Below are 256,727 nucleotides of genomic sequence, written 5' to 3'. Positions count from 1 at the left end.
GGCACATACAGAGCAGAACCGTGGTTCCAAACGCCACGGCAGGTTAGGAGTTTGGTGGTGGCAGCGAGAACCCGCCCACAGCGCAGTGGGTGGAGTCAGTAACAGGCGGTTACTGACGGTAAGCGGGAATCCCCTATGTGGTCAGGCCTCGTGCGGCTTGACCTTCCATTCTGTGCGCAGCCAACGGGATGCGAAAGCGGCGAGTGCTTTCGTACGGTACCGTCCTGTCACAGAAATTGGTGGCATAGTGGTGGGATATTCCCAGGCGACTTTTCATCACCCGATTAGAGAAGCCGAGTTACTCAGGAGAGGAGTAACTGCAGCGCAGGAGAACGCACAAAATGGCGGAATTCAGCGGAATGTCCAAGGAGGATCTGGAGATGGTATGCCAGGGGAAGGGTGTGGAAATCCCTTTCAACGCGTCCAGGAGCGTCATGCAGGCGGCGCTCAGGAGCTGGGAGGAGTCTCATCGGGTGGAGGTGGAAAACACTGACGGCGTCAGCATCGCAGACGACGACCCAACAGTGGACCTTCGCACAGAACCGGTGAGAACCACAAGCCCCGGCCTCTCTCCCAGCAGCCATGTTTCCCAGCAATCCCTAGCAGGGCCAGGATCCCAACGTCCCGGGGGGGGGGGCGGCCCGGATACCCTAGCAGATCGGCTAGCGGAATTGGGCGAAAGGGCAACGGAGCAAGAACGCATGCTTGTCATTCGGATGTGGCATGCGGAGCGGGCATCACAGGCCGTGGTACCCCGGGAGCCGTTGTCAGCTGTTGTACACAGATCAGGACGAGTTCAGTTTGCAGACAGTGATGGGGACATTGATGGACATTTACAAGTTTTTGAAAGGACTTGCAAACTACACGATCTACCCAAGTCGGAGTGGGTGAGACACCTTGTGCCCACTCTGCATGGAGAGGCCTTGGAGGCCTATCGAGGAGTGGCCACGGAGGACTCTGGGAACTACGACGAAGTCGCGAAGGCCCTCCTCCAGCGATTCTTCATCACTCCAGAGTCTTACAGGAAGAAGTTCAGAGACTTGCCCAAGAATCCTAGCAGCACCCATGAGCAGTTTGCCACCCAGCTGCGGCAGTACGTGGTGAAGTGGGTGAAGGATTCGGAAGCCACTACGTGGGACGCACTGATCGACCTGATCTGCAGGGAGCAGTTCTACCGCAGGTGCGCCCAAGAAGTGAAGGAGTGGGTGCTAGATCGGGAGCCACCCAGCTTAAAAATGGCTGCCCAATTAGCCGACAAATATGTGGCAATTCGGCCACGGAGGCAGAAGCGCCCCGCCAGCAGCCAGCTCCAACAGACTGTACCACCAACTGTCCTGCATCCCAAGCACCCCAGACTCGTGCCCCAAATCCGAGTGCTGGAGCCCGGATCGCTTGTTTGTCGAGAGGAGATGAGCCTACAGAGACTGTTCCCCCTCCAGTCAGTCCGATGGAGTGTGGCGAGAGACAGGTGCACTCTGCGGAGAGAGTCACCTGCATGGCCAAACAGCCCCTACACAACATGTGGAGGCACCTGCAGCCAGTCCACGTGGGACCCCTGCAGGGAGAAGGCCTAAGAGACTCTGGGGCCTCAATCACTGTGGTGAGCCCCCACCTTATAGATCCTGCTGCAGTATTGCAGGGTCGCACTGCCACGGTCACCCTGGCAGAAGGAACAGAGAAAGCGGTTCCCATGGCAAGAGTCTACCTGGACTGGGGAGCTGGACCAGAGTTGCGAGAAGTTGCCGTCATGGATGGTCTCCCAACTGATGTGGTCCTAGGAAATGATCTGGGTGGTGGGATCGTCACTACGTTTGTTGGCGCCATTCCCCGGAGTCAAGTTCCAAACCCACCGTTGACATCAGCTACTCCAGCACAGCCCAGCCCAGAGGAAAAGACTACAGCTGCTAGACAACTGCCAGCACAGCCAACCACAGCATCAACCAGCCCAGAGGAAAAGATTACAACGGCTAGAACAGTACATCGACCCCGCATGCCTTTTGCCTCTGGTATGCCTACGTCTCCTAGCAACGCAGAGGATGTCGGTTCCAGCTCGTTTGATCCTGTGGGGGTGCCCAATGATGCTCCTGACCCAAGTGGTTTGCCAACTCCGGCGGTGAGTATGAGAAACCACACTGATTTTTCCATGACTGACCCCTACCAGACTGACCCTAGTAGTCCCCACCTAGATCCCCCTGTAGAGTGTCCCAATTTAGGAGAGATTGAGGGCCACAGGCAGGAGTTTAGGGAGGCTCAACTCTCTGACCCATCCCCGAAAGGCATGAGGCGCCACTCTGGCAGCGGCCTTGACAGGGTTGGGGCAGGAAGTTTGACCTGGCGGGAAGGGTTAAGGTACAGGGTAGACAGGAAAGTGGGAGGGGATAGACCAGATAGGGAATGTGTCCAACTGGTCCCCTCAGGGAACGTTCCTGCGCAACCAGTGTTGGTTGCCAGCGAAACCCCTTTGGACAGTAGCCCGGAGACAGACCATACCCTGAAGTGCCTGACACAGTGCTTACCCTGGTCTGGAATGTCGGATGACGCCCAGACCAACTGTAAGGCTGGTGCCATGCGTTGGCAGCCGGGGCACTCCAGCGGTTGTGTTGTCTCTGGGCCTCTGCCCATAGGAGAACCCTTGCAGCAAGTTGCTGTGGACATAGCAGGTCCCCTGCCTGTGCGCAGTAGATCGGGGAAGACACGCAGCCTCCCTGTAGTGGATGCCACACAGGATCCAGAGGCTGGTGGTCTGGCCGCCATCACTGTGGCACAGGTAGCGGACGAGGAGGAAGGAGTAGGCCTAGGTGACAGGGTAGGTTTCCCGAGTCATAGGTCGACAGAGGAGGATGGGAGGGCAGGTCTGACGGTTAGGGCAGACAGTTGCCAGTTAGGTATGACGGAGGTGCAGTGCCTGGGGCACCATGTGGGAGGAGACAGGGGTAGGCCCAAACCAGAGGGGGTGGAGGCAACCAGAGGCTGTCCCCGACCCACATCCCCCAGACAGGTACTGACCTTAGAACCTGTAAGGCCCTACGGACATGTTGTCATTGACTTTAGTCCTGTAGTGAACTCCTTGACAGAGATGGCTAGGAAAGGCATTCCCAAGTCAGTGGACTTTGCACCCGCTTGCGAGTTGGCATTCCAGTCATCGAAGGAGACTCGGGTACCCGCTCCAGTGCTGATGGCGCACATTCTTGACCAGGACTGTGTGTTACGAACTATTGCACCACTGCACGGACTGGGAGCAGTACCGAGCCAGAAAGAGCCATATGGGCAGGAGCACCCTGTGGCCTGTTTGAGCAGGAAACTGCTATTGTGGGAGGTGGGGTATGCCACAGTTGGGACACCGTGGGTGGCACTTGTTTGTAACCGGCCCCCCACCGTGGTGACTTACCACCTACCGGTTAGGTGGCTGCAACCTACCTTGGGGGAATTGGACAGACTTTTGTGGTGGAGCCTTGAACTTGGACTTCAGGTGGACTATTTGAACATTGTGCACCCACGAAGAGAGGCCCACTACACTATGGATGAACTGTCTAGGCCAGAGCCTACACCCCCCAGGTAGCGTCCCCTTCACCCCAACGGACTGCGGGACCAGGACCCAAATCGTTGGGACATGGGTCCCTGGTTGACCCGCTTGAATGGGGGGGGGAGGAGTGTGGCCGGAGAGCCCCAGCCACGAGGGAAATGGCCGCCGCAGCACTGAAGGGGTTAACCCCTAGTGCCCGGCGCCATTTCAAAAGACAATGGGCGCTTGGCGCCAGATTTAAAAACATATTGTGGGCGCTAGGCGCCGTGTTTTATTAATGTTAAAAAATGTATTTTTAACTGTGCCGTGGTCCCGGACCCCTCCGGAGACCACGGCAGTGAGGACAGCCCCCGGCGCGCTCAGCAGAGTGTGCGCGCAGGGGGAGAGGGCAGCCGCTGACCGCCGGAGTCCGGGAGCTCCGCTCCTGGCAGCGGTCGGTGCAGCCCCGGGCGCACTGGAGTGTGCGCGCCGGGGAGAAGGGAGAGCTCTGCTCCCGGCGCCTCAGCCCGTCGGAGGTGGCCAGCGGTGGCTCTCCCTTCTCCCCGGCGCGCACACTCCAGTGCGCCCGGGGCTGCACCGACCGCTGCCGGGAGCGGTCAGCGGCTGCCCTCTCCCCCTGCGCGCACACTCTGCTGAGCGCGCCGGGGGCTGCCGCGGCTGGCCACCGCCCGGGACGGGCTGCCGCGCGGCAAGGGGGGTGCACCGCACACGGGGACCGGGCTAGCCGGCTCCCTAGCGGCGTGGGTGCAATTAGGCTGGCGAGCAGGCTGATGAGCGCTGGGGTCCGGGAGCTACGCTCTCGGCGTCTCAGCGCTGCAACAGAGCCAGAGTCACGGCGGCCGGGACAAGTGTCACGGCGGCCGGGACAAGTGTCACAGCGGCCGGGACAAGTGTCCCGGGCCGCCGGGCTTCAGTACAGGGGGGTGCGCCGCTGCGTGCGGCGGGGCCACAAAGCGAGTGCCCCACTGGGGGAACAGGGAGAGCCAGCTCCCTGGACCCCAGTGGCAGGCATTACAGGCAGGCTGGAGGATGGGGGGAAGCCAGCCCCATACCTCCAGCACTGAGAGAGCCCTAGCAGCCAGGCTGCAGGGCTAGGGGAGCCAGCACAGACAGTATTCCACAAACCAGACATTGTTTAAATGTAGAAAGTACAGTGTGTTGTAAGGCACTGCAGTGCCTAGGTATGTGGAGCCTGTGCAGGCTCAGAGTGTATTGAAATGTATAACATGTACAGTGTGATTTAAATGTAATGTGTTTAAAGGTAAATTGCACTTACTTGGTTGTGTGTCCCAGGAGGGGGGAATCCATAGCTGTGCAGGCTGATGGATTCTCCCAGACCTTTTCCCCAAAAACGGAATGCTTTCCCATCCAGCCTCACACTTCCAAGGGGCACAGGGAGAGAGAGAAGCAGCTCAGCTATGAAACAAGCTGAGTGGTTTCTTGGAGCTCCATGGAGATCACCCGTAGTGGCCAAGAGACCTGGACCGGGGAGCCAGGCTGCCCAGCTCTGGAGCCCAAATCCAGGCTGCAGGCAGTGAGATGGGTCCCAGGCAGGTTTCTGGAGGTCAGATTTAGGAGGGAAAACTTCCCCCAGCCAGACTGAACGGCACCGGGGAGTATCCTGATTCTCCAAGATGGGAGAGTCAAAGGAGACCGACCACTCCCCACTGTCCATAGGGGACAATGTTAGCTGTGCATGAGACCAAGGCATGCACAGCTCATGGGTAAACATTGATTGGTTGTGCACCACAGGGCGGGCTTACCCCCTGTGGTAAGGGGTCTTGGAGAGGGATAAAAGGAGGGCAGTTGGCCCATAGGAGTGTGTATTATTCCATCTTATTCTGCTGAAAACATCTGATTGTATGCTGTTACCCCTAGCAATAGGGAGGAGCCTTTTTAAAGGTTATTGAGCAATAAACATCTTTGCCTCAAGAAGACTGCTTCATCTTGTGACCAACAGGGTTAGGCCAAACCTAGCCCCGTCCTCCGGCTGTCCAGGGAAGTACCTAGCGTCTCCAAGCTCCGCCTTCCGCCAGCTACCGGTAGAGGCCTAGCAAGTGGCTAGTGGGGATTCGTCAGCACCACACAGGGGTGGTAAGGCAGTGCGTCGGCACATACAGAGCAGAACCGTGGTTCCAAACGCCACGGCAGGTTAGGAGTTTGGTGGTGGCAGCGAGAACCCACCCACAGCGCAGTGGGTGGAGTCAGTAACAGGCGGTTACTGACGGTAAGCGGGAATCCCCTATGTGGTCAGGCCTCGTGCGGCTTGACCTTCCATTCTGTGCGCAGCCAACGGGATGCGAAAGCGGCGAGTGCTTTCGTACGGTACCGTCCTGTCACAGAAATTGGTGGCATAGTGGTGGGATATTCCCAGGCGGCTTTTCATCACCCGATTGGAGAAGCCGAGTTACTCAGGAGAGGAGTAACTGCAGCGCAGGAGAACGCACAAAATGGCGGAATTCAGCGGAATGTCCAAGGAGGATCTGGAGATGGTATGCCAGGGGAAGGGTGTGGAAATCCCTTTCAACGCGTCCAGGAGCGTCATGCAGGCGGCGCTCAGGAGCTGGGAGGAGTTTCATCGGGTGGAGGTGGAAAACACTGACGGCGTCAGCATCGCAGACGACGACCCAACAGTGGACCTTCGCACAGAACCGGTGAGAACCACAAGCCCCGCCCTCTCTCCCAGCAGCCATGTTTCCCAGCAATCCCTAGCAGGGCCAGGATCCCAATGTCCCGGGGGGGTGGGGGGCGGCCCGGATACCCTAGCAGATCGGCTAGCGGAATTGGGGGAAAGGGCAACGGAGCAAGAACGCATGCTTGTCATTCGGATGTGGCATGCGGAGCGGGCATCACAGGCCGTGGTACCCCGGGAGCCGTTGTCAACTGTTGTACACAGATGAGGACGAGTTCAGTTTGCCAAGTTTGCAGACAGTGATGGGGACATTGATGGACATTTACAAGTTTTTGAAAGGACTTGCAAACTACACGATCTACCCAAGTCGGAGTGGGTGAGACACCTTGTGCCCACTCTGCATGGAGAGGCCTTGGAGGCCTATCGAGGAGTGGCCACGGAGGACTGTGGGAACTACGACGAAGTCGCGAAGGCCCTCCTCCAGCGATTCTTCATCACTCCAGAGTCTTACAGGAAGAAGTTCAGAGACTTGCCCAAGAATCCTAGCAGCACCCATGAGCAGTTCGCCACCCAGCTGCGGCAGTACGTGGTGAAGTGGGTGAAGGATTCGGAAGCCACTACGTGGGACGCACTGATCGACCTGATCTGCAGGGAGCAGTTCTACCGCAGGTGCGCCCAAGAAGTGAAGGAGTGGGTGCTAGATCGGGAGCCACCCAGCTTAAAAATGGCTGCCCAATTAGCCGACAAATATGTGGCAATTCGGCCACGGGGGCAGAAGCGCCCCGCCAGCAGCCAGCTCCAACAGACTGTACCACCAAGGGGACCACCCTCTTCAGCTCATCAACCCCAAAGACAAGCATCTTCCAACCCGGGTGCTCTTGGCCAGCAACCGCACCGCAGCGTCCCTGCAACTGATCAGAGATCATCGGTGCCACGACTGGAGAAGAAGTGCTACGGCTGTGGGAAAATCGGACATCTGAGGATGAACTGTCCTGCATCCCAAGAACCCCAGACTCGTGCCCCAAATCCGAGTGCTGGAGCCCGGATCGCTTGTTTGACAAGAGGAGATGAGCCTACAGAGACTGTTCCCCCTCCAGTCAGTCCGATGGAGTGTGGCGAGAGACAGGTGCACTCTGCGGAGAGAGTCACCTGCATGGCCAAACAGCCCCTACACAACATGTGGAGGCACCTGCAGCCAGTCCACGTGGGACCCCTGCAGGGAGAAGGCCTAAGAGACTCTGGGGCCTCAATCACTGTGGTGAGCCCCCACCTTATAGATCCTGCTGCAGTATTGCAGGGTCGCACTGCCACGGTCACCCTGGCAGAAGGAACAGAGAAAGCGGTTCCCATGGCAAGAGTCTACCTGGACTGGGGAGCTGGACCAGAGTTGCGAGAAGTTGCCGTCATGGATGGTCTCCCAACTGATGTGGTCCTAGGAAATGATCTGGGTGGTGGGATCGTCACTACGTTTGTTGGCGCCATTCCCCGGAGTCAAGTTCCAAACCCACCGTTGACATCAGCTACTCCAGCACAGCCCAGCCCAGAGGAAAAGACTACAGCTGCTAGACAACTGCCAGCACAGCCAACCACAGCATCAACTAGCCCAGAGGAAAAGATTACAGCGGCTAGAACAGTACATCGACCCTGCATGCCTTTTGCCTCTGGTATGCCTACGTCCCCTAGCAACGCAGAGGATGTCGGTTCCAGCTCGTTTGATCCTGTGGGGGTGCCCAATGATGCTCCTGACCCAAGTGGTTTGCCAACTCCGGCGGTGAGTATGAGAAACCACACTGATTTTTCCATGACTGACCCCTACCAGACTGACCCTAGTAGTCCCCACCTAGATCCCCCTGTAGAGTGTCCCAATTTAGGAGAGATTGAGGGCCACAGGCAGGAGTTTAGGGAGGCTCAACTCTCTGACCCATCCCCGAAAGGCATGAGGCGCCACTCTGGCAGCGGCCTTGACAGGGTTGGGGCAGGAAGTTTGACCTAGCGGGAAGGGTTAAGGTACAGGGTAGACAGGAAAGTGGGAGGGGATAGACCAGATAGGGAATGTGTCCAACTGGTCCCCTCAGGGAACGTTCCTGCGCAACCAGTGTCGGTTGCCAGCGAAACCCCTTTGGACAGTAGCCCGGAGACAGACCGTACCCTGAAGTGCCTGACACAGTGCTTACCCTGGTCTGGAATGTCGGATGACGCCCAGACCAACTGTAAGGCTGGTGCCATGCGTTGGCAGCCAGGGCACTCCAGCGGTTGTGTTGTCTCTGGGCCTCTGCCCATAGGAGAACCCTGGCAACAAGTTGCTGTGGACATAGCAGGTCCCCTGCCTGTGCGCAGTAGATCGGGGAAGACACGCAGCCTCCCTGTAGTGGATGCCACACAGGATCCAGAGGCTGGTGGTCTGGCCACCATCACTGTGGCACAGGTAGCGGACGAGGAGGAAGGAGTAGGCCTAGGTGACAGGGTAGGTTTCCCGAGTCATAGGTCGACAGAGGAGGATGGGAGGGCAGGTCTGACGGTTAGGGCAGACAGTTGCCAGTTAGGTATGACGGAGGTGCAGTGCCTGGGGCACCATGTGGGAGGAGACAGGGGTAGGCCCAAACCAGAGGGGGTGGAGGCAACCAGAGGCTGTCCCCGACCCACATCCCCCAGACAGGTACTGACCTTAGAACCTGTAAGGCCCTACGGACATATTGTCATTGACTTTAGTCCTGTAGTGAACTCCTTGACAGAGATGGCTAGGGAGGGCATTCCCAAGTCAGTGGACTTTGCACCCGCTTGCGAGTTGGCATTCCAGTCATCGAAGGAGACTCGGGTACCCGCTCCAGTGCTGATGGCGCACATTCTTGACCAGGACTGTGTGTTACGAACTATTGCGCCACTGCACGGACTGGGAGCAGTACCGAGCCAGAAAGAGCCATATGGGCAGGAGCACCCTGTGGCCTGTTTGAGCAGGAAACTGCTATTGTGGGAGGTGGGGTATGCCACAGTTGGGACACCGTGGGTGGCACTTTTTGTAACCGGCCCCCCACCGTGGTGACTTACCACCTACCGGTTAGGTGGCTGCAACCTACCTTGGGGGAATTGGACAGACTTTTGTGGTGGAGCCTTGAACTTGGACTTCAGGTGGACTATTTGAACATTGTGCACCCACGAAGAGAGGCCCACTACACTATGGATGAACTGTCTAGGCCAGAGCCTACACCCCCCAGGTAGCGTCCCCTTCACCCCAACGGACTGCGGGACCAGGACCCAAATCGTTGGGACATGGGTCCCTGGTTGACCCGCTTGAATGGGGGGGAGGAGTGTGGCCGGAGAGCCCCAGCCACGAGGGAAATGGCCGCCGCAGCACTGAAGGGGTTAACCCCTAGTGCCCGGCGCCATTTCAAAAGACAATGGGCGCTTGGCGCCAGATTTAAAAACATATTGTGGGCGCTAGGCGCCGTGTTTTATTAATGTTAAAAAATATTATTTTTAACTGTGCCGTAGTCCCGGACCCCTCCGGAGACCACGGCAGTGAGGACAGCCGCTGGCGCGCTCAGCAGAGTGTGCGCGCAGGGGGAGAGGGGAGAGGGCAGCCGCTGACCGCCGGAGTCCGGGAGCTCCGCTCCCGGCAGCGGTCGGTGCAGCCCCGGGCGCACTGGAGTGTGCGCGCCGGGGAGAAGGGAGAGCCACCGCTGGGGGCCGGGAGCTCTGCTCCCGGCGCCTCAGCCCGTCGGAGGTGGCCAGCCGCGGCAGCCGGGACGAACGTCCCGGGCTGCCGGGCGGCAAGGGGGGTGCACCGCACACGGGGACCGGGCTAGCCGGCTCCCTAGCGGCGTGGGTGCAATTAGGCTGGCGAGCAGGCTGATGAGCGCTGGGGTCCGGGAGCTACACTCCCGGCGCCTCAGCGCTGCAACAGAGCCAGAGTCACGGCGGCCGGGACAAGTGTCCCGGGCCGCCGGGCTTCAGTACAGGGGGGTGCGCCGCTGCGTGCGGCGAGGCCACAAAGCGAGTGCCCCACTGGGGGGACAGGGAGAGCCAGCTCCCTGGACCCCAGTGTCAGGCATTACAGGCAGGCTGGAGGATGGGGGGAAGCCAGCCCCATACCTCCAGCACTGAGAGAGCCCTAGCAGCCAGGCTGCAGGGCTAGGGGAGCCAGCACAGACAGTATTCCACAAACCAGACATTGTTTAAATGTAGAAAGTACAGTGTGTTGTAAGGCACTGCAGTGCCTAGGTATGTGGAGCCTGTGCAGGCTCAGAGTGTATTGAAATGTATAACATGTACAGTGTGATTTAAATGTAATGTATTTAAAGGTAAATTGCACTTACTTGGTTGTGTGTCCCAGGAGGGGGGAATCCATAGCTGTGCAGGCTGATGGATTCTCCCAGACCTTTTCCCCAAAAACGGAATGCTTTCCCATCCAGCCTCACACTTCCAAGGGGCACAGGGAGAGAGAGAAGCAGCTCAGCTATGAAACAAGCTGAGTGGTTTCTTGGAGCTCCATGGAGATCACCCGTAGTGGCCAAGAGACCTGGACCGGGGAGCCAGGCTGCCCAGCTCTGGAGCCCAAATCCAGGCTGCAGGCAGTGAGATGGGTCCCGGGCAGGTTTCTGGAGGTCAGATTTAGGAGGGAAAACTTCCCCCAGCCAGACTGAACGGCATCGGGGAGTATCCTGATTCTCCAAGATGGGAGAGTCAAAGGAGACCGACCACTCCCCACTGTCCATAGGGGACAATGTTAGCTGTGCATGAGACCAAGGCATGCACAGCTCATGGGTAAACATTGATTGGTTGTGCACCACAGGGCGGGCTTACCCCCTGTGGTAAGGGGTCTTGGAGAGGGATAAAAGGAGGGCAGTTGGCCCATAGGAGTGTGTATTATTCCATCTTATTCTGCTGAAAACATCTGATTGTATGCTGTTACCCCTAGCAATAGGGAGGAGCCTTTTTAAAGGTTATTGAGCAATAAACATCTTTGCCTCAAGAAGACTGCTTCATCTTGTGACCAACAGGGTTAGGCCAAACCTAGCCCCGTCCTCCGGCTGTCCAGGGAAGTACCTAGCGTCTCCAAGCTCCGCCTTCCGCCAGCTACCGGTAGAGGCCTAGCAAGTGGCTAGTGGGGATTCGTCAGCACCACACAGGGGTGGTAAGGCAGTGCGTCGGCACATACAGAGCAGAACCGTGGTTCCAAACGCCACGGCAGGTTAGGAGTTTGGTGGTGGCAGCGAGAACCCGCCCACAGCGCAGTGGGTGGAGTCAGTAACAGGCGGTTACTGACGGTAAGCGGGAATCCCCTATGTGGTCAGGCCTCGTGCGGCTTGACCTTCCATTCTGTGCGCAGCCAACGGGACGCGAAAGCGGCGAGTGCTTTCGTGCGGTACCGTCCTGTCACAGGTGGCTTGACACTTAAACATCAGATATCAGCCACAATCAAATCCTCATTCTTTCACCTGTGGAACATAGCCAGAATCAAGCACTAAATTCCCTCAGATGATATGCCAAAAGTCATACATGCATTTGTATCATCTCGTTTAGACTACTGCAATGCCCTCTACCTTGGTCTACCAGCAAAAGAATTGCAGCGCTTACAGCTGGTGCAAAACACAGCTGCCAGGCTATTAACCAACCAGCCCCGTTCTAGCCACATAACACCCATCCTCTACTCCCTTCACTGGCTGCCTGTACGATGGCGAATCATCTTCAAGATTGGCTTACTGAGTTTCAAAGCATTACATGACCAAGGCCCAAGGTACCTGAAACAGCTTCTGACCCCATACTGCCCCACTCAATTACTGCGATCTGTAGATGAAGGACTTTTAGCAGTACCTAGAATCTACCGTAATTCATCTGGGGGTCGAGCTTTTAGTCATGCGGCTCCGACTCTATGGAACTCACTTCCCCGCACAGTGCAAGAGGCCCCAACTATAGAATCCTTAAAAAGTAGACTCAAGACTTTTCTGTTTACTCAAGCATTTCCATAATGTCCCTTTTAGTATCTTCATGCTTCTGTATTTTATGAAAATGTACTTCATTATTTTCTGTACTATATTATGCTATGTATCTGTTAAGCGCCTTGAGTCCTATTGGAGAAAGAGTGCTATATAAATAAAATTATTATTATTATTATTACCAATTCCAAGCACTACCTTTCGCACTGTCCTCCGCTCCACGGGTATTCACAAAGGTAATGGCGGTAATGATGGCTCAATTAAGCACCTAAGGAGTGAACATTATTCCTTATCTCGACAACCTCCTATCAACGGGTACAGATGGCTCCCAGGACTTGCAGTTCGCTACTTTGGTGGACAAAGTCTTCAAACCTGGCACAGGGGAGGCAATTCACAATTTCAGACTGGATTCTTCTCACCATGGATGCCAGTCTGAGAGGTTGGGGAGCAGTGACTTTGGATCACCAATATCAGGGCCGATGGAACTCTTAGGAAACTGCGTTACCTATCAGCATTCTCGACTTACGAGCAATATACAACACTCTCCAGTTGGCTCGACCTCTGTTACAGAATCGAGCAATCTGTGTACGGTCGGACAATACCATGGCAGTGGCATACATAAATCAGCAGGGACGTACTCGCAGCAGAGTGGCAATGAGAGAAGTGACTCGTATTCTCCAGTGGGCCGAACAATTTGCAGAGGCGATATCAGCAGTGTTCATTCCGGGAGTCGACAATTGGGAGGCAGATTACCTCAGTCCACGGGATCTGCACCCGGGAGAATGGGAACTCCATCACCAAGTCTTTCAACAGTTGGTGAATCGAAGGGGCCTGCCGCAGATAGATATCATGGCGTCCAGACATAATCACAAGCTCCCACGCTACTGCTCCCGTACGAGGGACCCGCAGGCGAAGGCAGTGGATGCTCTGACCACCCCTTGGCATTACTGCTTCGTATGCCTATTCCCGCCGTTTCTACTGCTACCTCGTCTTCTCAAACAGATCAACAGAGAGGGGGTTATGTTGCTACTGGTGGGCACCAGACTGGCCTTGCAGATCCTGGTATGCCAATCTTCACAGACTGTTAATCGACAATCCGTGGCCACTACCACTTTGAGAGGATCTTTTACAGCAAGGCCCTTTTGACTATCCAGACTTAAAACGGCTACGTTTGACGGCTTGACTGTTGAGAAGGCGATTCTGAAGGATAAGGGTATTCCATCAGCAGTTATTCCTGTCATGCTTCGAGCCAGAAAAGAAGCTACATCTCAGCATTACTACAGGATATGGAAGGCTTATGTTACTTGGTGCGAGAATCGTAACGTTTCCTCTACACCGTTCAAGATGTCTCGACTATTGCTTTTCATTCATTCAGGCGTGTTTGGGATCCTTGAGGGTACAGGTATCAGTGCTTTCCAACTTTTTCCAACGAAAGCTGGCTCTGATACTGGATGTACAGACCTTTTTCCAGGGTGTCATTCGGTAGAGGCCGCCTACCGTGGCACTGTGGGACCTGGATTTAGTTTTATCTTTTCTACACTCTTCAGTTTTCGAACCTTTTTACTATTAGCACTAGCCTCCGCCAGATGAGTCTCTCTCTTGTAGATCACCATATCTTGTTTTTAACTCTAACAGAGCGGAATTACGCACTAGAATGTCCCTTTTACCAAAGGTGGTTTCAGCTTTCCACATTAACCAACCTATTGTGGTCCCGGTCGTTACTGATGAATGTCCTTCAACAAGATCTCTGGATGTTGTCAAAGCTCTACGTAGATAGGACTTCCTCTCTTCGGCAGACAGATTCCTTGTTTATCCTTTATGACGATGCTCTTCCTGATTGGCCCGCTTCCAGTCGTTGTCTCGTTGGATTTGCTTTACCATTCGTCAAGCATATGTGGCTTCATCTAGACAGCCACCACGGTTTATGCTGCCTCCATCAGGTCTGTGGGTACCTCCTGGGCTGCCACCAGGGGGGTCTCTTTGACCTAATTATGTAGGGCAGCTACTTGGTCAAGCTGGCATACTTTCCTCAGGTTTTACCAGTTTGATACCTTTGCTGTTTCGGCCTCTCAGTTTGGCCATGAGGTTTTGCAGGGTTCTCAGCGCTCTCCCGCCCAACAAGGGAGCTCTGGGACGTCCTCATGGTCTTAAGCCTCCAGTGTCCCCTAGTGGATGAAGGAGAAAACTGGATTTTGGTACTTACCGGTAAATCCATTTCTCAGATTCTACAGGGAACACTGGACGCCCACCCAGCGCTTCTTTCACTGCCGTACTGTGCGGATTTCGTTGTGACTGTATTTATATTTAGTTTTTGTTTGTGTATTGTTGCACATGGTTTCATGGCTTTGTTACCTTTTCTTTCACCTTCTCTGTAGTCTGGTCTTCCGTCTCTCCTCGGGCTCAGTTTCTCTAACTTGTCTGGAGGGGGGGGCATAGAGGGGGAGGAGCCAGTCACATCTTTAAATTCTTAAAGTGCCAGCTCCATCTACCACCATCTATGCCCCACGGTCTTAAGCCTCCAGTATGCCCTGTGGAATTGGAGAAAAGGATTTACCGGTAAGTACCAAAATCCAGTTATTGGTGACAGGGAATATTGGGGGGACAGAACATTGGGGCTGAAAGTCACTTTGTAGCCAGAAACAGTGTATATCAGGGACGTGCGGTGAGGTAAGTGGCTGAGGCGCTGGCTAGTACCAGACCCAGAATTACACACAATGAGGTCTATTCATAAATCAGAGAAAAGCCCTGTTTTGCGTTAAACAGCACTTTTCTCTGCTTACTGCAATTCACAGAGCAGGTTGGGTGTGGATAATAGGGTCGACAGTCATTAGGTTGACACGATCATTATGTTGACACAGGGGCGGAACTGTGGGAGGCAGTGGAGTCGGCTGCCGCCGGGCTCCTGACCGGCAGGGGGCACATTTCCTCCACTGTCTCCCGCTGCCTGATCGCCGCTGCTCAGCGGCGGAACTTGCGGGGCCCACAGCCGGCAGCAGTGTAATGAGTCACACTGACTCATTACACGCTGCGCTGCAGGCCTTAACACAGGAGGAAGCCGCCGGACGTGAGCGCACAGTGCCATCAAGTGAGAAGGGTGAGCTCATCACCCTTCATCTCGGCACCGCGCTGCTGCAGCTTCCTCCAGACTCCTGGTCTCTGCCACCACTGCATGCTGGGAGAAGGAGGATGGAGGAGGGACAGTCACGGCAGCAGTGTGTGTGGAGAGTGAGGACTGGGAGACATCGGCTCAGCCACAGTGAGGAGCCTTACAGGAGCCAGGAGGTGCAAAGTATGTTGTACACACATGCAAATGCTGGCTGTGTGTGTATGTATTTAGCTGTGTGTGTTTTGCTATGGGTGTATGTGTTTTGCTAGGGATGTATGTGTGTGGTTTTGCTATGGGGGTGTGTATGTATTTTGCTATTGGTGTATGTATACTGTATTTTTTTGCTATGGGTGTGTATGTATATGTGTGTTTAGTAGTGTGTGTGTGTGTTTGTATGTATGTTTTTGCTATGGATGTGTGTGTGTATATGTATTTTGCTGTGTGTGTGTTTACTATGTGTGTGTATATACAGTATACTGTATATCCATATCTACAGATGTAGCCACACTCATGACTAGTGTTCCCATGTCTATGAAATGTGTATACACTATAGAGAGAACGTTGGCTGCAACTTAGCGCAGCACAGCGTTCACTGCAGCTTGTCGCAATACGTACGCCCATACCAACGCATCACGGCAAAAATTAGGCTGGCTACATCTGTTTCCATCTAGCTCACATTCCTCGTAGTTAATCTTGGTGTGCACATCAGTTAGACACTGGCGTAACGTGTATAAGGCTCCCAACTGTGTGACGTAACATGTATAAGGATCTCTACTGTGTGACGTAACGTGTATAAGGCTCTCTCATGTGTGGCGTAACGTGTATAATGCTCTCTACAGTGTGACGTAACGTGTATAAGAATCTCTACTGTGTGACGTAACGTGTATAAGAATCTCTACTGTGTGACGTAACGTGTATAAGGATCTCTACTGTGTGACGTAACGTGTATAAGGATCTCTACTGTGTGACGTAACGTGTATAAGGATCTCTACTGTGTGACGTAACGTGTATAAGGATCTCTACTGTGTGACGTAACGTGTATAAGGCTCTCTCATGTGTGGCGTAACGTGTATAATGCTCTCTACTGTGTGACGTAACGTGTATAATGCTCTCTACTGTGTGACGTAACGTGTATAAGGATCTCTACTGTGTGACGTAACGTGTATAAGGATCTCTACTGTGTGACGTAACGTGTATAAGAATCTCTACTGTGTGACGTAACGTGTATAAGGATCTCTGCTGTGTTATGTACCATGTATAAGGATCTCTACTGTGTGGCACAATGTGACTTTAGAGTACTATTGTATGGTGACACCCTTCTCAGTGAGACAAAACTACATTTTCTGGGTGATGTGCGTCACCTATTTATAATATGGGAGGGGGGCCCAATGCATATTGTTGCACCTGGGCCCACCATTCTCTAGTTCCGCCACTGCCGTTGCTAATTTTTTTTTTTTAATGATTCTTACAGACGGAGGAGCTATGTCAGTGGGAAGCTGCCTCCTGTATATACAGAGAGCTGGCTGCAGCTAGGGGAGCTCCAGAGCGCGGCTCCTCCCGGGCCCTTCCAGTTAAGCAAGCCAGCCGAGGGAAGTTCTCTGCTCCTCCGTCAGGCTGATGATAGCCAAAGGTAGGCACTGACAGCACTTGCCTCAAGCTTTAATAAATGTTGGAAGCACTGTGTTTTGTGTTTGCATGTTTTTAAGTGAGGTGTGTGTGTGTGTGTGTGTGTGTTTAAAGAAAGTTGTGTGTTCAAGTAAAAGAGGCATGTGTGTGTGTGTGTGTGTAAGTGAGAGGTGTGTGTGTGTATGTGTGTGTGTGTGTAAGTGAGAGGCATGTGTGTTTTTAATACCCCTTTTACACCTACGAGCACGGGTCGCAGCCGGGAGCCTGACACGGGAGCTGCCCCCTGCTGCGACCCGTGCTCGGTCCCTTTCCCATTAGCAGTCACAACCCGGCATATGCCGGGTTGGTGACGCTTCTAGCTACACGGCAGGGGCGGCGCAGGGAGATCACATGATCTCCCAGCGCCGCCCATCCATACAGTGTAAACGGGAGCCGTGTCGCATCGACACGGCTCCCGTTTACACTACACCCTACCCGGATCATTCCCGTGTCCTACCCAGGTAAATAGCCGGGTAGGATTCACGGGTCACTTGATCCGGGTTTACCCTTTTCCACTTGCCAAAAACACGGGTAAATGCGCGCCCCCGTGCATTTACCCGTGTTTTTTGAGCTAGTGGAAAAGGGGTATAAGTGAAAGTGGTGTGTGTGTTTTTAAGTGAAGGAGGTATGTATCTGTTAGTGAAAGAGCCATGTGTAAGTGAGAGGCATGTGTGTGTTTTTAAGTGAAAGGCATGTGTGTGTTTAAGTGAAAGCGGCGTGTGTGTGTTTAAGTGAATGAGGTGTTTGTGTGTTTTTTTATATATATATCGGCACACCGCTGCGCCAAAGCATCTCCATGGAGACCTGCTGGCGGGTGAGGGAGCACTGTAGGTGTACTATAAAGGTATGCTGGTGTCTGTTTTATTGTAATGACTGACTTAGAGTGCGTCCACTTTGTATGTGTATCTATATTACTATTGGGAAAGGTACCTGAGCACGCTGCTACTGTTCACCCTGAGTGCCGGATAGTTACATATGGTATGTGTGTGTATATGTAGGGGGGCACCAACATTTATCATGCCTCCGGGCGACTGGGACGAACTTACGCCACTGTGTTGACATGAGTTTTTAATGATTTTTTTGGTGTAGTTTTCTTTGTAAAGTGACTGAAAACTCCAATTAGTGCACCGTAAGGTTACTATTCCCAACCGTAGTCCACGTGGATCGTAAAGTATGAAAAAGTACAAAAAAAAAATGAAAAAATAAGATTTTAATTACCTACCGGTAACTCCTTTTCTCGTAGTCGTAGAGGATGCTGGGGTCCACATTCGTACCACGTGGTATAGATGGGTCCACTTGGAGCCACTGGCACTTTAAGAGTTTGAGAGTGTGGGCTGGCTCCTCCCTTTATGCCCCTCCTACCAGACTCAGTCTAGAAACTGCCCGAGGAGACGGACATCTTTGAGAGAAGGAATTACACAGATAATGGTGAAATTCACACCGGCTCACACATACAAGGCACATCAAGCTAACCAGCTTGAAACATCAGCAACGGCTGAACAAGATTACTTACCAAGTAATAAAACCGTACGTAACCAAGAACTAAGCAGTACAGAACTAAGTAACCACTGCAGGATCACGAAGCGCTGGGCGGGCGGGCGCCCAGCATCCTCTACGGACTACGAAAAAAGGATTTACCAGTAGGTAATTAAAATCCTATATTCTCTTACGTCCTAGAGTATGCTGGGGTCCACATTGTACCATGGAGATGTACCAAAGCTCCCAGTATGGGAGGGAGAGCGCGGAGGCTCCTGCAGAACTGATTGACCAAACTTCAGGTCCTCAGTGGCCAAGGTATCGAACTTGTAGAACTTTGCAAACGTGTTCGACCCCGACCAAGTAGCCGCTCGGCAAAGCTGTAAAGCCGAAACACCCCGGGCAGCCGCCCAGGAAGAACCCACCTGAGTAGAGTGGGCCTTAACAGACGTAGGACACGGCAATCCTGCCTTAGAATATGCATGCTGAATAGTGAACCTGATCCAGCGAGAGATCGTCTGCTTAGAAGCAGGACACCCAAGTTTCTTGGGATCATACAGGACAAACGGAGAGTCCGACTTTCTGTGACGACTAGTCCTCTTCACATAGATTTTCAGAACCCTTACAACATCCAAGGACTTTGATGAAATTGAGGAGTCAGTAGCAACTGGCACCACAATAGGTTGGTTGATATGAAATGCCGACAACCTTTGGAAGGAACTGCTGATGTGTCCAGAGCTCAGCTCTATCTTCATGGAAGATCAAGTAGGGGCTCTTACGAGACAAAGCCCCCAGCTCAGACACATCTAGCAGTAGCTAAGGCCAACAAAGTGACAACCTTCCATGTGAGAAACTTGACCTCAACCTCCTGTAGAGGCTCGAACCAATCCGACTGCAGAAACTGCAACACCACGTTAAGATCCCAGGGTGCCGTAGGTGGCACAAAGGGAGGCTTGATATGCAGAACCCCTTTCAAAAAAGTCTGAACCTCAGGGAGGGAATCCAGCGGTTTCTGGAAGAAAATGGATAGGGCCGAAATCTGGACCTTTACGGATCCCAACCTCAGGCCCATATCCACACCTGCTTCCAGGAAGAGGAGAAACCGTCCCAGTTGAAACTCCACCGTAGGAAACTTCTTGGACTCACACCAAGATACATATTTTTTTCTAAATACGATGGTAATGTTTAGATGTTACTCCATTCCTAGCCTGTATCAGGGTAGGAATAACCTTGTTCGGAATGCCCTTCCGAGCTAATATCTGGTGTTCAACCTCCATGCAGTCAAACGTAGCCACGGTAAGTCTTGATAAGTGAACGGCCCCTGCTGCAGCAGGTCCTCCCGAAGAGGAAGAGGCCTCGGCACTTCTAGCAGAAGATCCGCGTACCAAGCCCTTCTTGGTCAGTCCGGAGCAATGAGGATCGCCTGAACTCTTGTTCTCCTTATGAGTTTTAGAACTCTTGGAATGAGTGGAAGTGGAGGCACGTACACCGACTGCAACACCCACGGAGTCACTAGGGTGTCCACTGCCATGGCTTGCGGATCACTTGACCTGGAACAATACCGCTGAAGCTTTTTGTTGAGACGAGAGGCCATCATGTCTATTTGAGGTACATCCCAAGATCTGTTACCTCCGTGAAAACCTCCAGATGGAGTCCCCACTATCCTGGATGGAGATCGTATCTGCTGAAGAAATCCGCTTCCCAATTGTCTACTCCTGGAATGAAGATCGCTGACAGCGCCAACGCGTGTTTTTCTGCCCAGAGGATGATTCTTGTAACCTCTGACATTGCAGCTCTGCTCTTCGTTGCGCCCTGCCAGTTTATGTAAGCCACTGTTGTTACATTGTCCGACTGCACTTGAATGGCTCGATCTCGCAGAAGATGGACCGCTTATTGGGAGACTGGATTTCAGGCTTGACCACCTTCCTTGGAAGGTTTCCCCCTGAGTGACTGCGCCCCAGCCCCGGAGACTTGCATCTGTAATTTGAAGGATCCAGTCCTGAATCCCGAACCTGCGACCCTCCAGAAGGTGAGGTAGTTGTAGCCACCAGAGGAGTGAAATCCTGGCTTTTGGCGACAGACGTATTCTCTAGTGCATGTGTAGATGAGATCCCGACCACTTGTCCAGGAGATCCAGTTGGAAGGGCCGAGCATGAAACCTTTCGTACTGTAGAGCCTCGTAAGAGGCCACCATCTTCCCCAGAAGGCAAATGCACTGATGAACCGAAACACGGGCTGGCTTCAGGACATCCCGGACTATTGTTTGTATCACCAACGCTTTCTCCTCCAGAAGAAACACCCTCTGCACTTGTGTGTCGAGGATCATTCCCAGAAAAGACAACCTCCTGGTCTGCTCCAAATGTGATTTTGGAACATTCAGGATCCAACCGTGTTCCCTGAGCAGATGAGTCGTGAGAACAATGGACTGCAACAACCTCTCCCTGGACGATGCCTTGATCAGCAGATCGTCCAGATATGGGATTATGTTCACCCCGTTTGCGAAGAAGAACCACCATCTCTGCCATCACCTTGGTGAACACCCTTGGTGCTGTGGAGAGGCCGAATGGTAGTGCCTGGAATTGATAGTGACCGTCTAACAGTGCAAATCTGAGATAAGCCTGACCAAACTGCTGTCGAAGTCAAAAAAATATTACCTAAAGAGAACATACAAACTACACACATATAAGTCGCTAAACTTGCAAATATGCGCAGCGAGCACAGCAATATATGCTAACACCCGCATTTACACGGACATGCCACAGAGATGGATTCGACACTTATTTCATGCAGTACATAACTATAATATCAAGTGCCAGACATCATGATGATTTAAAATGATCTAATGTAGTAATGTCATGAATGTGTATTATTTGAACGAAACAAGATAGAACTGTCATATTTACTATTAAAACAACCAGATTAATGTGTAGATTAATTTGATACTTGTTATTAAGTTGTAGGACATTGCAACACGGAATTATGATTAAATGTCTAAAAGCTAAAATCACATTTATTAGAACAATAGATATTCCAAACAGGTAATGAACAGGAAACTCAGGCCAGCCCTTTGGATGTCTTCAAGGCTGAACCTGATTAGCATATACAAAGGAACTGGTGACTCATCGTGAATCCCTCCCCCATAAACTAGATAACACTTATTGATCACACAGGAGCTCAGTGGCTGTAAGGTCTGAGACGATGATGGACTTGCTGGCAGATCAGTTCCTGTTTTTATTTACAGAGAGAGAAAGACATAAGATGCATTGGAGGGAATGGTAATTGTATCGCTGGCCTGTAACTGTATGTAATGGCATGTAACTATGTATTAACTGCTTACTGTGTGAGTTGTAATCATGTAACTATAGGTATACTGTACTTTGTAATATATATGGAATCCATATCCTTTTAATAACAAATATATACATCAATGAGCTTAGTGTATTGTTTTCTCTTATGGGATGCAGTGTTTGCGATGTACAGCGCACTTTTATCGTATATGGTAATAAGATGCGCCTGGCGTCTGCAATATATATTAGAGCGGGCATTTTAAATATTTGTGAGAAATCAATTTGGCATTCTTAGATGGGGGCTCTTACGGGATATCAGGGTCTTAATGATGCACTGTACATTACAAACGCGGCTGTAATTGACCGGCTCCGATGGACGCATCGCGAAGCTGATGAAAATAACATCCACGTTAATGTATTGTTGTGTCATCAGTAAGCCAATGATATGAAATTTCAAGGGACAATGAACCCAAGTACAGTTCTAACTCCACATGCCTAGGTCCTTCAGAGTTCTGCCCAAACCCAGTATATCTCAACAGCACGATGACACCAGTATTACTGCAGAGTGCTTTGTCAAGCACAAAGGGTGGAGAATGGGAAATACTGGTGAAGGGAAATTTTGTATTGACACTGATATGCCTGTTGGTGAATGGCAAACCTGACATTTTCTTTTTCATTTTCTTCTTCTTTCTCTCCTCTAGAGATGTTTCTTTTTTCTTTGAGTTATGCTCATGGTACTCTACATTGCAAACACACGATACTTAAATTAAGATACAAAAAATTTGTGTTCCCTGCAGGAAGAGGCAGTCTGGAGGACAAAGGGGTATGGCCAGGAGTCCTCAGGACTGTGAGCAGGTGGACACGGTAAGCCAGAAGCCCCCAGAGCATACCTTCCAAGTCTAGCTGAGGTGGCACACGGTCTGACTCATCTAGGCAAAGAGGGTAGATGCAGGCTGATGAGAGCCTACTGGTGTGCGCAAGGCTTCTATTCTCATGCAGGTAAGAGAGCAATGACCTGTCTTGCTTGCTTGAGGAAGAATATTGGTAAAGCAATACCAACAGAACCATCCCATATCCCTCCTGCAGACGGATCTTTTCAGGAAATACAAATCAACTTCGTACAGTTAACACCCTTTAGGAATTATTGTTATGTATTGGTGTGCACTGATGTTTTCTCAAACTGGGTAGAGGCATTTCCTGCCGCCACAGATACTGCTGTGTTTACCGCAAAGAAAAATTGTGCAGAAATTTGTGTGTAGATAATGGTACCACTAGAAGTAGGAGCAAAGCTTGAAATTGTACTATTGTGATCATAGATACTGCCACTAGTATTATGTAGCTTCGGAACCACTCCCAGATCTTCACTCGACGAATCACCCTCTTCGAAAATTTGTTTTTGTTTTGGTATGTGTGTCTTTTTGGGTTGTTTTTGGAAGACAACCTCATGTCATGATTGATCCGCACAATGATCAGAAATACACCAATGAGGTGACAGTACAGTACCTTGTTGAGATGAGCCAGCATTTGAGAACTTGACAAAGAACTTGAAACTGTTGATTGCTGGTATGCCAAATGCTAACTGTATTGATTACGAACCAAGAGACTGTGTGATTGTCCTTACGCTCAGGTTGCCTAATAGACAGGTGGAAAAGACCATACCAAGTTTTGTTGACAGCACTAAAGGTCGCCAAAAGAGAGATTTGGGTCCACTCATCCCACTGCAAGAAGGTCGCTGACCCGCAGAGAACTCGTGACAAAGTAGTTTATTGCTCACATTCATCGAGTTTGTGAACTGTGTGTTCAAAGAGCAAAGTGGAGAGCAAGGTGAACTGTGTGTTCAAAGAGCAAGGCAAAGAGAACCTCGTATCACCAGAGACTCTGTTCCGTGAAGACTGAGAGGCGGCACTGTTGAACACTACCTGAGCGTACTAAAGGACTGCAGAAAGACCAGTCATTGTAATTGATTTGTTATGAACAAGAGTTGTTTTGTTCTATTTCTCTTTTCGCTCTTTCCCGCTGACAAACATTTTCTTTCAGGATATTCTATTTTTGCGAGGTTTTTTTTATGAGGAGTCGAGTGTGGGACTGGAACTGGTTTCTGGAGGAAGGAGTGATTTCCTTATAGGATCCCAGGATTAGCCGATTAGTTTGTTAAAATCAGAGAAAAATCAAAGGTCTAGTAGTTATGGAGTTCAGAGGTAATCAGGAACAATCAGACAATGGCTATTCACACATTGCAGATAAAGAGCTCATTAATATATGTGGAAGAAAGGTTTATGAGTGGCTCTCCCCGAACTCCGAAGGTTTATGTTATTTAGGAAGGACACTACTTACAACCCTTGTTCAATGATTAAACAGACCTAGCATACGTTCCAGAAATGGAAACAATGTTCAGAAAATGATAGGAATATGTAGATCATGAAAATTTTATGTCACTGTCACGATTTGTTTGTGTCTTCTTCATCTACCCAGCAGAATCTCAATTGAATTCAAACATCAGTGTACAAAGACGTAGGTACATGTATGTGTGAAATGTTCGTCGCAAATCAGACATTATAGGCCAAAGCACTGTCCCAGCATACTCTATAGGTTGAATGTTGTCCCACACCCAACCAGTGGTCCCGTGACCGCCGAGTGCATATAGAGGATGTCTCCTCCTCCTCCCTGTCTTCCCCAAATATAGTTAAGTGTCTGATTTGCGAAATGCATACATACTTGTGTCTAGGTCACAGATTATGGTATGAAATATTTTTTTCTTATGTTAATAATTGATGGCAGTTACTGTTTACTGCCAAAGGGTGGACTGTCGAAGTAAAAAAAATATTACATAAAGAGAACATACAAACTACACACATATAAGTCGCTATACTTGCAAATATGCGCAGCGAGCACAGCAATATATGGTAACACCCGCATTTACACGGACATGCCACAGAGATGGATTCGACACTTATTTCATGCAGTACATAACTATATCATCAAGCGCCAGACATCATGATGATTTTAAATTATCTAATGAAGTAATGTCATGATTGTGTATTATTTAAACGAAACAAGATAGACCTGTCATATTTACTATTAAAACAACCAGATTAATGTGTAGATTCATTTGATACTTGTTATTAAGTTGTAGGACATTGCAACACGGAATTATGATTAAATGTATAAAAGCTAAAATCACTTTTATTAGAACAATAGATATTCCAAACAGGTAATGAACAGGAAACTCAGGCCAGCCCTTTGGATGTCTTCAAGGCTGAACCTGATTAACATATACAAAAGGAACTGGTGACTCATTGTGAATCCCTCCCCCAAATACTAGATAACACTTATTGATCACACAGGAGCTCAGTGGCTGTAAGGTCTGAGACGATGATAGACTTGCTGGCAGATCAGTTCCTGTTTTAATTTACAGAGAGAGACATAAGATGCATTGGAGGGAATGGTAATTGTATCGCTGGCCTGTAACTGTATGTAATGGAATGAAACTGTATGTATTAACTGCTTACTGTGTGAGTTGTAATCATGTAACTATAGGTATACTGTACTTTGTAATATATATTGAATCCATATCCTTTTAATAAAAAATATATACATCAATGAGCTTTGGTACTCAGATAATGTGTGGGTGTATTGTTTTCTCTTATGGGATGCAGTGTTTTGCGATGTACAGCGCACTTTTATCGTATATGGTAATAAGATGCGCCTAGCGTCTGCAATATATATTAGAGCGGGCATTTTAAATATTTGTGAGAAATCAATTTGGCATTCTTACTGCCATAGACTTTTTCAACACCTGAGTTTCAGTCTCAATACCCTAGTAGAGATCTGAGAGATCATTCCTTTGATAGAAGTTAACCACTCAGGTTCAACAATAGGGATCTGAGACAAAGCATTACATTCCTGTGTACATGGAATGGATCCCTCCTGAGAGGAAACATCTTCTGCAGCATATGACACAGAGTCCCTCGACATGGCTACGTGAGATAGTAAACACGCACACGGAAATGTCAGACAGTTTCCCCCCAAGCATGCCACAGAGAAACACAGATTGGAGTCAACCCACACACAGCGCTTTTTAAGGTAGAACCAATGAAACTACCAGCGCTATCTGTGTACCTTAATAGGCTACACAGACATTACACAGCGCCCCCCCCCCCCCTTCTACAACCCCCTGGTACCGCACAGGATAGCTGGAGTTGCTTGGAGGGTAAGCTCTCCTTGTCAGTGTCTGTGTACAGCAGGGCTGGCAAAACCAGTCCTCGAGATCTACCAACAGTTCACATTTTCCAGACCACCTAGCTGGTTCACAGGTGTAGTCATTACTAATTAAGATGTGCTGCATTCTAACTGACAATTCTATAGATCTCCAGGAGGCCTGGAAAACATGAACTGTTGGTAGATCTCGAGGACCGGTTTGGCCAGCCCTGGTGTACAGGAACTGCAGGCAGGAAAATGGCGCTGAACGCTGCTGGGTCCGCTATGAGAAGCTCCGCCCCCTGAACATGGTGCTGCTTCCCGCTCTTCCTTGTATTATACTGGCCTGAGGATTTCTGCTGGCAACGATCCGGGACCCTGACAGGCTTGCTGACCACTTTAGGGTATAGGCGCTGGTTCAGGGCACCCCTCACAGCGCTGCACTATGTACCGCTGAGCCCCGGAGCACTGTTAGTATTGTGCTCCATACCCTGTTGCCGCCATCTTCACACCGGCTCCCCGCTTGCTAGGGGGCCGGTGACTCACTCGCCACAAACATCTTCTGGCTGTTAGGGGGTGGCGGCATGCTGCTGGGGTGATTGGTCGCCTGGGGCGGCTAACGATCAGCACCCTCAGGAGCTCAGTGTCCTGTCAGCGGAGATAGTGGCTGAGACCCCGCAGGGCGGACACTGCTCCCCCCCTCAGTCCCATGATGCAGGGAGGCTGTTGCCAGCAGCCTCCCTGTAAAAAAATAAACTCTAAAAAAAAAAAAACACCTTTTACTAAGAAAACTCTGTAGAGCTCCCCTAGCTGTGACCGGCTCCTCCGGGCACATTTTCTAAACTGAGTCTGGTAGGAGGAGCATAGAGGGAGGAGCCAGCCCACACTCTCAAACTCTTAAAGTGCCAGTGGCTCCTAGTGTACCCGTCTATACCCCATGGTACTAATGTGGACCCCAGCATCCTCTAGGACATGAGAAAAAAAGTTTGAAAAACCCATGTCGACTTTTTCATGTGTCAACCTAGTGACCATGTCGACCTAAAGGCCAGATAACGAGCGGGTTACCATGGAGAAGTCCCTGACGTCACCCCCGCTCCGTGCCTGAATCGCATTTATGAAGCGCCTTGAGTCCTGTTGGAGAAAGAGCGTTATATAAATAAAATTCTCAGTGGAATTCAGGTCCGCCATCTCAGGATGCAGCAGTAACTGCAGGGAAGCTCAATACTTCCCCTCTTTCTGTCGGCAGCGGTGCTGGCTCCGCCCCCTGACCTCCCATCAGCCACTGCAGCCTTCCAGGAGGTCACTCGGCGGTGCATGCGTAGAAGGACCTGCCGGCTCACTTTAAGACTGCAGAGGGGGACCGCCAGAGAAGAGAGCGTCGCTGCACCGGAGAGGCGAGTATATAACAGCTAAATATTGTATTGGACCAATGCGACATATAGTGTTAAGTATCAATTCATTTTTCCTTTTCTTTACGAATAGACCCCAATACATGAGCCATCGGGTTCATGTGGGCGTTATACACAGGCGCAGCGGTATATACATGTGGGCGTTGTACACAGGCGCAGCGGTATATACATGTGGGCGTTGTACACAGGCGCAGCGGTATATACATGTGGGCGTTGTACACAGGCGCAGCGGTATATACATGTGGGCGTTGTACACAGGCGCAGCGGTATATACATGTGGGCGTTGTACACAGGCGCAGCGGTATATACATGTGGGCGTTGTACACAGGCGCAGCGGTATATACATGTGGGCGTTGTACACAGGCGCAGCGGTATATACATGTGGGCGTTGTACACAGGCGCAGCGGTATATACATGTGGGCGTTGTACACAGGCGCAGCGGTATATACATGTGGGCGTTGTACACAGGCGCAGCGGTATATACATGTGGGCGTTGTACACAGGCGCAGCGGTATACACATGTGGGCGTTGTACACAGGCGCAGCGGTATATACATGTGGGCGTTGTACACAGGCGCAGCGGTATATACATGTGGGCGTTGTACACAGGCGCAGCGGTAAATACATGTGGGCGTTGTACACAGGCGCAGCGGTATATACATGTGGGCGTTGTACACAGGCGCAGCGGTATATACATGTGGGCGTTGTACACAGGCGCAGCGGTATATACATGTGGGCGTTGTACACAGGCGCAGCGGTATATACATGTGGGCGTTGTACACAGGCGCAGCGCTATATACATGTGGGCTGTATACACAGGTGCAGCGGTATGTACATGTGGGCATTATACACAGGTGCAGCGGTATATACATGTGGGCATTATACACAGGTGCAGCGGTATATACATGTGGGCATTATACACAGGTGCAGCGCTATATACATGTGGGCATTATACACAGGTGCAGCGGTATATACATGTGGGCATTATACACAGGTGCAGCGGTATATACATGTGGGCATTATACACAGGTGCAGCGGTATATACATGTGGGCATTATACACGGGTGCAGCGGTATATACATGTGGGCATTATACACGGGTGCAGCGGTATATACATGTGGGCATTATACACAGGTGCAGCGGTATATACATGTGGGCGTTGTACACAGGTGCAGCGGTATATACATGTGGGCAGTATACACAGGTGCAGCGGTATATACATGTGGGCATTATACACAGGCGCAGCGGTATATACATGTGGGCATTATACACAGGCGCAGCGGTATATACATGTGGGCATTATACACAGGCGCAGCGGTATATACATGTGGGCGTTGTACACAGGCGCAGCGGTATATACATGTGGGCGTTGTACACAGGCGCAGCGGTATATACATGTGGGCGTTGTACACAGGCGCAGCGGTATATACATGTGGGCGTTGTACACAGGCGCAGCGGTATATACATGTGGGCGTTGTACACAGGCGCAGCGGTATATACATGTGGGCGTTGTACACAGGCGCAGCGGTATATACATGTGGGCGTTGTACACAGGCGCAGCGGTATATACATGTGGGCGTTGTACACAGGCGCAGCGGTATATACATGTGGGCGTTGTACACAGGCGCAGCGGTATATACATGTGGGCGTTGTACACAGGCGCAGCGGTATATACATGTGGGCGTTGTACACAGGCGCAGCGGTATATACATGTGGGCGTTGTACACAGGCGCAGCGGTATATACATGTGGGCGTTGTACACAGGCGCAGCGGTATATACATGTGGGCGTTGTACACAGGCGCAGCGGTATATACATGTGGGCGTTGTACACAGGCGCAGCGGTATATACATGTGGGCGTTGTACACAGGCGCAGCGGTATATACATGTGGGCAGTATACACAGGTGCAGCGGTATGTACATGTGGGCATTATACACAGGTGCAGCGGTATGTACATGTGGGCATTATACACAGGTGCAGCGGTATGTACATGTGGGCATTATACACAGGTGCAGCGGTATATACATGTGGGCATTGTCAAAGTCAGAAAAATATCTCTATACACACTGCCATATTTGCACCTCATTCTGGTCCGCGCTGCGCATGCGTGCGCTCTCCCGTGCGTGCGCATACTCACAGTCGCGGGCACCCGCAGGCGCACGGTATGCGTATTTACGGTAGAGTTTATGTGATCGTAGCGTGCGACTCAATCGTTACATATTTTCAGTAATAATGTATTTTGTAGATCATGGTCCCTTTGATAGATTCTGAAAGTTTAGTTAACATAGCATGTTCCTGAACAGAGAGATCCCTCTTTGTATTGTACGAAGGGTCTAACAGGGGTCATACAGTGGTGTTTGGTACCCATCGGAAGAGTATTTAAATAGCAATATTCCGGTGTTGGTTTGGAGCGGATTAATCGCTCAGGCGAATAGTTATGGACATAAGAAGTTTATGTCCATTTACTATTATTTGTTCTTATTTAGTCATGCGGCGGGAAACTCAGTATCCCACCCACCAGAACAGTTGGAAGCAGTCACAGCCCACCTGTATGAATCAACCTATGACCTTTTGTTATAATGCGAAGCCGAATTCCTGTGTCCAATGAACAATGAGATTGTAGGGACCATTGAATTGTATTGTGTGTGGGGCATAAATAGGCAGGCCGACCATATCCAGTTCACTCTCTTCAACGGTTCTCATTGCTGATAATCGGGAGCTGGATATCGAGGCGCATGCGATCGTTTCCCCTTGTGCGTAAGTGTTTCTCCGCAATCATATTGATCTTCTTGTTATTCCGAGCCAATCTCTCTCAATTTCTCTCTCTCTCTCTCTCTCCTTCTCTTTCTCTCTCATTTTCCCTTAAATTGTATTGTATTGTATTTCCTGTGTAGTTATCTGGTTAGGTAGTCTATGTTATATTGTAGTGTATGACTTGTATTGTGTTTAACTCTTTTGCAAGTATAGCATTCATAATATATATTTTAGGCGTTGGACCCTGAGCACGGTATCTGTGTGTTTCTTATAGTATTAAGTATTCTCAGAGCGTCGGTGACGCTCAAACAGCTTTTAAGGTAATAAGGTTATACTGTGTTGCATTTACACTCTAACATTACACTAAGGTTTTACTGTACAATACACTGTTTATGGTTTAGATACAAAGGTTTAATATAGTGAGCGTCAGCGCCGCTGGTGATCTCCTCGTGGTCCCGAGCGTCCGCTACGCTATAGCGAATCATTACGTTAGTCAACAGCCAATAACGTGCCTGCCTGTGATCTCTTGGCCGTGAGTGAACTTGACGCTTGAGCGTCTCGATCACGGCAAAGCGATTGTTACGCAACTAGCGTACCCTTACGGTACTTCATACGTAGATAGCGTACAGTGTTCTTAGACCTCATAAAGGGTATTATATACGATAAATATTTAGCTTTATCAATTGCGGGCTCGTCCTGTCCTTCACATATCTACACTAGGTAATTTCAGCAGACATTATCCAGCAGCAAAGGGCGGGAGATCATATTCCTCGTAGTGCTGTTTGGATAAGCGTCTGCTTCTCTTAGTAAAGGGTGCTGAAGGAATCCGGGAACCGGAGGTAAGAACAAAACAATAGTGTCTTTTTAAAACTGTTTATTTTTCTGTCTTGCGTACACACGCACGCACACATATATATCTGCATTTCCTTTTCATTTGTGTATTTTCGTATGTCACTCTCCTGTTTGCCAGTTCTATAGTTGATAAACGTGCTTAGAGAGAGTTGTCACTATTTCATAGTTTAAGAGTAAAGGTAACATAGTTAAAGTATAGACAAACACACAGCTGTGCCTGAGAGACAAGGCGAAGTCAGTGTGGTGCGTGGTAGATGATAAAGGATCATCTACATTGATAAACGTATAAATTGTGTTACGGTGGATCTTTGCTTTGCGTACACGTGTCTCTAACAAAAGACTGAGACTTGCGTACGCAATCCAAGGGCCGACGCACGCAGCGTATATTACGCAACGGAGCGTACGGGTACGCCCACGTAACTCAAATCACAAGTTTTTTTTCTCTCCTCTCAACGCGATAAGTAGCGCCACGCGGTAAATAACGCCAGGCGATAAATCGCGCAAATTTTTTTTTTAATTCCAAATTTAAATTAATAGATCCTTCTCCTAATTTGTAACACATCTGGTCTAAAGAGAAATTTCTGCGCAGAAATAGAAATAGAAACAAAAGTGTACAGGTGGTGAGTGAGTGTGTTGTATACAATTTTACAGGTTGAACCACAAGAAAAGTCGAGTTCTCGTGAGGTACATGCGTGTAAGTGACGTACATGGTGGCTAGGGAGGCATCCCTGGTTAAAACATACAATTTGAGCATTAGAGTGTAGCAGACCAGGAGGTCATACTGTAACAGACCAGGAGGTCATAACAGACCAGCAGGTTCAGGTACAGCAGACAAGGAAGTCCGCTATACAGTCCACAGGCACAACACCAAGAAAGGGTTGGTGCAACACCCATATAGGCCATATAAGCTCTGGCTGAAGGAATTCGCAGCCGCAATTTTCGATTCCGTTGGTCGCTCAGTACATAAGATTAGTTGCTTGTGTACTAAACGATTGTACCGCACGTAATTGTGTGCATTAGTAAACCTGACCGGTACTATTTGTGTACGAAGGTCATAAACGCTATTTGTACATTCTAACGTGATTTGTGTAACTTTTTTTATTTTAAGGGAAGTTCGCTGCTCACTCAGGAACTATCCAGCAACCAATAGTTACTGGAAAGAATAAGTGTTCTTCGGATCACCCTCACAGGTTCCAGTAAATAGAGGTTCAGGTCGCAGGGGCCCTAGGTCGAGTACGCCAGCACCATATCGGTGTGATCAGGTCGTATTGGTCGGCGTGGGCGAGTGAGTGGGGTACTCGGTAAACCGCCACCGTCAGCCTATTTTGGACATTTGGTTTGCGTGAGGGTTGGTTGAATAAAGCAACACCTTCGAACTATGGGGGCCACTTGTTCAGGTAGGGGGCGATCAACCTCGGTTCGGGTTGATTCAGTGAACCGACCAATTGGGTCGGCAAGGTATGTAATGTGTGAGAAATACGGAAGTCACACAGAAGCTTTATGTGATGAATGGGAGAGAATGACAGTACATGACGGGGAGAAATTCCCAAGAGTAGGTAGCTTCAGCACAGAAGTGTTAACGAATTTAAGGAGAAGGATATGTCTCATTAAATCAACAAAGACGAATCAAACATTACGATTATTTGCAGTTGTGGCAACAGGAAGGTGACATACAGAGAGGATTGGCTCAGGCGGCGGGATCTGGCTCGATCAGAAAACTGATAGCCACGGCCCCACCGCCACCATATATATCAGGAGAAAAATTGGTTGCGGAGAATGACGCATTAAGGTGTAACACACAAACACTTAGCAACTGTGTAAATGTTAAAGATAAGGTTAACCAATTAACCAATACAAGTATTAACCCGTGCAAGTTGTACCCTGTTTTCAACTTTCCTCAGGAGTGTGATCAAGAAGACGAATCGGCAACAATTTCAGCGCTCTCTCTAGCAGCCACCATAGCAGAGACCACAGTAGGCACAGCTCCACCCACGAGATTAGTAACAAAGGCCCCTAGCGGAGGGATAGGTGAGGTCGTATCTACAGGTAAGTACGGCACCATACACTATGCTGAAGCCATTTCACCACAGGCTGTAGAACCCACACAGAGTGATGTTGTTAGAGTTACTCCTGTTAGGGTAATAGCTGTTCCAAATGGGAAAACTGACACATCAGGGGTCACCCCTGTGAGGAACATTGCCATGTATAGCCCATTTTCCCGAATGGAATTAAGGACCATAGTGTCTGAATTCCCTGACCCTAGAAAAGACTTAGTTGCCAGTCAAAAATACATCAGAGACTTAGGTAACACTGTAGAGCCCAACAATAAAGACTGGCAGATATTGCTGAGAGCATGTTTACCCTCCAATGTTGACGCAACTCAATTTTTAGCTGATTGCGGATTAGATCAGGATGTACCTCTTACAGATGTGTACAACAAAGATAATGTAAAAAGAATAAACTTACAGTTAAAAGAATATTTCCCAGCGGTAGTCAGATGGAACAAGATATTCTCCATTAAACAGAAGGAGTCAGAGACAGCTGCAGAGTATTTTCACAGAGCATTATCGGAAATGGCAAAATACACAGGCATAGAGGACATTAAAACAAACATAAACCATCGAGAAGTAGCAGTATCGGTACTGATGGATGGTTTAAAAGAATCATTAAAGACTAGGGTACAGACCACACAACCATGTTGGCGAGGTCTGTCTGTGGCTACTTTGAGAGAGGCTGCTATTGATCACGATAGGAACATCACCAGACACAGGGAACAACAAAGTGATAAGTTAATGGCCGTAAGTATACAGGCTCTGACCACAAGGCAGCCTTTGTTTGTATCACCAAACCCTGTGGGTAAGTCAAGTGTGGTTACTTGTTATTCTTGTCATAAACAGGGACACATGGCCCGAGATTGTAGAGTAAAGAATGTACGAAACTCATACCAACCCCCTAGACAACGACACGACACACGACATTGGGGGCAAGGTCCGCAGAAACGGAGTTATGAGCCACATGCAGGGGAAACAAAAAGATACCCCCCAAACAGAGATTGGCAAACCTCTGGTAGTTCCCAGCTAACTCCCTCACAAGTAGTTGCTGCCAGCGGGATTCAGGGAGGTCACCATACCCAATAGGGGTGTGGCCATACCTGTAATCTGCAGCCAGTAAAATTGATTGCAAGTCTTGGAAGTGAACCAGAAATTGCAATCAATGTAGCTGGTAAATCATTAAACTTTCTTGTAGACACAGGGGCGGCCAAATCAGTGATAAATTCGACAGTGGGCATGAGAACCACTGGTAGGACAATTCCAGCCATAGGGGTAACGGGAGTAGTCCAGCATTACCCTGTTAGCAAACCAGCAGAGATTACAATAGGGCCTTTACATACCAAGCATTCCTTTTTGCTGGCTGCATCGGCACCGACCAATCTCCTGGGAAGAGACTTACTGTGTAAAATGGGGTGCGTCATTTATTGTACTCCTGAAGGTGTATTCTTGGACATACCTGAGAATCACGCTCAGGAAGTACGAGACATGTTAGACTCCCCGTCAAAATTAATGTCACATACCACTATGACAAATAGGACTCCCTCCCAAGTAGAAGAAATGACATCTCAGATACCAGAGTCACTTTGGACTAAAGATGGACAGGACACTGGATTAATGGCAAACGTAGCTCCGGTAGTTGTACAAGTAAAAGATGGTAGGATAGCGCCAAAAATCCCACAGTACCCTCTGAAGCCAGAGGTGGAGTTAGGAGTTTACCCAGTAATAGAGCGCAGGGCATTCTGGTAAGAACGTCCAGCACTGCTAATAGTCCCAACTTCCCTGTGAAAAAGAGTGGGGGGAGGGGTTACAGGCTAGTGCAGGATCTAAGGGGGATTAACAAAATAGTTGAGAGTCAGTTCCCCGTAGTGCCAAATCCAGCTGTCATCCTAATGCAAATCCCTCCCACTGCGAAATTTTTCACTGTTATTGACCTCTGCTCCGCTTTCTTTTCGGTACCTCTGCACCCTGACAGTCAATATTTGTTTGCATTTACATACAGAGGAGTCCAATACACATGGACTCGATTACCACAAGGATTCATAGATAGCCCAAGTATATTTTCTCAGGCTTTGCATGATTGTTTACAGTCTTTCCAACCAGTGAGTGGATCAGTATTAATACAGTACGTGGATGATCTACTACTGTGTTCTGATTCATTGGAGGCATCCCTGAAGGATACGAAACAGCTCCTGTTTCATCTTTCAGACACAGGACACAAGGTTTACAAAGACAAGTTGCAATTATGCCAAACTAAGGTAAAATATTTGGGACACTGTTTAACACAAGGACTGAGACACCTGACCGCTGATAGAATTCAAGCAATTAGAGACATGACTCTGCCACAAACCCAGCAACAGATCAGAACATTTTTAGGAATGTGTGGGTATTGCCGTAACTGGATCCCAGGGTTTTCCATTTTAGCGTTACCTTTGCAGGAGATGGTCTCCTCAAACAAACCTGATCGGATTTCGCATACAGACGAGTCTGAGACAGCATTCGAGAGACTTAAACAGTGCCTAACGCAGGCACCAGCATTAGGTATGCCGGACTATGGGAAACCCTTTGAACTATACGGAACAGAAAGTGCTGGTTGCGCGGCAGGCATACTAACCCAAAAGCACGGTGATGCCAGCAGGCCAGTAGCATATTACAGCGCTCAGCTAGACACGGTAGCGCGATCCCTCCCCACATGCTTGCGAAGCGTTGCTGCGATAGCATTGCTAGTAACGAAAAGCGAAGACGTCGTGCTAGGTCACAACCTCACAATTCATACACCACATGCAGTGTCAGCCTTGTTAAATTCTGCCCAAACCAGGCACGTCTCATCAGCGCGGTTTACAAGATGGGAATTGGCACTAATGGCCCCCGTAAACATCACCATAAGGAGATGCAGTGCATTAAATCCTGCAACATATCTCCCAGGTGTGCCTGGACAGGCACAAAGGGTGGAGGATGAGAGTACTGGGGAAGGAGGATTTAATACAAAGGAAGACACTCATGATTGTATGGAATATTTGACCCAAAATTTTACCGCAAGGCCTGACATCAGTGACAACCCACTGAAAGATGCAGAACTTACGTTCTACACGGACGGTAGTTGTCATAGACAGTCAGACTCGGGAGACTTGTGTACTGGATACGCAGTCGTAGATGACCAAGGCACCATAGAAGCGGAACCGCTAGGCCCACCTCACTCAGCCCAGGTTGCTGAACTGGTCGCCCTAACCAGAGCATGTGAATTGGCTAAGGGCAAATCAGCCAATATCTACACCGATTCTAGATACGCATTCGGGTAGTCCATGATTTCGGAGCCCTATGGCGCCTCAGAAATTTCATGACGGCAGCTGGTACACCGGTAGCGCATGCAGCTCACATAAAAAGGCTTCTAACAGCGATACAGGAACCCGACAGAGTGGCTGTTATCAAATGTAAAGCACATACATATAGCCAAGACCCAGTATCGCTTGGTAACAGCCGAGCAGACGAAGCGGCTAAATTAGCAGCTGGTACCCCCAGACAGACAGACACCACACAATTGATGGTATTTAATACCAACAACACACAGAAGTTGTGTGAAATGCAAAATTTGTGTTCCACACAGGAAAAGGCAGTCTGGAAGGCAAAGGGATATGGCCAGGAGTCCTCAGGACTCTGGACGGATGGACATGGTAAACCAGTGGCCCCCAGAGCATATCTTCCGTGTTTGGCTGAAGCAGCTCACGGGCTGACTCATCTAGGCAAGGAAGGGATGTGCAAGTTGGTAAGAGCATATTGGTGTGCCCCAGGATTCTCATCTCATGCGAGTAAAAGGGCAATGTCATGCCTTACCTGTTTGAGAAAGAATATTGGAAAGGCAATACCTACAGAACCATCCCATATCCCACCTGCCGGCGGCCCTTTCCAGGTAATACAGATTGACTTCATTCAATTACCCCCTTGTCGAAATTTGAAATATGTACTTGTTTGTATAGATGTTTTTTCAAATTGGGTCGAAGCATTTCCGGCGGCCACAAATACCGCTATGTTTACTGCTAAGAAAATTGTGCAGGAATTTGTATGTAGATATGGTATCCCTAGAATTATCGAAAGTGATAGGGGTACCCATTTTACAGGTGATGTCTTTCAAGGAATGTGTAAATTGATGGGAATTGATAGCAAGCTGCACACTCCATACCGTCCACAGGCGAGTGCGAAAGTGGAAAGAGTGAACAGCACTATTAAAAATAAACTGAGTAAAGTGATGGCAGAGACAGGATTGACATGGCCAGAAGCTTTACCCATTGTACTGTACAGCATCAGAACCACTCCCAGGTCCCCTCTTAATCTGTCTCCCTTTGAAATCTTGTTTGGTCGACAACCGCATGTTATGATTAACCCTCAGGATTATTTGAAGTGTAACAATGAAGTGACTGTAAAATACTTGATTAACATGAGTAAACAGTTAAGGAATCAAAATGATAATCTGAAGTTAGTGATTCCTGATTTACCAGATAGTAATTGTCATGACATTGAACCTGGGGATTATGTAATGATACGGAATTTTCTACGCTCAGGTTGCCTTATTGACAGATGGGAAGGACCATACCAGGTCTTATTGACTAGCACTACAGCATTGAAGGTTGCTGAGAGAGAGACTTGGGTTCATTCGTCCCACTGTAAGAAGGTCGTTGATCCAGAGAAGTCCTGTGATAAGGAACAGACGGTAGAGGTTGTATCACTAGAGTGTCTGTTCCAGGAGGACTAAAGCGGCACCTGAGCATCGAGAACCACAAGATCAAAAGCAGTTGTCGATCCCCTGTTCCCTTTTATTGTTTTTCTCCAACTTCCCATCCCATCTCCCTCAATTATTTTTTTTCCCCTTCTCATTCTTCTTCGTCTCCTCCTATAAGATGGACTTGCCTCAAGAGACTGTGATCCGGATTTTCCTGTTGACCATGATGTTGACCAGAGCAGTCTGTTCCGGCGAGAGTACCATGGAGTTCGAGAGAGGTTCTGGAATGGGTTCTGATGACAGAAATGGAGGCGTAGTTTTCTAAGAACAACTTAACCAACAAGTAAAGGCGAGTATCAGAAAACGATCCGATAGCATTGACCATAGAAGGAATTGTGAAGGATTGTTAGCTGAAGAAAACTGTATCTGTAGGCTCTGTAACAATGTCATTGAGGATGGGTGCATTAAGAAATGCCAATCCAGTTTTAATATCCATATGGACCGGCATCCATTGAGTGACTATCACTCCTTAGTGGGTAATGTGTTAAACAAAACAGATTGTTGGGTATGCTCTCAAGTACCTCAGGGTCATAGCAAATCAGGGCTAGTACCATTTCCTTTAACGATAGAGGAGGTACTTGAGTTAAATGGTGGGAGACCGGTGGACCGGAGGTTTAATATCTCCAGCCCTCCTAGTTTGAAGCTCCACCAATACCATGTGGATAGGTCCCTATTATGTTTCAACATCTCCAATCCCCGAAAGCCGGGAAATTGGGAAGTGTCATGGAGTAACCACACCATGACCTTTTCGCATAGAGCAGATAGAATGCCTACAGATACAGAGCTTGTACGCCACATAGCCAGTAGAGGAAAATCTTTCCGGTATAGGTATATCTTAGGAAATAGGATTACTAGAGTTGGAGAGGTATCACCAGGATACTGTGCACATATCGTACAACCTGATACGTGTACTAAGCAGATGGAAGAATTAGGGTTAGGAGATTTCACATGGAAGGTGTGTAATATGGTTATGTCCTACTCCGTCCCATATGTTCTCCCCGATGATGCATATTTCATATGCGGGAGAAAGGCGTACAAGTGGCTTGCCCCAAACTCTGAAGGATTGTGTTATATTGGAAAAGTACTGCCTGAAGTAATGACTGTATCACATGACAAAATGAAAGACATACACCGTGGTGCCCAAGCTCCTTATACTCACACCCATTACGAGCACGTTGTTAAAAGGCACCTGATAGAGAAGACAGAGCATCCGGCCTCTGATCTGATAAGTGAATCCACCGGGATTCAATTCTTAATCGCGTTAGATTTCACCCGCACCGCTAGAGGAGTGCTGAATTATAAATACATTTCTGCGCTCGCCAATTTGTTAGATAATATCACTGAAATGTATGATGACACGTTTAGGTATACTGGAAGAGAACTTCAGGCTTACAAAACAGAACTGGTACAGCATAGAATGGTTCTCAATTACCTCACAGCAGTGACAGGCGGATATTGTGTCACACTGGCAACACAATACGGCGTGAAATGTTGCACATATATTACGAATAGCACCGAGGATCCGGTCGAGGTCATAGACCAAAAGATGGACGATATTCTCCAACTGAAGTGGGAATTTCGCAGGAGACACAATCTCACTCTTGCTGCTGTAGGTAATGAGCTGACTGGTTGGGTGTCATGGTTGAACCCGCGAAATTGGTTTTCTGGTTTAGGAGACTGGGCTCAAGGAGTCATAATGGATGTTGGGAAGTTTCTCCTATGTATCTTAAGTGTTGTCATATCGATTGGATTGATATTTAGATGCGGTCAGGCTTTAATGAAGTGCAATCGTCATACTAAGGTAATGAGTTTAAGGAGTGAGGAAACTGTAATTCCAATGGACTTGATTTATGACCCAAATGTAGAAACAATGATTTGATGAAAATGCGATTTCTACGGTCCGTTTCTTTCACCTGTTTTTCCGTTTTCTCCAAGGTAACAAGACCCACTTGGACGAGGAATTTGATGAGCCGATATACAGACAACAGAGGGATTAAAGAAGAAGTTTGACAACCTGATACACAGATTTTTGATGAACTATGCCATGGATCCCCAGTTTCCCTAGAAATTTTAAAATTACGCTAGCCCAACACTTTTGTAAATCTATGGACATTGACAGCTTTGCTCGCACCTTATGAGCAAAAGCACAAAGAAGACTGCATTCAACAGACACCAAACAAGACCTCAATCGACGAATGTACATTTACCTGACATAGAATACCACCGCATTTACCGTAATTATGTCTTTTCTTCATTTCTACAACCCTCAGGTAATGACACACATAGTCGATAGGGAATACAGGCACAGATATCAGCAATCACATATCTCCCCCATTCATGTATCATCAACTAAAATGTGCTCCCCCATTTTGTTACAACCAAAGCCGAAAAGAGCTCGGTAAAGTTTGACAGCCCATCCACAGACCCGTACCACGGGATAAGAAGGAATTCAAATGTAGACTTCGCAATACCTCGAAGCTTGATTTAAAACACGTACGGCACGATGATACATGACCCCCAAGCACAGGATTCATACACACATGCTTCTGCTATCTCACTAGGTCATACCCTTTTCCTACCTTCTCCTCTCCTCCCCTACCCAACCATGTAAATGTATTAACCCCTGACATATATTTTTCTCTTTTGAAATGTTTTAGAAGGTGGCAGTTATTGTTGACTGCCAAAGGGTGGACTGTCAAAGTCAGAAAAATATCTCTATACACACTGCCATATTTGCACCTCATTCTGGTCCGCGCTGCGCATGCGCGCGCTCTCCCGTGCGTGCGCATACTCACAGTCGCGGGCACCCGCAGGCGCACGGTATGCGTATTTACGGTAGAGTTTATGTGATCGTAGCGTGCGACTCAATCGTTACATATTTTCAGTAATAATGTATTTTGTAGATCATGGTCCCTTTGATAGATTCTGAAAGTTTAGTTAACATAGCATGTTCCTGAACAGAGAGATCCCTCTTTGTATTGTACGAAGGGTCTAACAGGGGTCATACAGTGGTGTTTGGTACCCATCGGAAGAGTATTTAAATAGCAATATTCCGGTGTTGGTTTGGAGCGGATTAATCGCTCATGCGAATAGTTATGGACATAAGAAGTTTATGTCCATTTACTATTATTTGTTCTTATTTAGTCATGCGGCGGGAAACTCAGTATCCCACCCACCTGAACAGTTGGAAGCAGTCACAGCCCACCTGTATGAATCAACCTATGACCTTTTGTTATAATGCGAAGCCGAATTCCTGTGTCCAATGAACAATGAGATTGTAGGGACCATTGAATTGTATTGTGTGTGGGGCATAAATAGGCAGGCCGACCATATCCAGTTCACTCTCTTCAACGGTTCTCATTGCTGATAATCGGGAGCTGGATATCGAGGCGCATGCGATCGTTTCCCCTTGTGCGTAAGTGTTTCTCCGCAATCATATTGATCTTCTTGTTATTCCGAGCCAATCTCTCTCAATTTCTCTCTCTCTCTCTCTCTCTCTCTCCTTCTCTTTCTCCTTCTCTCTCATTTTCCCTTAAATTGTATTGTATTGTATTTCCTGTGTAGTTATCTGGTTAGGTAGTCTATGTTATATTGTAGTGTATGACTTGTATTGTGTTTAACTCTTTTGCAAGTATAGCATTCATGATATATATTTTAGGCGTTGGACCCTGAGCACGGTATCTGTGTGTTTCTTATAGTATTAAGTATTCTCAGAGCGTCGGTGACGCTCAAACAGCTTTTAAGGTAATAAGGTTATACTGTGTTGCATTTACACTCTAACATTACACTAAGGTTTTACTGTACAATACACTGTTTATGGTTTAGATACAAAGGTTTAATATAGTGAGCGTCAGCGCCGCTGGTGATCTCCTCGTGGTCCCGAGCGTCCGCTACGCTATAGCGAATCATTACGTTAGTCAACAGCCAATAACGTGCCTGCCTGTGATCTCTTGGCCGTGAGTGAACTTGACGCTTGAGCGTCTCGATCACGGCAAAGCGATTGTTACGCAACTAGCGTACCCTTACGGTACTTCATACGTAGATAGCGTACAGTGTTCTTAGACCTCATAAAGGGTATTATATACGATAAATATTTAGCTTTATCAGCATTATACACAGGCGCAGCGGTATATACACATGTGGGCGTTGTACACAGGCGCAGCGGTATATACACATGTGGGCGTTGTACACAGGCGCAGCGGTATATACACATGTGGGCGTTGTACACAGGCGCAGCGGTATATACACATGTGGGCGTTGTACACAGGCGCAGCGGTATATACACATGTGGGCGTTGTACACAGGCGCAGCGGTATATACACATGTGGGCGTTGTACACAGGCGCAGCGGTATATACACATGTGGGCGTTGTACACAGGCGCAGCGGTATATACACATGTGGGCGTTGTACACAGGCGCAGCGGTATATACACATGTGGGCGTTGTACACAGGCGCAGCGGTATATACACATGTGGGCGTTGTACACAGGCGCAGCGGTATATACACATGTGGGCGTTGTACACAGGCGCAGCGGTATATACACATGTGGGCGTTGTACACAGGCGCAGCGGTATATACACATGTGGGCGTTGTACACAGGCGCAGCGGTATATACACATGTGGGCGTTGTACACAGGCGCAGCGGTATATACACATGTGGGCGTTGTACACAGGCGCAGCGGTATATACACATGTGGGCGTTGTACACAGGCGCAGCGGTATATACACATGTGGGCGTTGTACACAGGCGCAGCGGTATATACACATGTGGGCGTTGTACACAGGCGCAGCGGTATATACACATGTGGGCGTTGTACACAGGCGCAGCGGTATATACACATGTGGGCGTTGTACACAGGCGCAGCGGTATATACACATGTGGGCGTTGTACACAGGCGCAGCGGTATATACACATGTGGGCGTTGTACACAGGCGCAGCGGTATATACACATGTGGGCGTTGTACACAGGCGCAGCGGTATATACACATGTGGGCGTTGTACACAGGCGCAGCGGTATATACACATGTGGGCGTTGTACACAGGCGCAGCGGTATATACACATGTGGGCGTTGTACACAGGCGCAGCGGTATATACATGTGGGCGTTGTACACAGGCGCAGCGGTATATACATGTGGGCGTTGTACACAGGCGCAGCGGTATATACATGTGGGCGTTGTACACAGGCGCAGCGGTATATACATGTGGGCGTTGTACACAGGCGCAGCGGTATATACATGTGGGCGTTGTACACAGGCGCAGCGGTATATACATGTGGGCGTTGTACACAGGCGCAGCGGTATATACATGTGGGCGTTGTACACAGGCGCAGCGGTATATACATGTGGGCGTTGTACACAGGCGCAGCGGTATATACATGTGGGCGTTGTGCACAGGCGCAGCGGTATATACATGTGGGCGTTGTGCACAGGCGCAGCGGTATATACATGTGGGCGTTGTGCACAGGCGCAGCGGTATATACATGTGGGCGTTGTGCACAGGCGCAGCGGTATATACATGTGGGCGTTGTGCACAGGCGCAGCGGTATATACATGTGGGCGTTGTGCACAGGCGCAGCGGTATATACATGTGGGCGTTGTGCACAGGCGCAGCGGTATATACATGTGGGCGTTGTGCACAGGCGCAGCGGTATATACATGTGGGCGTTGTGCACAGGCGCAGCGGTATATACATGTGGGCGTTGTACACAGGCGCAGCGGTATATACACATGTGGGCGTTGTACACAGGCGCAGCGGTATATACACATGTGGGCGTTGTACACAGGCGCAGCGGTATATACACATGTGGGCGTTGTACACAGGCGCAGCGGTATATACACATGTGGGCGTTGTACACAGGCGCAGCGGTATATACACATGTGGGCGTTGTACACAGGCGCAGCGGTATATACACATGTGGGCGTTCTACACAGGCGCAGCGGTATATACACATGTGGGCGTTGTACACAGGCGCAGCGGTATATACACATGTGGGCGTTGTACACAGGCGCAGCGGTATATACACATGTGGGCGTTGTACACAGGCGCAGCGGTATATACACATGTGGGCGTTGTACACAGGCGCAGCGGTATATACACATGTGGGCGTTGTACACAGGCGCAGCGGTATATACATGTGGGCGTTGTACACAGGAGCAGCGGTATATACATGTGGGCGTTGTACACAGGCGCAGCGGTATATACATGTGGGCGTTGTACACAGGCGCAGCGGTATATACATGTGGGCGTTGTACACAGGCGCAGCGGTATATACATGTGGGCGTTGTACACAGGCGCAGCGGTATGTACATGTGGGCGTTGTACACAGGCGCAGCGGTATGTACATGTGGGCGTTGTACACAGGCGCAGCGGTATGTACATGTGGGCGTTATACACAGGTGCAGCGGTATATACATGTGGGCGTTGTACACAGGTGCAGCGGTATATACATGTGGGCATTGTACACAGGTGCAGCGGTATATACATGTGGGCATTATACACAGGTGCAGCGGTATATACATGGGGTATTATACACAGGTGCAGCTGTATATACATTTGTGCATTATACACAGGAGCAGCGATATATACATGTGGGCGTTGTACACAGGCGCAGCGGTATATACATGTGGGCGTTGTACACAGGCGCAGCGGTATATACATGTGGGCGTTGTACACAGGCGCAGCGGTATATACATGTGGGCAGTATACACAGGCGCAGCGGTATGTACATGTGGGCATTATACACAGGTGCAGCGGTATGTACATGTGGGCATTATACACAGGTGCAGCGGTATGTACATGTGGGCATTATACACAGGTGCAGCGGTATATACATGTGGGCATTATACACAGGTGCAGCGGTATATACATGTGGGCGTTGTACACAGGTGCAGCGGTATATACATGTGGGCGTTGTACACAGGTGCAGCAGTATATACATGTGGGCAGTATACACAGGTGCAGCGGTATGTACATGTGGGCGTTATACACAGGTGCAGCGGTATATACATGTGGGCATTGTACACAGGTGCAGCGGTATATACATGTGGGCATTATACACAGGTGCAGCGGTATATACATGGGGTATTATACACAGGTGCAGCTGTATATACATTTGTGCATTATACACAGGAGCAGCGATATATACATGTGGGTATTATACACGGGCGCAGTGGTATATACATGTGGGCTTTGTACACAGGTGCAGCAGTATATACATGTGGGCGTTATACATAGGTGCAGCGGTATATACATGTGGGCGTTATACACAGTTGCAGCGGTATATACATGTGGGCGTTATACACAGGTGCAGCGGTATATATACATGTGGGCGTTATACACAGGTGCAGCGGTATATACATGTGGGCATTGTACACAGGTGCAGCGGTATATACATGGGGGTATTATACACAGGTGCAGCGGTATATACATTTGTGCATTATACACAGGAGCAGCAGTATATACATGTGGGTATTATATACGGGCGCAGTGTTATATACATGTGGGTATTATACACGGGCGCAGCGGTATATACATGTGGGCATTATACACAGGTGCAGCGGTATATACATGTAGGCAGTGTACACAGGTGCAGCGGTATATACATGTGGGCGTTATACACAGGTACAGCAGTATATACATGTGGGCGTTATACACAGGTGCAGCAGTATATACATGTGGGCGTTATACACAGGTGCAGCGGTATATACATGTAGGCAGTGTACACAGGTGCAGCGGTATATACATGTGGGCGTTATACACAGGTACAGCAGTATATACATGTGGGCGTTATACACAGGTGCAGCAGTATATACATGTGGGCATTATACACAGGTGCAGCAGTATATACATGTGGGCATTATACACAGGTGCAGCAGTATATACATGTGGGCATTATACACAGGTGCAGCAGTATATACATGTGGGCATTATACACAGGTGCAGCGGTATATACATGTGGGCGTTATACACAGGTACAGCAGTATATACATGTGGGCGTTATACACAGGTGCAGCGGTATATACATGTAGGCAGTGTACACAGGTGCAGCGGTATTATACATGTGGGCGTTATACACAGGTACAGCAGTATATACATGTGGGCGTTATACACAGGTGCAGCGGTATATACATGTGGGCGTTATACACAGGTGCAGCAGTATATACATGTGGGCATTATACACAGGTGCAGCGGTATATACATGTGGGCATTATACACAGGTGCAGCGGTATATACATGTGGGCATTATACACAGGTGCAGCAGTATATACATGTGGGCATTATACACAGGTGCAGCGGTATATACATGTGGGCATTATACACAGGTGCAGCAGTATATACATGTGGGCATTATACACAAGTGCAGCAGTATACACTGCACCTGCTTGAGATTTTGGGAGTTTTGATCAGAGATGTGCGGAAAAGATAGGCGGTGGAGAGGGGGGGGTAGGATAGGGGTGCACTGCCTCACTTGTCGGACTTTCAACTCGAGTTTTCACTATAAAAAGAATAACACTAATAAATTTATATATATATATTTCTTTTTTTCTTTGCATTTTTCATATACTTTAGATAGCCAAAACTCTGGCTTTTTGGTTAGTATGACAGGCTCTGCCTCAGCTCACGTCACTATTGACACCTTCAGAACACCCATCCCGTACTTACACTATGGGAGGGATTCAACAATGTAAAGTGCAGCTATTGTCGCATGCAAATGAATTCTCCCCTATGTATTATATAAAGCTATGTACTATTTGAGTATATATAGTACATAGGACAGGTTAACGTTCTCTTTAGGAACAGGACGTCCCATATGTACAATGTAGCCAGCGCCATGGAGAGAGACCCATACAAGTCTGCAGCTCATTCAGGAACCTCTGGAGCCTCCTCTCAGATGACGCCCTATCGGAGTAGTTGGATGGTAGATACAGGGGTATGATTAAATAGTAAGAATTTACTCACCGGTAATTCTATTTCTCGTAGTCCGTAGTGGATGCTGGGAACTCCGTAAGGACCATGGGGAATAGCGGGCTCCGAAGGAGGCTGGGCACTCTAGAAAGATCTTAGACTAGCTGGTGTGCACTGGCTCCTCCCACTATGACCCTCCTCCAAGCCTCAGTTAGGACACCGTGCCCGGACGAGCAGACATAATAAGGAAGGATTTAGAATCCCGGGTAAGACTCTTACCAGCCACACCAATCACACCGTACAACTCGTGATACTATATCCAGTTTGACAGTATGAAAAACAACTGAGCCTCTCAACAGATGGCTCAACAATAACCCTTTAGTTAACAATAACTATGTACAAGTATTGCAGACAATCCGCACTTGGGATGGGCGCCCAGCATCCACTACGGACTACGAGAAATAGAATTATCGGTAAGTAAATTCTTATTTTCTCTAACGTCCTAGTGGATGCTGGGAACTCCGTAAGGACCATGGGGATTATACCAAAGCTCCCAAACGGGCGGGAGAGTGCGGATGACTCTGCAGCACCGAATGAGAGAACTCCAGGTCCTCCTTAGCCAGGGTATCAAATTTGTAGAATTTTGCAAACGTGTTCTCCCCCGACCACGTAGCTGCTCAGCAAAGTTGTAAAGCCGAGACCCCTCGGGCAGCCGCCCAAGATGAGCCCACCTTCCTTGTGGAATGGGCATTGACAGATTTTGGCTGTGGCAGGTCTGCCACAGAATGTGCAAGCTGAATTGTACTACAAATCCAATGAGCAATAGTCTGCTTAGAAGCAGGAGCACCCAGCTTGTTGGGTGCACACAGGATAAACAGCGAGTCAGATTTTCTGACTGTAGCCGTTCTGGAAACATAAATTTTCAGTGCCCTGACAACGTCTAGCAACTTGGAGTCCTCCAAGTCCCTAGTAGCCGCAGGCACTACAATAGGCTGGTTCAGGTGAAACGCTGAAACCACCTTAGGGAGAAACTGGGGACGAGTCCTCAATTCTGCCCTATCCATATGGAAAATCAGATAGGGGCTTTTACATGATAAAGCCGCCAATTCTGATACTCGCCTGGCAGAAGCCAAGGCCAATAACATAACCACCTTCCACGTGAGATATTTCAGATCCACGGTTTTTAGTGGTTCAAACCAATGTGATTTTAAGAAACTCAACACCACGTTGAGATCCCAAGGTGCCACAGGGGGCACAAACGGGGGCTGAATATGCAGCACTCCTTTCACAAACGTCTGAACTTCAGGTACTGAAGCTAGTTCTTTTTGAAAGAAAATCGACAGAGCCGAGATCTGTACTTTAATGGAGCCTAGTTTTAGGCCCATATTTACTCCTGCTTGCAGGAAATGCAGAAAACGACCTAGTTGAAATTCCTCCGTTGGGGCCTTTTCGGCCTCACACCATGCAACATACTTCCGCCATATGCGGTGATAATGAGTTGCTGTGACCTCTTTCCTGGCTTTAATAAGCGTAGGAATGACTTCCTCCGGAATGCCCTTTTCCTTCAGGATCCGGCGTTCAACCGCCATGCCGTCAAACGCAGCCGCGGTAAGTCTTGGAACAGACAGGGCCCCTGCTATAGCAGGTCTTGTCTGAGCGGCAGAGACCACGGGTCCTCTGAGATCATCTCTTGAAGTTCCGGGTACCACGCTCTTCTTGGCCAATCCGGAACCACTAGAATTGTGTTTTCTCCTCGCTTTCTTATTATTCTCAATACCTTTGGTATGAGAGGTAGAGGAGGGAACACAAACTGACCGGTACACCCACGGTGTCACTAGAGCGTCCACAGCTATCGCCTGAGGGTCTCTTGACCTGGCGCAATACCTCTCTAGTTTTTTGTTTAGGCGGGACGCCATCATGTCCACCTGTGGACGACCCCATTGATTTACAATCATTTGGAAGACTTCTGGATGAAGTCCCCACTCTCCCGGGTGGAGGTCGTGCCTGCTGAGAAAGTCTGCTTCCCAGTTGTCCACTCCCGGGATGAACACTGCTGACAGTGCTAGTACATGATTCTCCGCCCATCGGAGAATTCTTGTGGCTTCTGCCATTGCCATCCTGCTTCTTATGGCGCCCTGTCGATTCATATGGGCGACTGCCGTGATGTTGTCTGACTGGATCAGCACCGGCTGGTGTAGGAGCAGGGATTTTGCTTGACTTAGGGCATTGTAGATGGCCCTTAGTTCCAGAATATTTATGTGAAGGGCAGTCTCCTGACTTGACCATAGTCCTTGGAAGTTTCTTCCCTTTGTGACTGCCCCCCAGCCTCGTAGGCTGGCATCCGTGGTCACCAGGACCCAGTCCTGTATGCCGAATCTGCGGCCCTCCAGAAGATGAGCACTCTGCAGCCACCACAGAAGAGACACCCTGGTTCTTGGGGACAGGGTTATCAAGCGATGCATCTGAAGATGCGATCCGGACCACTTGTCCAACAGGTCCCACTGAAAAATTCTGGCATGGAACCTGCCGAATGGAATTGCTTCGTAAGAAGCTACCATCTTTCCCAGGACCCGCGTGCAGTGATGCACCGATACCTGTTTTGGTTTTAGGAGGTCTCTGACTAGAGAAGACAACTCCCTGGCTTTCTCCTCCGGGAGAAACACTCTTTTCTGGACTGTGTCCAGAATCATTCCCAGGAACATTAGACGTGTCGTGGGGACCAGCTGTGACTTTGGGATATTCAGAATCCAGCCGTGCTGGCTCAGCACTTCCTGAGATAGTGCTACTCCCACTAACAACTGTTCCTTGGATCGTGCCTTTATTAGGAGATCGTCCAAGTATGGGATAATTAAAACTCCCTTTTTTCGAAGGAGTATCATCATTTCCGCCATAACCTTGGTAAATACCCTCGGTGCCGTGGAGAGTCCAAACGGCAGCGTCTGGAATTGGTAATGGCAATCCTGTACCACAAATCTGAGGTACTCCTGGTGAGGATGGTAAATGGGGACATGCAGGTAAGCATCCTTGATGTCCAGGGATACCATGTAATCCCCCTCGTCCAGGCTTGCAATAACCGCCCTGAGCGATTCCATCTTGAACTTGAATTTTTTTATGTATGTGTTCAAGGATTTCAAATTTAAAATGGGTCTCACCGAACCGTCCGGTTTCGGCACCACAAATAGTGTGGAATAGTAACCCCGGCCTTGTTGAAGTAGGGGTACCCTGATTATCACCTGCTGGGAATACAGCTTGTGAATCGCTGCTAGCACCGCCTTCCTGTCTGAGGGAGCAATCGGCAAGGCAGATTTTAGGAACCGGTGGGGTGGAGCCGCCTCGAATTCCAGCTTGTATCCCTGAGATACTATTTGAAGGATCCAGGGATCCACCTGTGAGCGAGCCCACTGATCGCTGAAATTCATGAGGCGGGCCCCCACCGTACCTGGCTCCGCCTGTGGAGCCCCACCGTCATGCGGCGGACTTGGAAGAGGAAGCGGGGGAGGACTTTTGTTCCTGGGAACCTGCTGTTTGCTGCAGCCTTTTTCCCCTACCTCTGCCTCTAGACAGAAAAGACCCTCCTTTTCCCCGCTTGTTTTTCTGGGTCCGAAAGGACTGAACCTGATAAAATGGCGCCTTCTTAGGCTGTGAGGGGACATGGGGTAAAAATGCTGACTTCCCAGACGTTGCTGTGGAAACTAGGTCGGAGAGACCATCCCCAAATAATTCCTCCCCTTTATAAGGCAAAACTTCCATGTGCCTTTTGGAATCTGCATCTCCTGTCCACTGGCGAGTCCATAAGCATCTCCTAGCAGAGATGGATAATGCACTTACTTTAGATGCCAGCCGGCAGATTTCCCTCTGTGCATCTCTCATGTATAAGACTGAGTCTTTGATATGGTCAATTGTTAGCAGAATCGTGTCTCTGTCTAATGTGTCAATATTTTCTGACAGTTTATCTGACCACGCAGCGGCAGCACTACACATCCATGCTGACGCAATAGCTGGTCTAAGTATAATGCCTGAGTGTGTATATACAGACTTCAGGATCGCCTCCTGCTTTCTATCAGCAGGTTCCTTAAGGGCGGCCGTATCCTGGGACGGTAGTGCCACCTTTTTAGACAAACGTGTGAGCGCTTTATCCACCCTAGGGGGTGTTTCCCAACGTAACCTATCCTCTGGCGGGAAAGGGAACGCCATTAGTATCTTCTTAGGAATTACCAATTTCTTATCAGGGGAAGCCCACGCTTCTTCACACACTTCATTTAATTCATCTGACGGGGGAAAAACTACGGGTAGTTTTTTCTCCCCAAACATAATACCCTTTTTTGTGGTACCTGGATGTAAATCAGAAATATTTAACACCTCTTTCATTGCCTCAATCATGCAGTGAATGGCCTTAACGGGCATTAAATTTGACTCATCGTCGTCGACACTGGTGTCAGTATCCGTGTCGACATCTACTTGTGCCATCTGAGATAGCGGGCGTTTCAGAGCCCCTGATGACTTTTGAGACACCTGGACAGGCACGAGCTGAAGACTCGGCTGTCCCACAGTCGGCATGTCGTCAAATTTTTTTATGTAAGGAGTCTATACGTGCACTCATTTCCTGCCATAAACTCATCCACTCAGGTGTCTGCCCCCCAGGGGGTGACATCCCTGCTAAAGGCATCTGCTCCCCCTCCACATCATTATCCTCCTCAAACATGTCGACACAGCCGTACCGACACACTCCACACACACAGGGAATGCTCAAACAGAGGACAGGACCCACAAAAAGCCCTTTGGGGGGACAGAGTAAGAGTATGCCAGCACACACCAGAGCGCTATATATATATATAGGGACTAACTGAGTTATGTCCCTAATAGCTGCTTTCAATAAAATATATATATACTGCCAAATTTAATGCCCCCCTCTCTTTTCCCTCTTACTGGTACTGTAGATTGCAGGGAAGAGCCAGGGAGCTTCCTTCCAGCCGAGCTGTGAGGGAAAAATGGCGCCAGTGTGCTGAGGAGATAGGCTCCGCCCCTTTTTCGCTGCCTATTCTCCCGTTTTTTATGGAATTCTGGCAGGGGTATTTTCCTCATATATAGCCCCTGGGGCTATATATTGAGGTATTTTAGCCAGCCAAGGTGTTTTTATTGCTGCCTCAGGGCGCCCCCCCCAGCGCCCTGCACCCTCAGTGACCGGAGTGTGAAGTGTGTGAGAGGAGCAATGGCGCACAGCTGCAGTGCTGTGCGCTACCTTGGTGAAGACAGAGTCTTCATGCCGCCGATTTTCCGGACCATCTTCTTGCTTCTGGCTCTGTAAGGGGGACGGCGGCGCGGCTCCGGGACCGAACATCAAGGCTGGGCCTGCGGTCGATCCCTCTGGAGCTAATGGTGTCCAGTAGCCTAAGAAGCCCAATCCGGCTGCAAGCAGGCGAGTTCGCTTCTTCTCCCCTTAGTCCCTCGCTGCAGTGAGCCTGTTGCCAGCAGGTCTCACTGAAAATAAAAAAATCTAAGACTATTACTTTCTAAGAGCTCAGGAGAGCCCCTAGTGTGCATCCAACCTCGGCCGGGCACGAAATCTAACTGGAGGGTCATAGTGGGAGGAGCCAGTGCACACCAGGTAGTCTAAGATCTTTCTAGAGTGCCCAGCCTCCTTCGGAGCCCGCTATCCCCCCATGGTCCTTACGAAGTTCCCAGCATCCACTAGGACGTCAGAGAAAGTAGGGTACAGTTACCGGTAGAAAGACACCAAGTAGGCGGTGAGACACTACCAGGAGGGAATCACCAGTTTTATGGCAGCCTGATCTCGCACAGGTGTTTGTTGCCCCGTAGGGTAGCGAGCAGTTTTGTGCGAATTCCGGATTCAGCTCGGTGGGTGAAGGGCGCTAGGTATGGTGCTGTTGCCGTTGTATAAACACTGTGGTAATGGAAATTTGCACCCTTCATCCGGAATTTAATTCCCTCTAGTGGAACATACACTGCCGAGTTTGGCTTCTCTCCATGTGAGGATTAGGAGCTGCCAGTCTTGAGAAGGTGTGACCTAATGCACCAGAGAACGTGCTGATTCTCTAGCAGGCTCGGACCCTTCTGTCCTGCATGACGGAGGAGAGAAAGTGGCTAGTGCTGTACATCTTTACCATAGTACAAGTGGGACCAGAGGAGCTGCAATGGTCACAGTGAGGGGCTGCACCTCCCGCGGTTACCCAGTGACAGTGTAACTACTACACGTGTGATTGGCCGTTCCTGCCTTCACTAACAACAACTTGCTGGTTAAATTCTCATTTCAGTTGGGTTGCATATTAGCTGGACACTAATTACTCAATAGAACAAAGAAAGCACTGGGACGTTTATGTCAGTAATAGCAGAGAGACAGCTGGAGAAAGGGCCTGAATGTGAGTTGGACGCAGATGCAGCAGCATTTATTGCCATGAGTGCCTCTTTACGCGAATGCTGCAGCCAAATTCTTCAAAGCAGACGCTAACTTGCGATGGACACCATTGGAACTTGCACAAGGAGGCGCAGTTCCTCCATCTGACCACGGCCTCTTCTGTGAGCGGTTCTGGGTCTTTAGACACATCCACTTTCAGCAACAGGTTCAAGTTTGCCGAGCTACCTCCGTTACTGCTGCGTCTCCATGCGGTAACCATCATGCATACCAGCATTGCGTGACGTTAGCGCATGACTCAAGATCGGGCCAACGAGGACAGAGGTAGATCTGAGCATCACCATCACAGAGATGATATTGAAGGCCAAAATTAGCTCATAAGCTCATCTGGGGGGTGATAAGGGGACCAAGAACAAAAAGTTGGGGGGATACCAACTGGTAGTGCAGCAGAGGAGAAATGGAGTTATGAGAAGAGAAAGAGAGGTAGGAGGAGAACCAGGACAGGGTAGTGTCACATCGAGCAAGAGTGAGGGATTTGCAATGCAGCTGACCAACAGAGGTCAAGGAGAATGAGAAGAAGGTCCTTACTGACTGGAGAACAGTTTCTGCAAAGTGACAGGGTGAAAGCCAGTCCAACGTAGGCCATGTAGGGAGCTGGAGGAAAAAGTTGGTAACGTGATTGTAGACAATCTACTGAGGATTTTGGGGGCAAATGGGAGGAGAGATATGGGGTGGTAATTAGATAGACTTACAGGGTCAAGGATTTTTTTGGTTTTTTTTTTTTTAATGGGAGAGACGGGAGGGGATAATATTAAAGGAGGAAAGGTCTGGATTAGGGCCGTGACTTTCTCTCTTGAAACGGAGAAGAAAGTCGGTTGGGGGGGGGGGGGGGGGGGGGGGGTTGAATTAGAGGGTGGGGCGAGGAGGGCCTGGCGCGAGGTTATGTCCCGATGTACAGAATAGGGTGGCAAAAGTAAGGGCGCACAATGGCGGGGGGTGCAGAGGAGGATGGTAAAGGTACAGTAGCAAAGAGACTGAGAGGAGATAAGTCAGGGGGGAAGGTTTGCAGTGTCCTCTCACTGTACTCCGCCAGTGACCGCCGCGCCTCCAGCGTTCTGCAACTTCATAGGCAGTAATTGTGTTGTGCAATGTTTCTGATGTTTGGTCCTTACCCCCTGCAGCGCTTCCTACCACCATAGAGCACTGCGGTATATATATGCCGGATAGATGGCAGGGTTATTTCTCTACAAGCATCAGATACACGCCAGCCTATCCCCAACCTACCTAAACCACGAGGACCCCCTTCCTGCAGGACCCCCATATTCTGTGACGCTCTGTTCTGAAGAGTAGCCATGATGTTACCAGGTGTGCTTCAAAAGATCGACAGTGCCTAGGTCGCCCGCAAATGCTCGACATTCACAAGGGTGACAGGTGAAAAGGTTGACACACACAAAACGTCAATACAGAGTCAATACGTGAAAAAATCTATATGTAAATTGTAGGTTTCAGCACGTTTAGAGTCAGTAAGTGTACCGCTCCGCTCGAAACGCTCTGGGCAAGGCGCTGCACATGACCGGTTACAGTTCTCAGTCGTAGGCCACGTGGATGGTAAAGTATGAAAAAGATGAAACCCCCCCCCCCCCCCCACACAAATTCCCTACAACTCATGTTGCCCATATGTTGTCGATCAACTGAACCTGCTGACCTATTGACTGTCGACCTATCATCGGGATAGCTGGGTTACGGTGGGCCGCTCTCTCTACAGCCGGTGGTCCCAGGGGATGGGCCCCCAGTCACAGCACAGTGATCAGGGATGTCACACTGTACATTATTAGTCACATTATAATCAATGCCACACAACGCGTCACTGCTTATTGTTTTATTACAAAATGTTTTTATACAAAATATAAGAAGCCGCTGCAAAACTAAATGTACACGGCTGTTCCCCACTCGTACCCTATCCAGCACACGCAGACACAACACATACATACACATCACACGTTTTCTACATGCTCCATCACAGAGGACTGCGCTGGGGGCGGACCCTCGGGTACATCTGCAATAAGAGGAGGAAACGTAAGTTAGTGGTGACGCAAGACGGGACACGGCTCATGGATACATTTACTACAAAAAATATATAAAATCCAAGCAAATTTTTTAACATTTTCATATGATTTCTGGTAATAAATTGTCGATGACACTCGTATCACCTACTCACAGACATTACACCTTCAATCCGTCATTCCACAGCAAAGCCCACCTCTATCTACCCCATGTACATTCCATATGCCCACTTTCCCTAACCCATGTATATTCCCTATGCCCCATCTCCCTCCCCCATGTACATTCCCTATGCTCCCTCTCCCTCCCCCCACGTATATTCCCTATGCTCCCTCTCCCTCTCCCCACGTGCATTCCCTATGCTCCCTCTCTCCACGTACATTCCCTATGCTCCCTCTCCCCATGTACATTCCCTATGCTCCCTCTCCCTCCCCCCACGTACATTCCCTATGCTCCCTCTCCCCACGTACATTCCCTATGCTCCCTCTCCCTCCCCATGTATATTCCCTATGCTCCCTCTCCCTAACCCATGTATATTCCCTATGCCCCATCTCCCTCCCCCATGTACATTCCCTATACCCCCTCTCCCTAATCCATGTACATTCCATATGTCCCCTTTCCCTAACCCATGTATATTCCCTATGCTCCCTCTCCCTAACCCATGTATATTCCCTATGCCCCATCTCCCTCCCCCCACGTACATTCCCTATCCCCCTCTCCCCACGTACATTCCCTATGCTCCATCTCCCTCCCCTACGTACATTCCCTATGCCCCCTCTCCCTAACCCACGTACATTCCCTATTTCCCCTTTCCCTAACCCATGTACATTCCCTATGCTCCCTCTCCCTCCCCCCACGTACATTCCCTATGCTCCCTCTCCCTCCCCCCACGTACATTCCCTATGCTCCCTCTACCTCCCCCCACGTACATTCCCTATGCTCCCTCTCCCTCCCCCCACGTACATTCCCTATGCTCCCTCTCCCCATGTACATTCCCTATGCTCCCTCTCCCCACGTACATTCCCTATGCCCCCTCTCCCTCCCCCATGTACATTCCCTATGCTCCCTCCCCCATGTACATTCCCTATGCTCCCTCTCCCTCCCCCATGTACATTCCCTATGCTCCCTCTCCCTCCCCCCACGTACATTCCCTATGCTCCCTCTCCCTCCCCCCACGTACATTCCCTATGCTCCCTCTCCCCACGTACATTCCCTATGCTCCCTCTCCCTCCCCATGTATATTCCCTATGCTCCCTCTCCCTAACCCATGTATATTCCCTATGCCCCATCTCCCTCCCCCATGTACATTCCCCTATGCTCCCTCCCCCCACGTACATTCCCTATGCCCCCTCTCCCCACGTACATTCCCTATGCTCCATCTCCCTCCCCATGTACATTCCCCTATGCTCCCTCCCCCCACGTACATTCCCTATGCCCCCTCTCCCCACGTACATTCCCTATGCTCCATCTCCCTCCCCCACGTACATTCCCTATGCCCTCTCTCCCTCCCCCACGTACATTCCCTATGCCCCCTCTCCCTCCCCCACGTACATTCCCTATGCCCCCTCTCCCTCCCCCACGTACATTCCCTATGCCCCCTCTCCCTCCCCCATGTACATTCCCTATGCTCCCTCTCCCTAACCCATGCACATTCCATATGTCCCCTTTCCCTAACCCATGTATATTCCCTATGCCCCATCTCCCTCCCCCATGTACATTCCCTATGCTCCCTCTCCCTCCACGTACATTCCCTATGCTCCCTCTCCCTCCCCCCACGTACATTCCCTATGCTCCCTCTCCCTCCCCATGTACATTCCCTATGCTCCCTCTCCCTCCCCCCACATACATTCCCTATGCTCCCTCTCCCTCCCCCACGTACATTCCCTATGCCCCCTCTCCCTCCCCCATGTACATTCCCTATGCTCCCTCTCCCTAACCCATGCACATTCCCTATGCTCCCTCTCCCTCCCCCCACGTACATTCCCTATGCCCCCTCTCCCTCCCCCACGTACATTCCCTATGCCCCCTCTCCCTAACCCATGTACATTCCATATGTCCCCTTTCCCTAACCCATGTATATTCCCTATGCCCCATCTCCCTCCCCCACGTACATTCCCTATCCCCCTCTCCCCACGTACATTCCCTATGCTCCATCTCCCTCCCCTACGTACATTCCCTATGCCCCCTCTCCCTCCCCCACGTACATTCCCTATGCCCCCTCTCCCTAACCCACGTACATTCCCTATTTCCCCTTTCCCTAACCCATGTACATTCCCTATGCTCCCTCTCCCTCCCCCCACGTACATTCCCTATGCTCCCTCTCCCTCCCCCCACGTACATTCCCTATGCTCCCTCTACCTCCCCCCACGTACATTCCCTATGCTCCCTCTCCCTCCCCCCACGTACATTCCCTATGCTCCCTCTCCCCATGTACATTCCCTATGCTCCCTCTCCCCACGTACATTCCCTATGCCCCCTCTCCCTCCCCCATGTACATTCCCTATGCTCCCTCCCCCATGTACATTCCCTATGCTCCCTCTCCCTCCCCCATGTACATTCCCTATGCTCCCTCTCCCTCCCCCATGTACATTCCCTATGCTCCCTCTCCCTCCCCCACGTACATTCCCTATGCCCCCTCTCCCTCCCCCATGTACATTCCCTATGCTCCCTCTCCCTAACCCATGCACATTCCCTATGCCCCCTCTCCCTCCCCCACGTACATTCCCTATACTCCATTTCCCTCCCCTATGCCCCATCTCCCTCCCCCATGTACATTCCATATGCCCCATCTCCCTAACCCATGTATATTCCCTATGCCCCATCTCCCTCCCCCATGTACATTCCCTATGCCCCCTCTCCCTCCCCCATGTACATTCCATATGCTCCCTCTCCCTACCCCATGTATATTCCCTATGCCCCATCTCCCTAACCCATGTACATTCCCTATGCCCCATCTCCCTCCCCCATGTACATTCCCTATGCCCCCTCTTCCTCCCACATGTACATTCCCTATGCTCCCTCTCCCTACCCCATGTATATTCCCTTTTCCCCTATCTCCCTAACCCATGTACATTCCCTATGCTCCCTCTCCCTCCCCCATGTACATTCCCTATGCCCCCTCCCCCATGTACATTCCCTATGCCCCCTCTCCCTCCCCCCATGTACATTCCCTATGCCCCCTCTCCCTCCCCCACGTACATTCCCTATGCTCCATCTCTCTCCCCCATGTACACTCCCTATGCTCCCGTTCCCTCCATGTACATTTCCTATGCTCCCTCCCCCACGTACATTCCCTATGCCCCCTCTCCCTCCCCATCCCCATTCTCCCTCTCCCATGTACAATCCCTATGTTCCCTCTCCCTCCCCCCCATGTACAATTCCTATGCCCCCTCCCCCCCCATGTACACTCCCTATGCTCCCTCCCCCCACGTACAATCCCTATGCCCCCTCTCCCTACCCCCACGTGCTTCCCTATGCCGCCTCTCCCTCCCCCACGTACATTCCCTATACTCCCTCTCCCTCCCCCATGTACATTCCCTATGCTCCCTCTCCCTCCCCCCACGTACAATCCCTATGCTCCCTCTCCCTCCCCCCAAGTACAATCCCTATGCCCTCTCCCTCCCCCCCACGTGCATTCCCTATGCCGCCTCTCCCTCCCCCACGTACATTCCCTATACTCCCTCTCCCTCCCCCATGTACATTCCCTATGCTCCCTCTCCCTCCCCCCACGTACACTCCCTATGCCCCCTCTCCCTCCCCCCACGTACAATCCCTATGCCCCCTCTCCCTCACGTGCATTCCCCATGCCCCCTCTCCCCCCCCACGTACATTCCCTATGCTCCCTCTCCCCACGTACATTCCCTATGCTCCCTCTCCCTCCCCCCACGTGCATTCCCTATGCTCCCTCTCCCCTCCCCCACATACATTCCCTATGCTCCCTCTCCCTCCCCCACGTACATTCCCTATGCTCCCTCTCCCTCCCCCACGTACATTCCCTATGCTCCCTCTCCCTCCCCCCACGTACACTCCCTATGCCCCCTCTCCCTCCCCCCACGTACAATCCCTATGCCCCCTCTCCCCCACGTACATTCCCTATGCTCCCTCTCCCTCCCCCCACGTACATTCCCTATGCTCCCTCTCCCCACGTACATTCCCTATGCTCCCTCTCCCTCCCCCCACGTGCATTCCCTATGCTCCCTCTCCCTCCCCCACGTACATTCCCTATGCTCCCTCTCCCTCCCCCACGTACATTCCCTATACTCCCTCTCCCTCCCCCATGTACATTCCCTATGCTCCCGCTCCCTCCCCCACGTACATTCCCTATGCTCCCTCTCCCTCCCCCACGTACATTCCCTATGCTCCCTCTCCCCACGTACATTCCCTATGCTCCCTCTCCCTCCCCCCACGTACAATCCCTATGCTCCCTCTCCCTCCCCCACGTACATTCCCCATGCTCCCTCTCCCTCCCCCACGTACATTCCCTATGCTCCCTCTCCCTCCCCCACGTACATTCCCTATACTCCCTCTCCCTCCCCATGTACATTCCCTATGCTCCCTCTCCCTCCCCCCACGTACAATCCCTATGCCCTCTCCCTTGCCCACACGTGCATTCCCTATGCCGCCTCTCCCTCCCCCACGTACATTCCCTATACTCCCTCTCCCTCATGTACATTCCCTATGCTCCCTCTCCCTCCCCCCACGTACACTCCCTATGCCCCCTCTCCCTCCCCTCACGTACAATCCCTATGCCCCCTCTCCCTCGCGTGCATTCCCTATGCCCCCTCTCCCCCCCACGTACATTTCCTATGCTCCCTCTCCCTCCCCCCACGTACAATCCCTATGCTCCCTCTCCCTCCCCCACGTACATTCCCTATGCTCCCTCTCCCTCCCCCCACGTACATTCCCTATGCTCCCTCTCCCTCCCCCCACATACAATCCCTATGCCCCCTCTCCCTCAAGTGCATTCCCTATGCCCCCTTTCCCCCCCACGTACATTCCCTATGCTCCCTCTCCCTCCCCCCACGTACAATCCCTATGCCCCCTCTCCCTCAAGTGCATTCCCTATGCCCCCTTTCCCCCCCACGTACATTCCCTATGCTCCCTCTCCCTCCCCCCACGTACATTCCCTATGCTCCCTCTCCCTCCCCCCATGTACAATCCCTATGCTCCCTCTCCCTCCCCCACGTACATTCCCTATGCTCCCTCTCCCTCCCCCACGTACATTTCCTATGCCCCCTCTCCCTCCCCCACGTACATTCCCTATGCTCCCTCTCCCTCCCCCCACGTACATTCCCTATGCTCCCTCCCCCACGTACAATCCCTATGCTCCCTCTCCCTCCCCCCACTTACATTCCCTATGCCCCCTCTCCCTCCCCCATGTACAATCCCTATGCTCCCTCTCCATCCCCCACGTACATTCCCTATGCTCCCTCTCCCTCCCCCCACGTACATTCCCTATGCTCCCTCTCCCTCCCCCACGTACAATCCCTATGCCCCCTCTCCCTCCCCCACGTACAATCCCTATGCCCCCTCTCCCTCCCCCACGTACATTCCCTATGCTCCCTCTCCCTACCCCCACGTACATTCCCTATGCCCCCTCTCCCTCCCCCACGTACATTCCCTATGCTCCCTCTCCCTACCCCCACGTACATTCCCTATGCCCCCTCTCCCTCCCCCACGTACATTCCCTATGCTCCCTCTCCCATGTACATTCCCTATGCTCCCTCTCCCTCACGTGCATTCCCTATGCTCCCTCTCCCTCCCCCACGTACATTCCCTATGCTCCCTCTCCCTCCCCCATGTACATTCCCTATGCTCCCTCTCCCTCCATGTACATTCCCTATGCTCCCTCCCCCACGTACAATCCCTATGCTCCCTCTCCCCCCATGTACATTCCCTATGCTCCCTCTCCCTCCCCCACGTACAATCCCTATGCTCCCTCTCCCTCCCCCACGTACAATCCCCATGCTCCCTCTCCCTCCCCCACGTACATTCCCTATGCTCCCTCTCCCTCCCCCACGTACATTCCCTATGCTCCCTCTCCCTCCCCCACGTACAATCCCTATGCTCCCTCTCCCTACCCCCACGTACAATCCCTATGCCCTCTCCCTCCCCCACGTACATTCCCTATGCTCCCTCTCCCTACCCCCACGTACATTCCCTATGCCCCCTCTCCCTCCCCCACGTACATTCCCTATGCCCCCTCTCCCTCCCCCACGTACATTCCCTATGCCCCCTCTCCCTCCCCCACGTACATTCCCTATGCCCCCTCTCCCTCCCCACGTACATTCCCTATGCTCCCTCTCCCACGTACATTCCCTATGCCCCCTCTCCCTCCCCCACGTACATTCCCTATGCCCCCTCTCCCTCCCCCACGTACATTCCCTATGCCCCCTCTCCCTCCCCCACGTACATTCCCTATGCCCCCTCTCCCTCCCCCACGTACATTCTCTATGCCCCCTCTCCCTCCCCCACGTACATTCCCTATGCCCCCTCTCCCTCCCCCACGTACATTCCCTATGCTCCCTCTCCCTCCCCCCACGTACATTCCCTATGCTCCCTCTCCCTCCCCCCACGTACATTCCCTATGCCCCCTCTCCCTCCCCCACGTACATTCCCTATGCCCCCTCTCCCTCCCCCACGTACATTCCCTATGCCCCCTCTCCCTCCCCCACGTAAATTCCCTATGCTCCCTCTCCCTCCCCCACGTACATTCCCTATGCTCCCTCTCCCTACCCCCACGTACATTCCCTATGCCCCCTCTCCCTCCCCCACGTACATTCCCTATGCCCCCTCTCCCTCCCCCACGTACATTCCCTATGCCCCCTCTCCCTCCCCCACGTACATTCCCTATGCCCCCTCTCCCTCCCCCACGTACATTCCCTATGCCCCCTCTCCCTCCCCCACGTACATTCCCTATGCCCCCTATGCATTACAGTACAACATAAAATAGCTCTATCATATGATCTTATAGGGTCCTTACCCCAAAGTAGTTTCGGGGTACGTACCCCTCCCGTCCACACAGAGCAGCCCACCACCAATTGCCTCCTTCGCCGTCTTTCCTTAGAACAGTGACCGAGTCCCCCTCACGTAAAGAGAGTTCATCAGAAAACTCTGCGGTGTAGTCCCATAGGGCGTAGACCACTCCGCTCTGCGTCTCCCCCATACACTGCTCCACCTCTGTGAGAAGAAGGGGGTCTATGAGTGACAGGTAGAAGGGGTAGAGGGGGGGGGGGAAACAGGCAGATCATAGTTACCAGTCAGATAGGTGAGACATTCTTTGTAGCCTTCTTTGTAGGGATCACACCTCTCCACGGCTAGGGTGCCATCACTGTATGTTGTAGCAAAGATGGCCGCCCCATGGCGCACCAGAACGGAGCATATCTGCAGGTCGTTACAGGAAGCCGCACAGTGCAGAGGAGTCCTAGGGAAAGACAGACGCATTCCTTTCATGCATTCCCTTCACATCAGCCACACAGGATCCCCACGCTGTCCCCCTCTCACCAGCCATGGCTGTCCGCTGCATTCACGTTGGCTCCACTGCTGATCAGCAGGTTGACGATATGGAAATTGGCCCCACAGATGGCATTGTGCAGGGCGGTGATACCCTCTTCATTGGGCTGACTGGGGTCATTAACCTAATGAAGGAGGAGGTTTAGGGATTACCAGACTGCCCACATGCAAGACCACCCCCAGCTCGGATCTGGTGCTAGTACGGGGCTCCAGGCCTGGAAGTCTGGAACACTCTGGATGCTGCCCACGCAGGGCACTGCTTACTAGGGCTAAATTTACTAAAGGCGTCTTTACAAAGCCAGGCGGACTGCGCTTTTACCCACAGATGGAATCATATTAAGGGGGAGATGTACTAAGGAGTGATAAGAGTGGAGAAGTGAGCCAGTGGAGAAGTAGCCCATGGCAACCAATCAGCTGCTCTGTATACTTTTATAGTATGCAAACTATAAATGTTACGTCAATGCAGATTGGTTGCCATGGGCTTAGTACATCTCCCCCTAAGTTGATAACTGGCCATGTTTTCTGCTTAGCCTGTGATGGCAGTAGCTGGACACAGCGGTCTGACATGCCTGGATAGAACGGAACCTTACTATAACGCCATTACTCCCGGTGTAGAACCAGCAAAACACTGCGTCATCTCCCATTGCATCAGATATAATTTGGATATTGGTTCCTAGAATGCCTATGTACTTACCTCCCTTAGAGCCTGAGAAACCACTTCTAGCTCTCCGGTAAGTGCTCCATCTAGCAGCAAAATCAGGGGGTCTAGGCGGGCTCGTCGGGGGCGAGACTTGTTGGGGGAATTCCGACCTTTTAAAGCTGAACGAAGTTCCTGAAAGGGAGAAAGAATAAGTGGACATTATAAAGCCACCGCTCCCCAAATTCTGCAGCACCCCAAAGCCTACAGACAGCAGAACAGAGCGCAGTGATTATTCCTCTGCCAACAGAAGCCAAATATATCACTCCTGCTATAGTAACAGTGCTGGCGGTTCCGAGAACTTTCCGGTATATCAACCTAAACACAGCACACTGACATTATTCTATAACAGCGGTACACACGCAATCCAACGCAGCTGGAGGCGGAGCATAGCGCTGGTCACTGCGGTGGGTAGGTACTATCACTGTGGAAAGTAATATATCACCCGGTGGATATGGACAGTCAGATAATTATACACAATCTAATGGTATGGTCACACGGACTATGGTGGCTATATGTATGGTATATATTTGTTTTAAGTGTATTTTAATATTTTTTGAAATATTAGAATTGATATCATATTATGATTTCTGTGCTACATATGTTTGTCTCATTATGTATAAAGTGGAAACTGAACAAGTTGAGGCGTCTTCTGATTGCACTACAGGTCTCAGCGACACCAGGAGGGATCAGGCCAAGTGTACGACTGTGTATTACAGGCACAATACCTAATGATACAATGTTCCCCCCTCCTATAGCACCAATACCAAATCTCACATCACTACAATACACTACACCCTCCCGTATCTCCACCAATACGCTACACCCTCCCGAATCTCCACCAATACACTACACCCTCCTGTATCTCCACCAATACACTACACCCTCCCGTATCTCCACCAATACGCTACACCCTCCCGAATCTCCACCAATACACTACACCCTCCTGTATCTCCACCAATACACTACACCCTCCCGTATCTCCACCAATACACTACACCCTCCCGTATCTCCACCAATACACTACAGCCTCCCGTATCTCCACCAATACACTACACCCTCCCGTATCTCCACCAATACACTACACCCTCCCGTATCTCCACCAATACTCTACACCCTCCCGTATCTCCACCAATACGCTACACCCTCCCGTATCTCCACCAATACACTACACCCTCCCGTATCTCCACCAATACACTACACCCTCCCGTATCTCCACCAATACACTACACCCTCCCGTATCTCCACCAATACACTACACCCTCCCGTATCTCCACCAATACACTACACCCTCCCGTATCTCCACCAATACACTACACCCTCCCGTATCTCCACCAATACACTACAGCCTCCCGAATCTCCACCAATACACTACAGCCTCCTGTATCTCCACCAATACACTACAGCCTCCCGTATCTCCACCAATACGCTACACCCTCCCGAATCTCCACCAATACGCTACACCCTCCTGTATCTCCACCAATACACTACAGCCTCCCGTATCTCCACCAATACACTACACCCTCCTGTATCTCCACCAATACACTACACCCGCCCTATCCCCACCAATACACTACACCCTCCTGTATCTCCACCAATACACTACACTCTCCTGTATCTCCACCAATACACTACACCCTCCTGTATCTCCACCAATACACTACACCCTCCCGTATCTCCACCAATACACTACACCCTCCCGTATCTCCACCAATACACTACACCCTCCTGTATCTCCACCAATACACTACACTCTCCTGTATCTCCACCAATACACTACACCCTCCTGTATCTCCACCAATACACTACACTCTCCTGTATCTCCACCAATACACTACACCCTCCTGTATCTCCACCAATACACTACACCCTCCCGTATCTCCACCAATACACTACACCCTCCCGTATCTCCACCAATACGCTACACTCTCCTGTATCTCCACCAATACGCTACACCCTCCCGTATCTCCACCAATACGCTACACCCTCCCGTATCTCCACCAATACACTACACCCTCCCGTATCTCCACCAATACACTACACCCTCCTGTATCTCCACCAATACGCTACACTCTCCTGTATCTCCACCAATACACTACACCCTCCCGTATCTCCACCAATACACTACACTCTCCTGTATCTCCACCAATACACTACACCCTCCCGTATCTCCACCAATACACTACACCCTCCCGTATCTCCACCAATACACTACACCCTCCCGTATCTCCACCAATACACTACACCCTCCTGTATCTCCACCAATACACTACACTCTCCTGTATCTCCACCAATACACTACACCCTCCTGTATCTCCACCAATACACTACACCCTCCCGTATCTCCACCAATACACTACACCCTCCCGTATCTCCACCAATACACTACACCCTCCCGTATCTCCACCAATACACTACACCCTCCCGTATCTCCACCAATACACTACACCCTCCCGTATCTCCACCAATACACTACACCCTCCTGTATCTCCACCAATACACTACACCCTCCTGTATCTCCACCAATACACTACACTCTCCTGTATCTCCACCAATACACTACACCCTCCTGTATCTCCACCAATACACTACACCCTCCCGTATCTCCACCAATACACTACACCCTCCCGTATCTCCACCAATACACTACACCCTCCTGTATCTCCACCAATACACTACACCCTCCCGTATCTCCACCAATACACTACACCCTCCTGTATCTCCACCAATACACTACACCCTCCCGTATCTCCACCAGTACACTACACCCTCCCGTATCTCCACCAATACACTACACCCTCCCGTATCTCCACCAATACACTACACCCTCCTGTATCTCCACCAATACACTACACTCTCCTGTATCTCCACCAATACACTACACCCTCCTGTATCTCCACCAATACACTACACCCTCCTGTATCTCCACCAATACACTACACCCTCCCGTATCTCCACCAATACACTACACCCTCCTGTATCTCCACCAATACACTACACCCCGCCCTATCTGCAATCTGCCCCCTCTGCCACTCACCAGAGCCTGGCTTCCATATATCACCTCCGGGACACCAAGTTCCATCTCTGCTTGTGCTGGGGCTGCTTCTCCAACTGCAGACTGCGATGCCTCCAGGATGATGCAGATGGGATCTTCAGGACCAACAATGGATTTAGGCGTGGCGCTTTCCAGCTTCTCTTCTGTCTTCAGCTCCTCGGGTATGGGAGGCATCTGGAAGAAGTTCTCCTCTTCTGAGACCTGTTCCGCCACAGGAGGACCGCTTCTACCTGCAGATCCTTGAAGCTTCTCCTCAGCTTTTGGCTGCTCTGGAGCAGGTGAGGGTTTGGAGGCTGCCCTCCCAAAGAGTCTGCTCATGATTTGCCGATACTGACGGCGGTCAGTGGGAAGTAGAGGGGCCTGCATAGTGTGTTCCTGTGAGCCTCGCCTCCTTAGTGGCCGAGGTATATCTTCCAGCACTCTCTGCACCTCTGCTAACGAGGGAGGGAGATTTGGCTGCAGACGCGTAGGGCTGAGAGGCCGAGGAACCTCTTCATTTGCTGGTGGTGCCACCACAGCAGGACTGGGTAAATCTATGACCACTGGCATGGGCACTAGTGATGATGATGCCATAGTCATTGGTGTAGGTGAGAATTGTGCCTGGGGTGGAATCTGATGCTCCCAGAATGCATTCTGCAGACGAAAAATCATGGAGAGTGGGAGGGGTCTGTGCGGCTGGCCTCTACCTCCAGGAGGCGGGACAGGAATGCGAGAGATGGGTTGCTGAGGGGGAAAGGATCTAGGCAAAGTTCCGGTACCAGTCCTCCATACAGAGTCTGGCCCCTGAGGGCCACGCTCAGGCCCCTGAGGGCCACGGTCCATTGAAGAGAACTTGTACCCCCGGGGGAGAGTAGAAGAGACATCACCCTGGAGCAAAAGAAAAAAAACATACTGCTGAAATAACCAATATTCAATATAAAAACACGTCATAAAATCCTGGTATCATTTCAATGTGACCTCCTGAATGAAGACTGGAAATGTCAGTAGCAGTTTTACCTCTCTGAGCGATTCCTAGGCTGGGTGAGGACAAAGCAGGACAGCTCTGTGACCGACTGCTCTAACCAGCTGGGCTTACTCTGCGTCATTATGTGCCCGGGGTCCCAGACACCCTGACTCACAGATCTAGATACTGTCAGACTCAGCAGCTACCTTACCCTCAGGGCTAGCAATCAGGACCTCTGCCGTCTAGATTTCCATTCTCTACTAACCTCCGTTATTACCCCTCCAGGTACCTGCCCCACATCATTTACACCTCCAGGTACCTGCCCCACATCATTTACCCCTCCAGGTACCTGCCCCACATCATTTACACCTCCAGGTACCTGCCCCACATCATTTACACCTCCACTTACCTGCCCCACATCATTTACACCTCCAGGTACCTGCCCCACATCATTTACACCTCCAGGTACCTGCCCCACATCATTTACACCTCCAGGTACCTGCCCCACATCATTTACACCTCCAGGTACCTGCCCCACATCATTTACCCCTCCAGGTACCTGTCCCACATCATTTACACCTCCAGGTACCTGTCCCACATCATTTACCCCTCCAGGTACCTGTCCCACATCATTTACACCTCCAGGTACCTGCCCCACATCATTTACACCTCCACTTACCTGCCCCACATCATTTACCCCTCCAGTACCTGTCCCACATCATTTACCCCTCCAGTACCTGCCCCACGTCATTTACCCCTCCAGGTACCTGTCCCACATCATTTACACCTCCACTTACCTGCCCCACATCATTTACACTTCCAGTACCTGCCCCACATCATTTACCCCTCCAGATACCTGTCCCACATCATTTACACCTCCAGGTACCTGCCCCACACATCATTTACACCTCCAGGTACTTGTCCCACATCATTTACATCTCCAGGTAACTGCCCCACATAATTTACACCTCCACTTACCTGCCCCACATCATTTACACCTCCAGGTACCTGCCCCACATCATTTACACCTCCAGGTACCTGCCCCACATCATTTACACCTCCAGGTACCTGCCCCACATCATTTACACCTCCAGGTACCTGCCCCACATCATTTACACCTCCAGGTACCTGCCCCACATCATTTACACCTCCAGGTACCTGTCCCACATCATTTACACCTCCAGGTACCTGCCCCACATCATTTACACCTCCAGGTACCTGCCCCACATCATTTACACCTCCACGTACCTGTCCTTCATCATTTACATCTCCAGGTACCTGCCCCACATCATTTACACCTCCACGTACCTGTCCCACATCATTTACACCTCCACGTACCTGTCCCACATCATTTACCCCTCCAGGTACCTGTCCCACATCATTTACACCTCCACTTACCTGCCCCACATCATTTACACCTCCAGGTACCTGCCCCACATCATTTACACCTCCAGGTACCTGCCCCACATCATTTACACCTCCAGGTACCTGCCCCACATCATTTACACCTCCAGGTACCTGTCCCACATCATTTACACCTCCAGGTACCTGTCCCACATCATTTACACCTCCAGGTACCTGCCCCACATCATTTACACCTCCAGGTACCTGTCCCACATCATTTACACCTCCAGGTACCTGCCCCACATCATTTACACCTCCAGGTACCTGCCCCACATCATTTACACCTCCAGGTACCTGTCCCACATCATTTACCCCTCCAGTACCTGTCCCACATCATTTACCCCTCCAGTACCTGTCTCCCATAATTTACACCTCCAGGTACCTGTCCCACATCATTTACACCTCCAGGTACCTGTCCTTCATCATTTACATCTCCAGGTACCTGCCCCACATCATTTACACCTCCACGTACCTGTCCCACATCATTTACACCTCCACGTACCTGTCCCTCATCATTTACACCTCCACTTACCTGTCCCACATCATTTACACCTCCAGGTACCTGTCCCACATCATTTACACCTCCACTTACCTGTCCCACATCATTTACACCTCCAGGTAACTGCCCCACATCATTTACACCTCCACTTACCTGTCCCACATCATTTACACCTCCAGGTACCTGTCCCACATCATTTACACCTCCAGGTACCTGCCCCACACATCATTTACACCTCCAGGTACCTGCCCCACACATCATTTACACCTCCAGGTACCTGCCCCACATCATTTACACCTCCAGGTACCTGCCCCACACATCATTTACACCTCCAGGTACCTATCCCACATCATTTACACCTCCAGGTATCTGCCCCACATCATTTACACCTCCAGGTACCTGTCCCACATCATTTACCCCTCCAGTACCTGCCCCACATCATTTACACCTCCAGGTACCTGCCCCACATCATTTACACCTCCAGGTACCTGCCCCACATCATTTACACCTCCAGGTATCTGCCCCACATCATTTACACCTCAAGGTACCTGTCCCACATCATTTACACCTCCAGATACCTGCCCCACATCATTTACACCTCCAGGTACCTGCCCCACATCATTTACACCTCCAGGTACCTGCCCCACATCATTTACACCTCCAGGTACCTGCCCCACATCATTTACACCTCCAGGTATCTGCCCCACATCATTTACCCCTCCAGGTACCTGTCCCACATCATTTACCCCTCCAGTACCTGCCCCACATCATTTACACCTCCAGGTACCTGTCCTTCATCATTTACACCTCCAGGTACCTGTCCCACATCATTTACACCTCCAGGTACCTGTCCCACATCATTTACACCTCCAGGTACCTGCCCCACATCATTTACACCTCCAGGTACCTGCCCCACATCATTTACACCTCCAGGTACCTGCCCCACATCATTTACACCTCCACTTACCTGTCCCACATCATTTACACCTCCAGGTACCTGTCCATCATTTACACCTCCAGGTACCTGCCCCACATCATTTACACCTCCAGGTACCTGCCCCACATCATTTACACCTCCAGGCACCTATCCCACATCATTTACACCTCCAGGTATCTGCCCCACATCATTTACACCTCCAGGTACCTGCCCCACATCATTTACACCTCCAGGTACCTGCCCCACATCATTTACACCTCCAGGTACCTGCCCCACATCATTTACACCTCCAGGTACCTGCCCCACATCATTTACACCTCCAGGTACCTGTCCCACATCATTTACACCTCCAGGTACCTGTCCCACATCATTTACCCCTCCAGTACCTGTCCCACATCATTTACCCCTCCAGTACCTGTCCCACATCATTTACACCTCCAGGTACCTGTCCTTCATCATTTACACCTCCAGGTACCTGCCCCACATCATTTACCCCTCCAGTACCTGCCCCACATCATTTACACCTCCAGGTACGTATCCCACATCATTTACACCTCCAGGTACCTGCCCCACATCATTTACACCTCCAGGTACCTGCCCCACATCATTTACACCTCCAGGTACCTGCCCCACATCATTTACACCTCCAGGTACCTGCCCCACATCATTTACACCTCCAGGTATCTGCCCCACATCATTTACACCTCCAGGTATCTGCCCCACATCATTTACACCTCCAGGTACCTGCCCCACATCATTTACACCTCCACGTACCTGTCCCACATCATTTACACCTCCAGTACCTGTCCCACATCATTTACACCTCCAGGTACCTGCCCCACATCATTTACACCTCCAGGTACCTGCCCCACATCATTTACACCTCCAGGTACCTGCCCCACATCATTTACACCTCCACGTACCTGTCCCACATCATTTACACCTCCAGGTACCTGCCCCACATCATTTACACCTCCAGGTATCTGCCCCACATCATTTACCCCTCCAGGTACCTGCCCCACATCATTTACACCTCCAGGTACCTGTCCCACATCATTTACACCTCCAGGCACCTATCCCACATCATTTACACCTCCAGGTATCTGCCCCACATCATTTACACCTCCAGGTACCTGCCCCACATCATTTACACCTCCAGGTACCTGCCCCACATCATTTACACCTCCAGGTACCTGCCCCACATCATTTACACCTCCAGGTACCTGCCCCACATCATTTACACCTCCAGGTACCTGTCCCACATCATTTACCCCTCCAGTACCTGCCACACATCATTTACACCTCCAGTACCTGTCCCACATCATTTACCCCTCCAGTACCTGTCCCACATCATTTACACCTCCAGGTACCTGTCCTTCATCATTTACCCCTCCAGTACCTGCCCCACATCATTTACACCTCCAGGTACGTATCCCACATCATTTACACCTCCAGGTACCTGCCCCACATCATTTACACCTCCAGGTACCTGTCCCACATCATTTACACCTCCAGGTACCTGCCCCACATCATTTACACCTCCAGGTACCTGCCCCACATCATTTACACCTCCAGGTATCTGCCCCACATCATTTACACCTCCAGGTATCTGCCCCACATCATTTACACCTCCAGGTACCTGCCCCACATCATTTACACCTCCAGGTACCTGCCCCACATCATTTACACCTCCAGGTACCTGCCCCACATCATTTACACCTCCAGGTACGTATCCCACATCATTTACACCTCCAGGTACCTGCCCCACATCATTTACACCTCCAGGTACCTGTCCCACATCATTTACCCCTCCAGTACCTGCCACACATCATTTACACCTCCAGTACCTGTCCCACATCATTTACCCCTCCAGTACCTGTCCCACATCATTTACACCTCCAGGTACCTGTCCTTCATCATTTACACCTCCAGGTACCTGCCCCACATCATTTACCCCTCCAGTACCTGCCCCACACATCATTTACCCCTCCAGTACCTGCCCCACATCATTTACACCTCCAGGTACGTATCCCACATCATTTACACCTCCAGGTACCTGCCCCACATCATTTACACCTCCAGGTACCTGTCCCACATCATTTACACCTCCAGGTACCTGCCCCACATCATTTACACCTCCAGGTACCTGCCCCACATCATTTACACCTCCAGGTATCTGCCCCACATCATTTACACCTCCAGGTATCTGCCCCACATCATTTACACCTCCAGGTACCTGCCCCACATCATTTACACCTCCAGGTACCTGCCCCACATCATTTACACCTCCAGGTACCTGCCCCACATCATTTACACCTCCAGGTACGTATCCCACATCATTTACACCTCCAGGTACCTGCCCCACATCATTTACACCTCCAGGTATCTGCCCCACATCATTTACACCTCCAGGTACCTGCCCCACATCATTTACACCTCCACGTACCTGTCCCACATCATTTACACCTCCAGGTACCTGCCCCACATCATTTACCCCTCCAGTACCTGCCCCACATCATTTACACCTCCAGGTACGTATCCCACATCATTTACACCTCCAGGTACCTGCCCCACATCATTTACACCTCCAGGTACCTGTCCCACATCATTTACACCTCCAGGTACCTGCCCCACATCATTTACACCTCCAGGTACCTGCCCCACATCATTTACACCTCCAGGTATCTGCCCCACATCATTTACACCTCCAGGTATCTGCCCCACATCATTTACACCTCCAGGTACCTGCCCCACATCATTTACACCTCCAGGTACCTGCCCCACATCATTTACACCTCCAGGTACCTGCCCCACATCATTTACACCTCCAGGTACGTATCCCACATCATTTACACCTCCAGGTACCTGCCCCACATCATTTACACCTCCAGGTATCTGCCCCACATCATTTACACCTCCAGGTACCTGCCCCACATCATTTACACCTCCACGTACCTGTCCCACATCATTTACACCTCCAGTACCTGTCCCACATCATTTACACCTCCAGGTACCTGCCCCACATCATTTACACCTCCAGGTACCTGCCCCACATCATTTACACCTCCAGGTACCTGCCCCACATCATTTACACCTCCACGTACCTGTCCCACATCATTTACACCTCCAGGTACCTGCCCCACATCATTTACACCTCCAGGTATCTGCCCCACATCATTTACCCCTCCAGGTACCTGCCCCACATCATTTACACCTCCAGGTACCTGTCCCACATCATTTACACCTCCAGGTACCTGTCCCACATCATTTACACCTCCAGGTACCTGTCCCACATCATTTACACCTCCAGGTACCTGTCCCACATCATTTACACCTCCAGGTATCTGCCCCACATCATTTACACCTCCAGGTACCTGTCCCACATCATTTACACCTCCAGATACCTGCCCCACATCATTTACACCTCCAGGTACCTGCCCCACATCATTTACACCTCCAGGTACCTGCCCCACATCATTTACACCTCCAGGTACGTATCCCACATCATTTACACCTCCAGGTACCTGCCCCACATCATTTACACCTCCAGGTATCTGCCCCACATCATTTACACCTCCAGGTATCTGCCCCACATCATTTACACCTCCAGGTACCTGCCCCACATCATTTACACCTCCACGTACCTGTCCCACATCATTTACACCTCCAGTACCTGTCCCACATCATTTACACCTCCAGGTACCTGCCCCACATCATTTACACCTCCAGGTACCTGCCCCACATCATTTACACCTCCAGGTACCTGCCCCACATCATTTACACCTCCAGGTACCTGCCCCACATCATTTACACCTCCACGTACCTGTCCCACATCATTTACACCTCCAGGTACCTGCCCCACATCATTTACACCTCCAGGTATCTGCCCCACATCATTTACCCCTCCAGGCACCTGCCCCACATCATTTACACCTCCAGGTACCTGTCCCACATCATTTACACCTCCAGGCACCTATCCCACATCATTTACACCTCCAGGTATCTGCCCCACATCATTTACACCTCCAGGTACCTGCCCCACATCATTTACACCTCCAGGTACCTGCCCCACATCATTTACACCTCCAGGTACCTGCCCCACATCATTTACACCTCCAGGTACCTGCCCCACATCATTTACACCTCCAGGTACCTGTCCCACATCATTTACCCCTCCAGTACCTGCCACACATCATTTACACCTCCAGTACCTGTCCCACATCATTTACCCCTCCAGTACCTGTCCCACATCATTTACACCTCCAGGTACCTGTCCTTCATCATTTACACCTCCAGGTACCTGCCCCACATCATTTACCCCTCCAGTACCTGCCCCACATCATTTACACCTCCAGGTACGTATCCCACATCATTTACACCTCCAGGTACCTGCCCCACATCATTTACACCTCCAGGTACCTGCCCCACATCATTTACACCTCCAGGTACCTGCCCCACATCATTTACACCTCCAGGTATCTGCCCCACATCATTTACACCTCCAGGTATCTGCCCCACATCATTTACACCTCCAGGTACCTGCCCCACATCATTTACACCTCCAGGTACCTGCCCCACATCATTTACACCTCCAGGTACCTGCCCCACATCATTTACACCTCCAGGTACGTATCCCACATCATTTACACCTCCAGGTACCTGCCCCACATCATTTACACCTCCAGGTATCTGCCCCACATCATTTACACCTCCAGGTACCTGCCCCACATCATTTACACCTCCAGGTACCTGCCCCACATCATTTACACCTCCACGTACCTGTCCCACATCATTTACACCTCCAGTACCTGTCCCACATCATTTACACCTCCAGGTACCTGCCCCACATCATTTACACCTCCACGTACCTGTCCCACATCATTTACACCTCCAGGTACCTGCCCCACATCATTTACACCTCCAGGTATCTGCCCCACATCATTTACCCTCCAGGTACCTGCCCCACATCATTTACACCTCCAGGTACCTGCCCACATCATTTACACCTCCAGGTACCTGTCCCACATCATTTACACCTCCAGGTACCTGTCCCCACATCATTTACACCTCCAGGTACTGCACATTTACCTCATCTGCCCACATCATTTACACCTCCAGGTACCTGTCCCACATCATTTACACCTCCAGGATACCTGCCCCACATCATTTACACCTCCAGGTACCTGTCCTCACATCATTTACACCTCCAGATACCTGCCCACATCATTTACACCTCCAACCTCCAGGTAACCTGGTACAATCATGTACACTCAATTACCCTGTCCCCACATCATTTACACCTCAGGTACCTGTCACATCCTACACTCAGGTACCCTGTCCACAAACATTTACACTCATTTACACCTCCAGGTACACTCAGGTACCACATCATTTCTGCAACATCATGTACCTCCAGGTACCAGTCCCACATCATTTACACCTCAGGTACATGTCCAACATCATTTACACTCAGGTACTGTATCACATCAGTTACACCTCCACTTACCTGCCCCACATAATTTACACCTCCAGGTACCTGTCCCACATCATTTACACCTCCAGGTACCTGTCCCACATCATTTACACCTCCAGGTACCTGCCCCACATCATTTACACCTCCAGGTACCTGCCCCACATCATTTACACCTCCAGGTACCTGTCCCACATCATTTACACCTCCAGGTACCTGCCCCACATCATTTACACCTCCAGGTACCTGCCCCACATCATTTACACCTCCAGGTATCTGCCCCACATCATTTACACCTCCAGGTATCTGCCCCACATCATTTACACCTCCAGGTACCTGCCCCACATCATTTAGTCCATCTTTAAACCCATCCAGGTGATAATTATTCATTAGGAGGGGTGAACCAAAGGTTCTTCACCGTGTCCTGACATTTTTACCTTGCATTGAATTATTATCCCTACCTTTATACACGCTCAGGCGAGTTTGGAATTGGATTGGACCCCTCCGGCTGAGACTGTGTAAGAACCTAACCTCTCTCGCACAGTCGGTAATATTACGCTTGCGTATCTTATGCGCCCACAGTGTGATAATTTTGCTTCCTATGTCACACTATCGCCTCCCTGCGCAGAATAAAATGCGTAACTCGGCACAGCGGGCCAGTACATCAGGGAAAATACGCCGCTATAATCCCGCCTCCAGCGCCAGCACTAATACAGGAACAAAAACCATATAGTGGATGTGCAACCACAGCGTCCTCAGCCTGTTCCTGAATTCTGTCCCATACTCACTGTGCCCTTCATTGGAGCAGAGTCCAGGCTACTCTCCCGCCAGGCCTTCACCACGGGAACTCCCCCAAGAGACGCTCGATCAGACCCTGCAATGGCGGAAATGAGGAGGTTACCACTGACACCAATCACAACTGCACTCACACTCAGACAAGGATCACTTACTTTCCTGAGGAGCCTTCTTCTCATACACGGTATCCAGGTCAGACTCATTCCAGCTGCGCTGCGGAGGCCGGCGGCGCAAGGAACTGACGTCATCTGAGGCACAGAACATTCCGTTACCACTTAATGCTCTGTAATTATCCCATCTCTACATCACTAACATTATGGTCCCTCGACACAGAGATAATACACATCCTGACAATGCACAGTATATATAATCACCTGAGAACCTCGGCTGTGCGTCGTAAGGTGACGGGGATCTCTGCGGTGGAGCCCATTCTGCATACATCCCAACTGGAGGTCCATCAGGGCCCTGTGGGGACGATCTGGGGCCACCGGCATAGTCATAGGAGCCCGAAGAGAGACGTGATGTGGAGACAGGCCGCTCATAGTACTGGGGGCGAGGCGAGGTAGGGCGTCCCCAGGTAGGCCGCGATGGGACGGTCATAAAGGGGTCGGTATTCTCCGTGGACAAGGACTTTCGTGTAAAGTTGGGGGAGGAGCTGAGGGACAGTTTTGGGACTGTGGAGGTGGAATTAATGGTCAACGAAGGAGCTTTTGGGGCAGAAAGTGATGGTTCTGGGGCCCAGAGTCTCTGAGACTGCAGAGAAGAGTTTGCAGCAAGCGAGGGCTGGGCTTGTGTTGGCTGAGAACGGCGAGTGAGGGATGGGGACATTGAAGTCGGAGAGCTTAAGGAGGTGAGAACTTCAGCACTCTGAGGATGAATGGAGACAGAGCATGGCTTAGATAATCTGCTGATCTCATTACAATGCACACCCACTAGAATACTGTACATTATATACCTCGCCCTTCCTGGGGCTGCTGGACGACCTCCGCTTCTCCAGTTCCAGCCTCAGCTCATCCAGTTTGGCCGTTGCAGAATTCAGCTCCATTTGTTTCAGACTCAGCTCCTCGGCCGCCAAAGCTGCAGAGAAACAGGCAAATATCGTCATCATCCCCCACCATGCAAACTGAGCCCCAATGGGAACAGGGCGGCGTGCGCGAGAGAGACATGGGCGCGCGAGAGAGACAGGGGCGCGAGATCTTGAGAAAGTCCCTGTGTTGGAAGGGAGAAACGCGTTGATGTCAGCAGCCGGCAGCTTACGGCACAGCTCACACTCATATATACTGCATGTACTGGAAGCTTAGGAAGTAGGCACAGTGGCAGAGAGTTCTGGTACTAGCCTGGATGTGGCTGTTACCGGGGCTGGGGGAGACTGCCTGTATCAGTGTTATAAGCCGGTACAAACACAAGCACAGGTGACTTACTCGCTGCCAGAGAATTCCTAACCTGGACACCTGCTCTACAGAGCCATCGTGGAGATAAAAGTTACCTACCTGCTGCGGCAGACTGACTCACCCGGGATCCGCTTCTGGTCCATTGATACCGGCACCCGTTCCCTGCACTCGCACCTGCAATCACCTTGTGTGGTAACAGCGACGCAGGTAGCGGGTGTAAAGCGCCGGGTGCTTCTAACCATGAGTGAGAGTCAGTCCGACGCGGATTAGCTGTATGGAAAGCACACTGGCATTGCACTAAACATCGCTGGCACGCGCTGAACTGCGTCATATATCCGCAACAGAGATAGAATAGGATTTTAGTACCTACCGGTAAATCCTTTTCTCCTAGTCCGTAGAGGATGCTGGGGACTCCAAAAGGACCTTGGGGTATAGACGGATCCGCAGGAGCTTGGGCACACTATAAATACTTAAACTGGGTGTGAACTGGCTCCTCCCTCTATGCCCCTCCTCCAGACCTCAGTTATAGGAACTGTGCCCAGGAGAGATGGACATCTCGAGGAAAGAATTTATAATTTAAACACAGTGAGTGTAATACCAGCTCACACCACGAATATACCGCAGAACGTGGCCTTCAGCAGAACACCAGCCCACGGTATGAAAACCATACAGCCACATGCTGAGAGAATATGTAACACAACCTGTGTGTCAGCCCAACCAATAACAAAAAACCACATGCCACGGCATGAACAACGTCAGCGATAGCCTGACAGAGAAGAAACACCACAAAGTGCCACCAAATCAATAACTGCAGACACAGTCCGCACTGGGACGGGCGCCCAGCATCCTCTACGGACTAGAAGAAAAGGATTTACTGGTAGGTACCAAAATCCTATTTTCTCTTACGTCCTAGAGGATGCTGGGGACTCCAAAAGGACCACGGGGTCTATACCAAAGCTCCAGACCGGGCGGGAGAGTGCAGACGACTGTGCAGCACCGATTGAGCCAACATGAGGTCCCCATCATCCAGGGTATCAAACTTGTAGAGCTTAGCAAAGGTGTTTGAAACGCGACCAAATAGCCGCTCAGCAAAGTTAACCCGCCGAGACATATCAGGCATCCACCCAAGAAGAGCCCATCTACCTAGTAGAATGGGTCTCCCCCGACTTCGGTAACGGCAATCCAGCCGTAGGACGAGCACACCGAGTCGTATCACAGATCCAGCGTGTAACAGACCGCAGAGACGTAGGCGGCCCAAACATGCTGGGAACATACCGGACAAACAGAGCCTCTGTTTCCCCAAACTGAGCCAAATTGGCAACATAAATCTTCAAAGCCCTGACTACATCGAGAGACATTGAATCAGCCAATGCTGAAGTTACCGCAGGCATCAGACTAGGCAGATTTTTGATAAACCCCGAAAATCCTTTTCTACAGAACTACTATCCGAGTTCTCAATTCTAACCACTTGGAAGATCACACAGAGTTCCTTGTGAAACAAAGCCGCTACTTCCGACAACCGCCTTGCGGTCGCCCAAAAAGCAAAAGCATGGCCACTCTCCAAGAGAGAAATTTTAACACAACCTTTAATAAAGGTTCCAATCAGTGAGACACAAGAAACGTAACACCACGTCAAGAGCCCACTGTGCCAATGGGGCACCAATGGAGGTTGGATGTGCAGTACTCCTTTCACAAAAGTCTGAACTTCCGGAAAGGTGGCAAATTCTTTTTTTTTTTTAAGGAAATTTTCAAGGCCAAAACAGCCCTGAAACGGAGCCTAGCTGTAGGTCTGCATCCACACCTGATTGCAAAGAATGGAGAAGAACGACTCAGCTGAAAGTCTGCCGTAGGAAGCTACTTAGATTTACACCAAGACACATATTTACGCCAAATACGGTGTTAAGGCTTCGCCGTTACTTCTTTTTTAGCCTGAAGAAGTTTGGAAATGACCCCACTGGGAATAACGGAACGGACTAGGATATGGCGTTCAACCGCCAAGCCGTCAAACGCAGCCGCGGTAAGTCTTGATACACACCCAGATCTAGCCGTAACAGTTCCTCCCGTAGAGGAAGAGGCCAGGGATCTTCTATGAATAAATCTTGAAGAACTGGATAGCAAGCCCTCCTTGGCTAGACCGGAACAATGAGGATCGCCGGAACCTCTGTTCTTCTTACGTTTATCACCTTCAGCAGAGTGAAAGCGGAGGGGAGACATAGACCGACTGAAAACACCCAAGGTGTCACGAGGGCGTCCACTGCTATAGCTTGAGTGTCCCTTGACCCGGAACCAAATTCCTGAGGTCTCTCGTTGAGGCGAGACGCCAACATGCCCAATTGAGGCACTCCTCAAAGACTTGTCACTTCTGTAAACTTCTCGATGACGACAGTATTTCTCCCGGATGGAGAGCGCGTCTGCAGAGGAAATCCATTTCTCCGTTGTTTACGTCCAGAACTAAGACTGCTAATATAACGTTTACCAGTCTTTTCACCCAGCGGAAAACTATTTCAGCTTCTGCCATTGCCTCTTTGGTCCTTGTTCCGCCCTAGCGGGTTACTTACGCCACTGCTGTCAATTCGTCTGACAGAATTAACACGGGCAGATCACGAAGAATATGTTCGTTGAAAATAGCTCTTACTTCAAGAAAACTTATTGTAGACAAGCTTCCTAGCTTGACCTTTTCCTCTGGAAATACTTCCCATGGAAGTACTGCTCCCCAGCCTCGGAGATCTGCATACATGGACACCAGTATCTAATCCTGGATCCCAAACCTTCGTCCCTCTAGGAGGTGAGAGCTGAGCAGACACCACAGGAGCGATATCCTGGCCATTAGAATTATATTCCTGTGCATGTGGCAGTGAGACCCGGACCACAATCCCAACAGGTCCCGCGAAAACCACTTTGGCATTTGACCTGCTCACCGAAAAGGCCTCATAGGCTGCACCCAACTTCTTCATCAACGGAACATATAGATGGATTGTCACTGCAAATCTGATCCGACTCAGGATCCTCAGACCTCATTCCACAGGAAAGCACAGAACCTCAACCATTCAGTATTTACTCTGACACCACCTCCGACCTCTGCGTCGTTGGGAACAACAGCCCTTCCCTGTGTTGAAGAACAGTCAGAGAGAAACAACGATTTGCACCACTTGTTACTAGACCTCGCCTCAATCAGGCGAACATCTCAGTACAGAATAACAATGGCTCTTACTACTGAAAGAAAACCATCATACTACCATCACTCCAGTGAAATGGCAAAGACCATCCTGGCTATACCTCCAGCTAATCTGAATGCGTAAAACAACGCACGGAAACATTTTTTTTCTTTTATAACCGGGACAGGAGGACAAGGCCCTGAACCTGACGCACCTCTGATATGGCGTTGCGTATTACCTCCCCTTCCAGAGGGGAAACGGTAAGATCTATTAGGAAAACAGTGAGGGGAAACATCTGTAACTCCAGACAGTCCCCCTTTGGATTCTACAAGTAACTCACGGGTCCTGGACTATTCCCGGACTAACTGAAAAGTAGTAGACGAGTCCCCACCGGAGTGGGGTCCAGGCAGATAGACTCAGCACCAGGTGGTGGATGTGGTAGAAACAGAAAACGACCTCCGCTTCTGCGAACCTACCAAGGCTGCAGAACACTTACCTTTTCACACTCCATCTGCCCAGAAAGGAAAAAAGAACGGTATTGAACTAGTTAAAGTGACTGCATCCCACAAAAGAATGCGTCACCAACCGTTGTGAGGGAATCTAACTCGCCAAGTTAGATTTATCAGGAGTATCCGCTGAGAGTGACTGAACTAAGGCATCCCCAAACAGCGGCACACCGCCCCAGGGAAAAAACTCCAGTATCTCTCGGAGTCAGCCTCAGCATTTCCCCGGCCACCTCCTGTATACGCACTGTAGTCTGCCGCGATATATAGAGAAAACCCTACATAAGGAAAATCCCCTATCTCTGCAGGATAATTTTATCAGATGTCCTTCCGAATACTCCCTCATGTGCATGTAATGCAAATAAGTCCAAAGAATAGAAATAAAATATCACTTAGCTTCCCGTATCCGATCATTTGTGACAGGACGCCGTGTCGACCAGGAGTTGACTTTCACAGTATTCTCTCCGCCGCTGGAAAAGAATAAACATTCAGACTGCTTGAGAAGACGGGAGACCCACTCGTCACGGCCGACCTAGAGCTTCATCAACAGAGCGACCAGCACATGAGAAAGAATACTATTACTTCAGCATTCATTATAAATCATAAGATGAATATACATATCGTAATACACATACACACATATCCCACCTATATATACATGTAACATACATATAAGCGGATTGTCCGAAACCTTCGGGACCCAAGTGACAATAATGTGTTCTGAATGTGTATGACCATGTACTGAATCCGCAGTAGTGGCTCTACCAGGAAACATTATAGTCGACAGAAAACCTAGTAATCGTAGACAGCAGGGAGTAGTAACCAGGCAAAATAACATACTTGCGACCCCGAGGGGTCCGAGGGAATTATACATAAATAATCTTAATAACATTCCCCCACAAATATAACCATGTCTGTGCCCGAGCTACAGACTCACGGAACCGAACCATATAAATACATATAAATATATATACAGGTATAAGTTAGTTACAGCATGTCAATTTACACCCGGTAATAACAGTTGGTGCCGACAGGGTCACCCACATACTACTGTGTCTTCCCATACCGTGTTTACTATGAACAAGTATAACACAACCGATCTGTTGACTCAGTATCTACTGTATCAAGTACCAAACAGGCGTCGGCGATGCCGACAATGAACCCCAGAGGCGTTAGTGACAGAACATTCACACATGTCGACACAAGTGTATATCTGACAGGGAGCACACAGAGAGTATACACAACCATGAGTACATGCCCATTTCCAAATTAAATAGTGTTATACATTCCTACATAACACTAACAATATGTGCCCCCCCTTGTTTGTGCCGTACACATGTTTTGGCGGGGACATTGATTAAAAATGGCGCTGTCTCTTGCTGTGAGGGCTAAGCCCCGCCCCTTATCGGCGCGCAGTAGCCCCCTATATTAAAACCGTTATATGCAGGCAGGGGACCATATACAGTGGCTACCCACTGTATATGTGATCTGGGAGTGCAAAAATAGTGTAAAACATACTGCCCAGGGCGCGCCCCGCCCCCCGCGCCCTGCACCCGATACCAGCCGTTGGTGTGTGGGAGCAATGGCGCGCAGCGGGACCACTGCAACATGCTGGTGGGGGTAGCGGACACGGTGCCCGGGCACCGAATAACAACTCAAGCCAGCCTTTTTTGTTTAAAAGAGCCTCATTAACTTGCTGCCCAGGGCGCTCCCCCCCCAGCACCCTGCATGTTACCTTCCGTTACTGAAGTCTTCTGCCGTCTTATCTGAAGTCTTCTGTTCTTCTCATACTCACCCGGCTTCTTTCTTCTGGCTCTGTGAGGGGGGTGACGGCGCGGCTCCGGGAACAAGCAGCTAGGCGCACCAAGTGATCAGACCCTCTGGAGCTAATGGTGTCCTGTAGCCAAAGAAGCAGAGCCTTGAAACTCACAGAAGTAGGTCTGCTTCTCTCCTCTCACTCCCACGCTGCAGGGAGCCTGTAGCCAGCAGATCTCCCTGAAAATAAAAAACCTAACAAAGTCTTTTCCAGAGAAACTCAGGAGAGCTCCCCTAGTGTGCATCCAGTCACTCCTGGGCACAAAGTCTAACTGGGGTCTGGAGGAGGGGCATAGATGGAGGAGCCAGTTCACACCCAGTTTAAGTCTTTATAGTGTGCCCAAGCTCCTGCGGATCCGTCTATACCCCATGGTCCTTTTGGAGTCCCCAGCATCCTCTAGGACCTAAGAGAAATATATATATTTTTTTTTAACGTACTGAAAGTGAGATCTGCACTGGAGCATATTCCCAGCTGCAGGAACCCGATACAGGTTGAGTATCCCTTACCCACAATGCTCGGGACCAGAGGTGTTTTGGATATTGGATATTTCCGTATTTTGGAATAATTGCATACTATAATGAGATAACATGGCGATGGGACCTAAGTCTAAGCACAGAATACATTTATGTTTCATATACACCTTATACACATCATATACACCTTATACATCATATACACCTTATACTGAAAGTCTTATAATATAATATGATTAATAACGGTGTACATTGAGCCATCAGAAAACAAAGGTGTCACTATCCCAGTCTCCGTATTTGGGAATATTTGGATATGGGACACTCCTGTACTGATCTGTATGTATGAGCCGACCACAGGCTGCTTACATTTATTTCTTTCTTCTCTTTACTATTACTCTGCTATGTATTGTGATTATGAAGTATTAATTATAAGTGATGTTATTAAACATCTTACTAAATAAACATTGTATTATTAATAAACAGGCCTATATAATCATCAGTTTATACGATGTAATCCCCATCACCTGCCCCTCCTGTACATCATCCATTTATCTGCTTACACTCAAGGTGAGAGGTATCAAACTTTGGTGAGAGATAAAGTACCAGCCAATCAGCTAACTCCTTTTACAGGCTGTGTTTGAAAAATGACAGTTACGAGCTGATTGGCTGGTGCTTCCTCTCCCTCTCAGTGATTGGATAGTTGGTAACCACTGTACGGATGAAAGGCCTATGGTAGCAGCCTATCAGGATGTAGCGATCACCATTCTATATTGCTGTGTGCGCGGATTACTAACCACTGTGCATTAATGGGCAGACAGTGTAAACGGAGTCATACTTAGCGGACTTCAGAACAAATGCAGTAATTAGTGACCCCTAATTACTGCCTCACTTTCTTTGTTATATGACCAGGTGGGGTGGTGTGGCCGGAGACCCATCGCACATGATAAACTTGTGACGCGTTCGCCATTATCTAAAGGGACGAATCGCTGATAGGCCCCTTTGTAATGTAAATGTATGTTTAATACAGTAATAGGATTTTAATTACCTACCGGTAAATCCTTTTCTCGTAGTCCGTAGGGGATACTGGGAATCCATTTACTACCATGGGGTATGGACTGGTCCACTAGGAGCCATGGACACTTTAAGAAATTGATAGTGTGTGCTGGCTCCTCCCTCTATGCCCCTCCTACCAGACTCAGTCTAGGAAACTGTGCCCGAGGAGACGGACATACTTTGAGAGAAGGATTATACACAGATACTGGTGAGATTCACACCCGCTCACACAAACAAGAGGAAAGCCATGCTAACCAAACTTGAAACCAGGAACAGCAACAGCTGAACCAAACAACAATACTGAACCAAATAACAGTGCAGGACGAACAAAGCACCAGGCGGGCCCCCAGTATCCTCTACGGACTACGAGAAAAGGATTTACCAGTAGGTAATTAAAAACAATTTTCTCATGTCCTAGAGGATGCTGGGGTCCTCATTAGTACCAGGGGGAAGTAACAAAGCTCCCAAACCGGGTGGGAGAGTGCCGAGGGTCCTGCAGAACTGACTGATCAAACTGAAGGTCCTCAGAGGCCAAAGAATCGAACTTGTAAAACTCAGCAAACGTGTTCGAACCTGACCAAGTAGCTGCTCGGCAGAGCTGTAAAGCAGAGACACCCCGGGCAGCCGCCCAGGAAGAACCCACCGACCTAGTAGAGTGGGCCTATACAGATTCTGGAACCAGCAAGCCTGCCGTGGAATAAGCATGCTGGATAGTGAGTCTGATCCAGCATGCAATTGACTGCTTTGAAGCAGGACACCCAAATTTATTGGGATCATAGAGAACAAACAGAGTCAGAATTCCTGCGACGAGCTGTGCTTTTCACATACACCTTCAAAGCCCTCACGACATCCAAAGACTTTGAAGTAGCAGAGGTGTCCGTAACAACCAGAACCACAATAGGTTGATTGATGTGAAACGCAGACACCACCTTAGGAAAAAATTGCTGACGAGTTCTGAGTTCAGCTCTGTCCTCATGGAAAATTAAGTAGGGGCTCCTGTGAGACAAAGCCCCCAGCTCTGACACACATCTTGCTGAAGCCAAGGCCAACAGTGCAACGTTCTTCCATGTAAGGTACTTTACGTCTACCTCCTGTAACTGTTCAAACCAGTCCGATTAGAGGAACTGCAACACCAAATTGAGATCCCAAGGTGCCGTGGGAGGCACAGAGGCAGGTTGGATGTGCAGAACACCTTTCAAGAACGTCTGGACCTCAGGGAAAGAAGCCAATTGTTTCTGAAAGAAAATAGACAAGGCCGAAATCTGTCCTTTTATGGAACCTGGACGTAAGCCCACATCCACTCCCGACTGCAGAAAAAGCATGAAACGTCCCAGATGAAATTCCACCGCAGAATATTGTCTGCTCTCACACCAAGAGACATATTTCTTCCAAATATGGTGGTAATGTTTAGACGTTACCCCCTACCTGGCTTGGATCAGTCGGGATAACCTTGTCAGGAATCCCTCTCCTGGCTAGAATTAGCCGTTCAACTTCCATGCCGTTAAACGTAGCCATGGTAAGTCCTGATAGACGAATGGGCCCGGTTGCAGAAGGTCCTCGCGAAGAGGTAGAGGCCACGGATGTTCCAGGAGCATCTCCCTTCTTGGCCAATCCGGAGCAATGAGAATTGCTTGAACCTTTTCCCTTTTTAGAATTCTTGGGATCAGCGGAAGTGGAGTAAACACGTACACCAGCTGGTAGACCCATGGACTCGTCAGAGCGTCTACCACCACTGCTTGTGGGTCCCTCAACCTGATACAATACCGCTTGAGCTTCTTGAGTCGAGAGGCCATCACGTCGATTTGTGATATCCCCAACGTGACAACCACCAGAACAACTACGGGTGAAGGCCCCACTTCCCCGGGTGCAGGTTGTGTCTGCTCAGGAAGTGTGCTTCCCAGTTGTCTACTCCCGGAATGCAGATCGCTGACAAACACCACAACGTGTTTTTCCGCCCAGAGGAGAATTCTTGACACCTCTGACATTGCGACTATGCTTTCGTTCCACCCTGTCGGTTTATGCATGTCACTGCCGTCACATTGTCTGACTGGACCTGAATGGCCTGATTCTGAAGAAGAGATGAGGCCTGCAGAAGGGCATTGTATAAAGCCCCGAGTTCCAGGATGTTTATCGGAAGGACGACTTCCTGACTTGACCATCTTCCGTGAAACTGCACCCCCTGGGTGACTGCACCCCAACCTCTGAGGCTTGCTTCTGTGGTTAGCAGAATCCAATTCTGAATCCCGAACCTCCGACCCTCGACTAGGTGAGAAGTCTGTAGCCACCACAGGAGGGAGATCCTGGCTTTTGATGACAGACGGATCCTCTGATGCATGTTAAGATGCGATCCGGACCATTTGTCCAACAGATCAAGCCGGAAGGGCCTCGCATGAAACCTTCCATACTGAATCGTCTCGTAAGAGGCCACCATTTTCCTCAGAAGGCGAATGCACAGATGCACAGAAAACCCGGGTTGGCTTCAGGACAGTCTGAACCATCGACTGGATTATCATTGCCTTTTCCAATGGAAGGAACACTTTCTGAGACTCTGTGTCTAGTATCATTCCCAGGAAAGGAAGCCTCTGCGTCCGTTCCAGGTGAGATTTTGGTAAGTTCAGAATCCACCCATGATCCAGGAGTAGTCTAGTTGAGAGGCCAATGCTGTCCAACAACCACTCCCTGGACGGTGCCTTTATGAGAAGATCGTCCAGGTACGAATTATGTTCGCTCCTTGTTTGCAGAGTAGAAACATCTCTGCCATCACCTTGGTGAACACCCTTGGTGCCGTGGAGAGACCAAATGGCAGGGCCTGGAACGGATAGTGACAGTCCTGCAGTGCACACCAGAGAAGCCTGATGAGGCAGACAGATTGGAATGTGAAGGTATGCATCCTTGATATCCAGAGACATTAGGAATTCCCCCTACTCCAGACCTGAGATCACCGCTCTCAGAGACTCCATCTTGAATTTGAACACTCGTAAGTATGGGTTCAATGACTTGAGGTTCAGAATCGGTCTTATCAAACCGTCCGATTTCGGAACTTGTTTGTAGTACCGAAACCGAACGGTTCGGTAAGACCGATACTGAACCTCAAGTCGCTGAACCCATGTTTTGCAGATGAGGTGGAACTGGAACAAAGACCCGAGTCTGTACCAGTTTTTGAATGGCATCCTGTAAAGTTATACTTGCCTCCTGTGAAACTGGTAAGCCTGATTTGAAGAATCTGTGAGGTGGGAGCTATTGGAACTCCAGTCTGTAGCCCTGGGAAATAAGATCTATGACCCAGTGAACCTGGCACGAACTTGACAAGTGATTGAAGAATTTTAGCCAGGCTCCCATCTGCCAGTCTTACAGGCATCGCGGTCCACCGTCATGCTGAAGGTTTTGAGGAAGCAGTGCTTGAGCCCTGTTCCTGTGAACCGGCAGTTTCTGGTTTGCATGGTTTACCTCTAGCGCCTCTGGTGGCTGTAGAAAGGACTGTAAATTAGTACCTGAGTAGGCCTTCCTAGCTGGGGGAGCTGCAGGAGGAAGGTATGTGGACTTACCCGCAGTAGCTTGGAGAGCCATTTGTCTAGTTCATCTCCAAATAAGGCCTTGCCTGTGAAAGGTAGGCCTTCCACGCCTTTCCTGGAGTCTGCATCCGCCGTCCACTGGCGTAGCCATAGACTCCTGCGTGCCGACACTGCCATAGCCGTAGTGCATGCATTAAGCAAGCCTATTTCTTTAACGGCTTCCACCATAAAATTTGCAGAGTCCTATATATGCTGTAGGAACAAGATAACCTCCTCCCGAGGCGAGGTGTCTAACCCTTCAATCAGGTTACCCGACCATTTAGCAATGGCTCTTGTAATCCACCCACATGCCATAGTGGGTCTCTGGGCCACCCCAACAGCTGTTTACAAGGATTTGAGTGTAGTCTCAATTGTACGATCAGCCGTGTCTTTCAGGGAGGCTGCACCAGGGACAGGCAATACTATTTTCCGTGACAGCTTGGATACTGATGCATCTACTATCGGTGGATTTTCCTATTTTTTTCCTTTCTGCAGGAGGAAAAGGAAAGGATGATGACTGTTTAGGGATTTGAAATTTACTATAAGGATTAACCCACAGTTCCTCAAACAGGGTATTCAATTCCTTTGACACAGGAAAAGTGGCTGAGGATTTATTTTTTTATATTAAAATAAGATTCCTCACACTCCTCTGTCACCTTATCAGGGATATTTAGAATTTCTCTGATAGCTTCTATTCACTGCGACAGAGTACCCTCCTCCCCCTCCATGTCTGACCCTTCATCATCCGAGTCAGACTGCAGGATATGGGCCAAAGTGCGTTTTTGCGGACAAATGGCAGGGGACTGAGACGCTGGTTTGGGTACAGAGTCTCTTTTCATAAACTCAGTCATCGATTGTCATAAGTATTGCGTCTCTTTCTCATTCAGAGATAACTTAGTAGAGATTGTGGAAATCATTCCCCTAATGGAGTCCAGCCATGCTGGTTCTGCCCCACTAGCCTGGGAAGGGATACTACATACTAGTGAACCCCCTGGAGAAGAGGAACACTGCCTTGCACGAAACACACCACACTCTTTGCCTGATATACTGTATAGTGACAGCGCACGCACGCACGCACGCACACACACACACACACACACACACACACACACACACACACACACACACACACACAGGAAAAGGTTAAATGCACAATTAACCCACACAGAGCCCTTCCAGGAAGACACAGAGGGAGTATGGAACCAGCACACAGCACCCTTATCGCTAATGCCAAGCTTAGCCGGGTCGCAGACTAAGTACCTAGATTAGGGACTAATAAGCGCTCCCCCCCCGCTATGACCCCCTGGTACTGCTGAGGTAATCTGGAGTCACACTGGAGGAGCTGCGCGTCCCTGTCCTGTCAGCGTCGGTGTCCACTGCAGAGGGAAAATGGCGTTGGTGAGCTGCTGGATCTGCTCATAGTGAAGCCCCGCCCCTTTAATAGCACGCAGCCTTTCCGCTCTTTTTTATATTGGCTGTATGTGTTTAAGGGGTACATTTACTAAGCAGTGATAAGAGCGGAGAAGTGAGACAGTGGAGAAGTTGTCCATGGCAACCAATCAGCACTGAAGTAACATCTATAATTTGCATACTATAAAATGATAGAGCTGCTGATTGGTTGATGGGGAAATATCTCCACTGGCTCACTACTCCGCTCTTATCACTGCTTAGTAAATGTACCCCTTAGTTTACAAAATGGAGACAGACTCCTTTTATGGCTTTGTTGCCAGACTGGGTACTGTGTCCACTGTTCAGCATCTGTGTCTTTACACAGCGGGAGACGCAGTCTGCCCCGTCTAGAAGCCATGCGTCTCCGTACCCTCATGCCGCTATAATGGCCGGCCACCTGCTAACCGGGATGCCGGCTCAGTACTCACCACTCTTCATTCTTCTGGCTCTGTTAGGGGTGGCGGCGTGCTGCGCCGTGTTGTGGCTTGCGAATGACTCCCTCAGTAGCTCAGTGCTCTGTCAGCGGGGAACGGAGCCATTAACCCTGAGAGGTTGGGCCGTTATCCCCCATGAAGTCCCACGAAGCAGACAGTCTGGTGCCATCCAGTCCTGCCTGAAAATAAATCCAGAAAACTCTTCAGGAGCTTCCTTCAGCGTGACCGGCTCCTCCGGGCACAGTTTCTAGACTGAGTCTGGTGGGAGGGGCATAGAGGGAGGAGCCAGCCCACACTCTCAAATTCTTGTGCCCAAGGCTCCTAGTGGACCCATCTATACCCCATTCCCAGTATCCCCTATGACGTAAGAGAAAAGAAACTTTTTGCCTAGGGGTGCCGTAAAATAAACCACTGATTTTCTAGGGCGCTGTGATTCAAAAAAGTTTAGGAACCGCTGCACTAGGAGGTTAATTAGCATATGACGTCCTATGTGAGTGTCCCATGAATTTCCAAATATCAGTGCGTTATAAAGCCAAAATACACATTTATCATAAGTGCTTCGCCCAGCAAGCATAGGGAGCACTACATATAACATGTCAAAGCACATTATTAAGAACCCCTAATACCACTACCCCTACTGACGGCAAGTACCTAGCACCCCTGAGAACATATTACGGTGATGCTGGTTACCACTACCCCTACTGACGGGAAGTCCCGGTACCTAGCACCCCTGAGGGCATATTACAGTGATGCTGGATACCACTACCCCTACTGACGGCAAGTCCCGGTACCTAGCACCCCTGAGGGCATATTACGGTGATGCTGGTTACCACTACCCCTACTGAGGGCAAGTCCCGGTACCTAGCACCCCTGAGGGCATATTACGGTGATGCTGGTTACCACTACCCCTACTGAGGGCAAGTCCCGGTACCTAGCACCCCTGAGGGCATATTACAGTGATGCTGGTTACCACTACCCCTACTGAGGGCAAGTCCCGGTACCTAGCACCCCTGAGGGCATATTACGGTGATGCTGGTTACCACTACCCCTACTGACGGCAAGTCCCGGTACCTAGCACCCCTGAGGGCATATTACAGGGATGCTGGTTACCACTACCCCTACTGACGGAAAGTCCCGGTACCTAGCACCCCTGAGGGCATATTACGGTGATGCTGGTTACCACTACCCCTACTGAGGGCAAGTCCCGGTACCTAGCACCCCTGAGGGCATATTACGGTGATGCTGGTTACCACTACCCCTACAGAGGGCAAGTCCCGGTACCTAGCACCCCTGAGGGCATATTACAGTGATGCTGGATACCACTACCCCTACTGACGGCAAGTCCCGGTACCTAGCACCCCTGAGGGCATATTACGGTGATGCTGGTGACCACTACCCCTACTGACGGCAAGTCCCTAGCACCCCTGGAGGCATAGTACGGTGATGCCGGTTACCACTACCCCTACTGACGGCAAGTCCCGGTACCTAGCACCCCTGAGGGCATATTACGGTGATGCTGGTTACCACTACCCCTACTGACGGCAAGTCCCGGTACCTAGCACCCCTGAGGGCATATTACGGTGATGCTGGTTACCACTACCCCTACTGACGGCAAGTCCCTAGCACCCCTGGAGGCATAGTACGGTGATGCTGGTTACCACTACCCCTATTGACGGCAAGTCCCGGTACCTAGCACCCCTGAGGGCATATTACGGTGATGCCGGTTACCATACCCCTACTGACGGCAGGTCCCGGTACCTAGCACCCCTGAGGGCATATTACGGTGATGACGGTTATCACTATCCCTACTGAGGGCAAGTCCCGGTACCCAGCACCCCTGAGGGCATATTACGGTGATGCTGGTTACCACTACCCCTACTGAGGGCAAGTTCCGGTACCCAGCACCCCTGAGGGCATATTACGGTGATGCTGGTTACCACTACCCCTACTGAGGGCAAGTTCCGGTACCTAGCACCCCTGAGGGCATATTACAGTGATGACGGTTATCACTATCCCTACTGAGGGCAAGTCCCGGTACCTAGCACCCCTGAGGGCATATTACGGTGATGACGGTTATCACTATCCCTACTGAGGGCAAGTCCCGGTACCTAGCACCCCTGAGGGCATATTACGGTGATGACGGTTATCACTATCCCTACTGAGGGCAAGTCCCGGTACCTAGCACCCCTGAGGGCATATTACGGTGATGCTGGTTACCACTACCCCTACTGACGGCAAGTCCCGGTACCTAGCACCCCTGAGGGCATATTACGGTGATGCTGCTTTTCTTTATGCATTAGTGAGATCTGATTGCTGTAACTGCTGCCAGAACACGGGAGTGCATGTATGTACATATGTATACACCAGCGTGTTATGGGACAATTGTATATTTATGTTACTATATAGTCTACAGAGCATGTTATATGGTGACAATATACTGATATGTTACAGGGTGACTATATTACTATATATAGGGCTATAGAGCATGCTATAGGGTAAGTATATACTTATAATTACTATATATAGGTCTATAGAACACATTAGGGTGACTGTATATTGATATTACCATATATAGGTCTATAGAGCATGCTATAGGGTAAGTATATACTTATAATTACTATATATAGGTCTATAGAACACGTTAGGGTGACTGTATATTGATATTACCATATATAGGTCTATAGAGCATGCTATAGGGTAAGTATATACTTATAATTACTATATATAGGTCTATAGAACACGTTAGGGTGACTGTATATTGATATTACCATATATAGGTCTATAGAGCATGTTATAGGGTAAGTATATACTTATAATTACTATATATAGGTCTATAGAACACGTTAGGGTGACTGTATATTGATATTACCATATATAGGTCTATAGAGCATGTTATAGGGTAAGTATATACTTATAATTACTATATATAGGTCTATAGAACACGTTAGGGTGACTGTATATTGATATTACCATATATAGGTCTATAGAGCATGTTATAGGGTAAGTATATACTTATAATTACTATATATAGGTCTATAGAACACGTTAGGGTGACTGTATATTGATATTACTATATATAGGGCTATAGAGCATGCTATAGGGTAAGTATATACTTATAATTACTATATATAGGTCTATAGAACACATTAGGGTGACTGTATATTGATATTACCATATATAGGTCTATAGAGCATGCTATAGGGTAAGTATATACTTATAATTACTATATATAGGTCTATAGAACACGTTAGGGTGACTGTATATTGATATTACCATATATAGGTCTATAGAGCATGTTATAGGGTAAGTATATACTTATAATTACTATATATAGGTCTATAGAACACGTTAGGGTGACTGTATATTGATATTACCATATATAGGTCTATAGAGCATGTTATAGGGTAAGTATATACTTATAATTACTATATATAGGTCTATAGAACACGTTAGGGTGACTGTATATTGATATTACCATATATAGGTCTATAGAGCATGTTATAGGGTAAGTATATACTTATAATTACTATATATAGGTCTATAGAACACGTTAGGGTGACTGTATATTGATATTACCATATATAGGTCTATAGAGCATGTTATAGGGTAAGTATATACTTATAATTACTATATATAGGTCTATAGAACACGTTAGGGTGACTGTATATTGATATTACCATATATAGGTCTATAGAGCATGTTATAGGGTAAGTATATACTTATAATTACTATATATAGGTCTATAGAACACGTTAGGGTGACTGTATATTGATATTACCATATATAGGTCTATAGAGCATGTTATAGGGTAAGTATATACTTATAATTACTATATATAGGTCTATAGAACACGTTAGGGTGACTGTATATTGATATTACTATATATAGGGCTATAGAGCATGCTATAGGGTAAGTATATACTTATAATTACTATATATAGGTCTATAGAACACGTTAGGGTGACTGTATATTGATATTACCATATATAGGTCTATAGAGCATGTTATAGGGTAAGTATATACTTATAATTACTATATATAGGTCTATAGAACACGTTAGGGTGACTGTATATTTATATTACTATATATAGGTCTATAGAGCATGTTATAGGGTAAGTATATACTTATAATTACTATATATAGGTCTATAGAACACGTTAGGGTGACTGTATATTGATATTACCATATATAGGTCTATAGAGCATGTTATAGGGTAAGTATATACTTATAATTACTATATATAGGTCTATAGAACACGTTAGGGTGACTGTATATTGATATTACCATATATAGGTCTATAGAGCATGCTATAGGGTAAGTATATACTTATAATTACTATATATAGGTCTATAGAACACGTTAGGGTGACTGTATATTGATATTACCATATATAGGTCTATAGAGCATGCTATAGGGTAAGTATATACTTAGAATTAATATATATAGGTCTATAGAACACATTAGGGTGACTGTATATTTATATTACTATATATAGGTCTATAGAGCATGCTATAGGGTAAGTATATACTTATAATTACTATATATAGGTCTATCGAACACGTTAGGGTGACTGTATATTGATATTACCATATATAGGTCTATAGAGCATGCTATAGGGTAAGTATATACTTATAATTACTATATATAGGTCTATAGAACACGTTAGTGTTACTGTATATTGATATTACCATATATAGGTCTATAGAGCATGTTATAGGGTAAGTATATACTTATAATTAATATATATAGGTCTATAGAACACGTTAGGGTGACTGTATATTGATATTACCATATATAGGTCTATAGAGCATGCTATAGGGTAAGTATATACTTATAATTACTATATATAGGTCTATAGAACACGTTATAGGGTGACTATATATTACAGCATGTTATAGGGTAACTGTACACTTATATATGACTATACAGCTCTCTACAGAGCACGCTGTAGGGTGACTAACCATTGATATTATTTTATATGGTCTAGAAAGCACTTACATCGGAAGTTGAGATCCAGAAGAGACTGCGTGGATTTCACCTGGTCGCCCGCCATCTTGCGGAGGTTGTCTCGCCAGCCAAGCAGCTTAGCCCTGGGAAGAAGAACTTCCATTAGAAGGGAGATGGTTACTGGGCTGAGCAGTGAGCGGTGCACTCAGAGAGCCAGCAGGAGGTGTAATGGCAGAGGACGGAGGTAGGTGGTAGAAGGGGTGGGTTAATACCTGTTGGATACACCCAGCACACTAACACATGGGAGATTGGAGCGAGGGCCAGCGCAGGGAGGAGAGAGGCAGGAGACATGAGACAGCGGCTAGGAATGTGTTAAACACACTCATGTGTGAACCTTGCAGCAGGCTTAAGGGTGGTGGATTGTTACCCTGGGGCGAGTGAAAGGAGGGAGAGGCAGCTTATTTACAGGCATAATTGTAACTACAAAAATAGCTCAGAACAGGACAAACCGCAGAGCTGGGAAACGTGGCCAAGATCTAGTGTAAGAGGAGCAACAAAACACCTGGAGCGTAGAGAGCAGCTCGCCAACATATACAGGAGCGTTCCCATATATTCCCAGGCCACCAGAGGTGTCCTCACCAACATATACAGGAGCGTTCCCATATATTCCCAGGCCACCAGAGGTGTCCTCACCAACATATACAGGAGCGTTCCCATATATTCCCAGGCCACAAGAGGCGCCCTCACCAACATATACAGGAGCGTTCCCATATATTCCCAGGCCACCAGAGGTGTCCTCACCAACATATACAGGAGCGTTCCCATATATTCCCAGGCCACCAGAGGTGTCCTCACCAACATATACAGGAGCGTTCCCATATATTCCCAGGCCACAAGAGGCGCCCTCACCAACATATACAGGAGCGTTCCCATATATTCCCAGGCCACCAGAGGCGCTCTCACCAACATATACAGGAGCGTTCCCATATATTCCCAGCCACCAGAGGCGCTCTCACCAACATATACAGGAGCGTTCCCATATATTCCCAGGCCACCAGAGGTGTCCTCACCAACATATACAGGAGCGTTCCCATATATTCCCAGGCCACCAGAGGTGTCCTCGCCAACATATACAGGAGCGTTCCCATATATTCCCAGGCCACCAGAGGCGTCCTCGCCAACATATACAGGAGCGTTCCCATATATTCCCAGGCCACCAGAGGCGTCCTCGCCAACATATACAGGAGCGTTCCCATATATTCCCAGGCCACCAGAGGTGTCCTCACCAACATATACAGGAGCGTTCCCATATATTCCCAGGCCACCAGAGGCGTCCTCGCCAACATATACAGGAGCGTTCCCATATATTCCCAGGCAACCAGAGGCGCCCTCACCAACATATACACTACAGGAGCGTTCCCATATATTCCCAGCCACCAGAGGCGCTCTCACAAACATATACAGGAGCGTTCCCATATATTCCCAGGCCACCAGAGGCGCTCTCACCAACATATACAGGAACGTTCCCATATATTCCCAGGCCACCAGAGGCGCTCTCACCAACATATACAGGAGCGTTCCCATATATTCCCAGGCCACCAGAGGCGTCCTCGCCAACATATACACGAGCGTTCCCATATATTCCCAGGCCACCAGAGGCGCCCTCACCAACATATACACTACAGGAGCGTTCCCATATATTCCCAGGCCACCAGAGGCGTCCTCACCAACATATACACTACAGGAGCGTTCCCATATATTCCCAGGACACCAGAGGCATCCTCACCAACATATACAGGAGCGTTCACATATATTCCCAGGCCACCAGAGGCGCCCTCACCAACATATACAGGAGCGTTCCCATATATTCCCAGGCCACCAGAGGTGTCCTCACCAACATATACAGGAGCGTTCCCATATATTCCCAGGCCACCAGAGGTGTCCTCACCAACATATACAGGAGCGTTCCCATATATTCCCAGGCCACCAGAGGCGTCCTCGCCAACATATACAGGAGCGTTCCCATATATTCCCAGGCCACCAGAGGTGTCCTCACCAACATATACAGGAGCGTTCCCATATATTCCCAGGCCACAAGAGGCGCCCTCACCAACATATACAGGAGCGTTCCCATATATTCCCAGGCCACCAGAGGTGTCCTCACCAACATATACAGGAGCGTTCCCATATATTCCCAGGCCACCAGAGGCGTCCTCGCCAACATATACAGGAGCGTTCCCATATATTCCCAGGCCACCAGAGGTGTCCTCAGCAACATATACAGGAGCGTTCCCATATATTCCCAGGCCACCAGAGGCGCCCTCACCAACATATACAGGAGCGTTCCCATATATTCCCAGGCCACCAGAGGTGTCCTCACCAACATATACAGGAGCGTTCCCATATATTCCCAGGCCACCAGAGGTGTCCTCACCAACATATACAGGAGCGTTCCCATATATTCCCAGGCCACAAGAGGCGCCCTCACCAACATATACAGGAGCGTTCCCATATATTCCCAGGCCACCAGAGGTGTCCTCACCAACATATACAGGAGCGTTCCCATATATTCCCAGGCCACCAGAGGTGTCCTCACCAACATATACAGGAGCGTTCCCATATATTCCCAGGCCACCAGAGGTGTCCTCGCCAACATATACAGGAGCGTTCCCATATATTCCCAGGACACCAGAGGCGTCCTCGCCAACATATACAGGAGCGTTCCCATATATTCCCAGGCCACCAGAGGCGCCCTCACCAACATATACAGGAGCGTTCCCATATATTCCCAGGCCACCAGAGGCGCTCTCACCAACATATACACTACAGGAGCGTTCCCATATATTCCCAGGCCACCAGAGGTGTCCTCACCAACATATACAGGAGCGTTCCCATATATTCCCAGGCCACCAGAGGCGTCCTCGCCAACATATACAGGAGCGTTCCCATATATTCCCAGGCCACCAGAGGCGCCCTCACCAACATATACAGGAGCGTTCCCATATATTCCCAGGCCACCAGAGGCGCTCTCACCAACATATACACTACAGGAGCGTTCCCATATATTCCCAGGCCACCAGAGGCGTCCTCGCCAACATATACAGGAGCGTTCCCATATATTCCCAGGCCACCAGAGGCGCCCTCACCAACATATACACTACAGGAGCTGTGACAGGACGGTACCGTACGGAAGCACTCGCCGCTTGCCGCGTCCCGTCGACTGCGCACAGAATGGAAAGTCAAGCCGCACGAGGCCTGACCACATAGGGGATTCCCGCTTACCGTCAGTAACCGCCTGTTACTGACTCCACCCACTGCGTTGTGGGTAAGTTCTTGCTGCCACCACCAAACTCCTAACCTGCCGTGGCGTTTGGAACCACGGTTCTGCTCTGTATGTGCCGACGCACTGCTTTACCACACCTGTGTGGTGTCGACGAATCCCCACTAGCCACTTGCTAGGCCTCTACCGGTAGCTGGCGGAAGGCGGAGCTTGGAGACGCTAGGTACTTCCCTGGACAGCCGGAGGACGGGGCTAGGTTTGGCCTAACCCTATTGGTCACAAGATGAAGCAGTCTTCTTGAGGCAAAGATGTTTATTTGCTCAATAGTTCTAAAGAGAACCCTTCCCTATTGCTAGGGGCAACAGCATACAATCAGATGTTTCAGAAGAATAAAGATGGTACAACTACAACTCTGGAGGCACGCAGGTCTCCTTTTTATGTCAGTTTTCCACACAGTATCACAGGGGGGTAAGCCCTCCCTGTCTTCTCCAACCAATCAGGTTATTTTACAAAATACCAATAAATTACATTTTACAAGGATATAAGTGCAATAAAACAATATCCTCCTTCCTGTCACCCAGACAACGTTTGGTATCGGATTAACATTCACTATTGATAAATTTATCAGATAGTTTCAAAATACAAATGTGTCTGGTCATTCCCATCTGCAGGCAATCCCAGTGTTTGAGATTACAACAGGAATGGCTACAATACAAACAAACAGTCTGCCATTCACGGATCGTATATCAATTACATCCCCTACATGAAACAGATTCCAAGCCCATAGACCCAGTGATTAGTATCTCTCTCTAAGGAACTTACACATCAAAAGGTATTGTCCTTCACACCTCTCTGCTAGCACAGAGCCATTAGCATGCCACTTCCTATTTCCAGAGGATAAGAGACGCTTATTCAGACATCTATAGTAACTGCATTTTCCTCTTTAAATATACAGATGACCACATCTTGAATATAAAATAAATACAGTTAAACATGCATTCCTGCAATTGTGCATAGAGCACTACATATGACATGTTAAAACACATCATTAAACAAACTTTTAAACAGTCCGTGCCCAGCGCCGTAAGTACGTTTAACAGTGACGCCCAGCGCCCATTGTCCCTTAATATGGCGCCGGGCACGAGGGTTAACACCTTCAGTGCCGCAGCCGCCATTACACGTGTGGCTGGTTGGTCTCTCCGGCCACAGGAGCGTTCCCATATATTCCCAGCCACCAGAGGCGCTCTCACAAACATATACAGAAGCGTTCCCATATATTCCCAGGCCACCAGAGGCGTCCTCGCCAACATATACAGGAGCGTTCCCATATATTCCCAGGCCACCAGAGGCGTCCTCACCAACATATACACTACAGGAGCGTTCCCATATATTCCCAGGACACCAGAGGCATCCTCACCAACATATACAGGAGCGTTCACATATATTCCCAGGCCACCAAAGGCGCCCTCACCAACATATACAGGAGCGTTCCCATATATTCCCAGGCCACCAGAGGCGCCCTCACCAACATATACAGGAGCGTTCCCATATATTCCCAGGCCACCAGAGGCGCTCTCACCAACATATACAGGAGCATTCCCATATATTCCCAGCCACCAGAGGCGCTCTCACCAACATATACAGGAGCGTTCCCATATATTCCCAGGCCACCAGAGGTGTCCTCATCAACAGATACAGGAGCGTTCCCATATATTCCCAGGCCACCAGAGGTGTCCGCACCAACATATACAGGAGCATTCCCATATATTCCAAGGCCACCAGAGGCGCTCTCACCAAAATATACACTACAGGAGCATTCCCATATATTCCCAGGCCACCAGAGGCGCTCTCACCAACATATACAGGAACGTTCCCATATATTCCCAGGCCACCAGAGGCGCTCTCACCAACATATACAGGAGCGTTCCCATATATTCCCAGGCCACCAGAGGCGCTCTCACCAACATATACAGGAGCGTTCCCATATATTCCCAGGCCACCAGAGGCGCCCTCACCAACATATACACTACAGGAGCGTTCCCATATATTCCCAGGCCACCAGAGGCGTCCTCACCAACATATACACTACAGGAGCGTTCCCATATATTCCCAGGACACCAGAGGCGCCCTCACCAACATATACAGGAGCGTTCCCATATATTCCCAGGCCACAAGAGGCGCCCTCACCAACATATACACTACAGTAGCGTTCACATATATTCCCAGGCCACCAGAGGCGCCCTCACCAACATATACAGGAGCGTTCCCATATATTCCCAGGCCACCAGAGGCGCCCTCACCAACATATACAGGAGCGTTCCCATATATTCCCAGGCCACCAGAGGCGCTCTCACCAACATATACAGGAGCGTTCCCATATATTCCCAGCCACCAGAGGCGCTCTCACCAACATATACAGGAGCGTTCCCATATATTCCCAGGCCACCAGAGGTGTCCTCATCAACATATACAGGAGCGTTCCCATATATTCCCAGGCCACCAGAGGCGCTCTCACCAACATAAACACTACAGGAGCATTCCCATATATTCCCAGGCCACCAGAGGCGCTCTCACCAACATATACAGGAACGTTCCCATATATTCCCAGGCCACCAGAGGCGCTCTCACCAACATATACAGGAGCGTTCCCATATATTCCCAGGCCACCAGAGGCGCTCTCACCAACATATACAGGAGCGTTCTACAGTCACAGTGCAGGTACAGGGTCAGTATTAGGGGAGGGTCCTGTGTGTATAATACACAGCTCTGTACTCAGGAACAGTCTGTCCTCGGCGTCTCACCCCTCCCAGCATTATGTACTACAAGTCCCAGGTGTCAGAGCTCTGTACAGTGCAGGTACAGGGTCAGTATTAGGGGAGGGTCCTGTGTGTATAATACACAGCTCTGTACTCAGGAACAGTCTGTCCTCTGCGTCTCACCCCTCCCAGCATTATGTACTACAAGTCCCAGGTGTTAGAGCTCTGTACAGTGCAGGTACAGGGTCAGTATTAGGGGAGGGTCCTATGTGTATAATACACAGCTCTGTACTCAGGAACAGTCTGTCCTCTGCGTCTCACCCCTCCCAGTATTATGTACTACAAGTCCCAGGTGTCAGAGCTCTGTACAGTGCAGGTACAGGGTCAGTATTAGGGGAGGGTCCTGTGTGTATAATACACAGCTCTGTACTCAGGAACAGTCTGTCCTCGGCGTCTCACCCCTCCCAGCATTATGTACTACAAGTCCCAGGTGTTAGAGCTCTGTACAGTGCAGGTACAGGGTCAGTATTAGGGGAGGGTCCTGTGTGTATAATACACAGCTCTGTACTCAGGAACAGTCTGTCCTCGGCGTCTCACCCCTCCCAGCATTATGTACTACAAGTCCCAGGTGTCAGAGCTCTGTACAGTGCAGGTACAGGGTCAGTATTAGGGGAGGGTCCTGTGTGTATAATACACAGCTCTGTACTCAGGAACAGTCTGTCCTCTGCGTCTCACCCCTCCCAGCATTATGTACTACAAGTCCCAGGTGTTAGAGCTCTGTACAGTGCAGGTACAGGGTCAGTATTAGGGGAGGGGTCCTGTGTGTATAATACACAGCTCTGTACTTAGGAACAGTCTGTCCTCTGCGTCTCACCCCTCCCAGCATTATGTACTACAAGTCCCAGGTGTTAGAGCTCTGTACAGTACAGGTACAGGGTCAGTATTAGGGGAGGGTCCTGTGTGTATAATACACAGCTCTGTACTCAGGAACAGTCTGTCCTCGGCGTCTCACCCCTCCCAGCATTATGTACTACAAGTCCCAGGTGTTACAGCTCTGTACAGTGCAGGTACAGGGTCAGTATTAGGGGAGGGGTCCTGTGTGTATAATACACAGCTCTGTACTCAGGAACAGTCTGTCCTCGGCGTCTCACCCCTCCCAGCATTATGTACTACAAGTCCCAGGTGTTACAGCTCTGTACAGTGCAGGTACAGGGTCAGTATTAGGGGAGGGGTCCTGTGTGTATAATACACAGCTCTGTACTCAGGAACAGTCTGTCCTCGGCGTCTCACCCCTCCCAGCATTATGTAATCGGCAGCTCCCAGCTGCACCTCCACTGTGCGTGGATAGGAAACACAAAGCAGAGGTATGAGGCACTGCGAACTTCTGGTCCATCTGTAGCTTCCCTGCTAAGCTGGATACCTGGGACTTGTAGTTCAGCAGGAGCTAGAGAGCCACATTACACATATGACCTCAGTAATTCCTCTTAGGGGGTGTCCGGTATCCCAGACCTGGGAATATTGTCCCTACAGTGGTGTGGAGCTGGAGTTATAAGTCATTACAGGAATCAAGCCACCACTGCATAAACATTCGTGTCGCGGTGCCATCAAGGGAAACGTTGGCGGATATTGTACGCACATTCCCTGGCAACAGAACGGTGCATGGCGGCTGAGGGAGCTAGGACCCAGCATGGTTTTACAAATAATTGAAATGTTGGAAAATGCGTTGATGAAATAACCCTTAGATTGACATGGTCAAAAGGTCCAACATGACAAATGGTCGACACAACAGCACACATCGCTCTGCAGCCCCCACACAGCGCTCTGCAGCCCCCACGCAGCCCACAGCGCTCTGCAGCCCCCACGCCGCACACAGTGCCCGGCAGCCCCCACGCCGCACACAGTGCCCGGCAGCCCCCACGCCGCACACAGCGCCCGGCAGCCCCCACGCCGCACACAGCGCCCGGCAGCCCCCACACAGCGCCCGGCAGCCCCCACACAGCGCCCGGCAGCCCCCACGCCGCACACAGCGCCCGGCAGCCCCCACACAGCGCCCGGCAGCCCCCACACAGCCCACAGCGCCCGGCAGCCCCCACACAGCGCTCTGTAGCACCCCACAGCCCAAAGCGCCCTGCAGCCCCCACACAGCGCCCAGCTCCCTGCAGCCCCCACACAGCGCCCTGCAGCCCCCACGCCGCCCACAGCGCTCTGCAGCCCCCACACAGCGCCCTGCAGCCCCCACACAGCCCACAGCTCCCTGCAGCCCCCACACAGCGCCCTGCAGCCCCCACGCCGCCCACAGCGCTCTGCAGCCCCCACACAGCCCCCTGCAGCCCCCACACAAACCCCCACGCAGCCCCCACACAGCGCCCGGCAGCCCCCACACAGCCCACAGCGCCCAGCAGCCCCCACACAGCGCCCTGCAGCCCCCACACAGCCCACAGCGCCCGGCAGCCCCCACACAGCGCCCTGCAGCCCCCACACAGCGCCATGCAGCCCCCCACAGCCCAAAGCGCCCTGCAGCCCCCACACAGCGCCCTGCAGCCCCCACAGCGCCCTGCAGCCCCCACACAGCGCCCTGTAGCCCCCACACAGCGCCCTGCAGCCCCCACACAGCGCCCTGCAGCCCCCACACCGCCCACAGCGCCCTGCAGCCCCCACACAGCGCCCGGCAGCCCCCACACAAACCCCCACACAAACCCCCACACAGCGCCCGGCAGCCCCCACACAGCCCACAGCGCCCGGCAGCCCCCGGCAGCCCCCACACAGCGCCCGGCAGCCCCCACACAGCGCTCTGTAGCCCCCCACAGCCCAAAGCGCCCTGCAGCCCCCACACAGCGCCCTGCAGCCCCCACACAGCGCCCTGCAGCCCCCACACAGCCCCCACACAGCGCCCTGCAGCCCCCACAGCGCTCTGCAGGCCCCACACAGCGCCCTGCAGCCCCCACGCCGCCCACAGCGCTCTGCAGCCCCCACACAGCGCCCTGCAGCCCCCACACAGCCCCCACACAGCGCCCGGCAGCCCCCACGCAGCCCCAACACAAACCCCCACACAAACCTCCACGCAGACCCCACACAAACCCCCACGCAGCGCCCGGCAGCCCCCACACAGCGCCCGGCAGCCCCCACACAGCCCACAGCGCCCTGCAGCCCCCACACAGCGCCCTGCAGCCCCCACACAGCGCCCTGCAGCCCCCACGCCGCACACAGCGCTCTGTAGCCCCCACGCCGCACACAGCGCTCTGTAGCCCCCACGCCGCACACAGCGCTCTGTAGCCCCCACGCCGCACACAGCGCTCTGTAGCCCCCACGCCGCACACAGCGCTCTGTAGCCCCCACGCCGCACACAGCGCTCTGTAGCCCCCACGCCGACAGCCCGAGGCTTCAGGGGACAACACACTTAAATACAGTAGTTTATGTACAGCAGGGGTATTTAAATTGCGACCTCCAGCCGCTGTGGAACTACACATCCCGACATACCCTAGAACAGTTTTGCTATTTGGGCATGCTAACACGGTGTCAGGGCATGATGGGATATGTAGTTCCACAGCAGCTGGAGGGCGGCACGTACCGGATCACAGCGATATGACTATTGCAGTGTGGCGTTCCGCAGCCATGGTAACCACACAGATGTACACCATTATTCATGGACATTTGCCACAGAATTCCTAGCAACAATAATCAACGGGAATGGCGCCGGTGCATGAAGGGTTTAACCCGCTCAGTGCCACGGTCCTTGCACACGTTGGACGCCTTCCCAGCCACAATAGCTAAAATGTAACAGAACAAAGGGAACATACTCCGCGCTGGCGAGAGATCAGAGATACTCGGCTACACCCCAGTGCAAACCCAATTCCACACACCCCTCATACAGGCTGGCTGGCTGGTTATATACTACTACTATGGTCTGCGAGGTATATACAGAATACCGGGATAAACCTGAGGCAGAGGGATGAGCCGAGAACTGCAGGGATCATACAACATGCAACTGATGGGAGAGGATGACGGCTCTGAGTGATATCGCACAGTAACAGCATACACCGTGACACAATACAGAGAGCCCCTGCTGGTGACAGTGACACAATACAGAGAGCCCCTGCTGGTGACAGTGACACAATACAGAAAGCCCCTGCTGGTGACAGCTATCCAATACAGAGAGCACCTGCTGGTGACAGCTATCCAATACAGAGAGCACTTTCTGCTGACAGTGACAATACAGATAGCACTTTCTGCTGACAGTGACAATACAGACAGCCCCTACTGGTGACAGCTATCTAATACAGAGAGTCCCTGCTGGTCACCGCTATCCAATACAGAGAGCCCCTACTGGTGACAGCTATCCAATACAGAGAGCCCCTGCTGGTGACCGCTATCCCATACAGAGAGCCCCTGCTGGTGACCGCTATCCCATACAGAGAGCCCCTGCTGGTGACAGCTATCCAATACAGAGAGAGCACTTTCTGCTGACAGTGACAATACAGAGAGCACTTTCTGCTGACAGTGACAATACAGACAGCCCCTACTGGTGACAGCTATCTAATAAAGAGAGCACTTTCTGCTGACAGTGACAATACAGAGAGTCCCTGCTGGTCACCGCTATCCAATACAGCGAGCCCCTACTGGTGACAGCTATCTAATACAGACAGCACTTTCTGCTGACAGTGACAATACAGAGAGCCCCTACTGGTGACAGCTATCTAATACAGAGAGCACTTTCTGCTGACAGTGACAGTACAGAGAGCCCCTACTGGTGACAGCTATCTAATACAGAGAGCACTTTCTGCTGACAGTGACAATACAGAGAGCCCCTACTGGTGACAGCTATCTAATACAGAGAGCACTTTCTGCTGACAGTGACAATACAGAGAGCACTTTCTGCTGACAGTGACAATACAGAGAGCACTTTCTGCTGACAGTGACAATACAGATAATCTATTCTAGAGACAATACAATACAGAGAGCCTATTTCTACAAACAGCTATACAATAAAGTGGCATATTCTAAAAACAATACAGAAACAGCTATACAATACAGAGAGCCTATACACAAAAGAGCATATTTATAGACAATACAAAAGAACGTCTATTCTAGAAATAGCTATGCAATATATACAATACAGAGATTAATACAGAGTACACAGAGCCTATTCTAGAGACAGTGAATATATATTATATATAATAAAATGAACTGCAGAGGAGCAGTGATTCCTCTCACGTGGCACAGGCCCCACCAGTACCTCTGAGGTGTAGTACATAGGACACTGTGCAGCAAGGGGGATCCGCTCAGATAGCCGACAGTGTTAATGTCACCACTAATGGTCGACATTGATATCGTCGACGTGGACAAAAGGTCAACACATGAAATGGTCGACGTGGCTTTTTTTTTTTTTAAATAGATTTTCAACTTTTTCATACTTGACCATCCTCGAGGACTACGACTGGGAACGGTAACATGTGCCGGGTGCAGCGGTAGCAGAGTGAAGCACCTTGCCCGAAATGCATGCAAAAAATTACACCAAGAACAGTCCAAAAATCCATGTCGACCTTTTCATGTGTTGACCATTTGTCCATGTCGACCATTAGTGGTTGACCTTACCATTGTCGACCATTCATACCGGAACCCAAGCAAGGACCTTCTGGAGAATGGTATAACGTGTAATAGAGAAGAAATCTCTGAGGACGTTTCGTCTTATGTCCGATCTGTTATTACACATCAGTATGAGGGTCAGTCACCTGTAATGCCTCGGAGCACATTCCGGTCTGTGGCCGGAGACCCCCCAGCCATGTGTGTACTGGTGGCCGCGGCGCTGAAGGAGTCAACCCTCAGCTGCACAGCGCCATTTTAATGGAGGAATTGGTGCTTGGCGTCATGTTCTGTAAATGCGTGTGTAATGATGTAACGTGTCATATGTAGTGCTCTGTGCACGGTTGTAGGATCGCATGTTTACATGTATTTATATGTAATGGGCCCTACACACTAGGCGATAATACCTTAAAGATATAAACAATCTCATTCATTAATGAACAAGATACCGTTCATATCTTTCAGTGTGGAGGCACCAGCGATTTCCTTATTCAATATGTAAATGGCAGATTGGGATTGGAACCTGTATTTGTTTATGTAGCCGTTTTGATTGATATATGAATCCTGAATGGTAAATGCAGGAAGGATGAGGAACATTTGTTTGGGAGATTATCAAATACAAACCGTATTTTGAAGCTATGTGATAAATGTATCAAAGCGAAGTGTAAACTGCCAGGTGGTAGGAATGGAGTTTAAATGACACCAAACTTTGTGTGTTACAGGAAGGAGGAAATTGCTTCATGCACTTACATTCTTTTAAAATGTAATTTATTTATATTTTGTAAGATATCCTGATTGGATGGAAAGGACTGAGAGGCGGGGACTACCCCCTGACATGTATTGTGTGTATAAAAAGAGGAGGCCTGTGAGCTCCAGAGTGTATTATACCATTCTCATTCTGCTGTAACATCTTGCTGTATTGCCGAGTCTTTTTTAAGACTATTTTTGGCAAATAAACATCTGCCTCAAGACGACTGCTTCATTCTTGTGACCTGCAGGGCTAGGCGAAACCTAGCTCCGTTTTCCAGCTGTCCAGGATACACCCAGCGTCTCCAAGCTCCGCCTTCCACCTACTATCGTGCTGTGCTTAGGCAAGCGACAATTGGGGATTCGTCAACACCACACAGGGGTGGTAATGCGGCGTGTCGACACATACAGAGCTAACCGTGGTTCTAGATGCCGCAGCTAGGAGTTTGGTGGTGGCAGCATAGTACACACCCACTGTGCAATGGGTGGAGTCAGTAACAGGCGGTTACTGATGGTAAGCGGGAATCCCCTAATTGGCCAGGACCTATAACTCCGTTCTGTGACTAGGGGTGGGACACAAAGCGGTGAGGGGCTCACAGATGGAACCGTCCTGTCACAAAGTCATTCTCTTATAATTTAATGCACTAGGATAAATAATCTCTGGCTCATAGCACGTTCTGATTGGATGAAACATGGAGTGTGTGGGAAATGAGTCCATTAGGCAGGTCATGACTTTCACATCCACAAATCCCAGGCAGTGGACTGGGGTGCATCCAAACAAGACCTTCATCTGGACAGTCACCACAGTATCAAGGTGTATACCGCAACCACTCCAGAAAGAGCATAGTTCTCCTCTTGCTGCTCCTTATACAATTAGGATCATAGCTGCCACCGGTGCGGAATGTGTTCCAGCCTGTAACCGGAAGCACTGTTCTATCACCATAAATATTACCACACAGGGCAATACCAGCTTCATTATACCAATGTCTAGATAAGCAGTCTGCCCTTTCATATATTTGACAGCCGGGATATTTGTGTATTTAGACATTGGTATAATAAATTTGGTTGATACTGGCGCCGAGTGTGATATCATCCCGGTCATATGTTCGGACCGAGGCAGGACTCCGGAATGTACATGATCCACTATATAAGGATCTCTGTGATTATGATGCGGCCTATCGCACGGTATGATATTATTTGTGATGAATGTAAACAGCGATTCTCTTGCTCATGTGACACTTCCGGTTTCCGGGTATATGCGTTCAGCGGTGGCTACAATCCCACGCGTACCCATCACCCTTCCTCCACCGTGTGTCACAGAAGATCTGGTTTGCTGCCTTCCCCACACTTCTCTCTTCCCATCATTCTGGTACAGGTTGGGCTTAGATCCATCTGTCCAGAGAACGCTGCTCCAGAACTGGGTCGGCTTTATTTAGAGGTTTGTTCTGCACAGTGTAATCCGGCCTTTCTATATTTGAGGCTTATGAATGGTTTGCGCCTTGCGGTGACCTCTCTGTATTTGTTCTCTGAAGTCTACTCCTTATGGTAGACTTGGATGATGATATGGCTACCGCCCTGAGAGCGCTTCACCGCGCTGGATGTTGTGAAGGGGCTTTTCTTTACCATGGAAAGGATCCTGACATCAGCCACCACTGTTGTGCAATATGCAGCAATCAGAGAATTGTGTCTGAGAGATCAATCCCTTTCCAATGAAACTTGGAATGAAACCACCATAACCAGTTTAGCAAGAGGCCAATTAAACTAATAACTCATCACTCCCATAATCATCCATACAAAACTCCAATCTCATCTGTCGCTAATTAGAGGTAGCCATGATGGTGTCTGTAACAGCGGCCCTGTATATACAGATTGCCTTCAAGACCCTACAACAGGCACAATGTGGTCATCTATTACACAACGCTAAACGCTGCTGAACTGTTACCACAGGCAAATTACCTTCTGACCACACCGTGGCTTAGAGCATAGCATAAATATGGCAGTGTGTAGGATGGAAATTTAAGACACTCGGGATGAGATGTACCAAGCCTTGAAAAGTGATAAAGTACCAGCCAATCAGCTCCTAACTGTCATGTTACAGGCTGAGTTTGAAAAGTGACACTTGGAGGCTGATTGGTTGGTACTTTATCCTTACAGTGTAGATGATTATTGAGAATCCGCTGCTGTTACAGAGCACAGTGCACACAGCACCCACGCTGTGGAATACGTCAGGAGCGCAGCACTACAGGGGGATTCGCAGCGATGGCTGCTACAGGTAGGTCACAGCATCTTTACAGTCCGGTTATACGTTATCAGTATATGAAACGCCCCATCCCTTTCCCGACGATCAGTCTCCCTGCTGGGAGTGACTAATGCAAACACTGAAACTCCGCGCACGTCTCTTCCTGCCAATAAACTCTTCCAGGAGCGCAGCGGTAACACATTACATAACATGAAGTATTTAGGTCACGGATCTCATTACGTGTGATGTAAGAGCGGCATCTTCCTCCTTTATGGTTACATCTGCATATTCTACCGGCCCGTCACCAGAAAACCGCGCAGACCACAGTCCCAGCAATACTTTCTGCACTATCACAGCTCTAACTGCACATTGTCACCAATTATAACAACTGTGTAATAATGTATTTATTACTCACAGTGCTTCCGTGTCAGGGATTCTGTCTGCAACCAGTGTGAGCCCATAGAGAACATTATATGACCCCCATCAACCACGTGGTACACCAATGCATCGCCCTCCCAGTGTGAGCCCATAGAGAACATTATACACTGCTCAAAAAAATAAAGGGAACACTTAAACAACACAATGTAACTCCAAGTCACTCACACTTCTGTGAAATCAAACTGTCCACTTAAGAAGCAACACTGACTGACAATCAATTTCACATGCTGTTGTGCAAATGGAATAGACAACAGGTGGAAATTATAGGCAATTAGCATGACACCCCCAATAAAGGAATTGTTCTGCAGGTGGTGACCACAGACCACTTCTCAGCTCCTATGCTTTCTGGCTGATGTTTTGGTCACTTTTGAAAGCTGGCGGTGCTTTCACTCTAGTGGTAGCATGAGACGGAGTCTACAACCCACACAAGTGGCTCAGGTAGTGCAGCTCATCCAGGATGGCACATCAATGCGAGCTGTGGCAAGAAGGTTTGCTGTGTCTGTCAGCGTAGTGTCCAGAGCATGGAGGCGCTACCAGGAGACAGGCCAATACATCAGGAGACGTGGAGGAGGCCGTAGGAGGGCAACAACCCAGCAGCAGGACCGCTACCTCCGCCTTTGTGCAAGGAGGAACAGGAGGAGCACTGCCAGAGCCCTGCAAAATGACCTCTAGCAAGCAACAAATGTGCATGTGTCTACTCAAACGATCAGAAACAGACTCCATGAGGGTGGTATGAGGGCCCGACGTCCACAGGTGGGGGTTGTGCTTACAGCCCAACACCGTGCAGGACGTTTGGCATTTGCCAGAGAACACCAAGATTGGCAAATTCGCCACTGGCGCCCTGTGCTCTTCACAGATGAAAGCAGGTTCTCACTGAGCACATGTGACAGACGTGACAGAGTCTGGAGACGCCAAGGAGAACGTTCTGCCTGCAACATCCTCCAGCATGACCGGTTTGGCAGTGGGTCAGTAATGGTGTGGGGTGGCATTTCTTTGGGGGGCCGCACAGCCCTCCATGTGCTCGCCAGAGGTAGCCTGACTGCCATTAGGTACCGAGATGAGCTCCTCAGACCCCTTGTGAGACCATATGCTGGTGCGGTTGGCCCTGGGTTCCTCCTAATGAAAGACAATGCTAGACCTCATCTGGCTGGAGTGTGTCAGCAGTTCCTGCAAGATGAAGGCATTGATGCTATGGACTGGCCCGCCCGTTCCCCAGACCTGAATCCAATTGAGCACATCTGGGACATCATGTCTCGCTCCATCCACCAACGCTACGTTGCACCACAGACTGTCCAGGAGTTGGCGGATAATTTAGTCCAGGTCTGGGAGGAGATCCCTCAGGAGACCATCCGCCACCTCATCAGGAGAATGCCCAGGCGTTGTAGGGAGGTCATACAGGCACGTGGAGGCCACACACACTACTGAGCCTCATTTTTACTTGTTTTAAAGGACATTACATCAAAGTTGGATCAGCCTGTAGTGTGTTTTTCCACTTTAATTTTGAGTGCGACTCCAAATCCAGACCTCCATGGGTTAATAAATTTGATTTCCATTGATAGTTTTTGTGTGATTTTGTTGTCAGCACATTCAACTATGTAAAGAACAAAGTATTTAATAAGAATATTTCATTCATTCAGATCTAGGATGTGTTGTTTCAGTGTTCCCTTTTTTTTTTTGAGCAGTGTATGACCCCTATCAACCACGTGGTACAATGCATCGCCCAATGCATACATCCATACATATACACACACATTATATATATATATATATATGGGGAATACTGGAATACTGTGTCCAGTTCTGAAGGCCATATCTCCAGAAGGATATAAATACATTAGAGAGTGTACAAAGAAGGGCAACTAACATGGTGCATGGCCTACATCACACAACTTACCCGGAATGGATAAAAGATCTTAACATGTATAGTATGGAGGAGAGAAGGGAAAGGGGGGACATGATAGAAACTTTCAAATATATCAAGGGTCTTAAAGTTCAGGAGGGAAACATTCTTCAAAGGAAGAGAAATATTAGAACTCGAGGACATACACTGAGACTGGAGGGGGGGAGGTTCAGCGGATATTTAAGAAAAAATGACTTCACAGAAAGGGTAGTGGATAAGTGGAATAGCCTCCCATCAGAGGTGGTAGAGGCTAAGACTGTAGAGCAATTTAAACATGCATGGGATAGACATAAGAATATCCTTACAAAGAATTAAGGTTCAAAAAGGGTTGAGATTACCTAGAGGATAAAAAAAAAGGGGGCAGACTAGATGGGCCAAGTGGTTCTTATCTGCCGACAAATTCTATGTATGTATGTATGTATGTATGTATGTATGTATGTATGTATGTATGTATGTATGTATGTATGTATGTATGTATATATAGTCACATACATATATACATATATATATATATATATATACACACATACACATACACACATATACATACACGTATAAAACACATAATGGGGTCAATTCAATTCAGCAACTTATGAATAGCGCCGGGAATTAGCTCCCGACGCTATTCAATTCAGCTGCTAGTTACCCGCAATTGTCGGGAATTCTTCTCTCATCCCCGGGGGATGAGAGAAGAAACCCGACAAAAGTGCTGCCTCGCGGCCGGCGCGAGGCTGATTCTGTCGGGAATCAGCCTCGCGCCGGGGAGTTAAGTCGGAGAATGCCCGTTCTCCCGACAATTCAACCTGTTTAGTCGGCGAGAACGGGACATCGCCGACTTAACTGGAGCTGAATTGAATAGCGTCGGGAGCTAATTCCCGGCGCTATTCATAAATTGCTGAATTGAATTGACCCCAATGTATACATAATACATACACACACAGTATACACAAACACAACAGTATAATATATAACAAATATCCCAGTGCGCCAATACATATATTACTGTAGATTCAGTATAGGCTGAAGTGGTGACTGAATCCACCTCAGAAAACAGGTCATATATTCGATGTACCAAGGATCTTCCTTTAGTATATGGCACCCTAGGACAAGAACCCTCTCACCCAAAAAAAAATCACCCAAGAGGTAAAAACGATTAATATCAAAACATTGATTTCATTAAAAATATAAAAATCATGGAGAATATCCTGTAACAGTCTCTGAGAGATCGGGGCCCCTGAGCCATACATAGTATGGGCTACAGGGAAGCCAGCCGCGCTACTGGGTCTGCGTTCCACAAGCGGAGACAGTGGAACGCAAACAGAAAGTGAGTTATTATATATACATACACATATATATACACACACATATACACACATAAATATATATTATATATAAATATATATATATATATATATATATATATATATATATATATATATATATATACATATATATACACACACACACATATATACACACATATATACACACACAGCACACACTAAGCGGCAGAATATCAGAAAAGCGTCACATGTAGAACTTATGATGCACAGTATAAAATTTGCAGGAAAACGTTACATAACACCGCACAGCTAATGCAGATTCTACTACACACTGTTACAACACAGCACTATAGTATACACATCATACACAGTGCGGTACTGATATATACATATTCATATAGAAATCTTCTAAGTCTTATCCCTGCTACACTGCAATATAACGCACCATATGCGGCCGCGCAGGTTCCTCCCTCCGGATAGAGACGCCATGCTCCCAAAGCGGGAGAGTTTGTGTCTCTGCTGCGTCTGTACCATGGTGAGGAGGTAGTGTGTGTGCAGGATGCTGCACGGTGTAGGGAGCTGCTGTGTGTACAGGGGAGGAGTCTGTGCGGGCGGATGACACACTGTCAGGTACCCATCATTAGGAGGAGGAGGCGAGATAAGAGGAGTGATGAGCAGAGCGTTCCCCTCACTGTCCCAGCAAATACAGAGGGCGAGCAAGAACACCAAACCTAACCGAAGCCTGGAATATGTCCACCCGCTCACCCCACCCCACTGTCAGGTCCTACAGCGGTGTTACACAGTGTTCTAGGCTGGTGTCACCCCTGCGTTACACAGTGTTCTAGGCTGGTGTCACCCCTGCGTTATACAGTGTACTAGGCTGGTGTCACCCCTGCGTTATACCGTGTTCTAGGCTGGTGTCACCCCTGCGTTACACCGTGTTCTAGGCTGGTGTCACCCCTGCGTTACACCGTGTTCTAGGCTGGTGTCACCCCTGCGTTACACAGTGTACTAGGCTGGTGTCACCCCTGCGTTATACCGCGTTCTAGGCTGGTGTCACCCCTGCGTTACACAGTGTTCTAGGCTGGTGTCACCCCTGCGTTATACAGTGTTCTAGGCTGGTGTCACCCCTGCGTTACACAGTGTTCTAGGCTGGTGTCACCCCTGCGTTATACAGTGTACTAGGCTGGTGTCACCCCTGCGTTATACCGTGTTCTAGGCTGGTGTCACCCCTGCGTTATACCGTGTTCTAGGCTGGTGTCACCCCTGCGTTATACCGTGTTCTAGGCTGGTGTCACCCCTGCGTTACACAGTGTACTAGGCTGGTGTCACCCCTGCGTTATACCGCGTTCTAGGCTGGTGTCACACCTGCGTTACACAGTGTTCTAGGCTGGTGTCACCCCTGCATTATACCGTGTTCTAGGCTGGTGTCACCCCTGCGTTATACAGTGTACTAGGCTGGTGTCACCCCTGCGTTACACAGTGTTCTAGGCTGGTGTCACCCCTGCATTATACCGTGTTCTAGGCTGGTGTCACCCCTGCGTTAAACCGCGTTCTAGGCTGGTGTCACCCCTGCGTTACACAGTGTTCTAGGCTGGTGTCACCCCTGCGTTACACAGTGTTCTAGGCTGGTGTCACCCCTGCGTTACACAGTGTTCTAGGCTGGTGTCACCCCTGCGTTACACAGTGTTCTAGGCTGGTGTCACCCCTGCGTTACACAGTGTTCTAGGCTGGTGTCACCCCTGCGTTACACAGTGTTCTAGGCTGGTGTCACCCCTGCGTTACACCGTGTTCTAGGCTGGTGTCACCCCTGCGTTATACAGTGTTCTAGGCTGGTGTCACCCCTGCGTTACACAGTGTTCTAGGCTGGTGTCACACCTGCGTTATACCGCGTTCTAGGCTGGTGTCACACCTGCGTTACACAGTGTTCTAGGCTGGTGTCACCCCTGCGTTATACAGTGTACTAGGCTGGTGTCACCCCTGCGTTATACCGTGTTCTAGGCTGGTGTCACCCCTGCGTTACACCGTGTTCTAGGCTGGTGTCACCCCTGCGTTATACCGTGTTCTAGGCTGGTGTCACCCCTGCGTTACACAGTGTACTAGGCTGGTGTCACCCCTGCGTTATACCGCGTTCTAGGCTGGTGTCACCCCTGCGTTACACAGTGTTCTAGGCTGGTGTCACCCCTGCGTTATACAGTGTTCTAGGCTGGTGTCACCCCTGCGTTACACAGTGTTCTAGGCTGGTGTCACCCCTGCGTTACACAGTGTACTAGGCTGGTGTCACCCCTGCGTTATACCGTGTTCTAGGCTGGTGTCACCCCTGCGTTATACCGTGTTCTAGGCTGGTGTCACCCCTGCGTTATACCGTGTTCTAGGCTGGTGTCACCCCTGCGTTACACAGTGTACTAGGCTGGTGTCACCCCTGCGTTATACCGCGTTCTAGGCTGGTGTCACACCTGCGTTACACAGTGTTCTAGGCTGGTGTCACCCCTGCATTATACCGTGTTCTAGGCTGGTGTCACCCCTGCGTTATACAGTGTACTAGGCTGGTGTCACCCCTGCGTTACACAGTGTTCTAGGCTGGTGTCACCCCTGCATTATACCGTGTTCTAGGCTGGTGTCACCCCTGCGTTAAACCGCGTTCTAGGCTGGTGTCACCCCTGCGTTACACAGTGTTCTAGGCTGGTGTCACCCCTGCGTTACACAGTGTTCTAGGCTGGTGTCACCCCTGCGTTACACAGTGTTCTAGGCTGGTGTCACCCCTGCGTTATACAGTGTACTAGGCTGGTGTCACCCCTGCGTTATACCGTGTTCTAGGCTGGTGTCACCCCTGCGTTACACCGTGTTCTAGGCTGGTGTCACCCCTGCGTTATACCGTGTTCTAGGCTGGTGTCACCCCTGCGTTACACAGTGTACTAGGCTGGTGTCACCCCTGCGTTATACCGCGTTCTAGGCTGGTGTCACCCCTGCGTTACACAGTGTTCTAGGCTGGTGTCACCCCTGCGTTATACAGTGTTCTAGGCTGGTGTCACCCCTGCGTTACACAGTGTTCTAGGCTGGTGTCACCCCTGCGTTATACAGTGTACTAGGCTGGTGTCACCCCTGCGTTATACCGTGTTCTAGGCTGGTGTCACCCCTGCGTTATACCGTGTTCTAGGCTGGTGTCACCCCTGCGTTATACCGTGTTCTAGGCTGGTGTCACCCCTGCGTTACACAGTGTACTAGGCTGGTGTCACCCCTGCGTTATACCGCGTTCTAGGCTGGTGTCACACCTGCGTTACACAGTGTTCTAGGCTGGTGTCACCCCTGCATTATACAGTGTTCTAGGCTGGTGTCACCCCTGCGTTATACAGTGTACTAGGCTGGTGTCACCCCTGCGTTACACAGTGTTCTAGGCTGGTGTCACCCCTGCATTATACCGTGTTCTAGGCTGGTGTCACCCCTGCGTTAAACCGCGTTCTAGGCTGGTGTCACCCCTGCGTTACACAGTGTTCTAGGCTGGTGTCACCCCTGCGTTACACAGTGTTCTAGGCTGGTGTCACCCCTGCGTTACACAGTGTTCTAGGCTGGTGTCACCCCTGCGTTACACAGTGTTCTAGGCTGGTGTCACCCCTGCGTTACACAGTGTTCTAGGCTGGTGTCACCCCTGCGTTACACAGTGTTCTAGGCTGGTGTCACCCCTGCGTTACACCGTGTTCTAGGCTGGTGTCACCCCTGCGTTATACAGTGTTCTAGGCTGGTGTCACCCCTGCGTTACACAGTGTTCTAGGCTGGTGTCACACCTGCGTTATACCGCGTTCTAGGCTGGTGTCACACCTGCGTTACACAGTGTTCTAGGCTGGTGTCACCCATGCGTTATACAGTGTTCTAGGCTGGTGTCACCCCTGCGTTACACAGTGTTCTAGGCTGGTGTCACACCTGCGTTATACCGCGTTCTAGGCTGGTGTCACACCTGCGTTACACAGTGTTCTAGGCTGGTGTCACCCCTGCGTTATACCGTGTTCTAGGCTGGTGTCACCCCTGCGTTACACAGTGTTCTAGGCTGGTGTCACCCCTGCATTACACAGTGTTCTAGGCTGGTGTCACCCCTGCGTTACACAGTGTTCTAGGCTGGTGTCACCCCTGCGTTACACAGTGTTCTAGGCTGGTGTCACCCCTGCGTTACACAGTGTTCTAGGCTGGTGTCACCCCTGCGTTACACAGTGTTCTAGGCTGGTGTCACCCCTGCGTTATACCGCGTTCTAGGCTGGTGTCACCCCTGCGTTACACAGTGTTCTAGGCTGGTGTCACCCCTGCGTTACACAGTGTACTAGGCTGGTGTCACCCCTGCGTTACACAGTGTTCTAGGCTGGTGTCACCCCTGCGTTACGCAGTGTACTAGGCTGGTGTCACCCCTGCGTTACGCAGTGTTCTAGGCTGGTGTCACCCCTGCGTTACACAGTGTTCTAGGCTGGTGTCACCCCTGCGTTACGCAGTGTACTAGGCTGGTGTCACACCTGCGTTATACCGCGTTCTAGGCTGGTGTCACACCTGCGTTACACAGTGTTCTAGGCTGGTGTCACCCCTGCGTTACACAGTGTTCTAGGCTGGTGTCACACCTGCGTTATACCGCGTTCTAGGCTGGCGTCACCCCTGCGTTACACAGTGTACTAGGCTGGCGTCACCCCTGCGTTACACAGTGTACTAGGCTGGCGTCACCCCTGCGTTACACAGTGTACTAGGCTGGTGTCACCCCTGCGTTACACAGTGTTCTAGGCTGGTGTCACCCCTGCGTTACACAGTGTTCTAGGCTGGTGTCACCCCTGCGTTACACAGTGTTCTAGGCTGGTGTCACCCCTGCGTTACACAGTGTTCTAGGCTGGTGTCACCCCTGCGTTACACAGTGTTCTAGGCTGGTGTCACCCCTGCGTTATACCGTGTTCTAGGCTGGTGTCACCCCTGCGTTACACCGCGTTCTAGGCTGGTGTCACCCCTGCGTTATACCGCGTTCTAGGCTGGTGTCACCCCTGCGTTACACAGTGTTCTAGGCTGGTGTCACCCCTGCGTTACACAGTGTACTAGGCTGGTGTCACCCCTGCGTTACACAGTGTTCTAGGCTGGTGTCACCCCTGCGTTACGCAGTGTACTAGGCTGGTGTCACCCCTGCGTTACACAGTGTTCTAGGCTGGTGTCACCCCTGCGTTACACAGTGTTCTAGGCTTGTGTCACCCCTGCGTTATACCGCGTTCTAGGCTGGTGTCACCCCTGCGTTACACAGTGTTCTAGGCTGGTGTCACCCCTGCGTTACACAGTGTACTAGGCTGGTGTCACCCCTGCGTTACACAGTGTACTAGGCTGGTGTCACCCCTGCGTTACGCAGTGTTCTAGGCTGGTGTCACCCCTGCGTTACGCAGTGTTCTAGGCTGGTGTCACCCCTGCGTTACGCAGTGTTCTAGGCTGGTGTCACCCCTGCGTTACGCAGTGTTCTAGGCTGGTGTCACCCCTGCGTTACGCAGTGTTCTAGGCTGGTGTCACCCCTGCGTTACACAGTGTTCTAGGCTGGTGTCACCCCTGCGTTATACCGTGTTCTAGGCTGGTGTCACCCCTGCGTTATACCGTGTTCTAGGCTGGTGTCACCCCTGCGTTATACCGTGTTCTAGGCTGGTGTCACCCCTGCGTTATACCGTGTTCTAGGCTGGTGTCACCCCTGCGTTATACAGTGTTCTAGGCTGGTGTCACACCTGCGTTATACCGTGTTCTAGGCTGGTGTCACCCCTGCGTTATACCGTGTTCTAGGCTGGTGTCACCCCTGCGTTACACAGTGTTCTAGGCTGGTGTCACCCCTGCGTTATACCGCGTTCTAGGCTGGTGTCACCCCTGCGTTATACCGTGTTCTAGGCTGGTGTCACCCCTGCGTTACACAGTGTTCTAGGCTGGTGTCACCCCTGCGTTACACAGTGTTCTAGGCTGGTGTCACCCCTGCGTTATACCGCGTTCTAGGCTGGTGTCACCCCTGCGTTATACCGCGTTCTAGGCTGGTGTCACCCCTGCGTTATACCGCGTTCTAGGCTGGTGTCACCCCTGCGTTATACCGCGTTCTAGGCTGGTGTCACCCCTGCGTTATACCGTGTTCTAGGCTGGTGTCACCCCTGCGTTATACCGTGTTCTAGGCTGGTGTCACCCCTGCGTTTTAGTGTTCTAGGCTGGTGTCACACCTGCGTTATACCGCGTTCTAGGCTAGTGTCACACCTGAGAGTCGGAAGACGTGTTCTAGGCTGGTGTCACCCCTGCGTTATACCGTGTTCTAGGCTGGTGTCACCCCTGCGTTATACCGTGTTCTAGGCTGGTGTCACCCCTGCGTTATAGTGTTCTAGGCTGGTGTCACCCCCTGCGTTATACCGCGTTCTAGGCTAGTGTCACACCTGAGAGTCGGAAGACGTGTTCTAGGCTGGTGTCACCCCTGCGTTATACCGTGTTCTAGGCTAGTGTCACACCTGAGAGTCGGAAGACGTGTTCTAGGCTGGTGTCACCCCTGCGTTATACCGTGTTCTAGGCTGGTGTCACCCCTGCGTTACACAGTGTTCTAGGCTGGTGTCACCCCTGCGTTACACAGTGTTCTAGGCTGGTGTCACCCCTGCGTTATACCGCGTTCTAGGCTGGTGTCACCCCTGCGTTATACCGCGTTCTAGGCTGGTGTCACCCCTGCGTTATACCGCGTTCTAGGCTGGTGTCACCCCTGCGTTATACCGCGTTCTAGGCTGGTGTCACCCCTGCGTTATACAGTGTTCTAGGCTGGTGTCACCCCTACGTTATACCGTGTTCTAGGCTGGTGTCACCCCTGCGTTATACCGTGTTCTAGGCTGGTGTCACCCCTGCGTTTTAGTGTTCTAGGCTGGTGTCACCCCTGCGTTATACCGCGTTCTAGGCTAGTGTCACACCTGAGAGTCGGAAGACGTGTTCTAGGCTGGTGTCACCCCTGCGTTATACCGTGTTCTAGGCTGGTGTCACCCCTGCGTTATACCGTGTTCTAGGCTGGTGTCACCCCTGCGTTATAGTGTTCTAGGCTGGTGTCACCCCCTGCGTTATACCGCGTTCTAGGCTAGTGTCACACCTGAGAGTCGGAAGACGTGTTCTAGGCTGGTGTCACCCCTGCGTTATACCGTGTTCTAGGCTAGTGTCACACCTGAGAGTCGGAAGACGTGTTCTAGGCTGGTGTCACCCCTGCGTTATACCGTGTTCTAGGCTAGTGTCACACCTGAGAGTCGGAAGACGTGTTCTAGGCTGGTGTCACACCTGCGATTGTGTAATACACTTGAATACATTCTGAAAGTTTTCGTGAAGATACTGCTTCCATAATCCAACAGCATGTTACATCTTGTGCGACTCCGGGTACATCTGTTTCAATGCATCTGTATCTCAGAGAACGTTTTGTTGGACATGGAAGTCCTGAACCGTCTCTGCCATTGGTGGCACCTTTTATTTCCAGTCTGAAAAGACGTACGTTGGAATACTGCGCCGCTCTATTTACCAGGTACGATGCCAAGTTCTGCATAGCGGAACATCTCCCCGCTGACAGTGTTCCGCATAGAGGAGCATCTCCCCGCTGACAGTGTTGCGCATAGCAGGGCATCTCCCCGCTGACAGTGTTCCGCATAGAGGAGCATCTCCCCGCTGACAGTGTTCCGCATAGAGGAGCATCTCCCCCCTGACAGTGTTCTGCATAGAGGAGCATCTCCCCGCTGACAATGTTCCGCGGAGCATCTCCCCGCTGACAATGTTCCGCGGAGCATCTCCCCGCTGTCAGTGTTCCGCATAGAGGAGCATCTCCCTGCTGACAATGTTCCGCGGAGCATCTCCCCGCTGTCAGTGTTCCGCATAGAGGAGCATCTCCCTGCTGACAATGTTCCGCGGAGCATCTCCCCGCTGTCAGTGTTCCGCATAGAGGAGCATCTCCCCGCTGACAGTGTTGCGCATAGAGGAGCATCTCCCCGCTGACAGTGTTCCGCATAGAGGAGCATCTCCCCGCTGTCAGTGTTGCGCATAGAGGAGCATCTCCCCGCTGTCAGTGTTGCGCATAGAGGAGCATCTCCCCGCTGACAGTGTTCCGCATAGAGGAGCATCTCCCCGCTGACAGTGTTGCGCATAGAGGAGCATCTCCCCGCTGACAGTGTTCCGCATAGAGGAGCATCTCCCCGCTGACAGTGTTCCGCATAGAGGAGCATCTCCCCGCTGACAGTGTTCCGCATAGAGGAGCATCTCCCCGCTGACAGTGTTCCGCATAGAGGAACATCTCCCCGCTGACAGTGTTCCGCATAGAGGAGCATCTCCCCGCTGTCAGTGTTCCGCATAGAGGAGCATCTCCCCGCTGACAGTGTTCCGCATAGAGGAGCATCTCCCCGCTGTCAGTGTTGCGCATAGAGGAGCATCTCCCCGCTGACAGTGTTGCGCATAGAGGAGCATCTCCCCGCTGACAGTGTTCCGCATAGAGGAGCATCTCCCCGCTGTCAGTGTTGCGCATAGAGGAGCATCTCCCTGCTGTCAGTGTTGCGCATAGAGGAGCATCTCCCCGCTGTCAGTGTTGCGCATAGAGGAGCATCTCCCCGCTGACAGTGTTCCGCATAGCAGGGCATCTCCCCGCTGACAGTGTTCCGCATAGCAGGGCATCTCCCCGCTGACAGTGTTCCGCATAGCGGACAGCACACTTGATATAACACATAAAAATACAATGGTAAATACACAATTACAGTACGTGTAAAAGGCCAGAGCCATAAAGAGGTCAGAGGTATAGGGACCACAAGACCGCACCAACACCCTCCCCCCATAATTATCCCTCAATCCAAATAACAGAACAGTAACATATTGCAGATGGCAGATCATGGCAACAGACAGCGGGCACAGCTAGTAAAAAGGAAAGGTGCACCTCAAAGCTGCCCACTAATCATGTGGGTACACCCCCAGCAAGGGCACAGGGCCGGATTCAGAGGTGGTAACAAAACGGCTCAGTGAAGTGTCGTCAGTCGCAGCGGATCTGAGAAGATATGCAAATGCCGCAGGAGGCGTGTCCACCGCTGGATTCTCAGATCTGCTGCCTGCGGCCAAAGGCAGAGAAACACTGCGACCGCTGCGTGGCCCATCGGACGTGGGAGTAACCCTAAGGTGGCTCAGAAAGTACACAGCAGCGAGGCTGGCGCGGCCAGTGACCCTGCATCAGAGAAACATGGCGACCGCTGCGTGGCCCATCGGACGTGGGAGTAACCCTAAGGTGGCTCAGAAAGTACACAGCAGCGAGGCTGGCGCGGCCAGTGACCCTGCATCAGAGAAACATGGCGACCGCTGCGTGGCCCATCAGACATGGGAGTAACACTAAGGTGGCTCAGAAAGTACACAGCAGCGAGGCTGGCGCGGCCAGTGACCCTGCATCAGAGAAACATGGCGACCGCTGCGTGGCCCATCGGACGTGGGAGTAACACTAAGGTGGCTCAGAAAGTACACAGCAGCGAGGCTGGCGCGGCCAGTGACCCTGCATCAGAGAAACATGGCGACCGCTGCGTGGCCCATCAGACATGGGAGTAACACTAAGGTGGCTCAGAAAGTACACAGCAGCGAGGCTGGAGCGGCCAGTGACCCTGCATCAGAGAAACATGGCGACCGCTGCGTGGCCCATCGGACGTGGGAGTAACACTAAGGTGGCTCAGAAAGTACACAGCAGCGAGGCTGGCGCGGCCAGTGACCCTGCATCAGAGAAACATGGCGACCGCTGCGTGGCCCATCGGACGTGGGAGTAACCCTAAGGTGGCTCAGAAAGTACACAGCAGCGAGGCTGGCGCGGCCAGTGACCCTGCATCAGAGAAACATGGCGACCGCTGCGTGGCCCATCGGATGTGGGAGTAACACTAAGGTGGCTCAGAAAGTACACAGCAGCGAGGCTGGCGCGGCCAGTGACCCTGCATCAGAGAAACATGGCGACCGCTGCGTGGCCCATCGGATGTGGGAGTAACACTAAGGTGGCTCAGAAAGTACACAGCAGCGAGGCTGGCGCGGCCAGTGACCCTGCATCAGAGAAACATGGCGACCGCTGCGTGGCCCATCGGACGTGGGAGTAACCCTAAGGTGGCTCAGAAAGTACACAGCAGCGAGGCTGGCGCGGCCAGTGACCCTGCATCAGAAGATACGGCATCAGAGAAAGTGTCACGCCGCACAAGCACAGAGCGGCTCAGCTGTGTTCAGGAACTGTTCCAATCATTAGAAGACAGAGGACTCGGCGGCCATATTGCATCATACATTTGTTCTGTGACATAACATGGGCAGGGCCAGGAGTTTAGTTTTTATACACATAGAAACTGTTACATAAGAGCTCAGAGGAGGGAGAGCCACAGGAGTCTGTGCAGAGAACCCGGCAATGATCCCTACACTTATGTCCTCATACATGGTATACATAACAGGAGGAACACCCAGGGGCCACATATGGGCGACGCCAGACACTCACCGTAATGCACTCACCTGTACATATGGGCGACGCCAGGCACTGACATAATGCGCTCACCCGTACATATGGGCGACGCCAGGCACTGACAGTTATGTGCTCACCCGTACATATGGGCGACGCCAGGCACTGACCGTAATGCACTCACCTGTACATATGGGCGACGCCAGGCACGGACAGTAATGCACTCACCTGTACATATGGGCGACGCCAGGCACCGACGGTAATGCGCTCACCCTTACATATGGGCGACGCGAGGCACTGATGGTAATGCGCTCACCCGTACATATGGGTGACGCCAGGCACTGACGGTAATGCACTCACCTGTACATATGGGTGACACCAGGCACTGACCGTAATGTGCTCACCCGTATATATGGGCGACGCCAGGCACTGACGGTAATGCACTCACCTGTACATATGGGCGACGCCAGGCACTGACCGTAATGTGCTCACCCGTACATATGGGCGACGCCAAGCACTGACGGTGATGTGCTCACCTGTACATATGGGCGACGCCAGGCACTGATGGCAATGTGCTCACCCGTACACATGGGTGATGCCAGGCACTGACGGTAATGTGCTCCCCTGTACTACATATGGGTGATGCTAGGCACTGACAGTAATGCGCTCACCCGTACATATGGGCGACACCAGGCACTGACGGTGATGTGCTCACCCGTACATATGGGCGACGCCAGGCACTGACCGTAATGTGCTCACCCATACACATGGGTGACGCCAGGCACTGACGGTAATGTGCTCACCTGTACATATGGGCGACACGAGACACTGACAGTAATGTGCTCACCTGTACATATGGGCGACGCCAGGCACTGACGGTAATGCGCTCACCCGTACATATGGCTGAAGCCAGGCACTGGCGGTAATGTGCTCACCCGTACATATGGGCGACGCCAGGCACTGACCGTAATGCGACGCCAGGCATGGACGGTAATGTGCTCACCCGTACATATGGGCGACGCCAGGCACTGACGGCAATGTGCTCACCCGTACACATGGGTGATGCCAGGCACTGACGGTGATGTGCTCACCTGTACATATGGGTGATGCTAGGTACTGACAGTAATGCGCTCACCCGTACATATGGGCGACACCAGGCACTGACGGTAATGTGCTCACCTGTACATATGGGCGACACGAGACACTGACGGTAATGCGCTCACCTGTACATATGGGCGACGCCAGGCACTGACGGTAATGTGCTCACCCGTACATATGGGTGACACCAGGCACTGACGGTAATGCGCTCACCCGTACATATGGGCGACGCCAGGCACTGACCGTAATGCGACGCCAGGCACGGCCGGTAATGCGCTCACCCGTACATATGGGCGACGCCAGGCACTGATGCGCTCACCTGTACATATGGGCGACGCCAGGCACTGATGCGCTCACCTGTACATATGGGTGACGCCAGGCACTGATGCGCTCACCTGTACATATGGGCGACGCCAGGCACTGATGCGCTCACCTGTACATATGGGTGACGCCAGGCACTGATGCGCTCACCTGTATACATTACTGCAGGAGATACATAGAACAATGTGCTGTGCTTGTGCAGAACGGATACTATGTGATTGCCACAACCGGATGACAGGCTGCCGGCGGTGTGGGGCTGTAGTGAGGCCAGGGTGTGCACATTGGGATGCAGTATTATCATATTCCCTGCCGCTGTCCGATACCGTACTACTATGATCATTCCCTCCGGGTCTGCCGCTGTCCGATACCGTACTACTATGATCATTCCCCCCGGGTCTGCCGCTGTACGATACCGTACTACTATGATCATTCCCTCCGGGTCTGCCGCTGTCCGATACCGTACTACTATGATCATTCCCTCCGGGTCTGCCGCTGTCCGATACCGTACTACTATGATCATTCCCTCCGGGTCTGCCGCTGTCCGATACCGTACTACTATGATCATTCCCTCCGGGTCTGCCGCTGTCCGATACCGTACTACTATGATCATTCCCTCCGGGTCTGCCGCTGTCCGATACCGTACTACTATGATCATTCCCTCCGGGTCTGCCGCTGTCCGATACCGTACTACTATGATCATTCCCTCCGGGTCTGCCGCTGTCCGATACCGTACTACTATGATCATTCCCTCCGGGTCTGCCGCTGTCCGATACCGTACTACTATGATCATTCCCTCCGGGTCTGCCGCTGTCCGGTACCGTACTACTATGATCATTCCCTCCGGGTCTGCCGCTGTCTGGTACCGTACTACTATGATCATTCCCTCCGGGTCTGCCGCTGTCCGGTACCGTACTACTATGATCATTCCCTCCGGGTCTGCCGCTGTCCGATACCGTACTACTATGATCATTCCCTCCGGGTCTGCCGCTGTCCGATACCGTACTACTATGATCATTCCCTCCGGGTCTGCCGCTGTCCGATACCGTACTACTATGATCATTCCCTCCGGGTCTGCCGCTGTCCGATACCGTACTACTATGATCATTCCCTCCGGGTCTGCCGCTGTCCGATACCGTACTACTATGATCATTCCCCCCGGGTCTGCCGCTGTCTGGTACCGTACTACTATGATCATTCCCTCCGGGTCTGCCGCTGTCTGGTACCGTACTACTATGATCATTCCCTCCGGGTCTGCCGCTGTCTGGTACCGTACTACTATGATCATTCCCCCCGGGTCTGCCGCTGTCTGGTACCGTACTACTATGATCATTCCCTCCGGGTCTGCCGCTGTCTGGTACCGTACTACTATGATCATTCCCCCCGGGTCTGCCGCTGTCTGATACCGTACTACTATGATCATTCCCCCCGGGTCTGCCGCTGTCTGGTACCGTACTACTATGATCATTCCCTCCGGGTCTGCCGCTGTCTGGTACCGTACTACTATGATCATTCCCTCCGGGTCTGCCGCTGTCTGGTACCGTACTACTATGATCATTCCCCCCGGGTCTGCCGCTGTCTGGTACCGTACTACTATGATCATTCCCTCCGGGTCTGCCGCTGTCTGGTACCGTACTACTATGATCATTCCCTCCGGGTCTGCCGCTGTCTGGTACCGTACTACTATGATCATTCCCTCCGGGTCCGCTGCTGTCTGATACCGTACTACTATGATCATTCCCTCCGGGTCCGCTGCTGCAGCCTATCCCTCCCCCGACTCCCATTTGTACAGGTTCAATTCCTTTGAATGTAAATGATTCTGGGATACATGTGGGATGATATAGGAAATGCCCGGGTGCTTACTATATTCCTAGTATAGCATGTTCTTGTACTCTGATTTTTACATGGTGTTTAGTCCAATAAATAAATGCCTGTGGTATAATGCTATCAAGTTTCTCAACTGAAATGGTTTTGAGTTATTGTAATTAGAGAAGGATTTTCTGTTAGGATGCACCTACCGCCACAAACCGCCACCTACCGGCGCATGCCGCCACCTACAGGGAACATTATCCTGCTGCCATCAGGGAACACATACCATGAAGGGGTGAACTTGATCTGCAATGTTGGTTAGGTAGGTGGCACGGGTCATTGGAACATCCACATGATTCCCAAAGTTTCCCAGCAGACCACCTCCCAGAGCATCACACTGCCCCCCGCTGGCTTCCCCAGGTAATGCCATTCACATGATGTGAGCGTGCTTCATCAGACCAGGCCACCATCTTCCTTTGCTCCGTGGTCCAGTTCTGACGCCCATGGTGGCATTTCTGCAGAGGACGGTGGTCGGTATGGGCACTGTGACCAGTCTGCGGTTCCGACACCTTTATACCATAGCCAGCATTAACCGTTCCAGCAATCTGTGCTACAGCAGCTCTTCTGTGGGGTAGGATCAGACGGGCTAGCCTTCACACATCAATGACCCTGTCACCAGTTCACTGGTTATCCTTCCGTGGATCACTTTTGGTAGGTACTAACCACTGCATACCGGGAACACCCCACAAGACCTGCCGTACGGAAGATGCTCTGACCCAGCCATCACAATTTCCAATCCTAACACATGCTTCCAACACATCAACTTCAAGACCTGAGCGTTCACTTGCTGCCTAATATCTGGCACCCCTGTAATGAGATAATCAGTGTCACTGCCCCTTCTGATGACCTGGTGTTGAGACAAGGGGTGCGCGGGACCTGTCTTCTGCGCGCCGATATCACCTGACCCCAGGGGTACCCCACCATTGGGCAGTTAGAATTGCTTTTATACATTTGTTACATGCGTGTGTTTTGGGCTAATAAAGTAACTTTCTTGTTACAGGTATTAGTGTGATTGCAATTGATGCATCGCGATAAGGCTGAAAGCTGGAGGTGAATGATCTTCATCCACCTCTATATGATAGGGAAAGACATGGGCTCCTCATTGTACCCACTACGGAGGTGTATTATATAAATGACTGGGGACTTGTGGTGTCAAACGAGGGATGAGTGATAAGTACCCGTGTTAAGCAAGAAAAAAACATTTATTGGGAAAATTTTGATTTATTTTTCTACATAGTCCCCTTTTAGCTCGATATACTTGGCCCAACAATGGGGGTAATTCCAAGTTGATCGCAGCAGGAAATTTTTTAGCAGTTGGGCAAAACCATGTGCACTGCAGGGGAGGCAGATATAACATGTGCAGAGAGAGTTAGATTTGGGTGGGTTATATTGTTTCTGTGCAGGGTAAATACTGGCTGCTTTATTTATACACTGCAATTTAGATTGCAGATTTAACTCACCACACCCAAATCTATCTCTCTCTGCACATGTTACATCTGCCTCCCCTGCACTGCACATGGTTTTGCCCAACTGCTAAAAAATTTCCTGCTGCGATCAACTTGGAATTACGCCCAATGTTCCAACTTTTTCAAGCCCTCCAAAAATTAGGATTTGTCGAAACTTTGCGAAATATGCTTCAGTTTCGGCGATGACCTCCTCGTTCGATGCGCCGAGCCGTTTTTTCATGTTTGGAAACAGGAAGAAGTCGCAGGGGGCCAAATCTGGAGAATACGGCGGATGCGGCAGTAATTCATAGCCCAATTCCACTGTGGCGAAGTGGGCCGAGTGTGCCGGCGCCTTGTCGTGGTGGAACAGCACTTTTTTCTTCGCAAAGTGGGGCCGTTTTCTCTTCAATGTGTTGTCGAATCTACCCAATAATTGAGCATAATGCTGCCCTGTGATCGTTCTTCCTTTTCCAAATAGTCGATGAAGATTATGCCTTTCGAATCCCAGACAACGGTAGCCATGACCTTTCCAGCCGATGGAACTGTCTTCGCCTTCTTTGGTGCACGTTTGCCGGGTGAAGTACACTGTTTTGATCGTGTGACAGGACGGTCCCGTACGAGAACCCTCGCGTCCCGTCCCCAGTCACAGAATGGAGTTTAAGGTCACATGGGACCTGGCCAATAAGGGGATTCCCGCTTATCGTCAGTAACCACCTGTTACTGATTCCACCTACTGCGCAGTGGGCGGGTACTACGCTGCCACCAGACTCCTAACCTGCCGTGGCGTCTGTAACCACAGTTCTGCTCTGAATGCGTCTACACGCTGTCTTACCACCCCTGTGTGGTGTTTACGAATCACCAATCGTCGCTTGCCAAAGCACAGCACGTAGCAGGCAGAAGGCGGAGCTTGGAGACGCTGGTTGCACCCTGGACAGCCGAAAAAGATGAAGCGGTTGTCTTGATGCAGATGTTTTATTTGCCCAAAAATAGTTCTGAAAAGAACTTCAGCAATACAGCAGATGTTTACAGTAGAATGAAACTGGTATAATACACCTCTGAAGCTAACAGGCCTCCTCTTTTTATACAGTAAAACCACAATGCATCTCAGGGCGTAGTTCCCACCCGAGTTCATCCCATCCAATCAGGATATCTTACAAAATATAAATAAATTACATTTTAAAAGGATATAAGTGCATGAAGCAATTTCCTCCTTCCTGTCACACACAAAGTTTGGTGTCATTTAAACTCCATTTCTACCACCTGGTAGTTTACACTTCGCCTGATACATTTATCATATAGCTTCAAAATACGGTTTGTATTTGATGTCTCAAACAAATGTTACTCATCCTTTTCCTGCATATACCATTCAGGATTCATATATCAATCAAACCAGCTACATAAATACCGGTTCCGTACTCATACCAATCCATACCACTTTACATATGGGATAAGGAAATTCTCTGTGATTAACACCTTTGTCTAAGGAACGCACACTCCCAGCCACTATCTGTGCCCTGTCCAACATCTAAAAGGTTTTGTCATTCACCCGATCTGCTAGGAGAGGGCAATTAGAATCCCATTTCCTAGTCACAGAAGGTAGGGGATCCTTATTCAGTCATATATAGTAAGTGCATTTTTCCCTTTAACCACTTGCCTGGCATGGTGTCATCAGATGTGACCACACCAGCAAGTGCTTTATCTGACCTGTGGGCACAGGATGCCACCAGTCAGATAGAGGGTTAGCAGCGGCCGGGAAGGGAAACTTCCCTCGGCTGCTGCTGTCAGAGGGACCAGAAGGTGCCTCTGCTTCCCTGCACTCTCCCATACTGATTGCTGTGCTGTCGATCACTGCTGATCGGTCAGCACGGAAGGACCCCCCCCCCCTCTAGCGGCTGCAGACAATGGCAGCCACTGGGGAGTGTAAATTAACCCTCCCAAGCCACCCCCAGACCCCTCCTGTATACCTGGAAGCTGTCCCGGCTTTCAAAATGAAAGCCACGATGGTCGTGATGTTCCCAATGTTCCGATGGTCGCGATGTTTGAAAAAAATATATTATATTAATATAATATATATTAATAATAATAATAATAATAATAATAATAATTAAAAAACATTTATTTTTTTTCTAAAATCATTTGGGATAGGGTTAAATTCATGTTCTTCACCTAATGCACTAATTTAAAAAAAACAATTTCGGAGCGGTTTTTGGTGAAATAAAAGCGTCCGTTAAGTGGTTAAAATACAGGTGAGCACATGTTAAATATAAATACATGTAAACATGCGATCCTACACCTGTGCACAGAGCACTACATAAAACATGTTACAACACATCATTACACATATTTTGAAACCGTCCGCACCTGGCGCCGTAGGTACATTTAACAGTGGCGCTAAGCACCTATTGTCCTCAAAAGGGTTAACCCCTTACGTGCCGTGGCCGCCATTAACCATGTGGCCACCACGGTCTTCGGTCAGACTGTTCCTTCATTTCTGGCATGTAGTGATGGATCCATGTTTCATCAACAGTCACGAAACGGTGCAGAAACTCCTTCGGATTGCGCTTAAAAAGGTCCAAATACCGCTTTGAAGTGGTCATTCGATTTCGCTTTGAGCAAACGTGGCACCCATCTTGCCGATAGCTTTGTCATGCCCAAATGTTCATGTAGGATATTCTGCACACGTTTAAATGAGATGCCTACGATCTCAACAATCCCTCTGATCGTCACTCGCCGGTCTGACAATACGATATCATGGATTTTGTTGACCATTTCATCCGTAGTCACCTCAGTTGGGCGACCTGGACGCTCTTCATTAAGGATGGAAGTACGACCACGCTTGAATTCACTTTACCAATATCTGATGGTTGTCATCGAAGGTGAAAGGTCACCATAAATGGCTTCCAACTTTTCTTTGATTTCTTCACACGTCTTCCCATCCAAAAACAGGAACCTAATCCCCGATCGGTACTGCACTCTCTCCATAAAACCTGCTCACTTCCTACAGCTTCCAAACCACAAGTACACGATGAATGTATCTGAGATTCTGACAGTGGATGTCGATGATATACAGGTGTGACGTCAGTGGCGCCATCTGTCTTCACACACTGGTACTTTTCAATCATCCCTCATACTTACACATTCTGTTACCTGTCTCCATAGATCCAGCGGGGTGTGCAAGAGTGTGAACAGATTTATATTATTCACATCACCGGCCAGTGGTTTTACTGTCTCATGTCACACAGCTGCTACCTACCCCCACCCCCAGTAACTACCTACACTTACATCTTCCCTACCCCAAGTACTGCCCCAGCTGCTACCTACCCCCACCCCCAGTAACTACCTACACTTACATCTTCCCTACCCCCCGTACTGCCTGCCCCATAACCCCCTCCTTATCCCAGTACTGCCCCAGCTGCTACCTACCCCCACCCCCAGTAACTACCTACACTTACATCTTCACTACCCCCAGTACTGCCTGCCCCATAACCCCCTCCTTATCCCAGTACTGCCCCAGCTGCTACCTACCCCCACCCCCAGTAACTACCTACACTTACATCTTCCCTACCCCAGTACTGCCCCAGCTGCTACCTACCCCCACCCCCAGTAACTACCTACACTTACATCTTCCCTACCCCAGTACTGCCCCAGCTGCTACCTACCCCCACCCCCAGTAACTACCTACACTTACATCTTCCCTACCCCCCATACTGCCTGCTCCATAACCCCCTCCTTATCCCAGTACTGCCCCAGCTGCTATCTACCCCCACCCCCAGTAACTACCTACACTTACATCTTCCCTACCCCCCCGTACTGCCTGCTCCATAACCCCCTCCTTATCCCAGTACTGCCCCAGCTGCTACCTACCCCCACTACCAGTAACTACCTACACTTACATCTTCCCTACCCCAGTACTGCCCCAGCTGCTACCTACCCCCACCCCCAGTAACTACCTACACTTACATCTTCCCTACCCCCCATACTGCCTGCTCCATAACCCCCTCCTTATCCCAGTACTGCCCCAGCTGCTATCTACCCCCACCCCCAGTAACTACCTACACTTACATCTTCCCTACCCCCCATACTGCCTGCTCCATAACCCCCTCCTTATCCCAGTACTGCCCCAGCTGCTACCTACCCCCACTACCAGTAACTACCTACACTTACATCTTCCCTACCCCCAGTACTGCCTGCCCCATAACCTCCTCCTTATCCCAGTACTGCCCCAGCTGATATCTACCCCCACCCCCAGTAACTACCTACACTTACATCTTCACTACCCCCAGTACTGCCCCAGCTGCTATCTACCCCCACCCCCAGTAACTACCTACACTTACATCTTCCCTACCCCCAGTACTGCCCCAGCTGCTACCTACCCCCACCCCCAGTAACTACCTACACTTACATCTTCCCTACCCCCCGTACTGCCTGCTCCATAACCCCCTCCTTATCCCAGTACTGCCCCAGCTGCTACCTACCCCCACCCCCAGTAACTACCTACACTTACATCTTCCCTACCCCCAGTACTGCCTGCCCTATAACCCCCTCCTTGTCCCAGTACTGCCCCAGCTGCTACCTACCCCCACCCCCAGTAACTACCTACACTGCCCCTATCTGTGCCGTCGTGGGGTGCGGCACGCAACCATTAGTGATGCTGACGGTGCTGTGCCCCCTTCTGCGCTGCTTATCAAAATTCCTGGGGGGAAAGGGGGTAGACACTAAAACATAACTACAAAATACATTTTGGGGGATGTAGTTGATTTGCCGGCGGTCGGGATCCCAACCGCTGACAATGTCGACAGCCGGAATGCCGGCAAGCAGGGGCTATTCCCACTCGTGAGTGTCCACAACATCCACAGAGTGGGAATAGAACCGCTGCGCTCGCCCCCCGCTGGCATCCTGGGGTCGGTACGCTGACCTCCAGGATCCCGGCCGCCGGCATTACAGCCCCAACCCTACTTTTGAACACCCGGCACAAGTAACACATTGTACACATAACACCTAGCGCCGATCATATACTGGAAATTGGCGCATCAGAACGGGACAATAGCGACTCACAGCTGAAGACAATATAGGCCAAGTACAGGGTAAGTATCAGAGTGGCAGAAAACTGCGGGATTAGGGGCCGCCCAGGATGGTTTAAGTAACAGAAGGATAAGCACATAAGGGATGAGGGCCCTGCTCGTAAAATATTGTGGTGAACCACCCTTCAGTGCAACGGCCGCCATCGTAGCCCATGTGGGGGAGCCAGACACAATATAACATTTGTATAATAGAGATATTATATATACAGGATATTTTGCACCCTGATCTGGGACACTGCAATTGTCGTCACACGGCTCTAAGACCTCGCACCTCCGTGACTGATAATAGGCGCAGTTTCCGCTCATTACACTTGAAACGTGAGGCTTATAGTAAAAGGTGTCAGCAATTTGCTGCTCTTACAGGACTAATTTCAGGCAAATTATCTAATCTTAGCTGGAAGCTGCAATAAAACATGTCATGTATGTGACAATAGAGGAGTAAGACACAGCTATGTGACAGGTCCTATACAGGGACTGACACAAGGTATTTCTCCTGGAAACTCCTGCGTAGCAACACAAATAATATGTAATAAAGCAACAGGGTGCACAATATGCCACATAATACCCAGTATAGGGGCCAATCCCAGGAGCGGCGGGTTCCCAGGATTTTGCCCCCAGAATTCTGGGATTAGCATCCTGGGGACTGGAGCCTCCATTTGCGGGATTAGGAGGCGCATGCGCAGCTTTGGCGGACAGCGCTGAGCACTAGCAGCACTTAGCTCAGAAACAGCCCGGCAGTGCAGCCCGGGTGGCAGGGGTATATATGAGGTATATATGGCACGTAGGTGGGCAGTCATACAAAGGAGGACAGTGCCGCTTCTTTTCATATGTAGTGCTGGCCACCAGCCAATCGGAGCTAGCAGACCAACAACCAGGTTAGTGGCCACAGCAGCGGCTCCTGATTGGCTGCCGGACCACCAGCTGCAATTGGCTGCCGACTGGCACTACATTTAAAATGCCGCTGGTGTGGTCTGTGTCTCTATGGCTGCCCATCTAATAGTAAGCACCATCTACACACTCCCTACATCCATTCTATGTGTTCCCCACACACCCTCCCTCCCTGGTCTTTACTCCCACCCTCCCGCCCCCTACTCCCACCCTCCCTCACTGCCCCCTACTCCCACCCTCCCTCGCTGCCCCCTACTCCCACCCTCGCTGCTCCCTCCCCCACCCTCGCTCCCTGCTCTCTACTCCCACCCTCCCTGCCTCACTGCTCCCACCCTCCCTACTGCCTCCCTCCCTGCTCCCTATTCCCACCCTCACTGCTCCCTACTCCCACCCTCCCTCCCTATTCCCACACTCCCTGCCTCACTGCTCCCACCCTCCCTCCCTCCTGCCTCCCTCCCTGCTCCCTACTCCCACCCTCCCTCACTTGCTGCTCCCTACACCCACCCTCCCTGCTGCCACCCTATTCCCACACTCCCTGCCTCACTGCTCCCACCCTCCCTCCCTGCTCCCTACTCCCACCCACCCTCACTGCTCCCTACTTCCACCCTCTCACTGCTCCCTCCCTCCCTGCTCCCACCCTCCCTACTCCCACCCTCCCTACTGCCTCCCTCCCTGCTCCCTACTTCCACACTCCTTGCTCCCTATTCCCACCCTCCCTGCTCCCTACTCCCACCCTCCCTCCCTGCTCCCTACTTCCACCCTCCCTCACTGCTCCCTACTTCCACCCTCCCTCACTGCTCCCTACTTCCACCCTCCCTCACTGCTCCCTCCCTGCCTCACTGCTCCCACCCTCCCTACTCCCACCGTCCCTCCCTCCCTACTGCCTCCCTCCCTGCTCCCTATTCCCACCCTCCCTACTCCCACCCTTCCTCACTTGCTGCTCCCTACACCGATCCATACTGCAATCCCAGGATTGAAAAAAAATAGCCCAGGATTGGCCTCACTAATCCGGCATGATTGTGAAGCCAGAGGACATTATCAATCTATATAAGAAAACACAATTTAGTTGGGCCCCTCCTGCTTGTTACCCAGCATTGTAGCTTTCATCCTAGAGCTGGTTACGCCACCAGTGTAAATCCGATCAACTCGGAATGAGGGCCATTGCTCAGAGTGCACCCAGCATTAAATTCACCAATATGACAGATTATTATCAGACAACGATGCCACCTAGTGGGCAGTTTGAGGACCATGAGAAAATGATGCTGCAGCAGCAGCAGCTGGGGAGGAGAAGCAATGTGTACAGAGGAAGAGAATGCAAAAAGTTACAGACAGAATGATTGTAATAGAAGATGTGCAACAAGGAATACAGGATGTCTGTCTGTCCTTATACAAGAGATATTCACCGATGGCACATGCTTCAGTGTATCCTTCACCAATCCCAGGGATTCCGTCTCACCACCAGTAACCGCCGTATGTACTGCGCAGTGGGCGGGTAACTCACTGCCACCTGGAATCACTTTTCCCAGGCTCCTACCATCGCCACTTGGAACCGCCTACTTTTGGGTATGCGTGGACACGCTGCTGCTGCCACAACTCTTGGTTGGTGTCGGCTAGTTCCCATTGGTTCCTTACTACCAGCAGAGGTACCCGACATTGAGCTGGGAGACACTGTGCTCAATCCAGAACAGCTGGAGAATGGAATAGTGTTTGGCGATATTTATTATCCTTTATTTTTATGGCGCCACAAGGATTCTGCAGAGTCTAACAAAGCACATATACAGATGAGCACCGAGGAAAGCACATATACAGATGAGCACCGAGGAAAGCACATATACAGATGAGCACCGAGGAAAGCACATATACAGATGAGCACCGAGGAAAGCACATATACAGATGAGCACCGAGGAAAGCACATATACAGATGAGCACCGAGGAAAGCACATATACAGATGAGCACCGAGGAAAGCACATATACAGATGAGCACCGAGGAAAGCACATATACAGATGAGCACCGAGGAAAGCACATATACAGATGAGCACCGAGGAAAGCACATATACAGATGAGCACCGAGGAAAGCACATATACAGATGAGCACCGAGGAAAGCACATATACAGATGAGCACCGAGGAAAGCACATATACAGATGAGCACCGAGGAAAGCACATATACAGATGAGCACCGAGGAAAGCACATATACAGATGAGCACCGAGGAAAGCACATATACAGATGAGCACCGAGGAAAGCACATATACAGATGAGCACCGAGGAAAGCACATATACAGATGAGCACCGAGGAAAGCACATATACAGATGAGCACCGAGGAAAGCACATATACAGATGAGCACCGAGGAAAGCACATATACAGATGAGCACCGAGGAAAGCACATATACAGATGAGCACCGAGGAAAGCACATATACAGATGAGCACCGAGGAAAGCACATATACAGATGAGCACCGAGGAAAGCAGCGAGTTACAGCACAAGACACTGCAGAACAGGTACATGGCTAATGTGACAGACACAGGATGCAGCAGTATACAGGTGTGACAGGACGGTTCCGTACGAAAGCACTCACCGCCTTCGCGTCCCGTCTCCTGCGCACAGAATGGAAGGTCAGGTCACACGAGGCCTGACCACATAGGGGATTCCCGCTTACCGTCAGTAACCGCCTGTTACTGACTCCACCCACTGCGCTGTGGGCGGGTTTATGCTGACACAACCAAACTCCTAACCTGCCGTGGCGTTTGGAACCATGGTTCTGCTCTGTATGTGCCGACGCACTGCCTTACCACAGCTGTGTGGTGCTGACGAATCCCCACTAGCCACTTGCTAGGCCTCTGCCGGTAGCTGGCGGAAAGCAGAACTTGGAGACGTTAGGTGCTTCCCTGGACAGCCGGAGGACGGGGCTATGTTTGGCATAACCCTGTAGGTCATAAGATGAAGCAATCTTCTTGAGGCAAATGGTATTTATTTGCAATAGTTCTAAAGAGAACTCTTCCCTATTGCTAGGGGCAACAGCATACAGCAAGATGTTCCAGCAGAATAAGATGGTACTACTACCTGGAGGCTCACAGGCATCCTCTTTTTATCTCAGTTCTACACACAGTACCACAGGGGGGTAAGCCCTCCCTGTCTTCTCCAACCAATCAGGTTATCGCAGAAAATATAAATAAATACAAGTTACATTTCAAAAGTTAAGAATTAGATAAAGCACATTCCTGCTCCTCTTCATATATAACCAAACCAGTGGCTTTCCCAGACACAATCTGATTATCATCTTCCTGTCTCTTTCACACATGTAAATGTAACTTGCATTTCAATTGCATTCACCCTCTCACACATAGACCACGTTCTTATACTGTAAATTACACATAATCTGCATCACACATAATACAGCCTAAGAAATCTTACATCAAACTGTTGTTGAATGAAACCCACTAGTTTGCATTCATAAAACACAATCTGATTAACATGTTCCTGTCTTCTCTAACATCTCCATGCAAACCCAGTTCACACAATATTCAGAGAAGACAGCAAACAAATCCGGTCACCTGCATGTGTCTATAAAGTTACACAGAGACACATCTCAATCTCAAAGAAATGGCTTGTCCATACACCTCTTTCCAGGTGCCAGGGTCATCAGCATCTCAATTCCTAGGTGAGAAGCTTCCAAGGCCATTTGTCCTCAAACATAAATGCATTGTAAAACCAACACAGTTTACACATTCCTTCTAAGTGCTGGCATTTGCTGCATTGTAAATGTGCAATCCTACAACTGTGCCTATTGCATTAAATATAACATTGGTGAAAACACAGTATTAAATATATTTTTAAATGCCCGGTGCCTAGCACCCACACTACATTTAAAGATGGCGCTTAGCACCAGTGCACAGTTTAAAAGTGGCGCCAAGCGCCCATTGTCCTTGAATATGGCGCCGGTCACTGAGGGTTAACCCCTTCAGTGCCGCGCCATTGTCCAAGCGGGTCAACCAGGGACCCATGTCCCAACGATTTGGTCCCTGGTCCCGCAGTCCTTAATGGGGTTGAAGGTGACGCTACCTGGGGGGTGTAGGCTCCGGCCTAGACAGTTCATCCATAGTGCAGTGGGCCTCTCTTCGTGGGTGCACAATGTTCAAATAGTCCACCTGAAGTCCAAGTTCAAGGCTCCACCACAAAAGTCTGTCCAATTTCCCCAAGGTAGGTTGCAGCCACCTAACAGGTGGGTGGTAAGTCACCACGGTGGGGGGGCCAGTTACACACAAGTGCCACCCACGGTGTCCCAATTGTGGCATACCCCACCTCCCATAATAGCAGTATACTGCTCAAACAGGACACAGGGTGCTCCTGCCCATATGGCTCTTTCTGGCTCGGTACTGCTCCCAGTCCGTGCAGTGGCGCAGTAGTTCGTAACACACAGTCCTGGTCAAGAATGTGCGCCATCAGCACTGTAGCGGGTACCCGAGCCTCCTTCAATGACTGGAATGCCAACTCGCAAGCGGGTGCAAAGTCCACTGACTTGGGAATGCCCTTCCTAGTCATCTCTGTAAAGGGGTTCACTACAGGACTAAAGTCAATGACAACATGTCCGTAGGGCCTTACAGGTTCTAAGGTCAGTACCGGTCTGGGTGATGTGGGTCGGGGACAGCCTCTGGTTGCCTCCACCCTCTCTGGTTTGGGCCTAACCTTGTCTCCTCCGACATGATGCCCCAGGCACTGCACCTCCGTCATTCCTGTCTGGCAACTGTCTGTCCTAATTGTCAGACCTGCCCTCCAATCCTCCTCCGTCGACCTATGACTCGGGAAACCTACCCTGTCACCTAGGCCTACTCTTCTTTCCTCGTCCGCTACCTGTGCCACAGTGATGGCGGCCAGACCACCAGCCTCTGGATCCTGTGTGGCATCCACTACAGGGAGGCTGCGTGTCTTCCCCGATCTACTGCGCACAGGCAGGGGACCTGCTATGTCCACAGCAACTTGCTGCAAGGGTTCTCCTAGGGGCAGAGGCCCAGAGACAACACAACCGCTGGAGTGCCCCAGATGCCAACGCATGGCACCAGCCTTACAGTTGGTCTGGGCGTCATCCGACATTCCAGACCAGGGTAAGCACTGTGTCAGGCACTTCAGGGTACGGTCTGTCTCCGGGTTACTGTCCAAAGGGGTTTCGCTGGCAACCGACACCGGTTGCGCAGGAAGGTTCCCTGGGGGGACCAGTTGGACACGTTCCCTATCTGGTCTATCCCCTCTCACTTTCCTGTCTACCCTGTACCTTAACCCTTCCCGCCAGGTCAAACTTCCTGCCCCAACCCTGTCAAGGCCGCTGCCAGAGTGGCGCCTCATGCTTTTCGGGAATGGGTCAGAGAGTTGAGCCTCCCTAAACTCCTGCCTGCAGCCCTCAATCTCTCCTAAATTGGGACACTCTACAGGGGGATCTAGGTGGGGACTACTAGGGTCAGTCTGGTAGGGGTCAGTCATGGAAAAGTCAGTGTGGTTTCTCATACTCACCGCCGGAGTTGGCAAACCACTTGGGTCAGGAGCATCATTGGGCACCCCCACAGGATCAAACGAGCTGGAACCAACATCCTCTGCGTTGCTAGGGGACGTAGGCATACCAGAGGCAAAAGGCATGCGGGGTCGATGTGCCGATCTAGCCGCTGTAATCTCTTTCTCTGGGCTGGTTGATGCTGTGGTTGGCTGTGCTGGCAGTTGTCTAGCAGCTGTAGTCTTTTCCTCTAGGCTGGGCTGTGCTGGAGTAGCTGATGTCAACGGTGGGTTTGGAACTTGACTCCGGGGAATGGCGCCAGCAAATGTGGTGACGATCCCACCACCCAGGTCATTTCCTAGGACCATATCAGTTGGGAGACCATCCATGACGGCAACTTCTCGCAACTCTGGTCCAGCTCCCCAGTCCAGGTAGACTCTCGCCATGGGAACCTCTTTCTCTGTTCCATCTGCCAGGGTGACCTTGGCAGTGCGACCCTGCAATACTGCAGCAGGATCTATAAGGTGGGGGCTCACCACAGTGATTGAGGCCCCAGAGTCTCTTAGGCCTTCTCCCTGCAGGGGTCCCACGTGGACCGGCTGCAGGTGCCTCCACATGTTGTGTAGGGGCTGTTTGGCCATGCAGGTGACTCTCTCCGCAGAGTGCACCTGTCTCTCGCCACACTCCATCGGACTGACTGGAGGGGGAACAGTCTCTGTAGGCTCATCTCCTCTCGTCAAACACTTCCGGGTACGGCGCCGATGCGTGCAGCAGCAGCAGTGTGAGTTCCGTGTGCCGCCCCAGCCCTCACGCTGTGCATAGCGCAACACCCCGCTCCCGGACCGCTACCCTGCCTGTGGGAACACTGCTAGCCCCTGATGCAGCGCTTCCTGGCCGCCCCAGAAGCGGCAAAGCCTCTCAAACAGGGTCCTGCAAAAACGAAGGGGGACTCCAAGATGGCCGCCGGGCAGCAGTCACAGTCTCAGCAGCAGCAAGTGCACACAGACCGTGAGTTACATTCATCCTCTGACTCCTCTACTGCCACAGCTCTCCCTGTGCATACTGTCCCCTCTACACAGAAGTCTCATAAGACTACACAGCAGGCTGAGGGCCCAATTACATATTCTGATATGGTAAAGGCAATTCAAGACTCCATTAACCCTATCATGGAATCCCATGCTGCCAAAGTCACACAGGCAGTGCATGACATAAAGTCACAGTTCAAACAGCTTTCCAAACGGGTGCAGGCTAATGAACAGCGTCTTGGGGAGACATTTCATGACGTTGCCGATGTAAAGGAACAGTGCGCTTTTCTTCAGAAATCTCATTACCAACTTCTCAATAAAGTTGACGACCTCGAGAACAGATCACGTCGAAATAATCTGAGAATTGTTGGGCTGCCCGAGGCTCTTAAAGGGCCAGCACTCTTCATTTATACAGGACACGCTGCCTGATTTGCTCGATATCCAAGATTCCTGCGCGGGTATGATTGTAGAGAGGGCCCATCGCATTGGTCCTGCAAGGCCTACACAAGATACCCGACCCCGGGCTGTTATTTTCCGCTGTCTTAATTATATCCACAAAGACACTATTTGGTCTGCGTCTCGTCGCAAGCGGAATTTACAATGGAACGACGTGCGGATTTATATTTTCCAGGACTATTCTGCAGAGGTGGTAGGGCAAGACGTGAATTCACCCCACTTTGTTCCCGCCTTGCCAAAACAAACAGAAAATTTGCTCTCATATACCCGGCTCGGCTGCGCCTGTTCAAGGGATCCTCATTTACGGACTTCTCCACCGTGGCTGATGCGGAATCCTATCTGTTGGAAGAGGAGAATGGCCGTTCTTCACTGCACCTACCCTCAACAGACTTGGCTCCTGACTGCTGACCACGGATATGAAACCTATTAGCGTGGTTATTTCCCCCTTCACTGGCGATTACTTCGCTGCTCTGTTATATTTGTTCTTGTTATAGCTGATAATCACTGGGAGTTCTTGAAATTATTGCTGGGAGGTGGCGCCTTTCTTACTGACATGGGTGCCATGTCGGGTACTATATTGCCAATAATCTCATTCTAAATGTGATTTTCCTTTTTTCTTTTAAGGCGCTGTGGCCGGAGAGACCAACCAACCACACGTGTAATGGCGGCTGCGGCACTGAAGGTGTTAACCCTTGTGCCTGGCGCCATATTAAGGGACAATGGGCGCTGGGCGTCACTGTTAAACGTACTTACGGCGCTGGGTACGGACTGTTTAAAAGTTTGTTTAATGATGTGTTTTAACATGTCATATGTAGTGCTCTATGCACAATTGCAGGAATGCATGTTTAACTGTATTTTATATTCAAGATGTGGTCATCTGTATATTTAAAGAGGAAAATGCACTTACTATTATAGATGTCTGAATAATCATGTCTTATCCTTTGGGAATGGGACAGGGCCCTTAGCATGCCACTTCCTATCAGAGAGGTGTGAAGGACAATACCTTTTGATGTGTAAGTTCTTTAGAGAGAGATGCTAATCACTGGGTTTATGGGCTTGGAACTTGTTTCATGTACCTGATTTAATTGACATGCGAGCGACCTATGCAGGAAGGAAGACTGTTTGTATTGTAGCCTTCCTGTTGTGGTCTCAGACACTGGGTTTGCCTGGAGATGTGAATGAGACAGAAACATTGTGTTTTTAAGCTATGTGATAAATTTATCAATAGTGAATGTTAATCTGATACCAAACGCCTGTGTCAGAGGAAGGAGGATATTGTTTTATTGCACTTATATCCTTGTAAAATGTGATTTATTGGTATTTTGTAAAATAACCTGATTGGTTGGAGAAGACAGGGAGGGCTTACCCCCCTGTGATACTGTGTGGAAAACTGACATAAAAAGGAGACCTGCGTGCCTCCAGAGTGTATTGTAACATCTTCTTCTGCTGAAACATCTTAATTGTATGCTGTTGCCCCTAGCAATAGGGAGGAGCCTTTTTAAAGGTTATTTGAGCAATAAACACCTTTGCCTCAAGAAGACTGCTTCATCTTGTGACCAACAGGGTTAGGCCAAACCTAGCCCCGTCCTCCGGCTGTCCAGGGAAGCACCTGACGTCTCCAAGCTCCGCCTTCCGCCAGCTACCGGTAGAGGCCTAGCAAGTGGCTAGAGGGGATTCGTCAACACCACACAGCTGTGGTAAAGCAGTGCGTCGGCACATACAGAGCAGAACCGTGGTTCCAAACGCCACGGCAGGTTAGGAGTTTGGTGGTGGCAGCAAGAACCCGCCCACAACGCAGTGGGTGGAGTCAGTAACAGGCGGTTACTGACGGTAAGCGGGAATCCCCTATGTGGTCAGGCCTCGTGCGGCTTGACCTTCCATTCTGTGCGCAGTCAACGGGACGCGGAAGCAGCGAGTGCTCCCGTACGGCACCGTCCTGTCACAGAAATTGGTGGCATAGTGGTGGGATATTCCCAGGCGGCTTTTCATCACCCGATTGGAGAAGCCGAGTTACTCAGGGGAGGAGTAACTGCAGCGCAGGAGGACGCACAAGATGGCGGAATTCAGCGGAATGTCCAAGGAGGATCTGGAGATCGTATGCCAGGGCAAGGGTGTGGATATCCCTTCCAACGCGTCCAGGAGCGTCATGCAGGCGGCGCTCAGGAGCTGGGAGGAGTCTCATCGGGCGGAGGTGGAAAGCACTGACGGCGTCAGCATCGCAGAGGACGGCCCAACAGTGGACCTTCGTAAGGAACCGGTGAGAACCACAAGCCCCGCCCTCTCTCACAGCAGCAATGTTTCCCAGCAATCCCTAGCAGGGCCAGGATCCCAACGTCCCAGGGAGGGCGGCCCGGATACCCTAGCAGATCGGCTAGCGGAATTGGGGGAAAGGGCAACGGAGCAAGAGCGCTTGATCATCATCCAGATGTGGCGTGATGAGCGGGCACCACAGGCCGTGGTACCCCGGGAGCCGTTGTCAGCTGTTGTACACAGATCAGGACGTATTCAGTTTGCCAAGTTTGCAGACAGTGATGGGGACATTGATGGACATTTACAAGTTTTTGAAAGGACTTGCAAACTACACGATCTACCCAAGTCGGAGTGGGTGAGACACCTTGTGCCCACCCTGCATGGAGAGGCCTTGGAGGCCTATCGAGGAGTGGCGACGGAGGACTGTGGGAACTACGACGAAGTCGAGAAGGCCCTCCTCCAGCGATTCTTCATCACTCCCGAGTCTTACAGGAAGAAATTCAGAGACTTGCCTAAGAATCCTAGCAGCACCCATGAGCAGTTCGCCACCCAGCTGCGGCAGTACGTGGTGAAGTGGGTGAAGGATTCGGAAGCCACTACATGGGACACACTGATCGACCTGATCTGCAGGGAGCAGTTCTACCGCAGGTGCGCCCAAGAAGTGAAGGAGTGGGTGCTAGATCGGGAGCCACCCAGCTTAAAAATGGCTGCCCAATTAGCCGACAAATATGTGGCAATTCGGCCACGGGGCCAGAAGCGCCCAGCGAGCAGTCAGCTCCAAAAGACTGCACCACCAAGGGGACCCCCCTCTTCAACTCATCACCCCCAAAGACAAGCATCTTCCAACCCGGGTGCTCTTGGCCAGCAACCGCACCGCAGCGTCCCTGCAACTGATCAGAGATCATCGGTGCCACGACTGGAGAAGAAGTGCTACGGCTGTGGGAAAATCGGACATCTGAGGATGAACTGTCCTGCATCCCAAGCACCCCAGACTCGTGCCCCAAATCCGAGTGCTGGAGCCCGGATCGCTTGTTTGACGAGAGGAGATGAGCCTACAGAGACTGTTCCCCCTCCAGTCAGTCCGATGGAGTGTGGCGAGAGACAGGTGCACTCTGCGGAGAGAGTCACCTGCATGGCCAAACAGCCCCTACACAACATGTGGAGGCACCTGCAGCCAGTCCACGTGGGACCCCTGCAGGGAGAAGGCCTAAGAGACTCTGGGGCCTCAATCACTGTGGTGAGCCCCCACCTTATAGATCCTGCTGCAGTATTGCAGGGTCGCACTGCCACGGTCACCCTGGCAGAAGGAACAGAAAATAAGAATTTACTTACCGATAATTCTATTTCTCGGAGTCCGTAGTGGATGCTGGGGTTCCTGAAAGGACCATGGGGAATAACGGCTCCGCAGGAGACAGGGCACAAAAGTAAAGCTTTTACAGGTCAGGTGGTGTGTACTGGCTCCTCCCCCTATGACCCTCCTCCAGACTCCAGTTAGGTACTGTGCCCGGACGAGCGTACACAATAAGGGAGGATTTTGAATCCCGGGTAAGACTCATACCAGCCACACCAATCACACCGTACAACTTGTGATCTAAACCCAGTTAACAGTATGATAACAGAGGAGCCTCTGAAAGATGGCTTCCTAAACAATAACCCGAATTAGTTAACAATAACTATGTACAAGTATTGCAGATAATCCGCACTTGGGATGGGCGCCCAGCATCCACTACGGACTCCGAGAAATAGAATTATCGGTAAGTAAATTCTTATTTTCTCTATCGTCCTAAGTGGATGCTGGGGTTCCTGAAAGGACCATGGGGATTATACCAAAGCTCCCAAACGGGCGGGAGAGTGCGGATGACTCTGCAGCACCGAATGAGAGAACTCCAGGTCCTCCTTTTCCAGGGTATCAAATTTGTAAAAATTTACAAACGTGTTCTCCCCTGACCACGTAGCTGCTCGGCAGAGTAGTAATGCCGAGACCCCTCGGGCAGCCGCCCAAGATGAGCCCACCTTCCTTGCGGAATGGGCCTTAACAGATTTAGGCTGTGGCAGGCCTGCCACAGAATGTACAAGTTGAATTTTGTTACAAATCCAACGAGCAATCGACTGCTTAGAAGCAGGTGCACCCAACTTGTTGGGTGCATACAGTATAAACAGCGAGTCAGATTTTCTGACTCCAGCCGTCCTTTAAATGTATATTTTTAAGGCTCTGACAACGTCCAACAACTTGGAGTCCTTCAAGTCGTCTGTAGCCGCAGGCACTACAATAGGCTGGTTCAGGTGAAACGCTGATACCACCTTAGGGAGAAAATGCGGACGCGTCCGCAGCTCTGCCCTATGTCGAATGGAAAATTAAATAAGGGCTTTTATAAAACAAAGCCGCCAGTTCAGATACTCTCCCGGCCGAAGCCAGGGCCAGTAACATAGTCACTTTCCATGTGAGATATTTCAAATCCACCTTCTTTAGTGGTTCAAACCAATTTGATTTGAGGAAATCTAAAACTACATTTAGATCCCACGGTGCCACCTTAGGCACCACAGGAGGCTGTATATGCAGTACTCCTTTGATAAAAATCTGGACCTCAGGGACTGAGGCCAATTCTTTTTGGAAGAATATTGATAGGGCCGAAATTTGAACCTTAATAGATCCCAATTTGAGACCCATAGACAATCCTGATTGCAGGAAATGTAGGAAAACGACCCAGTTGAAATTCCTCCATCGGAGCACTCCGCTGCTCGCACCACGCAACATTTTCGCCAAATACGGCGATAATGCTTCGCGGTGACTTCCTTCCTTGCCTTTATCAAGGTAGGAATGACTTCTTCTGGAATGCCTTTTCCTTTTAGGATCTGGCATTCAAACGCCATGCCGTCAAACGCAGCCGCGGTAAGTCTTGAAAAAGACAAGTACCCTGCTGAAGCAGGTCCCTTCTCAGAAGTAGAGGCCACGGATCGTCCGTGACCATCTCTTGAAGTTCCGGGTACCAAGTCCTTCTTGGCCAATCCGGAGCCACTAGTCTTACTCCACTTTGCCGTATAATCCTCAATACCTTTGGTATGAGAGGCAGAGGAGGAAACACATATACCGACTGGTACACCCAAGGTGTTACCAGCGCGTCCACAGCTATTGCCTGCGGATCTCTTGACCTGGCGCAATACCTGTCCAGTGTTTTGTTGAGGCGAGACGCCATCATGTCCACCATTGGTTTTACCCAACGGTTTAATAGCATGTGGAAAACTTCTGGATGAAGTCTCCACTCTCCCGGGTGAAGGTCGTGTCTGCTGAGGAAGTCTGCTTCCCAGTTGTCCACGCCCGGGATGAATACTGCTGACAGTGCTATCACGTGATTCTCCGCCCAGCGAAGGATCCTGGCAGCTTCTGCCATTGCCCTCCTGCTTCTTGTGCCGCCCTGTCTGTTTACATGGGCGACTGCCGTGATGTTGTCCGACTGGATCAACACCGGTCTTCCTTGAAGCAGAGGTTCCGCCTGGCTTAGAGCATTGTAGATTGCTCTTAGTTCCAGAATGCTTATGTGAAGAGACTTTTTCAGGCTCGACCACACTCCCTGGAAATTTCTTCCCTGTGTGACTGCTCCCCAGCCTCTCTGGCTGGCACCCGTGGTCACCAGGATCCAATCCTGCATGCCGAATCTGCGGCCCTCCAATAGATGAGCCTCCTGCAACCACCACAGAAGGGATACCCTTGTCCTCGGCGACAGGGTTATCCGCAGGTGCATCTGAAGATGCGACCCTGACCAATTGTCCAACAGATCCCTTTGCATGGAATCTGCCGAAAGGGATTGCTTCGTAAGAAGCTACCATTTTTTCCCAGGACTCTTGTGCATTGATGTACAGACACCTTTCCTGGTTTTAGGAGGTTCCTGACCAGGTCAGATAACTCCTTGGCTTTTTCTTCGGGAAGAAAAACCTTTTCTGAACTGTGTCCAGAATCATCCCCAGGAACAGCAGACGAGTTGTCGGCATTAATTGGGATTTTGGAATATTCAGAATCCATCCGTGCTGCTTTAGCACCTCTCGAGATAGTGCTAAACCCATCTCTAGCTGTTCTCTGGACCTTGCCCTTATTAGGAGATCGTCCAAGTATGGGATAATTAATACGCCTTTTCTTCGAAGAAGAAATATTATCTCGGCCATTACCTTTGTAAAGACCCGAGGTGCCGTGGACAAACCAAACGGCAGCGTCTGAAACTGATAGTGACAGTTTTGTACAACGAACCTGAGGTACCCCTGGTGTGAGGGGTAATTGGAACGTGGAGATACGCATCCTTGATGTCCAAGGATACCATAAAGTCCCCTTCTTCCAGGTTCGCTATCACTGCTCTGAGTGACTCCATCTTGAACTTGAACTTCTTTATGTACAGGTTCAAGGACTTCAGATTTAGAATAGGCCTTACCGAGCCATCCGGCTTCGGTACCACAAAAAGAGTGGAATAATACCCCTTCCCTTGTTGTAGAAGAGGTACCTTGACTATCACCTGCTGAGAATACAGCTTGTGAATGGCTTCCAAAACCGTCTCCCTTTCTGAGGGGGACGTTGGTAAAGCAGACTTCAGGAAACGGCGAGGTGGCTCTGTCTCTAATTTCAACCTGTACCCCTGAGATATTATCTGCAGGATCCAGGGATTTACCTGCGAGTGAGCCCACTGCGCGCTGTAATTCTTGAGACGACCGCCTACCGCCCCCGAGTCCGCTTGCGAAGCCCCAGCGTCATGCTGAGGCTTTTGTAGAAGCCGGGGAGGGCTTCTGTTCCTGGGAAGGAGCTGCCTGTTGCTGTCTCTTCCCTCGTCCTCTGCCTCGTGGCAGATATGAATAGCCCTTTGCTCTCTTATTTTTAAAGGAACGAAAAGGCTGCGGTTGAAAGGTCGGTGCCTTTTTCTGTTGGGGAGTGACTTGAGGTAGAAAAGTGGATTTCCCGGCCGTAGCCGTGGCCACCAAATCCGATAGACCGACCCCAAATAACTCCTCTACGCATCGCCTGTCCACTGTCGTGTCCATAAAGCTCTTCTGGCCGAAATGGACATAGCACTTACCCGTGATGCCAGTGTGCAGATATCTCTCTGTGCATCACGCATATAAAGAAATGCATCCTTTATTTGTTCTAACGACAGTAAAATATTGTCCCTGTCCAGGGTATCAATATTTTCGATCAGGGACTCTGACCAAACTACCCCAGCACTGCACATCCAGGCAGTCGCAATAGCTGGTCGTAGTATAACACCTGCATGTGTGTATATACCTTTTTGGATATTTTCCATCCTCCTATCTGATGGATCTTTAAGTGCGGCCGTCTCAGGAGAGGGTAACGCCACTTGTTTTGATAAGCGTGTTAGCGCTTTGTCCACCCTAGGAGGTGTTTCCCAGCGCTCCCTAACCTCTGGCGGGAAAGGGTATAAAGCCAATAACTTCTTTGAAATTAGCAGTTTTTTATCGGGGCACCCCACGCTTCATCACACACGTCATTTAATTCTTCTGATTCGGTAAAAACTACTGGTAGTTTTTTCACACCCCACATAATACCCTGTTTAGTGGTACCTGTAGTATCAGCTAAATGTAACATCTCCTTTATTGCCAAAATCATATAACGTGTGGCCCTTTTGGAAAATACGGTTGATTCGTCACCTTCACTACCGGAATCAGTGCCTGTGTCTGGGTCTGTGTCGACCGACTGAGGCAAGGGGCGTTTTACAGCCCCTGACGGTGTTTGAGGCGCCTGGACAGGCACTAAGTGAGTGTCCGGCCGCCTCATGTCGGCAAACGACTGCTTAAGCGAGTTGACGCTATCCCGTAATTCCACAAATAAAGGCATCCATTCTGGTGTCGACCCCCTAGAAGGTGACATCCTCATATTTGGCAATTGCTCCGCCTCCACACCAATAACGTCCTCATACATGTCGACACACACGTACCGACACACAGCAGACACACAGGGAATGCTCTATACGAAGACAGGACCCACTAGCCCTTTGGGGAGACAGAGGGAGAGTCTGCCAGCACACACCAAAAAGCGCTATATATGACAGGGATAGCCTTATGATTAAGTGCTCCCTTATAGCTGCTTTTATATTAATATATTGCCATTTATTTTGCCCCCCCTCTCTGTTATACCCTGTTTCTGTAGTGCAGTGCAGGGGAGAGACCTGGGAGCCTTCCTGACCAGCGGAGCTGTGACAGAAAATGGCGCCGTGTGCTGAGGAGATAGGCCCCGCCCCTTTTCCGGCGGGCTCGTCTCCCGCTATTTAGTACATTTAGGCAGGGGTAAATATCTCCATATAGCCTCTGGGGCTATATGTGAGGTATTTTTAGCCTTTTTAAAGGTTTACATTTGCCTCCCAGGGCGCCCCCCCCCCAGCGCCCTGCACCCTCAGTGACTGCCGTGTGAAGTGTGCTGAGAGGAAAATGGCGCACAGCTGCAGTGCTGTGCGCTACCTTAAGAAGACTGCAGGAGTCTTCAGCCGCCGATTCTGGACCTCTTCTTGCTTCAGCATCTGTGAGGGGGCCGGCGGCGTGGCTCCGGTGACCATCCAGGCTGTACCTGTGATCGTCCCTCTGGAGCTTCATGTCCAGTAGCCAAGAAGCCAATCCATCCTGCACGCAGGTGAGTTCACTTCTTCTCCCCTCTGTCCCTCGTTGCAGTGATCCTGTTGCCAGCAGGAATCACTGTAAAATAAAAAACCTAAGCTAAACTCTCTAAGCAGCTCTTTATGAGAGCCACCTAGAATTGCACCCTTCTCGGCCGGGCACAAAAATCTAACTGGAGTCTGGAGGAGGGTCATAGGGGGAGGAGCCAGTACACACCACCTGACCTGTAAAAGCTTTACTTTTGTGCCCTGTCTCCTGCGGAGCCGTTATTCCCCATGGTCCTTTCAGGAACCCCAGCATCCACTTAGGACGATAGAGAAAAAGCGGTTCCCATGGCAAGAGTCTACCTGGACTGGGGAGCTGGACCGGAGTTGCGAGAAGTTGCCGTCATGGAGGGTCTCCCAACTGATGTGGTCCTAGGAAATGATCTGGGTGGTGGGATCGTCACTATGTTTGTTGGCGCCATTCCCCGGAGTCAAGTTCCAAAACCACCGTTGACATCAGCTACTCCAGCACAGCCCAGCCCAGAGGAAAAGACTACAGCTGCTAGACAACTGTCAGCACAGCCAACCACAGCATCAACCAGCCCTGAGGAAAAGATTACAGCGGCTAGATCAGTACATCGACCCCGCATGCCTTTTGCCTCTGGTATGCCTACGTCCCCTAGCAACGCAGAGGATGTCGGTTCCAGCTCGTGTGATCCTGTGGGGGTGCCCAATGATGCTCCTGACCCAAGTGGTTTGCCAACTCCGGCGGTGAGTATGAGAAACCACACTGATTTTTCCATGACTGACCCCTACCAGACTGACCCTAGTAGTCCCCACCTAGATCCCCCTGTAGAGTGTCCCAATTTAGGAGAGATTGAGGGCCACAGGCAGGAGTTTAGGGAGGCTCAACTCTCTGACCCATCCCCGAAAGGCATGAGGCGCCACTCTGGCAGCGGCCTTGACAGGGTTGGGGCAGGAAGTTTGACCTGGCGGGAAGGGTTAAGGTACAGGGTAGCCAGGAAAGTGGGAGGGGATAGACCAGATAGGGAATGTGTCCAACTGGTCCCCTCAGGGAACGTTCCTGCGCACCCGATGTCGGTTGCCAGCGAAACCCCTTTGGACAGCAGCCCGGAGACAGACCGTACCCTGAAGTGCCTGACACAGAGCTTACCCTGGTCTGGAATGTCGGATGACGCCCAGACCAAATGTAAGGCTGGTGCCATGCGTTGGCAGCCGGGGCACTCCAGCGGTTGTGTTGTCTCTGGGCCTCTGCCCATAGGAGAACCCTTGCAGCAAGTTGCTGTGGACATAGCAGGTCCCCTGCCTGTGCACAGTAGATCGGGGAAGACACGCAGCCTCCCTGTAGTGGATGCCACACAGGATCCAGAGGCTGGTGGTCTGGCCGCCATCACTGTGGCACAGGTAGCGGACGAGGAGGAAGGAGTAGGCCTAGGTGACAGGGTAGGTTTCCCGAGTCATAGGTCGACAGAGGAGGATTGGATGGCAGATCTGACAGTAAGGGCAGACAGTTGCCAGATAGGTATGACGGAGGTGCAGTGCCTGGGGCACCATGTGGGAGGAGACAGGGGTAGGCCCAACCCAGAGGGGGTGGAGGCAACCCGAGGCTGTCCCCGACCCACATCACCCAGACCGGTACTGACCTTAGAACCTGTAAGGCCCTACGGACATGTTGTCATTGACTTTAGTCCTGTAGTGAACCCCTTGACAGAGGTGGCTAGGAAGGGCATTCCCAAGTCAGTGGACTTTGCACCCGCTTGCGAGTTGGCATTCCAGTCATTGAAGAAGGCTCGGGTACCCGCTCCAGTGCTGATGGCGCACATTCTTGACCAGGACTGTGTGTTACGAACTATTGCGCCACTGCACGGACTGGGAGCTGTACCGAGCCAGAAAGAGCCATATGGGCAGGAGCACCCTGTGGCCTGTTTGAGCAGGAAACTGCTATTGTGGGAGGTGGGGTATGCCACAATTGGGACACCGTGGGTGGCACTTGTTTGTAACCGGCCCCCCACCGTGGTGACTTACCACCTACCTGTTAGGTGGCTGCAACCTACCTTGGGGGAATTGGACAGACTTTTGTGGTGGAGCCTTGAACTTGGACTTCAGGTGGACTATTTGAAGATTGTGCACCCACGAAGAGAGGCCCACTGCACTATGGATGAACTGTCTAGGCCAGAGCCTACACATCCCAGGTAGCGTCCCCTTCACCCCAACGGACTGCGGGACCAGGACCCAAATCGTTGGGACATGGGTCCCTGGTTGACCCGCTTGAATGGGGGGGGAGGAGTGTGGCCGGAGAGACCAACCAACCACACGTGTAATGGCGGCTGCGGCACTGAAGGTGTTAACCCTTGTGCCTGGCGCCATATTAAGGGACAATGGGCGCTGGGCGTCACTGTTAAACGTACTTACGGCGCTGGGTACGGACTGTTTAAAAGTTTGTTTAATGATGTGTTTTAACATGTCATATGTAGTGCTCTATGCACAATTGCAGGAATGCATGTTTAACTGTATTTTATATTCAAGATGTGGTCATCTGTATATTTAAAGAGGAAAATGCACTTACTATTATAGATGTCTGAATAATCATGTCTTATCCTTTGGGAATGGGACAGGGCCCTTAGCATGCCACTTCCTATCAGAGAGGTGTGAAGGACAATACCTTTTGATGTGTAAGTTCTTTAGAGAGAGATGCTAATCACTGGGTTTATGGGCTTGGAACTTGTTTCATGTACCTGATTTAATTGACATGCGAGCGACCTATGCAGGAAGGAAGACTGTTTGTATTGTAGCCTTCCTGTTGTGGTCTCAGACACTGGGTTTGCCTGGAGATGTGAATGAGACAGAAACATTGTGTTTTTAAGCTATGTGATAAATTTATCAATAGTGAATGTTAATCTGATACCAAACGCCTGTGTCAGAGGAAGGAGGATATTGTTTTATTGCACTTATATCCTTGTAAAATGTGATTTATTGGTATTTTGTAAAATAACCTGATTGGTTGGAGAAGACAGGGAGGGCTTACCCCCCTGTGATACTGTGTGGAAAACTGACATAAAAAGGAGACCTGCGTGCCTCCAGAGTGTATTGTAACATCTTCTTCTGCTGAAACATCTTAATTGTATGCTGTTGCCCCTAGCAATAGGGAGGAGCCTTTTTAAAGGTTATTTGAGCAATAAACACCTTTGCCTCAAGAAGACTGCTTCATCTTGTGACCAACAGGGTTAGGCCAAACCTAGCCCCGTCCTCCGGCTGTCCAGGGAAGCACCTGACGTCTCCAAGCTCCGCCTTCCGCCAGCTACCGGTAGAGGCCTAGCAAGTGGCTAGAGGGGATTCGTCAACACCACACAGCTGTGGTAAAGCAGTGCGTCGGCACATACAGAGCAGAACCGTGGTTCCAAACGCCACGGCAGGTTAGGAGTTTGGTGGTGGCAGCAAGAACCCGCCCACAACGCAGTGGGTGGAGTCAGTAACAGGCGGTTACTGACGGTAAGCGGGAATCCCCTATGTGGTCAGGCCTCGTGCGGCTTGACCTTCCATTCTGTGCGCAGTCAACGGGACGCGGAAGCGAGTGCTCCCGTACGGCACCGTCCTGTCACAGGCGCCTTCTCCCTAATGTTCTCCACATGTTTTCTAAGTTCGTATTTTGTTTGTTCTATGTATAAGCTATGCTTATTGTTTTTCAGTTCCAGGGCTGGGGCAAGCCTGGAGTTCTTACCTGGTTCTCCATTTGGCGAACTATAGGTCAATCTATGTTTTCTTTGTACCTGAAGTATATTTTTGATGCTAATCTTTTGATCCATTCTTCTCTGGATCCTCTGCTCTACTTTCCCCCACTTTTTCTACCCATTGTTCTCTCCTCTCTGTGTCTTGTCCTGTCTATTTTATATGTCCATTATAGCAATGTATTTTGTAGATATGACATTATCGGTCTTATATGTTGCCATGAGTCATACCTTTCTATAGCTGTTAGATGGCCAGTTTAAAATTCTGCACATATAATGTTGGTGACTTCCACTCCCCCATAAAGAGGAAGAAAACCTTACTTTATTTATCTAAACTGCATGTGGATGTGGCATTCCTCCAAGAATCTCATCTTCTCCCCCCTGAGATTGACAAGCTTAACTGCCTGGGCTGGAAGGTGTTGGCGTCTGCCCCATTCACCGCTAAGACCCGTGGGGTACTCATTTTGGTTAGACGCTCTGTTCAAGTAGACCTTCACTCCTCCCAGTCGGATACTGAAGGCAGGTTTCTCATTGTGGACGCCACTCTAGATGATTCTCGTTTTCTCTTGTGTAATGTCTATGCCCCCAATATTGACCCCCAACCCTTTTTTCTGTCTATTGCCACTAAACTGCATCCGCACTCTCAAACAGTTGATCCTCGCAGGTGATTTTAATTCGACTGTATCCAATGCTCTTGATAGGAATACTAAACCCAGATCTAGCCGTTATACCCCCAAATATGGTTTACCATATCTAATGTCACAGCTGCATCTTGTGGATGTCTGGCGAGCTTGCCATCCAGTCGGCCGTGAATATACATGTTTATCGGCTGCTCATGGCACATTGTCGAGAATTGATTATTTGCTCATCTCGGCTTCTATGTTTACCAAGGTGCAGGCTTCTGAAATTGAACCTGTGTCCTTATCTGATCATGCGGTCTGCTGGATGACTCTCGCCACCTTCCACAATAGAGGCCCTGTCAGACAATGGCGCTTCCCATCCTACCTGACCAACTCCATCCAATTTAGAAATATGCTAGAGGCCTCATGGGCGGACTTTAAACATTGTAATGCTGCTGCAGAGATGGATTCACCGCTCCTGTTCTGGCAAGCATCTAAGTCCGTACTAAGAGGCTCTGTTATCTCCTTCACTTCCAAACATAAGAAAGACACGCAAGCTCTTTACCTTGATGCTCAATCTAAACTTACTGACGCCTACCAGGCATTTACACGCTCCCCCACCCCGATTACCAAAAAACTCTACTATGAACAAAAATCCCTTTTTGACAAACTCTTAACTCATACTGAATCTAAATTAACATTTATGTCTCAAAGTAGATTCCATAAATTTGGCAATCGATCCAGTCGATTGCTTTCGAATCTCCTGAAAGGTCAACACTCCCCGACACTTATCCGTGCTTTGACTGGGGCTGATGGCACTGTGGTACATGATTGTGGCCAGGTGTCTGAGGTTCTGCAGTCTTTTTATTCCTCATTATACTCCGAACCCTCCATTGATCACCAACAACACTACTCTTTCTGGTCTTCCCTTACTCTTCCCTCCCTGTCTTCTGCCTCGTCCCAACTTCTACTAAACCCCATTACTGAGGAGGAGGTGCTCCGCACAATTCACTGTTTGAAACCGAGCAAAACCCCTGGGCCTGACGGTCTGACCAACGAATACTATAAAATACTGGCCCCTCAATTGGTCAAACCCCTTTGTACGCTTTTCAACTTGCTGCTGACCGGGACCCCCCCTCCACTTTATTTCAATGCTGCGATTCTGAAAATTCTCCATAAACCGGGGAGAAACCCCCTGCTTCCCAGCTCATATAGACCTATATCCTTATTGAATACGGATTACAAGATATATACCAAGATCTTGGCAGACCGGGTAAAGCTTCTCTTGCCCTCTCTGATCCAGGAGGACCAGACGGGGTTTATTTGGGGTCGTCATTCTACGGTGAATGTGCGTAAGATATTGGCTGTCATGCAGTGGCTGGAGACTTCCGGAAACCAGGAGCCCTATGCCCTTCTATCCCTTGATGCGGAGAAGGCTTTTGACCTGGTCACATGGGATCACCTTTTTGACACCATGCACAGGTTTGGGTTCCCGGATCCTTTCACCCATGCAGTACGCCTTCTATATCATGACTCTTCCTCCCAAATTCTCTCTAACAATTATCTTTCTCCTCCCATTCCTCTTCATAGAGGGACCAGGCAAGGCTGCCCCCTTTCACCCCTTTTATTCGCTATAGCTATAGAGCCCCTGGCCACTGCACTGCGTATGTCTCTAGAATATGCCGGTATCATCGTTGGATCGACTGAAGTGAAACTCAGTCTATTTGCCGATGACATGCTTTTATTTATCTCTAATCCCCAATCTTCCATCCCTGCTGTAAAACATATTGTAGACCATTTTAGCTCCTTCTCGGGATTTCGTGTGAATTATGACAAATCGCGCCTCCTCCCTTTGGGCTCTGGCCACTACTCAAACCTCCTATCTCCCACACTGACACAATTTACTATTTGCCGCTCTCCACTTAAATACTTAGGTATTATGATTCCCCCTAATCTAGACGCCCTTTACTCTGCTAACCTCCACCAGATTTACTCCTCGGCTGAGAAAATATTGAACGGCTGGATAGACTTACCTCTATCATTATCTGGTAGGGTGGTGGTTGTTAAGAGCTTTGTTTTTCCCAAATTATCCTATGTCCTCCAAATGCTTCCCCTGCAACTTTCTAAGTCAGATATCCAACGATTTGATTCCCTGTTTACAAGATTTATTTGGGGCGAAAAAGAAATCTAGGGTATCTCGCTATATTTTGCGACTGCCGAGGACGGAGGGTGGTTTTGGGATGCCGGACATTTCTGCTTTCTCGAATGCAGCTATGTTTTGATACATGGTAGATTGGTTTCCTGGTGGTTCTGTATATACTCTCCCTAATATAGAGGAACACCTTTTTCATCCTTTTTCCCCAGCTACTCTCCTTCATGCACCTACCTCAATGATTCCTTCCCATTTAAAATCCAACATACTCTTTCGTGACACTTATAAAGCCTGGAAATCTATCAAAAAACGATTACACAGGAATTTCTCTAACTCCCCTTACACCACCTTTTGGGGCAATCCGCAATTTCCTCCTGGTTTGGACGGCCGTGCTTACTTGACGTGGAGAGAGAAAGGCATCTCGTCCATTCGAGATATCTTTGACCCTGGGGGTGTGATCTACTCTTTCTCCGCATTGTCGGATAGGTATGGTCTACCCAACTCCCAATTTTTTATGTACCTACAATCCCGTCATTTTGCACAGTCGCTACCACCTGGGATGACCCTTGATACAACCATTGACCCTCTTACCCCTCTCTTGCGTTCCAATCTAATTATAGGTTATAGGCTGCGTAATTTATATTCTATTCTTATAGACTCAGGGAAAACACCTTTGCAACATACTCTCCACTTGCGCTGGCTGCGGGACATACCTGATTTCCCGGCCATGTCGGTACTTATTTCCACACTGCCCCCCACATTTAAACATTTAAAATATGCAGCCTTGCAGGAAACGCACCTCAAATTCTTAAATAGAGCCTACATCTCCCCGAAACAGCATTCCTATTTCACTCTGGCCTCTACGGGTCGATGTTTTAAATGTGGGATGGCTGAGGCCACATACTATCATAACTTTTGGGACTGCAGGAAAATAAGAACTTTCTGGGAAAAACTGATAAACCATGTTAATGATATCTTTTCAATTCGCATTAACAAGCTCCCTACCGCATGCCTATTTTACTGCTTTTCAGATTGGGACCTGGGATTGCATAAACAGAGGATTATACCTGCTCTGACAGTTATCCTTACTATTGCCAAAAAATTAATCCTTACCCATTGGTTACATAGACATTCTCCATCTATTGCAGAATTGAGAACCTCTCTACTAAACAACATATTTTACGAGCGGCAGGCTCTAGTGCCTGACATAGAATCGGGGGCCCCTAGATTCTATAGGAAATGGGAAACGGTTATACAAAGCTTTGATGACGCCACTCGGCTCAGAATCCAAAAAATCTTCGAACCCACTACTTGGTATATGTATAGACAGATTGAGTGATGCTATTAAATTTGCTATGCTGGAATTATGTAGGTGCTGCCTACTTAACGCCGTCGACTGGACATATAGGCAACCTGCCAGCCTTATAGAATAATTTCTCCTATAGAGAATGATGATGTATGTTGTCCTGGTTATGTCTTGTTCACCCCCCCCCCCCCTCTTCCCATCTCTTCCCCTTTCTTTCTCCTCCCATTTCTCTTCCCTCTACAATTTATACGATTTCAAATTTTCACCTAACCATTCTTCTTTATAAACTAGAAAATTGATTTGAAGAAGGGTTTTTATTTCTACATTTCTCTGACGTCCTAGTGGATGCTGGGGACTCCGTAAGGACCATGGGGAATAGACGGCTCCGCAGGAGACTGGGCACATCTAAAGAAAGCTTTAGGACTATCTGGTGTGCACTGGCTCCTCCCCCTATGACCCTCCTCCAAGCCTCAGTTAGATTTCTGTGCCCGGCTGAGCTGGATGCACACTAGGGGCTCTCCTGAGCTCCTAGGAAGAAAGTATATGTTAGGTTTTTTATTTTCAGTGAGACCTGCTGGCAACAGGCTCACTGCACCGAGGGACTAAGGGGAGAAGAAGCGAACCTACCTAAGTGGTGGTAGCTTGGGCTTCTTAGGCTACTGGACACCATTAGCTCCAGAGGGATCGAACACAGGACCCGACCTCGTCGTCCGTTCCCGGAGCCGCGCCGCCGTCCCCCTTACAGAGCCAGAAGCAAGAAGGTGGTCCGGAAAATCGGCGGCTGAAGACTTCTGTCTTCTCCAAGGTAGCGCACAGCACTGCAGCTGTGCGCCATTGCTCCTCATGCACACCACACACTGCAGTCACTGATGGGTGCAGGGCGCTGGGGGGGGGCGCCCTGAGCAGCAATAATATCACCTTGGCTGGCGAACTGACACCATATATAGCCCCAGGGGCTATATAGGTGTTTATTAACCCCTGCCAGAACTTTTACAATAGCGGGAGAAAGCCCGCCGAAAAAGGGGCGGAGCCATCTCCCTCAGGACACTGGCGCCATTTTCCCTCACAGCTCTGCTGGAGGGATCGCTCCCTGACTCTCCCCTGCAGTCCTGCACTACAGAAAAGGGTTAAAAAGAGAGGGGGGGCACAAATTAGGCGCAGTATATATATATATATATATATATATATATATATATATATATATATATTTATTATGCAGCTATAAGGGAAAACACTCTCTATAGGTGATATCCCTGTGATATATAGCGCTCTGGTGTGTGCTGGCATACTCTCCCTCTGTCTCCCCAAAGGGCTTTGTGGGGTCCTGTCCTCTGTCAGAGCATTCCCTGTGTGTGTGCTGTGTGTCGGTACTGCTGTGTCGACATGTATGATGAGGATAATGATGTGGAGGCGGAGCAAATGCCTGTGAATGGGATGTCACCCCCTGCGGGGTCGACACCGGTGTGGATGGACTTATGGAAGAAATTACGTGACAGTGTCAACTCCTTACATAAAAGGTTTGACGACATAGGACAGCCGGCTGCTCAGCTTGTGCCTGTCCAAGCGTCTCACATGTCATCAGGGGCTCTAAAACGCCCGCTACCGCAGATGGCAGACACAGATGTTGACACGGATACCGACTCCAGTGTCGACGACGATGAGACTAGTGTACCTTCCAATAGGGCCACCCGTTACATGATTGAGGCAATGAAAAATGTATTACACATTTCTGATAATACCCCAGATACCACAAAAAAGGGTATTATGTTTGGTGACCGAAAACTACCAGTAGTTTTCCTGCATCTGAGGAATTGATATGAGGTGTGTGAGGAAGCGTGGACTTCCCCCGAGAAGAAATTGATAATTTCTAAGCAGCGTACCCTTTTCCGCCAGAGGATAGGTCACGTTGGGAAATAACCCCTAGGGTAGAAAAGCGGTTACACGCTTATTAAAAAAAGGTGGCACTACCGTCACGGATACGGCCGCCCTGAAGGACCTGCTGATAGAAAGCAGAAAACTACCCTTAAAGCTATATACACACACACTGGCATTATATTGAGACCTGCTATTGCCTCGGCATGGATGTGCAGTGCGGCAGCTGCGTGGTCAGATTCCCTGTTGGATAATATTTATACTATAGATAGGGACAATATTTTGCTGAAAATAGAGCATATAAAAGACGCTGTCTTATACATGCGTGATGCACAGAGGGATATTTGCCGACTGGCATCACTAATAAGCGCTATGTAAAACCATTGCCGCCAGACGGGGGTTATGGACTCGGCAATGGTCGGGCGATGCCGATTCAAAACGGCACATGGAAGTTTGCCCTAGAAGGGGGTGGAACTGTTTGGGGATGGTCTTTCAGACCTCGTTTCCACAGCTACAGCTGGGAAATCAAAACTTTTGCCACAAGCTACCCCACAGCAAAAGTAAGCACTGTATTATCAGGTACAGTCCCTTCGGCCCCAGAAAAGTAGAGGGCTAGAGGCTCATCTTTTCTGCCAAGAGGAAAAGGTAGAGGGAAAAAGCTGCAGCACACAGCTAGTTCCCGGGAGCAGAAGTCCTCCCCTGCGTCCGGTAAGTCCACAGCATGACGCTGGGGCTGCTCAGGCGGACCCGGGTACGGTGGGGGCCCGTCTCAGAAATTTTCAGCGCACAGTGGGCTCTCTCACAGGTGGATCCCTGGGTTCTTCAAACAGTATCTCAGATGTACAGGCTGGAATTCGAGACGTCTCCCCCCCGCCGTTTCCTAAAATCTGCCTTACCGGCAACTCCCTCTGCCAGGGAGGCAGTGTTATTGGCTATCCAAAAAACTGTATTCACAGCAAGTGATTATCAAGGTACCCCTCCTTCAACAGGAAAAGGGTTACTTTTCCACAATGTTTGTGGTACCGAAACCGGACGGTTCGGTGAGACCCATCTTAAATTTAAAATCCTTGAACACATATAACAAAAGATTCAAGTTCAAGATGGAATCGCTCAGGGCGATTATTGCGATCCTGGACGAGGGGGATTACAGGGTCTCTCTGGACATCAAGGATACTTACCTGCATGTCCCTATTTACCCTCCTCACCAGGAGTACCTCAAGATTGTGGTACCGGACTGTCACTATCAGTTCCAGACGCTGCCGTTTGGATTATCCACGGCTCCGAGGGTCTTTACCATGGGTAATGACCGAAATGATGATACTCCTTCGCAAGAAGGGAGTTTTAATTATCCCGTACTTGGACGATCTCCTGATAAAGGCGAGGTCCAAGGAACAGTTGGTAAGGGGGTAGCACTTTCTCGGGAAGTGCTGCAACAGCAGGACTGGATTCTCAATTCCAAAGTCACAGCTGGTCCCGACGACACGTCTTCTGTTCCTGGGAATGATTCTGGAAACAGACCAGAAAAAAGTGTTTCTTCCAATGGAAAAAGCCGAGGAGTTGTCATCTCTAGTCAGAAACCTCCTAAGACCGGGACAGGTGTCGGTACATCAATGCACACGAGTCCTGGGTAAAATGGTAGCTTCGTACGAAGAAATTCCATTCGGAAAGTTCCACACAAGGATTTTCCAGTGGGAACTGTTGGACAAATGGTCCGGGTCCCATCTCCAGATACAGCAGCGGATAACCCGGTCGGCAAGAACCAGGGTGTCGCTGCGGTGGTGGCTGCAGAGGGCTCATCTACTAGAGGGCCGCAGATTCGGAATACAGGACTGGGTCCTGGTAAACACGGATGCCAGCCTTCGGCGCTGGGGTGCAGTCACACAGGGAGTAAAATTCCAAGGATTGTGGTCCAAACAGGAGATTTCACTTCACATAAACTTTCTGGAGCTAAGAGCCCTTTACAAGGCCGTAAGCCAAACAAGGCCCCTGCTTCAAAACCAGCCGTACTGATCCAATCAGACAACATCACGGCGCTCGCCCATGTAAACAGGCAGGGCGGCACAAGAAGCAGGAGGGCAATGGCAGAAGCCACAAGGATTCCCCGTTGGGCGGAAAATCACGTGGTAGCACTGGCAGCAGTGTTCATTCCGGGAGTGGACAACTGGGAAGCAGACTTCCGCAGCAAACTCCACCCGGGAGAATAGGGACTTCATCCAGAAGTCTTCCAAATGCTGGTAAACCGTTGGGAAAGACCACAGGTGGACATGCTGGCGTCCCGCCTCAATAAAAAAGATATTGCGCCAGGTCAAGAGAACCTCAGGCGATCGCTGTGGACGCTCTAGTGACACCGCGGGTGTACCAGTCGGTTTATGTATTCCCTCCTCTCCCTCTCATACCCAAGGTACTGAGGATAATAAGGAAAAGAGGAGTAAGAACTATACTCATTGTTCCGGATTGGCCAAGAAGGGCTTGGTACCTGGAACTTCAGGAGTTGATCTCAGAGGACCCATGGCCTCTGCCACTCAGACAGGATCTGCTGCAGCAGGGGCCCTGTCTGTTCAAAGACTTACCGCGGCTGCATTGACGGCATGGCGGTTGAACACCGGATCCTGAGTGAAAAAGGCATTCCGGAGGAAGTCATTCTTATCCTGATCAAAGCCAGGAAAGATGTCAGCCTGAAGTTCAGACGTTGTAAGGGAGTGCTGAATGTTCAGCCCCTTTTTTTGTGCCCCAGTGGCACCTTGGGATCTCAATGTGGTTTTGAAGTTCCTGGAATCACATTGGTTTGAGCCACTTAAAACCGTGGATTTGAAATATCTCACATGAAAAGTGGTCATGTGTTAGCTCTGGCTTCGGCCAGGCATGTGTCAGAATTGGCGGCTTTGTCATAAAAAAGCCCTTACCTGACTTTCCATATGGATAGGGCAGAGTTGAGGACTCGTCCTCACTTTCTCCCGAAGGTGGTATCAGGTTTTCACTTGTACCAACCTATTGTGGTGCCTGCGGCTACTACGGACCTGGAGGATTCCAAGTTACTGGACGTAGTCAGGGCCCTGAAATGATATTTCCAGGACGGCTGGAGTCAGGAAAACTGACTCGCTGTTTATCCTAGATGCACCCAACATGCTGGGTGCTCCTGCTTCTAAGCAGACTATAGCGCGCTGGATTTGTAGCACTATTCAGCTTGCGCATTCTGCGGTGGGACTACCGCAGCCTAAATCTGTAAAAGCCCATTCCACATGGAAGGGGGCTCATCTTGGGCGGCTGCCCGTGGGGTCTCGGCTTTACAACTTTGCCGAGCAGCTACTTGGTCAGGGGCAAACACGTTGCAAAGTTCTACAAATTTGATACCCTGCTGAAAAGGACCTGGAGTTCTCTCATTCGGTGCTGCAGAGTCATCCGCACTCTCCCGCCCGTTAGGGAGCTTTGGTATAATCCCCACGGTCCTTACGGAGTCCCCAGCATCCACTAGGACGTCAGAGAAAATAAGATTTTACTCACCGGTAAATCTATTTCTCGTAGTCCGTAGTGGATGCTGGGCGCCCATCCCTAGTGCGGATTGTCTGCAATACTTGTAAATAGTTATTGTTACACAAATCGGGTTGTTATTGCGAACCATCTATTCAGAGGTTCCATTGTTATCATACTGTTAACCGGGGTTCCTATCACGAGTTATACGGTGTGATTGGTGTGGCTGGTATGAGTCTTACACGGGATTCAAAATCCTTCCTTATTGTGTCAGCTCTTCCGGGCACAGTGTCATAACTGAGGCTTGGAGGAGGGTCATAGGGGGAGGAGCCAGTGCACACCAGCTAGACCTAAAGCTTTCTTTAGATGTGCCCAGACTCCTGCGGAGCCGTCTATTCCCCATGGTCCTTATGGAGTCCCCAGCATCTACTACGGACTACGAGAAATAGATTTACCGGTGAGTAAAATCTTATTTTTTGTTTCTTTTTCCTGGTCTGTAGTGGACTCTCAGATGCTAGGTGGCTATGTGGTCAGATATAGAGGTTTATAACAAATCTTTACTATTATTAGGTACTTTCGTGTTCCTTTAATACCAGATCTGGCATACCACTATGCTGAATGCTATTCCTGGTTGGCAGAGGTGAAATATAAGCTACGATTATCATTTGTTACCTTATTCTACATGTATTATATGTAACTTTGCATGTTTTCTTCCACATGCCGGGTTATTATTGTATGACCCCGAACTACCTCGTTTCTGACTTTTCTGTACCTTTCCACTCTGAACCCAGACAATGATTTATGTACACCTATCTTTACCTTTCTTCAATAAAAATTGTTTTGCAAAAAAAAAAAAAACAAGCGAGCCGGGCTCCAGCACTCGGATTTGGGGCACGAGTCTGGGGTGCTTGGGATGCAGGACAGTTCATCCTCAGATGTCCGATTTTCCCACAGCCGTAGCACTTCTTCTCCAGTCGTGGCACCGATGATCTCTGATCAGTTGCAGGGACGCTGCGGTGCGGTTGCTGGCCAAGAGCACCCGGGTTGGAAGATGCTCGTCTTTGGGTGTGATGAGCTGAAGAGGGGGGTTCCCTTGGTGGTACAGTCTTTTGGAGCTGGCTGCTGGCGGGGCGCTTCTGGCCCTGTGGCCGAATTGCCACATACTTGTCGGCTAACTGGGCAGCCATCTTTAAGCTGGGTGGCTCCCGGTCTAGCACCCACTCCTTCACTTCTGGGGTGCACCTGCGGTAGAACTGCTCCCTGCAGATCAGGTCGATCAGTGCGTCCCATGTAGTGGCTTCAGAATCCTTCACCTACTTCACCACGTACTGCCGCAGCTGGTTGGCGAACTGCTCATGTGTGCTGCTAGGATTCTTGGACAAGTCTCTGAACTTCTTCCGGTAAGACTCTGGAGTGATGAAGAATCGCTGGAGGAGGGCCTTCGCGACTTCGTCATAATCCCCACAGTCCTCCGTGGCCACTCCTCGATAGGCCTCTCCATGCAGAGTGGGCACACAAGGTGTCTCACCCACTCCGACTTGGGTAAATCGTGTAGTTTACAAGCCCTTTCAAAACTTGTAAATGTCCATCAATATCCCCATCACTGTCTGCAAACTTGGCAAACTGAAAGCGTCCTGATCTGTGTACAACAGCTGACAACGGCTCCCGGGGTACCACGGCCTGTGGTGCCCGCTCCGCATGCCACATCCGAATGACAAGCATGCGTTCTTGATCCGTTGCCCTTTCCCCCAATTCCGCTAGCCGATCTGCTAGGGTATCCGGGCCGCCCCCCCTGGGACGTTGGGATCCTGGCCCTGCTAGGGATTGCTGGGAAACATTGCTGCTGTGAGAGAGGGCGGGGCTTGTGGGTCTCACCGGTTCCTTACGAAGGTCCACTGTTGGGCCGTCCTCTGCGATGCTGACGCCGTCAGTGCTTTCCACCTCCGCCCGATGGGACTCCTACACGCTCATGAGCGCCGCCTTCATGACGCTTCTGGACGCGTTGAAAGGGATATCCCCACCCTTCTCCTGGCACACGATCTCCAGATCATCCTTGGACATTCCGCCATCTTCTGCGTTCTCCTGTGCTGCAGTTACTCCTCCCCTGAGTAACTCGGCTTCTCCAATCGGGTGATGAAAAGCCGCCTAGGATTATCCCACTGCTGCCACCAATTTCTGTGACAGGACGGTGCCGTACGAAAGCACTCACCGCCTTCGCGTCCCATCTCCTGCGCACAGAATGGAAGGTCAGGTCACACAAGGCCTGACCACATAGGGGATTCCCGCTTACCGTCAGTAACCGCCTGTTACTGACTCCACCCACTGCGCTGTGGGCGGGTTTATGCTGCCACCACCAAACTCCTAACCTGCCGTGGCGTTTGGAACCACGGTTCTGCTCTGTATGTGCCAACGCACTGCCTTACCACACCTGTGTGGTGTTGACGAATCCCCACTAGCTAGGCCTCTGCCGGTAGCTGGCGGAAGGCGGAACTTGGAGACGTTAGGTGCTTCCCTGGACAGCCAGAGGACGGGGCTATGTTTGGCATAACCCTGTAGGTCACAAGATGACGCGGTCTTCTTGAGGCAAATGGTATTTATTTGCAATAGTTCTAAAGAGAACTCTTCCCTATTGCTAGGGGCAACAGCATAATGTTCCAGCAGAATAAAGATGGTACAATTACAATACTTGGAGGCTCACAGGCATCCTCTTTATCTCAGTTCTTCACACAGTACCACAGGGGGGTAAGCCCTCCCTGTCTTCTCCAACAAAATCAGGTTATCGCAGAAAATATAAATAAATACAAGTTACATTTCAAAAGTTAAGAATTAGATAAAGCACATTCCTGCTCCTCTTCATATATAACCAAACCAGTGGCTTTCCCAAACACAATCTGATTATCATGTTCCTGTCTCTTTCACAAATGTAAATATAACTTGCATTTCAATTGCATACACCCTCTCACACATGGGGTCAATTCTATTCGGCAACTTAAGAATAGCGCCGGGAATTAGCTCCCGACGCTATTCAATTCAGCTCCAGTTAAGTCGGCGATGTCCCGTTCTCGCCGACTAAACAGGTTGAATTGTCGGGAGAACGGACATTCTCCGACTTAACTCCCCGGCGCGAGGCTGATTCCCGACAGAATCAGCCTCGCGCCGGCCGCGAGGCAGCACTTTTGTCGGGTTTCTTCTCTCATCCCCCGGAGATGAGAGAAGAATTCCCGACAATTGCGGGTCACTAGCAGCTGAATTGAATAGCGTCGGGAGCTAATTCCCGGCGCTATTCTTAAATTGCCGAATTGAATCGACCCCTATGGACAACGTTCTTATACTGTAAATTAAACATAATCTGCATCACACATAATGCAGCCTAAGAAATCTTACATCAAACTGTTGTTGAATGAAACCCACTAGTTTGCATTCATAAAACACAATCTGATTAACATGTTCCTGTCTTCTCTAACATCTCTATGCAAAACCAGTTCACACAATATTCAGAGAAGACAGCAAACAAATCCTGTCACCTGCATGTGTCTATAAAGTTACACAGAGACACATCTCAATCTCAAAGAAATGGCTTGTCCATACACCCCTTTCCAGGTGCCAGGGTCATCAGCATCTCAATTCCTAGATGAGAAGCTTCCAAGCCATTTGTCCTCAAACGTAAATGCATTTTAAAACCAACACAGTTTACACATTCCTTCTAAGTGCTGGCATTTGCTGCATTGTAAATGTGCAATCCTACAACTGTGCCTAGAGCATTACATATAACATGGTGAAAACACAGTATTAAACATTTTTAAATACCCGGTGCCTAGCATCCACACTACATTTAAAGATGGCGCTTAGCACCAGTGCACAGTTTAAAAGTGGCGCCAAGCGCCCATTGTCCTTGAATATGGCGCCGGTCACTGAGGGTTAACCCCTTCAGTGCCGCGCCGCCATTGTCCACGTGGGCTGGGGTCTCTCCGGCCACGACAGATATCCTGCACAAGTAACAGTAATCCAATCCTACATTCTGCCTGACATTGGCCGACTGCGGTCTGTAGGGCATTGCCCCCTAAGGCCCGCTATGCAGTGTCATTAACTCACCAGTGTCCTGACACCTCCTTATCCCTCCACATGACACCATCAGCCCCTCAACAGTGTCCCGACACCTCCTTATCCATCCACATGACACCCTCAGCCCCTCACCAGCGTGCTGCCTGTAACCCTGCAGCGTCTGTCCTACAGTCCTGCGCTGCTTATGCCGCCATGGAGAAGCGTCTCCGCACAGCCAAACAACACGGAACCAACCCAGGCGAATCCTGCAGAGCTTCTCTCCCCGGACTTTACCAACAGAGACCTGGGATGGCTCCAGCAATACATTTATAAACCATTATATAGCGCACACATATTCTGCAGCGCCTGCAGAATATCACTCACTTATAACCCCATTCCACTACTTACCTCACTCCGCAGAGTATCACTCGCTTATAACCCCATTCTGCAGAGTATCACTCACCTATAACCTCACTCTACACAGTATCACTCACTTGTTACCTCATTCTGCAGAGTATCAGTTATAACCTCCCTCTGCAGAGTATCACTCAGTTATAACCTCCCTCTGCAGAGTATCACTCACTTGTTACCTCACTCTGCAGAGTATCACTCACATACATATATATATATATATATATATATATATATATATATATATATATATATATATATATATATATATATATAAAATAAGAATTTACTTACCGATAATTCTATTTCTCATAGTCCGTAGTGGATGCTGGGGACTCCGTAAGGACCATGGGGAATAGCGGCTCCGCAGGAGACTGGGCACAACTAAAGAAAGCTTTAGGACTATCTGGTGTGCACTGGCTCCTCCCCCTATGACCCTCCTCCAAGCCTCAGTTAGGATACTGTGCCCGGACGAGCATACACAATAAGGAAGGATTATGAATCCCGGGTAAGACTCAAACCAGCCACACCAATCACACCGTATAACCTGTGATCTGAACCCAGTTAACAGCATGATAAGAGAGGAGCCTCTGAAAGATGGCTCACAACAATAATAACCCGATTTTTGTAACAATAACTATGTACAAGTATTGCAGACAATCCGCACTTGGGATGGGCGCCCAGCATCCACTACGGACTATGAGAAATAGAATTATCGGTAAGTAAATTCTTATTTTCTCTAACGTCCTAAGTGGATGCTGGGGACTCCGTAAGGACCATGGGGATTATACCAAAGCTCCCAAACGGGCGGGAGAGTGCGGATGACTCTGCAGCACCAAATGAGAGAACTCCAGGTCCTCCTCAGCCAGGATATCAATTTTGTATAATTTTACAAACGCATTTGCTTTTGACCAAGTAGCTGCTCGGCAAAGTTGTAAAGCCGAGACCCCTCGGGCAGCCGCCCAAGATAAGCCCACCTTCCTTGTGGAGTGGGCATTTACAGATTTTTGGCTGTGGCAGGCCTGCCACAGAATGTGCAAGCTGAATTGTACTACAAATCCAACGAGCAATAGTCTGCTTAGAAGCAGGAGCACCCAGCTTGTTGGGTGCATACAGGATAAACAGCGAGTCAGATTTCCCGACTCCAGCCGTCCTGGAAACATATATTTTCAGGGCCCTGACAACGTCTAGCAACTTGGAGTCCTCCAAGTCCCTAGTAGCCGCAGGCACCACAATAGGTTGGTTCAGGTGAAACGCTGAAACCACCTTAGGGAGAAACTGAGGACGAGTCCTCAATTCCGCCCTGTCCGAATGGAACATCAGATAAGGGCTTTTTTAGGATAAAGCCGCCAATTCTGACACGCGCCTGGCCCAGGCCAGGGCCAACAGCATGACCACTTTCCATGTGAGATATTTTAAGTCCACAGATTTAAGTGGTTCAAACCAATGTGACTTTTGGAACCCAAAACTACATTGAGATCCCAAAGTGCCACTGGAGGCACAAAAGGAGGCTGTATATACAGTACCCCTTTTACAAACGTCTGAACTTCAGGGACTGAAGCTAGTTCTTTTTGGAAGAAAATTGACAGGGCCGAAATTTTAACCTTAATGGACCCCAATTTCAGGCCCATAGACACTCCTGTTTGCAGGAAATGTAGGAATCGACCCAGTTGAATTTCCACCGTCGGGCCTTACTGGCCTCGCACCACGCAACATATTTTCGCCAATTGCGGTGATAATGTTTTTTGCGGTTACATCCTTCCTGGCTTTGATCAGGATAGGGATGACTTCATCCGGAATGCCTTTTTTTTTTCCTTCAGGATCCGGCGTTCAACCGCCATGCCGTCAAACGCAGCCGCGGTAAGTCTTGGAACAGACAGGGTCCTTGCTGGAGCAGGCCCCTTCTTAGAGGTAGAGGCCACGGATCCTCCGTGAGCATCTCTTGAAGTTCCGGTTACCAAATCCTTCTTGGCCAATCCGGAGCCACGAATATAGTGCTTACTCCTCTCCATCTTATCAATGTCAGTACCTTGGGTATGAGAGGCAGAGGAGGGAACACATACCCTGACTGGTACACCCACGGTGTTACCAGAGCGTCTACAGCTATTGCCTGAGGGTCCCTGGACCTGGCGCAATACCTGTCGAGTTTTTCCCAACGGTTTTTAATCATGTGGAAGACTTCTGGGTGAAGTCCCCACTCTCCCGGGTGGAGGTCGTGCTGAGGAAGTCTGCTTCCCAGTTGTCCACTCCCGGAATGAATACTGCTGACAGTGCTATCACATGATTTTCCGCCCAGCGAAGAATCCTTGCAGCTTCTGCCATTGCCCTCCTGCTTCTTGTGCCACCCTGTCTGTTTACGTGGGTGACTGCCGTGATGTTGTCCGACTGGATCAACACCGGCTGACCTTGAAGCAGAGGTTGCTAAGCTTACAGCATTGTAAATGTCCCTTAGCTTCAGGATATTTATGTGAAGTGATGTCTCCAGGCTCGACCATAAGTCCTGGATATTCCTTCCCTGTGTGACTGCTCCCCAGCCTCGCAGGCTGGCATCCGTGGTCACCAGGACCCAGTCCTGAATGCCGAATCTGCGGCCCTCTAGAAGATGAGCACTCTGCAACCACCACAGGAGGGACACCCTTGTCCCTGGTGACAGGGTTATCCGCTGATGCATCTGAAGATGCGACCCGGACCATTTGTCCAGCAGGTCCCACTGGAAAGTTCTTGCGTGGAATCTGCCGAATGGGATTGCTTCGTAGGAAGCCACCATTTTTACCCAGAACCCTTGTGCATTGATGCACTCTTGGTTCGGTTTTAGGAGGTTCCTGACTAGCTCGGATAACTCCCTGGCTTTCTCCTCCGGGAGAAACACCTTCTTTCTGGACTGTGTCCAGGATCATCCCTAGGAACAGAAGACAAGTCGTCGGAACCAGCTGCGATTTTGGAATATTGAGAATCCAATCGTGCTGCCGCAACACTACCTGAGATAGTGCTACACCGATCTCCAGCTGTTCCCTGGATCTTACCCTTATCAGGGAATCTTCCAAGTAAAGGATAACTAAAATTCCCTTCCTTCGAAGGAATATCATCATTTCGGTCATTACTTCAGTAAAGACCCGGGGTGCCGTGGCCCATCCCTACGGCAGCGTCTGAACTGATAGTGACAGTTCTGTACCATAACCTGAGATACCCTTGGTGAGAAGGGTAAATTTTGACATGAAGGTAAGCATCCTTGATGTCCCGAGACCTCATGTAGTCCCCTTCTTCCAGGTTTGCAATCACTGCTCTGAGTGACTCAATTTTGAATTTGAACCTCTGTATGTAAGTGTTCAAAGATTTTAGATTTTAAAAACGGTCTCACCGAGCCGTCTGGCTTCGGTACCACAATAGTGTGGAATAATACCCCGTTCCCTGTTGCAGGAGGGGTACCTTAATTATCACCTGCTGGGAATACAGCTTGTGAATGGCTTCCAAAACTGCCTCCCTGTCAGCGGGAGACGTCGGTAAAACAGACTTTTGGAAACGGCGAGGGGAATATGTCTCGAATTCCAATTTGTACCCCTGAAAATATTACCTGAAGGATCCAGGGGTCTACTTGCGAGTGAGCCCACTGCGCACTGAAATTCATTAAGAACGGGCCCCCACCGTGCCTGAACTTGTAAAGCCCTAGCGACATACTGAGGGCTTTGCAGAGGCAGAAAAGGGTTTCTGTTCATGGGAACTGGCTAATCTCTGCAGCCATTTTCCTCTCCCTCTGTCACGTGCAGAAAAGAGGAACCCTTTTGTCCGCTTGCCAACCAGGACTGCGCCTGATAATACGGCGTCTTATTTTGAGAGGCGACCAGGGGTACATCCCCTTTTTTTTGTAAGGCAATACTTCCAAATGCCGTTTGGAATCCGCATCACCTGACCATTTTACTGGTAGAATTGGACAACGCACTTATACGTGATGCCAGTCGGCAAACATTCCGCTGTGCATCATGCATATATAGAAATGCATCTTTTAATTGCTCTAAAGGCAATAATATACTGTCCTTATCTAGGATATCAATATTTCCAGTCAGGGAATCCGACCACGCCAACCCAGCACTGCACATCCAGGCTGAGGCGATTGCTGGTCGCAGTATAACACCAGTATGTGTGTAAATACATTTTAGGATACCCTCCTGCTTTCTATCAGCAGGATCCTTAAGGGCGGCCATCTCAGGAGAGGATAGAGCCCTTGTTCTTACAAGCGTGTGAGCGCCTTATCCCCCCTAGGGGGTGTTTCCCAACGCACCCTAACCTCTGGCGGGAAAAGGTATACTGTCAATAACTTTTTAGAAATTATCAATTGTTATCGGGGGGAAACCCACGCATCATCACACACCTCATTTTATTTCTCAGATTCAGGAAAACTACAGGAAGTTTTTCCTCACCAAACATAATACCCCTTTTTTTGGTGGTATTCATATTATCAGAAAAGTGTAAACATTTTCCATTGCCTCAATCATGCAATGTGTGGCCCTATTGGAAATCACGGTTGTCTCTTCACCGTCGACACAGGAGTCAGTATCCGTGTCGGCGTCTGTATCTGAGGTAACGGGCGCTTTAGAGCCCCTGTATGAGACGTCTGGACATGCACAAGCTGAGTAGCCGGCTGTCTCATGTCAACCACTGTCTTTAATACAAAGTTGACACTGTCACGCAATTTCAACAGTACATCCACTCAGGTGTCGACCCCCTAGGGGGTGACAACACTATTACAGACACTCTACTCCGTCTCCACATCATTTTTCTCCTCATACATGTCGACACAAACGTACCGACACACAGCACACACACAGGGAATGCTCTGATAGAGGACAGGACCCCACTAGCCCTTTGGGGAGACAGAGGGAGAGTTTGCCAGCACACACCAGAGCGCTATATATATACAGGGATAACCTTATATAAGTGTTTTTCCCTTTATAGCTGCTGTATTGTTTATACTGCGCCTAATTTGTGCCCCCCTCTCTTTTTTAACCCCTTTCTGTAGTGTAGTGACTGCAGGGGAGAGCCAGGGAGCTTCCCTCCAACTGAGCTGTGAGGGAAAATGGCGCCAGTGTGCTGAGGAGATAGGCTCCGCCCCTTTCTCGGCGTCCTTATCATCCGTTTTTCTGTATGTTTTGGCAGGGGTTAAATGCATCCATATAGCCCAGGAGTTATATGTGATGCATTTATTTTAGCCATATAAGGTTTTTATCGATTTATTGCGTCTCAGGGCGCTGCCCCCCCAGCGCCCTGCACCCTCAGTGACCGGAGTGTGAAGTGTGCTGAGAGCAATGGCGCACAGCTGCGGTGCTGTGCGCTACCTTATCTGAAGACAGGATCGTCTTCTGCCGCCGATTTTCCGGACCTCTTCGCTCTTCTGGCTCTGTAAGGGGGCCGGCGGCGCGGCTCCGGGACCCATCCAGGCTGAACCTGTGATCGTCCCTCTGGAGCTAATGTCCAGTAGCCTAAGAAACCCAATCCACTCTGCACGCAGGTGAGTTCGTTTCTTCTCCCCTTAGTCCCTCGATGCAGTGAGCCTGTTGCCAGCAGGTCTCACTGAAAATAATAAACCTAAACTAAAACTTTCACAAAGAGCTCAGGAGAGCCCCTAGTGTGCACCCTTCTCGTCGGGCACAGAAATCTAACTGAGGCTTGGAGGAGGGTCATAGGGGGAGGAGCCAGTGCACACCAGATAGTCCTAAAGCTTTCTTTAGATGTGCCCAGTCTCCTGCGGAGCCGCTATTCCCCATGGTCCTTACGGAGTCCCCAGCATCCACTTAGGACGTTAGAGAAATAAATAAATAAATAAATAAATAAATAAAGAGAGCTGCTGCCATTCCATTGAAGTACGCAAAAGCACATACTGTGGCCGCCATCTCAGGGTCTCCCACTGTATGGCAACTTCTCCATTTGGATTTGAAGATACTTTATGTAAGACAGCAGCATTCTGCGGTCTTCTGCTACAGACCGATCCCTTAATACAAAGACAAGCAGCACAACCTCCGAAGGCAATATGCCAGGACGTGGGCACATAGCTCTAGATTAGGCCTCCACACCCAGTGTTCTTGGCAGAGTATATCAGACCTTGTAATACGTATTGCATACAGGAGCCAGCTCAGAGGTAGTGGCCATATGTCACAGAGATGTAGGTGATGGTGAGAAGGGAACAAAGCGCAATATGCAGCCTATGTATAGGTCATAGGTGCAGCCTTATCTAGAATACTGTGTCCAGCTCAGAAGGCCATATCTTCAGGAGGATATTACTACATTAGGGACTGTACAAAGAAGGGCAACTAACATGGTGCATGGCCGACATCACAAAACTTACCCAGAGAGACTTACTATGTATAGTGTGGAGCAGAGAAGGGAAACGGAGGACATGAGAGAGACTGTCACATATATCAGGGGTATCACCACGGAACAGGAGGAGACATTCCTCACAGGGAGAGAAGTAATAGGACACGAGGACATGAGAGAGACTGTCACATATATCAGGGGTATCACCACGGTACAGGGGGAGACATTCCTCACAGGGAGAGAAGTATTAGGACACGAGGACATGAGAGAGACTGTCACATATATCAGGGGTATCACCACGGTACAGGGGGGAGACATTCCTCACAGGGAGAGAAGTATTAGGACACGAGGACATGAGAGAGACTGTCACATATATCAGGGGTATCACCACGGTACAGGGGGAGACATTCCTCACAGGGAGAGAAGTAATAGGACACGAGGAGATGATAGAGACTGTCACATATATCAGGGGTATCACCACGGTACAGGGGGAGACATTCCTCACAGGGAGAGAAGTAATAGGACACGAGGACATGAGAGAGACTGTCACATATATCAGGGGTATCACCACGGTACAGGAGGAGACATTCCTCACAGGGAGAGAAGTAATAGGACACGAGGAGATGATAGAGACTGTCACATATATCAGGGGTATCACCACGGTACTGGAGGAGACATTCCTCACAGGGAGAGAAGTAATAGGACACGAGGACATGATAGAGACTGTCACATATATCAGGGGTATCACCATGGTACAGGGGGAGACATTCCTCACAGGGAGAGAAGTAATAGGACACGAGGACATGAGAGAGACTGTCACATATATCAGGGGTATCACCACGGTACAGGAGGAGACATTCCTCACAGGGAGAGAATAGGACACGAGGACATGAGAGAGACTGTCACATATATCAGGGGTATCACCACGGTACAGGGGGAGACATTCCTCACAGGGAGAGAAGTATTAGACCACGAGGACATGATAGAGACTGTCACATATATCAGGGGTATCACCACGGTACAGGGGGAGACATTCCTCACAGGGAGAGAAGTAATAGACCACGAGGACATGAGAGAGACTGTCACATATATCAGGGGTATCACCACGGAACAGGAGGAGACATTCCTCACAGGGAGAGAAGTAATAGGACACGAGGACATGAGAGAGACTGTCACATATATCAGGGGTATCACCACGGTACAGGGGGAGACATTCCTCACAGGGAGAGAAGTATTAGGACACGAGGACATGAGAGAGACTGTCACATATATCAGGGGTATCACCACGGTACAGGGGGGAGACATTCCTCACAGGGAGAGAAGTATTAGGACACGAGGACATGAGAGAGACTGTCACATATATCAGGGGTATCACCACGGTACAGGGGGAGACATTCCTCACAGGGAGAGAAGTAATAGGACACGAGGAGATGATAGAGACTGTCACATATATCAGGGGTATCACCACGGTACTGGAGGAGACATTCCTCACAGGGAGAGAAGTAATAGGACACGAGGACATGATAGAGACTGTCACATATATCAGGGGTATCACCATGGTACAGGGGGAGACATTCCTCACAGGGAGAGAAGTAATAGGACACGAGGACATGAGAGAGACTGTCACATATATCAGGGGTATCACCACGGTACAGGAGGAGACATTCCTCACAGGGAGAGAATAGGACACGAGGACATGAGAGAGACTGTCACATATATCAGGGGTATCACCACGGTACAGGGGGAGACATTCCTCACAGGGAGAGAAGTATTAGACCACGAGGACATGATAGAGACTGTCACATATATCAGGGGTATCACCACGGTACAGGGGGAGACATTCCTCACAGGGAGAGAAGTAATAGACCACGAGGACATGAGAGAGACTGTCACATATATCAGGGGTATCACCACGGAACAGGAGGAGACATTCCTCACAGGGAGAGAAGTAATAGGACACGAGGACATGAGAGAGACTGTCACATATATCAGAGGTATCACCACGGTACAGGGGGAGACATTCCTCACAGGGGGGTCGATTCTATTCGGCAACTAATGAATAGCGCCGGGAATTAGCTCCCGACGCTATTCAATTCAGCAACTAGTTACGTCGGCGATGGCCCGTTCTCGCCGACAAAACAGGTTGAATTGTCGGGAGAACGGACATTCTCCGACTTAACTCCCCGGCGCGAGGCTGATTCCCGACAGAATCAGCCTCGCGCCGGCCGCGAGGCAGCACTTTTGTCGGGTTTCTCTTCTCATCCCCCGGGGATGAGAGAAGAATTCCCGACAATTGCAGGTAATTAGTTGCTGTATTGAATAGCGTCGGGAGCTAATTCCCGGCGCTATTCATTAGTTGCCGAATAGAATCGACCCCAGGGAGAGAAGTATTAGGACACGAGGACATGAGAGAGACTGTCACATATATCAAGGGTATCACCACGGTACAGGGGGGAGACATTCCTCACAGGGAGAGAAGTATTAGGACACGAGGACATGAGAGAGACTGTCACATATATCAGGGGTATCACCACGGTACAGGAGGAGACATTCCTCACAGGGAGAGAAGTAATAGGACACGAGGACATGAGAGAGACTGTCACATATATCAGGGGTATCACCACGGTACAGGGGGAGACATTCCTCACAGGGAGAGAAGTATTAGGACACGAGGATATGATAGAGACTCACATATATCAGGGGTATCACCACGGTACAGGGGGAGACATTCCTCACAGGGAGAGAAGTAATAGGACACGAGGACATGAGAGAGACTGTCACATATATCAGGGGTATCACCACGGTACAGGGGGAGACATTCCTCACAGGGAGAGAAGTAATAGGACACGAGGATATGATAGAGACTGTCACATATCAGGGGTATCACCACGGTACAGGGGGAGACATTCCTCACAGGGAGAGAAGTAATAGGACACGAGGAGATGATAGAGACTGTCACATATATCAGGGGTATCACCACGGTACAGGGGGAGACATTCCTCACAGGGAGAGAAGTAATAGGACACGAGGACATGAGAGAGACTGTCACATATATCAGGGGTATCACCACGGTACAGGAGGAGACATTCCTCACAGGGAGAGAAGTAATAGGACACGAGGAGATGATAGAGACTGTCACATATATCAGGGGTATCACCACGGTACTGGAGGAGACATTCCTCACAGGGAGAGAAGTAATAGGACACGAGGACATGAGAGAGACTGTCACATATATCAGGGGTATCACCACGGTACAGGGGGAGACATTCCTCACAGGGAGAGAAGTAATAGGACACGAGGACATGATAGAGACTGTCACATATATCAGGGGTATCACCACGGTACAGGGGGAGACATTCCTCACAGGGAGAGAAGTGATAGGACACGAGGACATGATAGAGACTGTCACATATATCAGGGGTATCACCACGGTACAGGGGGAGACATTCCTCACAGGGAGAGAAGTAATAGGACAAGAGGACATGAGAGAGACTGTCACATATATCAGGGGTATCACCACGGTACAGGGGGAGACATTCCTCACAGGGAGAGAAGTATTAGGACACGAGGACATAATATAGACTGTCACATATATCAGGGGTATCACCACGGTACAGGGGGAGACATTCCTCACAGGGAGAGAAGTAATAGGACACGAGGACATGATAGAGACTGTCACATATATCAGGGGTATCACCATGGTACAGGGGGAGACATTCCTCACAGGGAGAGAAGTAATAGGACACGAGGACATGAGAGAGACTGTCACATATATCAGGGGTATCACCACGGTACAGGAGGAGACATTCCTCACAGGGAGAGAAGTAATAGGACACGAGGACATGAGAGAGACTGTCACATATATCAGGGGTATCACCACGGTACAGGGGGAGACATTCCTCACAGGGAGAGAAGTATTAGACCACGAGGACATGATAGAGACTGTCACATATATCAGGGGTATCACCACGGTACAGGGGGAGACATTCCTCACAGGGAGAGAAGTAATAGACCACGAGGACATGAGAGAGACTGTCACATATATCAGGGGTATCACCACGGTACACGGGGGAGACATTCCTCACAGGGAGAGAAGTAATAGGACACGAGGACATGAGAGAGACTGTCACATATATCAGGGGTATCACCACGGTACAGGAGGAGACATTCCTCAAAGGGAGAGAAGTATTAGACCACGAGGACATGAGAGAGACTGTCACATATATCAGGGGTATCACCACGGTACACGGGGGAGACATTCCTCACAGGGAGAGAAGTAATAGACCACGAGGACATGAGAGAGACTGTCACATATATCAGGGGTATCACCACGGTACAGGAGGGAGACATTCCTCACAGGGAGAGAAGTATTAGGACACGAAGACATGATAGAGACTGTCACATATATCAGGGGTATCACCACGGTACAGGGGGAGACATTCCTCACAGGGAGAGAAGTATTAGGACACAAGGACATGATAGAGACAGTCACATATATCAGGGGTATCACCACGGTACAGGAGGAGACATTCCTCACAGGGAGAGAAGTATTAGACCACGAGGACATGAGAGAGACTGTCACATATATCAGGGGTATCCCCACGGTACAGGAGGGAGACATTCCTCACAGGGAGAGAAGTAATAGGACACGAGGACATGATAGAGACTGTCACATATATCAGGGGTATCACCACGGTACAGGGGGAGACATTCCTCACAGGGAGAGAAGTAATAGGACACGAGGACATGAGAGAGACTGTCACATATATCAGGGGTATCACCACGGTACAGGGGGAGACATTCCTCACAGGGAGAGAAGTATTAGACCACGAGGACATGATAGAGACTGTCACATATATCAGGGGTATCACCACGGTACAGGGGGAGACATTCCTCACAGGGAGAGAAGTAATAGACCACGAGGACATGAGAGAGACTGTCACATATATCAGGGGTATCACCACGGTACAGGAGGAGACATTCCTCAAAGGGAGAGAAGTATTAGACCACGAGGACATGAGAGAGACTGTCACATATATCAGGGGTATCACCACGGTACAGGAGGAGACATTCCTCACAGGGAGAGAAGTATTAGGACACGAGGACATGAGAGAGACTGTCACATATATCAGGGGTATCACCGCGGTACAGGGGGAGACATTCCTCACAGGGAGAGAAGTATTAGACCACAAGAACATGATAGAGACTGTCACATATATCAGGGGTATCACCGCGGTACAGGGGGAGACATTCCTCACAGGCAGAGAAGTAATAGAACATGAGATAGACAGTCACATATATAAGGGGCATCACCACGGTACAGGGGGGAGACATTCCTCACAGGGAGAGAAGTAATAGGACACGAGGACATGAGAGAGACTGTCACATATATCAGGGGTAACACCACGGTACAGGGGGAGACATTCCTCACAGGGAGAGAAGTAACAGGACACGAGGACATGATAGAGACTGTCACATATATCAGGGGTATCACCACGGTACAGGAGGAGACATTCCTCACAGGGAGAGAAGTATTAGGACACGAGAGAGACTGTGACATATATCAGGGGTATCACCACAGTACAGGAGGAGACATTCCTCACAGGGAGAGAAGTATTAGGACATGAGGACATGAGAGAGACTGTCACATATATCAGGGGTATCACCACGGTACAGGGGGAGACATTCCTCACAGGGAGAGAAGTAATAGGACACGAGGACATGAGAGAGACTGTCACATATATCAGGGGTATCACCACGGTACAGGGGGAGACATTCCTCACAGGGAGAGAAGTAATAGGACACGAGGACATGAGAGAGACTGTCACATATATCAGGGGTATCACCACGGTACAGGAGGAGACATTCCTCACAGGGAGAGAAGTATTAGACCACGAGGACATGATAGAGACTGTCACATATATCAGGGGTATCACCACGGTACAGGGGGAGACATTCCTCACAGGGAGAGAAGTAACAGAACACGAGGACATGAGAGAGACTGTCACATATATCAGGGGTATCACCACGGTACAGGAGGAGACATTCATCACAGGGAGAGAAGTAATAGGACACGAGGACATGAGAGAGACTGTCACATATATCAGAGGTATCACCACGGTACAGGAGGAGACATTCATCACAGGGAGAGAAGTAATAGGACACGAGGACAGGAGAGAGACTGTCACATATATCAGGGGTATCACCACGGTACAGGAGGAGACATTCATCACAGGGAGAGAAGTAATAGGACACGAGGACATGAGAGAGACTGTCACATATATCAGAGGTATCACCACGGTACAGGAGGAGACATTCCTCACAGGGAGAGAAGTATTAGACCACGAGGACATGATAGAGACTGTCACATATATCAGGGGTATCACCACGGTACAGAGGGAGACATTCCTCACAGGGAGAGAAGTAATAGGACACGAGGACATAAGAGAGACTGTCACATATATCAGGGGTATCACCACGGTACAGGAGGGAGACATTCCTCACAGGGAGAGAAGTAATAGACCACGAGGACATGAGAGAGACTGTCACATATATCAGGGGTATCACCACGGTACAGGGGGAGACATTCCTCACAGGGAGAGTAGTAATAGAACACAAGGACATGAGAGAGACTGTCACATATATCAGGGGTATCACCACAGTACAGGAGGGAGACATTCCTCACAGGGAGAGAAGTAATAGGACACGAGGACATGAGAGAGACTGTCACATATATCAGGGGTATCACCACGGTACAGGGGGAGACATTCCTCACAGGGAGAGAAGTAATAGGACACGAGGACATGATAGAGACTGTCACATATATCAGGGGTATCACCACGGTACAGGGGGAGACATTCCTCACAGGGAGAGAAGTAATAGGACACGAGGACATGATAGAGACTGTCACATATATCAGGGGTATCACCATGGTACAGGGGGAGACATTCCTCACAGGGAGAGAAGTAATAGGACACGAGGACATGAGAGAGACTGTCACATATATCAGGGGTATCACCACGGTACAGGAGGAGACATTCCTCACAGGGAGAGAAGTAATAGGACACGAGGACATGAGAGAGACTGTCACATATATCAGGGGTATCACCACGGTACAGGGGGAGACATTCCTCACAGGGAGAGAAGTATTAGACCACGAGGACATGATAGAGACTGTCACATATATCAGGGGTATCACCACGGTACAGGGGGAGACATTCCTCACAGGGAGAGAAGTAATAGACCACGAGGACATGAGAGAGACTGTCACATATATCAGGGGTATCACCACGGTACAGGAGGAGACATTCCTCAAAGGGAGAGAAGTATTAGACCACAAGGACATGAGAGAGACTGTCACATATATCAGGGGTATCACCACGGTACACGGGGGAGACATTCCTCACAGGGAGAGAAGTAATAGGACACGAGGATATGATAGAGACTGTCACATATATCAGGGGTATCACCACGGTACAGGAGGAGACATTCCTCACAGGGAGAGAAGTAATAGGACACGAGGACATGAGAGAGACTGTCACATATATCAGGGGTATCACCACGGTACAGGAGGAGACATTCCTCACAGGGAAAGAAGTAATAGGACACGAGGACATAAGAGAGAGACTGTCACATATATCAGGGGTATCACCACGGTACAGGGGGAGACATTCCTCACAGGGAGAGAAGTATTAGGACACGAAGACATGATAGAGACTGTCACATATATCAGGGGTATCACCACGGTACAGGGGGAGACATTCCTCACAGGGAGAGAAGTATTAGGACACAAGGACATGATAGAGACTGTCACATATATCAGGGGTATCACCACGGTACAGGGGGAGACATTCCTCACAGGGAGAGAAGTAATAGACCACGAGGACATGAGAGAGACTGTCACATATATCAGGGGTATCACCACGGTACAGGAGGAGACATTCCTCAAAGGGAGAGAAGTATTAGACCACGAGGACATGAGAGAGACTGTCACATATATCAGGGGTATCACCACGGTACAGGAGGAGACATTCCTCACAGGGAGAGAAGTATTAGGACACGAGGACATGAGAGAGACTGTCACATATATCAGGGGTATCACCGCGGTACAGGGGGAGACATTCCTCACAGGGAGAGAAGTATTAGACCACAAGAACATGATAGAGACTGTCACATATATCAGGGGTATCACTGCGGTACAGGGGGAGACATTCCTCACAGGCAGAGAAGTAATAGGACACGAGGACATGAGAGAGACTGTCACATATATCAGGGGTATCACCACGGTACAGGAGGAGACATTCCTCACAGGGAGAGAAGTATTAGGACACGAGAGAGACTGTCACATATATCAGGGGTATCACCACAGTACAGGAGGAGACATTCCTCACAGGGAGAGAAGTATTAGGACATGAGGACATGAGAGAGACTGTCACATATATCAGAGGTATCACCACGGTACAGGAGGAGACATTCCTCACAGGGAGAGAAGTATTAGACCACGAAGAAATGAGAGAGACCGTCACATATATCAGGGGTATCACCACGGTACAGGGGGAGACATTCCTCACAGGGAGAGAAGTAATAGGACACGAGGACATGAGAAAGACTGTCACATATATCAGGGGTATCACCACGGTACAGGAGGAGACATTCCTCACAGGGAGAGAAGTATTAGACCACGAGGACATGATAGAGACTGTCACATATATCAGGGGTATCACCACGGTACAGGGGGAGACATTCCTCACAGGGAGAGAAGTAACAGAACACGAGGACATGAGAGAGACTGTCACATATATCAGGGGTATCACCACGGTACAGGAGGAGACATTCATCACAGGGAGAGAAGTAATAGGACACGAGGACAGGAGAGAGACTGTCACATATATCAGGGGTATCACCACGGTACAGGAGGAGACATTCATCACAGGGAGAGAAGTAATAGGACACGAGGACATGAGAGAGACTGTCACATATATCAGAGGTATCACCACGGTACAGGAGGAGACATTCCTCACAGGGAGAGAAGTATTAGACCACGAGGACATGATAGAGACTGTCACATATATCAGGGGTATCACCACGGTACAGGAGGAGACATTCCTCACAGGGAGAGAAGTATTAGGACACGAGGACATGATAGAGACTGTCACATATATCAGGGGTATCACCACGGTACAGGAGGAGACATTCCTCACAGGGAGAGAAGTAATAGACCACGAGGACATGAGAGAGACTGTCACATATATCAGGGGTATCACCACGGTACAGGGGGAGACATTCCTCACAGGGAGAGAAGTATTAGGACACGAGGACATGATAGAGACTGTCACATATATCAGGGGTATCACTACGGTACAGGAGGAGACATTCCTCACAGGGAGAGAAGTAATAGGACACGAGGACATGATAGAGACTGTCACATATATCAGGGGTATCACCACGGTACAGGGGGAGACATTCCTCACAGGGAGAGAAGTAATAGGACACGAGGACATGATAGAGACTGTCACATATATCAGGGGTATCACCACGGTACAGGGGGGAGACATTCCTCACAGGGAGAGAAGTATTAGACCACGAGGACATGATAGAGACTGTCACATATATCAGGGGTATCACCACGGTACAGGAGGAGACATTCCTCACAGGGAGAGAAGTATTAGGACACGAGGACATGAGAGAGACTGTCACATATATCAGGGGTATCACCACGGTACAGGGGGAGACATTCCTCATAGGGAGAGAAGTATTAGACCACGAGGACATGAGATAGACTGTCACATATATCAGGGGTATCACCACGGTACAGGGGGAGACATTCCTCACAGGGAGAGAAGTATTAGACCACGAGGACATGAGAGAGACTGTCACATATATCAGGGGTATCACCACAGTACAGGGGGAGACATTCCTCACAGGGAGAGAAGTATTAGGACACGAGGACATGAGAGAGACTGTCACATATATCAGGGGTATCACCACGGTACAGGGGGAGACATTCCTCACAGGGAGAGAAGTATTAGACCACAAGAACATGATAGAGACTGTCACATATATCAGGGGTATCACCGCGGTACAGGGGGAGACATTCCTCACAGGCAGAGAAGTAATAGGACATGAGATAGACTGTCACATATATAAGGGGTATCACCACGGTACAGGGGGGAGACATTCCTCACAGGGAGAGAAGTAATAGGACACGAGGACATGAGAGAGACTGTCACATATATCAGGGGTATCACCACGGTACAGGAGGAGACATTCCTCACAGGGAGAGAAGTATTAGGACACGAGGACACGAGAGAGACTGTCACATATATCAGGGGTATCACCACAGTACAGGAGGAGACATTCCTCACAGGGAGAGAAGTATTAGGACACGAGGACATGAGAGAGACTGTCACATATATCAGAGGTATCACCACGGTACAGGAGGAGACATTCCTCACAGGGAGAGAAGTATTAGACCACGAAGAAATGAGAGAGACTGTCACATATATCAGGGGTATCACCACGGTACAGGGGGAGACATTCCTCACAGGGAGAGAAGTAATAGGACACGAGGACATGAGAGAGACTGTCACATATATCAGGGGTATCACCACGGTACAGGAGGAGACATTCCTCACAGGGAGAGAAGTAATAGGACACGAGGACATGATAGAGACTGTCACATATATCAGGGGTATCACCACGGTACAGGGGGAGACATTCCTCACAGGGAGAGAAGTATTAGGACACGAGGACATGATAGAGACTGTCACATATATCAGGGGTATCACCACGGTACAGGAGGAGACATTCCTCACAGGGAGAGAAGTAATAGGACACTAGGACATGATAGAGACTGTCACATATATCAGGGGTATCACCACGGTACATGAGGAGACATTCCTCACAGGGAGAGAAGTAATAGGACACGAGGACATGAGAGAGACTGTCACATATATCAGGGGTATCACCACGGTACAGGAGGAGACATTCCTCACAGGGAGAGAAGTAATAGACCACGAGGACATGCACTGAGACTGGAGGGGGGAGGTTCAGGGGAAATATGAGGAAAAATTACCACACAGAAAGAGTAGTAGACATGTAGAATAGCCTCCCAGCAGAGGTGGTAGAGGATAAGTCAGTAGAGCAACATAAACATGCATGTGATAGACATAAGGATCCTTACAGAGATATAAGTAACGCCGGGTACACAGTCACAGAATGCTGCGGGGGGGTATATAGATATGAGATAGTGATAGATACATGTAGATGTAAGATAGAGAGATACAGTATATAGATAGATTACAGAGAGATATAAGTAACACCGGGTACACAGTCACAGAATGCTGCGGGGGGGGTATATAGATATGAGATAGTGATAGATACATGTAGATGTAAGATAGAGAGATACATTATATAGATAGATTACAGAGATATAAGTAACGCCGGGTACACAGTCACAGAATGCTGCGGGGGGGGGGGGGGGGGGGGGGGTATATAAATATGAGATAGTGATAGATACGTGTAAATGTGACATATATATATATATATATATATATATATATATATATATATATATATATATATATATATATATATATATATATATATATATATACATACACATACACAGTGGGTGACCTCAGCTAGTTAGTAATCGGTGCCATATCGCTGAGAGCGCCAGGGCATACACACTGAATGATATCGGTCGGTGACGTCATCCCCCGCACTCCCTGAGCACGCAGCTCACAGATACAGGTGACATTGAGCTGCATGTGCGGTAGATCACGCCTGAAGGAGGAGGAGCCGCGGGTGCACGCACCATTCACCCATACACACTGGACGACATGAACAATAGATCTCTCAGTGTCACCCAGTGTGTACGGGGATAAGGTTCACAAGGGATGAGATTGCTGAGGATTAAATAGAGGGTCAGACAAGACGGCCACGTGAGAAGTCGCACTGCGCTCTGCACCCAGACTCATGCAGCAGCCATGCAGCGCAATTCCTCCAGATGCCCTCAGACCACACCCACAGCGACACAGGAGGCCTGAGAAATGTGCCCCCTCATCCTCTCAGAGGTTCCCATGCACTCACCATAATAAAGTGGGGGCTTGGTTCTATACGTCACTGTATAGAATTGGGAGTACTAGAGGTACGGGGTGACTCTGAGCTCACACTCGGCCAGTGTGTACGGACGGGCGATCAGCGCTTATGCGCGCTCCCGCATCATCACTGGCCGCCGCCTCCTTCGGGCTGTTCGTACAGTCTCCTACTGTGAAAAGTGCGTCACCCCCCGTGGACATCGGTGGCACAGGGAAAAGCGCTCAGTGTATGCACCTTAACACTTGCAGGAAAATGGGGTCCCGTGACAGGGGCTGCACGCTGAATTGTACTGATCACTCTATGACCCCAGAGCCTCGTGTGGTCACTTCCCACATGCAGTGATCAACAGTACATAACCCGCACGTCACCCTCATCGCCCTGTACCCGCAGTGTGACTTACATCTGCCACCCTCACACAACTACCATGCTGCTGCACTACAAACACCAGCACTCGTGTGACTACCATGCTGCTGCACTACAAACACCAGCACTCGTGTGACTACCATGCTGCTGCACTACAAACACCAGCACTCGTGTGACTACCATGCTGCTGCACTACAAACACCAGCACTCGTGTGACTACCATGCTGCTGCACTACAAACACCAGCACTCGTGTGACTACCATGCTGCTGGACTACAAACACCAGCACTCGTGTGACTACCATGCTGCTGGACTACAAACACCAGCACTCGTGTGACTACCATGCTGCTGCACTACAAACACCAGCACTCGTGCGACTACCATGCTGCTGCACTACAAACACCAGCACTCGTGTGACACCTCCTTATCCATCCACATGACACCCTCAGCCCCTCACCAGCGTCGTGACACCTCCTTATCCATCCACATGACACCCTCAGCCCCTCACCAGCGTCCTGACACCTCCTTATCCATCCACATGACACCCTCAGCCCCTCACCAGCGTCCTGACACCTCCTTATCCATCCACATGACACCCTCAGCCCCTCACCAGCGTCCTGACACCTCCTTATCCATCCACATGACACCCTCAGCCCCTCACCAGCGCCCTGACACCTCCTTATCCATCCACATGCACCCTCAGCCCCTTACCAGCGCCCTGACACCTCCTTATCCATCCACATGACACCCTCAGCCCCTTACCAGCGCCCTGACACCTCCTTATCCATCCACATGACACCCTCAGCCCCTCACCAGCGTCCTGACACCTCCTTATCCATCCACATGACACCCTCAGCCCCTCACCAGCGTCCTGACACCTCCTTATCCATCCACGTGACGCCCTCAGCCCCTCACCAGCGTCCTGACACCTCCTTATCCATCCACGTGACACCCTCAGCCCCTCACCAGCGTACTGACACCTCCTTATCCATCCACATGACGCCCTCAGCCCCTCACCAGCGTCCTGACACCTCCTTATCCATCCACATGACACCCTCAGCCCCTTACCAGCGCCCTGACACCTCCTTATCCATCCACATGACACCCTCAGCCCCTCACCAGCGCCCTGACACCTCCTTATCCATCCACATGACACCCTCAGCCCCTCACCAGCGTCCTGACACCTCCTTATCCATCCACATGACACCCTCAGCCCCTCACCAGCGTCCTGACACCTCCTTATCCATCCACGTGACGCCCTCAGCCCCTCACCAGCGTCCTGACACCTCCTTATCCATCCACGTGACACCCTCAGCCCCTCACCAGCGTACTGACACCTCCTTATCCATCCACGTGACACCCTCAGCCCCTCACCAGCGTCCTGACACCTCCTTATCCATCCACATGACACCCTCAGCCCCTCACCAGCGCCCTGACACCTCCTTATCCATCCACATGACGCCCTCAGCCCCTCACCAGCGTCCTGACACCTCCTTATCCATCCACATGACACCCTCAGCCCCTTACCAGCGCCCTGACACCTCCTTATCCATCCACATGACACCCTCAGCCCCTCACCAGCGTCCTGACACCTCCTTATCCATCCACATGACACCCTCAGCCCCTCACCAGCGTCCTGACACCTCCTTATCCATCCACGTGACGCCCTCAGCCCCTCACCAGCGTCCTGACACCTCCTTATCCATCCACGTGACACCCTCAGCCCCTCACCAGCGTCCTGACACCTCCTTATCCATCCACGTGACACCCTCAGCCCCTCACCAGCGTCCTGACACCTCCTTATCCATCCACGTGACACCCTCAGCCCCTCACCAGCGTACTGACACCTCCTTATCCATCCACATGACACCCTCAGCCCCTCACCAGCGTCCTGACACCTCCTTATCCATCCACATGACGCCCTCAGCCCCTCACCAGCGTACTGACGCCTCCTTATCCATCCACATGACGCCCTCAGCCCCTCACCAGCGTACTGACACCTCCTTATCCATCCACGTGACACCCTCAGCCCCTCACCAGCGTCCTGACACCTCCTTATCCATCCACGTGACACCCTCAGCCCCTCACCAGCGTACTGACACCTCCTTATCCATCCACATGACACCCTCAGCCCCTCACCAGCGTACTGACACCTCCTTATCCATCCACATGACACCCTCAGCCCCTCACCAGCGTCCTGACACCTCCTTATCCATCCACATGACGCCCTCAGCCCCTCACCAGCGTACTGACGCCTCCTTATCCATCCACATGACGCCCTCAGCCCCTCACCAGCGTACTGACGCCTCCTTATCCATCCACATGACGCCCTCAGCCCCTCACCAGCGTACTGACACCTCCTTATCCCTCCACATGACGCCCTCAGCCCCTCACCAGCGTCCTGACACCTCCTTATCCATCCACATGACGCCCTCAGCCCCTCACCAGCGTACTGACACCTCCTTATCCCTCCACATGACGCCCTCAGCCCCTCACCAGCGTACTGACACCTCCTTATCCATCCACATGACGCCCTCAGCCCCTCACCAGCGTCCTGACACCTCATTATCCATCCACATGACGCCCTCAGCCCCTCACCAGCGTCCTGACACCACCTTATCCATCCACATGACACCCTCAGCCCCTCACCAGCGTCCTGACACCTCCTTATCCATCCACGTGACACCCTCAGCCCCTCACCAGCGTCCTGACACCTCCTTATCCATCCACGTGACACCCTCAGCCCCTCACCAGCGTACTGACACCTCCTTATCCATCCACATGACACCCTCAGCCCCTCACCAGCGTCCTGACACCTCCTTATCCATCCACATGACGCCCTCAGCCCCTCACCAGCGTACTGACGCCTCCTTATCCATCCACATGACGCCCTCAGCCCCTCACCAGCGTCCTGACACCTCCTTATCCATCCACATGACACCCTCAGCCCCTCACCAGCGTCCTGACACCTCCTTATCCATCCACATGACACCCTCAGCCCCTCACCAGTGTCCTGACACCTCCTTATCCATCCACATGACACCCTCAGCCCCTCACCAGCGTCCTGACACCTCCTTATCCATCCGACACCCTCAGCCCCTCGCCAGCGTCCTGACACCTCCTTATCCATCCACATGACACCCTCAGCCCCTCACCAGTGTCGCGACACCTCCTTATCCATCCACATGACACCCTCAGCCCCTCACCAGTGTCCTGACACCTCCTTATCCATCCACATGACGCCCTTAGCCCCTCACCAGCGTACTGACACCTCCTTATCCATCCACGTGTCGCCCTCAGCCCCTCACCAGTGTCCTGACACCTCCTTATCCATCCACATGAGACCCTCAGCCCCTCACCAGCGTACTGACACCTCCTTATCCATCCACGTGTCGCCCTCAGCCCCTCACCAGTGTCCTGACACCTCCTTATCCTCCACATGACACCCTCAGCCCCTCACCAGTGTCCTGACACCTCCTTATCCTCCACATGACACCCTCAGCCCCTCACCAGCGCGCTGCCTGTAACCCTGCAGCGTCCGTCCTCCTGTCCTGCTTATGCCGCCATGGAGAAACGTCTCCGCACAGCCAAACAACACGGTACCAACCCCAGCGAATCCTGCAGAGCTTCTCTCCCCGAACTTCACCAACAGGGACCTGGGATGGCTCCAGCAATACATTTATAAACCATTATATAACGCACACATATTCTGCAGCGCCTGCAGAGTATCACTCCACAGAATATCACTCGCTTATAACCCCATTCTGCAGAGTATCACTCACTAGTTACCTCACTCTGCAGAGTATCACTCACTAGTTACCTCAGTCTGCAGAGTATCAATCACTAGTTACCTCACTCTGCAGAGTATCACTCACTTGATACCTCACCCTGCAGAGTATCACTCACTTGTTACCTCACCCTGCAGAGTATCACTCACTTGTTACCTCACTCTGCAGAGTATCACTCACTTGTTACCTCACCCTGCAGAGTATCACTCACTTGTTACCTCACTCTGCAGAGTATCACTCACTTTATACCTCACTCTGCAGAGTATCACTCACTTTATACCTCACTCTGCAGAGTATCACTCACTTTATACCTCACTCTGCAGAGTATCACTCACTTTATACCTCACTCTGCAGAGTATCACTCACTTTATACCTCACTCTGCAGAGTATCACTCACTAGTTACCTCACTCTGCAGAGTATCACTCACTAGTTACCTCACCCTGCAGAGTATCACTCACTTGTTACCTCACCCTGCAGAGTATCACTCACTTGTTACCTCACCCTGCAGAGTATCACTCACTTGTTACCTCACCCTGCAGAGTATCACTCACTTGTTACCTCACCCTGCAGAGTATCACTCACTTGTTACCTCACCCTGCAGAGTATCACTCACTTGTTACCTCACTCTGCAGAGTATCACTCACTTGTTACCTCACTCTGCAGAGTATCACTCACTTTATACCTCACTCTGCAGAGTATCACTCACTTGTTACCTCATTCTGCAGAGTATCACTCAGTTATAGCCTCACTCTGCAGAGTATCACTCACTAGTTACCTCACTCTGCAGAGTATCACTCACTAGTTACCTCACCCTGCAGAGTATCACTCACTAGTTACCTCACCCTGCAGAGTATCACTCACTAGTTACCTCACCCTGCAGAGTATCACTCACTTGTTACCTCACCCTGCAGAGTATCACTCACTTGTTTTCTCACTCTGCAGAGTATCACTAAATGTTACCTCACGCTGCAGAGTATCACTCACTTGTTTTCTCACTCTGCAGAGTATCACTCACTTGTTACCTCACTCTGCAGAGTATCACTCACTTGTTACCTCACTCGGCAGAGTATCACAGAGGTGTTACCTCACTCGGCAGAGTATCACAGACGTGTTACCTCACTCGGCAGAGTATCACTCACTTTATACCTCACTCTGCAGAGTATCACTCACTTGTTACCTCATTCTGCAGAGTATCAATCAGTTATAACCTCACTCTGCAGAGTATCACTCACTTGTTACCTCACTCTGCAGAGTATCACTCAATTATAACCTCACTCTGCAGAGTATCACTCACTTGTTAACTCACTCTGCAGAGTATCACTCACTAGTTCAAAGGATAACTACAAATTTAAAAATAATTTCGACGTTACACCGACGTTAAACTGAAGGAAAACAGAAGGACAACAATCAATCCACAATCTGGACCACTAAAGGAAAGCTTTCAAACAAATGTGAGTCCAGTTCCTCTACACATCAAACTACTCCAGCCTGAGTAACCCAGACACTTATAACTTAAATCTGTGTTAGGAACGCTGCTAGACCTTTCCACTTCATCCACAACTACTCAAATCTATGTCTATAGCTTACCAAAACCATCTGAATTCTCACCTGTACCAATGTTATCTGTCTTTTTACACTATGAAAAGACATCCCCAATCTGCTCACTACAGCTCTCTCTTATGCAAACTCATGTATGTTTTTTGATGTAATAATTGGCTTGTAATTGGCATTGCATGTGTGGGGAAGTTGCTCAGTGAAACATAGTTTATTATTGCATGCTCTCTGGTGTTTACCTCCTTTGATCATTTGGTCATTGTGGTCAGGTGTACTATATCTTTACATTTAGGGAGGTGTATTCATGGTGTAAAGGAAACAGTGTGATTCCTGTTTAGTAAAAAAAAAATTGAGATATATATATATATATATATATATATATATATATATATATCTATATCTATATCTATATCTATCTATCTATCTATCTATCTATATATATATATATATATATATATCTCTATATCAAACACTGAGCAACATCCCCAAACAGGTAATTTCAACTTTAAAATTGTCATTTATTTTGTACAGTCTGGACATGGCTACTAATAACAAATGCACAGACAAAATTCTTAAAGCTGTGTGTGCAAATGCTAGGAGCTTAGGAGACAAGATTCCAGAGCTAATTGCGATAATGACAAGGGATAACCTGGATTTTGTGGCAATTACAGAGTCATGGTGCAATGAAAATCATGACTGGGACATAACTATACCAGGATACAATTTATTTAGGAAGGATAGAATAGGAAGAATAGGAGGAGGGGTAGCAATGTATGTGAAAAAAAGCATAAATGCTACTTCAATACAAAATATTGAAGACAAAACTTAGGCCCTTTGGGTCACCATAGAAACCGGGGAGAAGGATGTTATTCGCATTGGGTGATCTATAGACCACCAGGCCATGGGCAGGATTTGGACAGAAACCTATTGTTGGACATCACTAAAATGGCTTTAAAGGGAGAAGTCATAATCATGGGAGACTTTAATTTACCTGATGTAAATTGGGAGGGGTCTTTTGCAAATTCAGCTACAAGTGGCAAATTTCTACATTCCTTACAGGGAGCATCTCTCAAGCAATTGGTGACGGAGCCCACTCGCAAAGATTCAATATTAGATTTAATTCTTACAAATGGTGATAGGATATGCAACATATATGAGGGTGAGCAACTGGGATCCAGTGATCATCAAGCAGTATGGTTTAGTATAAAGACAGGATCCAACTCCTGTCACACAAAAACAAAGGTGATGGATTTTAGAAATGCTGATTTTGCAAAAATGGGGAGATGTTTAAGTGATTCATTGGAGGACTGGTGGAACTTGGAAGGAGTGCAGGAGAGGTGGGAAAAACTGAAAAGTGCAATACTAAGTGCAACTGATCTTTGTATCAAAAGGGTTAGGAAAAGCACCAGGAAAAGGAAGCCAGTGTGGTTCACAAAAGAAGTGTCAATTAGTGTGAAGGCAAAAAAGATTGCTTTTAGGAAATACAAACAGACTCAAAATAATAATGACAAAGAGGTGTATCTTGACAGACGGAAGGATGCTAAGAAAGTGATCAGACGTGCAAAGGCAGAAGCTGAGGAAAAAATGGCCCAGTCAGTAGATAAAGGGGGCAAAACTTTTTTAAAGTATATAAGTGAAAGGAGAAAATCAAAAGGAGGAATAATAAGACTTAAGACAGAGAGTGAGAATTTGGTGGAGGGTGACAAGGCAATAGCAGATCACCTAAATAATTATTTTTGCTCAGTATTTACTACAGAAGAAGGGATGGGGCCACAATTAAGTTGCAAAGACATTCATAAAAATAAGGTAGATGAAAGTACATTTACAGAGGAGAAGGTCCTAACAGAACTTTCACAACTAAAAGTGGATAAATCAATGGGACCAGATGGTATACACCCAAGGATACTCAAAGCGCTAAAAGATGTGCTGGTTACACCGTTAAAGGAATTATTTAACCAGTCACTAAATACAGGTGCCATTCCAGAGGACTGGAAAAGAGCAAATGTAGTTCCACTGCACAAAAGTGGAAGCAAGGAAGAAGCAAGTAACTACAGACCAGTAAGCCTTACATCAGTAGTGGGGAAAGTAATGGAAAAACTATTAAAAGAAAGAGTTGTGGAATATCTTAAATCAAACCACTTACAGGATCCAAAACAGCATGGATTTACTGGTGGTAGATCATGCCAAACAAATCTTAATGACTTTTTTGACTATGTGACGAAAATAATAGATCAAGGGGGAGCTGTAGATGTAGCATATCTAGACTTTAGTAAGGCATTTGACACTGTCCCACATCGCAGACTGCTAAATAAACTTGTAAGTGTGGGGGTGGATTATAAAACAGTTAAATGGATAAGAACCTGGTTGCAGGATAGGAAACAGACAGTTGTGGTAAATGGAGTGCAATCTATGGAGGGAAATGTTACCAGTGGAGTACCCCAGGGATCTGTACTTGGTCCAGTTCTCTTTAATATCTTTGTTGGTGACATTGCAAATGGTATTGAAGGGAAGGTATGCCTTTTTGCAGATGATAAAAAGATATGCAACAGGGTAGACACACCGGGAGGGGTAAAACAAATGACTGATGACCTAGGTAGGCTTGAGGAATGGTCAAGAACTTGGCAACTACAGTTTATTGCTAAAAAATGCAAAATCATGCACTTGGGTCTAAAAAACCCAAAGGCTAAATATAGTATCAAGGGTACTATAATGGAAACTACTGAGGAGGAAAGGGATTTAGGAGTCACTATTTCAAGTGACTTAAAGGCAGGAAAGCAATGCAACAAAGCAATGAGAAAGGCTGGTCAGATGCTTGGTTGTATAGGGAGAGGAATCAGTAGCAGGAAAAGAGAGTAATAATGCCACTGTATAGGTCATTGGTACGGCCCCATCTGGAATACTGTGTCCAGTTCTGGAGGCCATATCTCCAGAAGGATATAAATACATTAGAGAGTGTACAAAGAAGGGCAACTAAAATGGTGCATGGCCTACATCACAAAACTTACCCAGAAAGACTAAAAGATCTTAACATGTATAGTTTGGAGTAGAGAAGGGAAAGGGGAGACATGATAGAAACTTTCAAATATACCAAAGGTTTTAACAAAGTTCAGGAGGGAAACATTCTTCAAAGGAAGAGAAGTATTAGAACTCGAGGACATACACTGAGACTGGAGGGGGGGGAGGTTCAGGGGAAATTTAAGGAAAAATTACTTCACAGAAAGGGTAGTGGATAAGTGGAATAGCCTCCCATCAGAGGTGGTAGAGGCTAAGACTGTAGGGCAATTTAAACATGCTTGGGACAGGCATATGAATATCCTTACAAAGAATTAAGGTTAAAAAAGGGTTGAGATTGCCTAAAGGATAAAATAAAAAAGGGGCAGACTAGATGGGCCAAGTGGTTCTTATCTGCCGTCAAATTCTATGTTTCTATGGGGTCGATTCTATTCGGCAACTTAAGAATAGCGCCGGGAATTAGCTCCTGACGCTATTCAATTCAGCTCCAGTTAAGTCGGCGATGTCCCGTTCTCGCCGACTTAACAGGTAGTTTTGTCGGGAGAACGGGCAATCTCCGACTTAACTACCCGCGGCGATGCTGATTCCCGACAGAATCAGCCTCGCGAGGCAGCACTTTTGTCGGGTTTCTTCTCTCTCCCCCGGGGATGAGAGAAGAATTCCCGACAATTGCGGGTCACTAGCAGCTGAATTGAATAGCGTCGGGAGCTAATTCCCGGCGCTATTCTTAAGTTGCCGAATAGAATCGACCCCTATGTTTCTATGTTTTAGTTACCTCACTCTGCAGAGTATCACTCACTTGTTACCTCACTCTGCAGAGTATCACGGACTTGTTACCTCACTCTGCAGAGTATCACTCACTTGTTACCTCACTCTGCAGAGTATCACTCACTTGTTACCTCACTCTGCAGAGTATCACTCACTTGTTACCTCACTCTGCAGAGTATCACTCACTTGTTACCTCACTCTGCAGAGTATCACTCACTTGTTACCTCACTCTGCAGAGTATCACTCACTTGTTACCTCACTCTGCAGAGTATCACTCACTTGTTACCTCACTCTGCAGAGTATCACTCACTTGTTACCTCACTCTGCAGAGTATCACTCACTTGTTACCTCACTCTGCAGAGTATCACTCACTTGTTACCTCACTCTGCAGAGTATCACTCACTTGTTACCTCACTCTGCAGAGTATCACTCACTTGTTACCTCACTCTGCAGAGTATCACGGACTTGTTACCTCACTCTGCAGAGTATCACGGACTTGTTACCTCACTCTGCAGAGTATCACGGACTTGTTACCTCACTCTGCAGAGTATCACTCACTTTATACCTCACTCTGCAGAGTATCACTCACTTGTTACCTCACTCTGCAGAGTATCACTCACTTGTTACCTCACTCTGCAGAGTATCACTCACTTTATACCTCACTCTGCAGAGTATCACTCAATGTTACCGCACTCTGCAGAGTATCACGGACTTGTTACCTCACTCTGCAGAGTATCACTCAATGTTACCTCACTCTGCAGAGTATCACTCACTTGTTTTCTCACTCTGCAGAGTATCACTCGCTTGTTTTCTCACTCTGCAGAGTATCACTCACTTGTTAACTCACTCTGCAGAGTATCACTCAATGTTACCTCAGTCTGCAGAGTATCACTCGCGTATAACGCCACTCTACACAGGGTCACTCACCTGGCTGTGTCAGCAGTGTCGGTGTCTCCGGGGCGCCGCTGTCTCGGTGTCTCCAGCGTCTCTCCCTCTCCGCCTCCTCCCCTCACATTCCAGCAGACTGGCCGCGGCAGGAGCAGGTAGGGAGCAGCAGGTAGGGCGGACGCGGGGTATGCCGGGAATGGTAGTCCGCAGCGGACACGTCATACGTCACGCCTCATAGTCCTGCGCAGTGTATGGACTACATCTCCCGGTATACCCTGCGGCTATAGAGAGACTACAACTCCCGGCATGCCCCTGGCCCAGCCTCAGGAATATTACGGACTGCGGTTCAACATGGTGACTGACTGACTTAACTACTATGCTGAGCGCTGCACACTGCCCTGTATATACCCTACTGCCCCTGTATATATACCCTGCTGCCCCTGTATATATACCCTGCTGCCCCTGTATATACCCTACTGCTGCCCCTGTATATATACCCTGCTGCCCTGTATATACCCTACTGCCCCTGTATATACCCTACTGCCCCTGTATATATACCCTGCTGCCCTGTATATACCCTGCTGCCCCTGTATATACCCTACTGCCCCTGTATATACCCTACTGCCCCTGTATATACCCTACTGCCCCTGTATATATACCCTGCTGCCCCTGTATATATACCCTGCTGCCCCTGTATATACCCTACTGCCCCTGTATATATATACCCTACTGTCCCTGTATATACCCTACTGCCCCTGTATATACCCTACTACTGCCCCTGTATATACCCTACTGCCCCTGTATATACCCTGCTGCCCCTGTATATATACCCTGCTGCCCTGTATATACCCTGCTGCCCCTGTATATACCCTACTGCCCCTGTATATACCCTACTGCCCCTGTATATACCCTGCTGCCCCTGTATATACCCTGCTGCCCTGTATATACCCTGCTGCCCCTGTATATACCCTACTGTCCCTGTATATACCCTGCTGCCCCTGTATATACCCTGCTGCCCTGTATATACCCTGTTGCCCCTGTATATACCCTACTGTCCCTGTATATACCCTACTGCCCCTGTATATACCCTACTGCCCCCTGTATATACACTGCTGCTTCTGTATATGCCCTGCTGCCCTGTATATATACCCTGCTGCCCTGTATATACACTGTTGCCCCTGTACATACACTGCTGCCCCTGTACATACACTGCTGCCCCTGTAAATGCACTGCTGTACATACACTGCTGTCCCTGTACATACACTGCTGTCCCTGTACATACACTGCTGCCCCTGTAAATACACTGCTGTCCCTGTATATACACTGCTGCCCCTATAAATACACTGCTGTCCCTGTATATACACTGCTGCCCCTGTAAATACACTGCTGCCCCTGTAAATACACTGCTGTCCCTGTATATACACTGCTGCCCCTGTAAATACACTGCTGCCCCTGTACATACACTGCTGCCCCTGTACATACACTGCTGCCCCTGTACATACACTGCTGCCCCTGTACATACACTGCTGCCCCTGTACATACACTGCTGCCCCTGTACATACACTGCTGCCCCTGTACATACACTGCTGCCCCTGTACATACACTGCTGTCCCTGTACATACACTGCTGCCCCTGTACATACACTGCTGTACCTGTACATACACTGCTGCCCCTGTACATACACTGCTGCCCCTGTACATACACTGCTGTCCCTGTAAATACACTGCTGTCCCTGTACATACACTGCTGTCCCTGTAAATACTCTGCTGCCCATGTAAATACACTGCTGTCCCTGTATATACACTGCTGTCCCTGTGTATACACTGCTGTCCCTGTACATACACTGCTGTCCCTGTACATACACTGCTGCCCCTGTACATACACTGCTGTCCCTGTATATACACTGCTGCCCCTGTACATACACTGCTGCCCCTGTACATACACTGCTGTCCCTGTAAATACACTGCTGTCCCTGTACATACACTGCTGTCCCTGTGTATACACTGCTGTCCCTGTAAATACACTGCTGTCCCTGTACATACACTGCTGTCCCTGTACATACACTGCTGTCCCTGTACATACACTGCTGTCCCTGTACATACACTGCTGTCCCTGTACATACACTGCTGCCCCTGTACATACACTGCTGTCCCTGTATATACACTGCTGCCCCTGTACATACACTGCTGCCCCTGTACATACACTGCTGTCCCTGTAAATACACTGCTGTCCCTGTACATACACTGCTGTCCCTGTGTATACACTGCTGTCCCTGTACATACACTGCTGTCCCTGTACATACACTGCTGTCCCTGTACATACACTGCTGTCCCTGTACATACACTGCTGTCCCTGTACATACACTGCTGTCCCTGTAAATACACTGCTGCCCCTGTATATACACTGCTGTCCCTGTAAATACACTGCTGCCCCTGTATATACACTGCTGTCCCTGTAAATACACTGCTGCCCCTGTATATACACTGCTGTCCCTGTATATACACTGCTGTCCCTGTACATACACTGCTGTCCCTGTACATACACTGCTGTCCCTGTACATACACTGCTGTCCCTGTACATACACTGCTGTCCCTGTACATACACTGCTGTCCCTGTACATACACTGCTGTCCCTGTAAATACACTGCTGTCCCTGTATATACACTGCTGTCCCTGTATATACACTGCTGCCCCTGTATATTATTATTATTACCAGTTATTTATATAGCGCACACATATTCCGCAGCGCTTTACAGAGACTATTTGCCCATTCACATCAGTCCCTGCCCAGTGGAGCTTACACTCTATATTCCCTATCACATGTACACACGTTCATACTAGGGTTAATTTGTGTTGGGATCCAATTAACCTACCAATATATTTTTGGATTGTGGGAGGAAACCGAAGTACCCGGAGGAAACCCACGCAAGAACGGGGAGAATATACAAACTCCACACAGGTAGAGCCATGGTGGGAATCGAACCCATGACCTCAGTGCTGTGAGGCTTACACTGCTGCCCCTGTACATACACTGCTGCCCCTGTATATACACTGCTGTCCCTGTACATACACTGCTGTCCCTGTACATACACTGCTGTCCCTGTAAATACACTGCTGTCCCTGTACATACACTGCTGTCCCTGTACATACACTGCTGTCCCTGTACATACACTGCTGCCCCTGTACATACACTGCTGCCCCTGTACATACACTGCTGTCCCTGTACATACACTGCTGCCCCTGTACATACACTGCTGCCCCTGTACATACACTGCTGCCCCTGTACATACACTGCTGTCCCTGTACATACACTGCTGTCCCTGTACATACACTGCTGTCCCTGTAAATACTCTGCTGCCCATGTAAATACACTGCTGTCCCTGTGTATACACTGCTGTCCCTGTAAATGCACTGCTGCCCCTGTACATACACTGCTGCCCCTGTACATACACTGCTGTCCCTGTACATACACTGCTGCCCCTGTACATACACTGCTGTCCCTGTACATACACTGCTGCCCCTGTACATACACTGCTGTCCCTGTACATACACTGCTGTCCCTGTACATACACTGCTGTCCCTGTACATACACTGCTGCCCCTGTACATACACTGCTGCCCCTGTACATACACTGCTGTCCCTGTACATACACTGCTGCCCCTGTACATACACTGCTGTCCCTGTACATACACTGCTGCCCCTGTACATACACTGCTGCCCCTGTACATACACTGCTGCCCCTGTACATACACTGCTGCCCCTGTACATACACTGCTGTCCCTGTACATACACTGCTGCCCCTGTACATACACTGCTGCCCCTGTACATACACTGCTGCCCCTGTACATACACTGCTGCCCCTGTACATACACTGCTGCCCCTGTACATACACTGCTGTCCCTGTACATACACTGATGTCCCTGTATTTACACTGCTGCCCCTGTACATACACTGCTGCCCCTATACATACACTACTTTCACTGTATTTACACTGCTGCCCCTGTATATACACTGCTGTCCCTATATGTGCACTGCTGTCCCTGTACATACACTGCTGTCCCTGTACATACACTGCTGCCCCTTTATGTGCACTGCTGTCCCTGTACATACACTGCTGTCCCTGTACATACACTGCTCTCCCTGTACATACACTGCTGCCCCTGTAAATACACTGCTGCCCCTGTACATACACTGCTGTCCCTGTACATACACTGCTGCCCCTGTACATACACTGCTGTCCCTGTACATACACTGCTGTCCCTGTACATACACTGCTGCCCCTGTACATACACTGCTGTCCCTGTACATACACTGCTGTCCCTGTACATACACTGCTGCCCCTGTACATACACTGCTGTCCCTGTACTTACACTGCTGTCCCTGTACATACACTGCTGTCCCTGTACATACACTGCTGCCCCTTTATGTGCACTGCTGTCCCTGTACATACACTGCTGTCCCTGTACATACACTGCTGTCCCTGTACATACACTGCTGCCCCTGTAAATACACTGCTGTCCCTGTACATACACTGCTGTCCTGTACATACACTGCTGTCCCTGTAAATACACTGCTGTCCTGTACATACACTGCTGTTCCTGTACATACACTGCTGTCCCTGTACATACACTGCTGTCCTGTACATACACTGCTGTCCCTGTATATACACTGCTGTCCCTGTATATACACTGCTGCCCCTGTAAATGCACTGCTGTCCCTGTATATACACTGCTGTCCCTGTATATACACTGCTGTCCCTGTACATACACTGCTGTCCCTGTACATACACTGCTGTCCCTGTACATACACTGCTGTCCCTGTACATACACTGCTGTCCCTGTACATACACTGCTGTCCCTGTACATACACTGCTGTCCCTGTACATACACTGCTGCCCCTGTACATACACTGCTGCCCCTGTACATACACTGCTGTCCCTGTACATACACTGCTGTCCCTGTATATACACTGCTGTCCCTGTACATACACTGCTGTCCCTGTACATACACTGCTGCCCCTGTACATACACTGCTGTCCCTGTACATACACTGCAGCCCCTTTATGTGCACTGCTGTCCCTGTAAATACACTGCTGTCCCTGTAAATACACTGCTGTCCCTGTACATACACTGCTGTCCCTGTACATACACTGCTGTCCCTGTACATACACTGCTGTCCCTGTATATACACTGCTGTCCCTGTACATACACTGCTGCCCCTGTAAATACACTGCTGTCCCTGTAAATACACTGCTGTCCCTGTAAATACACTGCTGTCCCTGTACATACACTGCTGTCCCTGTACATACACTGCTGTCCCTGTACATACACTGCTGTCCCTGTATATACACTGCTGTCCCTGTAAATACACTGCTGCCCCTGTACATACACTGCTGCCCCTGTACATACACTGCTGTCCCTGTAAATACACTGCTGCCCCTGTACATACACTGCTGTCCCTGTACATACACTGCTCTCCCTGTACATACACTGCTGTCCCTGTACATACACTGCTGTCCCTGTAAATACACTGCTCTCCCTGTAAATACACTGCGCTCCCTGTAAATACACTGCTGCCCCTGAATATACACTGCTGCCCCTGAATATACACTGCTGCCCCTGTACATACACTGCTGTCACTGTATGTACACTGCGGCCCCTTTATGTGCACTTCTGTCACTGTATGTACACTGCTGCCCCTATATATACAATGCCACCCCTATATATACACTGCTGCTATCGCTGTATACAGCCCCTCTAGTGCTCAGACTCTATTGCGCTGCCAGGCACCGGCTACAGAGGAGGGGTCCGGACGGAGGAAGTTGCACACGGGCCTCCACCTCTGTTAACACACCCCTGCCCTAAACTCATAACTTACATAACGCACCCTTATCACACTGCACACTCCTATCACTGGCACTGCACACGCCTTTCACTCTACACATTCCTATCCCTGGCACTGCACACGCCTTTCACTCTACACATTCATATCCCTGGCACTGCACACGCCTTATCACTCTGCACACTCCTATCCCTGGCACTGCACACGCCTTTCACTCTACACATTCATATCCCTGGCACTGCACACGCCTTTCACTCTACACATTCATATCCCTGGCACTGCACACGCCTTTCACTCTGCACACTCCTATCCCTGGCACTGCACACGCCTTTCACTCTACACATTCATATCCCTGGCACTGCACACGCCTTTCACTCTACACATTCATATCCCTGGCACTGCACACGCCTTTCACTCTGCACACTCCTATCCCTGGCACTGCACACGCCTTTCACTCTACACATTCATATCCCTGGCACTGCACACGCCTTATCACTCTGCACACTCCTATCCCTGGCACTGCACACGCCTTTCACTCTACACATTCATATCCCTGGCACTGCACACGCCTTTCACTCTACACATTCATATCCCTGGCACTGCACACGCCTTTCACTCTGCACATTCATATCCCTGGCACTGCACACGCCTTTCACTCTACACATTCCTATCCCTGGCACTGCACACGCCTTTCACTCTACACATTCATATCCATGGCACTGCACACGCCTTTCACTCTACACATTCATATCCCTGGCACTGCACACGCCTTTCACTCTACACATTCATATCCCTGGCACTGCACACGCCTTTCACTCTGCACACTCCTATCCCTGGCACTGCACACGCCTTTCACTCTACACATTCATATCCCTGGCACTGCACACGCCTTATCACTCTGCACACTCCTATCCCTGGCACTGCACACGCCTTTCACTCTACACATTCATATCCCTGGCACTGCACACGCCTTTCACTCTACACATTCATATCCCTGGCACTGCACACGCCTTTCACTCTACACATTCATATCCCTAGCACTGCACACGCCTTTCACTCTGCACACTCCTATCCCTGGCACTGCACACGCCTTTCACTCTACACATTCATATCCCTGGCACTGCACACGCCTTATCACTCTGCACACTCCTATCCCTGGCACTGCACACGCCTTTCACTCTACACATTCATATCCCTGGCACTGCACACGCCTTTCACTCTACACATTCCTATCCCTGGCACTGCACACGCCTTTCACTCTGCACATTCATATCCCTGGCACTGCACACGCCTTTCACTCTGCACATTCATATCCCTGGCACTGCACACGCCTTTCACTCTACACATTCCTATCCCTGGCACTGCACACGCATTTCACTCTGCACACTCCTATCCCTGGCACTGCACACGCCATTCACTCTACACATTCATATCCCTGGCACTGCACACGCCTTTCACTCTGCACATTCATATCCCTGGCACTGCACACACCTTTCACTCTGCACATTCATACCCCTGGCACTGCACACGCCTTTCACTCTACACATTCCTATCCCTGGCACTGCACACGCATTTCACTCTGCACATTCCTATCCCTGGCACTGCACACGCCTTTCACTCTACACATTCATATCCCTGGCACTGCACACGCCTTTCACTCTGCACACTCCTATGCCTGGCACTGCACACGCATTTCACTCTACACATTCATATCCCTGGCACTGCACACGCCTTTCACTCTGCACATTCATATCCCTGGCACTGCACACGCCTTTCACTCTACACATTCATATCCCTGGCACTGCACACGCCTTTCACTCTGCACATTCATATCCCTGGCACTGCACACGCCTTTCACTCTACACATTCATATCCCTGGCACTGCACACGCCTTTCACTCTGCACATTCATATCCCTGGCACTGCACACGCCTTTCACTCTACACATTCCTATCCCTGGCACTGCACACGCATTTCACTCTGCACACTCCTATGCCTGGCACGGCATATGCATTTTACTCTGCACACTCCTATCCCTGGCACTGCACACGCATTTCACTCTGCACACTACTATCCCTGGCACTGCACACGCCTTTCACTCTGCACATTCCTATCCCTGGCACTGCACACGCCTTTCACTCTGCACACTCCTATCCCTGGCACTGCACACGCCTTTCACTCTGCACACTCCTATCCCTGGCACTGCACACGCCTTTCACACTGCACACTCCTATCCCTGGCACTGCACATGCCTTTTACACTGCACACTCCTATCCCTGGCACTGCACACGCCTTTCACACTGCACACTCCTATCCCTGGCACTGCACACGCCTTTCACTCTGCACACTCCTATCCCAGGCACTGCACACACCTTTCACTCTGCACACTCCTATCCATGGCACTGCACACGAATTTCACTCTGCACACTCCTATCCCTGGCACTGCACATGCATTTCACTCTGCACACTCCTATCCCTGGCACTGCACATGCATTTCACTCTGCACACTCCTATGCCTGGCACGGCATATGCATTTTACTCTGCACACGTCTATCCCTGGCACTACATACGCATTTCACTGTCTGCACACGTCTATCCGTGGCACTGCATACGCATTTCACTCTGTACACTCATATTCCTGGCACTACACACACATTTTCACTCTGCACACTCATATTCCTGGCACTGCACACGCATTTCACTCTGCACACTTCTATTCCTGGCACTACATACGCATTTCACTGTCTACACATATCCTTGGCACTGCATACGCATTTCACTCTGTACACTCATATCCCTGGCACTGCACACACCTTTTCACTCTGCACACTCTTATCCCTGGCACTGCACACACATTTCACTCTGCACACTTCTACTCCTGGCACTACATACGTATTTCACTGTCTACACTCATATCCTTGGCACTGCATACGCATTTCACTCTGTACACATATCCCTGGCACTGCACACACCTTTTCACTCTGCACACTCATATCCCTGGCACTGCACACACCTTTTCACTCTGCACACGCATATCCCTGGCATTGCACACGCATTTCACTCTGCACACGCATATCCCTGGCACTGCACACGCATTTCACTCTGCACACGCATATCCCTGGCACTGCATACGCATTTCTTTTTCATCCACTAGGGGTCACTGGAGTACTCTTGGGATATGGACGGCTTCCACAGGAACAAGGCACTGAATAAATTAATTTTGGAACTACTCCTCCCCTCCATATCCCAGAGTACCTTAGTGTTTTTTCTGTGCTCGACACAGCAAGAAGGCTTGTGGAGTTTATCCACATTCATTGGAAATTATTTTTTTTCTAATTTTTTTTCCAACAATTTCCACATCCCTTCCCCCCTTCCAATAGGCGTGGGTCCGGGATAGTGGAAGCTGCTACTAGCAGCTGTGGGTGTCGGGCCTCTCTAAAAAGAGCTCCCTCACACCACGTGCAGGACTGCCTGCAGGAAAGCTGGACGGAGCTTGAACAAGAAGCCCCGTCATAGCCCTCACTACAGGGAGTCCAGGTATGTTGGGTTGGGGCGGTCAGCTCATGCTGCCGCCCCGCTGTGTGGGCAACTGTATTGGGCAATCCTTCTAAGAGCTGGACTTAGAGGGGGTGTTAGGAGAGCCGCCCGCCGCCACTTCCAGCGCCGCCGCCGCTTACAAGTCCCTGCCGATACCGCTCCCTGAGCCGCGCGTGCATAGGCCGCTCCACGGCTCTATGCTGTGCGCTCCCAGGCTCCCGCTAGCCGCCTCCCGTCCTCTTCTCAGCCGCATGTAAGCCCGGCTCCGTGTACAGAGAGCGGTACACGGAGCACGGGGGGGGAGGCACATAGAAAGAAGGCAGTAGTGAATGCCCTTAGCAGCAGCAGCGCTGCAGGGGTTTTTTAGTAGGCTATTAAGCCTTGGCTATCAGGATATATATGCAGTTTAGTGGGGATAATCTGCATTTTGTGTTATACTGGAAACTTGGCATATTTAACCATGCTTCCTGTTTTTTTTTTTTTTTTTCCTGTCTGTTTCCAGAGTTCCTATACTACATCTCTACTTCACTAAAGGCGCAGGGGTGTTAGGGAGGAATTTGGGATCAGGTTTTTCATATTGCTGGCGTGCACTGCACTTAGCCAGATATATATATATATACAAGAACCTTAGTGCTATTTACTGAGTCGTGCAAATTGTCTGTGTTTGTAGTTTGTATTGTCTGTCTGCATAATGAGTAAGGCACCAGCAAAGACTAAAAAGCAATTTCCCTGCCATGTCTGTAAAAGTGTGTTGCCTGATGGATCTACCACATGTACAGTATGTTTTGTGAATTCAGCTACAAATACAATTTCCACTCCGGTTTTAAAGCCAGTTTCATCTCCGGACCCTCCATGGGCTATGCTTGCAAATGTCCTGGTTGGATTGCAATCAGAATTGGCCGCCACTCGTCAAGAGCGGGAAGCGGCAAGATCTGAGTCTAAGGTGAGACCGCTAGAGTTACCGGAGGGGTCTCAATCTTACCAAAAGTCCAAGTCCACCTTGGGTGGAAAGGATAAGTTTCTTTTGTCTTATGATTTGCCAGTTTCTGCTATGCTAGACCTCACTGCGGATGAGGGTGAGGAGGGCGAAGTAGACCAGCAGTCAGATAGTGACGATTTTGACAGCCCGGGCATTGATAATCTCATCAGAGCGGTGCGTCAGTCTCTGAAGTTTACAAAAACTGAGGAGCCTCTGACAAATGATGAAGTAGTCTTTACTAAATGACAGAGATCTCCGATGTGTTTTCCTGTTTCGGAATCTCTTAATAAAATGTTACTAGAAACACGAAAGAATCCGGATAAACGGTTTTCTATACCTCGCAGATTTAAGTCAAGTTACCCGTTTCCAGAGTCCATGACAGCTACATTGGAGAATCCGCCATTGGTGGATTCGTCCGTATCTAAACTTACAAAGAAATTAACCATACCAGTACCAACTGCTACTACGCTTAAAGACCCTTCAGACCGTAAAATAGAAGCTATGCTAAAGTCCATGTATATAGCAGCAGGAGTGCTGCTTAGACCTGGGTTGGTTGGCATTTGGGTAACTAAGGCGCTAATGGTATGGATAAAAGAGCTCAAGTCTGCCCTACATGACGATCACCTTATACTTCTCGCTGATCAAATCTGGGAAGCTGCTGACTATCTATGTACAGCTTCTACTGATGTCTGTCAGCTCACTTCTCGCCTTTCATCATCGCTAGTTACAGCACGACGAGCACTCTGGCTACGTTCTTGGCAAGCGGAGGCGGAGGTCAAAAAAGGTATAGAGGCGTTACCTTACGGTGGCGAGAAGCTGTTCGGTCCTGAATTGGACAAATGGATTTCTGAGGCCACGGGAGGAAAGTCTGTTTTCTTACCATTGCCTCCAATGGTACCTAGACGCAAATACTCTGGTCCGGCGTTCAAATCCTTTAGACCTCAGTCCTTTCGTGGGTGCGGCAGAGGAGCGGCCACACCTGGTAGAAGAGGTCGGGGACGTGGTTTCCAACAAACCAACACAAGTCGTCAGGACGCTAAGGTCGCCAACAAGCCAGTGGCATGACGGGCTCCCAGCCCATCTCGGATCTCCAATTGTGGGAGCATGCCTTCAGACGTTCCAGGGGGCGTGGCTTCAGACGTCCACAGATGGGTGGATCCGCAATTTAGTGTTAAAAGGTTACAAAATAGAGTTCGATTGTCTTCCGCCAATGCGGTTTTTCAAGACAGGTCTGCCTGTGCCGGACGACAAGAAGGTGGTTCTGCAGATTGCCATTCAGTCTCTGCTGAATGCAGCAGTTTTGATTCCGGTCCCTGTACAACAACAGGGTCAGGGTTATTATTCCAGTCTGTTTGTGGTACCAAAGCCGGATGGCTCGGTCAGGCCAATATTGAACTTAAAAGGTCTCAATCAGTACGTCACTTACTACAGATTCAAGATGGAATCTCTGCGGTCAGTAATTGCAGATTTAGAGCCACAGGAATTCATGATTGCACTGGATCTCAAAGATGCGTACTTACACATTCCGATTTGGCCACCTCATCAGAGGTTCTTGCGGTTTGCAATATGGCAGGACCATTACCAGTTTCAGGCTCTACCGTTTGGCCTTTCGTCAGCGCCTCGGGTATTCACCAAGGTGATGTCGGTGATGATAGCTCATCTCAGATCCCTGGGAGTAATAATTGTTCCGTATTTAGACGATCTGCTCATCAAGGCTCCGTCTCAACAGATGCTCCTCCAACAGGCGTTGCTAACGTACAATGTACTAGTTCAGCACGGTTGGATAGTCAATTTCAAGAAATCACATCTGATTCCGTCTCAACGACTTCAATTCCTAGGTATGATTCTCGATACGGTAAATCAAAGAATTTACCTACCAGAACAGAAAGTACAGGTCATTCGTCATCTGGTACAATTAGTGCTCAAGCCACGCACAGTCTCGGTACATTTGTGCATTCGCCTCTTAGGCACAATGGTGGCGGCTTTCGAAGCGCTTCAGTTCGGAAGATTTCACTCACGTCCTTTTCAACTAGATGTGCTCGCACAGTGGTCGGGCTCGCATCTGCAGATTCACCACAGGGTGAGGTTGTCGCCACGGGCCAGAGTGTCTCTACTCTGGTGGCTCAAAGTACACAATCTAACGCAGGGAAACGGTTCGGCGCCTGGAATTGGTTAATTCTATCGACAGACGCGAGTCTCAGAGGCTGGGAAGCTGTAGTTCAAAATTGTCAGCTCCAGGGTCTCTGGGCGGATCACGAAAGATTGCGGTCTATAAATGTCCTGTAACTCCGCGCAATTTACAATGCGCTACGACAAGCAGTGCACATGTTTCGGTTTCAGACTGTTCAGGTGCAGTCAGACAATGCGACGGCGGTCGCATACATCAACAAACAAGGAGGAACGAGAAGCCGCATGGCAATGCGGGAAGTAGCTCGGATTCTCAGGTGGGCCGAGTATCACCAAGTGATATTGTCGGCAGTGTTCATTCCGGGAGTGGACAACTGGGAGGCGGATTATCTCAGCCGTCGGGATTTTCAGAATGGGCATTAAATCCAGAAGTGTTTCACATGTTGGTCCAGAGGTGGGGTTACCCTCAGGTGGATCTGATGGCATCTCGCCACAATCACCAAATGCCCCAGTATGTGTCCAGAACGAGAGATCCAAAGGCGGTGGCGGTGGATGCTCTCACAATCGCGTGTCCGTACAGCCTCGTGTATCTGTTTCCACTGTTTCCGCTGCTCCCTCTGTTGCTAAAACGGATCAAGAGAGAGTCCGTCACAGTCATACTAGTGGCGCCTCATTGGTCTCGGAGAGCTTGGTTCTCGGATCTCAGCGGACTACTCGCAGACGATCCTTGGCCGCTCCCACTATGTCCGGACCTGTTACAACATGGTCCGTTCCTTTACCCCGATTTAGCGAGGCTGCGTTTGACGGGGTGGCTGTTGAGACCGCCCTCTTAAGAAGAGAGGGCATTCCAGAATCGGTTATACCAACCATGTTACGAGCTAGGAAGCCGGTTACGGCAGCTCATTATTACAGAATCTGGCGTGCCTATATAGGTTGGTGTGAAGCTCGAAAGTTTCTGACATCATCTTTCAAGTTATTCCGTCTTTTGTTATTTCTACAGATGGGGTCAGATGGAGGACTGCGTCTATCCACACTAAAAGTGCAGATATCTGCGTTGTCAATTTACTTTCAAAGACGATTGGCTCTTTTGCCGTCGGTACACACTTTTCTGCAGGGTGTCCTCAGAGTACTGCCTCCATTCATTCCACCTACAGCGCCATGGGACTTGAATCTGGTTTTAGATTTCTTACAGTCCTTATACTTTGAACCCTTACAACAAGTGGATATTAAATTTCTCACTTGGAAAAAATTTTTCTCTTAGCCTTAGCTTCAGCAAGGCGTGTTTCAGATTTGGGTGCCTTGTCGTGCAAGCCACCGTATTTGGGCCCTCATTCCGAGTTGATCGGTCGCAAGGCGAATTTAGCAGAGTTACACACGCTTAGTCTACGCCTACTGGGAGTGTATCTTAGCATCTTAAAAGTGCGAACGAAGTTTACGCAATATTGCGAACAAAAAAAACTTATCAGTTTTAGAGTAGCTCCAGACTTACTCTGACTGTGCGATCAGTTCAGTGCTTGTCGTTCCTGGTTTGACGTCACAAACACTCCCAGCGTTCGCCCAGACACTCCCCCGTTTCTCCGGCCACTCCTGCGTTTTTTACGGAAACGGTAGCGTTTTCAGCCACACGCCCATAAAACGCCGTGTTTCCGCCCAGTAACACCCATTTCCTGTCAATCACACTACGTTCGCCGGTGCGAACAAAAAGCCGTGAGTAAAAATCCTTTCTTCATAGCAGAATTACTTAGCGCAGTCGCAGTGCGAACATTGCGCATGCGCTCTAAGCTGATTTTCACTGCGATGCGAAAAAAAAGAACGAGCGAACGACTCGGAATGAGGGCCTTGGTGTTTCATGATGACAGAGCGGAACTTCGGATGAATCCCGCTTTCCTACCAAAGGTAGTGTCATCTTTTCACATCAATCAACCAATAGTAGTTCCTGTGTTAACAGGAGATTCTGGATCGTTGGATGTGGTACGCGCATAACGCGTTTATGTATCCCGAAAGTCGACAGTTCGTAAGATGGATACGTTGTTTGTTCTCTATGATGCTGCCAAGATGGGTTGGCCAGCTTCTAAGCAGACCTTATCAAGATGGATTAAACTGACCATACGTCAGGCTTACCTTCATGCTAGGTTACAGCCGCCTACATCAGTAACAGCTCATTCCACACGTGCTGTGGGAACGTCATGGGCAGCGAGTCGTGGAGCTTCTACGACACAGCTTTGCCGTGCGGCTACATGGTCTTCAGTGCACACGTTTGTGCGCTTTTACAAGTTTGATACGTTTGCGGCATCAGCATCTAGCTTTGGCCGCCTAGTGTTACAGGTGCCAAACAGCTCTCCCGCCCACGGGGGAAACTTTGGTACGTTCCAAGAGTACTCCAGTGACCCCTAGTGGATGAAAAAGAAAATAGGATTTTGGTACTTACCGATAAATCCTTTTCTCCTAGTCCGTAGAGGATGCTGGGGACACCAAAAGGACCATGGGGTATAGACGGGATCCGCAGGAGCTAGGGCACACTAAAAAGACTTAATCTGGGTGTGAACTGGCTCCTCCCTCTATGCCCCTCCTCCAGACCTCAGTTATAGGAACTGTGCCCAGGAGAGACGGACATTTCAAGGAAAAGATTTTTGTTTAAACTAAGGGCTACAAACCGACCAGCCCACACCACAAACATACCGTACCACCGGAGTAACTTTAAACCAGATAACAGTATGCATTAACACCAGCAACAAGCTGAAACAAAACAATACACAACCCGTGTATAAACTAATTTAACCAGCAAGAAAACACTGCAAGTAATAGTCCGCACCGGGACGGGCGCCCAGCATCCTCTACGGACTAGGAGAAAAGGATTTATCGGTAAGTACCAAAATCCTATTTTCTCTTACGTCCCAGAGGATACTGGGGACACCAAAAAGACCATGGGGATTATACCAAAGCTCCAGAACGGGCGGGAGAGTGCGGACGACTCTGCAGCACCGACTGAGCAAACGCCAGGTCCTCATCGGCCCGGGTATCAAACTTATAGAATTTAGCAAACGTGTTAGAACCCGACCAAGTAGCTGCTCGGCAAAGTTGTAACGCCGAAACGCCTCGGACAGCCGCCCAAGATGAGCCCACTTTCCTGGTAGAATGGGCTTTCATCGACTTCGGTACCGGTAGTCCGACCGAAGAATGAGCCTGCTGGATCGTACTACAAATCCAGCGTGCAATAGTCTGTTTTGAAGCAGGATGACCAATCTTGTTGGCAGCATACAAGACAAACAATGCCTCAGTCTTCCTAGCAACAGCTGTCCTAGTAACGTAGATCTTCAACGCTCTTACAACATCCAGAGATTTTGGAATCGCCACCGCTTCCGGAGCCACCGGAACCACAATAGTTTGGTTAATGTGAAATGAAGAAACCACCTTCGGTAGAAATTGTTGACGAGTCCTCAATTCCGCCCTATCAGAATGAAAAATCAAGTACGGGCTCTTATGAGATAAAGCCGCCAACTCTGACACCCGCCTGGCAGACGCCAGCGCCAAAAGCATAACTACCTTCCAAGTCAGAAACTTCAACTCAACCTTACGCAAAGGTTCAAACCAGGAAGACATGAGAAACCGTAAGACCACATCAAGGTCCCATGGAGCTACGGGAGGCACAAACGGAGGATTGATATGCATTACTCCTTTCACAAAAGTCTGAACCTCTGGGAGGGCAGCTAACTCTTTTTGAAAGAAAATAGACAAAGCCGAAATCTGCACTTTGATGGAACCCAATTTTAGGCCTGCATCTACCCCTGCCTGTAAAAAGTGGAGAAAGCGACCCAAGTGAAAATCTTCCGCAGGAGCCATTTTAGACTCACACCAGGAAACATACTTCCTCCAAATACGGTGAAAATGTTTCGCCGTAACTTCCTGCCTAGCCTTAATGAGAGTTGGAATGACTTCCCTGGGAATACCCTTACGAGCTAAGATCTGGCGCTCAACCTCCATGCCGTCAAACGCAACCACGGTAAGTCTGGAAACACGCATGGCCCCTGCAACAACAGATCCTCTCTTAGAGGAAGTGGCCAAGGATCTTCCATCAGTAAGTCCTGAAGATCCGGGTACCAGGCCCTTCTTGGCCAGTCTGGAACGACGAGAATCGCCTGAACCCTTGCTCGTCGAATGATCCCCAGTACCTTTGGAATGAGAGGAAATGGAGGGAACACATAAACCGACTGGAACACCCACGGAGACACCAGGGCGTCCACTGCAGTGGCTTGGGGGTCCCTTGACCTGGAACAATACCTCGGGAGCTTCTTGTTGAGACGAGACGCCATCATGTCGATCAACGGAATTCCCCAGCGTTCTGTCACCTCTGCAAATACCTCTTGGTGAAGAGCCCACTCTCCCGGATGGAGATCGTGTCTGCTGAGGAAATCTGCTTCCCAGTTGTCCACTCCTGGTAGGAAGACCGCTGATAGGGCGCACACGTGTTGTTCTGCTCAGCGAAGGATTCTTGTGGACTCCTCCATTGCCGCTTGTTAGGCGCCGGGGTCCGCTCGTCGGTGCGGCCCGGCGCCTAGCAACCAGGGACGCCGTGCGCGTTCAGCCGCCGGCTCCCTGGCAACGCTAGACGCCGGGCGCACGGAGCCGCACGGACCCTAGCAACGGGGACGCCACTTACGGACTGCGTTTCCCCGTTGCTGGGTTCAATTTAATTAATAGATATCTGTTTTCCTGGCCATGCAGCTTGGCAGCTGTATGGCATCTAATCCAATCAGCCTCCAAACAGCTGATTGGAGGATTCCCTGTTAAATACACTTCCTGGGCTTCTCACAGACGCCGGTAATAGCTTCCTGCATGCTGAATCTGTTTGCTGTGAGTGTTTCCAGTCCTGCTGTATCCGGTCGTTCCTGTTCTCAGTTGTCCTGAACTCGGAAGTCGTCATCTGTTCCTGGAGTCCTGACTGAGCACCTTTTGAACATCCAGTGGTGTTCGTGAGTCACGGCGTAGCCGTGTGTTGCGGCTTGGGCCGCTTTATTATTTGTCATTTATTATTTGTGTTTCGGAGCTTTTGCGGAGGATTCCGCTCCCACAGATCCACTCTGGTATCCAGCGGTGCTGGGTAGGAGTACGGACTAGTGGATTTTGGTTGTCCTTTTCCCTGGCGGGTTACCGCACATACCTCAGGTTTAGTCAGTTAGCTTGTAGCCCCTGGCCTGGTTGTTTAGTCAGAGGGCCCCTTGTTATCACCCTGTCTCGGATTTCCCTTTGTCTCCCATTAAGACCTGAGGGGGCATCGGAGTTGGGCAGACATAATCCGCCCTTCAAACGCGGCTGCCATGGGCTCAAGCAACCATAGTCTCGCAGGGGATTTCTGACAACACGGGCGAGACAACGGAGTTAGGGCGCCAGGGGCTACTTTCTATTCCCGCTCCCTTCCCCAGCATTCCGTTCCAGTGCTCCGGTCCTTGCAATAGGACCACCTCAGACCAGAGTGCTGGAATCATAACACCGCTCTGCTCCTCGTTCCGCCTTGACGGTTTATATGCGCCACGCTGTGATGTTGTCTGACTGCACCAGGACAGGTCGACCCTGAAGAAGGCTTCTTGCTTGCAGCAGGCCGTTGTAAATGGCTCTTAACTCGAGGACATTTATGTGGAGACAGGCTTCCTGAAGCGACCATTTCCCCTGGAAGTTTCTTCCTTGGGTGACTGCGCCCCAGCCCCAGAGACTTGCATCTGTTGTTAGAAGTACCCAATCCTGGATACCGAATCGGCGTCCCCCTAGGAGGTGATGACCTTGTAGCCACCACAGGAGAGAAATTCTGGCTCTGGGAGATAAATTTATCTTCCGGTGAATGTGCAGGTGAGACCCGGACCATTTGCTCAGCAAGTCCCACTGAAACACCCGGGCGTGAAACCTGCCGAATGGGATGGCTTCGTACGCCGCAACCATCTTCCCCAGAACCCGAGTACATTGATGGATCGACACACTCTTCGGCCTCAGAATTTCCCTGACCATCGTCTGCAGTTCCAGAGCCTTTTCTTCTGGAAGAAATACCTTCTGTAATTCCGTGTCCAGAATCATGCCCAGAAAAGGAAGCCGAGTGGTCGGAATCAACTGGGATTTTGGCAAATTGAGCACCCAACCGTGCTGTCGCAGAACCGACAGTGACAACTCTACACTTCTCAGCAACCGTTCCTTGGACCTCGCCTTTATCAGGAGACCAGGCTGGCCAGCTACCTATGTGGCATGCTGGGCGCTGAGCTCTGGGCGTGCTGTGCGGTCACAGGCTCAGTGTAAACATGTGTAACGTGTATGTAAAGAGAAAAATGCACTTACTTGGGCTTCCTTGTGTCTTATGGGCAATCCAGGGCTCTGTGTGGGCTGCTGGACTTCCCAAAAACCGAATGCCTTCCCAAACAGCCTCCAAGCTGGGAGTTGCATGGGAAGGCAGAGGAAAGAGCTTCCCAATCAGCTGTTTCCTGGAGCTCCATAGGGCTCTTCCCTGCCAGGGGATCTGGGCTGCCCACCTCTGGAGCTTGGTTTTAGGCTAGAGATGGTGAGCCGGTCACTTGTAGGGATGGCCATCGACCATCGATGATTCAAAATCATTAATGGTCTATGACTGATGTCGTATACTTTTACCATCGATGGTTCAGTGCTACTGAATTGTTTTTCTCTAACGTCCTAGTGGATGCTGGGGACTCCGTAAGGACCATGGGGAATAGCGGGCTCCGCAGGAGACTGGGCACTCTAAGAAAGATTTAGTACTACTGGTGTGCACTGGCTCCTCCCTCTATGCCCCACCTCCAGACCTCAGTTAGAATCTGTGCCCGGACAGAGCTGGGTGTATTTTAGTGAGCTCTCCTGAGCTTGCTAATAAGAAAGTATTTTAGTTAGGTTTTTTATTTTCAGAGAGATCTGCTGGCAACAGACTCACTGCTACGTGGGACTGAGGGGAGAGAAGCGAACCTACTAACTGCGGCTAGGTTGTGCTTCTTAGGCTACTGGACACCATTAGCTCCAGAGGGATCGAACACAGGACCTGACCTTGTCGTCCGTTCTCGGAGCCGCGCCGCCGTCCCCCTCGCAGAGCCAGAAGTCAGAAGCCGGAGAAGCAAGAAGACATCGAAATCGGCAGCAGAAGACTCCTGTCTTCATATGAGGTACCGCACAGCACTACAGCTGTGCGCCATTGCGCCCACACTAACCCACACACTCCGGTCACTGTAGGGCGCAGGGGGGGGCGCCCTGGGCAGCAATTGATTACCTCCTGGCAAAAAGCAGCATATATACAGTTGGACACTATTATATGCATGAGCCCCCGCCATTAATTTTACACAAAATCGCGTGAGAAGCCCGCCGCTGAGGGGGCGGGGCCTTCTTCCTCAGCACTCACCAGCGCCATTTTCTCTCCACAGCTCCGCTGAGAGGAAGCTCCCCAGGCTCTCCCCTGCAGAAGCACGATAGAGAGGGTGAAAAAGAGAGGGGGGGGGGCACATAAATTTGGCGTAAAAACAATATATACAGCAGCTACTGGGTTAACACTAAGTTACTGTGTGATTCCTGGGTCATATAGCGCTGGGGTGTGTGCTGGCATACTCTCTCTCTGTCTCTCCAAAGGGCCTTGTGGGAGAACTGTCTTCAAATAGAGCATCCCCTGTGTGTGTGGTGTGTCGGTACGTGTGTGTCGACATGTCTGAGGTAAAAGGCTCCCCTAAGGAGGAGATAGAGCAAATATGTGTGTGAGAGGGTGTCTCCGTCGACAACGCCGACACCTGTTTGGATATGTGTAAGTGCTGAGGTGAATTTATTGCACAAAAGATTAGAGAACAGACAGGAAATCTACCCATGTCTGTCCCTATGTCGCAGAGACCTTCAGAGTCTCACAATGATCACTATCCAAAATAATAGACACTGATATCGACACGGAGTTTGACTCCAGTGTCGACTACGATAATGCAAAGTTACAGCCAAAATGTCTGAATGGTATTCAATATAGGATTATTGTAATAAAAGATGATTTGCATATCACTGATGACTCATTTGTCCCTGACACAAGGGTACACATGTTAAGGGGAAGAAAGCTGAGGTAAATTTCCCTCCTCTCATGAGGAAAAAGAGCGGGAATCTCCAGACAAGAGACTGCAGCTTCCCACAAAAAATTCTCAGGCAGTATCCTTTCCCCACTAGGGCCAGGATGTGATGGGAATCTTCCCCTAGGGTGTCACGTTTGCACAGAAGGTAGCACTAGCTATTCTCAGGGATCCTGCAGATAGCGTGCACATTCTAGTACACTACTCAGACCGGCGATTGTGTCGGCATGGGTTTATAGCGCTGGGGCAGCGTGGACAGGTACCTTATCAGCAGAGATTGAGACCCTAGTATGCATATAGATATATATATATATATATATATATATATATATGTATATATAGAGATATATATATTAAAGATGCTGTCTTAAGAGATAGGTATATATATAAAACATGCCCAAAGAGACATGAGTATACTGGGTCCCAGAGTCAAAGCTATGTCGATTTCTGCTTGACGTGTCCTGTAGAATATGCAATGGACAGATGATGCCGACTTAAGAGGCATAATATGGAAGGCTGAGGATTGTGTGGAGAAGGGTTCTCGGACCTGGTCTCCACAGCTATAGCTGGTAATTCTGATCTTTTGCCTTATATTCCTGCACAGCCTAGGAAAGCACGACATTATCAAATGCAGCCTTTCGAATAAAGAAACAAGAAAGTCCGAGGTGCGTCCTTTCTTGCCAGAGGCGGGGGCAGAGGAAAGAAGCTGCACAACACAGCTAGTTCCCAGGAACAGAAGTCCTCCACGGCCTCTACAAAAATCCACCGCATGTCGCTGGGGCTCCACAGGCGGAGCTAGGCCCGGTGGGGGCACGCCTTCGTGAGTTCAGCCACAAGTGGGTTCACTCCCTGTTAGATCCCTGGGCAATAGATATTGTGTCTCAGGGATACAAGCTGGATTTTGAGAAGATGCCCCCTCACCGACGGCCCTGCCGGCTTCCCCCCACGAGAGGGAAACAGTGTTAACTGCAATTCACAAATTGTATATTCAACAGGTGGTGGTCAAGGTTCCCCTCCTTCAACAAGGAGGGGGTTATTATTCGACCATGTTGTAGTCCCGAAACCAGACGGTTCAGTCGGACCCATATTGAATTTAAGATCCCTGAACATATACCTGAAAAGGTTCAAGTTCAAGATGGAATCGCTAAGAGCGGTGTGGCCGGAGAGCCCCAGCCACGAGGCAAATGGCCGCCTGCGGCACTGAAGGGGTTAACCCCTAGTGCCCGGCGCCATTTTTAGAGACAAAGGGGCGCTTGGCGCCAAATTTGAAACATGCTGTGGGCGCTAGGCGCCGTGTTTATAAAAAATGTTTAAAATGTATTTTATGGTTGTGCCGTGGTCCCGGACCTCTCCGGAGACCACGGCAGGGAGGACAGCCCCCGGCGCGCTCAGCAGAGTGTGCACGCCGGGGGAGAGGAGGCAGCCGCTGACCGCCGGAGTCCGGGAGCTCCGCTCCCGGCAGCGGTCAGTGTAGCCCCGGGCGCACTGGAGTGTGCGCGCCGGGGAGAAGGGTGAGCGCTGCGGCTGGGAGCTCGGCTCCCGCTGCAGTGCTCTATGTGAGAGCCGCCGCTGGGGGCCGGGAGCTCTGCTCCCAGCGCCTCAGCACAGCACGGGTGGCCAGCCGCAGCAGCCGGGACGGACGTCCCGGGCTGCTAGCCGGCGAGGGGGGTGCGCTGCAGCCCGGCTCCCCGCCGGACGCTGCAGCGAGGCCACAAGACAGGCACCGCTCAGGGGGGACCGGGCTAGCCGGCTCCCTAGCGGCGTGGGCACATTAGGCGGGCCAGCAGGATGGTGAGCGCTGGGGTCCGGGAGCTACGCTCCCGGCGCCTCAGCGCTGAAACAAGCCAGGGTCACGGCGGCCGGGACAAGTGTCCCGGTCCGCCGGACTTCGGTACAGGGGGGTGCGCCGCTGCGTGCGGCGAGGCCACTGATTAGTGCCTCCCTGGGGGGACAGGGAGAGCCAGCTCCCTGGAACCCCAGAGGCAGAAAAGCAGGCTGGAGGATGGGGGAAGCCAGCCCCATACCTCCAGCACACAGAGAGCCCTCGCAGCCAGGCTGCAGGGCTAGGGAAGGCACTGCAGTGCCTGAGTATGTAGAGCCTGTGCAGGGCACAGGCTCAGTGTATATTTAACAAAGGGAAATGTACAGTGTGATTTAAAAATGTAATGTATTTAAAGATAAAATGCACTTACTTGATTGTGTGTCCCAGGAGGGGGGAATCCATAGCTGTGCAGGCTGATGGATTCTCCCAGACCTTTTCCCTAAAAACGGAATGCATTCCCATCCAGCCTCACAGTTCCAATGGGGACAGGGAGAAAGAGAAGCAGCTTAGCTATAAAACAAGCTGAGTGGTTTCTTGGAGCTCCATGGAGATCAGCCGTAGTGGACCAGAGACCTGGACCGGGGAGCCAGACTGCCCAGCTCTGGAGCCCAAATCCAGGCTGCAGGCAGTGAGAAGGGGTCCCGGGCAGGTTTCTGGAAGTCAGTTTAGGAGGGAAAACTTCCCCCCCAGCCAGACTGAACGGCACCGTGGGAGTAGCCTGCTCTCCCAGATGGGAGAGACAAAGGAGACCGGCCACTCCCCACTGTCCATTGGGGACAATGTTAGGTGTGCATGAGTCCAGAGCATGCACAGCTCATGGGTAAACATTGATTGGTTGTACACCACAGGGCGGGCTTACCCCCTGTGGTAGAGGGTCTTGGAGAGGGATAAAAGGAGGGCAGTTGGCCCATAGGATTGTGTATTGTAACATCTTCTTCTGCTGAAACATCTTAATTGTATGCTGTTGCCCCTAGCAATAGGGAGGAGCCTTTTTCAAGGTTTTTGAGCAATAAAACACCTTTGCCTCAAGAAGACTGCTTCATCTTGTGACCAACAGGGTTAGGCCAAACCTAGCCCCGTCCTCCGGCTGTCCAGGGAAGCACCTGACGTCTCCAAGCTCCGCCTTCCGCCAGCTACCGGTAGAGGCCTAGCAAGTGGCTAGTGGGGATTCGTCGACACCACACAGGTGTGGTAAAGCAGTGCGTCGGCACATACAGAGCAGAACCGTGGTTCCAAACGCCACGGCAGGTTAGGAGTTTGGTGGTGGCAGCGAGAACCCGCCCACAGCGCAGTGGGTGGAGTCAGTAACAGGCGGTTACTGACGGTAAGCGGGAATCCCCTATGTGGTCAGGCCTCGTGCGGCTTGACCTTCCATTCTGTGCGCAGTCAACGGGACGCGGCAAGCGGCGAGTGCTTCCGTGCGGTTCCGTCCTGTCACAGAAATTGGTGGCATAGTGGTGGGATAATCCCAGGCGGCTTTTCATCACCTGATTGGAGAAGCCGAGTTACTCAGGAGAGGAGTAACTGCAGCGCAGGAGAACGCACAAGATGGCGGAATTCAGCGGAATGTCCAAGGAGGATCTGGAGATCGTATGCCAGGGGAAGGGTGTGGATATCCATTCCAACGAGTCCAGAAGCGTCATGAAGGCAGCGCTCAGGAGCGTGGAGGAGTCTCATCGGGCGGAGGTGGAAAGCACTGACGGCGTCAGCATCGCAGAGGACGGCCCACCAGTGGACCTTCGTAAGGAACCGGTGAGAACCACAAGCCCCGCCCTCTCTCACAGCAGCAATGTTTCCCAGCAATCCCTAGCAGGGCCAGGATCCCAACGTCCCAGCGGGGGCAGTACGGATAGCCTAGCAGATCGGCTAGCGGAATTGGGGGAAAGGGCAACGGAGCAAGAGCGCTTGATCATCATCCAGATGTGGCGTGATGAGCGGGCACCACAGGCCGTGGTACCCCGGGAGCCGTTGTCAGCTGTTGTACACAGATCGGGACGTATTCAGTTTGCCAAGTTTGCAGACAGTGATGGGGACATTGATGGACATTTGCAAGTTTTTGAAAGGACTTGTAAACTACACGATCTACCCAAGTCAGAGTGGGTGAGACACCTTGTGCCCACTCTGCATGGAGAGGCCTTGGAGGCCTATCGAGGAGTGGCGACGGAGGACTGTGGGAACTACGACGAAGTCGAGAAGGCCCTCCTCCAGCGATTCTTCATCACTCCCGAGTCTTACAGGAAGAAATTCAGAGACTTGCCTAAGAATCCTAGCAGCACCCATGAGCAGTTCGCCACCCAGCTGCGGCAGTACGTGGTGAAGTGGGTGAAGGATTCAGAAGCAACTACATGGGACGCACTGATCGACCTGATCTGCAGGGAGCAGTTCTACCGCCGGTGCGCCCAGGAAGTGAAGGAGTGGGTGCTAGATCGGGAGCCACCCAGCTTAAAGATGGCTGCCCAATTAGCAGACAAGTATGTGGCAATTCGGCCACGGGGGCAGAAGCGCCCCGCCAGCAGCCAGCTCCAACAGACTGTACCACCAAGCGGACCACCCTCTTCAGCTCATCACCCCCAAAGACAAGCATCTTCCAACCCGGGTGCTCTTGGCCAGCAACCGCACCGCAGCGTCCCTGCAACTGATCAGAGATCATCGGTGCCACGACTGGAGAAGAAGTGCTACGGCTGTGGGAAAATCGGACATCTGAGGATGAACTGTCCTGCATCCCAAGCACCCCAGACTCGTGCCCCAAATCCGAGTGCTGGAGCCCGGATCGCTTGTTTGACGAGAGGAGATGAGCCTACAGAGACTGTTCCCCCTCCAGTCAGTCCGATGGAGTGTGGCGAGAGACAGGTGCACTCTGCGGAGAGAGTCACCTGCATGGCCAAACAGCCCCTACACAACATGTGGAGGCACCTGCAGCCAGTCCACGTGGGACCCCTGCAGGGAGAAGGCCTAAGAGACTCTGGGGCCTCAATCACTGTGGTGAGCCCCCACCTTATAAATCCTGCTGCAGTATTGCAGGGTCGCACTGCCACGATCACCCTGGCAGAAGGAACAGAAAAAGCGGTTCCCATGGCAAGAGTCTACCTGGACTGGGGAGCTGGACCAGAGTTGCGAGAAGTTGCCGTCATGGATGGTCTCCCAACTGATGTGGTCCTAGGAAATGATCTGGGTGGTGGGATCGTCACTATGTTTGTTGGCGCCATTCCCCGGAGTCAAGTTCCAAAACCACCGTTGACATCAGCTACTCCAGCACAGCCCAGCCCAGAGGAAAAGACTACAGCTGCTAGACAACTGCCAGCACAGCCAACCACAGCATCAACCAGCCCAGAGGAAAAGATTACAGCGGCTAGATCAGCACATCGACCCCGCATGCCTTTTGCCTCTGGTATGCCCACGTCCCCTAGCAACGCAGAGGATGTCGGTTCCAGCTCGTTTGATCCTGTGGGGGTGCCCAATGATGTTCCTGACCCAAGTGGTTTGCCAACTCCGGCGGTGAGTATGAGAAACCACACTGACTTTTCCATGACTGACCCCTACCAGACTGACCCTAGTAGTCCCCACCTAGATCCCCCTGTAGTGTGTCCCAATTTAGGAGAGATTGAGGGCCGCAGGCAGGAGTTTAGGGAGGCTCAACTCTCTGACCCATCCCTGAAAGGCATGAGGCGCCACTCTGGCAGCGGCCTTGACAGGGTTGGGGCAGGAAGTTTGACCTGGCGGGAAGGGTTAAGGTACAGGGTAGCCAGGAAAGTGGGAGGGGATAGACCAGATAGGGAATGTGTCCAACTGGTCCCCCCAGGGAACTTTCCTGTGCAACCGGTGTCGGTTGCCAGCGAAACCCCTTTGGACAGTAACCCGGAGACAGCCCGTACCCTGAAGTGCCTGACACAGAGCTTACCCTGGTCTGGAATGTCGGATGACGCCCAGACCAACTGTAAGGCTGGTGCCATGCGTTGGCAGCCGGGGCACTCCAGCGTTTGTGTTGTCTCTGGGACTCTGCCCATAGGAGAACCCTTGCAGCAAGTTGCTGTGGACATAGCAGGTCCCCTACCTGTGCACCGTAGATCGGGGAAGACACGCAGCCTCCCTGTGGTGGATGCCACACAGGATCCAGAGGCTGGTGGTCTGGCCGCCATCACTGTGGCACAGGTAGCGGACGAGGAGGAAGGAGTAGGCCTAGGTGACAGGGTAGGTTTCCCGAGTCATAGGTCGACAGAGGAGGATTGGAGGGCAGGTCTGACAGTAAGGGCAGACAGTTGCCAGATATGTATGACGGAGGTGCAGTGCCTGGGGCACCATGTGGGAGGAGACAGGGGTAGGCCCAACCCAGAGGGGGTGGAGGCAACCAGAGGCTGTCCCCGACCCACATCACCCAGACCGGTACTGACCTTAGAACCTGTAAGGCCCTACGGACATGTTGTCATTGACTTTAGTCCTGTAGTGAACCCCTTGACAGAGATGGCTAGGAAGGGCATTCCCAAGTCAGTGGACTTTGCACCCGCTTGCGAGTTGGCATTCCAGTCATTGAAGGAGGCTCGGGTACCCGCTCCCGTGCTGATGGCGCACATTCTTGACCAGGACTGTGTGTTACGAACTATTGCGCCACTGCACGGACTGGGAGCTGTACCGAGCCAGAAAGAGCCATATGGGCAGGAGCACCCTGTGGCCTGTTTGAGCAGAAAACTGCTATTGTGGGAGATGGGGTATGCCACAGTTGGGACACCGTGGGTGGCACTTGTTTGTAACCGGCCCCCCACCGTGGTGACTTACCACCTACCTGTCAGGTGGCTGCAACCTACCTTGGGGAAATTGGACAGACTTTTGTGGTGGAGCCTTGAACTTGGACTTCAGGTGGACTATTTGAACATTGTGCACCCACGAAGAGAGGCCCACTACACTATGGATGAACTGTCTAGGCCAGAGTCTACAACCCCCAGGTAGCGTCCCCTTCACCCCAACGGACTGCGGGACCAGGACCCAAATCGTTGGGACATGGGTCCCTGGTTGACCCGCTTGAATGGGGGGGGAGGAGTGTGGCCGGAGAGCCCCAGCCACGAGGCAAATGGCCGCCTGCGGCACTGAAGGGGTTAACCCCTAGTGCCCGGCGCCATTTTTAGAGACAAAGGGGCGCTTGGCGCCAAATTTGAAACATGCTGTGGGCGCTAGGCGCCGTGTTTATAAAAAATGTTTAAAATGTATTTTATGGTTGTGCCGTGGTCCCGGACCTCTCCGGAGACCACGGCAGGGAGGACAGCCCCCGGCGCGCTCAGCAGAGTGTGCACGCCGGGGGAGAGGAGGCAGCCGCTGACCGCCGGAGTCCGGGAGCTCCGCTCCCGGCAGCGGTCAGTGTAGCCCCGGGCGCACTGGAGTGTGCGCGCCGGGGAGAAGGGTGAGCGCTGCGGCTGGGAGCTCGGCTCCCGCTGCAGTGCTCTATGTGAGAGCCGCCGCTGGGGGCCGGGAGCTCTGCTCCCAGCGCCTCAGCACAGCACGGGTGGCCAGCCGCAGCAGCCGGGACGGACGTCCCGGGCTGCTAGCCGGCGAGGGGGGTGCGCTGCAGCCCGGCTCCCCGCCGGACGCTGCAGCGAGGCCACAAGACAGGCACCGCTCAGGGGGGACCGGGCTAGCCGGCTCCCTAGCGGCGTGGGCACATTAGGCGGGCCAGCAGGATGGTGAGCGCTGGGGTCCGGGAGCTACGCTCCCGGCGCCTCAGCGCTGAAACAAGCCAGGGTCACGGCGGCCGGGACAAGTGTCCCGGTCCGCCGGACTTCGGTACAGGGGGGTGCGCCGCTGCGTGCGGCGAGGCCACTGATTAGTGCCTCCCTGGGGGGACAGGGAGAGCCAGCTCCCTGGAACCCCAGAGGCAGAAAAGCAGGCTGGAGGATGGGGGAAGCCAGCCCCATACCTCCAGCACACAGAGAGCCCTCGCAGCCAGGCTGCAGGGCTAGGGAAGGCACTGCAGTGCCTGAGTATGTAGAGCCTGTGCAGGGCACAGGCTCAGTGTATATTTAACAAAGGGAAATGTACAGTGTGATTTAAAAATGTAATGTATTTAAAGATAAAATGCACTTACTTGATTGTGTGTCCCAGGAGGGGGGAATCCATAGCTGTGCAGGCTGATGGATTCTCCCAGACCTTTTCCCTAAAAACGGAATGCATTCCCATCCAGCCTCACAGTTCCAATGGGGACAGGGAGAAAGAGAAGCAGCTTAGCTATAAAACAAGCTGAGTGGTTTCTTGGAGCTCCATGGAGATCAGCCGTAGTGGACCAGAGACCTGGACCGGGGAGCCAGACTGCCCAGCTCTGGAGCCCAAATCCAGGCTGCAGGCAGTGAGAAGGGGTCCCGGGCAGGTTTCTGGAAGTCAGTTTAGGAGGGAAAACTTCCCCCCCAGCCAGACTGAACGGCACCGTGGGAGTAGCCTGCTCTCCCAGATGGGAGAGACAAAGGAGACCGGCCACTCCCCACTGTCCATTGGGGACAATGTTAGGTGTGCATGAGTCCAGAGCATGCACAGCTCATGGGTAAACATTGATTGGTTGTACACCACAGGGCGGGCTTACCCCCTGTGGTAGAGGGTCTTGGAGAGGGATAAAAGGAGGGCAGTTGGCCCATAGGATTGTGTATTGTAACATCTTCTTCTGCTGAAACATCTTAATTGTATGCTGTTGCCCCTAGCAATAGGGAGGAGCCTTTTTCAAGGTTTTTGAGCAATAAAACACCTTTGCCTCAAGAAGACTGCTTCATCTTGTGACCAACAGGGTTAGGCCAAACCTAGCCCCGTCCTCCGGCTGTCCAGGGAAGCACCTGACGTCTCCAAGCTCCGCCTTCCGCCAGCTACCGGTAGAGGCCTAGCAAGTGGCTAGTGGGGATTCGTCGACACCACACAGGTGTGGTAAAGCAGTGCGTCGGCACATACAGAGCAGAACCGTGGTTCCAAACGCCACGGCAGGTTAGGAGTTTGGTGGTGGCAGCGAGAACCCGCCCACAGCGCAGTGGGTGGAGTCAGTAACAGGCGGTTACTGACGGTAAGCGGGAATCCCCTATGTGGTCAGGCCTCGTGCGGCTTGACCTTCCATTCTGTGCGCAGTCAACGGGACGCGGCAAGCGGCGAGTGCTTCCGTGCGGTTCCGTCCTGTCACAAGCGGTTATTGCAAGCCTGAAAGGGGGAGATTTTATGGTGACTCGGGACATAAAGGATGCATACCTTCATGTCCCCATTTATCCACCTCATCAGGCGTACCTCAGAATTGCGGTACGGGATAGTCATTACCAATTTCAGACGTTGCTGTTTGGTCTCTCCACGGCCTTGAGAATATTCACCAAGGTAATGGCGGAAATGATGGTGCTCCTGCGGAAGCAAGGTGTCACTATTATCACGTACTTGGACGATCTCCTCATAAAAGCGAGATCAAGAGAGCAGTTGCTGAACAGCGTATCACTTTCTCTGGAAGTGTAACGGCAACACGGCTGGATTCTATGTATTCCAAAGTCGCAGTTGGTTCTTACAGCTCATCTGCCTCTCCTAGGCATGGTCCTAGACAAAGACCAGAAAAGGGTTTATCTCCCGATAGAGAGAGCTCAGGAGCTCGTGACACTGGTCAGGAATCTATTAAAACCAAAACAGGTGCCAGTGCATCACTGCACTCGAGTCCTGGAAAGGAGGGTGGCATCATACGAGGCCATTCCCTTCGGCAGGTTCCATACGAGGACCTTCCAATGGGACTTACTGGACAAGTGGTCCGGATCACATCTTCATATGCATCGGTTAATCACCCTATCCCACAGAGCCAGGGTGTCTCTCCTGTGGTGGCTGCAGAGTGCTCACCTTCTCGAAGGTCGCAGATTCGGCATTCAGGACTGGGTCCTGGTGACCACGGATGCAAGCCTCCGAGGGTGGGGGGCAGTCACACGGGGAAGAAATTTCCAAGGGCTGTGGTCAAGGCAGGGAACTTGCCTTCACATCAATATCCTGGAACTAAGGGCCATATACAACGCCCTAAGTCAAGTGGAGACCCTGCTTCGCGACCAACCGGTTCTGATTCAGTCAGATAATATCACCGCAGTGGCTCATGTAAACCGCCTAGGCGGCACAAGGAGCAGGGTGGCGATGGTGGAAGCCACCAGAATTCTTCGCTGGGCGGAGAATCACGTAAGCGCACTGTCAGCAGTGTTCATTCCGGGAGTGGACAACTGGGAAGCAGACTTCCTCAGCAAGCACGACCTCCACCCAGGAGAGTGGGGACTTCATCAAGAAGTCTTTGCGCAGCTTGTAGGTTGGTGGGAACTGCCACAGGTGGACATGATGGCATCCCGCCTCAACAAAAAGCTACAGAGGTATTGTGCCAGGTCAAGAGACTCTCAGGCGATAGCTGTAGACGCACTGGTGACACCGTGGATGTTCCAGTCGGTTTATGTGTTTCCTCCTTTTCCTCTCTTACCCAAGGTGCTGAGAATCATAAGGAAAAGAGGAGTGAGAACAATACTCATTGTTCCGGTTTGGCCAAGAAGGACTTGGTATCCAGAGCTGCAAGAAATGCTCACAGAGGACCCATGGCCTCTGCCTCTAGGGCAGAATCTGTTGCAGCAGGGACCTTGTATGTTCCAAGACTTACCGCAGCTGCGTTTGACGGCATAGAGGTTGGACGCCGGATCCTAGTAGAAAAGAGGGATTCCGGATGAGGTTATTCCTACGCTGATAAGGGCTAGGAAGGACGTGACGGCTAAACATTATCACCGTATACGGCGAAAATATGTTACTGGGTGTGAGGCCAGGAATGCCTCTACAGTGGAAGTCCAGCTGGGCCGTTTCCTTCACTTCCTACAGTCGGGAGTGACTTTGGGCCTAGAATTGGGGTCCATTAGGGTCCAGATTTCGGCCCGATCCATTTTCTTTCATACAAAAACTAGCTTCTCTACCTGAAGTTCAGACGTTTGTAAAGGGAGTGCTGCATATTCAGCCCCTTTTTTGTGCCACCAGTGGCACCTTGGGATCTTAACGTGGTGTTGAGTTTCCTGAAATCTCACTGGTTTGAGCCGCTTAAGACCGTGGAGTTAAAATATCGGCTGGCTTGCCGCCTCCAAAATCAGTAAAAGCCCATTCCACAAGGAAGGTGGGCTCTTCTTGGGCGGCTGCCCGAGGGGTCTCGGCATTACAGCTTTGCCGGGCAGCTACTTGGTCGGGTTCAAACACTTTTGCAAAGTTTTACAAGTTTGATACCCTAGCTGAGAAGGACCTTGTGTTTGCTCATTCGGTGCTGCAGAGTCATCCGCACTCTCCCGCCCATTTGGGAGCTTTGGTATAATCCCCATGGTCCTTACGGAGTCCCCAGCATCCACTAGGACGTTAGAGAAAATAAGATTTTACTCACCCGTAAATCTATTTCTCGTAGTCCGTAGTGGATGCTGGGCGCCCGTCCCAAGTGCGGACTTCTTCTGCAATACATGTATATAGTTATTGCTGCAATAAGGGTTATGTTATGGTTGCATCAGGTTTGTCTGATGCTCTGTTGTTGTTCATACTGTTGACTGGATAAGTGTATCACAAGTTATACGGTGTGATTGGTGTGACTGGTATGAGTCTTACCCTGGATTCCAAAATCCTTTCCTTGTACTGTCAGCTCTTCCGGGCACAGTTTCCTTAACTGAGGTCTGGAGGAGGGGCATAGAGGGAGGAGCCAGTGCACACCAGTAGTACTAAATCTTTCTTAGAGTGCCCAGTCTCCTGCGGAGCCCGTCTATTCCCCATGGTCCTTACGGAGTCCCCAGCATCCACTACGGACTACGAGAAATAGATTTACCGGTGAGTAAAATCTTATTTTTTTTTCTCAAAGTGGGGAACGGAGCTTAGCCCTGCCCCCTGACACCCATGAAGCCATGCCCCTGGGCTCTGATGGGCCCGCATTTCATTATACAGTAATGCAGGGATGACCATTGATAGGTAAAACCATCGGTGGATCCCTTCCAGATGGTTTTACACCATCAAGGTTATCCATCAATGGTACTATTGATGGTGACCATCGATGGGTAACCCACCGATGACATCTCGAATCCCTTGGCAGATTCCTGGAGAGAGTTTTTGGGGGGAAAAGGAGAAGAGAATGTCTCTTTTGCTGGCGCACAAATGATGATTTCTCTAACGTCCTAAGTGGATGCTGGGGACTCCGTAAGGACCATGGGGAACAGCGGCTCCGCAGGAGACTGAGCACATCTAAAGAAAGCTTTAGGACTAACTGGTGTGCACTGGCTCCTCCCCCCACGACCCTCCTCCAAGCCTCAGTTAGATTTCTGTGCCCGACGAGAAGGGTGCACACTAGGGGCTCTCCTGAGCTTCTTAGTGAAAGTTTTAGTTTAGGTTTGTTATTTTCAGTGAGACCTGCTGGCAACAGGCTCACTGCATCGAGGGACTAAGGGGAGAAGAAGCGAACTCACCTGCGTGCAGAGTGGATTGGGCTTCTTGGCTACTGGACATTAGCTCCAGAGGGACGATCACAGGTTCAGCCTGGATGGGTCCCGGAGCCGCGCCGCCGGCCCCCCTTACAGAGCCAGAAGAGCGAAGAGGTCCGGAGAAAGCGGCGGCAGAAGACGTTCCTGTCTTCAAATAAGGTAGCGCACAGCACTGCAGCTGTGCGCCATTGCTCTCAGCACACTTCATACTCCGGTCACTGAGGGTGCAGGGCGCTGGGGGGGGCGCCCTGAGACGCAATAATACATGACAGAAATACCTTACATGGCAAAAAAAATGCATCACATATAGCTCCTGGGCTATATGGATGCATTTAACCCCTGCCAGAATATACAAAAAACCGGGAGATAAGGCCGCCGAAAAGGGGGCGGAGCCTATCTCCTCAGCACACTGGCGCCATTTTCCCTCACAGCTCAGTTGGAGGGAAGCTCCCTGACTCTTCCCTGCACTACAGAAAGGGTTAAAAAAAGAGAGGGGGGCACTATTTAGGCGCAGTATTAAAACATACAGCAGCTATAAGGGGAAAAACACTTATATAAGGTTATCCCTGTATATATATAGCGCTCTGGTGTGTGCTGGCATACTCTCCCTCTGTCTCCCCAAAGGGCTAGTGGGGTCCTGTCCTCTATCAGAGCATTCCCTGTGTGTGTGCTGTGTGTCGGTACGTTTGTGTCGACATGTATGAGGAGAAAAATGATGTGGAGACGGAGCAGAGTGTCTGTAACAGTGATGTCACCCCCTAGGGGGTCGACACCTGAGTGGATGTACTGTTGAAAATTACGTGACAGTGTCAGCTCTATATAAAAAAAACAGTGGTTGACATGAGACAGCCGGCTACTCAGCTTGTGCCTGTCCAGACGTCTCATAGGCCGTCAGGGGCTCTAAAGCGGCCGTTACCTCAGATGGCAGATACAGACGCCGACACGGATACTGACTCCTGTGTCGACGGTGAAGAGACAACCGTGATTTCCAGTAGGGCCACACGTTACATGATTGAGACAATGGCAAATGTTTTTATACATTTCTGATAATACGAGTACCACCAAAAAGGGGTATTATGTCCGGTGAGGGAAAAACTACCTGTAGTTTTCCTGAATCTGAGAAATAAAATGAGTTGTGTGATGATGCGTGGGTTTCCCCCCGATAACAATTGATAATTTCTTAAAAAGTATTGGCTGCATACCCTTTCCCGCCAGAGGTTAGGGTGCGTTGGGAAACACCCCCTAGGGGGGATAAGGCGCTCACACGCTTGTAAGAACAAGGGCTCTACCCTCTCATGAGATGGCCGCCCTTAAGGATCCTGCTGATAGAAAGCAGGAGGGTATCCAAAAAGGTATTTACACACATACTGGTGTTATACTGCGACCAGCAATCGCCTCAGCCTGGAGGTGCAGTGCTGGGTTGGCATGGTCGGATTCCCTGACTGGAAATATTGATATCCTAGATAAGGATAGTATATTATTGCCTATAGAGCATTTAAAAGATGCATTTCTATATATGCATGATGCACAGCGGAATATTTGCCGACTGGCATCAAGTATAAGTGCGTTGTCCAATTCTACCAGTAAAATGGTCAGGTGATGCGGATTCCAAACGGCATTTGGAAGTACTGCCTTTGAAAAGGGACATTTGGGGTCGGTCTTTTAGACCTGGTGGCCACGGCAACAACTGGGAAATCCACGTTTGTACCCCAGGTCGCCTCTTAAAATAAGACGCCGTATTATCAGGCGCAGTCCTTTGTTGGCAAGCGGACAAAAGGTTCCTCTTTTCTGCTCGTGACAGAGGGAGAGGAAAAAGGCTGAAGAGATTAGCCAGTTCCCAGGAACAGAAACCCTTTACCGCCTCTGCCAAGCCCTCAGTATGACGCTAGGGCCTTACAAGCTCAGGCACGATGGGGGCCCGTTCTCAATGAATTTCAGTGCGCAGTGGGCTCACTCGCAAGTAGACCCCTGGATCCTTCAGGTAATATCTCAAGGGTACATATTGGAATTCGAGACGTCTCCCCCTCGCCGTTTCCAAAAGTCGGCTTTACCGACGTCTCCCTCTGACAGGGAGGCAGTTTTGGAAGCCATTCACAAGCTGTATTCCCAGCAGGTGATAATCAAGGTACCCCTCCTGCAACAGGGAACGGGGTATTATTCCACACTATTGTGGTACCGAAGCCAGACGGCTCGGTGAGACCGATTCTAAATCTAAAATCTTTGAACACTTACATACAGAGGTTCAAATTCAAGATTGAGTCACTCAGAGCAGTGATTGCGAACCTGGAAGAAGGGGACTACATGATGTCTCGGGACATCAAGGATGCTTACCTTCATGTCAAAATTTACCCTTCTCACCAAGGGTACCTCAGGTTATGGTACAGAACTGTCACTATCAGTTCAGACGCTGCCGTAGGGATGGTCCACGGCACCCCGGGTCTTTACCAAGGTCATGGCCGAAATGATATCCCTTCGAAGGAAGGAAATTTTAGTTATCCCTTACTTGGACGATTCCCTGATAAGGGTAAGATCCAGGGAACAGTTGGAAGTCGGTGTAGCACTATCTCAGGTAGTGTTGCGGCAGCACGATTGGATTCTCAATATTCCAAAATCGCAGCTGGTTCCGACGACTTGTCTTCTGTTTCCTAGGGATGTTCCTGGATACAGTCCAGAAAAAAGGTGTTTCTCCCGGAAGAGAAAGCCAGGGAGTTATCCGAGCTAGTCAGGAACCTCCTAAAACCGAACCAAGGCTCAGTGCATCAATGCACAAGGGTTCTGGGTAAAAATGGTGGCTTCCTACGAAGCAATCCCATTCGCTAGATTCCACGCAAGAACTTTCCAGTGGAACCTACTGGACAAATGGTCCGGGTCGCATTTTCAGATGCATCAGCGGATAACCCTGTCACCAAGGACAAGGGTATCCATCCTGTGGTGGTTGCAGAGTGCTCATCTTCTAGAGGGCCGCAGATTCGGCTTTCAGGACTGGGTCCTGGTGACCACGGATGCCAGCCTGCGAGGCTGGGGAGCAGTCACACAGGGAAGGAATATCCAGGGCTTAGGGTCAAGCCTGGATACATCACTTCACATAAATATCCTGAAGCTAAGGGCCATTTACAATGCTCTAAGCTTAGCAAGACCTCTGCTTCAAGGTCAGCCGGTGTTGATCCAGTCGGACAACATCATGGCAGTCACCCACGTAAACAGACAGGGTGGCACAAGAAGCAGGAGGGCAATGGCAGAAGCTGCAGGGATTCTTCGCTGGGCGGAAAATCATGTGATAGCACTGTCAACAGTATTCATTCCGGGAGTGGACAACTGGGAAGCAGACTTCCTCAGCACGACCTCCACCCGGGAGAGTGGGGACTTCACCCAGAAGTCGTTCACATGATTAAAAAACTCGACAGGTATTGCGCCAGGTCAAGAGACCCTCAGGCAATAGTTGTAGACGCTCTGGTAACACCGTGGGTGTACCAGTCAGTGTATGTGTTCCCTCCTCTGCCTCTCATACCCAAGGTACTGAGATTGATAAGATGGAGAGGAGAAAGCACTATATTCGTGGCTCCGGATTGGCCAAGAAGGACTTGGTAACCGGAACTTCAAGAGATGCTCACGGAGGATCCGTGGCCTCTACCTCTAAGAAGGGACCTGCTCCAGCAAGGACCCTGTCTGTTCCAAGACTTACCGCGGCTGCGTTTGACGGCATGCCGGTTGAACACCGGATCCTGAAGGAAAAAAGGCATTCCGGATGAAGTCATCCATATCCTGATCTAAAGCCAGGAAGGATGTAACCGCAAAAACATTATCACCGCAATTGGCGAAAATATGTTGCGTAGTGCGAGGCCAGTAAGGCCCGACGGAGGAAATTCAACTGGGTCGATTCCTACATTTCCTGCAAACAGGAGTGTCTATGGGCCTGAAATTGGGGTCCATTAAGGTTCAGATTTCGGCCCTGTCAATTTTCTTCCAAAAAAGAACTAGCTTCAGTCCCTGAAGTTTAGACGTTTGTAAAAGGGGTACTGCATATACAGCCTCCTTTTGTGCCTCCAGTGGCAATTTGGGATCTCAATGTAGTTTGGGTTCCAAAAGTCACATTGGTTTGAACCACTTAAATCTGTGGAGTTAAAATATCTCACATGGAAAGTGGTCATGCTGTTGGCCCTGGCCTGGGCCAGGCGCGTGTCAGAATTGGCGGTTTTATCCTGTAAAAGCCCTTATCTGATTTTCCATTCGGACAGGGCGGAATTGAGGACTCGTCCTCAGTTTCTCCCTAAGGTGGTTCCAGCGTTTTCACCTGAACCAACCTATTGTGGTGCCTGCGGCTACTAGGGACTTGGAGGAATCCAAGTTGCTGGATGTTGTCAGGGCCCTGAAAATATATGTTTCCAGGACGGCTGGAGTCAGAAAATCTGACTCGCTGTTTATCCTGTATGCACCCAACAAGCTGGGTGCTCCTGCTTCTAAGCAGACTATTGCTCGTTGGATTTGTAGTACAATTCAGCTTGCACATTCTGTGGCAGGCCTGCCACAGCTAAAATCTGTAAAAGCCCGTTCCACAAGGAAAGTGGCTCATCTTGGGCGGCTGCCCGAGGGGTCTCGGCTTTACAACTTTGCCGAGCAGCTACTTGGTCAGGGGCAAACACGTTTGCTAAATTCTACAAATTTGATACCCTGGCTGAGGAGTTCTCTCATTCGGTGCTGCAGAGTCATCCGCACTCTCCCGCCCGTTTGGGAGCTTTGGTATAATCCCCATGGTCCTTACGGAGTTCCCAGCATCCACTTAGGACGTTAGAGAAAATAAGAATTTACTTACCGATAATTCTATTTCTCATAGTCCGTAGTGGATGCTGGGCGCCCATCCCAAGTGCGGATTGTCTGCAATACTTGTACATAGTTATTGTTACAAAAATCGGGTTATTATTGTTGGGAGCCATCTTTTCAGAGGCTCCTCTGTTATCATACTGTTAACTGGGTTCAGATCACAAGTTATACGGTGTGATTGGTGTGGCTGGTATGAGTCTTACCCGGGATTCAAAATCCTTCCTTATTGTGTACGCTCGTCCGGGCACAGTATCCTGGCTGAGGCTTGGAGGAGGGTCGTGGGGGGAGGAGCCAGTGCACACCAGTTAGTCCTAAAGCTTTCTTTAGATGTGCCCAGTCTCCTGCGGAGCCGCTGTTCACCATGGTCCTTACGGAGTCCCCAGCATCCACTACGGACTATGAGAAATAGAATTATCGGTAAGTAAATTCTTATTTTTTAAAATTAACTTTTAATAAATTCATTAAAATTGTCTAAACACGAAATAAAGTACAATAAGTTTGTGTAATGTAATTACCCTAGTTCCCTATTCCTTCTCTGCAGTAAAAACTATGCCATTAGATATCTCTGTTACAAATCTAAATACATTCTTTTTGTGACCAGGTAGCGGCCATGACGCCGCCAACACGTGTTTCGTGCAATTAAGACTTTTTCAGGGCTGACCCGATTGTTTACCCTGGTTACCCTATATTGGCAACCAGTGTCCAATCGGCTACTCGCTAATGGATCATATGATCCTCCTGGAGATGCGTAAACGTCTTCCTGCCCACAGTTCCCTCACACTTGCGTCACGTACATCACGTGACTTGCTCGACCAATGACGATCCTCCTATGTTAAACATAGGAGGATCGTCACATGGTACCTTGCGGCCAATGGTCTGACCCGCATGTTAAAGATAGGGAAAACAATGTCCCACTTGTAAATATGCTTATGTTAAGTAATGGCTAGGTACTTTGTTTACATGGCTCAATAGAGGAGGGAATTGATAGCATATAACTATAACAGGAATAATTACTGTAGGGGATACTATTTGATCTGGAATAAGGGAAAATATTGTGAAAAGAATGCTGCAAGTGTATAATATGTAGAACTATTGCCAGGTTCTGACATTTGTCAAGTGAATTACTAATATACATTCAATTAATATTATATAGTGTCCAGTAATTCAATATCAGACTAATTGATATAGTCAATTTGGATCAATAAAGACACGACACAGGTAGTGAACCTTGATATTAATAAGATTATTTCCATTTACTATATATGGTAATTACATTACACAAACTTATTGTACTTTATTTCGTGTTTAGACAATTTTAATGAATTTATTAAAAGTTAATTTTTAAAATCATCATTTGTGCGCCAGCAAAAGAGACATTCTTTTCTCTTCTCGTTTTCCCGCATAACATTACTTGTCTCTGGTAGCACCCCCGAACGTCCTACAATTAATACGTAATGTAACTGATGGACATTTATTGGGGCCTCTTCTTACAAATATTTAGAATTCAATAGCTGGTGCAGAACATATCCCCTTCCCCCCATTCCCTGCATATCTCAAGAGAGTTTCTGGAGGGAAATTTTTTCCCTCCCAGACTGTACAGCACCAGGGAGTGTCTAACTCGGCAGGAGGACTGAGTCCCCAGAAGAGTGGACACTCGCCACTGCCCATAGAGGACAATGTTAAAGGTGAGCATGCCTTGGGCATGCAAGGCACACGCACGTCCAGTGATAGGTTGGGGAGAACAGGGAGGTCTTACCCCCTGTGGTATGGTGTGTAGAGATAAAAGAGGGGGCCTGCGAGCCTCAGAAGTGTATTCCATCTTACTTTATTCTGCTGTGAACATCTTATTGTATGCTGTTTCCCCTGGCAACAGGTAGGTTCCTTATCAGGGCTTGATGTGAGCAATAAACATCCTTGCCTCAAGACGACGATTGCCTTCCATCTTGCGACACCCAGGAATGCCCTACAGCAGTCCTGATCTCTGGATGTGCAGGGTAAACCCAGCACTCCAAATTCAGGCCTCCGACAGGCTACTGTGCTGGATATGGTCTAAGTCTACAACCAGTGAGGGGTCAACCGACGCCAGACAGGAGGTGTGACAAAAGTGTGTCAACGCATACCCAGCAGTAAGCGGTTATTAAGGTGCCGGCGGTAGGAGCCTAAGCAGAACCGTGGTTACAGAAGCCACAGGAATAAGGAGCCTGGTGGTGGCAGCGCAGTACCCGCCCATGGCATAGTAGGTGGAGTCAGTAACAGGTGGTTACTAGAGTAAGCGGGAATCCCCTATTGCCCAGGTCCCGTGTAACCTAAACCCATTCTGTGATCTCAATAGGCAGCAATTGAGGGCGGGAAGGCGTCCGGCCACAATCATCCTCACCGCCAGCCAGACATAGCTGCAGCCTCCAGTGATGGCGGGAAGGCGTCCGGTCACAATCATCCTCACCATCAGCCAGACATAGCTGCAGCCTCCAGTGATGGCGGGAAGGAGTCCGGTCACAATCATCATCACCATCAGCCAGACATAGCTGCAGCCTCCAGTGATGGCGGGAAGGAGTCCGGTCACAATCATCCTCACCATCAGCCAGACATAGCTGCAGCCTCCAGTGATGGCGGGAAGGCGTCCGGTCACAATCATCCTCACCACCAGCCAGACATAGCTGCAGCCTCCAGTAATGGCGGGAAGGCGTCCGGCCACAATCATCCTCACCGCCAGCCAGACATAGCTGCAGCCTCCAGTAATGGCGGGAAGGCGTCCAGTCACAATCATCCTCACCGCCAGCCAGACATAGCTGCAGCCTCCAGTGATGGCGGGAAGGAGTCCGGTCACAATCATCCTCACCGCCAGCCAGACATAGCTGCAGCCTCCAGTGATGGCGGGAAGGAGTCTGGTCACAATCCTCACCGCCAGCCAGACATAGCTGCAGCCTCCAGTGATGGCGTGAAGGCGTCCAGTCACAATCATCCTCACCGCCAGCCAGACATAGCTGCAGCCTCCAGTGATGGCGGGAAGGCGTCCAGTCACAATCATCCTCACCATCAGCCAGACATAGCTGCAGCCTCCAGTGATGGCGGGAAGGAGTCCGGTCACAATCATCATCACCATCAGCCAGACATAGCTGCAGCCTCCAGTGATGGCGGGAAGGAGTCCGGTCACAATCATCCTCACCATCAGCCAGACATAGCTGCAGCCTCCAGTGATGGCGGGAAGGCGTCCGGTCACAATCATCCTCACCACCAGCCAGACATAGCTGCAGCCTCCAGTAATGGCGGGAAGGCGTCCGGCCACAATCATCCTCACCGCCAGCCAGACATAGCTGCAGCCTCCAGTAATGGCGGGAAGGCGTCCAGTCACAATCATCCTCACCGCCAGCCAGACATAGCTGCAGCCTCCAGTGATGGCGGGAAGGAGTCCGGTCACAATCATCCTCACCACCAGCCAGACATAGCTGCAGCCTCCAGTGATGGTGGGAAGGAGTCTGGTCACAATCCTCACCGCCAGCCAGACATAGCTGCAGCCTCCAGTAATGGCGGGAAGGCGTCCAGTCACAATCATCCTCACCGCCAGCCAGACATAGCTGCAGCCTCCAGTGATGGCGGGAAGGAGTCCGGTCACAATCATCCTCACCGCCAGCCAGACATAGCTGCAGCCTCCAGTGATGGCGGGAAGGAGTCCGGTCATAATCATCCTCACCGCCAGCCAGACATAGCTGCAGCCTCCAGTGATGGCGGGAAGGAGTCCGGTCACAATCATCCTCACCGTCAGCTAGACATAGCTGCAGCCTCCAGTGATGGCGGGAAGGCGTCCGGTCACAATCATCCTCACCGCCAGCCAGACATAGCTGCAGCCTCCAGTGATGGCGGGAAGGCTTCCTATCACAATCATCCTCACCATCAGCCAGACATAGCTGCAGCCTCCAGTGATGGCGGGAAGGCTTCCTATCACAATCATCCTCACCATCAGCCAGACATAGCTGCAGCCTCCAGTGAGGGCAGAAAGGCGTCCGGTCACAATCATCCTCACCATCAGCCAGACATAGCTGCAGCCTCCAGTGATGGCGGGAAGGCATCCGGTCACAATCATCCTCACCATCAGCCAGACATAGCTGCAGCCTCCAGTGAGGGCAGAAAGGCATCCGGTCACAATCATCCTCACCATCAGCCAGACATAGCTGCAGCCTCCAGTGATGGTGGGAAAACGTCCGGTCACAATCATCCTCACCACCAGCCAGACATAGCTGCAGCCTCCAGTGATGGTGTGAAGGCCTCCGATCCCAATCATCCTCACCACCAGCCAGACATAGCTGCAGCCTCCAGTGATGAAGGGAAGGCGTCCGGTCACAATCATCCTCACCACCAGCCAGACATAGCTGCAGCCTCCAGTGATGGCGGGAAGGCGTCCGGTCACAATCATCCTCACCACCAGCCAGACATAGCTACAGCCTCCAGTGATGGCGGGAAGGCGTCCGGTCACAATCATCCTCACCACCAGCCAGACACAGCTGCAGCCTCCAGTGATGGCAGGAAGGCGTCCGCTCACAATCATCCTCACCATCAGCCAGACATAGCTGCAGCCTCCAGTGATGGCGGGAAGGCGTCCGGTCACAATCATCCTCACAGCCAGCCAGACATATGTCGAAGTCGAAAATATTATAGTCACACGCATCACGTGCAAACACCACACAGAGTGGCCTCCGTGCGGGTGCTTGTTCTGCCATGCGTGCGCATACCCGCACGTTGCATATATTGGCTCACGAGGTCCTGCGTATTAGCGCATGGTATGAGTAAATACGGTAGCATATGCATTCGCATGGAAAAGCCAAAGACATATCTGATATTGAATTCACATAGTGCATAATTTACACATAGCCCATACGCACCACACCAGCAAGTTATACAGATTACAGTTTCCATTGTTTCATGATTTGGACTAATGTATAAAAGCCAAGCCACCTGGCCGGTCAGACACATTCTCTGAAGGTCATCTACCCAGATTGACTGAGGACCGGAACCGGGTGGCGCAGGTGAACAAATGTATGCATCCATTAATTGTAGCCTTTTCTCTTATGTGATTGTATTTCTGTTGTACTCCCTTTTGAGTAAATATTTGTTGCTGGGTTGGACCTCAGCATTACATATACAATTGGTGTCGCATTTCCTTTCCTGTTAGGGGTTATAAAGTGTATTCCGCCGCACGTGTAGCTACTTTGTGATTACAGCGTGACGGTGTGCTTACGCAATGTGTACGCATTTGATAGGGGTTTCACACACACAAGCTTTGCGGTCGCAGCAGCCTGAACATTTGTGCATTTAAGGTATTGCTCTTTTTCCTGAAAGTTAATCGAACTTAACAATTGGGGGCTCTGTCCGGTTCACCACATACTTATAGACTTACAGCTCATAACAGACTTTAGCCTACCAACAAAGGGTGGAGACGCATTGTGTTTGAAACTCTCTTTTGTGTTGTTAGGCCACGTCTGTTCTGTAGTCTTAGAGGTGCTGGTGTAACCCGTAGGACACAGGGAAAAAGCTGTTTATTATCTGTGTGTAATTTTTGGTGCGAAAGCGTAAACAAAGCGTACCGATACTTTGCATGCATTCTCACATATTGTTGCCATAGGTTATTACAGTCATTATAGATCAGTGTGAAATCGGATACATTTGTTTGCTATATATATATTTGAAATAGTGTGTTAAGGGTGTAATTGTAAAACACGAAATGCAGTTCCGGCCTAAACGTTTAGGTTTACACTCAAAAGAGAATTGACCGTGTGGGTGACTTCCGGCGAGCGTACAGAACAATTGTGTGTTGTGTTAGTGAGCAATAGTAGTTTTATTGCTCACATTTATCGAGATAGTGTGGTTTATTGTGTTGCGAACGCACGTTTGTTCACGTGGCATGGTACGTGAGGACAGCATACAGAAGCGCGCACAAGGCGCAGGGTCGCACCCGTGGCATAGAGACATGCACGGTCGCGTGTTTACGCAAGGTTGCGTAGACTTGCGTGCGCAAAGTATAACCACACGATAGCTGTTCAATTTAAGGCAGGATAGTATACATTTAATACTATAGCACAGTGGTTTCCAAACTTTTTTGAATCACGGCGCCCTAGAATATCAGATTTTTCTCTATCGTCCTAGTGGATGCTGGGGTTCCTGAAAGGACCATGGGGAATAGCGGCTCCGCAGGAGACAGGGCACAAAAAGTAAAGCTTTAGGATCAGGTGGTGTGCACTGGCTCCTCCCCCTATGACCCTCCTCCAAGCCTCAGTTAGATTTTTGTGCCCGGCCGAGAAGGGTGCAATCTAGGTGGCTCTCCTAAAGAGCTGCTTAGAGAGTTTAGCTTAGGTTTTTTATTTTACAGTGAGTCCTGCTGGCAACAGGATCACTGCATCGAGGGACTTAGGGGAGAAGAAGTGAACTCACCTGCGTGCAGGATGGATTGGCTTCTTGGCTACTGGACATTAGCTCCAGAGGGACGATCACAGGTACAGCCTGGATGGTCACCGGAGCCTCGCCGCCGGCCCCCTTGCAGATGCTGAAGTAAGAAGAGGTCCAGAATCGGCGGCAGAAGACTCCTCAGTCTTCTAAAGGTAGCGCACAGCACTGCAGCTGTGCGCCATTTTCCTCTCAGCACACTTCACACGGCAGTCACTGAGGGTGCAGGGCGCTGGGGGGGGGCGCCCTAGGAGGCAAATGTAAACCTATATACTGGCTAAAAATACCTCACATATAGCCCCCAGAGGCTATATGGAGATATTTAACCCCTGCCAAACTTCACTAAAGAGCGGGAGACGAGCCCGCCGGAAAAGGGGCGGGGCCTATCTCCTCAGCACACAGCGCCATTTTCTCTCACAGAAAGGCTGGAGAGAAGGCTCCCAGGCTCTCCCCTGCACTGCACTACAGAAACAGGGTTTAAACAGAGAGGGGGGGCACTAATTGGCGATGATAAATATATATATAAAGATGCTATTAGGGAGAAACACTTATATAAGGTTGTCCCTATGTAATTATAGCGTTTTTTTGGTGTGTGCTGGCAAACTCTCCCTCTGTCTCTCCAAAGGGCTAGTGGGTCCTGTCCTCTGTCAGAGCATTCCAGTGTGCTGTGTGTCGGTACGTGTGTGTCGACATGTATGAGGACGATGTTGGAGGAGGCGGAGAAATTGCCTGTAAGGGTGATGTCACTCTCTAGGGAGTCGACACCGGAATGGATGGCTTATTTAGGGAATTACGTGAGAATGTCAACACGCTGCAAGGTCGGTTGACGACATGAGACGGCCGACAAACAATTAGTACCGGTCCAGGCGTCTCAGAATCACCGTCAGGGGTTTTTAAAAAAAAAAAAAAAACGCCCATTTACCTCAGTCGGTCGACACAGACACGGACACTGAATCCAGTGTCGACGGTGAATAAACAAACGTATTCCTCATTAGGGCCACACGTTAAGGGCAATGAAGGAGGTGTTACATATTTCTGATACTACAAGTACCACAAAAGATGGGTATTATGTGGAAGTAAAAAAAAAAAAAAACTACCTGTAGTTTTTCCTGAATCAGATAAAATAAGATGAAGTGTGTGATGATGCGTGGGTTTACCCCGATAGCAAATATTGGCGTTATACCCTTTCCCGCCAGAAGTTAGGGCGCGTTGGGAAACACCCCTTAGGGTGGATAAGGCGCTCACACGCTTATCAAGTGGCGTTACCGTCTCCAGATACGGCCGCCCTCAAGGAGCCAGCTGATAGGCAGCTGGAAAAATATCCTAAAAAGTATATACACACATACGGTGGTTATACTGCGACCAGCGATCGCCATCAGCCTGGAGATGCAGTGCTGGGTTGGCTTGGTCGAATTCCCTGACTAAAAATATTTTAGTGATATAGAGCATTTAATAGGATGCATTCTATATATATATGTATGCGAGATGCACAGAGGGATATTTGCACTCTGGCATCAAGATAAGTGCGTTGTCCATATCTCCCAGAAGATGTCATGGACACGACAGTGGTCAGGTGATACAGATCCCATACGGCACATGGAAGTATTGCCGTATAAAGGGAAGGAGTTATTTGGGGTCGGTCCATCGGACCTGGGGGCCACGGCTACAGCTGGGAAATCCAACCTTTTTACCCCAAGTTACATCTCAGCAGAAAAAGACACTGTCTTTTCAGCCTCAATCCTTCCGTTCCCATGTGGGCAAGCGGGCAAAAGGCCAGTCATATCTGCCCAGACATAGAGGAAAGGGAAGTAGACTGCAGCAGGCAGCCCCTTCCCAGGAAAAGAAGCCCTCCACCAGTGGGGGGGTAGTCTCAAGAGTCTCAGCGCGCAGTGGGATCACTCGCAAGTTGACCCCTAGATCGTACAAGTATTATCCCAGGGGTACAGATTGGAGAGTCGAGACAATTTTTCCTCTCAGGTTCCTGAAGCCTGCTTTACCAACGGCTCCCTCCGACAGGGAGGCAGTATTGGAAAAAAATTCACAAGCTGTATTTCCAGCAGGTGATAATCAAAGTACCCCTCCTACAACAAGGAAAAGGGTATTAGTCTTCCACACTATATTGTGGTACTGAAGCCAGAAGGCTTGGTGAGACATAGTCTAAATCTGAAATCTTTGAACACTTACATAAAAAGGTTCAAATCAAGATGGAGTCACTCAAAGCAGTGATAGAGAACCGGAAAAAAGGGGACTATATGATGTCCCTGGACATCAAGGATTACCTCCATGTCCAAATTTGCCCTTCTCAACAAGGGTACCTCTGGTTCGTGATACAGAACTGTCAATATCAGTTTCAGACGCTGCCGTTGAATTATCCACGGCACCCCGGGCCTTTACCAAGGTAATGGCCGAAAAGATGATTCTTAAAAGAAGAAAGGCATCTTAATTATCCCTTACTTGGACGATATCCTGAAAGGGGCAAGTTTCCAGAGAACAGTTCGAGGTCGGAAAATAACTATCTAAAGTAGTTCTACGACAGCACGAGTGGATTCTAAATATTCCAAAAATCGCAGCTGTTTTCCGATGATACGTCTGCTGTTCCTAGGAATGATTCTGGGCATAGTCCAGAAAGAGGTATTTCTCCTAGAGGGGAAAGCCAGGGAGTTATCCGACCTAGTCAGAAACCTCCTAAAACCAGGCCAAGTATCAGTGCATCAATGCACAGGAGTCCTGGGAAAAATGGTGGCTTCTTACGAAGCGATTCCATTCGGCAGATCTCACGCAAAAACTTTTCAGGGGGATTTGCTGGACGAATGGTCCGGATCGCATCTTCAGATGCATCAGCGGATAACCCTGTCTCCAAGGACAAGGGTGTCTCTTCTGTGGGGGCTGCAGAGTGCTCATCTTCTAGAGGGCAGCACATTCAGCATTCAGGACTGTGTTCTGGTGACCACGGATGCCAGCCTGAGAGGCTGGGGAACAGTCACACAGGGAAGAAATTTCCAAGGAAGTGTGGTCAAGTCTGGAGATTTCTCTCCACATGAATATACTGGAGCTAAGGGCAATTTACGATGCTCTGAGCCTAGGAAGAACTCTGCTTCAAAGTCAACCGGTGCTGATCCAGTAGGACATCATCATGGCAGTCGCCCACGTAAACAGACGGGGCGGCACAAGAAGCAGGAGGGCAATGACAGCAAGGATTCTTCGCTGGGCGAAAGATCATGTGATAACACTGTCAGCAGTGTTCATTCCGGGAGTGGACAACTAGGAAGATTTCCTCAGCATGAATGAATTCCACCCGGAAAAGTGGGAACTTCATCTGGAAGTTTCCACATGTTTGTAAACCGTTGGGAAAGACCAAAGGTGGTTATGATGGCGTCTCACATGAAGCGCCAGGTCTAGAGACCCTCAGGCAATAGCTGGGACGCTCTGGTAACACCGTGGGTGTACCAGTCGGTGTATGTGTTCCCTCCTCTGCCTTTCATACCCAGTGTATGGAGAATGATAGGAAGGAGAGGAGTAAGAACTATACTCGTGGCTCCGGTTTGGCCAAGAAGAACTTGGTACCCGGAACTTCAAGAGATACTAGAAAGGATCTTGATTCAGCAAGAATCATGTCTGTTCCATGACTTACCGCAGCTGCGTTGACGCCAGGGCGGGTGAACGCCGGATCCTAAGGGAAAAAGGCATTCCGGAAGAGGTCATCCCTACCCTGGTCAGAGCCAGGAAGGAGGTGACCGCACAACATTATCACCGTTTAGGTGAAAATATGTTCCATGGTGTGAGGCCAGGAAGGCTCCACGGAAGAATTTCAACTAGGTTAATTCCTACATTTCCTGCAAACAGGAGTGTATATGGGTCTCAAATTGGGGTCCATTAAGGTTCAAATTTCGACCGGTCGATTTTCTTCCAGAAAGAAATTGGCTTCAGTTCCTGAAGTCCAGAAGTTGTTAAGGGAGTACTGCATATACAACCCCCTTTTGATGTCTCCAGTGGCACTGGGCGATCTCAACGTAGTTTGGGATTCCTAAAATCACATTGGTTTAAACAACTCAAATCTGTGGATTTGATATATCTCACATGGAAAGTGACCATGTTGTTGGTCCTGGCCTCGGCCAGGCGAGTGTCAGAATTGGCGGCTTTATCTCATAAAGCCATATCTGATTGTCCATTCGGACAGAGCAAAGCTGTGGACTCGTCCCCAGTTTCTCCCTAAGGTGGTGTCAGCGTTTCACCTGAACCAGCTTATTGTGGTACCTGCGGCTACTAGGGACTTGGAGGACTCCAAGTTGCTGGATGTTGTCAGGGCCCTGAAAATATAGTTTCCAGGTCGGCTGGAGTCAGGAAATCTGACTTGCTGTTTATCCTGTGTGCACCCAACAAGCTGGGTGCTCCTGCTTCCAAGCAGACTATTGCTCGTTGGATTTGTAGTACAATTCAGCTTGCACATTCTGTGGCAGGCTTGCCACAGCAAAAAATATGTAAATGCCCATTCCACAAGGAAGGTGGGCTCATCTTGGGCGGCTGCCCGAGGGGTCTCGGCATTACAACTCTGCCGAGCAGCTACGTGGTCAGGGGAGAACACGTTTGTAAAATTCTACAAATTTGATACCCTGGCAAAAGAGGACCTGGAGTTCTCTCATTCGGTGCTGCAGAGTCATCCGCACTCTCCCGCCCGTTTGGGAGCTTTGGTATAATCCCCATGGTCCTTTCAGGAACCCCAGCATCCACTAGGACGATAGAGAAAATAAGAATTTACTTACCGATAATTCTATTTCTCGGAGTCCGTAGTGGATGCTGGGCGCCCATCCCAAGTGCGGATTATCTGCAATACTTGTACATAGTTATTGCTAACTAAATCGGGTTAGTGTTATTGTGAGCCATCTTTTCAGAGGCTCCCCTGTTATCATACTGTTAACTGGGTTCAGATCACAGGTTGTACAGTGTGATTGGTGTGGCTGGTATGAGTCTTACCCGGGATTCAAAATTCCTCCCTTATTGTGTACGCTCGTCCGGGCACAGCATCTAACTGGAGTCTGGAGGAGGGTCATAGGGGGAGGAGCCAGTGCACACCACCTGATCGGAAAGCTTTACTTTTGTGCCCTGTCTCCTGCGGAGCCGCTATTCCCCATGGTCCTTTCAGGAACCCCAGCATCCACTACGGACTCCGAGAAATAGAATTATCGGTAAGTAAATTCTTATTTTTTTCACGGCACCCCTAGGCCAAAAATTTCTTATTGAGAAATTTAGAAAGAAATATTACATTATGTAGATTGCGTTTATATGTCATCCTTAGGGTCAGTTGTGTGGTGAGGGACAGGATTTGCTTCTGTTTGGCCACATATTTTATGACTGGCAGCCACCAGCACTGGTTTTGCCTATTATATTGACCATGGATAATTTGAATTCGTCCTGGACCACCAACCCAGGGCACCCCTGCAAGTGTCCCGAGGCACCCCAGGGAGCCACGGCACACAGTTTGGGAACCTCTGCTATAGCACATAACTATCCGATTTCAAAAGCAGATTATTGTAAGACTTTGTTTAACTGTACTGTACTGGGGTAAAACTATCGGTCAAAGGGAGTGATATTTTTCTGTACAGAAAAACACTGTGTATTTGTGTGAGCTGAAAGTAAGAGTGAGAGGATTGAACCCCGGAAATTCGGGTCCCGTGGAAATACTGAGTTAGCAGAGGCTCGGTGGCGTGAGGTCCGCTACCTTACGTTAATAATAGAGAAGTACGCAAGTCGTGAGGAAACTTGCACAGGAGCGTGATAGAGTATAGATTGTGAATTGAAGTTTAAGGTTTTTGTGTTACGCTCTGGCTGAGGAGCGCAGCTTGTGAATTCGACTCCTGCGATTGTAGGGCATATAAATAACAAGTATCTATAGGCCGTGCGATTGAACCGTACATCCGTGTGTTCTACACAGCACAACGTGATACTATTGTGTCATATGCGCTGTGGAAAGCATATGCAGACGTGATTGTGTAAATAAGGGGTTTTTCGCTTTACAGGAAATCTCCCTGGTGGGCTTCCACTGGAAAGGGGGATCAATAGCATGTTTCTCTCCCTATAAAAATTACAGCGGAAGGATACCGAAAAGGAATTTTTCGCTGTTTCTCTCTCAGGAAAATATTCCAACAGAACCTACACCGAAAGAAATGACGGTGCTGAAGGGTCTGATAGGAGTCCGTAGTTGGGTACACCGGGTTTTACACTGGTGGAGTGGGTCGGAGTATAGGCCAGCGTGGGCAGGAGCGAGTGAAAGCGCTAGGTTAACTTTCACAGTTTTTTCGATTGTACACTTGAGTATTGTGTTTAAAAAGTCCGCAATGGCATCCAATTGCACAAGCGGAAGGCGTTCGGCAGCCAGGGTTCAGGCTGGAGAGCTGCTGCCCAGGGGGTCAGCAAGGTTGATAATGTGTGGGAAGTATGGTCCACACTCAGAGGCTTTTTGTGACGAATGGGCATGTATGACTGCTGATGATAAAGCATCATTTCCTAGGATGGGTAGTTTTGAACCAGAGGTACTGCAGAGCATAAGGATTAGAATATGTCTGATCAAGTCTGGGAAACTGAGGATCAGACATAACGACTGTTTAAATCTGTGGCAACAAGAGGAGGAGGTGCAAAGGGAGCTAGCTCGCACAGCAAGTTCCAAACCTGACAGGAACGTGATTGTGAGCACACCATCACCGACACATGTCGATAGGGAGAAAACAGCTACAACCAATGGTACATCGACAAACGATAGGAACATTCATGTAAATTGTATTAACCCTAACCCATACATATTGTACCCTGTCTTAAGTTCTCTTAAAGGTCATAGGTCGGAGGAAGATGATGGATCCAGCCTAATCTCAGCCCTCATCCAGGCAGCCACCTTGCAGGAAACTCAGGTGGGCACGGCACAACCAGTAAGAACAATGACGGTGTCTCCCACTGAAGGGACGGGTGAGATCTCAGCCACCGGTGTGAGACTGTTCATTACCCAGAGACAGTAACACCCCACAGTGAGCCGATTAGGAATGGAATGGTTGGGTTACATCCTGTCTTGAAATAACAACTCCCAATGAGAGAACCGGTAGCCAGGGAGTAACCCTCACCAGGAATAATGCAATGTATTGCCCGTGGACCAGATCAGAACTGCGGTCAATCATTTCAGAATTTCCCGATCCCCGGAGACATTTAGCCAGATGTCAGAAGTATATTAAGGATCTGGGTAATGCCCATGAACCTGCAAACAAAGATTGGCGGACACTTTTGAAAGCGTGCCTACCCCCTAATATTGACACCCAAAAATTTATCAAGGATTGTAAAATAGAGTCAGACAATCCTCTGACTGACAAACACAATCAGAAGAACGTGGTATGAATTAATATACAACTAGGATTGTATTTCCCCACTGCTGTTAAGTGGAACAAAATTTTCTCCATAAAACAGAGAGAAAATGAAATGACATCTGAATATTTCCATAGAGCGTTACAAACTATGGCTAGATACACTGGGGTATCGGATATAGGGAACAATGCGAATTACAGGGAGGTGGCTGTCTCTGTGCTAATGGACGGGCTCAATAAGGCATTGAGGGTCAGGGTGCAAACAGCTTTGCCTAATTGGAGAGAGATCACAGTAGATAATCTCAGAGAGTGCGCTATTGAACATCACAAGAGTATCTCCAAACATAAAGAACAGTAAAAGGAGAGGTTGAGGACGGTAAGTATACAGGCTCTTACAGGGATGTCCAATCGACCAAAACCCCAGACCCCTGATGGTAAGAAACGGTCAATAACATGTTTCCTTTACAGGAAGGAAGGGCATTTTGCCAGGGATTGTAGAAGTAGTGGGACACATAGTAAATATAGACCCCCTAGACAAAGAACATGAGCCACATTATTAAACACATAGACGGGACCAAGGGACATATAGTAAGGAATCAAAACCACATAGAAAACACAAATTCGGCAAATGGGAAGAACGAGATAAATGCAACATTACTCTTTGACAAAACCTTCTGGAGTTAAGATGGTGCCTCTATGATGCTAAACCTTTATTTTTTTCCCTAGCAGCAGTGGCCCCTAACTTAACAGAGACTTTGTTAAATATGATATACATATAGTGTGCTCCCACTCAGAAAGTACAAAGTATGTTAGACACCCACAAAGACGAATGCTGCATTCCACTGTTCTAAATTCATGTCCATCACAGGTAGAGGAAATTATCTCGCAAAATACCGGGTTCCCTATGAACTTAGGATGGACAGGACACTGGATTGATGGCTGGGATAGTCCCAGTAGTGATACAACATGCACAAACTTTAAAGGAGAGTAGACCAAGTAGATAATCACTTCCCTGTAGTGCCCGATCCAATTGTCATTTTAATAAAATCCTTTTTACCTCTACAAACTTATCTGTCACCAACCTCTATGTGGTTGGTCTTCACGGTTTCCTCTTCCTCTCTTACGTACACCTACAGGAGGGTACAATACATGGACCCGATTACAGTTCATACACCACATGCCTTATCGGTCTTTCAGAGTGCTGCCCGGACCTGGTATATCTCACCAGCACGATGACACCAGTATTACTGTAGTGTGCCTTGTTATGCACAAAGGGTGGAGAATGGGAATACTGGTGAAGGGAGACTGTGTACGGACACTGATATGCATGATGGTGGGCAGCCCGTTAGTGAACGCAAACCTGACATTTTCTTTTTTTCTCTAACGTCCTAGTGGATGCTGGGGACTCCGTAAGGACCATGGGGAATAGACGGGCTCCGCAGAAGACAGGGCACTTTAAGAAAGAATTAGGAATACTGGTGTGCACTGGCTCCTCCCTCTATGTCCCTCCTCCAGACCTCAGTTTGAATCTGTGCCCGGACGAGCTGGGTGCTGTTTAGTGAGCTCTCCTGAGCTTGCTATAAGAAAGTATTTTGTTAGGATTTTTTTATTTTCAGGGAGCTCTGCTGGCAACAGACTCTCTGCTACGTGGGACTGAGGGGAGAGAAGCAGACCTACTCACTGTGGATAGGTTGCGCTTCTTAGGCTACTGGACACCATTAGCTCCAGAGGGATCGAACAAAGGAACGCACCCTTGGTCGTCCGATCCCAGAGCCGCGCCGCCGTCCCCCTCGCAGAGCCAGAAGCCGGCGTGAGAAGCAAGAAGACTTAGAAATCGGCGGCACAAGACTCCTGTCTTCATATGAGGTAGCGCACAGCACTGCAGCTGTGCACCATTGCTCCCACACTAAACCCACATACTCCGGTCACTGTAGGGTGCAAGGCGCAGGGGGGGGCGCCCTGGGCAGCAATTAGAGACCTCTTGGCAAAAGTGGGCATATATACAGTTGGGCACTGTAATATGCATGGGCCCCCGCCATATTTTTACACAGAAACGCGGGACAGAAGCCCGCCGCTGAGGGGGCGGGGCTTCTTCCTCAGCACTCACCAGCGCCATTTTCTCTCCACAGCTCCGCTGAGAGGAAGCTCCCCAGGCTCTCCCCTGCAGAATCACGGTAGAAAGAGGGTAAAAAGAGAGGGGGGGGGGCACATAAATTTAGCGCAAAATCAGTATATACAGCAGCTACTGGGTAAACACTAAGTTACTGTGTAATTCCTGGGTCATATAGCGCTGGGGTGTGTGCTGGCATACTCTCTCTCTCTGTCTCTCCAAAGGGCCTTGTGGGGGTTCTGTCCTCAAATAGAGCATCCCCTGTGTGTGTGGTGTGTCGGTACGCTTGTGTCGGCATGTTTGACGAGGAAGGCTATGTGGAAGCAGAGCAGGTACAAATGAATGTGGGATCGCCGCCGACGCCCGATTGGATGGATATGTGGAAGGTTTTAAATGATGTTAATTCCTTGCATAAAAGGTTGGATAAAGCTGAAGCCTTGGGACAGTCAGGGTCTCAACCCATGCCTGCTCCTACAGCGCAGAGGCCGTCAGGGTCTCAGAAGCGCCCACTATCCCAAATTGTTGACACAGATATCGACACGGATTCTGACTCCAGTGTCGATGGCGATGATGCAAAGTTACAGCCTAAAATGGCTAAAGCCATCCGCTACATGATTATAGCAATGAAGGATGTATTGCACATCTCAGAGGAAAACCCAGTCCCTGACAAGAGGGTTTATATGTTTGGGGGAAAAAGGCATGAGGTGACCTTTCCCCCTTCATATGAGTTATGTGAAAAAGCTTGGGAATCTCCAGATAGAAAAATGCAGATTTCCAAACGGTTGCTTATGGCGTATCCTTTCCCGCCAACGGACAGGTTACGCTGGGAATCCTCCCCTAGGGTAGACAAAGCTTTGACACACTTATCTAAGAAGGTAGCCCTGCCGTCACAGGATACGGCCACCCTAAAAGATCCTGCGGATAGAAAGCAGGAAGGTATCCTGAAGTCCATTTATACACATTCAGGTACCCTACTAAGGCCGGCAATTGCGTCGGCCTGGATGTGTAGTGCTGTAGCAGCATGGACAGATACTTTATCTGAGGAACTTGATACCTTGGACAAGGATACTATATTACTGACCCTGGGGCATATAAAAGACGCTGTCCTATATATGAGAGATGCCCAGAGAGACATTAGCCTACTGGGCTCTAGAATAAATGCAATGTCGATTTCTGCCAGAAGGGTCCTGTGGACTCGGCAATGGACAGGTGATGCCGACTCAAAAAGGCACATGGAGGTTTTACCTTACAAGGGTGAGGAATTGTTTGGGGACGGTCTCTCGGACCTAGTTTCCACAGCTACGGCGGGGAAGTCAAATTTTTTGCCATATATTCCCTCACAACCTAAGAAAGCACCTTATTACCAAATGCAGTCCTTTCGATCACAAAGAGGCAAGAGAGTCCGAGGTGCGTCCTTTCTTGCCAGAGGCAGGGGTAGAGGGAAGAAGCTGCACAATACAGCTAGTTCCCAGGAACAGAAGTCCTCCCCGGCTTCCACTAAATCCACCGCATGACGCTGAGGCTCCACAGGTGGAGCCAGGATCGGTGGGGGCGCGTCTCCGAAATTTCAGCCACCAGTGGGTTCGCTCACGGGTGGATCCCTGGGCTATACAGATTGTATCTCAGGGATACAAGCTGGAATTCGAAGTGATGCCCCCTCACCGTTACCTCAAATCGGCCCTGCCAGCTTCCCCCATAGAGAGGGAAATAGTGTTAGCGGCAATTCACAAATTATATCTTCAGCAGGTGGTGGTAAAGGTTCCCCTCCTTCAACAGGGAAGGGGTTACTATTCGACAATGTTTGTGGTACCGAAACCGGACGGTTCGGTCAGACCCATATTGAATTTAAAATCCCTGAACAGTTACCTGAAACGGTTCAAGTTCAAGATGGAATTGCAAGCCTGGAAGAGGGGTATTTTATGGTGTCTCTGGACATAAAGGATGCTTACCTGCATGTCCCCTTTTATCCGCCTCATCAGGAGTACCTCAGATTTGTGGTACAGGACTGTCATTACCAATTCCAGACGTTGCCGTTTGGTCTGTTCACGGCACCGAGAATATTTACCAAGGTAATGGCAGAAATGATGGTGCTCCTGCGAAAGCAAGGAGTCACAATTATCCCATACTTGGACGATCTCCTCATAAAGGCGAGGTCCAGAGAGCAGTTGCTGATCAGCGTAGCACACTCTCGGGAAGTGTTGCAACAGCACGGCTGGATTCTGAATATTCCAAAGTTGCAGCTGATTCCTACGACGCGTCTGCCCTTCCTGGGCATGATTCTGGACACAGACCAGAAGAAGGTTTTTCTCCCGACGGAGAAGGCTCAGGAGCTCGTGACTCTGGTCAGAGACCTCTTAAAACCAAAACAGGTGTCGGTGCATCACTGCACGCGAGTCCTGGGAAAGATGGTGGCGTCATACGAGGCCATTCCATTCGGCAGGTTCCATGCAAGGACCTTTCAGTGGAATCTGTTGGACAAGTGGTCCGGATCGCATTTTCAGATGCATCGGCTGATCACCCTATCCCCCAGGGCCAGGGTGTCTCTTCTGTGGTGGCTGCAGAGTGCTCACCTTCTCGAGGGTCGCAGGTTCGGCATTCAGGACTGGGTCCTGGTGACCACGGATGCAAGCCTCCGAGGGTGGGGGGCAGTCACACAGGGAAGAAATTTCCAGGGTCTGTGGTCAAGTCAGGAGACTTGTCTGCACATCAATATCCTGGAACTAAGGGCCATATACAACGCCCTAAGTCAAGCGGAACCTCTGCTTCTCAACAAAAAGCTACAAATGTATTGCGCCAGGTCAAGAGACCCTCAGGCGATAGCTGTGGACGCACTAGTGACACCGTGGGTGTTCCAGTCCGTTTATGTGTTTCCTCCTCTTCCTCTCATACCCAAGGTGCTGAGAATCGTAAGAAAAAGAGGAGTGAGAACAATACTCATTGTTCCGGATTGGCCAAGAAGGACTTGGTACCCGGAACTGCAAGAAATGCTCACAGAGGACCCATGGCCTCTGCCTCTCAGACAGGATCTGTTGCAACAGGGGCCCTGTCTGTTCCAAGACTTACCGCGGCTGCGTTTGACGGCATGGCGGTTGAACGCTGGATCCTAGCAGAAAAAGGCATTCCGGATGAGGTTATTCCTACGCTAATAAAGGCTAGGAAGGACGTGACGGCTAAACATTATCACCGTATATGGCGAAAATATGTTGCTTGGTGTGAGGCCAGCTATGCCCCTACAGAGGAATTCCAGCTGGCCCGTTTCCTTCACTTCCTACAGTCGGGAGTGACTTTGGGCTTAAAATTGGGGTCCATTAAGGTCCAGATTTCAGCCCTATCCATTTTCTTTCAAAAGGAACTGGCTTCTCTTCCTGAAGTTCAGACGTTTGTAAAGTGAGTGCTGCATATTCAGCCCCCGTTTGTGCCACCAGTGGCACCTTGGGATCTTAACGTGGTGTTGAGTTTCCTGAAATCACACTGGTTTGAGCCACTTAAAACCGTGGAGTTAAAATATCTCACGTGGAAGGTGGTCATGCTATTGGCCTTAGCTTCGGCTAGGCGTGTGTCAGAATTGGCGGTTTTGTCACATAAAAGCCCCTATCTGGTTTTCCATATGGTCAGGGCAGAATTACGGACTCGTCCGCAATTTCTGCCAAAAGTGGTGTCCTCTTTTCATTTGAACCAACCTATTGTGGTGCCTGCGGCTACTCGTGACTTGGAGGATTCCAAGTTACTAGATGTAGTCAGGGCTTTGAAGGTTTATGTAGCCAGAACGGCTGGAGTCAGGAAAACTGAGTCGCTGTTTATCCTGTATGCATCCAACAAGCTGGGTGCTCCTGCTTCAAAGCAAACTATTGCTCGCTGGATCTGTAACACGATTCAGCAGGCTCATTCTGCGGCTGGATTGCCGCTTCCAAAATCAGTAAAAGCCCATTCCACTAGGAAGGTGGGCTCTTCTTGGGCGGCTGCCCGAGGGGTCTCGGCATTACAGCTTTGCCGAGCAGCTACTTGGTCGGGTTCAAACACTTTTGCAAAGTTCTACAAGTTTGATACCCTGGCTGAGGAGGACCTTGTGTTTGCTCATTCGGTGCTGCAGAGTCATCCGCACTCTCCCGTCCGTTTTGGAGCTTTGGTATAATCCCCATGGTCCTTACGGAGTCCCCAGCATCCACTAGGACGTTAGAGAAAATAAGATTTTACTTACCGGTAAATCTATTTCTCGTAGTCCGTAGTGGATGCTGGGCGCCCGTCCCAAGTGCGGACTTCTTCTGCAATACTTGTATATAGTTATTGCTTACATAAGGGTTATGTTATGGTTGCATCAGGTTTATCTGGTGCTCTGTTGTTGTTCATACTGTTAACTGGGTAAGTTTATCACAAGTTATACGGTGTGATTGGTGTGGCTGGTATGAGTCTTACCCTGGATTCCAAAATCCTTTCCTTGTACTGTCAGCTCTTCCGGGCACAGTTTCTCTAACTGAGGTCTGGAGGAGGGACATAGAGGGAGGAGCCAGTGCACACCAGTATTCCTAATTCTTTCTTAAAGTGCCCTGTCTCCTGCGGAGCCCGTCTATTCCCCATGGTCCTTACGGAGTCCCCAGCATCCACTACGGACTACGAGAAATAGATTTACCGGTAAGTAAAATCTTATTTTTCCTTTCTCTCCTCTAGAGATGTTTTACCCCACACAACAAATACACAACAGTTAATCGTAATGCAAAATTTGTGTTCCCTACAGGAGAAGGCGGTCTGGAAGGCGAAGGGGTATGGTCAGGAGTCCCCAGGACTTTGGACAGATGGACACGGTAATCCAGTGGCCCCCAGGGCATATCTCCCAGGCCTAGCTGAGGCGGCACAATGTCTGACTCACCTGGGCAAGGAAGGTATGTGCAAATTGGTAAAAGGCTACTGGAGTGCACCAGGGTTCTCTTCTCATGCATGTAAGAAAGCAATGACATGTCTTACTTGCTTGAGGGAGAATATTGGTAAGACAATACCAACGGAGCCATCCCATATCCCTCCTACAGACGGACCTTTTTAGGTAATACAAATCGACTTCATACAGTTACCACCCTGTAGGAATTTAAACGTGTTAGTCTGTACCGATGTCTTTTCAAATTGGGTAGAAGCATTCCCCGCTGCCACAAATACTGCTGTGTTCACTGGAAAGAAAATTGTGCAGGAATTTGTGTGCAGATATGGTATACCTAGAATGAATGAATGAAAGTGACAGGGGTACCCATTTTACAGGTGAAGTCTTTCAGGTCATGTGCAAACTGATGGGTATTAATAGTAAGCTGCATACTCCGTACCGACCACAGGCGAGTGCGAAAGTGGAGAGAATGAACAGCACTATTAAGAACAAGCTGAGCAAAGAGATGGCTGAAACTGGATTGTTGTGGCCAGAAGCTTTGCCACTAGTGTTGTACAGCATCAGAACCACTCCCAGGTCACTGCTTAACTTATCACCCTTCAAAGTTCTTTTTGGACGCCACCCCCAATGTAATGATAGAACCCCAGGATGATTTGAAGTGCAATAACGAGATAACTGTGCAATATTTGGTTAGGATGAGCAAGCAACTGAGAACCTAGCAAAGGAATCTAAAACTGGTGATTCCTGACCTGCCAGACAGTAATTGTCATGTCATTGAACCTGGGGATTATGTGATGATTCAAATTTTCTACGCTGAGGTTGCCTCATAGACAGGTGGGAAGGACCGTATCAAGTTTTGTTGACCAGAACGACAGCACTAAAGGTCGCCAAAAGACAGACTTGGGTCCACTCGTCCCACTGCAAAAAGGTCGCTGACCCAGAGAAAACTCGTGACAAAGAGAAAGGGGATGAGAACCTTGTATCACTAGAGAATCTGTTCCGGGAAAGCTAAGAGGCAGGACTGCTGAACGGCACCCGAGCGAGAACAACAAAATCAAGGACGGTTGTCGTACCATTTTTCTTTTTTTCACAAACCCCCCCCCCCCCCCCCCCCACTGCATTTTTCTTTTTGTCTCTTCCTATTTTTGTTCCTTAACGAAATAGATCTACACCAAGAGACTGTGTTCCGGCTTTTTCTTGTGACTCTGTTTTTGATCAGGACAATCTGTTTTTGTGAAGGCCCCCGAGACGTCGAGCATGGATCTGGAATGGGTTCTGATAGAGAGTATGGATTCGTAGGACCCCAGGATCAGCGCATCACTTTGGTCAAGGCTGGTATCAGTAAGAGATCTGGTAGTCACGGAGCTCGGAGGCAATGTGAAGGGTTATTGTCTGATGAATATTGTATATATAAGCATTGCGAAAACATAGTCGAAGATGAGTGCATCCAGAGATGTCAGTCACACAGTAATATTGACATTGGCAGACATCCTTTGAGTGATTACCACTCATTAGTGGGTACGGTCTTAAACCAAACAGAATGCTGGGTGTGCTCACAAGTACCTCAAGGACAGAGTAAGTCGGGATTAGTACCGTACCCTTTAACGATCGATGAGGTACTCTAATTACGGGATGGGAAACCGGTGGACAAGAAATTCAATATATCTAGGCCCCCTAGCTTGAAGCTCCACCAGTACCACGTAGATAGGTCACT

General features: G+C 50.1%; 1 protein-coding gene across 2 annotated transcripts; it reads right to left on the bottom strand.

Moving 5' to 3' along the window:
- Positions 1-54,796: 54,796 nt before the first annotated feature.
- Positions 54,797-196,872, bottom strand: PPP1R13L (protein phosphatase 1 regulatory subunit 13 like). 2 transcript variants are annotated; one of them, XM_063938449.1, is made up of 12 exons: positions 196,663-196,872; positions 95,128-95,219; positions 77,261-77,382; positions 76,680-77,172; positions 76,461-76,553; positions 76,299-76,384; positions 66,240-67,124; positions 63,200-63,337; positions 62,497-62,630; positions 62,250-62,416; positions 61,976-62,172; positions 54,797-54,988 (listed from the first exon to the last, which is right to left on the bottom strand). In XM_063938449.1, the coding sequence occupies exons 2-12, from the start codon at positions 95,180-95,182 to the stop codon at positions 54,950-54,952; spliced, it is 2,409 nt and encodes an 802-aa protein (XP_063794519.1). In that variant the 5' UTR covers positions 95,183-95,219; positions 196,663-196,872; the 3' UTR covers positions 54,797-54,949. The 2 variants fall into 2 exon arrangements, with proteins under 2 accessions (XP_063794519.1, XP_063794518.1); XM_063938448.1 differs by lacking the exon at positions 196,663-196,872 and adding an exon at positions 113,745-113,836.
- Between the last annotated feature and the right edge of the window lie 59,855 nt (positions 196,873-256,727).

This window comes from Pseudophryne corroboree, chromosome 8, assembly GCF_028390025.1.
Source record: "Pseudophryne corroboree isolate aPseCor3 chromosome 8, aPseCor3.hap2, whole genome shotgun sequence".
Classification (NCBI taxonomy): Eukaryota; Metazoa; Chordata; class Amphibia; order Anura; family Myobatrachidae; genus Pseudophryne; species Pseudophryne corroboree.
The sequence above is the reverse complement of the archived record's forward strand: the minus strand, read 5'-3'. Positions and strand labels throughout refer to the sequence as shown.

Excerpts from the sequence above, each read along its gene's own strand:
- PPP1R13L (XM_063938448.1), bottom strand. The coding sequence starts at position 113,833 with ATGGTACAGACGCAGCAGAGACACAAACTCTCCCGCTTTGGGAGCATG. Across the intron at positions 63,338-66,239 it reads TATATGGAAGCCAGGCTCTG|GAACTTCGTTCAGCTTTAAA; the intron begins GTGAGTGGCAGA and ends TCTCCCTTTCAG. Across the intron at positions 62,631-63,199 it reads TTTCTCAGGCTCTAAGGGAG|GTTAATGACCCCAGTCAGCC; the intron begins GTAAGTACATAG and ends CTCCTTCATTAG.